The sequence below is a fragment of the Melanotaenia boesemani genome, chromosome 5, assembly GCF_017639745.1.
Source record: "Melanotaenia boesemani isolate fMelBoe1 chromosome 5, fMelBoe1.pri, whole genome shotgun sequence".
In the NCBI taxonomy this organism is placed as follows: domain Eukaryota; kingdom Metazoa; phylum Chordata; class Actinopteri; order Atheriniformes; family Melanotaeniidae; genus Melanotaenia; species Melanotaenia boesemani.
Window position 1 is genome coordinate 8,351,649 of NC_055686.1, and position 288,358 is coordinate 8,640,006.

The 288,358-nt window shown below is 38.2% G+C and overlaps 7 protein-coding genes and 10 long non-coding RNA genes across 23 annotated transcripts; 7 read left to right on the forward strand and 10 right to left on the reverse strand.

Annotated features, from left to right (window-relative positions):
* The first annotated feature begins 8,141 nt into the window (after positions 1 to 8,141).
* Positions 8,142 to 9,021, forward strand: LOC121640332 (ribosomal RNA processing protein 1 homolog A-like). The gene has a single exon (XM_041986044.1). The coding sequence runs from the start codon at positions 8,215 to 8,217 to the stop codon at positions 9,019 to 9,021; it is 807 nt and encodes a 268-aa protein (XP_041841978.1). The 5' UTR covers positions 8,142 to 8,214.
* A 4,201-nt stretch (positions 9,022 to 13,222) lies between these two features.
* On the forward strand, positions 13,223 to 69,911 carry LOC121640220. Its single transcript, XR_006010405.1, has 3 exons — positions 13,223 to 13,269; positions 22,629 to 22,632; positions 69,836 to 69,911. It is a non-coding gene; the product is annotated as an uncharacterized LOC121640220 (long non-coding RNA).
* LOC121640165 (myelin-oligodendrocyte glycoprotein-like) lies at positions 14,875 to 138,082 on the reverse strand. Of its 2 annotated transcripts, XM_041985862.1 has the most exons (8): positions 137,920 to 138,082; positions 118,025 to 118,363; positions 115,480 to 115,815; positions 115,281 to 115,310; positions 114,937 to 114,960; positions 16,675 to 16,696; positions 16,351 to 16,418; positions 14,875 to 14,914 (listed from the first exon to the last, which is right to left on the reverse strand). In XM_041985862.1, exons 1-7 carry the CDS (start codon positions 137,987 to 137,989, stop codon positions 16,361 to 16,363), a joined length of 879 nt encoding a protein of 292 aa, XP_041841796.1. In that variant the 5' UTR covers positions 137,990 to 138,082; the 3' UTR covers positions 14,875 to 14,914; positions 16,351 to 16,360. The 2 variants fall into 2 exon arrangements, with proteins under 2 accessions (XP_041841796.1, XP_041841795.1); XM_041985861.1 differs by lacking the exons at positions 14,875 to 14,914; positions 16,351 to 16,418; positions 16,675 to 16,696; positions 114,937 to 114,960 and adding exons at positions 111,524 to 112,533; positions 114,584 to 114,649 and having other exon boundaries at positions 137,920 to 138,081.
* LOC121640239 lies at positions 32,120 to 32,542 on the reverse strand. The gene is made up of 3 exons (XR_006010423.1): positions 32,494 to 32,542; positions 32,358 to 32,426; positions 32,120 to 32,279 (listed from the first exon to the last, which is right to left on the reverse strand). It is a non-coding gene; the product is annotated as an uncharacterized LOC121640239 (long non-coding RNA).
* LOC121640170 (CD276 antigen homolog) lies at positions 38,971 to 46,869 on the reverse strand. The gene is made up of 4 exons (XM_041985869.1): positions 46,672 to 46,869; positions 40,876 to 41,214; positions 39,429 to 39,770; positions 38,971 to 39,259 (listed from the first exon to the last, which is right to left on the reverse strand). The coding sequence occupies exons 1-4, from the start codon at positions 46,739 to 46,741 to the stop codon at positions 39,219 to 39,221; spliced, it is 792 nt and encodes a 263-aa protein (XP_041841803.1). The 5' UTR covers positions 46,742 to 46,869; the 3' UTR covers positions 38,971 to 39,218.
* LOC121640209 lies at positions 59,389 to 65,696 on the reverse strand. Of its 4 annotated transcripts, XR_006010392.1 has the most exons (8): positions 64,716 to 65,696; positions 63,382 to 64,380; positions 63,059 to 63,295; positions 62,820 to 62,963; positions 62,396 to 62,638; positions 61,934 to 62,049; positions 60,624 to 60,821; positions 59,391 to 60,519 (listed from the first exon to the last, which is right to left on the reverse strand). It is a non-coding gene; the product is annotated as an uncharacterized LOC121640209 (long non-coding RNA). The 4 variants fall into 4 exon arrangements; XR_006010394.1 differs by having other exon boundaries at positions 59,389 to 60,519; positions 62,396 to 62,629; positions 62,865 to 62,963; positions 63,059 to 64,380; XR_006010393.1 differs by having other exon boundaries at positions 62,396 to 62,629; positions 63,059 to 64,380.
* On the reverse strand, positions 73,732 to 74,853 carry LOC121640238. The gene is made up of 2 exons (XR_006010422.1): positions 74,817 to 74,853; positions 73,732 to 74,044 (listed from the first exon to the last, which is right to left on the reverse strand). It is a non-coding gene; the product is annotated as an uncharacterized LOC121640238 (long non-coding RNA).
* Positions 94,862 to 100,708, reverse strand: LOC121640182. The gene is made up of 4 exons (XM_041985888.1): positions 100,659 to 100,708; positions 97,371 to 97,668; positions 97,033 to 97,285; positions 94,862 to 95,564 (listed from the first exon to the last, which is right to left on the reverse strand). Exons 1-4 carry the CDS (start codon positions 100,687 to 100,689, stop codon positions 95,409 to 95,411), a joined length of 738 nt encoding a protein of 245 aa, XP_041841822.1. The 5' UTR covers positions 100,690 to 100,708; the 3' UTR covers positions 94,862 to 95,408.
* On the forward strand, positions 96,309 to 97,524 carry LOC121640221. The gene is made up of 3 exons (XR_006010406.1): positions 96,309 to 96,518; positions 97,238 to 97,314; positions 97,435 to 97,524. It is a non-coding gene; the product is annotated as an uncharacterized LOC121640221 (long non-coding RNA).
* Positions 114,308 to 160,578, forward strand: LOC121640227. The gene is made up of 4 exons (XR_006010412.1): positions 114,308 to 114,364; positions 136,302 to 136,306; positions 140,918 to 140,922; positions 160,409 to 160,578. It is a non-coding gene; the product is annotated as an uncharacterized LOC121640227 (long non-coding RNA).
* On the forward strand, positions 131,324 to 134,092 carry LOC121640218. The gene is made up of 3 exons (XR_006010403.1): positions 131,324 to 131,535; positions 133,486 to 133,556; positions 133,787 to 134,092. It is a non-coding gene; the product is annotated as an uncharacterized LOC121640218 (long non-coding RNA).
* Positions 145,910 to 153,586, forward strand: LOC121640234. The gene is made up of 3 exons (XR_006010418.1): positions 145,910 to 145,921; positions 151,487 to 151,490; positions 153,044 to 153,586. It is a non-coding gene; the product is annotated as an uncharacterized LOC121640234 (long non-coding RNA).
* Positions 152,619 to 169,826, reverse strand: LOC121640231. Its single transcript, XR_006010416.1, has 3 exons — positions 169,816 to 169,826; positions 158,242 to 158,248; positions 152,619 to 152,855 (listed from the first exon to the last, which is right to left on the reverse strand). It is a non-coding gene; the product is annotated as an uncharacterized LOC121640231 (long non-coding RNA).
* A 12,389-nt stretch (positions 169,827 to 182,215) lies between these two features.
* On the forward strand, positions 182,216 to 183,445 carry LOC121640226. The gene is made up of 3 exons (XR_006010411.1): positions 182,216 to 182,418; positions 183,044 to 183,120; positions 183,241 to 183,445. It is a non-coding gene; the product is annotated as an uncharacterized LOC121640226 (long non-coding RNA).
* On the reverse strand, positions 183,047 to 287,052 carry LOC121640207 (butyrophilin-like protein 2). 2 transcript variants are annotated; one of them, XM_041985933.1, is made up of 6 exons: positions 287,024 to 287,052; positions 284,609 to 284,685; positions 281,966 to 282,243; positions 281,617 to 281,880; positions 272,580 to 272,918; positions 270,257 to 270,384 (listed from the first exon to the last, which is right to left on the reverse strand). In XM_041985933.1, the coding sequence occupies exons 4-6, from the start codon at positions 281,714 to 281,716 to the stop codon at positions 270,371 to 270,373; spliced, it is 453 nt and encodes a 150-aa protein (XP_041841867.1). In that variant the 5' UTR covers positions 281,717 to 281,880; positions 281,966 to 282,243; positions 284,609 to 284,685; positions 287,024 to 287,052; the 3' UTR covers positions 270,257 to 270,370. The 2 variants fall into 2 exon arrangements, 1 of the variants encoding a protein (XP_041841867.1); XR_006010390.1 differs by lacking the exons at positions 270,257 to 270,384; positions 272,580 to 272,918; positions 281,617 to 281,880; positions 284,609 to 284,685; positions 287,024 to 287,052 and adding an exon at positions 183,047 to 183,113 and having other exon boundaries at positions 281,966 to 282,237.
* On the reverse strand, positions 197,273 to 222,263 carry LOC121640161 (butyrophilin subfamily 2 member A2-like). The gene is made up of 7 exons (XM_041985854.1): positions 221,923 to 222,263; positions 204,051 to 204,389; positions 201,488 to 201,823; positions 201,289 to 201,318; positions 200,590 to 200,658; positions 199,068 to 199,148; positions 197,273 to 198,314 (listed from the first exon to the last, which is right to left on the reverse strand). The coding sequence occupies exons 1-7, from the start codon at positions 221,990 to 221,992 to the stop codon at positions 198,247 to 198,249; spliced, it is 993 nt and encodes a 330-aa protein (XP_041841788.1). The 5' UTR covers positions 221,993 to 222,263; the 3' UTR covers positions 197,273 to 198,246.
* LOC121640186 (butyrophilin subfamily 2 member A2-like) lies at positions 238,534 to 259,774 on the reverse strand. Of its 2 annotated transcripts, XM_041985901.1 has the most exons (6): positions 259,643 to 259,774; positions 246,255 to 246,593; positions 241,152 to 241,196; positions 240,827 to 240,892; positions 239,490 to 239,529; positions 238,534 to 238,702 (listed from the first exon to the last, which is right to left on the reverse strand). In XM_041985901.1, coding segments are annotated over exons 1-6 (555 nt in total). In that variant the 5' UTR covers positions 259,707 to 259,774; the 3' UTR covers positions 238,534 to 238,701. The 2 variants fall into 2 exon arrangements, with proteins under 2 accessions (XP_041841835.1, XP_041841834.1); XM_041985900.1 differs by lacking the exon at positions 239,490 to 239,529.
* Positions 287,053 to 288,358: the final 1,306 nt, after the last annotated feature.

Consider the following 288,358-nt stretch of genomic DNA (forward strand, 5'->3'; position numbering starts at 1 on the left):
TCAGTCGAAGTTAATCTTTAAATAGTATATTTCCATCTCATTTTGTAATACATCTTATTAACTTGAATAATTACTGTAAACCAAAGCAAATAAAGACCTTTTGTCCAATCTTAACATGTAGTTTTACTATCCTGAACCTTATCAAGCATCAGGTCTAAGTTTAAGTTAAACTAGAAAACATAACAGTAGAAACCAGTAACCATCCTGGAGTGTTTTTAAACTCACACCTCATGATTGTAGGACGTGTGTGAGCTGCTTTATGAAGAAGCTGCTGTATGTTCACATGAGAAAGACATCAGAGACTTTGGTCTTGCCATCTAATACAGCTGCTTCTGGTATGGAGGACACTGTTCTTCAGGCTGGCTGATAACACGCTGGAAACATTAGATCAAGATTATTTTTACGTGGATCTCAGTGATAAACACGAGATGTTTTTAGTCTTTTTTTTTAGTAGAAATCCATCTACACAACTAGCTGAGTATCTCTTAGTTTACTCCAGTCCACTAGTTTGTGGTAATAAACCTGTAAACTGGTTACTAAGCAGAAATGTAGAGCGGCTGGTTTGGTCAGTTGGCAGGTCTTCTGGCTCCCATGCGAGAGACCAGAGTTTGAATCTTCCAGGAGGCAAATATTAACACCTTCCAGTTGGTTCCTTAAGATGCTACTGCCTAACCACAGTAAGATGCTTTGGAGAAAAGCATCTGCCAAATGTAAGAGAGAAATATCAGCTACTGTAGAAATTATTGACTTCAAAGATCAGACTACCGTAGTAATATGTAAGCATGTACTGACCGACTTGATTCTAAATAAGTTACTTTGGTATGTAGAAAATAATGTTAAATGGTCCGTATTTATAAAGCACTTCACTGTACCTGGAACGATACCCGAAGCTCTTTACATCATACTTCACATTCACCCATTCACACACACATGGCGGAAACTGTCATGCAAGGCACTCAACCATGACCCATCAGGAGCAGTTAGGGGTTCGATGTTTTGCCCAAGGACACCTCGACATGAACCCGACTTGGCCGAGGATCGAACCGGCAACCCTCGGTTTACGAGACGCTCTACCTTGCTGAGCCATGCCGCCCCCACAATAATACTGTGATAATGTTTTTGCCATGTTATCCTGCCCTGATATCTTTTTTTTTTCTTTACTCCAAACACAGATCCTCACTGAAAAGTGACAAATAATGAAATAAAACCCAGCTTTCTTTCCAGTGGCTGAGTAACAGATCAACGTTGTCTTAGTTCAGCTCATTTAAAGGCTCCTCTTCCTGGTTGTTGTCCTGCTGCCCACCTTGTCCATCCTGTGTACCTAAAACACAAAACAAAAGAAGTTATTTTCAGTAATTATTGCTATTTTTTTTCATGCACTTTAATAAAAATAAGTTTAGCAGCTTTACTTCTTGAATAAAAGAACCATCAGGCTGAGAAGGAAAAATAATCTAATGTAAAGAGTTACTCAGGTCTGATTCTAATACTAAATGTCAGGAAGCAGCTTACGGTTCTGTAATGTACTGCAGAAAGAACTACAACATCTAAGTTAAGATATTCAGTCTGTGTTGTTCTGAAAGAAAACTCTGGAGAGTTGCTTCATGCTAAAGTCCAGCACGACTCTGAGAAGATATCTGTCTGCATCTCTATCAGTCCCTGGATTCTGGATGTTTTCTCTATGGAGACATGAAGTCCTCCAAAAACCAAACACACACAGTCTCAGAACTGATGTTTAGTAGTTTAATGTTGTTTCACTGACAGTTAGTTTGGGTCAGGAGGATCCACTACAACTGATTTTATAGCAAAGAAGAAGAAGCAGCGTTTTAAACATCAGCTGTTCTGTTGGTTCTGTGTAACAAAGCATCCAGCCAGTAAGTTGCTCCTTATGACTCAATGACTCACTGATCTGATCTGAGATATAGATTAATATTTATTATAGGTGTTCACCGAAGGGGGCTTTACTCTTGGTTTCCTGGGTCCCGGGACCCCTTGGGGTACTCTGATCTTTGTGGTGTCCCAGTCGCATTTGTACAGTCACTGATCACTATTCATTCATGTAATTTACTTTTTTTGGTTTTTTGGGGTTTTTTTTCCTTACAGGTGCAGCAGCTGTTTTGAACAGCTGATGTTGTTACCTTATATCTGGTATATCCCTGTCTTTTCTCTTTTTTCTCTTGTCTCTTTACTCTCTTTTTTGCTCTTCATTTTTTTTCTTAACCCCCCAACTCTGTTGTCAGTTCCAGCATAAATATGTAAAATCAGCAACAGACTAACTGAAAAATAAAGAATAATGTTTAAATTATCAAGAGTGTCCTTATATCCATAAAGCTCCTCTTGGAAAAGCAAAGTTGTTCAGTACAACACAGCAGCCAGACCATCATTCTGCTGCTACCATGCTGGACAGGACAAGGTAGAAAAAAAAAGAAAAATCTTTTATTTTTTATTTTTATTTTTTTTCTGTTGGTAGTTGAGAAATAAAACAAAGAGATATCTTCAGTGATTACTTTAATCTTGTCCAGCCATAACTTGTTGATCATCACTGTTCTGTGAGGCATCTTTATTTATTCGTTCCAAACATGCCTCAACTGTAAATAATGAACTGTAAAACAAATAATGAAATAAAATCCTGTTTTTTTACTTCTTTTTTATTAATATGTACAGTACCAGTCGAAGGTTTAGACACATTTTCCCTTCAAATAATATAGGAAAGTGTGTCCAGACTTTAGATTTTTTATTTTTTATAGTTAAGAAATTAAACAGTTATTACCATCTTGGTTTGGTACCGGGTCAGACCTGCGTCATCTCCCTACAGTAAACAACAAACACAAAGACATTATTTCTCTGTTCATAACGTATTTTGAAAAACTCTAGTCTTTTTCTGCGTTTGCACCTTTCATGGTGAATATTTTCAGATAATCCATCTCTCAGTGAAGGTGTCTCAGTACCAGTCTGCCAGGCTGCTGACAGGTTATATCAGAGGGCTTCTGAAGCCATGTCTACCTGCCAGGTCCCTGAGGTCCTGTGACCAGGGTCTGCTGTTGGTGCTCCATAATAAGCTGGAAACTAAAGGAGACAGAGCTTTCTGTTTCACTCTGGAAGGCTCTTCCTGTGGACTCTGTGGTTGCTTTTAAAGCTAAAAACACATCTTTTTAAATCTGATTTTTATTCATTTCTTTTTGGTTGTTGCATTGTTGGCTCTTGTGAAGCACTTTGTGATTGTATATCTTGAAAGGTGCATTATAAATAAAGTTTTACTTATTTAAGAAGGTTTGTGATGCTGTCCTCACAGGTCTCCCTAGACAGTCCATCAGACAGCGTGCATTTCATCAAGAACGCTGCTGCTCGAGTCGTAACTAAGACCAAGAAAGTGGATCATATAACTACAGTCTTCAGATCTTTACACTGGCTTCCTGTCTGTGAAAGAATTGACTTCAAAAGCTGTTAGTTTGCAAAGCACTGAATAATAATAATAATAATAATAATAATAATAATAATAATAATAATAATAATAATAATAATACGAAGAAGAAGAAGAAGAACTTGTAGATTTCAAGCATTTTTCTTTTTTCTTGTATTTTTATGGATGCATTATATAATACATAAATTGAAAAAGTCTATTTCTGTTAATGTGTTTTGCATGTTGTGCATTGTATTTAAAATAAAAGTCCAAAAAATAAACCCAAGGTCCATTTTTGGTATTTTTGGTACTCACATGCATACTGTTTGTGTGTATGTTGTGGAGCTGCTGTATTAAAATGAGTTGTCTTCCTCCAGAAATATGTTTCTTTTATGATTACATCCATTCCTTATTGATGTGGCTCAGCATTTAAAGAACCTTTATCAGATTTGATGGTTTAGTCACAGACTTTAGGTGCTTTGCTTTTCGTTCACAAATGTGGGAATGAAATTGTGTTAAAAGAAATAAAACAGTGAAATTTCTCTTTCCTGGTCGGGCAGCTGTCTGGGTGCTCAGCACCCCTAAACCTCTGATCCTAGAATCACTCCTGCTTAAACTCATCACGTTATAAAGTAATAATTCTTTTCTTTTTATTTCCTTCGATGGCAGCAACATGCTTTCAGTTGACTAGTAAAAAAATCACATTCCTTCATACAACGAGGAAAGTCAGGACATGTACTGGAAAATCCCAAACCAGTTATCCGGTTATAGAATCGTTCAGAAAACGTTTACAGCATCTGCAGCAGCAGTTTGAGAAAATAAAGCTATAACTTGAAGATTTAATATTTTCTACTTGTTGCTGAGACTTTAGCAGAAAGCAGAAGAGTTGAGTAATTAATCGCAGAATTCCACAAAAAAACTAAATAAGCTCGTTCCTGCCTCTGATGATCCACTTTATTAAAACACAGTTTCACTTTAAATATTTACGTAGCCTATTAATTATTTGGTCCTATTTATCTGACGTGTTTGGGGGCCAAAACAAAAGATGGTTGAGAAGATGAGAAGAGAAAAGACTATTTAGGTCGAACAGGGAGATATTTTCTAACTTACCTGTAACTTGCTCCGTGACTGACAGCAGAATGTAGCATCCAGTCCAAAAAAGCAGCTTAAACATCATCATTTCTAACCGCTAAAAGAGCAGATTTCATCCGCTGTTCAACAAAAAAACGCAGTCCAGTTTTCACACCGTCGGACCAGAACTGCGGTCAAACCAGCCGCCGCTGTTCTTCGTACACATTTACTTTCAATGACTACTTCTGGATTTCAATATATATATATATATACACAAAGTACTTCCTGTACTACTTGCACAAATAATATAAAACACTTACTGTATAGTTTTTCATTAATTTAATACAAAGTCCCTTATAGATGGCAGTAAGTCTAATTTTTATCTAACTTTAAACTTAAATTAAACCCATTTATTCCATAAGTAGGTCAAGAGACTTAGACTACTGCTGGATTTAGTACTCCCAATACTAATTGTACCAATTTTAAAGTTTAGTTTTCAAATAATTTATTGTCCAACTCCCTTCAGGATAGTGATGATAAAGATTTTTATCTAACTTTAAACTGGAATTAAACCTATGTCTTTCATAATCAAAACTTTTATTCTTGGACCTAGTACTTCATTAACACTCTGCAAAAATACAATGAAGTACTTTTACTGTGTACCTTTGGAGTAATTCACTGTCAAAGTCGTTTACAGATAGCTAAGAGAAGTTATTTTGTTTCATTCTGAAGTGGAATAAAATCAATTTCTTCCATATAGGTAGTCCACAAAACGTATACTATCAGACTATGTACTTCCTATACTACTAACACAGACGTTATATTTTATAGTTATTTTATTTTATAGTTTAGTTTGTTTTATTCATGATCGTACATTTTAATTTAATTACACGAGGCTATTTTAGGACCCAGGAAAAAGGACAGTTTGGGGGAAAAAGCTTTTATTTTTTGTATATTTTTACTTTTTCTTTATTACAATACTTTTTGCAGTAAAATAATGGCTGTGGTACTTGTGTTCAAACGATGTCATGGGCATATTTTGTAGCTGAGCTTATCTTTGTTTCTGTTGGGGTGATGCTGTAACAGTGACCTGGCAACCCTGACGCCTTTGTTTTATTTGTGACGATGGTCACACTAGTTTATTGGAACTGCTGCACTTTTGTTGTTTAGTTATGACGCTGAATTAGGGGCATACTTTTGTTTATATAAATTGGGCTTAGTTTAATTTACTCAGCGGACTTTGGTTAAAGGTTTAGTAATCCCCTTTTTGTGTTTCTTTCAGCAGTTTCACCAACCCCAACACTATTTATGTTTTACTTCCTGTTTTATCCCATATTTATACTCATCACAATAAAATACAGTGTTTCATTTGTACATCTGTCCACGACTGTTGTTTATGTTGCGCCCCGCTCATACCCCTTGAAAACGGGACGTAACATATGGGGGCTCGTCCGGGAGCCTTTCTCAGGTAGGGGTAGCCTTCCCTTTTGGACGTTGCCTGGAAAAGTTCCCTGGTTTTCCATACGTTGTTGCGAAACTAGCCGGTGTTGTTTTGAGAGTAGATGTGGGTATGTTTAGTCTCTTATTTTGTAGTGCTTCCTTTCTGCTGTTTCCAGTAGAGACCGCAGAGCGGGTCTCGTGGTTGGGTTTCACTCTGGGTTTCAAAAGTTGGCACTCGGATGCCAAGATGGCTCCATTGACGTGTGTGTGGGGTAAGGTATGGTGTTTGCTGAACCTCCTGTTTTGCGGCTTTCATAAGGGCGCTCTGGCCTAGGGGCTGCCCATTGTGTGAGGACGAAAGTCTTCCAAAGCTGACAGGGGCGAGTGGCAGGTAAGGTGCCTGTTCTCCTTCATGCGAACTGCTTTCTTTTGTTCTGACACCCTGGTGGGGTGAAGAAAGTTGGTGGTTTTGGCTGACAAGCTGCGTGAGTTCAGACCCCCCCTTTTTTTCGGCTGCTATCTAGCAGTGTTTGTTCACTCCGTTGGGAGGATGCCTCTTGGAGCTTGGTGCCTGATTTTGACAATGCAGAGGTGAACTCTTCTTCGGCTGTGTTTTGTGTGCAATTTTGGAATTTAGTGATGGCCGTGTGGTCGGGACCTTTTCGTGTTTCACCATTCGTGGTTTTGACTTGTGATCTGTGAATGTTTGAGTAACCTGTTTGTGTTCTTGTGTTTTTTGTTTCAAACCCTTTAGATAAGGTTTTGAAACTTTCGGGGGAGAATGTTACGGCCGCCAATCATTGCTGACACCTGTGGCTCGTCACCCATGCAAAGGCCTGCCCTCATTCCCTGTTTGGAGTGGCTGGAGCCGTCACACCGTCGTCTCCTCCCCTCTGGTTGGCTCAGCACTCAACCATTCACAACTTCAGCTACAGTCCGCCAGCAAATAAAGGACTGCTGCTTAGCTCATTCGAGAGGGAGAAGCTAGATAGCACAGGCTGCTTCCCCTCTCTCTGGCAGATTTATGGTGGCACTACTGTTCTGTGTGTTCACTGTGCTAACAGGTAGCCTTTTGTTAGACTATTTTGTGTTTTGTATTTACAGCAGGGTTAACCTGGCTGTTCGTGTTCCCTTTAGGGATTTTGATAATAGTCTTGTTGGTGTGGGCTTGCCTTTGTATACACACAGTTTTGGTTTGAGTTGTGCTATGAGTTATTATGTGTTCTGCCAGTTTTATTAACTTTGGTGTTTAGTTTTGTTTAGGTTGTGTTGGGCTAGTTTAGTGTGTTTTATTTGTGACGATGGTCACACTAGTTTATTGGAACTGCTGCACTTTTGTTGTTTAGTTATGACGCTGAATTAGGGGCATACTTTTGTTTATATAAATTGGGCTTAGTTTAATTTACTCAGCGGATTTTGGTTAAGGGTTTAGTAATCCCCTTTTTGTGTTTCTTTCAGTAGTTTCACCAACCCCAACACTATGTTTGACTTCCTGTTTTATTTGTTTTACTTCCTGTTTTATTCCATATTTATACTCATCACAATAAAATACAGTGTTTCATTTGTACATCTGTCCACGACTGTTGTTTATGTTGCGCCCCGCTCATATCCCTTAAACGGGACGTAACAGTAGCATTTGGAATTCATGATGGCTCATCGCCAATGTTATGCATATTTTTCACTACCACTTATCGTAGTTTCAAAGTCACTGACATTTGCAAATACTTCAATTTAGTGTAGCATGTTATTGTTGTAATGTTTTTCAAAATAGATGCAGATGTCGATCTTCTGATTGGTATTAATGTGCCTCAAGCATTGGAACCATGTGAGGTGATTATGTCTGAAAATGGTGGACCTTACGCAGTTAAAACACTCCTTGGTTGGACGGTGAATGGTCCACTGAGAGGAGAATGCCAGATCAGTGGTCAGTGTTTGCAGCCAGACATCACCGTGAATAGGATTTCGGTGTTGAAGCTTGATGAGCTTTGGGAACGGGAACAGCAGTTAAAAGTAGATTTCCCAGAAACTTTACAGGAAGAACAAATTGGTTTAACAAAGGAGAACAAAAGCTTCATGGATTTTGTCTCAGAGAAAGCAAAGGGTAACAATGAGAACCTGGATCAGGGACACACTGATTCTACACAAGATTTAGGAGCGGAGATCCATCCTCAAATCTCCACATCCGTGAACAAAAAAGAACCAGCAGACCCACTCTGACTCTGACTCCAGTCAGAACGATAGAGGACAAGTTCAAGAAAAGGAAGAGGAGGAGGAAGAAGAAAAGGACTCTATGTGAAACTGATGAGATGGTGTCAGTTCAGGGGCCAGAGGTCCAGCTGGCTCAGAGATTAGCTACCAACAAGCAGTCTGTCAGGACCAGAGCAATAAAGAAACTTTGGAAGTACATCTGTGTGAATTCAGAAGCAGAAGCAGGTGAATTCACATTTGATGAACTGCTGAGGTTGTGGAGAGGTCTTTTCTACTGCTCGTGGAAGCAGGACAAACCACAGCTCCAGGAGAAATGGTTAAACCAGATCTCCACTCTGATCCACAGCTTCCATGGAATCGTTAGACAGCTGCTCTACCTGAAAAGCTTCCTGCACACTTTCAAGAGAGAGTGGACTGACATTGACAGGCTGCAAATGGACAAATTCTTCCAGCTGGTTTGCTTCATGTTCAGACACACATTTGTGATGCCGGAGAGGAAAGACTGGGAGAACAGTGCTGTCAGCAGGTTTCTGGGGCTGCTGAGTTTCCATCTCCTGCAGAGCAGCGCTGAGGCACCCATCGGGTTGCAGCTACACATCCTCAACGTTTACATGACCGAACTGGAAGCTGTGGGTTCCGCACAGCTCACTGCAGATCAGAACCTCATGTTCATCAAGCCGTTCTGCAGAACAGGAGCCAAGACAAAGAATCAGACTCTTTTCAGATCCATATGTACCAGCATCGTCAGCACCATCATAGACCAGAATCCCTTTGCCATCAAAGATTTGGTGGAGGAGTTGGATGCAGCCGAAGACATGAACTCAAATTCCGGTTGGGCATCTAAGGAGAATGACAAACTGGACGACAAAAGCAGAGGTTGCAGCCATTGTTGTCACAAGGAGTAATTAAAAAAGATGATGTCTGCACTCGTCGTTGTTGGAAACAAGTCCAGTACATGTCTAATCTGTTTTAGGAGCGATGGGTGATGGAATATCTTCCTGATCTAAGATGAAGAGCGTCAAAAGTGGAACGGCGTTAAAAGGAACTTTGTTGCAGGAGACCTTGTGATTCTAGTGGATAATAAGGCTCCTCGCAATTCTTGGATTACAGGAAAAATCGTGGACACTGTTATGGACAAAAATGGTCTTGTATGTAACGTGCAGATTAAGACCAAAACCAGCTACTTGGATAGACCAATTACTAAAATTTCTCTTTTACAGGAAGCGGATGGACAATGAAGATTCTATGAATGTGTTTCCTATAAAACATGAACCCTGACCTGTATCTTTGTTGTTTGTTTACAGGAACTGATTCGTCTATTATATTGTTTTTGGTAGAGCCTGTTTCAGAGTGCTATTGGTGATGACTCTTTGATTTTTGATTAATGTATGTCTCCTACAAGGTAATGGTGGTGGTGAAATTATTTGGTGAAATAATTTGGGGCCGGAATGTAGGAGCCATATGTCGAGTTATTTCTTTCCCACTTGAAGTATGTGTGCACTTGCGCAGTGACACCGCCGGTGGTTGTGGGTGGCACTGTGGGAGGCACTTTGGGTGTGTTGAGGTTATTAATGAGTGCACTCACCTGTGTTGGTTTGGGACCTGGAGCATGGAGACAGGGTGAGCTTGAGCTGAAACTTTCTATTAACCGTCACCGTTACCATCACTGTTACTGTTACCATCATTATCATAGTCACTGTCATTGTATAACATTAACATCAGTTAAATGCATTATTTTAATACAACCTTATGCATCCTGAAGCACATTAAATAAAGTAGTGTATGCTTCCTGAGATCGAGATACGAATGTAAAACAATAAAGCATTGTGACATGTGTACTTTAGTGTGACGCGTCTTTGATAAAACCTCAAGTATTAAACTGTCGCTGCATTTTAAGGTTAAAGTTGGTATGCCGCAATAGTACATGTACAGTACATTATATGTAAATACAGTACATATTACTCTATGTTACTGAACATGCTAAATCACTTCTGTGCATCAAGGCGTTCTTGTCTGTCTGGTCACATATTTTCATTGCCGCCATATTGGATATCATCCCTTGCACTGCAGTAAGGAAAGTATCTCCTCAAGCGATGAATCTCTGCAGGACTCCGCTGTGATCTCATTGCATCCTGCATCCATGTTGGACAGCCATTTGTATGTGGACGCTGGTCGTATAACTTCCACTGAGAAATTATTCAATATAAGAGACATTTTCAGGAAAAGAAATATTTACAAATAGTTATAAAATTTACTTGACAGATTTTGACAACTAGTTTAACATTTCTGTATGTAATGACTCAAACAATGAAATGAGGACTATTAATTTCATATGAAATGACTATTTAGCATTCACAAGTATAGTTCATTTTGACTGACATCACATTAACAAATGATAATGTAATAAAACAGCAGAGAGTTGTATGAAAGCAAGTGATGCATGTCCAAAAGCATTTGCAGTTTGTTGGAAGGAATGAGAAACTGCTACTATGATGTGCACAAATAACTAAATGTTGTGGAGGTTGAACTAACTGTTGTGCAAATGTAAATAGTGATGAGAGAAATGCACCAAAGCAACTGAGGAAAACTGTAACATCAGTGTTAATGCACCACTGACGGCAGAAAATTTAATCATTTTCATTTCACTAGTTTACTTTATGGTTCCTCAGAGTAAATTACACTTTAAGTTGCTTACATTATCATGTCTGCAGGTCACTAACTGCACTTGTAGGGAGCAAAGATGAAACTCACATCCTCACTCAGAGGGACATGATGTGTTGAGGTGTGACCAGTTACAGCTGCTGGATTATGGTAAAACTGTGGTTTTATGGATGAACAAACCTGCAGTGACGTTTGAAGGAAGGTTTACTGTGTTGATAAAAAGCTGGAAGCTTCAGATGCAGCAGCACAGCGACACCTGCTGGTTTCCAGCACTTACAGCAGCATCTTCATCACTGATGTTAAAAAACTTCAACACCTCACTGAACTTCATCATTTTCATCATTTTCAATGTAAAAGTTTTCATCCTAAAATATAAAATACTTTAGACCAGATGCAGTTAATGTAAATTTATTCATTTAGATATAAAAAGAGTTTAATTGCGTTTTTCTTTCACTCTTGATGTGATTAAATCAAATGATCAATTATTAATATTCTTCATTTAACTGCAGTTGCAAAAACATGAACACATTAAGAATGTGACACTGGGGACACATTTAAAAGAAACTGGAAAGAAAAACAGAAAAGTTTAGATAATATACAATTGTGTTTTTAGATTCTGTACAATAAATCAATCTCAACAGGTGATGGTTTCAGGAATCAGTATAGAAGACATGGCCACCTAAAACAAATGTTTCTAGATAAGACTAAACATTTTCATTTTGTACAAAACTCTGTTAGAGAATCACTTTACACACTGTGTGTGTGTGTATATATATATATATATATATATATATATATATATATACAGTCATGGACAAAATTGTTGGTACCCTTCGGTTAATGAAAGAAAATATCACAATGGTCACAGAAATAACTTGAATCTGACAAAAGTAATAATAAATAAAAATTCTATGAAATTTAACCAATGAAAATCAGGCACTGCTTTTCAACCATGTTTCAACAGAATTATTTAAAAAAATAAACTCATGAAACAGGCCTGGACAAAAATGATGGTACCCTTAACTTAGTATTTTGTTGCACAACCTTTTGAGGCAATCACTGCAATCAAACAATTCCTGTAACTGTCAGTGAGACTTCTGCACCTCTCAGCAGGTATTTTGGTCCACTCCTCATAAGCAAACTGCTCCAGTTGTCTCAGGTTTGAAGGAAGCCTTTTCCAGACGGCATGTTTCAGCTCCTCCCAAAGATGCTCAATACGATTTAGGTCAGGGCTCATAGAAGGCCACTTTAGAATAGTCCAATGTTTCGTTCTTAGCCATTCTTGGGTGATTTTAGCTGTGTTTTGGGTCATTGTCCTGTTGCAAGACCCATAACCTGCGACTGAGACCAAGCTTTCTGACACTGGCCAGCACATTTCTCTCTAGAATCTCTTGATAGTCTTGAGATTTCATTGTACCGGCACAGATTCAAGACACCCTGTGCCAGATGCAGCAAAGCAGCCCCAGAACATAACAGAGCCTCCTCCATGTTTCAAAGTAGGGACGGTGTTCTTTTCTTCATATGCTTCATTTTTCCATCTGTAAACATAGAGCTGATGAGCCTTGGCAAAAAGTTCCATTTTTGTCTCATCTGTCCATAGGACATTCTCCCAGAAGCTTTGTGGCTTGTCAACATGTAGTTTGGCTTTTTTATGATTTGTTTTTCAACAATGGTGTCCTCCTTGGTCGTCTCCCATTAAGTCCACTTTGGCTCAAACGACGACGGATGGTGCGATCTGACACTGATGTTCCTTGAGCTTGAAGTTGACCTTTATTCTCTTTAAAGTTTTTCTGGGCTCTTTTGTTACCGTTCGTATTATCCGTCTGTTTGATTTGTCATCAGTTTTCCTCCTGCGGCCACGTCCAGGGAGGTTGGCTACAGTCCCATTGATCTTACATTTCTGAATAATATGTGCAACTGTAGTCACAGGAACATCAAGCTGCTTGGAGATGGTCTTATAGCCTTTACCTTTAACATGCTTATCTATAATTTTCTTTCTAATCTCCTGAGACAACTCTTTCCTTTGCTTCCTCTGGTCCATATTGAGTGTGGTACACACCATGTCACCAAACAGCACAGTGACTACCTGTAGCTTATATATAGGCCCATTGACTGGTTACAAGATCGTAGACACCTGTAATGCTAATTAGTGGACACACCTTGGATTAACATGTCCCTTTGGTCACATTATTTTCAGTCTTTTGTAGGGGTACCATCATTTTTGTCCAGGCCTGTTTCATGAGTTTATTTTTTTAAATAATTCTGTTGAAACATGGTTGAAAAGCAATGTCTGACTTTCATTGGTTAAATTTCATAGAATTTTTATTTATTATTACTTTTCTGAGATTCAAGTTATTTCTGTGACCATTGTGATATTTTCTTTCATTAACCGAAGGGTACCAACAATTTTGTCCATGACTGTATATATATATATATATGCACACCCCCTACAGGAGGCTCCAATCCTACTCAGTAATAAAGGCTGCAGGGTGGTCTAATAAATTGGTAAAAGCTCTTCAAGAGTCTGAATCAGAATCAGGTGTGTTGCAGCAGGGAAACATCTAAAACTTGCAGGACACCAGCCTTTGAGGACCAGGATTGAGGATCTCCACTGTAGGGGGTCCAGATCTCACACGCCACATAACAGCCAAGACCAAGATCTTCATCACTTTATCTCATGGAGCATGAGGGTAATAGGTGGGTCGTCCTTCAGTGCAGATGGGGACAGTTTACTGGGGACTGGAACAAGACTGGAGGTCTTCCACAGGAGTATAAAAGAGGTTCTGAGGAACTGGAAACAGCTGACTGGCACAGGTCTTTAGAAGTCTGGACTGATGGCATCTGGACCAGCAGCTTTGGATTGATTGAGTCTCTCCAGCTTTTACTATTTTTATCAGAGAATTTAGTTTTGCTACCGATTATTGCTAATCGATGAAAGAAGGCGGGTGATAAAATATCTATCTAGGTTCTAAGTTCTTGTTCTAACCTGAGCTGAAGAGTTGTTGGTGGAAACAAAAAGAACAAGATGTCTGAAATGAGTTTCTCTATCTCTCTTAAAGATGAGGGTGAAGTCACACTGAAATGATAAAGTCTCTGAACTGGCCTGGTTCTTTTTTTTTCTTTCTTTCTCTGTTTTTATCTGAGCTCAAATCTACCCCCTAAAAGAGAGAAAAAAAACGTCTTTGCATTAAGTGGATGAGTACAGAAAAAAAAAATCCAGATGTTTATTCGATGTCATCTGGTTTCACTTTGTTGTCCTCCTGTCTGTCTTGTCCCACTTCTAAATCTGTAACACAACACAAAATAGATGTTTCTTTAAATGAAAATTGCAATGTTTTTATGCAGTTTGATTAAAAAAGTGTTAAACTATCAGTTTTAAATTAATTTATAGTTTTACTTTTTGAGCAAAGAAAAAGGAAAACCAGGCTGAAAAAGGAAAAAATCTAATGTGGAGGATGGGATCTCTGGTCTAATATTAATTCAGGATGTAGCGTAACAGCTCGGTAAAATAACATATGTTACTAAAAACTTTCTTTACTATACTGCAAACAGAACTACAGCATCAAAGGTTGTATTACTCCGTCTCTGTTGTACTCAGTGGAGTACTCTGTGTAGCTGCTTCACAACATCTGGGGAGATCTTTGTCTGCATCACTATCAGTCCCTGGATTCTGGACATTACTCATTGTAGACGTGAAGTCCTCAGAAAAGTGTTTAATACAGTCTCAGAGCTCATGTTAATGTTAGTTTGAGCCAGGAGGGTCCACTACTGATTTCATTACAGAGAGGAGGAAGCTCCATCTGAACATCAGCTTTTCAGCTGGTTCTGTGTAAAAAAAAAACTTATCCAGCCCATTAAGCTGCACCTTATTACTCAATGAATCACTATTCTGAGATTAGAGAAGTTCTTCTATCAGGAGAATATTTTAATCAGATTCCAGATCCATTTTATCAAAAAGAAAACAAATCATACATTAAAATCCTGTTTCTTTCAATTTATTTATGTATTTATTTATTTATTTTTGGTAGTAGAGAAAAAAAACAGAGATATGCCCAAATATTACCACGATCTTGTCTTCTTCCAGGTCAATATGTTCATCTGGATCATCTTCATGTCTGTATCGTTCCAAACGTGTCCCTGCAGTAAACAACAAACACAAAGACATGATGGTTCAGTTCTTCTCTAAGGCCTCGTCCACGTTTGCAGGATTATTTTTCTGCATTTGCATCTTTCGTCCACATGTAAACACAGTTTTGCTAAACTGCAAACAAACTTTTCAGAAAACACCGTCCATGGTGAAGATTTTCACATGATCCATCTGTGTGTTTAAGTGTGACAGAATAACCAACATCTCTGCTTCAGAGTCAGAGCGTCCACCTCCACTGTGTCCTTGTTCACATGGCAACAGCAGACCGTAGCAAAGATGGTGCTGGCTGTAATCATGCTAGCACTGTAATATACTGAAGAACAAAAGCTCACAAAACCAGATTTAACAGAAATATTTCTTTTTATTTCTCATCTGATTGGCCATCATGGCTTCAAGAGATGGAGCCAAATCTCCATCTTCTGGTTGGTGTTCTGGTGGAGTTTCAGTGTTTCTTGTCTCGATGTGGACAGAGACTTTTATGTAAATAAACACCATAAGGATGTGTTTTATAAAATAAGTGTGTGTGTGTCAGCTTTAGTTGTTGAAAACATTAGACTGAACAGCAGAATAAAAGGAGAATAAAATGTGAGTCTGGTCCAGATCAGTCTGACACACACCAGAAGAAGAAAAAACTACTTCCTGTCTAGAAAGATGTAGCCACAGCAGATCAAGTTGTTCATGTTAATCTCAGAAACCTGCGTTCAGCTGAGTGATGTGTAGATTTGATCCTATTTTAACACAGAATGAGTTTTTTCTAAAAGAGCTGAAGTGGTCGTTATCAGTAAATTATAATTAGGGATTTTCAGAAGATTAAACCAGAGCAGGTTTGCTGTTCACTAATTACACTGCATGTAAACAACATGACGCACATTTTATTTCCTTTTTACTCTTTTATATGTTAAAACCAACAATGACAGAGAGATGAAGGTTCCTTCTCTGTGTCAACAAGCCGTCACTCTCACAGTCGTGGGTCAGATTATTGATTGATTAGTGATTAGATCTTTGAATTTGTGTCCGAGTGTGAAAACAAAGTTTTGTGTTCTGTGATTATTTTACATTTTACTAAATGAAAACTATCAGATTTTTCCAGTTAAACATTCGTCATTAATACAAGATTAATTTCATGTTTCTGACTCTTTTCTTTAACAATGACTCTGAATTACTGATTTACAAGACTGATCTATAAACATGTAACTTGGTTCATTTATTGTACGTTGGTGTCATTTAACACTTATTTTGTTTGTTTTTCTGCTACTACAACAAATCTTACTATTATCACTTCTTGTTAAAAGACTCTTGTGTTGAACTGATCTATTAAAACTTAATCTATAGAAACTAATGAACACATTTAATTCTGTTTAACTTCATCTGAAAGTGTAGAAGGAAAGAATCTGCTGGAAATGAAAGAAGAGAAATTATGACTTACGTAAATAATACTAAACCAGCAATGAGAACAATGAGAACAGCAGCGACAAGAAAGACCAATGACAAGTCCTGCAAAACAGAGAAAAAATATTAGAAAACAGAAGAAAAAGACAACATTAATTTTAATTGATATGTTAATAAAAACAACAATAATATACAAATAAAACTTTAACTCAGAGTAATTATAATCTAATCAATAATATAACTGGAAGTTTTTTAACCTGTAACTCACTAAACTTGATTCCTGCTGGTGGAGAGAAAATATATTAAACTGTAAATATTATACTCTTTATTTTTCTGTTAACAGTTGAGAGACGTTGTTTACCGATTGGAGTGAGATGAAGGTTAGTCAGAATCCTGATTCCTGATTGCCGGTTAAAGATAAAAAATGATTTATGGAAAGAAGAAAACAAAACCAAACACTTGACAAGGAAAACTGAATTAAAGACAAAACATTCAATCCCCCAAAAACATAAAACAAAGTCAGAACTTAAACAAGAGACAACCAGAAATAAAACCATGGCAGGTAAAAGTTGCTCAACACATATTTTGTTGACCTGGCCCGAATTAAAAAGCCATGATGGTTTATAAAAGTTTTCATTTTCTAATCTTCTTGCTTCGAGTTGCACTGACAACATTAAACTATGAAGAACTCAAATATGAGATTTACTGAAGATCAAACAAAAATCTACCTTTCTTGTTTAGATCTTCATCCTTCAACTCTGTAAGAGAAAATAACAGGACTAAATATTCAGGTCATACATGTATAAATACATGTTAACATGTTTCTCCACACAAAGAAAATATAAACTGAATTGGGATAAAATGTGTTTCAGTGTAAACATTTTATAAACATGTTTCTTTTTGTTAAATCTGTTCATCAGTACTCACCAACATTCAGATTGATGTTTCTTTTTTCACCGGACAGTTGAGTTTAGGAACAAAACAGGTTGTAAATTCCTGCATCTTCTTCAGTTACTTTACTTAAGTTTGAGGGAAATGTTTCCATGAAAATCATTTCATCATGGAAGAGAGAGTTTCTCGCCTTTAAAAAACCTCTGATTTGATCCTTATTATCATCTCCAGAACTTCGATATACGTGCGACGTAGTTTTGTTCCATCTCCACTACTCACAGTCAGAGATGTTACATCAACGGAGGTTTCAAGTAGCATGGTAGAACCACATCCTGACCCGCCTCTGCTGTAACTGGCTCAGGTGAGACGATCACGTTCAGACACGTCCTGTAAGAAACAAACATTTAGATGAGAACTTTGGTTTCCTAAAACCATCTAAAGTCAAGATTGACTGGAGCAGCTGCTTGCTTCATCAGAAACATGTAAAGTGATGTTTTGTGTAGTTTGGAAAGTTAAGGACTTCAGTTTGTTTCTAGCAGCAATAAGTTAGTTCTGTGTAATAAGATGATTTAATCAAAACCCTGTGAGCCATTAGACAAAGCAGCTGATGTAAATCACTACTTTACAGCTTTACAGTGTTTTAGTTTCTATTTAATGCACATCGGTTTAACCTTATTTATTCTGTCTGAATCTTATTTACCCACATTGTCTTTTTACATGTAACTTTGTCTTTTACCGTGTCTTTTAAATAACCTGACACTGTTTCCATAGTAATGCTCATTTTATTGTATATTGTTATGCAGTGACAATAAAGATATTCTATTATTCTATTCTACTCTATTCAGATCAGTAGCTGCTTCAGGATGGATATAACTTTCTGAAAAGATGATGCAGCCACCCCTGGGTTGGCCTTCATTTTGGCTCTTATACTGTCACATATAAAAGAGTCAATCTGACATGTCTCCTCTCCTCATCTACAACTTTATGTAACTGTAACAATGATAGCATCACTTCTTTACTGGATCCCAGTACATATCAGCCAATCTCCACCATAATATCAAAGTATCTGAGGGGGTCTGAATGTGTCAGAGCAAAATTTTTCCTCTTTTTTTCTTATTGGTCAGTGGTTGTTTGGGGGAATTTCGCCCCCTAGTGAACATTTGTTGTAACTGCATGACGTTGTCCAGTGGTTTGATCCACTTGACTGAAGTGCAGTGTGAAAGCAAACCAAACCAATGGAAGATGCAAAGTTTTTAGGAATTCAAGTTATTGAACAGAGTCCTCCAGACTATCCTGGTGTGGTTTTGTCCTCATCTCCTCTGCAGCAGCAGCTCTTTCTAACAGCCCTCTAACACTGTCATGCTCCAACCTGAGCTTACCTGGACGTCTTTACTCTGCTTACAGCTTATTACCTGTACCAAGTACTTTGCTTGCTGAAAGTAGAAACTGTGATCACATGTTGTACATTTACATTTTAATATTTGGACAATATTTTGGAAACTCACCGACACTGAGACCAGATGTAACAACTCTTCTCCACTGAGCCGACCTGAAAGGAGCAGTTGTATCTTCCAGAGTCGGAGAGTGTTAAAGAGGAAAGTTGGAGTGACAGATTTCCTTTATGGAGACCTTCAGAGAACAGAGACGTGCGTCCTTCAAACCTCTCCTTTTGTTCTCCAGGAATGTCTTTTCCATCTTTACGAATGTGTACAACATCACTCTGCTGAGTCCATTTCACTGTGTTGTCTGTTGCATCCTGCTGGGGCTCGAGGTGACACTGTAGAACGATGCTGGAGCCGCAGAATGATACTACCGGCTCAGAGGAGCAAAATATCTCAGTTCAGCTGGAGAAAGAAAACAAATAGTTCATAGAAATTCAGACAAACTCTTTCTAGCACTCCATAATACACTTATAATCAGTCTTTACTTTTGTTCTTTGATTTAGAGAAAAATAAAACAAAAAAAAAAACCCGAATATGTTTAAACTGTAGTTAACATATTTAGTTTAAACGATTGTGCTAAATTATGATGGAAGAGACTTCAGTCTGCAACAATAATGAAAATATATAAGTTATTACAACAATAAATCTGAAGATAAAAATTAACAAATATCTTAAAGAATTACTTAAATGAGCAAAATTAAAGAAACAACAGGATCAAATATTTTTTCCCTGACATGAATAAAACGTGTTCATCATTACAAACATTTTTGTTCATTCTGGTGATTTTTTTATGTCCTCAGTCTGTCCGTCATTTTGTCTGTGAGTGCATATGACACGATTCTTTGTAAGAACATCTCTTTTCACCAGTTTAAAGTTTTAATTAACTTTTTATCCAGAAAATGAGACTCAAACATCACAGACTGCATCATTACTTTTTGTAACAGCTATTAGATTTAAAATGTGGGTTTAATGTGACTTACTGGGACATTTTTGTCCTAAAACATGAGGACAACAACAACAGTGGCTTTAAGTAATCAAGCTGCCATTTTAAAGGGTTAAAAACTGTATAATTCTATGAATGTTTGTAGTTTTAAGCAGTGCTGAAGGAATTTTAGACATTCATGCCCCCAAAAAAGCAAAGAAGATATTAATCTGTCAGTTCTTCAGAAGTGGACATTTCTGTCCATTTTTAATTAAGAGGATAGTAAATTAAACGGATGCCTGAGGATTAATAGAGAGAATTTACTTTGGAAATAAGAAAACTGTAATATAAAATATGGAAATTTCTTTGTGGGGGCGGCCAAGAGGACAAAGGAGTTTAACTTAAGGAACCAAAATGGCAGCTGCCCTGACGTCACATCTTCGTTACATGTATTATCCCCAAGTATTTCCCAAGTTCCTGGGTGTGCACGTTACAGAGGACCTCTCCTGGAGCATCAACACCACATCACTGACCAAGAAAGCCAACCAGCACCTCTACTGTCACCACAACCTGAGGAAAGCTAGAGCCCCGCCCCCATCATGTGCACCTTGTACAGAGGCACCATGGAGAGCGTCCTGACCAGCAGCATCACCATGTGGTACAGCACCTGCTCCACGTCCTGCAGGAAGACCCTCCAACATATCATGATAGCATCTAAGAAGATTGTCGGTGCCTCTCTTCCCTCACTGCAAAACATCTACACCTCTCGCCTCAACCCTTAAAGCCCTTCTGCATGGTGAGATTAGACTGGATAAACTTATTGTTGCTCCATTGTTTACTTGTGGTGAACCAGCTGGTTTCAGTCCTGGTCAATGAATGAGACAATTTTTCTTCTTTTTTCTTATTGGTCAGTGGTTGTTTTGGGGACACACCCTGGACTCTGACAGCCCCCATCAACACTTGAACTTTTTACACCCTCAGGAACAAGCACACAACAACTTTAATAACTTTCACCAGACTGTAATTTGCATGTCTATTTATTATCACGTTTAATTTACTAAGTGATAGTAGTTGTGTTGTTTGTTTTGTAAAAAATGGTGCACGTCTGGTAACTGGTGGAATATGCTGCTGTGTCCTCTGTCAGAAGGAGACTCACATCCAGAGACTGACTTCTATATAGAGCGGTTTTTAATCACCATACAACGGTGGCATTACAGAGATTATGGTGTAGATTCTAAAAGGATAAAAAGCATTTAAAGAAACATAAATACAAATTAACATATTTACGTCAATATAAAAACAGCCATATTGTAATGAAATTACAGCGCTACACTGTCATGTAAATAAGCTGCATTGATGTTCCAAAGGCGGAATATAAAATGAAGAATGAGCCCACAAGTCGCCACTAGATGGCACTCCAAGACCAGACATGCAACCACATAACAAGGAGTAACGCGTTACTGTCACCGTAGCAATGACATATTTCAGGAGACATTAAATGGAGGAAATGTTACTACATATTAATGCAAGCAGAAATTACGAACATATGGTTTATTATGTTTCTCTGTTGGTCCCTCTACATGCTGCAGAACTGACAATAAAGGTGACTTGACTTTTATAGATAACAAAAAAATATTCTGTGTTTTAAGTTATAACAAACTTATAACAAACGTTATCCGGTAGCAGCATTAGCTTCTGTACATTTAGCATTTAGCTTATAGCTAGTATAACTGATGGGCCCGAGTTACTTCCTGGTTAAAAACCTGTTTTAAAAACGTTGGGAAAGCTACGATGTGTGTTGTGTTTCATGCTCTAACTATAAGACTTTTCAGCCGTATAAAAGTAATAAAATTATTTTCTTTTTTTCTCCGTTAAAATGGAAGCAACATGTTTTATATATTAAGTCAGATGACAAATAAAAAACACTTCCTGGATAAAAAACCTCTTCACACAAGGAGGAGTCAGGGATTTCGACATGATGGAAAAATTCTAACCCAGTTTATCTGGTTACAGAACAACATTTACAGCATCTGCAGCAGTTTGAGAAAATAAAGTTATAACTTGAAATTTAATATTTTCTATTTGTTGCTGAGACTTTAGCAGAAAGCAGAATTACTGAATAATTTAACAGAAGAATCCCACAAAAACTAAATAAGCTCGTCCCTGTCTCTAATGATCCACTTTATTAAAACACAGCTTCACTTTGACTATTTATGTATTATTTGTTTAGTCCTTTGTATCTGACGTGTTTTGGGGCCAAAACGAAAGATGGAGAAGATGCCACATTAAAAAAGAAAAGACTACTTGGGTCTAACAGGGAGATATTTTCTAACTTACCTGTAACTTGTTCCGTGACTGACAGCAGACTGTAGCATCCAGTCCAAAAAAGCAGCTTAAACATCATCATTTCAAACCGCTAAAAGAGCAGATTTCATCCGCTGTTCAACAAAGAAACGCAGTCCAGCAGTTTTCACACCGTCCGACACCGAGAACAGTTCCTGAATGTTATACTTTCACTTTGACTTTGTGTGTGTGTGTGTGTGTGTGTGTATGTGTGTGTGTGTGTGTGTGTGTGTGTGTGTGTGTGTGTGTGTGGTGTGTGTGTGTGTGTGTGTGTGTTTTACTTGTCCGTTTAACATTATTGTCCTTTTTGTTTCATACATTTATTTGTATTTATTCTGTACAAATACAGCTGTATCATCTTTCCTCTGAGGTAAATTTGGAAATTACAGTGTGTGTATGTTAAATTATGTCATGTTTATTTGTCCATGAGTACTGGATGAATCACTAATGTGTAATGAAGTGTCTAATTTGCAAATATATTCTCACCATAAACAGATAGGTATCCACACACTGTGCATGAAAGGGTGGAGGGTGGATGGGGTGTAAAATTATGTTTTAGGAGAAATTAACACCTGATTACACATTTTGCCAAATCTTCAGGAACTTTGCTCATCTGCTTTTTAACATGAGTCACTTCAGTCCATTTTTTTTTGACTAACTGGTCCTAACCAGTTCATTAATGCACACCTTGCTTTAATGTCCCACAAGACATTTCAGTAAGGTTGACGTTTGGACTTTAGATCAACATCTTGGCCGTTTTTCAATATACCTACTTGTTTGTAGCTACTTGTGAAACGTCATCAATTCAGACTCTATAGCAAACCGTTTTAACATTTAATAGCTAAACTTGACAATCAGGAATTAACATTCTGTGTGACTGTGTGTGTTTGTTTTTTGGAGGACTTCATGTCTCCATAGAGGAAACATCCAGAATCCAGGGACTGATAGAGATGCAGACAGATATCTTCTCAGAGTCGTGCTGGACTTTAGCATGAAGCAACTCTCCAGAGTTTTCTTTCAGAACAACACAGATTGAATATCTTAACTTAGATGTTGTAGTTCTTTCTGCAGTACATTACAGAACTGTAAGCTGCTTCCTGACATTTAATATTAGAATCAGACCTGAGTAACTCTTTATATTAGATTATTTTTCCTTCTCAGCCTGATGGTTCTTTTATTCAGAAGTAAAGCTGTTAATTAAGCTTATTTTTATCAAAGCACATGAAAGAAAAAAGCTATAATTTCTGAAAATAACTTCTTTGTTTTGTGTTTTAGGTGCACAGGATGTACAAGGTGGGCAGCAAGACGACAACCAGGAAGAGGAGCCTTTAAATGAGTCGAGCTAAGACAACATTTAAACATTCGTTTGATGTGTTACTCAGCCACTCAGTGGAAAGAAATTAGTTTTTTTTTTCATTATTTGTCACTTCTTTGTCCACATTTTTCTGTGTAGTGACTTTTAGTCATTAAATCAGTTAGTGTTTCCCATTTTAACATTGATCAAACTACAAAGTCTGAACATTATATTAATAATAATATTTACTAAATCTAAAACACTTTCATGTTACTGAGGTAGTTCCATCTTTTTAGTCAACATCTACAGTAGCTGATATTCCTCTCTTACATTTCTGCCCTGTTTACCTCTTCAGTCTGCTAGCTATTAACCAGTTTACAGGTTTATTGCCACTGGACTGGAGTAAACTAAGAGATACTCAGCTGGTTCTGTAGATGGACATTTACTAAAAAAGACTAAAATCGACATCTTGTGTTTATCACTGAGATCCATGTAAAAATAATCTTGATCTAATGTTTCCAGCGTGTTATCAGCCAGCCTGAAGAACAGTGTCCTCCATACCAGAAGCAGCTGTATTAGATGGCAAGACCAAAGTCTCTGATGTCTTTCTCATGTGAACATACAGCAGCTTCTTCATAAAGCAGCTCACACACGTCCTACAATCATGAGGTGTAAGTTTAAAAACACTCCAGGATGACTACTGGTTTCTACTGTTATGTTTTCTAGTTTAACTTAAACTTAGACCTGATGCTTGATAAGGTTCAGGATAGTAAAACTACATGTTAAGATTGGACAAAAGGTCTTTATTTATTTTTTAGTTTACAATAAGTATTCAAGTTAATAAGATGTATTAGAAAATGAGATGGAAATATACTATTTAAAGTTTAACTTTGACAAAAACTGAGATCAAAGCATCAGTTTGTGAATCCAGTGGAGAAAGACTGAGCTGTTTTTATTAAGGGTTCTATGAAAATGTCAGACTGTCTTATTTTTACATGCACAGAAATACGTTACTGTGAAGGAAACACTGCCTTAAAAACAGCTTTTTCTTATGATTTTACATTGAAAGGATAAAAATGGCAGCTTCATAAAACACAGCTTGGTCTCCACTTTTTTATATTAACTCAGTAGTTTTGGACTAATTTTATATGTTAGTGTTATTGACAGTAAGAAGGAAAAAGTAAAATAAATAAATAGATAAACAAGATAACGGGCTTGCTGTGCAGATCATGTGAATTAAATGTAATCCAGATGTATTTTTTTAACATTGTTATGTGGTTGCAGTGGCTCAGCTGGTACAGCAGGTTGTCCAGTGACTGGAAATTTGCTGTTCAAATCCCAGTAATCTGTTTTTGTGTCCATGAGCAAGACATTTCACCCTCCTTGTTTCCAGTGTCGGTGTTACTGGTGTATGAATGTTTTGGTGGTGGTTGGAGAGGCTGGAGTACACATGTAGCTTACCATCACCAGGTGTCAATGAGGAGTGGATGAATAATGGATCCAATGTAAAGAGCTTTGTGAGCTGTCAGTAATAAAGCAAAATATAAATATAATCCATTAATATTATTGTGTATTATTGTGCTTCATCAGCAGTGTGTAAAGTCAGACAGTTTTCTAAGCTGTGAATCATCTCTAAAAAATGTGATTTCTTTTTAAATAAAAATCTTTTTCCTCAGTTTATTTTTTGTTTCTATTTATTTACTGAATTACAGTCAAGCTTTGATACAGATACTTATCTCCTCCTCAGCATTTGTTTAGACCTGTTTGTGTGTAGGTGTAGGAAGGGAGGGAGGCGACCACTCCCCCATCAGGACAGCAGTGGGTCCTGCAAGACCAGGAAGGGATTAGAGAACACGACCCCTCTACAACCATACTGAGACAGTAAAATGTTGTTTCCACTCATTTTATTTATTCTAAAGCTGGTTTATAGTCGAGCATCAGTTTATTTCCTCGTTCATACCTTTAACCAGAGACTGTTGAGCACATGATCTTTAATGCTGTAGAGAAAACTGGTTTTGGATTTGCTTTGCTTCATAAACTCATTTATAATAAAGATTAAACTGTTCCCTGAACAAACATCATAACATTTAACTAAAACGTTTGTCTTGTTGGGAAGATTGTACCACTTGTTTTTACTGGCACTGTTACTGCTCCAGTCATTAAACTGGTCTGTTCAGGAATGAGGACATAAAGTAAACACTGCAGCTGTCTTCAGCCTCACCGCAGGTTCACTAAAACTGACATTGTTTACAGTTTCTACTTATATGACCATCAGAATCTCCTCAGTGGAAAAATGGGAGGCTTGTCTATTTACTATGACCTCATCCTGCACAGGTGTGTGTTGGAGATGCTTCACATGTAAACAGGTTGTAAAAGACTCATAATCTTTGATAACAGTAAAGAACATAAAGCAAAGGTTGTCACAACATCAACTTAACTCTTCTTTGTTACATGTTTGCCCTCCGGTTAAAAGCTTGTGGAATGAAGTGTGACAGGTTTGCAAGCACAATGAAAAAGGTGAGCTGCAGGTGGTGCATGCTGTTTCCACATTCAGGTGCTTTCCTCTCATCATATCTTTAGACTAAAGGCAGCGTAGCTAAATAATTACTGTCAGGGACAAAGAACAATCTGAGTTAGTGAACCTGAAAACACCTTTGTGTTTGCACCAGAGCAGTCAGATTAGGCTAAGTGGCTAATGATAAAGCTAAATCTAAACATGCTTTGTCTGTGTTCTTTACACTGAAGTGTCTTTGTAATAAGTTAATGTAGACTAATCACATTTTAATGACATAAATTTTTACCCTAAAAGCTAGCTTTTTTTTTTTTACTTGTCCTGTCCAGCATCATAGCAGCAAAATGATAATCTGGTTGCTGTATCGTGCTGAACAAATTTGCTCTGCCAAGGGGAGGCCTATGGGTAAGGCTCCTCTTGATAATGTGATTAATTTATTTATTTATTTACTTTGAATCATGGAATCTATGTAATCTTGCTGAACCTGACCGGAGGGGACAGAAAAAGATGGAAAATAGCAAAAAGAGCAAAAGGGAAAGAAGAAAGGAGACAAAAAGATCACAGACAGAAGGAAACGACCCTTCAATCCACACCATCACCAGACAACAAACTGTTACACCTGTACATGAACACACCAGAAAATTTCCTACAACTTTTACAAAAACAGAAATGGCAGAGGAGAGCCCCAGCAAGAGCCCCCCACGGTCCCGGGGCACAGGTCCCAGTGGGCCAAGATCAGCAGCCGCCGGCCCCACCAGGGACCGGCCACCCAGGGCAGCCCAGGCGAAGGGCCCAGGTCCCCAGCAGCCCAGAGGCGGCCGCCCCACCCCCCAAAGGCAGAGGGCCCGCAACATGCCTAGGAGGACCAGGCGCCTCCAGACAGCCACCCGGCGTAGGCCAGCACAACCCGGGAACCAGGGTGCCATCAACCCCCTCCCCCCACCTACTCCAATCTGCACCCCATATAACCTCACACTCACACCCTCCCCTGTGCCATACCCACAAGCACTCACCATCACACAGTCACACATAACCCACCCACCATGCCCCGTGGGGGACACCCCAGGCAGACACCCCAGGCAAACCAGAGGACAGCAAGCCCCAAGTACCCCCCTTTGACCCAACACCCACAGAGCCAACAGCCAACCAGCGCACCAGCCCTGCCACAGGATGCATCCAAGGAGACCACTTTATTTAAATGACTTTTAGTGAAAAACTGAATAAAATAATCACAAACAGTAATATTGTAAACTCAAGCTCTAGTCATGTCTGGAACAATGCATTTCATTGCATTTTTATTTCAAACAGCAGAAAAAGAAATAGAAACAATCACTGGACCGAAATGAACAGTCCTAAAGTTGAAGTGTGATTTTAAGTATTTTAACAAACAGCTCCAACTGTTCTCTGATTAAGAGTCAACATGTCAGAGTGATTTTAACTTTTTTTAAATGTGTTATTTACACTCTTTATTTATAGGCTTTAATGTCTGACAGTAAGCCAGGGTGGTATCTGCCAGTAGCAGCTTTACAGGTTTCATTTTCAGTCCGGTCCTGAAGCAGAGGTGAGCTCTCCTGCTCTGACTGCAGCTGTGAGGTCTAATGGACGGGGAGGGGCAGGTGCGCTGCTCTTTCAGAAGAAGTAAACGTAGTTTCACATCACGGTAAGCAAGTAAACATTTTTCTTTCAGTTTTATTCTGTAAAGGTTCTTTCATGTGTTTTTACCCTTTTTCCACTTGCAGTATCTATAAATACAGAAGATGAGTATGATGTTGTAGAGGATGAAGAGCAGAATGTCACAAATCAGCCTGAACCGAGATATGAGAGTAGTGATGTGAAGATCAAGCTGAGATTTGGCTAGGAAAAAGCAAAAGGATTAATTAGTTTGATGCCATCACAGAATAACTTATTCCAGGTACATATTAGTAAAGTTACATTTATTTTTTCTCCGCTGTTACGACCCAAGTCAGGGGTATGACTGGGCGCAACACAAAATAACGTCGGGACGGCTGTAAAAACGTGAACACAGCACATTTTATTGGCACAAACTTGAAACAGAATAAAACCTGGAACATTGTTATGTTCAGCATGTAGACGTGAGTGGTTCCTCCATCTTTGGTTGCTCAACACAGTCATGGTGGAACCATCTTCCACAGGCATCACATGAGATCTGTTTGTGAAAATATCTCAACACTTGTATTAAAATATAAAGATCATCATATCTTCAACAATATTGACCGGAGGAATGATGTTGTTTAAGCTAATGCTTTCGTGCTGGCACATCTCATGTTCTTGTTTTGTGTCACTGCTTGACCTGAATCAATGCAGATTTAGCTTTTGTGACTTTCCTTTAGGTTTAAGATGTGGCCTAATGGACTGAGTGCATCTAATGCAATGGCTGTTTTTTTCATGACTTTGTAACTTAAGACACTATTTTTCTGGATAATGCAATTCCATTACATTTACGTCTCTTATTAAAAATTTTCTTGTTATCTGTATTCTGCCCCAAGTTTTGATCAGAAGATGAGGAAGATGCAAAGTCAGACAACTTTTCAGAGTGATGCTTTAACTTCAAAATGTGGTTGGGTATTTACACCTGGCTGAAATCCAGTTACAATGCAAGCTTGACCACTTATCTGTTGTGCAATGTATTTTAGCAAGTCCTCATTAATATGTCAATATATTAATGTCATTTACACAATACATAGTCCAATATCCTTAAACTAGTCAAAGGACTTCTGTACTACAACATTTAAAACATAATAACATAAATATCTGTTTTGTTTAAGGATATTTTTTATATAATTCTCCTATTTGTTTTTCACCTTTTTAAAATTGTAGGACAATATAAGTATTCTTATATTATTAATCACTTTTGAATATAATCTTACTGTTCACATTTTGCCTGAGATGGAAGATTAATCACCAAAAAGTGAAATGAAACAGTTATATTTTATCTTGTTTTTCACATCCCAGCTCTGAGGGGATTACAAATACAGTACAGACAAGGTGACAAGTGATGTCCATAAACAGTGGAATGATGAACATGATCAAGTAATTAAGAAATAAACATGGTGTACCCAACAGAAGTTAAGACCCCAAATTTACTTTCTAGAAGATGAAGCACACAGCTGGATATTCTAATGTAAATTTGGCAGGGCGGTGTGGCTCAGTGGGTAGAGCGGTCATCTTCTAATTTGAGGGTTGCAGGTTCGATCCTCCGCCTGTCGAGCTCATGTCGAGCTGTCCCTGAGAAAGACACTGAACCCCAACTTGGGTCGTGGTCGAGCACCTTGCATGGCAGCTTCCACCATCAGTGTTTGAGTGTGTGTGTGAATGGTTGAATGTGAATGTGTACAGTAAAGCGAAATATAAATACAGACCATTTGCTTAATTGTGAACACTACTTTTTCAATAGTATGAGTTTTCTTAATGTTAATGTGTTCTGATTTAGAATAGGAGTTATTTCACCATTCTTTGATTTTATTTGTTGTAAATAAAAAGCCTAATTAGATATCCATATTCATTGTATATTAATATAATATATACATTAATATACAACAGAGGTTTGTGTATTATTTTGAAACGGGGTAATGATGACCACACCAGTTTTATTTGCAGCACAATCTCAGCAAAGACAACCAGTGCACTCATGAATATGTTTTCATTTACTGGGTGTTGCATAACTTGGCCGACTCTCTGAGAAGAGTCGTGGTAATCTGCCGACGCAAAGCTGACACAACCTTTTGGGGAAGTAGAAAACGTGACTGGCTCATTTCCTAAGAATTTATCTACAAACTGACTGAAAAGAAATACAGTCACTTACTAACACTTATAATGATTATCAATTAATTTTATGCACCATACTGTGTGTGTACTTGAATAAAAGGTGTAATCTTTTACGAACCACAATGGTAAAAACACCACAGAACATGCTGTCTGGTTGGTGGAGATAGGACACTGTGTCACATGTACCATTTTCTCCTCATGAGTGCCCTAATATAGTTAAAACATCCAGGGTAATGTGTAAAAAACTAACAGTTCCTTAAAACATTGTAAGTTATTAAAGACAATCAGGAGGACAATGATAAAATTAAGATACTGTTTTTAAAACTATAAAAATGTAATTTGTTTGGCAAATGTAAAAGCTACATGATTTGGAAAATTTCAAAGGATCTCAGATGATCTCTGCATTATACATTAATGTCACATCTGTAGCAATATATGACAATTGTGTTATATTACAACTAAAGCTATAATTACAGTTTACCTTGATGCATCCTGGCACCTTTTTAACTTGGCAGCAGTTTCTCCAAGTGGATCCACATGTCTTGTTCTGTGATGGATATATTACCTGTACTCAACAACAACAACAACAACAAAAGACACTATAATTTAGAAGATATTTTATATAATTTACAAGTTCTTTTTCAGATACAGAACATTACTGTCATGCCTGCTCCCTCCTCTTGGGTGAGCGCCGCATCTCCTGAATACAGATAACCGGTTACAGCACTACACTACCCAGAAACCCTCTGCTACAGCCTTCTTGGAGACACCTGCCTCCGATCATCATCATCAGTCTGCGCCTGGTCATCTGCCTTTATACTCCCTGCACAGACTGCTATGTTGTGTAGTATTCTTTATTCTGCTCTTGATTCACACTAGTCATTGTTGTGCTTAGAGGCTTTGCTTTATTAAATAAAAATTCTTACCTGCTCTTGTTTCCGGCTTCTCTCTGGATTCGCCTGACAAGTACATATATTTTTCAAAGACAAAGGATTTATATCATAATATAAATCCTTTGTCTTTGAAAAATATATGTAACATGTCAGTTAATATGAAAAATGCCCAATAAAACACTTAGAACCAGAACCCAGTGATGGTTAATTTACAACTCCAAAAAACAACTGATATTTTGTGGGGTCCCAATTAATCAAGGTGTATAAATAAGCTTAGAGTTGCAACCATCCACATCAAATTAAAGTTGCAGGAATATATTACAGGAAAATCAGTAAGTAACCCTGAATTGTGGAACGTTTTCCGTTCCATACTGATGCATACGTATCAACATCACGAGCCTTCTTTTTTTTTTACATCCCCTTCCGCCTTCTTCTCTAAGGAGGATTTCCATAACAGAACATTAGTGCCGTGCGCCATCTGGTGGACAAACCAATCAACATATTACTGCAACACAATATGTTACAGTCACAGTGGAACCTGTCGGTGTGTGGGGTGTATTAGGGTGCAAATTAAGTATAAGTCCTCAAAGTTAATGTGGTGGAAGCAGGAAAAATGGGCAAGTGTAAGAGTTGAGTGACTTTGACAAGGGCCAGATTGTGATGTCTAGACGACTGGGTCAGAGCATCTCCCAGACTGCAGGTCTTGTTGGGTGTTCCTGGTCTGCAGGGGTCAGTACCTACCAGGGACATGGACACCCAAGTCTCACTGATGATGAGGCTGATCTACTGTTTATTAAATGTTTAAATTCTATTGGTACTTTGTAAAAGATTAAAGTTAGTTTTAATCTTTGTTAAAATGGTTTAAAATGAGAAATGTTGTCCATTGGTCTCTATGAAGACAAACATTCAGTGGCTATGGTAGTGATATCACACCTAGACTGTAAAGGTTGTTGAATATGTGTAAAAAACTCTCTCCACCTTCTTCTCACAACCACAGTTTTCACTCATTTTACATATTCTTATCACTAAATGATGGACACATTTGTGCTCTTTCAGATGGTATAAATATGGAAGCAAAGAGAAACACAAACTGGTGTGTGAGCTGCAGAGTGACACGAGTGCCAACAAACTGCTGCACTGACTCGTGTCCACAGTGTTAGGCAGGTGGTCATAATGTTATGCCTGATTGGTGTATGTATACACACTCATTGGCCATTTGTAGCCTACACTTGCGTAAATGTAATACATTTACAGTGTTATGACAGTTTATGACATTTTATGTCCCCAGTCTAGGTGTGATATCACTACATTTTATGTCATAAACTGTAAATTCATTGTAAATTAATTGTAATTAGTTGGTGTATGTACATCTTTTTCACACTGCAAAACAGATGTTATTTCAGTTATAGGTTTACAATTTGAAGTCAGTTGCTGTACCTTTGGAACTAAACAGCATTGTATGCACACTTCTTTTATTTGACTGAATATAAGTAGCAGTGACGTGCGGTGAAGTTTGTGGTTGGTGAGGCACTGATTTATAATTGTAATGTTACCAGGGGGCTGTGTAACGTAATGTAAATCCAATAAAAAAACAACCTAAAGTTTAAGTCAATTTATTTATCAAATACAATGAGGGACCATACCCTTATTCTCCTCCTGTCGTCCAACTCGGAACCAGTTTACTCCCACCTGAACTATATCCGTACAACACAAAGGTGGAGGATCCACTTAGGTAATCCAAATGACCCAAACAAACAAAGAAAAAGATTAAACAGTTAGTCTGCTCTTACAGTTATCACAACCTGAAAAGACAACTCCGACCAGGAACGGAGTAACTTGAAAAAACAAGTCTCAAAAGGACAGCAGGTAACGGTACCCGACAACTGCAAAAAAAGAAATACAAAATTACTGCAACCAAAACACTTTAATTCAGTCTCAAACACACAATAATAACAACATACCTGCAGCGTTGAATTCCCTTGCTCAGTCAAATACTTATTTCAAGGACCAACATCACTCAGATCCCAACCCTGCATTACAAACTACATTTAAAAACTCATCCACAATATAAAAATAAACATGTAAAAACATATTTACCTGATTGCTGCTAAAATCAACCTGCACGAAAACTGACGTGACCCAGCCATGTCCTGGCAACTCAACAGGAAACTGGCACTCCCTGGTACGGTACCACTTCTCCTTTAATAGAGGAACAGCCCCAAGGGCAGAGCAACGGTGCCACCTGCTACGAACTGGAAAGAGCATCTTATTTCAATATTTATTCAACAGCATGCAACTGGTAATGCGAAGAAAAGAGGGTCAGCATTGGCAAACACCTGGAGACTCGGGCTCTTAAAATCACCAACCAAGTTCGTAACCTGGGAGTGTTGATAGACTCAGACCTGACTTTCAGCAGCCATATCAAAGCTGTCACTAAGAAGCTTTTTACCAGCTCAGAAACATCAACAGAATTAAAAGTTTAGTCTCCCAGAAAGACCAAGAGAAACTCATCCATGCATTCATCTCCAGTAGGCTGGATTACTGTAATGGTCTTTTAACAGGACTTCCTAAAAAGAGCATTAAACATCTGCAGCTCATCCAAAACGCTGCTGCTAGAGTTTTAACCAGGACTAAGAGATCTGAACACATCACACCAGTTTTGAAATCTTTACACTGGCTTCCAGACAGTCACAGAATAGATTTTAAAACCCTTCTGATCATTTACAAATCCCAGAATGGTTTAGGCCCAGAATACATCTGTGATATGTTCAGAGAATATAAACCTAGCAGAGCTCTTAGGTCCAAAGACTCTGGTCAACTAGTCCAGACCAGAGTCCAGACTAAACATGGAGAAGCAGCATTTAGCTGTTATGCTGCAAACAAGTGGAACAAACTGCCAGTGGAGATTAAACTTTCACTAAATATAGACATTTTTAAATCCAGGTTAAAAACATTTCTTTTCTCATGCACCTATGCATGAAATCTGCATGTTAACTTTTTAACTTATCTTGCTTTTAATCATTTTAATGTAATTTATTATTTTATTGTGATTATGTGTTGATGCCTTTTACTATTTCTAAATATCTGTAATGTCTTTGTTTTATGTAAAGCACTTTGAATTGTCCTGTACATGAAATGTGCTATACAAATAAACTGCCTTGCCTTACTGGCTGTCCTAAAAGTCGCTAGAAATCGCTAAATGACATCATCTAATGTGAATAATAGCCTGGTACATGGAGGCTGCTGTGGAGAGAAATGTCATGGGAAAGGCAAAAATGGACGAAAAGACAGGTTTAAAAAGGCAAAACTAATAAAAAAAAACAAATTCTTTGGTTAATATTTTCTTTTATTGTAGTTTAATTTTATTAAGTGTAGGATGCTTTCTAATTAGGAGGCTGCAACATTTAAAACACTTGTTTTCTCCACACTCTTCATTAATAGACATTAATATCTGACGGTAAGCCAGCGCGAGATCATCCTGCAGCAGGTTTGAACGTTTCATTTTCAGCCTGGTCATGAAACAGGTGATCATCTCCTGCTCTGAATGCAGCTGCTGCTGCTGCCAGAAGCCTCTTCTGGTTGCTTTTGGACAGGAGAGGGGCCTGCGCAGCAGCACCCACTCCTCATTGAGAAGAATAAACTACTTTCATATATGTCAGTCTACAAAAGTCTCCAATACTGAAAAAGTCGCTAGATTTGTCGCTACTCGCTTTAAAAAAACAAACAAAAAGAAGTGCGCCCCCTTGAGGTGAGGCAGAGTACTGTTTGACTCACCTGCTGACTTTTCTCTGCACTTTATTGTACGATAAACGGGAATATTTCTCTCACAAATACATTAAATACATTACACAGACTGTAGAGAGTCATGGTGTATAACAAATATATCTGTAAAGTTCATATTGGCGATATGCTGAGGAACAGAAAACGTGTCATACAACCCAGTTTGTATTGGATGGTACAGTCAGAGCTGAGGCACAGCTCACCCGTATCTCCACCGGGGTTTCTGCACTGGATTTGATCGGGAAACACTCAAATTTGGCCATTTTTACTTAATAAACTGTCAAAAACGCGTTAGTGTCATACTGAAAATGCATTTTTAACACAGATCAGTGGAAATATTAATATTTATTGTATGTTTTTTTCTTTATCATGCCTCACCTGCCTCCCCTGACTGCACCTCACTGGCTTCAGGATGTGTAAGGTTGTATCAAAACAATGCATTTAAATTATGTTAATAATATACAATGACAGTGACGATGATAATAACGATGACGGTTAATAGAAAATTTCTCCCCAAGCTCACCCTGCTTCCATGCTTCAGGCCCCAAAACCCAACACAGGTGAGGTACCCATTAATGAAGATAACACACCCACAGTGCCACCCACAATCACCGGTGACGTCACCACGCATGTGCACACATACATTATATGGGAAAAGAAATAACCCGACATATGGCTCCTACAGGCACCTACAAGGACTTGTCCTCTCTCCCTTCCCGGCTCCATGGTTCCAGGATATTCTGTCTACTCCAAAGTACCGTAAGACTATTCCTCCTGGTTTCCGTGTTTAAATAAAGTCTGTTTAATCCATCTCCTGTCTCCAAGGGGTCCATACGTAACAGTAAATCTTTGAACATGTCCAAATTTAATTATTTATAAATACAGATGTTAGATTAATATTAGGGTATTATTTTAGTATTAATGTCATATAGATTATAATTATAGCAAAAATGTAAATAATAAATTTGTGTTTGAAATAGATAATTATAATTTAAAATGTGTGTATGTGTGATTATTGCAAAACCCAAGTAAACATAGGTAAATAATAAAACACTTGTGCTGGTACATGTGCTAATAATGCCATGATTTAAAAGGAAAAAATAAAAAACATTTTAATGTTACATGTTTGATTTAGACAAAAATGACTCTTATCGCTATCCGTAAGGAACTTTACCATTAAATAACTGGAAAACTACAAAATCAAAGTGTTTCATATTATTTGTGCAAGTAGCTGATAAATGAATAATCCATAAAAACAAGTTTCGTGGACGACTTATGAAAGAAATCTATTTTATTCCACTACAAAGTTAGTCAAAATTAGATGAAAATGCAAAATATTACAATCTGTAAGGGAGTTTGGTAATGGATTACTGGAAAACTACACATTAGAAGTGTTTCATAATAATATATTATTAGTATTAAGTCTAGCAGTACAGGTTTTGTGGACTATTTATTAAAGAAATGTTTTAATGTACTTTAGAATTAGATGAAAATGCTTCTTTTTGCTATCTGTTAGGATTTTGATACCAAATTCCTCCAAAAGTTGACAGTAAAAGTACTTCATAGTATTTGTGCAAGTAGTCAATGAAGTATTGAGTACAGCAGTAGGTTTTATAAACTACTTATGGAGGAAATTAATTTAATTCCACTTTAAAGTTAGACAACAATGCTTCTTTTAGCTAGCTGTAAAGAACTTTGACAGTGAATTACTCCAAAACTGCAAAGTAAAAGTGTTTCATATTAGTTGTATAAGAAATTTGAACGTCTTGTTTGTTTTAAATATTTTAAATAATTTAAACATGGACCCATGAACCAGTCAAAGAAGAATTTCTGTCACCACTTGGGACAGACAATAAACATCTGTCTGTCTGTCTGATATAAAAGATACTAAATCCAGCAGAACAGGTTTTGTAAACTTTTTATTGAAGAAACTGTTTTTATTGTTCTTTACATTCAGACAAAAAATGTTTCTTATTGCTTATTATCTTATTATGTGAAAGGAACTTTGGTATTGAAATACTGAAAAACTACACAGTAAAAGTAGTTGATAATATTTGTGCAAGTTCTGGGAGCCATAAATATTAAGAATGTTAAATGTTGTATTTTCTGTTTATTGGATTGTTATTACAGTGATTATGGTTTAGGTTGGTCACATGGTTATGGGCGGTGGTTCTCTAGTTTAATTAAGAAACCTGTGATGTGTGTGTGTGTGTTTTGGTCTGATAGAGAGAGGGTGTGTGGGTCGCCTTATTCTTTGTTGACCGCCACCTTAGTTAATCGCTGTGATTTATTTATTTGCCTTTGGATTAAGTCAGTACACGTTGTATTAAGTTACATTTATTATTTTGTAATAAAGTTATAAAACGTATAATTTTGGATCTTAGCAGATTTTTTATATGAGCGTCGGACAAAGAGGAAAGGCCCAACGTCAGCCTCTTTTTTGGTGGTTTTTGAAGTCATTACACAAGTAATATATGAAGTACTGAGTCCAGTAGCACATGTTGAGCTACGTATAGAAGTTTTATTTCTTTTTTATCATTATTATTATTGTTTGTTTTACAGTTTTTCTCAGTTTCTTTGGTGCATTTCACACATCAGATTTAACGTTTGCACAGCAGTTAGTTTCAAAACAATTAGTGCAAACTGCAGAACCTTGTGCACAACCTGCAAATGTGTCATTTGCTAAAAGTAGATAGTTCATTCCTTAAAATCAAGTATTTATGTCAATGAAACTGTCAGAGCCATCAAAATGAAAACTCCTATCACCATCGAGTATGAACTAGGTACTCACATGACTTAGTCATGTTTTCATTATGACAGTCTAATCTCTTAAGTGTTTTTAATTACAAAAAAGTCAGATGTCAGAGACACTAAAATGACCAAGACAGCACTACATAGATGTGCAGCCATTTGAAAACTGTAGTAAAGTTACACATTTCTGTTAGTATTGTAACTGAATACATGACAGAGAATACATTATTATTTTCTCACATTTTCACTTCATACAATGTTTGCCATCTTACAGTAATGTGTTCACAGCATCATGCAAAAAAAGCTCTTCAGTCATTATACGACAAACTTACAGTAAGCGAAGTAGTAACTTGGTAGAGTGGTGCACAACTGTAAACAATATACTAACAGTACATACATGTACAGTAAATTATATGTAAATACAGTACATATTACTCTACCGTATGTTACTGAACATGCTAAATCACTCACATATTTTCATCGCCACCATATTTGGTTGTCATCCCTTGCGCTGCAGTAAGGAAAGTATCTCCTTAAGCGATGAATCTCTGCAGGACTCTGCTGTGACCTCATTGCATCCTGCATCCATGGCTACTTGGACAGCCATTCGTATGTGGACGCTGTTCGTATACCTTCCACCTCTGGGCAGAGAAAAGCACCTCCATTGGATTTAGTGAAAGATAAGAGTCAGCTGAAATAAATTATTCAATTTAAGAGACATTTTCAAGAAAAAAAATAAAAATAGTTATAAAATTTGCTTGACAGATTTTGACAACTAGTTTAACATTTTCTGTATGTAATGACTCAAACAATGAAATGAGGACTATTTGTTTTATATGGAATGACTATTCAGCATTCACAAGTATAGTTAATTTTGACTGACATGACATTAACAAATAATAATGTTATAAAACAGCAGAGAGTTGTATGAAAGCAACTGATGCATGTCCAAAAGCATTTGCAGTTTGTTGGAAGGAATGAGAAACTGCTACTATGATGTGCACAAATGACTAAATGTTGTGGAGGTTGAACTAACTGTTGTGCAAATGTAAATAGTGATGAGAGAAATGCACCAAAGCGACTGAGAAAAAAAGTAAATTAAATTATTAAAGTTAATAAGTTGCTTACATTATCATGTCTGCAGGTCACTAACTGCACTCGTAGGGAGCAAAGATGAAACTCACATCCTCACTCAGAGGACATGATGTGTTGAGGTGTGACCAGTTACAGCTGCTGGATTTTGGCAAACTGTGGTTTTATGGATGAAGAGACCTGCAGTGATGTTTGAAGGAAGGTTTACTGTGTTGATAAAATGCTGGAAATTTCAGATGCAGCAGCACAGCGACACCTACTGGTTTCCAGTATTTACAGCAGCTCTTCATCACTGATGCTGAAAAACTTCAACACCTCACTGAACTTCATCATTTTCATCATTTTCATTGTAAAAGTTTTCATCCTAAAATATAAAATACTTTAGTCCAGACACAGTTAATGTAAATTTATTCATTTAGATATAAAAACTGTTTATTTGCCATATTTTTCATTCCTGATGTGATTAAATCAAACTGACATGATGAATTATTAATATTCTTCATTTAACTGCAGTTCTGACGTAACATCTTCAGGTAGGAACTGCAGTAAAATTACTTTTTGATTTGCAATTTTTCAGTTCTAACACAAAAACTACGAGGAAAATCCTAAATTTAAACTTCATTTGTTCAAACCATCATTGAAGAGGCGCATATTCAAAGGAAATTAGTTTCAATGTTTTTATTAACCTGCTATTCAGAAAAACATGAACACATAAAGAAAGTGATGCTACACACACATTTAAAAGAAACTGGAAAGACACACAGAAATGTTTAGAGAATATACAATTAATACTGTTTTTAGATTCTTGTACAGTCAATCAATCTTGACAGGTAAGAGTGTCAGGATTGGGTATATAACACACACACACACACACACACACAAACACACACACACACACATATATATATATATATATATATATATATATATATATATATATATATTTATATATACATATATTTATATATACATATATATAGAAGCCTGCCATACAGAATTCCACAAGCGTTTTACTGGAGAAGAAACACATGTAACAGATAAACTACGGTAAATGTAAAGTACATAAAGTATAACCAGCCAAACAGAAAAACAATATGTACACCCCTACAGGAGGCTCCACTCCCACGCAGTAATAAAGGCTGCAGGATGTTGGATGAAACCAGTGGTCTAATTAAAAATGGGATTCTCATCCTGTCTTGTCAAATCTGACCTTTGTTGTTTGGATCTTCCTCTTTAAACTTTGTAAGAGAAAATAACAGGACTAAATATTCAGGTCATACATGTATAAATACATGTTAACATGTTTCTCCACACAAAGAAAATATAAACTGAATTGGGATAAAATGTGTTTCAGTGTAAACATTTTATAAACATGTTTCTTTTTGTTAAATTTGTTCATCAGTACTCACCAACTTTCAGATCGATGTTTCCTTTTTTCACCCGACAGTTAAGATTAGGAACAAAACAGGTGTAAATTCCTGCATCTTCTTCAGTTACTTTACTCAGTTTGAGGGAAATGTTTCCATGAGTCATTTCATTATGGAAGAGAGAAGTTCTGCCTTTAAACCTCTGATCTTGATTATCTTTATCATCTTTAAGATTTCGATATAAGTGCACCATAGTTTTGTTCCATCTCCACTCCACAGCCAGAGATGTTACATCAAACGGAGGATCCAGGTGGCATGGTAGAACCACATCCTGACCCGACTCTGCTGTAACTGGATCAGGTGAGCCGATCACTTCAGACTCTCCTGGAAAAACAAACATTTAGATGAGAACTTTGTTTCCTAAAACCATTAAAGTCAAAGATGACTGAGCAGCTGCTGCTTCATCAGAAACATGTAAAGTGTGTTTTGTTAGTTTTGTAAAGTTAAGGACTTCAGTTTTGTTTCTAGCAGCAATAAGTATTTCTGTGTAATAAATGATTTAATAAAAACCCCTGATCCATTAGACAAAGCAGCTGATGTAAATCACTACTTTACAGCTTTACAGTGTTTTAGTTTCTATTTATGCACATCGGTTTAACCTTATTTATTCTGTCTGAATCTTATTTACCCACATTGTCTTTTTACATGTAACTTTGTCTTTTAACGTGTCTTTTAAATACCTGACACTGTTTCCATAGTAATGCTCACTTTTATTGTATATTGTTATGCAGTGACAGTAAAGACATTCTATTATTCTATTCTACTCTATTTAGATCAGTAGCTGCTTCAGGATGGATATAACCTTCTGAAAAGATGATGCAGCCACCGCTGGGTGGCCTTCATTTTGGCCCTTATACTGTCACATATAAAAGAGTCATCCGAATGTCTCCTCTCCTCATCTACAACTTTATGTAAATGTAACAATGACAGTATCACCTCTTTACTGGATCCCAGTACATATCAGCCATCTCCACCATAATATCAAGTATCTGAGGGTGTCTGATTGTGTCAGACCAAAATTTTCCTCTTTTTTTCTTATTGGTCAGTGGTTGTTTGGGGGAATTTCGCCCCCTAGTGAACATTTGTTGTAACTGCATGACGTTGTCCAGGTGGTTTGATCCACTTGACTGAAGTGCAGCGTGAAAGCAAACCAAACCAATGGAAGATGCAAAGTTTTTAGGAATTCAAGTTATTGAACAGAGTCCTCCAGACTATCCTGGTGTGGTTTTGTCCTCATCTCCTCTGCAGCAGCAGCTCTTTCTAACAGCCCTCTAACACTGTCATGCTCCAACCTGAGCTTACCTGGACGTCTGTACTCTGACTTACAGCTTATTACCTGTACCAAGTACTTTGCTGCTGAAGGTAGAAGCTGTGATCACATGTTGTACATTTCCATTTTTAATATTTGGACAATATTTTGGAAACTCACCAACAATGAGACCAACGTAACAACTCTTCTCCACTGAGCCGACCTGAAAGGAGCACTTGTATCTTCCAGAGTCGGAGAGTTTTAAAGAAGAAAGTTGGAGTGACAGATTTCCTTTACGGAGACCTTCAGAGAACAGAGACGTGCGTCCTTCAAACCTCTCCATTTGTTCTCCAGGAACGTCTTTTTCACCTTTACGAATGTGTACAACATCACTCTGCTGAGTCCATTTCACTGTGTTGTCTGTTGCGTCCTGCTGGGGCTCGAGGTGACACTGTAGAATGATGCTGGAGCCGCAGAATGATACTACCGGCTCAGAGGAGCAAAATATCTCAGTTTCAGCTGGAGAAAGAAAACAAATAGTTCATAGAAATCAGACAAACCTCTGTCCAGCAATAATATCATCAAAGAAAAAACCTTGACTATGTTTAAATGTAGTTTACAATGGTGCTAAATTATGACGGAAAAGACTTCAGTCTGCAACAATAATGAAAATATAAGTTATTACAACAATGAATCAAAATATAAAAATCAACAAATATTTTAAAGAATCACTTAAATGAGCAAAATAAAGAAACAACAGGATTAAATACTTTTCCCTGACATGAATAAAACTTGTTCATCATTATAAACATTTTCGTTCATTCTGGTGATTTTTTTATGTCTCAGTCTGTCCGTCATTTTGTCTGTGAGTGCATATGACACGATTCTTTGTAAGAACATCTCTTTTCAACAGTTTAAAGTTTTAATGCAACTTTTTATCCAGAAAATGAGACTCAAACATCACAGAATGCATCATTACTTTTTGTAACAGCTATTAGATTTAAAATGTGGGTTTAATGTGACTTACTGGGACATTTTTGTCCTAAAACATAAGGACAACAACAACAGTGCCTTTAAGTAATCAAGTTGCCATTTAAAGGGTTAAAACTGTATAATTCTATGAATGTTTTGGTAGTTTTAAGCAGAGCAGAAGTTATTTTTAGACATTTATGCCCCCAAAAAAGCAGAGAAGATATTAATCTGTAAAGTTTTACATCAGTTCTTCAGAAGTGGACATTTCTGTCCATTATTAATTAAGAGGATAGTAAATTAAGCGGATGCCTGAGAGTTAACAGAGAAAATTTACTTTGGGAAATAAAGAAAACTGTAATGTAAAATATGGAAATCTCTTTGTTGGGCGGCCAAGAGGACAAAGGAGTTTAACTTAAGGAACCAAAATGGCAGCTGCCCTGACGTCACATCTTCATTACATGTATTATCCCCAAGTACTTCCCAAGTTCCTGGGTGTGCACGTTACAGAGGACCTCTCCTGGACCATCAACACCACATCACTGACCAAGAAAGCCAACCAGCACCTCTACTGCCACCACAACCTGAGGAAAGCTAGAGCCCCGCCCCCATCATGTGCACTTTGTACAGAGGCATCATGGAAGGCGTCCTGACCAGCAGCATCACCATGTGGTACAGCACCTGCTCCACGTCCTGCAGGAAGACCCTCTAACATATCATGATAGCAGCTAAGAAGATTGTCGGTGCCTCTCTTCCCTCACTGCAAAACATCTACACCTCTCGCCTCACCCTTAAAGCCCTCTGCATGGTGAGAGATCCCCCACCCGTCACACAGCTTCTTCAGCCTGCTGCTATCAGGAAGGAGACTGTGGAGCCTGCGGACCAGGACCAGCAGCCTGAGGGACAGCTTTGTCCACCAGGCTGTCAGGACACTGAACTCTCTCCCTACTCTCCCTGGTCTCTTTATCCAGACTGATGTTGTGTTGGGAGAGAAGAGACTGTAGCGAAGACAGTCACTAAGACACTGTTAGCAATATCAACTTTAGTCAAATTTATTATTGGTGTTAATAATTTTCACTGTTAGAAGCTTCATTGTTTGGTTTTTATCTTCTTTACTGAGCTGTAGAGAAGAGTTCTCTGGTTTGTCAGGCAGGTATGAAGCTGGACTGCTGCCACAGAGAAGGATGCTAAGTTGCTATGGTAACCTTCATGAATATGAAACCTGAGGGCACATTCACTCTGGCCCTGTTTGGCCTGCTTTAAACTAGTGTGCCTCTAGAGAGAGAGTGGCGCCATCTCCGTTCACTGCAATGGTTCAGTTTTTTTCACAGTAATGGCGGCGTATGGAGCCCCTCAAAAGTTCCCGGAAGTTAGCAAAAGCTAAGCGACGGTCAATGTATTTCAATGGAGCAGATTGTCGGAGCTACACTTCTTCAAGGTAAGATGTTTTAATAGTCATATTTCCATATCAGTTGTGCATCGAAATCAACTTGACAGGAATAATTAAATATGTTGACGGATTGTCACCGTCTAGATTAATATATTTAGAGATTATAAACCGATAAAAGTTTATGCTAGCACACTGATAGCAACAGGTGCCACAGGCTGATGAATGTAAATTCTGTTCGTCAGTATAAATTGATCCAACGCCGTTGATAGCGAGGTTAATGTGTAGGGAGAGCGATTGTAGTTACATTTTTATTTAATTTTAATGTATTTATAAGGCTGTGGAATTATGGACAAAGATATGAAGATGAATACACAGTATTAGATAGCACAATACTCTTAGTATATATGTTTACAATCTTTGCAACTATAAAACCTAACCTGTTAAATGTAACAAACATGTTAACCTTAAGAACTTAACAAAATATACACATACAAAATAAGTGGCTGATTGTACTTGAGTGCATTTGCTGCACTAGACAGCACTCAGCACTCTCCCAGTGTGCAGGATGAGAGCAGAGAAGCAGAGAGATGCTTAAGGGAAGTATATCACTCTTCCCTCGTGCAGCATTGTCCTGAAGAACTTTCAGCTGTTCTGGGGTTGCCTGACGTTAACTGGGATACTGTTCTTCTTCACCTTCCTGGTTTGGCCACTTTTAAGTGTTGTTTCCTGTCTTTTTTTTCTACATTCCGCAACCTCAACCATATAAATCTCCCTGTGATGTGTTCTCTGTGTTTAATTTAAAAATAAACTTCCCAATGATATGGTCTTTGAAAATGTGTAAATGCATTGTTTTAATATGATTACCGCACATATTTTTTTGTTTTCACAGTCCCTGATGGTGGTCAAATGTATCCTGCTGACTTTGGCCATCCATATTTTCCTTCTGTCCCTGTCTTTGGGGAAGCCATACATACGCACGCCTTTCTCTGAGCGATTGGAGCATCCCCATGCAGCACAGCATACCATGGTGAAGACTGTATTCAAGGATAGCAGAGAAAAGAAATGGCTAGACATGCTGATCTAGTCGAGTTTTATGCTATTGTAAAGGAATTCTTTTAGGTATTAAATGCATTTGGAAAACAAAGGGTGTTTGTCTGATTTATTATGTATATATAGGGAGTAAGTCTTGGGATAGTTACAAATAGTGATAGAAAAACATGTATTTTCCATGAATTGAAATCAAAATTTTATTTATTTGCCATGGATTTTCTGTAAGAACACATTATATTGTGAGTCCAGACTTGTGTAGTTATCAGTCTGCCTCAGTCAAAATAAGTCTTAAGACTTAAAAGCAATTCACACAAGTAGATACTAATAAGTAAGAATAGATAACCCATTTATTTGAAATGAATTGGGATCTAAATTTTATTTATTGGATATAGATTTCCTGTAAGAACAGTTATCATTATGCTGTGAGCCTAGATTTATTGTGTAGTCACTTGGTAAATCATTGTTGTCACCTGTTGGTATGCCTCAGTCAAGTCTGAAAGATAAAGTTAAAAAAAACAGAAAATATTACGATTTACATTGCTGTTGATGTCATACAGGTTTAGTAAACCTTTGATGATTCATATCAATGAACACAACTATAAAAATATTGCAAAGCAAAGCCTTCATTGATCATTATTTACCGATTATCGTAGTTTTCTTATTATTTTGTATTGGCCGCCAAGCACTTCCTGGAACTTTTGGAGGCTACATGGACCACATGATCGGCGAGCGTTTTGAGCTTCCGGTGACGCCACTCTCTCTTTAGAGGCACTCTACTTTAAACAAACCCTGGTCCACTTCCATGGATAGTACGGGCCATCCAGGGAACCAAACAGAGGAAGTGATGTGGGGCATGTCATAGAGCAGCATGCTGGTTAACTCGCTGTCTCTCCTGCTGCTCATACTGGACAGATTGTGGAGAAAACTGCTTTAGGTTTGAACACTAAAGAAACAGAAACTCCAAGACTGGAAAAACTTATTGTTGCTCCATTGTTTACTGGTGGTGAACCAGCTGTTTTCAGTCCTGGTCAATGAATGAGACAATTTTTCTTCTTTTTTCTTATTGGTCAGTGGTTGTTTTGGGGACACACACACCCTGGACTCTGACAGACCCCACCAACACTTGAACTTTTTACACCCTCAGGAACAAGCACACAGCAACTTTAATAACTTTCACCAGACCATAAGCTAACTGTAATTTGCATGTCTATTTATTATCACGTTTAATTTACTAAGTGATGGTACTTGTGTTGTTTGTTTTGTAAAGAATGGTGCGCGTCTGGTAACTGGTGGAATATGCTGCTGTGTCCTCTGTCAGAAGGAGACTCACATCCAGAGACTGACTTCTATATAGAGCGGTTTTTAATCACCATACAACGGTGGCATTACAGAGATTATGGTGTGGATTCTAAAGGATAAAAAGCATTTAAAGAAACATAAATACAAATTAACATATTTAACTACGTCAATATAAAACAGCCATATTATAATGAAATTACAGTGCTACACTGTCATGTAAATAAGCTGCATTGATGTTCCAAAGGCGGAATATAAAATGAAGAATGAGCCCACAAGTCGCCACTAGATGGCACTCCAAGACCAGAAATGAAACAACATAACAAGAAGGAACACGTTACTTCACCGTAGCAATAACATATTTCAGGAGACATTAAATGGAGGAAATGTTACTACATATTAATGAAAGCAGAAATTAGCGAACATATGGCTTATTATGTTTCTCTGTTCGTCCTCTACATGCTGCAGAACTGACAATAAAGGTGACTTTTATAGATAACAACAAAGAATATTCTGTGTTTTAAGTTATAACAAACTTATAACAAACGTTATCTGGTGGCAGCATTAGCTTCTGTACATTTAGCATTTAGCATGTTGCTAGTACATAACTGATGGACTGAGTCACTTCCTGGATAAAAAAACAAAAAAAAAAAACAAAAACAAAAACGTTGGGAATGCCAAGATTGATTTGTCTTAATCTTATTACCGGACTTTCACTGAAGCCTTTTAGCATTCGGTATTTTAAGTTATAACTTGTTAAATTGAGCCGAGTAAACTACCGGACCAGATCTGACTAGACCTGGTCAAGTCTATGGCAGTTGAGCACAAAAAAAAGAAAGAAAAAAACGAGATTTGGATAGAAACTCCCTCTGCGTGCGTTGTGTTTTGTTGTAACAATAAATGGAAGAAACATGCTTTTATATATTTATTCAGATGACAAAGAAGGAGGAGTCAGGACATTTCGACAGTTTGAGAAAATAAAGTTGTAACTTGAATATTTAATATTTTCTACTTGTTGCTAAGACTTTAGCAGAAAGCAGAATTATTGAATGATTAACAGAAGAATCCCACAAAAACTAAATAAGCTCGTCCCTGTCTCTAATGATCCACTTTATTAAAACACAGCTTCACTTTGACTATTTATGTATTATTTGTTTAGTCCTTTGTATCTGACGTGTTTTGGGGCCAAACCAAAAGATGATGGAGATTAAAATAGACATTAAAAGAGAAAAGACTACTTGGGTCTAACAGGGAGATATTTTCTAACTTACCTGTAACTTGTTCCGCGACTGACAGCAGACTGTAGCATCCAGTCCAAAAAAGCAGCTTAAACATCATCATTTCTAACCGCTAAAAGAGCAGATTTCATCCGCTGTTCAACAAATAAAGGCCGTCGATCAGTTTTCACACCGTCCGACTCCGTCAGGATCTGTTACCTCTACCCTCGCCCACAGGAAAAAGGGTGGAGTCAGTGGCGCTTTCAGGGAAAAGCACGTCTACGTATCTCCATGCCTCTACCACACACTCACGTTACTAAGGTTCTACGGATAGCAGCAGAGCACAAAATAGACTTTATCGATTTTTTTTAATCTACTGCTTCAGTTGGGGCTGGAGAAAGTTAAAGTCATTGTAACGTGTTTGCTGTGTTTTCTCATTGTTAACACAACCAAAGACTTCTGTCCACAATTATATTATTTGCAACATTGTTGTAGGTGCTTTGTGAGAAGTTTGATTTGGTTATAAACAAAGAATCACACTTAGTGTTTATTTGTGTTATGTATGAAAACTTTAGGTTTATTCAAATAAAATTATTATTTAAACCTATTTGATTTACCATTTCACAGTGTGTTTTCCTGACTGTATTGGGCTACATTCTTTCTGCAGGAATGCAGCTTCATACATTTTGCCAAGAGAGAGCTCTGTTAAGTCATATTGTTGTGGGGAAACAATATCTGATGGGTTTCTACTGACTTGTCTTCAGTCCACTGGTAGCTTCTCTAAGTTTGATCCCTCTAACACAAAGTATCTTCATTGTAGCCAGAGCGAAACATATTCTGACGGCTGAGGCTCACCTGTCAGGTACCCCTGTGTTTAAAGGGTGAAGATGTTTCCACATCTGTCAGTGTATTTCTACTAACTCATTTTCAGTCCAGCAGTAGCTTCTCTGAGTTTCATCCCTCTAACACAAAGTATCTTCATTGTAGCCAGGGGGACATGCACTCTGATGTTTAAGGTCGACCATGTTCAATGAAAGTCAGCTGATGTTAATAAACTTCAAGATCAATACATTTTTTGCCTGGATGACTGAAAATCTACACAGAATTAGCCTACTGTCTCTATATAAATATGTTCATGATGACAATGAACACACAGTACAGATCTCACCATCATAGAACAAGTTTTAGATTAAACATAGCCACAGAAGCCAGTGAGACAGCCTTAATCTACATGGAAGTTCCTCAACTTCCTTTGGCCAACTTGTTAAGTATCTTTGAAAAAACTATATGAATGTTTACTAAGGCCATTTGTTGTACAGTCAAAGTTAGAGAGTGCTCATCATATTATTTTAATTTAGGTTTTATTGTTCATGCTGCCATCTGTATAATTTTAGATGAAAAAAAAAATCATTGCATCACCTTAAAAATCATTCTAATTTTCTTTTAGTGTTTAAGGGTTTTCCACAATAACATGTAGAAAGACACTGTTATATCTACATATGTATGCGTATATAGTGCTTAAAAAAGCAACAACCCTCTCTGGAACTTTGAATATCTATTTCTAGGCCTTTAAAAATGTGCACACAGGGATTGTTAGCAGACAGTTAAGTGCCAGAAGTTGCACATCAAGTAAACCACAAGACTACTTCATTAATGTTTTTTTTTTTTTAAGATTCATTTTCATATTTGCACGTAGTATATGTCACTTATGTGATTGCATAACTATTTTAAAGCAGTTTTCAATTATTTGCACAAAGTTATTTTCAAACTAGTCCACACCGTTTGCTACCTGCAACTGGGCTATGTGCACACAACGTTACATTTTACATCTGAGCAGACAAGAATTACATGTGGAGTTCCCCAAGGTTCCATCCTGGGGCGTCTTCTGTTTAACATCTACATGCTCCCACTGGCACAGATTATAAAGAAAAACGAAATTAGTTACCATAGCTAAGCAGATGACACACAGATATATATTACAATGTCACCAGGAGATCGAGGCCCTGTACAGGCTCTTGGGAAATGGATTGAAGAGATTAATGACTGGATGTGTCTGAACTTTCTCCAGTTAAACAAAAACAAAACTGAGGTGATGGTTTTTGGAGCCAAAGAGAAATGATTAAGTGTCACCTCAGAGCTTCAGTCTATACACCTAAAAACCACCAGCAAGGCCAGAAATCTGGGTGTAGTGATGGACTCAGACCTTAACTTTAAGAAACACATTAAGGGAATTACAAAATCAGCCTACTATCACCTTAAGAATGTATCAAGGGTAAAAGATCTGATGTATCAGCAGGACCTGGAAAAACTAGTCCATGCTTTCATCTTTAGTTGGCTTGATTATTGTAACAGTGGTTTTACAGGTTCTACCTAAAAAATCAATTAGACGCCTGCAGCTTATTCAGAACTCTGCTGCTCGAGTCCTCACTAAGACCAAGAAAGTGGACCACATCAGTCCAGCTCTGAGGTCTTTACACTGGCTGCCTGTTTGTCAGAGAATAGACTTTAAAGTTCTGCTGGTGGTCTATAAAGCTCTGAATGGTTTAGGACCAAAATACATCAGTGATCTCTTGACCCAGTATGAACCTACCAGAACCCTCAGGTAATCTGGATCCAGTTTCTTATAAGTCCCCAGAGTCAGAACCAGACATGGAGAAACTGCATTCAGCTTCTATGCTCCACATGTCTGGAACAAACTCCCAGAAAGCCTCAGATCAGCTCAAACACTCAGTTTATTTAAATCCAGGTTGAAGACCCACCTGTTCTCTGCTGCATTTCTCTAGTTTGTATTTAGAAGTCCATATCTGCATTTGGTTCTTTTATGCTGAAATCTTAACTTTATTTCTTTATTTGAGCTTTTTCCTGCTGTTTTTATGTAATCAATTTTATCTTTTTTAATGCACTTGTATTTTTTTTCTTTTTCTCTTCCCCTGCACCTTGCTGTAATGTATTATGTTTTATGTAAAGCACTTTGAATTGTCTTGTACATGAAATGTGCTAAACAAATAAATTTGCCTTGCCTTGCCTTGCCTTTATTGATCTGGCAAATTAGATAAGAAGTCACAGAACAGTGAAAAACCTGCAGAAGAGGTATGTGAAGGCCCATCTAAATCCTGAACAGCCTTATTGTGCAAAGTGACAATTATAAGCTTAACTCGCCTTAACGTTTTCACAGAGTCAAGCTAATTAACCTATTTGAGTCATCCCTGCTAGGCAAATGCTACAGGTGACTCCAAATTTATATTCTCCCTTTTATGTTACTATTTTGCAATGAAATGTTTTAAAAAGGCTACATTATAAATGCAGTCTGTACATTTGATTTTTCCAATGTGTTTTTTGAAGGTAAACCATCCATTTGAACTAGTGGGGATGGACATCGTTGGTAAACCAGCCAATACAGAGGCTGGAAACATGCACATCTGCATGATGGTGGACTACTTCACTAAGTGGTCTGAGGCATTTGCCCTCCCTGCAAAAACGGCTGCAAATGTTGCCGAGTTCATTATCAAGTTCTTCTATCGTTTTGGGGCCCCAAAACGAATTTTGACTGACCAGGGACAAGAGTTTGTTAACAAGGTTTGTTGGATTTTGGATGTTGTTACAGTACATAACAATGTAGTTCCGGGTGGTGCTGGAATAGGTGGGAGATTTTACACCGGGATTACAAAACAAAGGGTCTTCATAGGATTACTGCAATAATTGCACGTATTCATGTTTATTGTTGATCAACAGGTAAACACAGAAGTGTGCAAAACTCTGGGCATTAAGCGTAGCCTTTGTGCACCTTATCACCCACAGACAAATGGGCTTGTGGAAAAGTTAAACGGGACCATACAAAGGTAATTTTAGTTTTCTTAATTACTATATATTTGTTTGGTTTGAAAATATGTTTAATACTTGGTATATGCCATATCCACCATATCCGCCATGCCACCAAATCTGGTGCTGTTATGCATTTTAAACATAATGTTTAAGTACATTGAACCTAAATCTACTGTTCTCATCAAGAATCACCTTTCCAAAACCTAAAACATATTATAAAATCCATTCAAGCTGGTTTATAATTATAATCCTGTGCTAAAACAACATAAAGCCACAAATTTAATATATTTCTGATATTAAGATAACATGGATTCAAACTATAATTTAAAGAAGCTGGCTCCGTTATTGATGTAATTTAACTTTTTAGGGCACTGTGCAAACTTGCCCGTGAACGGTGGGATGAGTATCTGGACTCAGTGATGTTTGGACTAAGAACCAAAAAACGAATCACAACCAAGTTTTCACCTTTCTTCCTTCTGTTTGGAACTGAGGCTCAATATCCTTCTGAGGTGCCTTGAAGACCACGAGGTTGGTTTAAAGAGTAAACCATGATGAAGACTCTGTTTTGAATTACAGGTTGACTAAACTGTAGCTCATTACTGATAAAGCATTGGTTGTTAGAAGTACATTCTCTGTTAGCTATACACAATAGTTTATGACAGAAATGAAGTATTACACAGTACTACACAACTGTCGGCTAAATATTAACGTTATTTTCCTTTATCTTCTCTTCCTCCTCCCTCCATCTCTGTCTGAGACACCCTCTCCTGAAGCTCACAGGCTGCACACCTGACCTGACTCAGTTCTTCCGCCAGGATAAAAGTCAGCAGAGACCCACTGATATGTATATATATGAACATTCGCCACCGTGTCCTACAAACTGACACAGATACACACCCCTACCTGCTCCACCTGATGCTCTATATGATTCAAGTGAAGAAACAAGGACAGAAGAATCTCCAGCATTTACCACCAGAGTTTCTTTGCTTCGAGTTTCAAAGAGACTGAAACCAGATGTTTGATGGACGTGTAAACATCTGCCTTTGGATGGTAGAACACCATCCTCCACAACGCTCCTGATCATGCGTTTATTCAGAGGACAAACCAGAACAAGGGCTCTTCAACCAGCTGGCGTGGTCGCTGGGCTCTGAGGGGTGAACAGAGAGGTGGGTGCTGGGGGCCCGAGGTTGGAAAACCATCCGTTTCTACTGACCAGAGAGAGAGAAAATCCATGTGGTGAAAAGGGTCATTGGCCATGATATCAATGAGGCAGTTTGCCATCTGACTGATCCGCGGCAGAGCTGACTCGGAGATGGAAACAGTTAACACAATGATGGTGAGATTGTTCTGATTTCATACCACAAATAATTAACGATTTGATTCAAAAGCCTACATTGAAGTTAAACAGATTTACATCTTTATGGAAAGAGAGTGCTAAAGAGTAAGCAGAAGAAAGCTTCATTTCTACACATTTCATACACAAAAGACTCGTTCACAGCTGGAACAAGAGACTCATACATGTACACACATATTTACATGAACAAACACACGCACGCTCACTGCAATGAAGTACCTGCTTGCTATGATCACATGACAACATGACATGAGCTACTAACCCTGTCTTGTTTTGTTTTCATGATTTAGAAAGAACAGAACATGTTTAGCGAGTTGGTGGCAACAATCTTTCTTCAGTTATTTAACACTGGTCAGCTCATTGTTTTTAAAATAACTGTATTAACTGTCATCAAACGCAACTGTATGCAAATTATTTTCAAGTAAAATAAAGAAAATCTTAAACACTAAAACAACAAATGTTGAGATGAAATTACTTTTAGGTCATTGTTAGCTCTGCATTAAAACAAGAAAATGCATTATAAAATGACTACTGAGATACCGCAAGAAAATAAAATCTATTTCTTAGTGGTCTGATATCCATGGATATTCTAAAATGATTCGCTTATTAAAAGAAAAGAAAAAAAGAAAAGAAGGATCTTTAAACAGAATAAAAGAAAAGAGCTGCTCGAGCAAATTTGGCTGATGGACACAATTATTCAAAGAAATTCTAATTGGGTTTGATTCCATATCATCTTGGATTAATAAAAAAATCTTCAAAACAATTTATGTTTTCCAAACAATTTTAAAATGAACTTTAAGGATCCTCATGACTGCAGGAAAATTGACCTGCTCTGATTTGGCCTTTCTACACAGAACGAGTGATGAGACTTTGACAAAGTTTTCTGACTCTGACCTGAAGACAGACGACTGATGGACTGATATTAAATGAACTTTTCTTCCAGCAGGTTCTTATCCAGGATTGCTTCCACAAAAGGCTGATTGCTGTTTTATAATACTGCTAACGCTGATGCCATTAACAGTTACACACATTTATTTTCCTGAAAAGCAGGACTGATAATCTGTTTACAGGAGACATCTACACTAAATCTCTTTTGTAAAAATGTGTATGTGCATTTCAAAATCAGACATGATATTGACCCTTATGACATTTTGGGATAAACTTTTACAGGTGGAGAAAATGATCACTATGTACATGTGTGCTTTTGCTGTTTAATGCATGTTGTCACATTACTGATGATGATTGTTTTCACAGGGGGAACCAACGCAGTCAACCCCAGGGTTCAGTCATACAAGAATTTTATTCATTACTTAAATTTCTTTTTACAATGGTCACAAAAGTCAGTAAAAATAAACCGCAGCTGTGGAAAGAAGAGGTCAAATATTTTAGACCACATTCTAAGTGATGAAGACAAACACATTGGCATTGAAAGGAAACAAGCTATTTTAAAAGCTCCACAGCCTGCTACTAAAAAGCAAATGATGTCATTTTTGCAGAAACTGGATCCCAAATTATGCTGAGCTCACTAAGCCACTGACTGCTCTTATCTATGATGAACCCAAAGCAATGACAGACAAATTAAAATGGACTCCAGAAGCTGAAAAAGCTTTTACACACCTAAAACATGTTTTGACTAGGTACTGGCTTTTCCAGACTACAGAAAAGAGTATATTCAGACTTTTGACTCTAAAGATGGACACATGACCTTAATATTGTTGCTGTCTTATGGAGACAAATTAGGACTAGTAGCTTTAAGTGAAGCCTGTAAATTAGCTAAAGGACAAAAAGTGACTATCTATACTGACAGTCAATACGCTTTTCCACTATCCATGTTTTTGTACAACAATGAAAAATAGAGCAATGATAACTTCTACCGGAAAGCCGGTCAATCATGCAAAACTACTAGAAGAATTATTATTGGTAATAAAACTTCCAAAACAACTTGCTCTTTATAAGTGTGCAGCACATACAAATACCAAAGACTATATTTCTTTAGGAAATGCCAGAGCTGACTTGGCCGGAAAAGCTGCAGCTCAACAATAGAATCTCATATTGCTCTCTGAAACAACAACGATCGATTTACAAATTCTAAGAGATATGCAACAACAAGCATCCCCAAATTCTAAAAAAAAACACAGTGGACAGCGATATGCTGTACACAACAAGAGGACATTTATAAATGACCTGAAGGAAAATATATCCTCCCAATAAATCTTTACAGATGGGCAGCAATATTGAGCCATGGGCCTTGCCATGTCTCAACACGGGGGATGATGGATAAATTCACTGCAAATGGTTTCACAAATTATTCAAAAAATTTTTGTGCAGCATGCCCAACATGTGCTAAACATAAGGCCCAGGGCAACACTAGACCAAAACTAGAATACTGTCCTCCAAGTACAGAACCAGTAGTTCATTTCGCATAGATATGATTGAGGTTAACCAACGTAAAAGGAGTAACACAACCTGATATGATGATGATTTCTAGAACATGGACAGACAGAAATGTGACTGAAGCTGCAGCAGGAAGGACTGACCCAAAGACAGACACAGAAAAATTTACTGAAGAAAATAGAGACTTGATTAATAGTTACAGACTAATGACCTGGAGATTGAGAGAGCTTTTAAGAAAACTCTAGGACCCCACTGGATACATGTAAGTAAAAATGAACAAAGTGCTGTTTTACCCCAGAAAATGATGCACTTAACCTTAGGTTGACAAACCTACTTAAAAGTATAACAATTAAATGGACTCGTACAGTAGACTGGACTATTATAATTAAGACCACACAAAAGGAGGACAGAGAGGATGGGGTGGATGGCAAAATAGCAAGAGAAAGACTGGAGAGGGAGAAAGGTGTTACACTTGTGGAAATTTAGGACACTGTTTATGATATTGTCATGGTTTAGAGCAAACATGACTATAGGAAGTGATGAAGGGCTGAGGAAAGTAGAAGAAGATTTTAAACTTAGATAAGATCCTTTTTACAGCACATAAGGACCCTCAAATAACATTGTTGGTTTATCTTTGTTTTAGTTTGCTATGCTAATGGAGACCTGCAAAAGAAGAAACTGACACAGTCACTCAAAATTAACTGACCCTAATACTGGAAAATACATGTAGACTTTGTAGTATTTTCACCCAACTGTCCCATGATTTTTCTGGGACAAGATTTCATGTTCCACTTAAAAATAGGCATGGGCTGGATCTTGGTGCTGTTCTTTGTCCCTACTAATGTTATTTGTCAAGCTATTGCAAATCTTACAGCTCTTAGGGAAGCAGTGGAGAATGACCACACCATGGGAGAAACCAGTGGAGCTGGCTGACTGCAGGCTCTTGGCAATATATCCTTTCAAAATTTTTAATCCAATTGAAATAATATTTTTGGACTTTATTCTCTTTGTTTTAGTGTCTGTTTTGGTGTGTAAAATGGTGTCTAGATCAGCAACCAAAACACTGCTCCATGAACATGGAGAAATTTCCCTGCATCTCCTAGAAAGAGCGAACAACAATTGTGATGATGCTGAAGATTCTATTTAGGCTTTCAGATTACAAACTTATGACAATCAATCCAACTTAATGATGCATAGATAGAAAATTGAGAAAGAAGTTATACTTTTTGACAAAATGTTATTGGTTGAAAATAATGATAAAGAGGAGGGAAATGTAAGGAAAATCAAAAAGGATTATCATTATTTTTTGTAGTTTGATCATGATAAATATCTTTTCAATATTATACTGAACTAATCATCATTTACTGTAGTATAAATTTAGTATTTACTTATATGTACTTTGTGCTAATTACATTTTAATCACTAAGAAGTAGAAAATGTATTCAGCTGCGTTCTTTCTCAGTGTGTATGCTCGGGAACGGCCGAACCACGATAAGAAGAAAAGAAGATAACCGTGCCACTGACTCCCTATACCTTACCTTCATAGAGAATGCTGAAACCTGTGGGCCTTCTGTTTCTGTAACCCTGTACTTTTCCATGTGCAGGGGAAGGACTTCATGAACCTCCCCTATATATGTCTTGTAAATGCTCTGTACAACTCAGGGTGTGTATCATACCCGTTTGGTGCATACACATCTTTGCAAAGTAAAATTGTATGCATGAAGTAATGCTGTGTTTTTCTTGTGTTGAAAGGGTTAGCTTTGCAGTGCTTGTGTTGGGGAGAATTTCCTTTACACTAGTCATTGTTGTGCTCAGTGGCTTTATTAAATACTCTAAATTCTTACCTGCGCTTGTGTCCGGCTTCTCTCTGGATTCGTCTGACAAGTACCTAATATAAAACCTTTGTCTTTGAAAAATATATGTAACATGTCTGTAGTGGCTATCTGTAGTTTCCTTTAGTTCTTTACCTTTTATATGAGTCTATTAACCACTTCATAAACTTACGGATGACATGAGACTGTCTTACTCGTTGAGTCGGCATAGTTGGCTTTACCAACGGTAAACAACCGTATAGCTCCGCCAACCGCTCCATTAACCAAACTGTATCACATAAAAAACAGAACACGTACTTCCTGTCTGAGTATGGAAGCCGGGAAGGCTGACTACAAATCAAATTCTGTTCACATAACTTATTTCTTTCAACTCAAATTACTTCAAACATCCTTAAGAAAATTCTAACCATCACAAAAGAATGGAGCTTACAATGTCAATTAAAATTAAAAATGTCCAATAAAACACTGATGACCTGATAATACTGACTTACTATTATTAATTGTGCCAAATATTTTATCTAAACATAAATACCACTTCAGTTACTTAGCCATTACTTTTGTAGCGGATTCCAGCATCTTCAAAATAAAGATTGGAACTTTTGTTTAATCCTGACTGAATTTAACATCTTTGAGGATTTTTCTCCTTACAAACAGTCTCTCACTCCCAAAGTGGGGGTCTGACTCAGATTTATGACTTGGTTTTCAACTTCACAGGTCAAGAAGGTCAACTCTCCAAACCTGGACTGGGGAGGACGTCATTAAGTTATTCACCAGATCTGGGAAATTTCTGAACTTTAATCTTCTGCAACATAAATTTTCTTTTTAATTAACAACCAAATGATCCCGGATGCAACTCCTCATCCAAAATGTCCACTTTGAAACTGTTTCTTTCTAAACTTGTGTTTTTCTTCCACAGAAAAAGAACCCCCCTGGACACACCAAGAAATGTTTATCTTCACATACCAAGGGGTAATGAAACATGTAAGGTTTTCTCTGTCCACCCCACAGAAAGGAATTTCTTTGTCTGCATAAAGAGTAAAAGATTATACTTTTACTAATTTAAAATGTTCATTTAAATAGATACATATATACATATGTGTTTTATCTTGATACCATGTACATGCATATAATCATTATCATTTTGTACAAGGTTTAATCAACAAGCTTGATTAATTGGTGACCTAAAACTTTATTACTGTGTTTGTGTGAGATATAACCTTCTTACTATTTTATTGTCTTTTCAATGACTCACTGATGATTTTGATGATGTTTTATTTAAGGCTTTAATAACTTGGACATGCAGATATATTCACAAAATGATCAGACCAGCCCTCTGTATCTGCTATCTGACCCAAAACCAGCCCACAAGACTGTTCATTGGTCAAGATAATGGTCCCACATCCTTTCATGGGGCGGGTCATCAAACTAACACTTTTGAACTCAGAACAAAGAGTTTTAGCTCTGCTCTTTGAGGGCTCTGCTCTTCAAGTTATCTTCTTTAAGTTTGCTTCCAGCTCTGTCTTCAGCCTTCCCCTCGTCAGACATGGCTCTTTTCCAGAGTTAGGACACTTCGTCTGACGTAAGAGAGAAAGAGAGAGATGCTGCAGGAGAATTAAGTTTGCAGTGACGTGAAGTACATCACTACAGATACTAAAGGTTTGTGCCTGCATTCAAGATGCATGATTGATTTTTGTCCTTTTTGACTGATTGACTCTGTAGTTCATTCCTTTTTCCAGTTAATACTTTGCTTTTCTTTAGTTAAGTTTTTATCTTTAGGACTTTTAATGTTGATCCTAGATTTTGATCTTTAATTTGGATAACTGCTTAATGCAGGCTGACCAAAGCTTCAGAACCAGTGCTACAGAGTTCCTTTTTTGACCTAAAGCTGGACGTTTTCATCTTTTGCCATATCACCGCAAACCATTCACTGTCCATCATCGATACCACCAGCTGAGCCGCGGGAGAGTCCATATCTGCAGAGCTGCCTGATCCAAACCTTCGGACCACCACGTGACACATCTTCTGGCCTTCTTGGGAGTCGTTCAGGATCCAAACCACCCGTGCCAACTTCCTCACTTGCCCGGGAGAGTCACCACAACGGCTGTAAGTCGGCTCGATCCAACAGAACTGGACGAGTCCTGCTCGGATCAATTCTCTGCTTATCTGCTCCAAGGAATGGTTGGTTGTCTGACAGTGACCTTAGCAGTTCTACATCTTAGTTAAACTTCCAGCTTTAAACAGATGAGATTCAGTTTTTCCTATTTTTCTTCTAGGATTCAGAGATCCTTTTTCAGTCCTGAACCTTAGTTTATTTAACACTGTAGGCTAATAACTTTTGTTCATTTCTTGCATACATTTAATCTATTTTGACACATTACATTGAAATAAGATTCTGGTTTGAACTCCATATTCTGCATTTTACAATGTTTGATTAATTTTCCCATGCGAAGTCCTTTGTAAATATTTCCTTTTCATTTATGCATGATTACACTAGTAATAAATATTTCATATTTATCCTAAACTGGTCTGGTTATTGTGAATTCCTCCTTTGAACCATGTTATGGGTCCCTTCGACTTAAGAATTCAAGTTATTAGCATCCTGAGACTGATTGATTGATAACTGATTGATTTGACTAGCTTGAATTAATTCATTTATCAAATTAATTAATTTAGTACTCTAATGGTGTCCACACAGCCATTAGATTAGGATAAAGCTATCTGTGTGGTGGTGCTCCCAAAGTATAATAAAATCTTTTGACTGATCATAATTTTATGAAATGATTAAAATGAATCATTTTATTAAACATCTTTTATGTTTAATGACGCTAAAATGCTACACTTTCTAGTTTTTGATACTTATGTTTGAAAGTAAGTAAATGACTATAGCTGACTCTCTAATTCCAGTCCAGGCCTTGTTCGATCAATGTCCCAGTAAAAAATCTTATATGCCCCAATTTTAGAAAGAAGGATGTGGGGATTAGAGATGATGCCGGATATAAATGATTTTGCTGGGGCTGCCAGTCATATGTATGGTTCTTCAACCGCAAAACCAGCAAACTGAAAGCTGGTGGTCTTTCTTCCTAAATCACAGGTGTGGTGCTCACCAACTGAAGTATTTTGTTAGTGTGTTGGAACCTTGCCTTGCCTCCCCTGACACAGACATTAGGATTTACAGTGGTAAATCTGGTGTGATTGCTTGTGCTAAAGCATTTATTTCCTCTCCACTGATTGATCAGAATCTGGTAGATTCTTTTATTCAGGATAAACTTTTTTTGTGGCACTGCAGGTTTACAGTATTCATTCAGCGTAAAATGTTAATATTTGAATCCTATAACATGTAAGTAAATCAGATAAAACATTGGTTCTCAATCCTGGTCCTCAGGGCCCTCTGCCCTGCATGTTTTATATGTTTCACTGCAGGTGTGTTCAAGCAGGGAAACATGCAGGACAGAGTTCTAACTTGAGTCTGTGTGCAGGTCTCAGTTCTGGATGGACCTGATGAACGACCTGAGGGAGAGAAATCTGTTCAGCAGCAGTCATGAGCACAAATGCCTCGTGAGGTTTGTGTTCATGAGTTTCCTTCAGCAGGACCTTGATGAATGGCGAGAAAAATGGAACACACACAGCATCAGACCTGTTAAACAGTCTCGCTGTCCATCTGGAAAACCAAACGCCATGTATGACCTGCCTCACAGGCTGGTTTCTTCTAATTTTATTTTTCCAGACATTTACCAAATTAACCTCTAAAAATTAGATTAATTTTTGACTGTGAAAGATTATTTTATTTCACCTGGACTAATAATCTTTATGAATCTCAAGTGTAAACAAAATGTTTATTTACATACTTGATGCAGAAATCTTGAAAACAGTTTAAAGTAAAACCACAAAACACATTTGCTGCCCAAACACAAAGAATTACAGCATACCAGTTGGCTCAAAACAAAATAATGTAAATTAAATCTAATGTGCACATTTTACTCTCAGGTGTGGAGGAACCAGGTGTGGGTTCTCTGTCTCCCTGGAGGAACTATTTCAGTTTATGGACAGATCACCATACAGTCCATGTGGGGATGACCATCTCAGGCACACTTTGAGGGCCTACAGAGACAGAGTGGTGTGAGACAGCCATTAACCTGGGAGTCCTGTGTGGAAAACTATATCAGACTGAAGAACATGGCAGATTTGTAATGAAATGTGAGTTTGACACAAGTTGAAAATGGAGGTACTAACTGCCTTAAATGGTTGAAAGGAAAGAACCCTCAGGCTCTATTAGTCCAAAGCCTGGTGAATTTTTTATTCCAAAGTCCATGTCATTCTGAAACTGTTCATAAGTTTTGGACATTGGTGTTTTGATTGTGTTTGTACAGGTGCTGCTGATAGGAAAGCGAGACGTCTCCAGAAAAATCTGTCTGGACTGTGGCTGAAATCCTGCAGGAGGCAGAGTGTTTAACCCAGTGGTGAACATCAGGATGTCCCGGAGGGAGAGTCCAGTTTGTTTTTCTGGTGAGGGGGAATATTGAGCTTAGTTTTTAAATGTATTTCAATAAATGCATTTCAATCGAAAAGCCATCAGTAGTAGATAATGTGATAGAAACATGAAAAACCTTCTGTTTCAAGAAGATAATCTCTCCAGAAACTTTTGTTTCTTTCAGTCGTCTTTTCCGCTCAGTTGGACCTCAAAGATTTCTTCAACTTTTGCAGATGTGAGCTGTTCCTTGCTTGCACACATAAAGGCCCTGAAGACAGATGCATGCTGCTCCAAAGAATGAATAACATCCAATGCTGAAAGTCCATCCTTGAATCTAGAAAACATTTAGAGCAACCATTACATCTAGGATCCTAACAATGACAGCATCTTAAGAAGCAGGCCCACCAATCATATATTAATCTTATCTGTTACATCTTGGTGTTACATTGTCCAGTCAATGTAAAACCAGTCAGCATTTACAAGCAGTTTAAAAACAAATCCAGCACTTTTAGTAAAACCATATTAACCCGAATACATGACGACTTTTTCATTCTCAATAGCAGAGGGTGGTCTCAATCACCATTACCATGAACATTACAAACATTTAAATCCACCTTAAAGTTAAAAATAGCTGACTAGAAAATATAAGAATTGTGTTTATTTCAAATGTGTATGAAGCAAATCTTGAGCTGCAATCAGTGATCCAAGGAGCAACAACACCATTAGAAACACATGTGAGTTTAGCACAGGGACTACAACCATATTGCAACAAGGCATCGTTTTTATAGTTCAAATGGGAAAGTAAGTAGATAAAAATTAGAATTTTTAAAAGGATTAAAATTGTTTGGAATCTTGGGGACGTAATTGTTTTTCCCCCCTTTGTAAGGTTGGGATTAATTAATGCATGTACTACTGTATATGTATTAAACAGAATAGAAAAGTACTTGAGAGTTGCAGATAAAGAGATTACAGGGACCTGCAGTCCAGAACTTGTCTCAGGTGCTAAGAAGACATGATATTAAGAGGACTGGTTGAAATTTTCAGTGTTTAGTGGAGGGAGAAGCAGGCTTGATATGAATTAGCACAGTCGAGTTAACCTCTCCTTAATGAAGGCAGGATAAGATGAGAGATGTAAGTATTTTACTGAAAAAAAAAAGACACATACATCATGGTCTATACAGGAGAGATGTCTGACATGGTACAGTGTGAAGGATAGCAGACTATATAAAAAATAATGTTAATGGAATGAAACAGGACCCTGGGATTATGGCAATGTGTAGTGGTGTTAATATCAGGTTTAAAGGAATTTTTAACACAAAATGTCATGATCTACTGACCTTCCAGTTCCTCAAAACATAAGTTAAGATTTTATAAATGACAAGCTAATTTGATCTGATGCTGCTGAGACTGAGGAAGTAAATGAGCTTCGTTATTATGCCAACCTACCTCAAGCAGGGAAGCTCTCATGGTATCATCAGTTATATCTTCCAGCTTGGCTTCAATGTCAGCGTTTGTCAATTTCACTGTCAATGATGATGGATGCACATACATTTGTATATGTGCTGCAGTGAGAGATCAACTGAATAAATCATTTCAAATCCATAATATATGCATATATGGGGGCTGTAACAATTGTGATTATGGCCTATACATTTATCAGCAAGGTGGACACAGAAAACAGCAGTATTAGTAGTAGATTAGTAGTAAAAGTATGGAGCTTTGATTTCAGAAATACAGTAAAACTTGTCATATTAAATTATTGACTAACTTGCCTCATACTGATTTCTCATTGACTCGATCACAAAATAGCCAAAGTTCATACATTACACAAACTTCTATCTTTAAATCAACCATTTCTGAAAAAATATCAAACAAATCTGTAAAGGTGCAGCTAATAACACAGCTTACCTACAGCACTTCTGACCCTCAGAGGATTTGATTTCTTCCTGGACTTGTTCATTTCGTCCTCCAACATAGTTCACCGAAAAAAATATTAGTACAGTTAATCTCATGACAGAACAATTTGCTTAGAAACCAACAGAGTACACATCATGTGTAGGTTGGTTTTACAAGTTTATGAGTTTATTTAATGTCATATCCAGAACGCAACACAACATTCTTACTTGATTGGGTTGTGTGTTTCTGTAAGGTCTGTAAATACCAAAAAACAAAGCAAAACAATAGATTAAACTGCTGTACAGTGGATGCATTCTTTTACTTGTGCAACAAAATATCGAGCTGACAATGTCATATTTTACTTATGCCTATGCAAAAAAAAAAAAAAAAAAAAAAAAAAGACAATGACACCTTTTGGATCTAAAAGGAATCTTACTGTAATTTTTTGTTGCATATTTGTCGCCTTTTTTTGGCTCAGCACCTGCACAAGATGGTTTTTGGATATGTGTTTTGTTGTGTTTTATCCATGCAAAATGTTTTCTATTCTTGGAGTGCTCGCACCATCTGGAAGGTCACACACCTGCATACAACACACATAATGGATGATCGATTAGATTCAATGAAAATATTATCCATTTGAGTTCAGCAGAAATGTTGTGATTGATGCAAACTGACCACAGTGTCAGAAAGTGGACTCTCTGCAGATGGAAAATTAACTTGGACCACGCTGTCATCTTCACTTGACTGTCCATCATAACCTTGGAAAAACAATGATTGTCATTATCAAGTCTTACCTGTAATCAAAAGTTACATTTTCAATTTCTATATATCAAATATGTTTAAATATTAGACTGAAGTGGTTGCTGTACATAAGTGTTGGCTTTAATATCCCCTTCATCTTAGTACTTTTCACTGTAGCACAAAAGACCAATCTCTTTACTTTAACACATAAACTGTTTGAATGCTCTTTCTGATATTTATATTGTGTTACTTGTCACCTATGAAACCTAAGACACCAGTCAAACAAGAAAGTTTCTTTCTTTGTGTTTCCTTGTGGCAGCAGCTGTTCAGACCACTGGGGTTGAATGCCAAGCGGAAGTGACTTTCCTCTAACAGGCTTCAAGGTGTCACCATTCATCCTCATTAATCCTACATAAATCTAAAGAAATGGAAGAAAAAAGAAATAAATAACATTTAACTTATTGATACAGTCTTTTATTTTACAGTATATGAATGTCTGTTGGTCAACGAGTGTGTGAGCAAGCCTTCATTTTTTTCTGTCCCTTCTTAGACTTAAGACGTGTCTTTGAAAATGTCTCTCTCCCTCTCTTTTATTTCCCTAAATTTGAGAAAGGACTCTACACCTGATCTTACTGCTACAAAGAGAAAGTAGAACATGACCAACGTTTAAATGTATGACAAATTAATCCCTGAGCAAAGAAGACATCAGCCTCTGCTGGATTTTTAAGCCTGAGCTGATGTCATTTTGTAAAATATCCTTAATTCCAAATGCTCACAAACCCTTAGTTACTATACATGATTTGTTCATTGCTCCAGAAATAGAAAAAATCCTCAGGAGCTAACTGATCAGGACAGCTCCTGTAGAGCTATAACAGTTTCAGATAAAGACATAAAGACAGCTAAACTGAGGGGCTGCATTTAAGAGCCAATACTAAATAAGTAAAAATTAAAATCCTAACAAAGACTCGTGCAAAACTCTTGTGGTGGATAAACTATGGAGCAGGACAATTTGAATCACAGATCCCCTTTGACCTTACTACAATTTTAATCATTAAACTTCATTGCAGGTATTTTAGAACACCTTATGCTTGCAACTAAACAACATGGTGCCTAAATGTACTTATTAGGGATGTCCACTGCCAGTGGGCATCTCGACAGGAGTGTTGTTTGCAGCATCTTTTAGAAACTAAATATTTCTCCCACATCCACAACAAAAGGCCGGGGAACCTGTTACCATCGATCCACAGAATGGGCATCTGTGGGAAAGAAAGAGGACAGTTTGCAGCGTCTGGAAGGTTATGTCAGAGATGGTGGATCTTTTCTTTTCCTTCATATTGTTCCATTTGTAGCGCCCCCACTTCCCAGAACCTATAACAAAATTAGTTTAACAAGTGCTTTATTGCCATCTTGTTTTCTCTCAGTTATTCATATCCATCTGTGGAAGTGAGGCCGAGGGAAACTAGTGTTAAGTGCTAACAAAACACAAAGTTTCTACTCTGCTTACGTAAATAACTTAAAACAGCTTATCTTTTTACTAATACTGTACAAGATTTAGGTCAAATATAATAAATAAACAGATAAAAATACGTACTTTGATGTAGTTTCTCTCTGCGCTCTGCTCAAACTTCCCACCTCATCGTTGTCTTTTCTCTCCGGTGAAAACGCACCGCGGGGCCCAGAAACCCGGAGCTCTTCTGTTGTGTCAGTGAATTTGCAGCGTTTTATTTCTTGCAGTTGGCTTTATTTATGCAGGGGCGTTTCCACCTGTCGGCCACCGTACCTTCCGCCTTCATCTCTAAGGGGATTTCCATAACAGAACATTAGTGCCGTGCGCCATCTGGTGGACAAACCAATCAACATATTACTGCAACACAATATGTTACAGTCACAGTGGAACCTGTCGGTGTGTGGGGTGTATTAGGGCGCAAGTTAATTATCAGTCCTCAAAGTTAATGTGTTGGAAGCAGGAAAAATGGGCAAATGTAAGAGTTGAGTGACTTTGACAAGGGTCAGATTGTGATGTCTAGACGACTGGGTCAGAGCATCTCCCAGACTGCAGGTCTTGTTGGGTGTTCCTGGTCTGCAGTGGTCAGTACCTACCAGGGACATGGACACCCAAGTCTCACTGATGATGAGGCTGATCTACTGTTTATTAAATGTTTAAATTCTATTGGTACTTTGTAAAAGATTGAAGTTAGTTTGAATCTTTGTTAAAATGGTTGAAAATGAGAAATATTGTCCATTGGTCTCTATGAAGACAAACATTCAGTGGCTATGGTAGTGATATCACACCTAGACTGTGGAGGCTGTTGAATATGTGTAAAAAACTCTCTCCACCTTCTTCTCACAACCACAGTTTTCACTCATTTTACATATTCTTATCACTAAATGATGGACACATTTGTGCCCTTTCAGATGGTATAAATATGGAAGCAAAGAGAAACACAAACTGGTGTGTGAGCTGCAGAGTGACACGAGTGCCAACAAACTGCTGCACTGACTCGTGTCCACAGTGTTAGGCAGGTGGTCATAATGTTATGTCTGACTGGTGTATGTATACACACTCATTGGCCATTTGTAGCCTACACTTGTGTAAATACATTTACAGTGTTATGACAGTTTATGACATTTTATGTCCCCAGTCTAGGTGTGATATCACTACATTTTATGTCATAAACTGTAAATTCATTGTAATTAGTTGGTGTATTTTCACACTGCAAAACAGATGCTATTTTAATTATGTTTAAAATTTGATATTACCTTTGAAACTAAACAGCATTGTACGCACACTTCTTTTATTTGGCTTCAGGATGTGTAAGGTTGTATCAAAACAATGTATTTAAATTATGTTGATGATATACAATGACAGTGACGATGATAATAACGATGACGGTTAATAAAAAAATTTCTCCCCAAGCTCACCCTGCCTCCATCCTTCAGGCCCCAAACCCGACACAGGTGAGGTACCCATTAATGAAGATAACACACCCACAGTGCCGCCCACAATCACTGGTGACGTCACCACGCATGTGCACACATACATTATATGGGAAAAGAAATAACCCGACATATGCATATGGTATTATTTGATTTTTATATTGTTATTTATTATATATTGTTATTTTGAACTAGTTATTCAAATCAAAATAAATGTTTTTTGTATAACTGTATCACCGTTGTTGTAGTATTTTTAATCTAGGCTGAATATTGCACAGTTTGATTAAGGTATTCATTAGGCTGACACCTGGTGCCAGTGTGGAAACTGTTCTGGGCCAGTACAGGGCCACAATTGGGCTGACATCCGATGCCAGTGTGGAAACTGCTCTGGGCCAGTACAGGGCCACCATTAGGCTGACATCCGATGCCAGTGTGGAAACTGTTCTGGGCCAGTACAGGGCCACCATTAGGCTGACATCCGATGCCAGTGTGGAAACTGTTCTGGGCCAGTACTGGGCCACCACTGTGTCTGCATCTGGCCTCAGGCTGGCCCATGTGTGGGCCACCTTTGGCAAACCAGATCTGGGCCAGCAAAGGGCCGTCATTCTTTGCGGTATGTGGGCCAGGTTTAAGTGTATTGTGTGGGCCAGAACCGGGCCAGACCAATTTTGCTACCTGGGTGGCTCCTACAAGCACCTACAAGGACTTGCCCTCTCTCCCTTCCCGGCTCCATGGTTCCAGGATATTCTGTCTACTCCAAAGTACCGTAAGACTATTCCTCCTGGTGTCTGTGTTTAAATAAAGTCTGTTTAATCCATCTCCTGTCTCCAAGAGGGTCCATACGTAACAGTAAATCTTTGAACATGTCCATATTTAATTATTTATAAATACAGATGTTAGATTTATATTAGGGTATTATTTTAGTATTAATGTCATATAGATTATAATTGTAACAAAAGTGTAAATAATAAATTTGTGTTTGAAATAGATAATTATAATTTAAAATGTGTGTATGTGTGATTATTGCAAAACCCAAGTAAACATAGGTAAATAATAAAACACTAGTGCTGGTACATGTGCTAATAATGCCATGATTTAAAAGGAAAAAATAAAAAACATTTCAATGTTACATGTTTGATTTAGACAAAAATGACTCTTATCGCTATCCGTAAGGAACTTTACCATTAAATAACTGGAAAACTACAAAATCAAAGTGTTTCATATTATTTGTGCAAGTAGCTGATAAATGAATAATCCATAAAAACAAGTTTCGTGGACGACTTATGAAAGAAATCTATTTTATTCCACTACAAAGTTAGTCAAAATTAGATGAAAATGCAAAATATTACAATCTGTAAGGGAGTTTGGTAATGGATTACTGGAAAACTACACATTAGAAGTGTTTCATAATAATATATTATTAGTATTAAGTCTAGTAGTACAAGTTTTGTGGACTATTTATTAAAGAAATGTTTTAATGTACTTTAAAATTAGATGAAAATGCTTCTTTTTGCTATCTGTTAGGATTTTCACACCAAATTACTCCAAAAGTTGACAGTAAAAGTACTTCATAGTATTTGTGCAAGTAGTCAATGAAGTATTGAGTACAGCAGTAGGTTTTATAAACTACTTATGGAGGAAATTAATTTAATTCCACTTCAAAGTTGGACAACAATGCTTCTTTTAGCTAGCTGTAAAGAACTTTGACAGTGAATTACTCCAAAACTACAAAGTAAAAGTGTTTCATATTAGTTGTATAAGAAATTTGAACGTTTTGTTTGTTTTAAATATTTTAAATAATTTAAACATGGACCCTTGAACCAGTCAAAGAAGAATTTCTGTCACCACTTGGGACAGACAATAAACATCTGTCTGTCTGTCTGATATAAAAGATACTAAATCCAGCAGAACAGGTTTTGTAAACTTTTTATTGAAGAAACTGTTTTTATTGTTCTTTACATTCAGACAAAAAATGTTTCTTATTGCTTATTATCTTATTATGTAAAAGGAACTTTGGCATTGAAATACTAAAAAAACAACACAGCAAAAATAGTTGATAATATTTGTGCAGGTAATATATGAAGTACTAAGTCCAGTAACACCTGTTGTGCTACGTATAGAAGAAATTGGTTTTATTTCTTTATTATTATTATTATTCATTTGTTTTACTGTATATTTAACGTTTGCACAGCAGTTAGTGTGTTTCTCAAAACAATTAGTGCAAACTGCAGAACCTTGTGCAAAACCTACAAATGTGTCATTTGCTAAAAATAGATAGTTCATTCCTCAAAATCAAGTATTTATGTCAATAAAACTGTCAAAGCCATCAAAATGAAAACTGTCACCATTGAGTATGAACTAGGTACTCAGTCATGTTTTCATCATGACAGTCTGATCGCTTAAGTGTTTTTAATTACAAAAAAGTTAGATCTCAGACACTTGCTGAAAATGTCCAAGACAGCACTACACACTAGATGTACAGCCATTTGAAAACTATAGTAAAGTTACACATTTCTCTTGTTAGTATTGTAACTACATACATGACACAGAATACCTTTTTCTCCACATTTTCACTTCATACAATGTTTGCCATCTTATAGTAATTTGTTCACAGCATTATGCAAAAGAAAAAGCTCTTCAGTCATTTATATACAACAAACTTACAGTAAAGTAAGTATTAACTTGGTAGAGTGGTGCACAACTGTAAACAATATACTAACAGTACAAACATGTACAGTACATTATATGTTAAAGGTCCCATATTATGCAAAATTCACTTTTTAATGGTTTTGGAACAGTCATACTGGTCCCCCCGCATGTGTAGGAGACCCGTAAGTGTGAAACTCTTTCAGGCGCTCTCTCTCCCCCCTGCTCCACCTCTAGGGAAGTAAGCGCTGAAATGAGCTTGTTTGAAAGCGTGTACGTTATGACGTCATAAGGGACAATAACCACTCCCCACAGAGCGATGGACCCGTCTACCGGCTCTCAAAGCCCGCCCTCTAAAAATCACCTAGCGCCCAGTGTTTTTCCCTCTTCGGCAACCCTCGTTAGCGGACATGGCTAAGCGACAGAAGCACTGTTCTGTTTGTAGCTGCATAAATGAACACGAAAACGTTTTTTTACTTCCATCCACTGAACCCACGAGGACTGAGTGGATTAATTTTATTTTTGGAGGAAATGTACCCGGAAAACTTCCAAAGGTTTTGCATGTCTGTGGCCAGCATTTCAAAGAGGACTGTTTCCACAACATGGGGGCATGGAAAGCAGGCTTCGCCAACCGTTTGAAGCTGAAGCCAGGTTCAATACCAACTGTCCGTGACACAGCTGGAGAGGTAAGAGCTGGCAGTTATTTTATCGTTTCGGCCTTATTAGTCTGATAGCTTGAAAATATATTAGCACTGTTGTAAATGTAGCCAAGTCACTGTTTCTACTGTTTGTATCCGGTGCCATTGTGCATCAGATTGATGAGCGTAGCTAGCTGTGTTCTCCGTGCGTCGCGGTTTGGGTCGGGATATTACTATTGATTTCAGTTACCATGTAAACAGGGGTGGGCGGAGCCAACAGCTGAGCTGCTCCACCAGGGTTCCGCCCACCATAAACGGCACATTTCTGAAGCTGCTAAAAAGAGGGAGGTGAAGAGAAGCCGCTGCACTCAAACTGAGGGTCGATTTGTCCATACCATGGCGGAAATATTTCATTTAGATATTAATGAATGGTCTCAGATTGGAAATAAAGTGTATAATATGGGACCTTTAATACAGTACATATTATCAGATAAAATCAGATGTCTAATAAAAAATGAGATTCTCATCACACATTTCCCACCATCCAAGTGTGAATGACATCACTGCAACAGACAGATGACATCATCCACCCCCTGGTGAGGTGGTTGGGTAAACTGTAGAGCAGGGATCCTCAGTCCTGGTCCTGGAGGGCTGCTGACCTGCAGGTTTTAGAAGTTTCCTGCTACAACACACCTGATTCAAATAAATTGGTAAAAGCTCTTCAAGAGTCTGAATCAGAATCAGGTGTGTTGCAGCAGGGAAACATCTAAAACTTGCAGGATACCAGCCTTTGAGGACCAGGATTGAGGATCCCCATTGTAGGGGGTTCAGATCTCACTTCATGTCATGGGGCATGAGGGCAATAGGTGGGTAGCAGTGAGGTGCGGTCAGGGGAGGCAGGTGAGGCATGATAAAGAAAAAAAACATGCAATAAATATTAATATTTTCCACTGATCTGTGTTAAAAATACATTTTCAGTATGACTCTAACACGTTTTTGACAGTTTATTAAGTAAAAATGGCCAAATTTGAGTATTTCCCGATCAAATCCAGTGCAGAAACCCCGGTGGAGACACGGGTGAGCTGTGCCTCAGCTCTGACTGTACCATCCAATACAAACTGGGTTGTATGACACGTTTTCTGTTCCTCAGCATATCACCAATATGAACTTTACAGAAATATTTGTTATACACCATGACTCTCTACAGTCTGTGTAATGTATTTAATGTATTTGTGAGAGAAATATTCCCGTTTATCGTACAATAAAGTGCAGAGAAAAGTCAGCAGGTGAGGCAAACAGTACTCTGCCTCACCTCAAGGGGGCGCACTCACACACCAACACGGTGTGTGAGTGTTGCCAACTTAGCGACCTTTTTTTATTTTAATTTTTAAAGCGACTAGCAACAAATCTAGCGACTTTTTCAGTATTGGAGACTTTTGTAGACTGACGCATATGAAAGTAGTTTATTCTTCTCAATGAGGAGTGGGTGCTGCTGCGCAGGCCCCTCTCCTGTCCAAAAGCAACCAGAAGAGGCTTCTGGCAGCAGCAGCAGCTGCATTCAGAGCAGGAGATGATCACCTGTTTCATGACCAGGCTGAAAATGAAACGTTTAAAGCTGCTGCAGGATGATCTCACGCTGGCTTACCGTCAGATATTAATGTCTATTAAGCAAAGAACGGTGAAATAGAAATATAGATTGCTGAATCTAATTTCAAATTCAATAATTAAATCATACAATAAAAACATTCTTTTGCAAAGTGTTTTATAAATAAAACATTAGTGATTTCTTTTTCCATTTCTGTTTTCTATTCTCCTCTGCATTTTCAAATCCTTCCTTGATGGTTTTCCCTTCATTTATCTTTGGGGCTTTGAGCAGTGAAAACCAAGTTAAATCACAGCTGCTACTCAACTGTAACCAGCTCTCTTAATGGTTAGACGCCACACGTGTGCCTCTGTCTTGCATCTCCGATTTGGTTAAGTAGCAGCTTGCTAACAGCTCACTAACTATGTTGGTGGTACCGATGTCGATATGCAGGAGACTGTTGCAGATAAGTCAAAACTTTAAAGAATCTATCCAGCATACAGAATATGAATTTCTCTAACGTTTGAGAAGGTCACTTTGCAAATTTATATTTTTATTGTATGAATTATTAAATTTGAAATTATATTAAGCAATCTATATTTTTATTTCACAATTTATTACACCTTATGAAAATGCTGTATTGTTTTTCCAAAGACCCCCTTGGTCCTCCACAAGATAAATGCTACTGGGTGTAAAGAAGTTTTTACAGTTTTTTGGGGGGTGGGGTAAGGGGTTTAACAATCCCATAATGCACCTTTCATTCACTTAATAGTTGACTATTTTTTTTTATTCATTTATAGAGTCCATTGAAACAAGTTTGTTTTCTGTAATTTATTTAGTTTGTCATTAGTTTGATTATTGCTGTTATTTGTAACAAGAAATCAAATTATTTGACAACTCGATTAGTTTTTATTCTCTTTTAAAAGGTGGCATTTGTTTTTAACAATACTGAAAAATGTACATCTTCATATGTTCATGTTACCACTTTAGCTTGGAACATTTCATGTAAACTTCTGTTCAATTTCTCTGAATAAATTATTATTTTGAAGGGGTATTTGGATTCTTAATTATAGACTTCACAACTAAAGGATGAGAAGTTCAGCCAACTTAAAAAAGTAAGGCAACCAGCTGCAAAGTGTTTTTGAGTTAACTCAACAAACAGGCTTGTGTTGGATCAACCTACATCAAGAGGGTAAATGTAAGTTGAAAAATAAGTTGGGCAAACTCAAAACTACTCTTCAAACATATTCACACTGTTAAGTTGAGTCAACTTGTGTTCACAAGTTGGCTCAACTTTTTTAAGTGTATTATCAGCTGAACAACTTGAGTTGTTTCAGCTCAAAGATATGAGTAGACTGGACTTGCCATCTTAAGTTTATTGAACTTAATATTATGCATTGATTTACCTTCTTAATTTAGGTTCACACAATGCAAAAGTCCTTAGTTGAGTTTATTCAAAAACGCTTTGCAGCTGGTTGCCTTACTTTTTTAAGTTCAGTCAACTTTTCTTTTCTTACAGTGCACCATCTAATACAAACTGCATCGCATGACACATTTTCTGTTCCTCAGCATAACGCCAATATGAACTTTACAGAAATATTTGTTATACACCATGACTCTCTACAGTCTGTGTAATGTATTTAATGTATTTGTGAGAGAAATATTCCCGTTTATCGTACAATAAAGTGCAGAGAAAAGTCAGCAGGTGAAGCAAACAGTACTCTGCCTCACCTCAAGGGGGCGCACTCATTAGCGTCCTTTTTTTGTTTGTTTTTTTAAAGCGACTAGCGACAAATCTAGCGACTTTTTCAGTATCGGAGACTTTTGTAGACTGACGCATATGAAAGTAGTTTATTCTTCTCAATGAGGAGTGGGTGCTGCTGCGCAGGCCCCTCTCCTGTCCAAAAGCAACCAGAAGAGGCTTCTGGCAGCAGCAGCAGCTGCATTCAGAGCAGGAGATGATCACCTGTTTCATGACCAGGCTGAAAATGAAACGTTCAAAGCTGCTGCAGGATGATCTCACGCTGGCTTACCGTCAGATATTAATGTCTATTAATGAAGAGTGTGGAGGAAAACAAGTGTTGTAAAATGTTGCAGCCTCCTAATTAGAAAACAACCTACACTTAATAAAATTAAAGTAGAATAAAAGAAAATATTAACCAAAGAATTTGTTTTATTTTTATTAGTTTTCCCATTTTAAAATTTTTTAGCTTGTCTTTTCGTCCATTTTTGCCTTTCCCATGACATTCCTCTCCACAGCAGCCTCCATGTACCAGGATATTATGCACATTAGATGATGTCATTTAGTGATTTCTAGCGACTTTTAGGACAACCAGTAACTACTTTTCTCACTGAAGAGTTAATAACAGTGGGTGTGTGAGTGTAAGTGAAAGAGGAATGCTGATAGAATATGAAACATTACCAGTTGCATGCCGTTGAATGAATATTGAAATAAGATGTTCTTTTCAGTTCTTACTATTGTAAATCAGTGCCTCACCAACCATAAACTTCACCGCACGTCACTGGTGGGTCGTCCTTTAGTGCAGATGGGGACAGTTTACTGGGGACTGGAACAAGACTGGAGGTCTTCCACAGGAGTATAAAAGAGGTTCTGAGGAACTGGAAACAGCTGGCTGGCACAGGTCTTTAGAAGTCTGGACTGATGGCATCTGGACCAGCAGCTTTGGATTGATTGAGTCTCTCCAGCTTTTACTATTTTTATCAGAGAATTTAGTTTTGTCACCGATTATTGCTAATTGATGAAAGAAGGCGGGTGATAAAATATCTATCTAGGTTCTAAGTTCTTGTTCTAACCTTTAGTCATGAGCTGTTGGTAGAAACAAAAAGAACAAGATGTCTGAAATGAGTTTCTCTACCTCTCACTTAAAGATGAGGTGAAGTCACCCTGAAATGATAAAGTCTCTAAACTGACCTGGTTCTTTTTTTCTTTCTTTCTCTCTGTTTTTATCTGAGCTCAAATCTACCCCCTAAAAGAAAGAAAAAAATCTTTTGCATTAGGTGGATGAGTAACAGAAAAAAAAATCCAGATGTTTATTCGATGTCGTCTGGTTTCACTTTGATTGTCGTCCTCCTGTCTGTCTTGTCCCACTTCTGCATCTGTAACACAACACAAAATAATGTATCTTTAAATGAAAATTGCAATTTTATTATGCAGTTAGATTAAAAAATTTGCTAGATTATCAGTTTTAATTAATTTATAGTTTTACTTTTTGAGCAAAGAAAAAGGAAAATCAGGCTGAAAAAGGAAAAATCTAATGTGGAGGATGGGATCTCTGGTCTAATATTAATTTCAGGATGTAGTGTACAGCTCGGTAAAATAACATTCGTAACTGAAAACATTCTTTACACTACTGCAAACAGAAATACAGCATCAAAGTTGTATTACTCCGTCTCTGTTGTACTCAGTGAGTACTCTGTAGAGCTGCTTCACAAACATCTGGGGAGATCTTTGTCTGCATCACTATCAGTCCCTGGATTCTGGACATTTACTCATTGTAGACGTGAAGTCCTCAGAAAAGTGTTTAATACAGTCTCAGAGCTCATGTTAATGTTAGTTTGAGCCAGGAGGGTCCACTACTGATTTCATTACAGAGAGGAGGAAGCTCCATCTGAACATCAGCTTTTCAGCTGGTTCTGTGTAAAAAAACTCATCCAGCCCATTAAGCTGCACCTTATTACTCAATGAATCACTATTCTGAGATTAGAGAAGTTCTTCTATCAGGAGAATATTTTAATCAGATTCCAGATCCATTTTATCAAAAAGAAAACAAGTCATACATTAAAATCCTGTTTCTTTCAATTGATTTATGTATTCATTTATTTATCTTTGGTAGTAGAGAAATAAAACATAGATATGCCTAAATATTACCGTGAACTTGTCTTCTTCTGGGTGATCCCTATTTTTCTGTAGAACACAGAAACAAACAACAAACACAAAGACATGATGGTTCAGTTCTTCTCTAAGGCCTCGTCCACGTTTGCAGGATTATTTTTCTGCATTTGCATCTTTCGTCCACATGTAAACACAGTTTTGCTAAACTGCAAACAAACTTTTCAGAAAACACCGTCCATGGTGAAGATTTTCACATGATCCATCTGTGTGTTTAAGTGTGGACAGAATAACCAACATCTCTGGTTCAGAGTCAGAGCGTCCACCTCCACCTGTGTCTTGTTCACATGGCAACAGCAGACGTAGCAAAGATGGTGCTGGCTGTAATCATGCTAGCACTGTAAATATACTGAAGAACAAAAGCTCCACAAAACCAGATTTAACAGAAATATTTCTTTTTTATTTCTCCTCTGATTGGCCATCATGGCTTCAGAGATGGAGCCAAATCTCCATCTTCTGGTTTGGTTTCTGGTGGAGTTTCAGGTGTTTCTGTGTCTCGATGTGGACAGAGACTTTTATGTAAATAACACCAGAAGGATGTGTTTTCTATAAAATAAGTGTGTGTGTGTCAGCTTTAGTTGTTGAAAACATTAGACTGAAGCAGCAGAATAAAAGGAGAATAAAATGTGAGTCTGGTCTCAGATCAGTCTGACACACACCAGAAGAAGAAAAACTACTTCCTGTCTAGAAGATGAAGCCACAGCAGATCAAGTTGTTCATGTTAATCTCAGAAACCTGCGTTCAGCTGAGTGATGTGTAGATTTGATCCTATTTTAACACAGAATGAGTTTTTCTAAAAGAGCTGAAGTGGTCGTTATCAGTAAATTATAATTAGGGATTTTCAGAAGATTAAACCAGAGCAGGTTTGCTGTTCACTAATTACACTGCATGTAAACAACATGACGCACATTTTATTTCTTTTTTACTCTTTTATATGTTAAAACCAACAATGACAGAGAGATGAAGGTTCCTTCTCTGTGTCAACAAGCCGTCACTCTCACAGTCGTGGGTCAGATTATTGATTGATTAGTGATTAGATCTTTGAATTTGTGTCCGAGTGTGAAAACAAAGTTTTGTGTTCTGTGATTATTTTACATTTTACTAAATGAAAACTATCAGATTTTTCCAGTTAAACATTCGTCATTAATACAAGATTCATTTCATGTTTCTGACTCTTTTCTTTAACAATGACTCTGAATCACTGATTTACAAGACTGATCTATAAACATGTAACTTGGTTCATTTATTGTACGTTGGTGTCATTTAACACTTATTTTGTTTGTTTTTCTGCTACTACAACAAATCTTACTATTATCACTTCTTGTTAAAAGACTCTTGTGTTGAACTGATCTATTAAAACTTAATCTATAGAAACTAATGAACACATTTAATTCTGTTTAACTTCATCTGAAAGTGTAGAAGGAAAGAATCTGCTGGAAATGAAAAGAGGAGAAATTTATGACTCACGTTTGTAATAAACTAAACCAGCAATGAGAACAAGAACAGCAGCAACAATAAGACCAGTAAGTCCTGCAAAACAGAGAAAAAATATCAGAAAACAAGTAAAAACATACTTTAATTTCAAATTGATAATGTTAATAAAAACAACAATAATATACAATAAAACTTTAACTCAGAGTAATTATAATCTAATCAATAATATAACTGGAAGTTATTTTAACTTTTAACTAAAAAACTTTATTCCTGCTGATGGAGAGAAAATATATTAAACTGTAAATATTATACTTTTTATTTTTCTGTTAAAAGTTGAGAGACGTTATTTACCGATCAGATAAGTCATGTCCGATGAAGGTGGAGTCCAAGAGCAGATTTCATCCGCTGTTCAACAAAGAAACGCAGTCGTTCAGTGTTCACACCGTCCGACACCGAGAACAGTTCCTGAATGGTATCTAAGAGCCGTTTGTTGGGTTATTTATATCCCACTTGAAGTATGTGTGCACTTGCGCAGTGACACCACCGGTGATTGTGGGTGGCACCGTGGGTGTGTTGAGGTTATTAATGAGTGCGCTCACCTGTGTTGGTTTGGGGCCTGGAGCATGGAGACAGGGAGAGCTTGAGGTGAAACTTTCTATTAACCGTCATTGTTGTTATCATTGTCACTGTCATTGTATATTATTAACATCAGTTAAATGCGTTATTTTGATACAACCTTACACAAAGTAGTGTATGCTTCTTGAGTCTTAAGATTGTGATGTGGATGTAAAACAATAAAGCATTATGACATGTGAACTGGTTTAGCGTGACGCGTTTTGGACAAACCTCCAGTATCAGCCTGTCGCGGCGTTTTAAGGTTAAGGTTAAAGTTGGTGTGCCGCAATAGTATCCTATGCTTTCACTTTTGACTTTGTGTGTGTGTGTTTTTTTTTTTTTTTTTTTTTTTACTTGTCCATTTAACATCATTGTCTATCCTTTTTGTTTCATACATTTATTTGTATATATAACATGTATTCTGTACAAATACAGCTGTATCATCTTTTCTTGTTTATTGAGGTAAATTTGGAAATTACAGTGTGTGTATGTTAAATTATGTCATGTTTATTTGTCCATGAGTATTGGATGAATCACTAATGTGCAATGAAGTGTCTAATTTGCAAATATATTCTCACCATAAACAGATAGGTATCCACATACTGTGTATGAAAGGGTGGAGGGTGGATGGGGCACAAAATTATGTTTTAGGAGAAATTAACACCTGATTACACATTTTGCCTAATCTTCAGGAACTTTGCTCATCTGCTTTTTAACATGTATCTCTTCAGTCCATTTTTGTTGACTAACCAGTCCTAACCAGTTCATTAATGCACACCTTGCTTTAATGTCCCACAAGACATTTCCGTAAGGTTGACGTTTGGACTTTAGATCAACATCTTGGCCGTTTCTAAATATACCTACTTGTTTGTAGCTACTTGTGAAATGTCATCAGTTCAGACTCTATAGCAAGCCGTTTTAACATTTAATAGCTAAACTTGACTATCAGGAATTAACATTATAGAAATCAATAATTTAATTTTTACTAGTCGTAATTATAACTAGTAACCTGAACAACATGAAGAGACTGAGATGTTACCAACAGAAGGTCATGGTAATAACTCAGCTGTCTCTGTTTCATTTATCAGATACAGAAGTGGGAAAGCAAGGAAAAGAGGGATTTAATTTCAGTTTTTGTATTACTTATAATAAGGTGGATCTGATCAAAAATCCCCCTGATGGAAGAAATGCTCTTTGGAAACCAGAATCTCAGATCAGATCAGTGAGTCATTGAGTCATAAGGAGCAACTTACTGGCTGGATGCTTTGTTACACAGAACCAACAGAACAGCTGATGTTTAAAACGCTGCTTCTTCTTCTTTGCTATGAAATCAGTTATAGTAGATCTGCCTGACCCAAACTAGCGGTCAGTGAAACAGCATTAAACTACTAAAGATCAACTCTGAGACTGTGTGTGTTTTTTTGGAGGACTTCATGTCTCCATAGAGGAAACATCCAGAATCCAGGGACTGATAGAGACTGTATGGGTGCTGCTCATTGCAGACAGCTGTGATGTCTTTTCGGAGTGGTTGGACCTGACGCACCCCCGGTATCTTCCATGCTGATTGGCTCATCATCCAGCCAATCATACTGCAGCTCGAGGGAGTCCAGGAAATAAAGGACTGCTGCAGAGCTTCATTCGGGAGCGAGAAGCTGGACAGCACATGCTGCTTCACCTCACCTTGGCAGAGTTATGGCTGCGTTGCTTTACTGTCTGTTCGTTGTGCTAAATGGTAGAATTTTGTGTAGTAGACCATTAAGTATTTACAACAGGGTTAAACTTGTCTCTAAAGATACAAGTTCATACTGTTATAAAAAAAAGTCAAACACATGGAACATTTTATTAAAGTTTCTGGCTGAAAAACACTTTTGTTTAACATTTGATTTCCTTTGAATAGAATGACTAAGGGAATAACAACAACAGGAATAACAATAACATGCTAACTCTGCCGACCACGCTATGAAACTAGAAGTTAGGAGGACCCAAGCAGTATACCCAATAAAGTAAAGAGTCATAGCAAAAAGAAACATAAATTCACATAACATGTAATAATGACCCACTGGAAAAAAACATTAGCTTATGTTTGGAGGTAACGATGTTGCATAAATGAAAAAGTTCCTTTCTCTAAGTACCACAGTAGACAAAACTGAACTTGTCTTTGTTTTTGTAAAAGATGCCACATGTGACCATCCACATTTTAGAAAAGCTATAGACATTTCCTCTGAGACCGAAAATAGATTGTGGACTAAATTAAATCAAATCTATTAACTTCTTATATTGTTTGATATCCAAAAATAAGTTGTTATACAAATCATTTTAATCACACTACTTCATGTAAATTGGAGGATAACTGGATGAAGCTTTGTAAAATGTTAAAAAAAAAGTCTGAATTTCAGACCCCAGTCCTGTAGGTTTTAGAAGTTTCACTGCTCCAGCACACCTAGTTTAAATTATATGGATATCCTAGGTTCTCCCAAAGCATGTCAACCCATTAATCTAAATAAGGTGTGCTGCAGCAGGAAACATCCAAAACCTGCAGGACAACAAGAACCAACTTTGAAAACCACAACTTAATGTAAACTTTATTTGTTTGTAGCAATGCTTTGCCTAAACATTCTTTCAAATAATTAGTAGTCATTGTTTATGTATAGAAACATCAATTTAACATTATTATACAGTAAAAATACATGCAGACAATGAGACTTAATGAACCCTGAAACTGTTCCTAAAACAAAAAGCATAAAAACATAAAACTGAGGTATTTCAGTGTTTGCTGGCAAATCTATTTAAAATTGATCATTCAAGTTATATCTTGAGCAGGCAGATGGTTCACGCTCCAGAATACATGAGAAAGAAATAGGAATAGAGGTGAATAGTAAACTCTTTAGATAGCTTTAAAATAATACTAGCTTATCAGTAAAAACCTACTTTGAATGTGAACTGTACTTACGATCTTGTAACTTCAGTTTCTACAAATATGCAACAGGTTTGTATTCTTGTTTGATTGAAAACACAGCAGAAACTAGAAATAAATAATTAATTGCTTTGTTGTAAATTGTTCATGAAATTAAGCATTAACAAGAATGGAAACCCTTCACTGCCATCATAAGTGCTAGTTGCCGCTCATAATTGAAATGCAATGTTTTGTGGAATTTTGTGTAATTATTTTATGCTGTTACAGTATATACTCATAAAAAAATAACTTCCCATTGCAAAAAAAAATATTTTTGTTTTCATAATGAGAGAAGATAAAACTTTACAACAAACATTAAGCAGTAAACTAAAAAACAGCTACATTTTTTTTAACCAACCTTTCAGTATGAAGGCTGGCTAAAATAGCCTGGTTCAATTCTTCATCATCAGAAGATACATCCGACAGTGCAGCCATCACTGATAGGTAGCTGTCATAGTTAGCAGACTGCTGATGTGTTGAGGTGGAAGCTGAATGACTTGACTTGAATGCAGCATGAACTAAAAGTATTTTGGCAAGTAAGAACCAGAGACGGCTCTGATGGATCAAGTAAAGACGTCCCTTGAAAAGATGGAAGTAGAAGGCTGACTGGTGGAAAGACATCTTGGTCTTTTCCCATGTTTGTCTGACATCGGTGTGGGCTGAGTGTCAGGACATTGGTCTTTTTGTTTTTCCTTACTTGCTGTCACTTGTTCTATTTGTGGTTGAACTGTTGCAGCTGGTCTTGCCTCCCACTATGAAATAGTCGCTGACTTGGTCTGTCTCAGTCTGTGTGAGACTCTCTGTTGTTTCCTTCGTGATGACATCTGTGTTTCGGAACCTTTTTTGTTTCTGTGGGAAAATATGATCTCTGCTGGAAAGTACCGGTCATTTCCTTTTTCCCTTTCGAATCCAACTTCTTTTTTTCTGCTCATACACAATGTATTCTGAACCAATTTTTTTCATTTTTGATGGATCTGGCCTCTTATCAGTGAATATGTAATACGGGGTCTCCCCCGTTCTCTTGCAGTAACATCTGTTTCTTATTACTGCTGCCATCCTGGCTGCGTAAGGCCACAACTCTTTTGGTAAACCAGACTCGATTAGCACGTATCTGACCATTTCGAACAGTGTTCGCCAATTTCTTTCTGCAGTCCCATTTTAAAGGGGTGAGTACGGGGATTCAGACAGATATCTTCTCAGAGTCGTGCTGGACTTTAGCATGAAGCAACTCTCCAGAGTTTTCTTTCAGAACAACACAGACTGAACATCTTAACTTAGATGTTGTAGTTCTTTCTGCAGTACATTACAGAACTGTAAGCTGCTTCCTGACATTTAATATTAGAATCAGACCCGAGTAACTCTTTACATTAGATTATTTTTCCTTCTCAGCCTGATGGTTCTTTTATTCAATAAGTAAAGCTATTAATTAATTAAACTTATTTTTATCAAACCGCATTAAAGAAAAAAAGCAATGATTACTGAAAATAACTTCTTTTGTTTTGTGTTTTAGGTACACAGGATGTACAAGGCTGGAAGCAGGACAAGAACCAGGAAGAGGATTCTTTAAATGAGCCGAACTAAGACAACGATTAAACATCCTTTTGATCTGTTACTCAGCCACTCAGTGGAGAGAAAGTTGGGTTTTATTTAATTATTTGTCACTTTTAGTCCACATTTTCCTGCTTTTTGCATAGTGACTTTCAGTGATCAAACCAATTAGTGTTTCCTGTTTTAACACTGACAAAATACATTATGTTTGTCTGGAACGTGGTGCTGGTAGCCGACTGATGGACTAATGGAAAAAGAGAGGAAAGGGAAGCAGAAAGAGAACTTATATATATAAAAAAGGAGGTGCTTGAAGAGGAGGCGGGAAATGCCGGAATATTTTTCAAATCCTCCACCAGCAGTGGTGTCCAGTCACCTGCGACATCAGGTGACTTAACGTTTAATAAATGACAGATGCGGGAGGGGAACAACGTGTTGTTGGGGGCAAACTTTTATCTGAACATGATCACTGGTTGAAATTCTCCATGAACCCTTTTATGTAGCTGTAATAATGAGCTGGTAGGCCTCCTATCTAAACTTAATTCTACTGTAAATGTTGCACTGGTTTGTTGTTTTATTATTAAACCACATCAGCCCAAACACACAACTACAAATGGATATGCTACCGTTTATATACACTAGCTCATATTTAGGGTTTCCTGGTATAACCTGAATAAAATAAAATAGTCAATTATTTGTGTTGTAGGCCTATTAAACTGACAGGTGGAGATTTTAATACTTGGCTGCTTAGCTACAGTCTAACAGTCTGTCCACATCCACTACTTATATATACAAGTTTGGTAAAGCTGCATTTATTTATTTGAAAATACAAATTTCAGCACTTTATTTTCTGTTTGTGCAAGTAATATATGAAGTACTAAGTCCAGTAACACATGTTAGTGCAAACCTCGTGCATAACCTGCAAAAGTGTCACTGGCTAAAAGTAGATAGTTCATTCCTCGAAAGCAAGAATTTATGTCAGTGAAACTGTCGGAGCCATCAAAATGAAAAGTCCTGTCACCACTGAGTACGAACTAGATACTCAAATGACTTAGTCATGTTTTCATTATGACAGTCTGATCTCTTAAGTGTCTTTATTTACAAAAAAGTCAGATCTCAGACACTTGCTGAAAATGCCCAAGACAGCACTACACACTAGATGTACAGCCATTTGAAAACTATAGTAAAGTTACACATTTCTGTTAGTATTGTAGCTGAATACATGACACAGAATACATTTTTTTCACATTTTCACTTCACACAATGTTTGCCATCTTACTGTAATTTGTTCACAGCATCATGCAACAAAAGCTCTTCAGTCAGTTATATACAACAAACTTACAGTAAAGTAAGTATTAACTTGGTAGAGTGGTGCACAACTGTAAACAATATATTAACAGTACAAACATGTACAGTACATTATATGTTAATACAGGACATATTACCCTATGTTACTGAACATGCTAGACGTTCTTGTCTGTCTGGTCACATATTTTCATTGGATATCAAAACCACCTCTTTTGTATTTAGTGAACACTAAAGGTCAGCTGAGAGAAATGATTCAATTTAAGACATTTTCAGAAAAAAAAATTGCTCACTCAGAGGGACATGATGTCTTGAGGTGTTACACGTTACTCACAGCTGCTGGATTTTGGCAAACTGTGGTTTAACCTGCAGTGACATTTGAAGGAAGGTTGTTGTAGAAAAATTACCAAGAGTCTAGAATGAGTAAAAGTATATAAGGTTTATTTACAGGAGAAGTATTGAATAAAGAATTACTTGCAAGTAAGAGAGTGATCGTCCCGACTCGCATGAAGTCGGGAGAGACTGATGATTCATCAGAGAGAAACTTATTTTATTCAGCTGGTCCCCAGCTGAAGGTCAAACAGCAAAATAATAAATGAGGAATAAAAGACTGAGCGGCGCCACTTTCTTCCAGCTTTCAGACAAAGCCCACATACCACAACAAGCTAATATCCCAAACAACTATTGCTATCTAGCAGGTCGAAAACCAGTCTCAACTCTGCCAGAGCTCTGGGATGAAAGTGGTCAGTCTGACCTCACACACGCCTACACAAAGAAAACTGTAACTTCAGTATTCTGTAGAATGAGAACACACAATATGAAAATGTAAAAGTGAATGGATTAACAATATTAAATTAATAAAGAAACTGAATATACATGTGATTATTATGAGTATATATGAGTGATTACCATGTGTTACCATGTACCATTCGGAATTTCTTTCACCTCGTTTTACTATTAATCACACAAAACACAAAGAAATTTACCATGACATCTTCAAACAACAGAATGCCACTGTTATAATCACATCAAGAGCCAAATGCACCCAAATAAAAACAAAACAAAACAAAACTCATAATCAACACAAGGGGGAAATGAAGGAAGGATAAGAGCTGCTGGTTTAGAAAATATACACTGACACACCATAACATTACACTGAGGTTCAGAAAACATTATCATCACTGTTAAAACCAGTAAACTAATATCATCATAAGTACAAGACATCACCTGTATGAGGTCCCGAAAATAATATAAAACAGCTGAAATGTATTTAGAAGTATCAGGAATCCAAATACAACACTCAGCACCTGTTACCTGACAGGCTCCGCCCAGGTCAGCGAGGAGGAATCCAGAGCCATCCCATTCTCCAGGGACGACACACAGAGCCTTAAGCTCAGGGGTCAGGGACTCAAAACCAGATGAAACTGGTACAAAGAGATTCTCAAGTTCAATAGCCAACTGATCTATGTGAAAAGCATTACGACCATAACAGTGATCATACCACCTAGAAACTTAGACCATGGAGCCGACCTCTCCCTCTTATGGAGGACAGAGTGATGCCTGCAGGAATAGAGCAATAGTTAAATTAGAGGCCACATGTGCATAAGGAATGAGGAAGGCTAAGTAAGAAATACCACACCAGTTACCTGAAAGGAAGAGACAGGCAAGAACGGTGACCACAAACCTACACAACAGCTGTGGGACGGCCAGAACCCCGAGAAGGTGTGTGTGAAACAGCATATACATACCATGAAGACCCAAAGAAGTAAAATGCACATCATACAAGCACAGCAGCAGGACTATATCAGACATGTGACATGGAAATCTGTTTTCACAATTTTCAGGAAATAATATTACAGCGTGAGGAAGTCCTAAGATAAAACAATGATGTGGAGTAATTATTACTCCACCAGAAACAGTCTTGTCGGTGTGTGAAGTTGGAAGGAACACGAGTTGGAGTGAATGAGAGATCCAGGAGTGTTGGAAAATGTCTCCTTATAACGCTCAGATCCAGGAAATGTTCACTGTTGTGAATCACAACATTGAACAGTGACCAGGGGGACCCAGCGACGGTGTCTGACTGACCTGAACCTGATTTTCAGGCGTTGTTTTTGAAAGGGGGACCCTCGTTTGGTTCTCTGGAAGTCATCGCCAAAATCAACAAACTCAAAATATAGTCTGAAAGATAAGTCTGGTGAGTTAAAAGTACTTTGTTTAATTAAGTTGTGAAGCTGGTTTGGAGACAGAGGGTTTGTTTGGGCTTGTGAGAGTCTGGACAGCGTGGGGGTACGCGGTGTTAGCTGCGGGTTACAGGCCTGCAGCTGGTAACGCCTCTGTGTCCGCAGAGGTCCCCCGTTGGAAAAGGCCACCGGGTAAAAAAGAGTGGCCGAGTAAACTTATTACTCGGAGTCCCCCCCCCAAAATTTTGTGCAACAGCTCCCCTCTGTTACAGGAGAATTATTTGATTTTATAAGTAATTCTGTATTCAATAATTCACCTGTAATAAACCTTTTTATACTTTTACTCATTCCAGACTTTTGGTAATTTTTTCTACAACAAACTGCATGACGTTGTCCAGGTGGTTCGATCTGCTTGACTGAAGTGCAGTGTGAAAGCAAACCAAACCAATGGAAGATGCAAAGTTTTGAGGAATTCAAGTTATTGAACAGAGTCCTCCAGACTATCCTGGTGTGGTTTTGTCCTCATCTCCTCTGCAGCAGCAGCTCTTTCTAACAGCCCTCTAACACTGTCATGCTCCAACCTGAGCTTACCTAGACATCTTTACTCTGACCTACAGCTTATTACCTGTACCAAGTACTTTGCTGCTAAAAGTAGAAGCTGTGATCACATGTTCTACATTTCCATTTTTAATATTTGGACAATACTTTGGAAACTTACTGACACTGAGACCAACGTAACAACTCTTCTCCACTGAGCCGACCTGAAAGGAGCACTTGTATCTTCCAGAATCGGAGAGTTTTAAAGAGGAAAGTTGGAGTGACAGATTTCCTTTACGGAGACCTTCAGAGAACAGAGACGTGTGTCCTTCAAACCTCTCCATTTGTTCTCCAGGAACGTCTTTTCCATCTTTACGAACGTGTACAACATCACTCTGCTGAGTCCATTTCACTGTGTTGTCTGTTGCATCCTGCTGGGGCTCGAGGTGACACTGTAGAACGATGCTGGAGCCGCAGAATGATACTACCGGCTCAGAGGAGCAAAATATCTCAGTTTCAGCTGGAGAAAGAAAACAAATAGTTCATAGAAATCAGACAAACCTCCGTCCAGCACTCCACAAACACACTTAAAAGTCTTTAGTTTTGTTCTTTGATTTAGAGGAAAATAAAATCAAAGAAAAAAACCCGGAATATGTTAAATTTGGCTTACAATAGTGATGGAAGAGACTTCAGTCAGAACTCTCCTGGACCATCAACACCACATCACTGGCCATGAAAGCCAACAAGTGCCTCTACTCCCCCTGAGCTATCCAGCTGTTTAGTAATAGTACTTATGTTTGTTGTTGTAAAGAATGGTGCACATCTAGTAACTAGTGGAATATGCTGCTGTGTCCTCTGCCAGAAGGAGACTCATGTCCAGAGACTGAGTTATATATAGAGCAGTTTTTATTCACCATACAACAGTAGCATTAAAGAGAAATTATAATGAAATTACAGTGCTCATGTAAATAAGCTGCACTAATGCTCCAAAGGCGGAATATAAAATGAAGAATGTTTCCACAAATCACCACTAGATGGCACTCCAAGACCAGAAATACATCCTGTGTGCTTTTACAGCTAACCAGTTGGGCTGCCTATGATTAATCGACTTAAATAACACTGGCTCACACTTTACTTCACCATAATAAGATGTTTGAGGAGACATTAAACAGAGGGAATGTTACTACATATCTAATGCAAGCAGAAATTAGCGAACATGTGGCTTATTATGTTTCTGTTTGTCCTGTACATGCTGCAGAACTGGCAATAAAGATGATTTTGACTTGACTTTGACTTTTATAGGTAGCAAACAAAGAATATTCTGTGTTTCGCGTTCTAATAAACTTATAACACACATTACAACGTGCACCTTTTTTTTAAAACCCTTTTCATTCGGGTGGCAGCATTAGCTTCTGTATATTTAGCACACTCTTGGTACATAACTGATGGGCTGAGTCACTTCCTGGATCAAAAAGCTTTTTGTAAAACGACATTGGGAAAGTCAAGATGTACCAATGATTTGGTGGCTGTAGCTCCAGAGGAAGAGCAGTCGTCTTTCGAACGGAAGATAGGCAGATCGATTCCAGGCTTCCATTGACTACTAGTTATTGTACACATGCACCAATAATGATAGTCTCTCATCCCACTCATGGATTTTCTGGGAAAAAAAAAAGACCAGCTGTTCAGTTTTATTAATACATGATCCACACTAAAACATCTTCCTGCAGTACAGCCTTATCACCACTTGGTGTCACTGTAGTCACACTTATGATAAACTATTAATCTTTACATGATCCTGACAATCTTACTCTAAACAGAGTTTCTCACTTCACCTGCAAGCATGCAGAAGGACACAAAGCATCCAATTACAGAGACAAACACAAAGACAAAGTTTAAATGTTGAAACAGATTAGGTCTGGCATTGACTTCAAAATTCAGCTAAATGTTTAAAAAGTGTGTAAAAAATATGAATTGATAAGAAACAAACAAATAAATTAAAAAATGAATAAGACAAAGTAATGTTTATTTGCAGTGGTGTCGGTATGAAAGGTATGAATAACAATTCATGTAAAAAATAGCATATTTCTTTATTTTCAAGACCATATTGCAGGTATTTGAAATTGTGCAGTTATTTATTTAGCAAATTTCATTCATTCAGTCATTCACTTTCTACTGCTTTGTCCATTAGAGGTCACATTTAAGCTGGAGCCTATCCCAGCATTTTAGCAGGTGAGAGGCAGGGAACACCCTGGACAGGTCACCAGTCCATCGCAGGGCCAACAAAAATAGGGGACAAACAACCATTCACCCACACACTCACTCCTAGGGAGAATTTAGTCACTAATTAAACTAACATGCATGTCTTTGGACGGTCAGAGGAAGATACTGACTGTGATATTTCCATGTAACCATACTTCATTAGAGACAAGCAGTGTGAGCCGAAGATGCAGCGAGGATGGTATCAAATGTTTGTGGCGGCTGTAGCTCAGGAGGAAGAGCAGTCGTTTTTCGACCGGAAGGTAGGCGGATTGATTCCAGGCTTCCACTGACATGCCAAAGTGTCCTTGGGCAAGACACTTAACCCCACGTTGCCTATTGGGGTGTGAATAGGTGAATGTGATAAGTAGTGTAAAGTGCTTTGAAAGGTTAAACTGACTGGAAAAGTGCAATATAAGTACAAGTCCATTTTGTCTTTAATGGACCTTTACCTTTTAGCATTCTGCATTTTTAAGTTGTAACTTCTTAAATTCATTAGCTATGATGTTGGGAGACTTATGGAGGTGTAATTCATTTCTCCTCCGCAAAAACTCAGGAAGCTCGTCCCTGCCTCTGTCTGACAAGCCGAGTAACTATAACACACAGTTTAGACGTAAAGATGTTTTCTTATTTATCTGCTTATCTTACATGTTCTGGAGGCAAATCTAAGGTCCCACTTCGAGAGCAAGACGGTAAAAGACAAACTACCTGAGCAGGTCTGACCGGTGACATGATCCGTTTCTGACCAGACCAGACATTTAGCCAAATACACACCATAAATCCCATCATCTTTTGTTGCGAAATCAACAGCATCGACGACAACAGTTTCAATTTTTCAATTTCAATTTCATTTATTTCAAAGGGACAATGCATATTCATGAACATATAAATGTAAATATGCCACAATTGGCCCGAAGGCTACTTTACATCTCTAGTCCCTGGCCGGTCCCTCGTTATTAGCTTTATTTATTATTCATTTACAAAACATGAATGATCGAATTGCAATGTTTAAAGAAATAACAGGGTAAATAGTCCACCCCAGATTTGAAAATTGCCTGAAACTGTAATAAAATCTTTATGTGATTTCTTTGACTAATTGCAAATACATATAGTTTGTGATGTTAGAAGAAATGCAAAGGAAATATAGACTTGGATTAGATATTAATCAAATGATCAAGCACATCTCCGAGAAGTATAGCTCACCCTCCTCTTCACCTTCATCTCCTCTCTCTGAACTATTTGCAGCTTTGATTCTGTCAGCTGACAAAATAATGCATTGATTTATGAAAAGGAAACACATTTTTTGGCTTAGTGGCTATTATCACCGTTACTCATGACACAATGGGAGTTGGAAAATAATCTATCTGTAACTGTTAAGATGACTATCTGTTGCGCAGCTTACTTTATCTTATTGCGTGATGGATAATAAGCAAAGCATCAGGAGAGTTCCACTTTAGCCTTAGTTAGGCATATTTGTTGAACCTTGCGGAACTATAAGCAAAACATATGTCGGCTCTGTTCATCCGGCCTAGTTCTTGCTGCTGCTTTCAATATGGACAGCCGTTTTAGCCAAAAACATGCGTCCAATGCGCCTTCTGACGTGTTCTGAGCGTGTTCTGAGCGTGTTCTGAGCGTGCCAAGAATGCGTCGAGAACACGCTCAGAAGGCGCATTTGGACGCATGTTTTTGGCTAAAACGGCTTTCCATAAGCGAGATTCATAAAGCACCTACACCACGCAGTCTTTGAAGTAGAAAACTTTTCCCCTCCAGAATCTCCTCAGTTTTACAAGAACAAGGTGGTCCCGAACCGTGGCAGTCTGAGCCGTTAGCATTGGCTTGCTCAACAGCTCCAGCAGGATCTTGAAAGCTGTGCTGCTCTAAGTTGCAGCGGCCACGATTTCAGCTGCTGTCCCTTGTCAGATGAGGATCAGCAGGTAAAGAATAAAGTCCGGTGTTACTTTCACATCCCTCAAAATCACATATCATTGCAGGAAATCCCATTGCAGGAATATTTCATCAGTGACTTCCTCTTTTAGCCCCCTCTCTATTGTTGTTCAGGAGTTTTAGATCTCAGTGTCCAGTATCCAGTAAAGCTAGGAAATACAGGAATGTAAATTCACAAACTACAGGAAAAAATGATCCCAAGTTTATCTTTGTGATTCATGGGAAGTGGACTGAATGTCACAGTATTTCTAGCCCCCCCAAAAAGGTTGTGTGGGTGTGTATGTATGTGTGTGTGTGTGTGTGTGTGTCGGAAAGCCTATTACGTTTCTGTACTGAGACCACAAGTAAAGAGATGGTCACCCGCCGTGTGCGCACATGAACAGAAGTAAGGTTTAACATGTGTCACTACGCTAACATTGCTTCCAAACCTGCTTTTAAACATTGTATGGTCGAACTGCCTATCTGTCGTTTATGAGAATGTTTTAATATGTTGCAACAGGCTTTAGCAATTAATCAGGTACATGTCCGTGTAACAAGCCCCTGTTGAAATGGGACAGATTAACAAGCTCAAAGCTACTCTTTCCTGTCAGTGATGTCCATACGTCCTTCAGGCGTTGAAGGCAGGCGGTGCAGTTGTGAGCTGCGCCCACTAGATGGAGCCAGAGATCACTCCATTAGTTTAACATTGCCAACTGCATTATTAACCCTTTACCTGACTGGATTTGGTTGATTTTTTGTTCATTAGGCATATTTAAATATTACCAGTCCATTGTTTATTATTTGTTATGTAAGTTCATACAATTGTGCAGTAATATTAAGATTATTTGTAATTTGTTTTGTTTTACAGACCACACCCACACACACACGAACGCAGACCATCTTGTTAACCCAACTACAACAATAAAATGTTCAAGGAATTGTCTTCTCTGTGTCGTTTTCTTTGACCAGAGCTCTGTCAAAGGAATTTATCAACCCAGCAACACCCCCACCAGACGTCTATGATGTCACAAACGTGATGAAGGCTGTGTGGAAAATTTGTATAAGAATGGCTCACAAATGAATGGCTCACAGCTGTGACTCGGTTCTCATGATTCATTTAAAAGAATTGTTCAAAAGAATCGATTTGTTCATGAACGCCACATCTCTACTTCAAGTGTTTAAAAATTCCTTCCTTCTGAATTGTTTCTGAACTGTCAGTGCTGTTTTACTCCATAATGGACAGAGCTTTGAACGGGCATCTCCCTCTCTGCCCTGTTCCCCAACCCCCTCAGAGAGAGCCAGGTGACCTCCTGTGCCCAGCCTTTGTAACACCAACCGCATGTCTAATCGCCATTCATGAGTTTTTATATGCCTGAAATCTGCTCGTTTTTACTGTATTGTATCAACAGAATGAGCCAAGGCTACAAATATTTACTGTTAACTGACCGTCCCTTGGGTAAACAAAGATGAACATGCAGAACTGATGCTTTAGTCTTTTCATGCGTTTCATCAACTCCAACTGCAGCCAAGTACAGTTCAAAATGTTTTCTAAACCTCCATTTTTCAGCCACATTGACACCCATCTGCTGAAGATTGGTGTAATCCCTCCATCTCTGGTGTTACACAGCAGTTTTTTCCTCAACGGTTGATACACAAAATGCTGCTGTTAGCTTAGCTGCATTAGCTTGGCGCGCAGGTAACTTGCTGCAGTTGCTGATCTACTTTCCTTCACTCATTCATTCTCTCCAAGACCATTTTCTGACACCATGTTGTGTTTGTTGTGTGGGTTCTTCAATAACAACACAGCGGTTTAACTTGAAAAGACTGAGCTTTATATAGAACTCTAGTATCAAAACATGTGTGTGAAGCTAACAAACTTCATTAAATATCAGAGAATCTACCATAACACAGAAGCAGGGATTATGGAGGAGGAGGACAGGTGCTGCGCTCGGGTTGATAAAACTGTTTCGATTGAACTTGTAGCAGAGATAGTATGTCTCCAGAGTGGCTTTGCTTGTTTTCAGTTTAGTGTTTAATGTGAGATAATTGACAACTGCTTACTTTACTTCAAAATGTAGACGTGCACTGAAATAATTAGTTTTCTCTAACAAGCAGCCTGCAAAGATCTTGTTGGGCTGTTGTATTTTGTCTCAGCTGATAGGAAGTTTAAACTATGTGTAAGTGCTGCTCTGCTTTACATTTTTGACAGAGCTGTTTCTGTTTTGATGGGTGTACCTAATTAAGTGAATTGTCAGTGTGTAAATAATATAGAGTAGACTCACAATTTCACTTTATTTGACAGGGAAAGAACATCTATGTCACGTGTCAAACTCAAGGCCCACAGTCCACATCCGGCTTGTGAATGAAATATTTTTGGCCCGCATGATCATATCTAATCGCTATCAGAGCTGGCCTGCTGATAAGAGTGCAAGCATCACTATAATACAAGTCCCACAATGCCAGCGTCAATCATGGCCAGTGAGTGCAAACCTCGCTCGTTCTCTCGCAGCCTGACTGAGCTGTTCACCTTTGTCAACAGCGTCTCTTGCAAAAAAACTGGCTAAGTGAAAAGTGGACTTTGAAAACAGATAACATGTTTCAGATGTAAAGGACAAAGCTGAGTGTCTGTGTGGAGACAGTGAGGCTGTCATGAAAGAATAAAATGTAAGAAGTCACTTTGAAAAAGCACCATGACAGATAAAAACATCTGGGGCCTCATTTATAAAGCTGGCGTATAGGTACAAAAACCGGCGTAGGCCTACGCCAAATACAGTCAACTTTTGGGATTTTTATAAAAACCAAACTTGATGGGAAAATGTTCCTACTTCAACGACAACGACCCAGGCGTACACACAAAATCTGGGAAAACGGGAAACTGCGACACCAATGGTACAGAATCAAGCCATTGAAACACTGAGGTGGAGAGTCTGCTGCCAACATTTACCAACTTGTGAAACACAAGAGGTGGATATCTTTTGTTTATTCATGTATTCTTACACAATCCTTTTTTAAAGGTCCCAATTTCTGTCAAGACAGTCTCCATTTCCCGCAACTCCTTGGCCACATTGTTAATGGCGGTGTCCCTCTGCACCTGCAGACTTCCTCTGAAGACATGGTTGCTGTGGTGCTGTGTGGAGTCTAGCCTCACTCCTCCTCACGCCTCCTCGGCATGTCTTGCCTTCTGGCACTACCATGGCAGCATCTGCCACCTGCTGCCACTATTCTGCCTTTCTGACACAAGTAATGCCCGCCACGCTGTGCCTACCATTAAACATTTTTATATTTGTCTCACACCCCGAAAAATTCCACTTCTTCTGTCTTTTCCGCTCCCGAGCCATCATGAAAATGATGTGATGAATATGTATTACAGGCACCCGACCATTTATAGCCACCATGCAGGCGTGGGAAGACGTTCCCTCACGTGCGCCCGCTTTAGAGTAGATTCTGATTTACGAACAGAAACGGGTGTGGAACGCGTGTGCGCACGCTTTTATCTGAAAGTTGAAGTGCGCTGCATTTCCTTTTGCGCCGCAGATGCCACCTGTAGTTTGCTTTGCTACGCGCGGTTTGATAAATGAGGCCCCAGATCTTTGCATTTTAAAAGATGATCAAATCTGTTTAGTTCTGTGAAACAAAGTTACAGTTTGTATTATTTAAACTGTCATTTGATAATGGCTAAATTAAATTATTAAATGGACCATGAACACCACTTATAGAAACATGTTAATTCACAAATACTGTATACATATAATAATCATCTATAAGTAGTTTAGAAATTGAAATGATATTGCCTTACTTCTGTTATTATATGAACAAGCTTATTTAATATTAGCACCAACTGTTGCTCCTCTTCATCATTTTCATCCTCCCATCAGTGACAATATTGTAAACCCCATGAATATATATATAAATATGTCGAGCCTCGGTTTTCTTTCTCATCAGAGCAAACAGGAACTACAGTGATCAGTAAAACTGAAAAAACATCTAAGTTTGTGCATTCAGGGCTACTGTAAAACACTTTACCAGCAACTTTAATGTCATTATATTTCAACCATCAATCCATAACAAGATAAACTTTACCAAATAAAGTGAGAAAATTCAGCAGTGTTGCTGCTCTTAAGTAAAAAACAAAAAAAAAAGAGAGAAAAAACAATCAAGACATCAAAATGTCCTGGAAGAAGCTGAAAGAGCTGAAAGCTAACGTAGAAACATCTGCACAGACTGCTTTTACAAAGAAAATCTATCTGATATTAATAAAAATGGTGGTAATTAGGGGTGGGACATAATTTAAAAAAGTAATTAAGTAGAGGCTTTTTAATTAATTAATCAATCCCAGTCAATCACATTTTAATCACATAACAATATTTACCCCAAAAGGCAACCTTTTCTAAAATTTAGATGGCTTTTAGTGGACGACTGATTAAAATAATACACAGCAATATAGTAAACTCAATCTCTAGTAATGTCTGGAAAAATGCATTTAATTGCATTTCAATTCTAAACAGTAGAAAAAGAAATAGAAACAATCATTGGCCCAAAATTAACAGATCTATAGTTAGAGTGTCATTTTAAGTACTTTACTAGCAGCTGCAGCTGTTCTCTGATTAAGAGTCTACAACATACTTTCATTTTTTTATTTTTTTTCATCCACATTCTTTAATAAGTATTAATATCTGACAGTAAGGCAGGCCGGGATCCACCAGCAGCAGCTTTACATGTTTCATTTTCAGTCTGGTCCTGGAACAGAGTTGAACCTGCTCTGACTGCAGCTGGGTTAATGGATGGAGGAGGAAGTGCTTCTCATTGAGAAGATGTAAACATGCTTTCATGTCAGTTTCTAAAAATCTCCAATAACACCAGAAAAAGTCTCTAGATTTGTCGCTAGTTGCATCTTTCACAGAGTCACTACATGGGTCCAAAATCTCGGTAAATAAAGCGCCAAAGAAGTTAATTTAGCAACTCTGATTTAGCCAGCTCATGTATGTCTCATTTTAATTAGTGTACCAGAACTTGTGCACTGACAAAAAGTTGTTTGGAGTTCAAACTGAGATTAAATGCATTAATTTCTTAAAGCATTATTTGTTTATTTCTTTTTTTTATTATAATTAATTACTTATATTTAACACATTAAAGTCCCACCCATAGTGTTAACAGAAGGATAAAAAGGAGGTAACTGCTTTGAAATGCAACCCTGGGGCATGTTTTAAATTAGCACAAGACCTCCTGGATGTTGAACAACACATCTTAGCTAAAAGCTGGACTTTATGGTATAAATGGACAAGCCTATAAAAGTTCACACGAATGTCAAACTGTGATGCGGCGGGAGTATCATGATGTGGGGCTACTTTGCTACATTGGAAGCTTTGAAGTCAGTAAGAAGGGAAATGCTTAAAATATTGTTTTGTTTAATTTCCAGATTCTTTATTTCATGTGCTATAAAACAACATACATGATTATTAGTAATTACGTTTTTTGTGTTTGTATGAACTTCACTTTTCACAGTTATGCATGTAGGAGCAAGTAAGTTGGAAAGTTAAAATATTTAAAGATGAAAAGGTAAAATATGTACAGTAAAATATTACAATAGTAATAAAAAAACAAAACAAAAAAAAAAACAAGGCAAGAATAGAAAGAGTCGAATAAAGACTAAATAAGGTAGAAAGAATAGTAAAAGCTGCACTTGAAGTTATGGATGGGTTAATGACTGATGATTTTGTTGCTGCATCAGGACGTTTCCAAAGTCTTGACATTCAAAAGAGAATTTTCTCACCAGCACAGTAAGTTAAATTATTTTTCTTGCAACTTTGTTCTGTAAAGGTTCTCTTACTTGTTCTTACCTCTTGCCCACTTGCAGTATCTATAAATACAGAAGATGAGTATGATGTTGTAGAAGATGAAGAGCGGAATGCTACAAATCAGCCTGGTCCAAGATATGAGAGGAGGAGGAGGAGGAGGAGGAGGAGGAGGAGGAGGAGTGGTGTAAAGATCAAGCTGGGGTTTGGCTAGAATTAAATAAATAAAACTAATTAGTGTGATGTTCTCATTATAAGACAATATACTAAGATAATAACTTATTCCAGGTACATAATAGTAAATTTACATTTACATTTATTTTTTAATCTGCAGGATTTTACCTTTTTTTAAGAAATGTTTTGTTAATGGGTTAAAAGGATCATAATCAGGACTATTAATTAAAACCCACCAAATAAGAATTTGAAAATAATAATAAAATAAGAAAACCTTTATTAGTCACTCCGTAGGAAAATTGCTTTGTTGCAGCAGTACAGGTGCAGTAAGCAGAAGCATGCAGGTGAAATAAAAAAAGTTAACACCCACACAATAAATAATAATATGTAAAGTATCTGGTTTGACAGCGTGACTTTTTACAGTATATAAATAGATACATAAATATGTATATAAATGTAGTAGTACCAGCTTTTCAGGTTGGTCTCTTAGCTCTGCCTGGCACTTGCAATTAAATGACTACCTTCACCTGGCCTGGTAGTCGGCTATAAAAAAGGTAGAGCCATGACCAGAGAATACCAAGTCTGCAGCACATACAGGTTGACTTTCTGGCCCTTCATTTATTTGTGATTACTTTCTTTTATCACTTTGGGGTTTGTGTATGCGTGTTTGAGTGTGGAGGAGCATGTGGTGGTGTTCTTTTGGGTTTTAAGTTAAAATAGGGCAAGTTCCCCATCAGTAGGCCTCTCTTTTTCTTTCTTTTTTTTTTTTTTTAAATCTTTTTAACCTTTTTGTCTTTTTCTTTCAGATTATCCAGAGATGGCACCAGGACTAGTGAATGTTTTCTTAGGATTAAAAACTTATTCCCATCTAAATAAACCACTTATATTGGATGCTATACCTCTGCTCGTATTTGTTGGACTACCTCATGTCACATAACACATTGCTCTCTCGCCAGATCTGTGGAAAGTGAGTAAGCGGCACAAACATAAATACTCTTATTTCACTGAAATCTTGATGGATTTACAAACAGTTTGGTTTCTTACAAAAGTTATTAATTTTATTATTAAATTAAATATTATAAATATATTATGTTATAATAACATAAATATTACTAATATAATAAAATAATTTGAATTATATGTTTAAACTAAAGATGTAATAAATTGCATTATTGTTATATATATCTGGAGGTAGGCGCCGTGGAATTTTTAAAATTTTCTCGTCATGTAGATAACCTCTCTATGTCATGAAAAACAAAACCTGGTTTAACCCTGTAGAGAGCATTATGGGCTATTTTTTTTACCCACAAAATCCTGTTTTTAATTAAATACCAATTTCATCAACAGTATATGTAGTTTTGATTACATATAATATAGTAATTCTGTGTTGTTTACAGCTCAAAAAACATTTTTGGGTGCACTACCCCTTTAATGCTGCCAATTTTATTTTAATGGCAACCAAAACCTCTAAGATTAAGAATCAGAGCCTTACCCCTTACTGTCAGCCAGGATTGTGGTGAATATCTTCCAGAAGGATGCTGACATTTGTAGAAACCTTCATGTTTAGACTTGGACATTGCTCTCAGAGTCATCTTCCCTGCTTCTTCTCTCCCAATGAAAGCACCATCTTTGTAAAAGCTGGCAGCAAAGTTTGATGTTGCATATTCATCATCCTCTTCCTTGTAGGAACAATGAAGTGGAACATCATCTCCCTCCATCACAGGAAGTACAGGGCTCTTAAGGATCACACCATGAGCTAAAATGTAAATTTGAATTAAGAATTTACATCATTTTATTTTGTACCACCAATAAAATTGACAGAAACATGCATGTAGTATTACCGGTTACTATGATGTTGATGGTGTTGCTTGCTCTTCCTGTAGATTCACACCAGTACACTCCAGTGTCTTGTGGGTAAGCATCGTCGATGATGCAGGAGGACCCGCGTTCCCAGCCATACTGGCATGTCTGAGCAGTCTGGGATGTTGTGTTCCTCTTCACTATCCATCCACTGGAGTTCCCCACACATCTCAGAGTGACACTGTCATATCGAAAGAACTGAGACCGGTCGGGAGCAACGTTCATCTGCACAGAAGCAGTGGCTGCAGAGAAGCAGCCTGAGAGAGAATGTTTCAGTCAGGATTTCTTTCTCTGTGAGCTATTGATTGTTAGGGTTAGAGTTTGCCCTGAGGTGTTAAATGCAGGTTTTTCTGTAATTAAATGATTGATTGTTTAAACAAACAATGCAGGAATTAATGACGTTGTTTCCAGAACAGAGAAACAGGCAGATGAATGGCTGAGGAAGATTGAGAAGTCAGAATTACCAGGCAAGTTCAAGGCTTGGCTCTTCCAGCATGGTCTGCTACCAAGATTGATATGGCTATTGACAATCTACAAAGTGCCCATGACAGCAGTTGAAAGAGTGGAGAAATGAGAGAAAAAGCATCTTCGTAGGTGGCTATGAATTCCACCAAGCTTCACATCAGTGGGGCTATACACTAGGTCTGGTCAGTTACAACTACCCCTGTCATCAGTGGTTGAAGAGTTCAAGGTGGCTAAGTGCGGGTTGCGATGATGTATCTAGATTCCAGCGATGGTAAGGTCAGAAATGCAGATGTCACAACGAGATCAGGATGCAAATGGGTAGGGGTTGCATCAGTGTCTCAAGTAGCAAGTGCGCTGAAGCTGAAGGACATCATCTGGAACCCATGCATAGGGAGGCATTGTCTTGGATCCACTCATTTCCAGCAGTAGGGTAAAGCAGACCCAAGGCGGAGGAGAGATATGATCCAAACCGAGGTCCGGCACCTAGAGGAGGAGAGGAGGAGGTCTAGGACAATGGAGCTTGGTTCTCAAGGAGCCTGGACAAAGTGGGATCCGCCAAAGCGGAAGATATCCTGGCCTGAACTCTGGAGAATGGCACCCTTTCGCATCTTGTTCCTGCTCAGTGCAGTGTATGACACCCTTCCATCACCAACAAACCTCCACAGATGGGGCGAGAGGGAGGATCCACTGTGCAGGCTGTGTGAAGGGAGAGGAACCATGGCGCACATACTGGCAGGATGCAGGATTGCTCTTAGCCAGGGAAGATACAGATGGCGGCACAACAAAGTTCTCCGTGCCTTGGCCGACACCTTAGAGCGGGAAAGACTGAAATAGCGGCGAATCACCGAGAGACCTACACCATCCATACAGTTTATTAGGGAAGGGCGGAAACCACCAGCCCCCAGGAAGATCAAGAAGGGCTTTCTCTAATCAGCACAATGGTGGGAAATGAGGGTTGACCAGGGAAGAAGACTAGTCTTCCCCCAGCACGTGCAAACATCACTGAGGCCTGACCTGGTCTTGTGGTCAGAGGAAGCAAAAAAAAAAAATCATTTTGATTGAACTGACAGTCCCATGGGAAGATGGTTGAGAGGAGGCATATGAAAGAAAGGCTTCCAAGTACGAGGATTTACTTGGAAGCCTTCCTTGGCGTTGTGGTTTAGGGTCAAAATACTCAGTGAAAGTTGGACACCACCTGAAGACATCTCCTCCTGGCCGATAGCAACAGTCATGTAGGCATGACTGGAGTATTTCACATCAAAGATGTATTCAGTAGTGACATTCTGTAATGTGGGTCTATGTACTCATTAGCAATATTATACAATATGCTAACGCTGGTTAGAATCACACAGTTGCTGCAGATTTGTTGGCTGCATCCATGATGAGAATCTCCAGTTCTACCACATCCCAAAGCTGCTCTGTTGGATTGAGATCTGGTGACTGTGGAAGCCATTGGAGTCCAGTGAACTCGTTCTCATGTTCAAGAAAACAGGTGGAGATGATCTGAGCTTTGTGACATGGTGCATTATCTTGCTGGAAGTAGCATCAAAAGATGCTACACTGTGGTCATAAAGGGATGGACATGGTCAGCAACAATACTCAGGTAGGCAGTGGTGGTTAAACCAGGCCATGTTGGTACTAAGAGGCCCAAATAGGGCCAAGAAAATCTCCCCCACACCATTACACCAGCAGCTGCCTGAAGCGTTGATTTAGTGCAGGATGGATCCATGTTTTCATGATGTTTCCACCAAATTCTGAGCCTAGCATCTGAATGTGGAGCTGAAACGGAGACTCATCAGACCAGCAACGTTTCTCCATCTTCTATTGTCCAGTGTTGGTGAGTGTGTGTGAACTGTAGCCTCAGTTTCCTGTTCTCAGCTGACAGGAGGCACCTGGTGTGGTCTTCTGCTGCTGTAGCCCATCTGCTTCAAGGTTGGATTTGTTGTGTGTTCAGAGATGCCGTTCTGCAGACCTTGGTTGGAACCAGTGCCTTTTGGACTTCCTGTTGTCTTTCTATCATCTCCAACCAGTCTGCCTATTCTCCTCTGACCTCTGACATCAACAAGACATTCTGGTCCCGACTTCTGCTCACTGAATATCTTGTCTTCTTCAGACCATTCTCTGTAAACCCTAGAGATGGTTGTGTGGGAAAGTCCTAGTAAATAAGAAGTGCTGAGAACATTAATAGCCTATCCTGAACACAGGAAAACCTGGAAAATATATTTATACACTAGAGGGGAAAATTACAAGCAAGGAGCAGGTGTGTTACAAGAACAGGAAGTAAGGACAACGGAATAAACAAGGGTGCTACCTCTACAAAATAAAACAGGAAGATAGACTAGAATATGAGCTGAACTAAAACAGAAAAAGAAGGAATAAATTAACTAAATAAAAACAAATTACAAACTTGCTTTAATGTAACAAAATGTAACTGTGAACCAAACAGCCAAAATAAATGTGTTTTAAAGTTTAAACTGACAATTATTACAACATTTTAAACAAGTAAAGAAATCAGAAAGTTTGGCTTTGTCTGACAAAAACAACATTTTAGGTTTAATGTGCCAGAAACAATAAAAAAATAAATATCCACATGAGAAACTTAGAAATCTGTCAATAATTATTAGAAAAGATGCCAACATACAGAACAAGCTTTGATCTTTGTTGCCATCTGATTGTTCAGAGTAAACTTTCAAAACATGATCAAACATCAATAAGGATGTAGATGAACATGCTGATAAGCAGAAGGTAAAACATTGTAAAACAATGAGAAATAATTACTTACAGATCAAGAGGCTGAGGGACGTGAACGCCATACTGCTGTAATGCTGTCTTCCTGTAAGTTAAAGCTGACAAACTATCACACCATCTAACACAGGAAATCGTCACATGAAGTGTCAAAATGTGTCAAAAAAAAGTTTGTTGGACTTTCAATAAACTCCTATCACTCATGCTGCTTCTTATGTCAACTACTTTATAGGTTTGATTAACAACAAGTTCAGTCTTTTATTATGCAGATCTTTCTCAGTTTCTGCTGAAAAACGTAGAATTAAACTCAGCGTGAAGAGGCCGTTTTTGTGATTCTGATTTTAGAGAAACAGGAAATGAAGCGATCACATACAGATACAGATAATATATGATCATGTGGGCCAAAAATAATTAATTCACTGTGGCCCGCAGGGCTTGAGTTTGACACAGAAGTTATATTTTATAGTTATTTTATTTTTAGTTTAGTTTGTTTTATTCATGATGGTATATTTTATTCTAATTACACGAGGCTATTTTAGGATCCAGGCGAAAGGACAGTTTGGGCGGGAAATGTTTTTATATTTTGTATATTTTTACTTCTTTATTATAATACATTTGGCAGTAAAATAATGGCTGTTGTACTTGTGTTTCAAATGATATGCCACGGCCATATTTTGTAGCTGGGCTTATCTTTGTTTCTGTTGCTCTGAATTAACCCTGTTGCCTTTTTATCACTCTGCCACACATTGACAGGTTAGAACGGGCAGAGTTCGGCGAATACGACCATGAATGGCAATTGTATCCACTGTCTTTCAACATTTAATATTTTTCATTTAGCATGTGGAGATTATGATAGCTCATCGCCAAAGATATGTATATTTATCACTACCATTTATCGTAGTTTCAAAGTTACTGACATAGCAAAACAAAGACGTTGGGTTAAACATTTGCAAATACCTCAATTTAGTATAGCATGTTATTGTTGTAATGTTTTCCACAGAATTAAATCTATGTTTTTTTTCTATCTTTATCTCATTCCTCTGCTTTAGGTTATTGAGGGCCTCTTTCACCTTTCTGCAGCTTTACATCCTTAATCATTACACAGCAGGTGTAATACTGAGTAAAACGTACTGAGCTATGTAGACAGGGCCTCTCCAAGGTAAAGTGTGTTTTCATGCATTTTACCTCTACACACATTGTATAAGAGAAAATATTTAGACAGTGAAATTTCTGACTACATGTATAGTTTGTGTTGAGTACTTTTTATTTTCTATGTTATGATGAAAATGATCCGCCATGATTTTAACTCTAAATTTCTTTTTAATTTTGATTTGTGTGTTGGTGTAGGTGAGGGCGATGATGGAAGCCTCCCCTGCTTTACTGGTTATGACCTTTGAGACATCTGGAAAGAAGATGGCTGATGAGAGGAGAACGCTAGGACTTTCCATACTCAATCAGGTTTTACAGTCAGTGTTAATATTCTTTACATCTGGTAAACCAGATCACCAGAGTTGGTACAGATTCTAAAAAGCTAAAAAAGAACAGCAGTTTCTCATCATGTTGTACAGACACCATCTATTGCAAGAAAGCAGTGTGGAGGAGATGAAAGGAGATTAAACACGCAGCGGTTTGAATATGTTTTATTGAAGAAAGAAGCCTAGCAGTCATACTCATTGCACGGCTCGGGAGCCACATTCGGCTCGTCATGCTTTGATTGGCAGCTCCTCCAAAAATTCAACAAAACCTGTGGAGCTGAAGTGCTGCTGCAGAGATGGGTCACTAGTGGTTGTTGCTCTGAGTTTTGGGAAGTGGATGAGTTCTCTGTCAGGTATCCACAGAGCAGTTATTTTGTTTTGGAATGCCCTGATTACCTTCACCATGTCACTGGGAAGCTTGTCTCTCCCTTGGAGCTGCAAGTTGAGAGTGTTTAGGTGACAGGTGATGTCTGTAAGGAGGGCCAGCTACACGATCCAATCTGGGTCTTTCAACTCTGGCAGGTGTTTCCCTTTGCTGTCCAAGAAAGTGCAAATTTCAGGAAGGAGGCTTAGAAATCGCTCCAGCACCTTTCCAAGTGACAACCATCTTACTTCACTGTGCATCACTAAATCTCTGTACTATGTGTCATAGTCTTCAATTAACTGCCTGGAGAGAAGTTATTTTATGGATATTATGGATGAAATTAGTGGTCCAGTTATTTGGGTGTGGGATCTGAACGCTCATGGTGAGTTGTGGGGAAGTAGGCTGACTGATGGGAATGGTCGAATGGTGGAGGATTAATGGATTTATATAACTTAGTTGTTTTAAATGATGGGTGGCCTACAAGGTTTGGGGTTGGTCAGATGTGTTCATCTTCCATTGATATTAGCTTCGTCGGAGCTTGCCTTGGTTGGGAGTTGGGATGTGCTGGAGCGTAGCACAATGGGAAGTGATCATGATTATCAGTGATTTAATTAACAGAGGGGGAACTTTTTGGAGTACAGAGGAGCTGTTTACAGGGAGCTGTGTACTATAGACAGTAATTTGGGTGTGGATCAATGGAATGAGTCCCTCGCTGCTGCCATATAGTTGGCTGCAGTTAGGGTTATTCCCAAGAAGAAGGTCTGTAGAAGAAGTGTAATAGTTCCCTGGTGGAATGAGGATTGTAATGAGGCGGTCCAGGCTAGGAAAAGAGCTTTTAGGAAATTGAGGAAGTATCCTATGGACCACTGTATTACTGAATACAGGATATTGAGTGCTAAAGCTAGACATATCATTAAAGAAGCTAGGGTGGAGGTCTTATTGTGAAAATTTAGGCTCGAGAACACCTGCTAGAGTTCTCTGGAATTTGGTACATAAAATGACTGGAAAACAAAAACAGATGTTAGTTCTTGTCCTTCAGTGTGAGACTGGACAAGCGGTGAGTAAACGAGATAAGGCCAGTGTGTTGGTGAGACAGTTTCAGAAGGTGCCTTGCTCTAGTAATTCAACTGTGGAAAGTAGGAGGAGAAAAGAGGAAATTGTGGCACAGAACCTGGCTAAGCTGGAGTTCAGTGTGGATACCTCAGGTTTGATTGTTTTCCTCTCACTGGATGAACTAAAAAGAGCAATAAGGCAAGGGAAAAATACCTCCCCAGGAAAGGATGGGTTACGATGTCAGCTGTTCAAACAAGCGGGGCAAATCTTGTTGGTAGAACTTTTGCTATGTGTAACACGGCGTGGACAGATGGCTGTCTACCAGGCAGACAGTCCTATGCCATCTAGTCAATCACCATTATGTTGTCCTCCGTTCCGTTTTGTTTTGTTTTCTACTTATTGTTTTTAACCGTTTTAATGTTTGTTTTGTACTTATTGTTTTTTAACAATTTTAATGTTCTTTGTACAGTGTCCTTGGGTGTTTTGAAAGGTGCTTTTAAATAAAATGTATTATTATTATTATTACCAAAAAAATGGAAGCATGCCACTATTATCCTGATTGTTAAACTGGGGAAAAAGGCTAGCGATCCGGGTTCTTATAGGCCAATAGCCCTGACCTAAGTTATGTGTAAAATAATGGAGCACATGGTTACGCACAGGTTAGTTCAGCACTTGGAGAAGAGTGAGTATTTTGTGCCTTACCAAAGTGGATTTAGGGATTTAGGCAAGGTCGATCGACTATGGATGCTGTCTTGATGACATGCTATGGAGGGATGGGCTGTTGATTGTACTGTGTGATGCTGGGATTTGTGGGAGAATGTTTAATTGGATCAAGGACTTTTTGAATAATAGGACAATATAAGTGAGGGTGGCAAAGGTACTCTCTGAGGAGGTAGAGGTTGAAAATGGTATCCCCCAAGGGAGTGTCATTAGCCCTGTGTTGTTTAATGTTCTGGTAAATGGTATGTTCAGTGGTTTAGGGACAGGGTTTAGGTTATCTTTATTTGCTGATGATGGTGCCATTTGGAAAAGGGGTAGGAATTTGAAATATGTTATGGAGCAAGTTCAGGGAGCTTTGGAGAAAATATGTGCTTGGGCTGACGATTGGAGTTTTAAAATCTCTACTAACAAGTCTAAGTTCATGGTGTTTGGGCATAAGTTTGTTTGGGATGTAGGTTTGAAGATTTATGGTGTGGATCTTGAGAGAGTTAAGCAGATCAAATTTTTGGGGATGTGGCTAGATAAGAGATTAACTTGGAAGGCTCACATTGAGAAACTTTGTGTGAAGTGTGGAAGGATTATTAATGTCCTTCGATGTCTAACAGGGTCTGACTGGGGAGCTAGTACTGAGGTACTGCTGATGATATACAGGGCCAGTATAAGATCTGTCTTAGATTATGGCTGTGCAGCTTATGGGTCGGCTGCTCCGTCTGTGTTAAAAAAACTGGATGTAATTCAGTCAAAGGCTTTGAGAGTGTGCAGCGAAGCTTTTATTACCACACCAAACGTTTGAGAGCAGCTGAAGAGTGTTGCTAAGGAAGCAGGTGTTGGTGATCTGGATGCCCGTCCTCCGGTTTTCTGGTCCACTGTTCCATCATGGCTGGGACCAGTTCACGTTGTTGATTTGCATCTACTTCACAGCGACAGGAGATATTGCGGCGCACCAACTTTAATCTTAACCTTACAACGCTGCAACAGGCTGATACTTGAGGTTTTATCCAAAACGCGTCATGCTAAAAGTGCACATGTCATAATGCTTTATTGTTTTACATCCATATCTCAATCTCAAGAAGCATACACTATGTTTAATGAGCTTTAGGATGTATACGGTTGTATGAAAATAATGCATTTAACTGATGTTAATATTATACAATGACAGTGACAATGACGGTTAATAGAAAGTTTCAGCTCAAGCTCACCCTGTCTCCATGCTCCAGGCCCCAAACCAACACAGGTGAGCGCACTAATTAATAACCTCAACACACCCAAAGTGCCACCCACAATCACCGGTGGTGTCACTGCGCAAGTGCACACATACTTCAAGTGGGAAATAAATAACCCAACATATGGCTCCTACAGGAGAGTTACTTCAAGGGATGTGGTAGAACTGACTCAATCACGGCTGGAGCGATGCTGGAAGGGGCACTTACAGATTTTTACAGATGGATCGAAGGATCCAGTAAGTAATAGAACGGCTTTTAGATTTTTTTATACCTGGAAAAGGGGTTGGAAAGGGAGTTAGACTCCCTGATTGTATGTCTTGGATAGTTTTTTTTTTTGTTTTTTTTATGGCAACTCTGACCAGTGGATGGCAGCAATATGCCATAGTCACATCTAATCTGCCTAATCCAATGGTTCCAGGATATTCTGTCTACTCCAAAGTACCGTAAGACTATTCCTCCTGGTTTCTGTGTTTAAATAAAGTCTATTTAATCCATCTCCTGTCTCCGAGGGGTCCGTAAGTAACAGTAAATCTTTGAACATGTCCATATTTAATTATTTATAAATACAGATGTTAGTTTTATATTAGGGTATTATTTTAGTATTAATGTCATATAGATTATAATTGTAACAAAAATGTAAATAATAAATTTGTGTTTGAAATAGATAATTATAATTTAAAATGTGTGTATGTGTGATTATTGCAAAACCCAAGCAAACATAGGTAAATAATAAAACACTTGTGCTGGTACATGTGTTAATAATGCTTCGATTTAAAAGAATTTCAGTGTTACATGTTTGATTTAGACAAAAATGACTCCTATCGCTTTACCATTAAATAACTGGAAAACTACAAAATCAAAGTGTTTCATATTATTTGTGGAAGTTGATAAATGAATAAGTCCATAAAAACAAGTTTCGTGGACAACTTATGGAAGAAATCTAATTTATTCCACTACAAAGTTAGTCAAAATTAGATGAAAATGCAAAATATTACTATCTGTAAGGGAGTTTGATAATGGATTACTGGAAAACTACACATTAGAAGTGTTTCATAATAATATATTATTAGTATTAAGTCTAGCAGTACAGGTTTTGTGGACTATTTATTAAAGAAATTTTTAATGTACTTTAGAATTAGATGAAAATGCTTCTTTTGCTATCTGTAAGGATTTTGACACTGAATTACTCCAAAAGTTGACAGTAAAAGTACTTCATAGTATTTGTGTAAGTAGTCAATGAAGTATCGAGTACAGCAGTAGCTTTTATAAACTACTTATGGAGGAAATTAATTCCTCTTCAAAGTTGGATAACAATGCTTCTTTTAGCTAGCTGTAAAGAACTTTGACAATGAATTACTCCAAAACTGCAAAGTAAACATGTTTCATATTAGTTGTGTAAGAAATTCGAACACCTTGTTTGTTTTAAATATTTTAAATAATTTAAACATGGACCCTTGAAAGAAGAAGTCAAAGAAGAATTTCTGTCACCACTTGGGACAGACAATAAACATTTGTCTGTCTGTCTGATATAAAAGATACTAAATCCAGCAGAACAGGTTTTGTAAACTTTTTATTGAAGAAACTTTGCTTATTATCTAAATAAAAGGAACATTTGGCATTGAAATACTGAAAAACTACACAGTAAAAGTAGTTGATGATATTTGTGCAAGTAATATATGAAGTATCCAGTAACACATGTTAGTGCAAACTGCAGAACCTGTAGACAACCTGCAAAAGTGTCACTGACTAAAAATAGATAGTTCATTCCTCAAAAGCAAAAATTTATGTCAATGAAACTGTTGGAGCCATCAAAATGAAAACTCCTGTCACCATTGAGTACGAACTAGGTACTCAAATGACTTAGTCATGTTTTCATCATGACAGTTTAATCTCTTAAGAGTCTTAATTACAAAAAAAGTTAGATCTCAGACACTTGCTGAAAATGACCAAGACAGTACTACACACTAGATGTACAGCCATTTGAAAACTATAGTAAAGTTACACATTTCTATTGTTAGTATTGTAACTGAATACATGACACAGAATACCTTTTTTCACATTTTCACTTCATACAATGTTTGCCATCTTACAGTAATTTGTTCACAGCATTGTGCAAAAAAAAGCTCTTCAGTTACTTACATACAACAAACTTACAGTAAAGTAAGTAGTAACTTGGTAGAGTGGTGCACAACTGTAAACAATATACTAACAGTACAAACATGTACAATACATTATATGTAAATACAGTATAATGTATAATGTACAGTACAGGAGGTTCCCAGAGCAGCAGCAGAATTCACAACAAAGATAACATGCCATGATGCGTTCAGGGTCCTTGCTGTAGTTTTGCTACTACTGACAGCTGTTCTGAGTACAAGCCTGGACCCAGTAGGATTCCTGTGTTAGTTAGTAAAATAAGGAATCAAACACGGTCAGTTTGTGGGGTGAATCGATCTAATCTGTTAACTGTACCTTGTATAACTCAGAATACAACAGAGACCAGTGTAAACTTCATAAAGCTAGCTGTACTTAATGTTAGATCTCTGTCCAACAAGTCACTGTTAGTTAATGACTTCATCATTTCTCACAGTTTAGATTTTCTATTTCTGACAGAAACATGGTTAACAGAAGACACAAGTGCTACAGTTCTTAACGAAACAGCACCCCCTCATTTTAGTTTTATGAATAAATGTCGAAACGGGAGGAAAGGGGGAGGAGAAGCTGCCTTATTTAAAGATTCATTCCAGTGTAAAGAGATTTCATTTGCTGATTTTACTTCTTTTGAATATCTTAGTTTTATTTTAAGGGGAGTTTCTAAAATTCTATTTCTGATCTACAGACGTTCAGGACACTGTGTAAATTTTATTGATGAATTTTCTGAATTATTGTCGGTTATCTCTACTGATTTTAACCATTTCATCTTAACTGGGGATTTTAACATTCACATAGATAACATGATGGATGGTAATGTCAAGGAATTTTCTTCCATATTGGACATGTTTGGTTTGTGGCAACATGTAAAAGAACCAACCCACATTCAAGGTCACATTCTGGACCTGGTTATTTCAAAGGGTGTTGATATTTCTTCTGTTGTGATCACTGACTTGGCCTTGTCTGACCATTTTTGTATTTTGTTTGATTTACTGATCACTCAGAAAGTCCAACCAACCTGCTCCTCGGTTAGGAAGAGGTACATTAATGAAAGAACAAGTGCTAAGTTTGTGGAGGCCATAGCTATGTTACCAACAACCAGTGCAGAGTCAGTTGATGGACTCCTGGATCATTTCAATCTGAAAATCTTGAATGTAATGGATGCTGTTGCACCGATAAGAATCAAGAGCACTTTGAGCAAACAGAAAACACCATGGAGAAACACCACTGTAGTTACCAGCCTATAAAGAGAATGCAGAAAAACTGAGCGGAAATGGCGGAAAAATAAACTTCAAATTTTCTATGAGCTGTACAAATAAAGCCTCCGTAACTATAACAATGAGCTGTGCAAGGCCAGAGAGCTGCATTTATCTGAAATGATTAACAGGAATGTCAACAATTCTCGCACTCTGTTTGCTATGATTGAAAAACTTACAAATCCTCCTAAACAGATAAGCCCAGAGCTCCTTTCCACTGAGAAATGCAACCAATTTACAAACTTTTTTAGCCAAAAAATTAAAACAATCAGGCAAAATATTAATTCCACACAGTCACACAAGAAAATGAGTCTGTGTTTAAAACCCGGAAATAATTCTGATATCATGTCGCAATTTAAAATGGTGAATTTAAAGTCCTACAAGAAACAGTTTGGCATCTGAAATCAACAACATGCACTCTGGACATGATACCATCCGACTATTTAAAAACAGTTTTTACCTCAGTAGAAAGTGATCTCCTACTGATAGTTAACAGCTCACTGGCATCAGGCATTTTTCCCAAGTCACTAAAGATAGCTGCTATTAAGCCACTCCTAAAGAAAAGGACTCTAGACGCCTCTATAATGAACAACTATAGGCCTGTCTCTAACCTCTCTTTTATTTCCAAGATTATTGAGAAAGTTTTTAAATGAAAGTGGAAATCTTGATAAATTTCAGTCCGGCTTCCGACCTCATCACAGCCCTGAAACAGCTCTGGTCAAAGTGCTAAATGACATTAGGTTGAATACTGATTCTGGTCAAGTATCAGTCCTGGTTCTGTTGGATCTCAGTGCTTTGGCCCTTTTGAGGTCAAAAGAGGATGTGTCAAGATCAAACGTTATGGAGTACTTTTTACGTGCTTAAATGTCAGAGCAGTGCATATTGAGGTAGCCCATTCCCTTGACACAGATTCATGTATTAATGCCATACGGCGTTTTCAAGCCAGAAGAGGTCAAGTGTCAATCCTTCGATCCGACAATGGCACAAACTTTGTTGGCGCTGAACAAGAGCTGCAAGAGGCATTAGCAAAACTGGACCAGTCACGCATCAATGAAACAAGGATGATGAAAAGAGTACAGTGGGTTTTGAAGTTTTAAAATACTCTTTGTTGGCTTTAAAAGATTTGTTCACCACCTGTAAATCAGAAGGAAGAGTGTTCAAAAATCCACATTTTTAAAAGAAGGCAAAAATACCAGAGTTTGAGTAGAATTGACAATTCTTTGTTAAGCCAGTAATAAGAAAACAATACATATCTTCTCGAGAAGGAGGCCTGTTAGCTTAGCTTCTGATCACTAATACACAAAGTGTCGGGAACCTTCGGTTCAGCCAAAAGACCCGCCTACCTAAATTATCCTCCTCATTTATACTGATACAAAGCATTGTGGCTATGTGCGTGCATGTGGTGAGCATTCATGTGAATGTGTATTTTGCAAGGTGGTCCTTCCTTCTTCCGGGAATTTGATTCCTCCAGGTCCTCCTTTTGGGGTACGTCAGAGCTGAAAAGAAAAAGATACTTCGCTCTGCCCTGTTATCTGTCTGCCTCTCTGTGCTGACTTTCTTCTACCTGTTCCCACAGTTTTACACAAAGGCCATTCTTTTTAATGATTTCTGAGTTACTGGGAAATTCCGTTCTGCTAGGAGTGAATAGATAAGCAAAGAGATACAAAAATATTTACGATTTACTCCCTAGTGGCCATCCAGAACATTGTCAAGGCCTCTAATTCTCAGCTGTTTTCTCAGTATTGAACTCAGTAACCTTATATGAGTTTATGTGAATGGACTATCTGTAACCTGCAAAGCAATGATAACAATTAAGCTGTAGTTCTATTAATTAAAAGCAAAAACCTAATGCATGTTACTAAAATCTAAGGATAAAATGTAAATGAATAAATGAATAAGAATGCTTAAATGAGTAAATGAATAATAAATGAGTAAATGAATCAAAATGCTTATAAAATATTTGCAACAGTTTTTAACCCCCCTGCTGCTTCTCATCATGGCGGCATTTGGGAGCGTCAAATCCGTACAGTGAGAAAAGTGCTGAACTCTGTATTGAGACAACAGCAACTGGATGATGAAGGGCTTCAAACTCTCTTTTGTGAAGTCGGGAGCATCATCAATGGAAGACCCTTAACTATGAACTCTGATCATCCCAGTGACCTAGAGCCGCTGACACCAAACCATTTGCTCTTACTGAAAGCTCAGTCCAGCATCCCGCCAGGCGTGTTTGACAAAGATGATGCCTATGCCCGTTGTCGCTGGCGACAAATCCAATCCAGACTTGTTCTGGCGGAGGTGGATTTAAGAATACCTACCCCTCTTACAGGAGCGTCAGAAATGGCTCGGTCTAAAAAGAAGTTTTAAAGTTGGAGATGTTGTCGTCATTGCTGACCCATCCCTTCCAAGAAACACCTGGAACTTGGGAAGAATCATCAGAGTTATGCCAGACTCTAAAGGAGCTGTCAGAAGCGCTGAAGTCCAGACGAAGACCAGCATCGTTCATAGACCTATAACAAAACTGTGTTTACTTCTAGGAGAAGAATGAAGACAGAAGAAAGAGCAGAGTTATGTTACCTTAGTTAAAGTTTTAAAACAGAGGTTTGAGAAATGTCAGTATATTGGAATGAATGGCTCCAATTTAAGTATCATTTGGTAATTGCTATGCTACAGCCTAGTCAATTAGGGGTCGGTATGTGTTGAAGCCATTTTTTTTTTTTATTAGGACTTAATCCTAATTATTCTATAGTTCTGTGTTGCAGTTGAAATGATCTTCTTTTATTAGTGGATTTTGATTGGCTGCTAGACTGAAATTAAAAAAAGGGGAATCAGCCAAGAAAAAGTAGATTGGAAGTCACTGGACCTTGAAGCAACACAGTCTTTTGACCTACACCGCATTTCAGTTAGTTTAACAGAAAGTCTAAATTTTCAGTCCTTTTTATGTATATGTTCAAGTTTAATTTGATATTAAATGGTAAAATGAAGAACTTGACTTCAAGACTTTGCTTTCCGACGTGCGTGTGTTGTGTGCAAAGAAGCCTGAGGTCCAAAGCTAGTGAGTCAGCCACGCTGCACCCACAGGTGGGTCGTCCTTCAGTGCAGATGGGGACAGTTTACTGGGGACTGGAACAAGACTGGAGGTCTTCCACAGGAGTATAAAAGAGGTTCTGAGGAACTGGAAACAGCTGGCTGGCACAGGTCTTTAGAAGTCTGGACTGATGGCATCTGGACCAGCAGCTTTGGATTGGTTGAGTCTCTCCAGCTTTTACTATTTTTATCAGAGAATTTAGTTTTGTCACCGAATTTTGCTAATCGATGAAAGAAGGCGGGTGATAAAATATCTATCTAGGTTCTAATTTTTTTTCTCACCTATGAGCTGTTGGTAGACAAAAAAAGAACAAGATGTCTGAAATGAGTTTCTCTACCTCTCTCTTAAAGATGAGGTGAAGTTACCCTGAAATAATAAAGTCTCTAAACTGGCCTGGTTCTTTTTTTCTTACTTTCTCTCTGTTTTTATCTGAGCTCAAATCTACCCACTAAATGAGAGAAAAAAACTTCTTTTGCCTTAGGTGGAAGAGTAACAGAAAAAAATTAAAAATCCATATTTTTATTCAACGTCGTCTGATTTCACTTTGATTGTTGTCCTCCTGTCTGTCTTGTCCCACTTCTAAATCTGTAACACAACACAAAATAAATTATCTTTAAATGAGAATTGCAATGTTTTTATGCTGTTTGTTAAACTATCAGTTTTAATTAATTTATAGTTTTACTTTTTGAGCAAAAAAAAGAGAAAAAGGAAAATCACGCTGAAAAAGGAAAAATCTAATGTGGAGGGTGGGATCTCTGGTCTAATATTAATTTCAGGATGTAGTGTACAGCTCGGTAAAATAACATTCGTAACTGAAAACATTCTTTACTATACTGCAAACAGAACTACAGCATCAAAGTTGTATTACTCCGTCTCTGTTGTACTCAGTGAGTACTCTGTAGAGCTGCTTCACAAACATCTGGGGAGATCTTTGTCTGCATCACTATCAGTCCCTGGATTCTGGACATTTACTCATTGTAGACGTGAAGTCCTCAGAAAAGTGTTTAATACAGTCTCAGAGCTCATGTTAATGTTAGTTTGAGCCAGGAGGGTCCACTACTGATTTCATTACAGAGAGGAGGAAGCTCCATCTGAACATCAGCTTTTCAGCTGGTTCTGTGTAAAAAAACTCATCCAGCCCATTAAGCTGCACCTTATTACTCAATGAATCACTATTCTGAGATTAGAGAAGTTCTTCTATCAGGAGAATATTTTAATCAGATTCCAGATCCATTTTATCAAAAAGAAAACAAATCATACATTAAAATCCTGCTTCTTTCAGTTCTTTCGTCCACATGTAAACACAGTTTTGCTAAACTGCAAACAAACTTTTCAGAAAACACCGTCCATGGTGAAGATTTTCACATGATCCATCTGTGTGTTTAAGTGTGGACAGAATAACCAACATCTCTGGTTCAGAGTCAGAGCGTCCACCTCCACCTGTGTCTTGTTCACATGGCAACAGCAGACGTAGCAAAGATGGTGCTGGCTGTAATCATGCTAGCACTGTAAATATACTGAAGAACAAAAGCTCCACAAAACCAGATTTAACAGAAATATTTCTTTTTTATTTGTCCTCTGATTGGCCATCATGGCTTCAGAGATGGAGCCAAATCTCCATCTTCTGGTTTGGTTTCTGGTGGAGTTTCAGGTGTTTCTGTGTCTCGATGTGGACAGAGACTTTTATGTAAATAATAGCAGAAGGATGTGTTTTCTATAAAATAAGTGTGTGTGTGTCAGCTTTAGTTGTTGAAAACATTAGACTGAAGCAGCAGAATAAAAGGAGAATAAAATGTGAGTCTGGTCTCAGATCAGTCTGACACACACCAGAAGAAGAAAAACTACTTCCTGTCTAGAAGATGAAGCCACAGCAGATCAAGTTGTTCATGTTAATCTCAGAAACCTGCGTTCAGCTGAGTGATGTGTAGATTTGATCCTATTTTAACACAGAATGAGTTTTTCTAAAAGAGATGAAGTGGTCGTTATCAGTAAATTATAATTAGGGATTTTCAGAAGATTAAACCAGAGCAGGTTTGCTGTTCACTAATTACACTGCATGTAAACAACATGACGCACATTTTATTTCTTTTTTACTCTTTTATATGTTAAAACCAACAATGACAGAGAGATGAAGGTTCCTTCTCTGTGTCAACAAGCCGTCACTCTCACAGTCGTGGGTCAGATTATTGATTGATTAGTGATTAGATCTTTGAATTTGTGTCCGAGTGTGAAAACAAAGTTTTGTGTTCTGTGATTATTTTACATTTTACTAAATGAAAACTATCAGATTTTTCCAGTTAAACATTCGTCATTAATACAAGATTAATTTCATGTTTCTGACTCTTTTCTTTAACAATGACTCTGAATTACTGATTTACAAGACTGATCTATAAACATGTAACTTGGTTCATTTATTGTACGTTGGTGTCATTTAACACTTATTTTGTTTGTTTTTCTGCTACTACAACAAATCTTATTATTATCACTTCTTGTTAAAAGACTCTTGTGTTGAACTGATCTATTAAAACTTAATCTATAGAAACTAATGAACACATTTAATTCTGTTTAGCTTCATTTGAAAGTGTAGAAGGAAAGAATCTGCTGGAAATGAAAAGAGGAGAAATTTATGACTCACGTTTATAACAAACTAAACCAGCAATGAGAACAACAACAGCAGTGACAATAAGACCAATGACAAGTCCTGCAAAACAGAGAAAAAATATTAGAAAACAAGAAAGAAAAGACACATTAATTTTAAATTGATAATGTTAATAAAAACAACAATAATATACAAATAAAACTTTAACTCAGAGTAATTATAATCTAATCAATAATATAACTGGAAGTTATTTTTAACTTTTAACTCACTAAACTTGATTCCTGCTGGTGGAGAGAAAATATATTAAACTGTAAATATTATACTTTTTATTTTTCTGTTAACAGTTGAGAGACGTTGTTTACTGTTCTGATCAGGTGAATGTTTAGTCTGAATCGAATCTGGATCATTGATTCCTGGTTAAAGATAAAGAATCAATTTATGGAAAGAAGAAACAAAACCAAACACTTTACAAGGAAAACTGAATTAAAGACAAAACATTCAATCCCACAAAACATAAAACAAAGTCAGAACTTAAACAAAGAGACAACCAGAAATAAAACCATGGCAGGTAAAAGTTGCTCAACACAATATTTTGTTGACCTGGACCGAATTAAAAAGCCATGATGGTTTATAAAAGTTTTCATTTCTAATCTTCTTGCTTGAGTTGCACTGATAACATTAAACTATGAAGAACTCAAATATGAGATTTACAGAAGATCAAACATAAATCTACCTTTCTTGTTTGGATCTTCATCCTTCAACACTGTAAGAGAAAATAACAGGACTAAATATTCAGGTCATACATGTATAAATACATGTTAACATGTTTCTCCACACAAAGAAAATATAAACTGAATTGGGATAAAATGTGTTTCAGTGTAAACATTTTATAAACATGTTTCTTTTTGTTAAATTTTTTCATCAGTACTCACCAACTTTCAGAGCAATGTTTCCTTTTTTCTCCCGACACTTAGGAACAAAACAGATGTAATTTCCTGCATCTTCTTCAGAAACATTTCTCAGTTTGAGGGAAATGTTTCCATGATGCATTTCATCATGGAAGAGAGAAGTTCTGCCTTTAAACCTCTGATCTTGATCCTCATTATCATCTTTCTGACTTCGATATAAATGCACCGTAGCGTTGTTCCGTCTCCACTCCACAGTCAGAGTTGTTGCATCAAACCCTGGTTCTAGGCGACATGGTAGAACCACATCCTGACCCGACTCTGCTGTAACTGGCTCAGGTGAGCCGATCACTTCATACCCGTCTGGAAAAACAAACATTTAGATGAGAACTTTGTTTCCTAAAACCATTAAAGTCAAAGATAACTGAGCAGCTGCTGCTTCATCAGAAACATGTAAAGTGTGTTTTGTTAGTTATGTAAAAAAATCAAGAAAGAAAACAAAGTTAAGGACTTAAATTTAGTTTCTTTTCTAGCAGCAATAAGTATTTCTGTGTAATAAATTATTTAATCAAAACCCCTGAGCCATTAGGCAAAGCAGCTGATGTAAATCCCTATTTATCAGCTGTACAGAGAGCTCAGCAGCAGCTGTACTTTCTGAGGAAGCCGAGGAAGTTCAGCATGTCACCAAATATCCTCAGAAACTTCTACAGCTACGTGGTTGAGTCCATCCTGACCAGCTGCATCACCGTGTGGTACGGCAGCTCTACTGTCACAGACCGTAAACGCCTGCAGAGAGTGGTGAAGACTGTGTCCGAGATCACCAGGACTCTGCTGCCCTCTCTGCAGAGCATATACCAGCAGAGTCCACAGGAGAACTGCCTCCATCATCAAAGACCACACCCACCCCCAACATGGACTGTTCACTCTCCTCCCCTCAGGCAGGAGATACAGGAGTCTGAAATGCAGGACAACCAGACTCAGAAACTCGTTCTTCCTCTCGGCCATCAGACTCCTTAACAGCTGATAGGAGTCTGTAACAACGGCCTGTACCCTGCACACAGACTTTATATTGTCAACCACAGTCACTGCAATATTGTTTGCTGTTTATGTGTCTTATTACTTATGATAGATTTTGCATCTTACCGTCTACCTCATGACAGTTTTTTGCACAGCTAATCATTCATTGTTGAATGTGGCCCAACAGCTTATACAGCACACTGCACATTTATGTTTACAGATTATTTACTCAGAGGTTTTTTTGTCCTACCTTTATCTTTATCTTCTGTCTAGTTTTTTAAAGTTGTTTTTCTTCTATTTTATAATCTTTTATGACATTCAGTGTGAACGGCAAAGTAAGAATTTCATTGTTCAGGGAAACTTGTTTCCGTACTGTGTAAATGACAATAAACACTTTGAATCTTGAATCTTGTACAGTGTTTTAGTTTCTATTCATGCACATCGGTTTAACCTTATTTGTTCTATGTGAATCTTATTTGTCCACATTGTCCTTTTGCATGTAACTTTGTCTTTTAACCTTCATTCATTCATTCATTCATTCATTCATTCATTCATTCATTCATTCATTCATTCATTCATCCATCTGTACCACTTTATCCATTACGTGTCGCAGTTAAGTTGGAGCCTATCCCAGCATTTTAACAGGTGAGAGGCAGGTACACCCTGAAGAGGTCACCAGTCCATCGCAGGGTCAGCACAGATAGGGACAAACAACCATTCACACACACACACACACACACTCCTAGGGAGAATTTAGCCCACATTGTCTTTTTACATGTAACTTTGTCTTTTAACGTGTCTTTTAAATACCTGACACTGTTTCCATAGTAATGCTCATATTATAGTATATTGTTATGCAGTGACAATAAAGATATTCTATTATTCTATTCTACTCTATTCAGATCAGTAGCTGCTTCAGGATGGATATAACCTTCTGAAAAGATGATGCAGCCACCGCTGGGTGGCCTTCATTTTGGCCCTTCTGCTGTCACATATAAAAGAGTCATCCTAATGTCTCCTCTCCTCATCTACAACTTTATGTAAATGTAACAATGACAGTATCACCTCTTTACTGGATCCCAGTACATATCAGCCATCTCCACCATAATATCAAGTATCTGAGGGGGTCTGAATGTGTCAGAGCAAAATTTTCCTCTTTTTTACTTATTGGTCAGCGGTTATTTGGGGGAATTTCGCCCCCTAGCGAACATTTGTTGTAACTGCATGACGTTGTCCAGGTGGTTTGATCCCCTTGACTGAAGTGCAGTGTGAAAGCAAACCAAACCAATGGAAGATGCAAAGTTTTTAGGAATTCAAGTTATTGAACAGAGTCCTCCAGACTATTCTGGTGTGGTTTTGTCCTCATCTCCTCTGCAGCAGCAGCTCTTTCTAACAGCCCTCTAACACTGTCATGCTCCAACCTGAGCTTACCTGGACGTCTTTACTCTGACGTACAGCTTATTACCTGTACCAAGTACTTTGCTGCTGAAAGTAGGTGTGATCACATGTTGTCCATTTTCATTTTTAATATTTGGACAATATTTTGGAAACTTACTAACACTGAGGTTGACGTAACAACTCTTCTCCACTGAGCCGACCTGAAAGGAGCACTTGTATCTTCCAGAGTCGGAGAGTTTTAAAGAGGAAAGTTGGAGTGACAGATTTCCATTACGGAGACCTTCAGAGAACAGAGACGTGCGTCCTTCAAACCTCTCCATTTGTTCTCCAGGAACGTCTTTTCCATCTTTACGAACGTGTACAACATCACTCTGCTGAGTCCATTTCACTGTGTTGTCTGTTGCATCCTGCTGGGGCTCGAGGTGACACTGTAGAACGATGCTGGAGCCGCAGAATGACACTACCGGCTCAGAGGAGCAAAATATCTCAGTTTCACCTGGAGAAACAAAACAAATAGTTCATAGAAATCAGACAAAACTCTGTCCAGCATTCCACAACACACTTAATAATCAGTCTTTAGTTTTGTTCTTTGATTTAGAGAAAAATAAAACGATCAAAGAAAAAAAAAACCTGAATATGTTTAAATGTATTTTACAATAGTGCTAAATTAAGATGGAAGAGACTTCAGTCTGCAACAGTAATGAAAATATATATAAGTTATTACAATAATAAATCATAATATATCTCTTTTTATCCAGACTGATGTTGTGTTGGGACAGAAGAGACTGTAGCGAGGACAGTCACTGAGACACTGTAGGTAATATAAACTTTAGGGACATTTATTATTAGTGTTAATAAATGTCAAGATGTTAGAAATTTCATTGTTTGGTTTTTATCTTCTTTACTGAGCTGTAGAGAAGAGTCCTCTGGTTTGTCAGGCAGGTATGAAGCTGGACTGTTGTCACAGAGAAGGATGATAAGTTGCTATGGTAACCTTTATTAATATGAAACCTGAGGGCACATTCACTCTGGCCCTGTTTGGCCTGCTTTAAACAAACCCTGGTCCACTTCAATGGATAGTACGGGCCATCCAGGGAACCAAACAGAGGAAGTGATGTGGGGCATGTCGTAGGGCAGCATGCTGGTTAACTCGCTGCTTCTCCTGCTGCTCATACTGGACCGATTCTGTAGAAAACTGCTTTACTTTACTGAATACTAAGATTAAAAACAGAACCTCCAAGACTGGATAAACTTATTGTTGCTCCATTGTTTACTGGTGGTGAACCAGCTGTTTTCAGTCCTGGTCAATGAATGAGACAATTTTTTTTCTTTTTTCTTATTGGTCAGTGGTTGTTTTGGGGAATTTTGGGAACATTTGCTGTAATTGCATGATGTTGTCCAGGTGGTTTGATCCATAGATATATATATGTAGACGCTACACGTTGGAGCGTGACGCAGAGTCACCACCATATTGGATGGGTGTCCGCATTCCAGGCTAGCTTCTGAAATAACTGGAGTCAAGACAGTTCCAGCAACTATGCCAGTATTTTGTGCAGCCTGCGGTTGCACTAACCAGCGCAATATTAAAAGCCGATCGCGAGGCATTACCTTTCACAAGTAAGCTAGGATTATTTATTTATTTTTTACCATCAGTTCTTTCTGCCTGTCTAGGAATTATTAATTTATTGTGTATTACATATAATATAATATAATATAATATAATATAATATAATATAATATAATATAATACAATATAATATAATAAAATATAAGTTTCCTTACTTACCCTTCAAAAATATATATTTTACAACTCTCACTGTGCCCACTAAACAGCTCTCTAAGTGTATTAATGTTTTTTTATTTTAATTAATTAATGAATTAATTAATTAATTCATTCATTAATTAGGAGGCTGGGATAACAATCCCACTGCAGGGCATTACCATGGCATTTTTTGCCGTCTGACAGTCCATTGTGGTGTCATTAAGTGGGTCAGGTAATGTGGCAACACAAGATGAGACTGTCCGGATCAGCTGTGGACATTCGCTCTACTTTTATGACAGAGGAAGAGCTTCCCTCCCCTTTGCAAGCATTTCTGCCGTCATATGTGACCACAGTTACCTGCCCGTCCGCTTTGGTGGTCTTGTGGACAATGTCTGGTCTACATTTCAGGGTTTGTTGTCAAAAATGTACTAAAAATAAAAAATCTGTACTGTGAAGTTTGCCATGCAAGCCTCGTCACAGCTGCTGCACTTGTTTATTAAACTTGTTTATTAAAGTATCAATTATTTATAAAGTTTGATTGATTGATTTAATTTTATTATTTTACCATGTCTTTGTTAAAGAGCATAATAAAACTGATTTCAGCATGAAAGCAGGTATTTTTAATGTGTAACAGAGACCTGTATCACAACCACATCTCTGCTGTTTGTAACAAAGCCAACCATGAGAAAATCTGGTAAAAATTTGTGGATTTGTGATTATTGTAGTTGGGCATACACGTTAGAAATAAATGCTTTGGAGGCGGATGGGACACCCATCCAAGATGGCGGCCGCGTTGATTGTCAGTCTATGAGGCGTCTATGTATGTTTATGATTTGATCCTATGGCAGGAGGTGTTTCCCTCCAGGCCACTGTGGGGCGTTGGGCTATTGAGATCAAGGTACACTGACGAGGCAGTGTGCTGAGTATTTAAGCTCAGGTGTAGCACATTATGCTCTGACTCTTCTTTCCCTGCCTTCCTGGTGGCGTGACCGTGTGCGTTGGTTGGCGTGGCAGCTTTGGTCACGTGTTTGGAAGCAGGTAAGCTACCTTCTCCTTTTTCTGCTCAGAAACACAAATATTCATGTGGCGTATCTGTGTCCTTATTGCAGCAAGGTGATCGCCTGTGTGGGACATTTATTGGAAATTAGTCTTGTTTTATTGTGGGTTTTTAAAATTTATTTTGTATGCAGGTGTTATTTATTTATTAGACTTAACAACAGCTTTTGACACCATGGACCACAACACTTTGGTGGCTCTGTTATGCCACCTAGTGGGCATTGTTGGTACTGCATTGGAGTGGTTCAAGTCTTATCTCTCCGACAGAAGCATGAGCGTGAGCTCTAGAAATTTTGAATCCAGCTCTGCTCCACTTCCTTATGGGAATCGCCATAACAATTAAACGAGCAAAATAAAGAAACAACAGGATCAAATACTTTTCCCTGACATGAATAAAACATGTCCATTACAGACATTTTTGCTAATTTTTTTTGTCTCAATCTGTCTGTCATTTTGGCTAAATGCATATGGCATGTAAGAACATCTCTTTTCACCAGTTTGAGTTTTAATTTAGCTAACACTATTTTTAAACAGGACTGTAAGGGAGCTGATTCCAGTAGTGAACAGTAAAAATAACTAATTTCACTATTCAGAAAATGAAGCTCAAACATCACAGAATGCATCATTATATTTTGTAACAGCTATTAGATTTCAAATGTGGGTTTAATGTGACTTACTGGGACAATTTTGTCCTAAAACATGAGGACAACAGCAATAGTGACTTTGAGTAATCAAGCGGCCATTTAAAAGGTTAAAAACCGTATTAAGTTTTCAAGAAACTTTGAGAAGATATTAATCTGTAAAGTTTTACAGCCGTTCTTCAGAAGTGGACATTTCAATCCATTATTAAAGAGGATAGTAAATTAAAGGGATGCCCGAGTGTTAATAGAGAGAATTTACATTGGGAAATAAAGACAACTGCTATGTAAAATATGGAAATCTCTGGGGCGGCCAAGAGGACAAAGGAGTTTCACTTAAGGCACCGAAATGGCAGCTTCCCTGACGTCACATCTTCATTATGTGTATTATTCCTAAGTTTTTCCCAAGTTCCTGGGTGTGCACATCACCTCTCCTGGACCATCAACACCACATCACTGGCCAAGAAAGCCAACCAACACCCGTGAAGCCCACTGCATGGTGAGACCTCCCCCCCCCCATCAGAAAGGAGACTGTGAAGCGTGCAAACCAGGACCCAGGACCAGTAGACTGAGGGACAGCTTCGTCCACCTGGCTGTCAGGATGCTGAACTCTCTCCCTGCTCTGCCCCCCCTTACACACACACCTCTCCCATCAACACTTGAAATTTTTACGAGAGCACACAGCCACTTTAATCACTTTAACCAGAGCACCTATTTGTTATTGTGTTTAATTTACTTAGTGGTAGTACTGGTGTTGTTTGTTTTTGTAAAGAATGGTGCGCGTCTGGTAACTGGTGGAATATGCTGCTGTGTCCTCTGTCAGAAGGAGCCTCCCATCCAGAGACTGAGCTATATGAGTATATAGAGCGGATTATTCATCATACAACGGTGGCATTACAGAGATTATGTTGTAGATTCTAATGGATAAAAAGCATAAAAAGAAACATAAATACAAATTAACATACTGAACTACATCAGAATAAAACAGCCATGTTATAATGAAATCACAGTGCATCACTGTAAATAAGCTGCGTTGATGAATGAAATGAAAATGCTCCCACAAATTGCCACTAGATGGTAATACAAGCCCAGAAATGCATTCACTGTGTGCTTTTACAGTTTACAGTTGGGCTGCCTAAGATTATTAAACTTAAGAGCCATTCCGCCGAATGGGTGCCATTTCCGTTCCCAGGAAATTACATGTATAAATGTGCATTAAAATAATAATAGTAAAATGCATTTTCTTTTTCAGCTAACTGTCCTGCACAATGATGTACTCCCAAATTTAAGGTATGTGCTGGGAAGATTAATAAAACCTACCTTGAAAACTGTAAAAGTAGCATTTTTCACTTGTCCTCATTGTATAACATTACACTTTGGAATAAAATATAATTAATAAAATCCTAAATTTATGTTACTTTTTTAGCATTTTTATCTATTTCTATATTTCATCTGTTTTTCAAAAATGTTTTTTTCTAAATTAATCAGTATTTTTTTTGGGTAAAAATGCACATTTTAGTCGTGTCCCTAGGTTTTCACTCAGTCCTGTTACCCTAACACATTACCCAATATGATTCATTTGGAACATTCCACAAGTCACATGCCCAACAGGAAGTTGCATCAGTTGGATCTTCTGAAGGCCATGGGAAGACCAAAAGTAAGTTCTCTCATTCATTTTTTCTGTGTATTTGATAATATTTTAACTATGACCAAAGAGGTCAATCTTACAATACTGTCCTGTTACTTAAATTATACATAAGTTATCAGTTGCATATTTTAAAAGTAGACATTTTGGGTGAATCAATAGATTGTGCTCAGTATCCTCGTGCTATTAGCAAGGATGTCATGTGGCTATATTTCATGTTTTTGCTAACTCTTTGCTAAAAACTCAGTCCTGTTGCATTCAGTCCTGTTACTGATGCTCAGTCCTGTTACTCATCAGTAACAGGACTGAGTGTCCATTGTTTCAATTATCTATTTGATTGAATATTTGTTGATATTACAGTATTCTCTTGATTTTAAAGTTTTACAACTGAAATTACCTGAGTTGCTGAGCCCTAAGATCAGTTTTAAAACGTGAATAAATGTTTACAGGGCGCAAAATCACCACTTAGTGCTGCAGAAAAGCAGAGGCGCTATCGCACTCGACGTGATGCCGACCCTGAAAGGAGGGAAAGGTATCTTGAGATAGAAAGAGGAAAATACAGGGAGGACTTAGAATCAGGAAGGAAGAAAAGGATAGACCAACTAAGTGAGAGAGAAAAGCACAAATGACGCAAAAAGTGGAGAGAGACATACCATAGGATCAAAGACAGAAAAGAAGCTCAACAGCACCTCATCACCCCTCCTGACAGCCCCCAGCTATCACCAGTGCAAGATGTAGATCCACGACCAAGCACTTCCAGGTTGAATTTATAAAACTGATCATGTATCAAAGAGATTGTGCAAAGAAGGCAATAGTGTATACGTCTGTTTCTGACAATGTAATAACAAGGTTTTGTACAACCGTCAAGTTTGTGATGAAGTAGCTAATAAAAAAGAGAAGTGATTGCATTAAAATATAACTTAGCTAAAATCTACAATCAGGTTGTAGAATTTAATCTAACAGTACATTTTGACATCTGCAAAGTGTTATTAGATATTATTAATAAATAATTTATATTATTATAATATTATTATAATATTATATTAAATTATTATAAAATTTTATTTTATTTTATATTAATATTTGTTTTGTTTTTTTCTAGGCAATGTGATCAAGGGTGGAGAAGAAGCCGAAAATCACTAAAGAACCTTAAGAAACAAGTTCATCAGCTACAGCACCAACTGAAGAAACAAACCCAGAAAACAGAAAAGTACAAGAAACAAGTCCAGCGCATGAAAAACAAAACTGCATCTCCACGCACAAAGGTAAAAAGACAGCTAAGACAGCTTCCAAAAGGAGGTCTGGGAGACACTACAATCTTACAATAGGCCACACAAGTTTCTTTTCACACAAAACTCACACATACACACTTGCATCTGCACATTCATGCGTTTGTACATGATCCTCTTGTCATTGTTTATTCCTGTTACGCCTTGTTAATTCCTGTTACTTTATTGTTTTTTTCCAAAAAAATAAAAACAACAGAGAATTTTTTCAATTATGTTTGGTCCATCATTTATCCAACTATTGAATAGACTACATCATAATAAATTTAATTAACTTGAGCTTTGGGTCTTCTTGATATGATGAATATAGCGTTGGATCTTTTAGAAAAATACAACTTCTGCATATTATGATTGATTTTTAAGGAAAAATATAAATTATTTGAACAAATAACAAATCATTCCATTAAAATAAACACTTTCTTAATGGGAAAATTAAGGAATTACTTGAAATGCTTTGAAACGTGCTTTTTAAATGTAACATGAATTTTGGTAACAGGACTGAAAAAAATGCAACCACCTTTGTATAAAAATCCATCTAAAAATTTAAATAAAGTAACTTAAGATTTACCAATACACAATTTAAAAAGTTAAATATGCGTGTTACTAGATTTAGTTAAAAAAAATAAAAAAATTAAGTATTTAATTTAGTGGACTTGCAACATGGAAATGGCACCCATTCGGTGGAATGACCCTTAAATAACATGAAGTCACACTTTACTTCGCCGTAGCAAATAGGTTGTTTGAGGATACATTAAACAGAGGGATGTTACCGCATATCTAACGCAAGCAGAAATTAGCGAACATGTGGCTTAGGTTTCTCTGTTTGTCCTGTACATGATGCAGAACTGACAATAAAGGTTCATCTGACTTACCTTTGACTTTTACAGATAGCAACAAAGAATATTCTGTGTTTTACGTCCTAACAATCTTATAATAAACGTTGCAACGTACACTTTTTTTTTTTTTTTTTAAACCCTTTTCATTCGGCAAATCGAATAACCCACGTCGAGAGTAGTCTGACCGGTGGGTTGTCTCTTACCTGCAACATACATGATCCATGTCTGACAGCAGAACCCAGACATTCAGCTGAATAAACAACATAAACTTTATCATTAGCAGCAGCTTTGTGTATTATAAAAGCATGGAGTTGTCACCCAAATAAATTGTGACCTTATTATGTTAGAATGTGATAGTTTATTGTAAAAACGTGAAACGTAACACGTCATAACATGATACTTTTTTTGTAAAAAATGAATGAAAGTAGCCTGAACTGTGTGCAGATGTTGTTGCAACCTATATTGGAGCAAAATACGTTTTATGGAAAATATTTTCGTCTAGCAGAAACATTTCGGTTCTTTTTGTCTGTGATTAATTGTTCTACTCTGGTTTACTGTTGAACACACAGGAATGTGGGGCAGTTATGAAGAAAGCAGTGCCTCACCTGCCAGCGAGCAGTGAGACGGTGCGTGTGTCTGAGTTGTCACAGAATGTGTGCGCTGCTTTCAGTTAATAACTTGTAGGCCCCAGGCATGTCAGCCTGGACCTGCTCCTCCTCCCTGGCTTCACCCTTCACTTTTGGATAGGAATCCTCCCTTCTCTGTAATTGCATGCCAACTGGTGCGGACAGAAGCTGGATTGGATAACTACGGTGTCGGTTCCTTTCCTCCTCCTGTTGTGATTGAGTGCCATCTCCTGTTAATCAACGTGGATGGCCAGGATGTTGGCCTACCTTGATAAGCTGCCAAGTGACTGAACTCAAGGCAGCTGTGTGTGATTCCAGCACAGCTTGCCACTTTGAGTCTGAACTCAAAGGTTCTTGGTTTGTACAGCTTTCTGTGTGCTTCTGTGGACTACTTTTTAGCTCTGTGTTAATTGCTAAAGCCTAGGTTTGTTTTTATTATTTATTTTGGCATAGTGCCTTTTGATTCCTGGTTTGTTACTTTTGGGTTTACTAATAGAAACCTGCCGTGGCAGGTTACGCCCGGTTCAGGACACTTTCAGTTAATATTGTTCATTTGTTTGAATGTGTTGATGGTTCGTTTTTGAGCCTTGTAGCCTCTAGCCTGTGTTTTAAACAGGACTCTTTTAGTTTGCCTTGTGTCGGAGCTGATTTATTTTGTTTGTGTACATATCGTGCCCAATTGTGAATAAAATTGGTGTTTTATGTTACATTTTGACTCCGACTTATGTTATATCCCTTCCTCTCCTAACACTAAGGAGGGGACGTAAAACAGGGTAAAAATTACTACACCTCTACTCTTTGTGTAACTCACTGCCAAATTTAAAAAAAAAAACTGAAACTCCAAGGGTTGGGGAGGGAGACATGTATGGCAAGCCCTTTTGACATTTTTGACATTTTTTATCTTAACAGGATATGTATTTCAGATATGTATAATTCAATTATTCCTAGTCATAATGAACATTTCAGATATCTAAAATGACATTCTTACTAGGACAAATGACATCACATTCCCCATTCATGTGTTATTCCGTTTTTACTTCCAGATATCCTAAATGACATTCCTCCTATCTAAAATAAATATTCTGGATATCTGAAACAGAATTCTTACTAGGAAAAACGGAAGTTTCTTATAACCAAGAATCCAATTGTTTCTAGTCATAATTTTCAGGTATCAAAAATTATATCTATTTTCAGATATATAAAACAAACTAACGTAATTACCCGCGCGTGACCCATAATACTTAGCGGCTCACATTACCCTATTTAACACTTTCAGTTTCGTTAACTCAGTTTTTTTTTCCGTGGCCATGCTTACTGCAAGTTGTAATGGTGTTAGCAGTCACTGACATGATCACAAGAAAAGGTCATGAAGTAGAACGATCCCTCAGCCAGGGACTTTGTGGTGACAGAGAGCATCGTGAATTGAACATTTGTCATCTACAGAAACTTAGAACGAAATGAAAAACAGTTTGAATGAACTTAGAACTAGGCTGTAAATAATCGCATAACGTGTGTAGACGGAGCATCTTGTCATTTCTTAAGGACTTACGCAGCAACTGCTGCTCTTAGAAGAAGAGTAAAGTATACGTGCTTTCACGTTAGTCACTAAAAGTCTCCAATATCATCAGTAAAAGCTGTTAAATTTGTTGTCAGTCCTTTTCTCTTTAAATGGAGTCAATACATGGGTCTGAAAATCACTAAAAAGTTGCTAAGTTATTAGCAGAAGCCGACCGTGTGCATCAGTGTAATCGGTGTGCCAGGAAATTATGCATTGACAAACGTTCCGCGATTGGTCCAAGTTTAATCCGCTTATGGTCCCACGAAGTAAGCATTTTATAACAAAATTATTTATTTTTAGAAAACTTGCTAAATATGCTTTACTAAGGGAATTTTTTATTGTTTGCCTCAAAGTACTTTTTTATGCTAAACAACCATTGTCAAGAGAAAAGGAATTCATCATTATTCTGTCAAAAAACAAACCAGTTTAAACCAGTTGATGAAACCGTTGCCCCATACACATGAATAGGAAAAGTGATGTCATTTGTCCTAGTAAAAATTAAACTGGATATCTGAAATTATACCATGGTCTGGGTGAATACTCGAATCTGATTGGCTGGAGGGTGTCCATTAAAAAATGATAATGGACACTTATGAAAGAAGTTCTGGTCAAAAAGATTTATTGTTGTAAATTATTGCGCTGACTAAACAGTAGTTGGAAACCGTGGCAACAGAAACTCAGATTCTGGGCTGCAGACACACCAGATCATGTTTGTGACGTGCATTGCTGTGAAATCAGGTGCAGGCTTATTGGGCTCCGTCAGTCCAAGAGAGACGAGAATGGAGCAACATTTTGTCGTCCCGCAATGTCCCAACCAGCAGTGGTCAGGGTCCACAAACGTTAAGTCTCCATCCTTCAAACGCCACTATGGACATGCCAGCATCTTTATGAAATGTCACAATCAATGGCAATGTTGTGTTTAATTTTAAATAGGCTGTCGCCTGTCTTTCTGTCTTGATTACCTTACTTACATACTTGATACAGAGTGAATGGTGGATAACATTATAAAAACGATGAAATTATACTTTATGTAACACAACATAACGTTAAGCAATCATCTCCCTTCCCTCCACTGATCAGGTCTAATACAAAAGCTGTGGTCGACCGAGCTGCAGGTTCTGTGTTAGTGCCGGTTAAGAGTCGCCGCTGGAGACATGCCAGATCACGCCTGTGACAGGGCGTCGCTGTGAAAGCAGCCTGCAGGCTTATTGAACGATGTAGGAAACTATCTGTGGATTTTAACTGTTTGAAACAAATTGTTGCATCATCCTCTGGACACACACAAGCTGTAAGAGCTGAACCCGCTCGCTGAAATATTTGTGTCACGTAACGTAACTGCGTCCGACCGAGTTGCCGAAACGAAATAGTCCACTCAGCTGCTTCTTGTGAAAAACTTACGATTTTAACGGTAAAAAACAACATTTACGCATTAATAATCTATTTAATATTTTTTTCTTTTGTAAGTGACCATGGTATAAGCGGGATAATGCCCTTCGAAGTGTCCATTATCATAAATTAATGGACTTTGCAGAGACAACCGTCATCCACTTCGAGTCTGACTGTTTACGCCTCTGCGCCGTCCATTAATTTATGATAATGGACACCTCGCCGGGCATTATCCCTTACTTATAATTCAGTACAGGAAGAATGACATTGTAAATATCTGAAATGTTATTTTTGAATAGGAGGAATTAAATTACAGATATCTGCAAAACATATCCAGCCTAGCTGAATAGAATGGAATAGAATAGAATAGAATAGAATAGAATAGAATAGAATATCTATTAAATGTTAAAAAGGCTTGCCATAATAGGTAGGAAGACCTAGGAAGACCTCGGCAATTATAGAAATATACGACTTAAATGTTTGTATTAGAAATCCCATTGTGAACATCTATAATGACATTTTTACTAGTCAAAATATATTTTTGATATTAGCAATTATTTTGTAGCTATCTTAAAGATTCATTCATTCTCTGCACCACTTAGTCCATTATGGGTTGCAGGTAAGCTGAAGCCTATTCCAGCTATAACTGGTGAGAGGTATGGTACACCATGGACAGTTCACCAGTCCATTGCAGGGCATCTTGAATATATATATATATATATATATATATATATTAATGATATCTAAAATGAAAATTATGATGCGAAACAATTGAATTATTGATATCAGAAACTGTTTCAGATCCAGAATGCTTATTTTAGATAGGAGGAATGTAATTTTGGATATCTGGAAGTAAAAATGCAATTCACATGAACGGGAAATGTGATGTCATTTGTCCAGTGCCATTTTAGATATATGAAATCTACATTTTGACTAGGAAGAACTGAATTACATGTATCTGAAATACAAGCTAATATATTTTAAAAATGGCCAACTTTCCTTCTCTTCTCATAAGAAAACGAAGGAAACTTTGAGAATCTCAGAGTTAGAACTCAGAATTAAATCCTTAGAGGACGCTTACCATGTCTCCCCAGAAGAACACATACTAAATGCTATAAGGACAGCTAAACTTGAACTTAATGAAATAATAGATAAAAAAGACGCAATTCTTGGTGCAAAGACTTCGCTTGGAGAACTTTGAGCATGGCAACAAATCTGGAAGGTTCCTGGCTAATCAGTTAAAAACAAACAAGGAGAAAACAACCATCTCCTCTGTCAGAGATCCAGAAGGAAACATCAGCCACGACCCTGACAATATAAATAACACTTTCAAAGATAAAACATTATATACATCACAACTAACTACAACAGATGACAAAATTGATAAATTTCTTAGTAACATCAATCTTCCAAAATTATAACATGAAAATAAAATGGTCTTGGATTCCCCCCTTTCAGTCGGCGAACTCCAAGAAGCTCTCCAGCATATGCCCAACAATAAAGCTCCAGGTCCAGATGGTTACCCAGCAGAATTCTACAAAGAATTCTGGACAATGCTGGCACCCACTTTCTACAATATGATATTAGAAATAAGGGAAAAACAAAAAATACCTTCAAGTATGAACCTAGCCAATATTACTCTACTATTAAAACCAGGTAAAGACCCGACACTTCCATCCAGTTACCGTCCAATTTCATAAATAAATATAGATCTCAAAATAATTAGCAAAGCTTTGGCCGGAAGGATAGAAAGAATAACTCCTCTAATAATACATCCTGACCAAACAGGCTTTATTAAAGGTAAACATTCCTCTACTAACATGCGTAGATTATTTAACATCGGATTATTCTACTCTACATAATCTGGAATCCACAGTCATTTCTTTAGATGCAGAAAAAGCATTTGACCGAGTAAACTGGAAATTTTTATTTGCAACGTTAAACAAATTTGGGTTTGAGTCATCTTTCATAGTTTGGATAAAAATATTATATAACAACCCAAATGCATGTGTGAAGACCAATGATCAAACATCTCCAAGCTTCTGTTTGCAGGGGAACCAGATAGGGCTGCACGCTTTCTCCATCACTCTTTGCTATTTTTATTGAACCCCTAGCTGCTGCCATAAGACAAAATAAAGAGATTAAAGGAATCCATGTCAAAAATATAGAACATAAGATAAGTCTTTATGCTGATGATGTATTACTTTTCCTCCAGAATCCACCGACCCCCAGACAATCACACTTATTAACACATTCTCATCAATATCTGACTACTCTATTAACTGGTCTAAGACTATTGGTATGCCAATTAACTGTGACCTACAAAACACACCCAATACTACAATACAGTCTGGAAACATTAGATATCTAGGTGTATGAGGCAAACTCATTTTTTATATTATTTCCCCATTGGTGGTGTTTTCACTTTTTTCTAAGAGGATGTCGTTTAGTTAAGGTTGTTATGGTCAACAGTAAATCAAAAATGTTTAGATTGGACATCAAGTTTAATTTGAGGTGGTTAAATATGTAATGTGAATAAGAAGCAACTAATTTTTCCCTGGTATTTTTGGTACTGTGGCTTTAAGAACGCATCCAGGCTGTGTAATGGTAGAACAGCGAACTATGTTTTTTTTTTACTATATTAGCTGTGGAAGCACACGGTTTTTGTTCTGCCCTGAGTGTATTTTGTGTGTTAATATCACAGTTTTCCACTGAAAATTACTGTCTAATAATTTGCTTCAACAAATAGTGAAGCCTTTATTTTGTGACATGGGAAACAGGAAGTAGGAAGTTAGAGCAGTGGAACTTTTATTTGACACCTTTTATTAAACAGGAAACAGGAAATAGAAAAGGTCCAAGCTGTGAATAGAGCATGGTTGCACTAGAGTGCCTCTAGAGAGAGAGTGGCGCCGTCTCCGTTCACTGCAATGGTTCAGTTTTTTCACAGCAATGGCGGCGTATGGAGCCCCTCAAAAGTTCCCGGAAGTTAGCAAAAGCTAAGCGACGGTCAATGTATTTCAATGGAGCAGATTGTCGGAGCTACACTTCTTCAAGGTAAGATGTTTTAATAGTCATATTTCCATATCAGTTGTGCATCGAAATCAACTTGACAGGAGTAATTAAATATGTTGACGGATTGTCCCTGTCTAGATTAATATATTTAGAGATTATAAACCGATAAAAGTTTATGCTAGCACACTGATAGCAACAGATGCCACAGGCTGATGAATGTAAATTCTGTTTGTCAATATAAATTGATCCAACGCCGTTGATAGCGAGGTTAATGTGTAGGGAGAGCGATTGTAGTTACATTTTATTTAATTTTAATGTATTTATAAGGCTGTGGAATTATGGACAAAGATATGAAAATGAATACACAGTATTAGATAGCACAATACTCGTAGTATATATGTTTACAATCTTTGCAACTATAAAACCTAACCTGTTAAATGTAACAAACATGTTAACCTTAAGAACTTAACAAAATATACATATACAAAATAAGTGGCTGATTGTACTTGAGTGCATTTGCTGCACTAGACAGCACTCAGCACTCTCCCAGTGTGCAGGATGAGAGCAGAGAAGCAGAGAGATGCTTAAGGGAAGTATATCACTCTTCCCTCGTGCAGCATTGTCCTGAAGAACTTTCAGCAGTTCTGGGGTTGCCTGACGTTAACTGGGATACTGTTCTTCTTCACCTTCCTGGTTTGGCCACTTTTAAGTGTTGTTTCGTGTCTTTTTTTCTAAATTCTGCAACCTCAACCATATAAATCTCCCTGTGATGTGTTCTCTGTGTTTAATTTAAAAATATTAACTTCCCAATGATATGGTCTTTGAAAATGTGTAAATGCATTGTTTTAATATGATTACCTCACATATTTTTTTGTTTTCACAGTCCCTGATGGTGGTCAAATGTATCCTGCTGACTTTGGCCATCCATATTTTCCTTCTGTCCCTGTCTTTGGGGAAGCCATACATACGCACGCCTTTCTCTGAGCGATTGGAGCATCCCCATGCAGCACAGCATACCATGGTTAAGACTGTATTCAAGCATAGCAGAGAAAAGAAATGGCTAGATATGCTAATCTAGTCGAGTTTTATGCTATTGTAAAGGAATTCTTTTAGGTATTAAATGCATTTGGAAAACAAAGGGTGTTTGTCTGATTTATTATGTATATGTAGGGAGTAAGTCTTGGGATAGTTAATAAATAGTGATAGAAAGCCATGTATTTTCCATGAATTGAAATCAAAATTTTATTTATTTGCCATGGATTTTCTGTAATAACACATTATATTGTGAGTCCAGACTTGTGTAGTTATCAGTCTGCCTCAGTCAAAATAAGTCTTAAGACTTAAAAGCAATTCACACAAGTAGATACTAATAAGTAAGAATAGATAACCCATTTATTTGAAATGAATTGGGATCTAAATTTTATTTATTGGATATAGATTTCCTGTAAGAACAGTTATCATTATGCTGTGAGCCTAGATTTATTGTGTAGTCACTTGGTAAATCATTGTCGTCACCTATTGTTATGCCTCAGTCAAGTCTGAAAGATAAGGTTAAAAAAACAGAAAATATTACGATTTATATTGCTGTTGATGTCATAGTAAACTTAAGATGATTCATATCAATGAACACAACTATAAAAATATTGCAAAGCAAAGCCTCCATTGATCATTATTTACCGATTATCGTAGTTTCCTTATTATTTTGTATTGGACGCCAAGCACTTCCTGGAACTTTTGGAGGCTACATGGACCACGTGATCGGCAAGTGTTTTGAGCTTCCGGTGGCGCCACTCTCTCTCTAGAGGCACTCTAGGTTGCACCTGTGTGTTTTCCCTTGTGAATCCAAGGCCATCCTTCTGGTTAATCCTTCAGAAAGCAATGGCTGTAAGTACTAGAAGCTGTTTACATGCCTCACAGTTGGTAGAGATGTTTATGTTCGTATTTTGTTAACTTTGTACAGCTGTATAAATAAATTTGTGTAACTTTGAATAATTTCACCACATGCTTCTCTGCTACTCTGTTTATCTAGTTAAAACAGACATTTGTACTTACCTGTTACATGTTGGTTCAAGATGAATATCCATTAAGAATATTCTGTATTTCTTTTCTTTTAGTTTCACTCCGATTCATTGCTGCCACTGTGACCCAATTTGTGAGTGTGTAAAGTGAATAAAGGAGCAAGTGCGCTCGCTATCCTGGCTCATGAAAAGGAGTTTGGCTGGCTGTTTATCTATGTCAACACTTTGGAAGTTTAACACATAGTGCGAACAGTACAGTTTTCTTACAGTGTCTTGGTGTTTAGTTTGCTATCCAGACAGTCTTGAACTGGCATATGTTTGTGACGCCTAAGGAATAAACCATTTTGTTGTTTCTTCAAACCAAGACAGAGTGGGACTGGATAATTAAACCGCATGAGAGACCCGTGTAAACCACATTTAACAGCTAATATACTTATGAGGCAGTAACACTAGGCATAAACATTTTCCCCAGGTTATCAGAACTAACAAAGCTAAATTATGTCCAGCTACTTAAAGCAATAGAGGATGATCTCTCACGGTGGAGGCGCTTACCCATATCACTCATGGGGAGAATTGCCACAGTTAAAATGATGGTTCTATCTAAAGTAAACTACCTGTTTTCAATGATACCCACTAAACCATTCTCCAGCTGGTTTAAGTCACTGGACTCACATATATCTAAATTTTTATGGAAAAACAAGCCATCACCTATCAGTCTAAAAACTTTACAACAGACTAAAGATAGAGGAGGACTGGAGCTACCCGACTTTAATCATGTTTTCTTAGCTAACAAGCTGCAGTATATCTCCAAATGGCTTAAACCTAGCAGTCTGGATGAATCATGGTTAGATGTAGAGCAAGCGTTATGTGAGGATCTGGTCATCTCTGACCTGCCATTCATCAGCTCAACCATCAAAACACATAAGTGTTTTAAAAGCAATATCTGTTCCTCTTTAGTGGCTTGGTGAGAATTTCTAAAAATAACCAAATCCTCACTTTTTCCATGTAAGTTTACACCCCTCTGAAACAACCCTGACATCCTGCAAAACAAAAAGCTTATCAGTTTTACTCAATGGAAAAATTAAGGAATAAAACAGAACATATAATAGAAAATGGAAACTTCTTCTCATTTAATATTCTCACTTCACAATATGGAATCAGTAGCAAAAATTTTTTAGAATATCACCAGCTTAAATCTATTATATGTAGAAAAATATATCATTAATCAATTAAACTTACAGCTACCTATTAGGGTGGCAAAATTCATTAACCTCAATGCCCCAAAGCTATTATCAAAAACATATAGACTATTATCCAAACTAGAAGACTCAATCTTTCTTCCAACTTCAAAATGGGAGGGTGACTTATCCAGTAACTTTAATAAAGATAAATGGTCACAAATATGTTTAAACACCTTTAAAATGACTAACAATTCAAATATGCAACTGATACAATTCAAAATTCTGTATAGAACTCATTATACAGGACAAAGGATGTTCAGAATGGGTCTGTCACAATCAAACATCTGCCCTCACTCCAATGAAAACACACCTGACAACTATCTCCATGCCTTGTGGTCCTGCACACCTGTCCGCAGGTTCTGGTTTCAGGTATGTGTGGACATGTCAACATGGTTTAAATGTAATGTTCCTGCAAACCCCGCACTGTGTCTATTAGGTGACTTAGGTGACATTAATATGGCAATTAACTCTGCACACATGATACACACAGCATTATGCATCCCAAAGAAAACTATCCTTGTGAACTAGAAAACCAAAAACATTCTGTGTATTCAGCAGTTTAGGAATCTCTTAGTTGACCACATCAGTAGTGAGACAATGTCTGCCTCCTTAAAGAACCATTTAGCTGAATCTCATTCCCTCTGGTCCCCTGTGCTTAGCTCCATCACCTAGTGTAGGTGGAGGACTGTGACCTTGTTGCTATGGGGGTTGGAAAATGGTCGGGAGTGACTGGTGGTTGCAGGTTCTTTGTGGTTTCCCGTGGTGCGGGGCCGGGCTGCTTTGCGTTGGGGGTGGCTCTGGGTCTGGCCCTGTCAGGGGCTGTGGGGGCCAGCGGTTGAAGTCGCCTCGTGGTGGGGGTGAGGCCACTGGTGACGCCTGGGTCGGTGGGCGTCGGCCCTGGGCCGGGTGGCCGGGCTATACCAGGGCGGACTGGGCAGGGGTTCTGGGTTCTGGTGCCTAGGGGTGGTCCTCCTCCCTTCTTGGTGGTGGGGTCCGTATGTGCCGGGGGTCTGGGCCTGCCTGGATGTGCTGCCATGGTGTGGGTTGGTGCATGCCCTGGGCCAGGGTATGGCCCGGGCATTCGGGGGATTATAGGGCGAGGTGCTGGGGTGTGAGACAGGGATGCTTGTATGTTGTGTGTGTGTCTATGCTTTGGATGATGTTTGTGTGGGTGTGGGGGTATGTTTGTGTGCGTGCGTATGCATGTGCTAGGATGAGTGGAAGTGTGTCTGGGGAGTGTGAGTGGGAGGGTTGTATGCTGTGTGAGTGTTTATATTGTGTGGGTGGGGCTGAGGAGGCATGTATGTGTTAGGATGAGCGGGAGTGCGCAAGGAAATTGTGGGGTTGGAGTCATCTTCGTGGTGGGCTAGCTTGGGTTAGTGCTCCAGGGGCTGCTACTGAGGGCCCTGGTCTCTGGGCTGCCCTGATCTGCCTCTGACCTCCGTAGAGGCGTGTTCGCATTTGCACGATCTCACTCACCACTCTTCATCACTGATCAATCCTTATTCCTCGTGCTCTGCATGCTGACACAATCACTGAATTGTCCAGTGGGTTTTTATACTAAGAGAAAATTATTTTTTTTATTTTTCCTGTGAGTTAGTATCTGGTCGTTGTTATGCTACTTTAATGATTTGTCTTTTTGATTTGGTTATTATTTAAAAACTCCTAATGACTAGCAGCTCTGGGGTTTTTTTGTGTGTGTATGTGTGTTTCTGTTTTTGTAAAAGTTGTAGGAAATTTTCTGGTGTGTTCATGTACAGGTGTAACAGTTTGTTGTCTGGTGATGGTGTGGATTGAAGGGTCATTTCCTTCCGTCTGTGAACTTTTTGTCTCCTTTCTTCTTTCCCTTTTGCTCTTTTTGCTATTTTCCATCTTTTTCTGTCCCCTCCGGTCAGGTCCAGCAAGATTACATAGATTCCGTGATTCAAAGTAAATAAATAAATGAATCAGATTATCAAGAGGAGCCTTACCCATAGGCCTCCCCTTGGCAGAGCAAATTTGATCAGCATGATACAGCAACCAGATTATCATTTTGCTTGCTATGATGCTGGACAGGACGAGTTTAAAGAAAAAAGAAAATGGCCAACTAAAATTTGTGGAGACCTGAAATTTGGCATTTAATTTACATTTAAATGTAATGTTCCTGCAAACCCCGCACTGTGTCTATTAGGTGACTTAGGTGACATTAATATGGCAATTAACTCTGCACACATGATACGCACAGCATTATGCATCCCAAAGAAAACTATCCTTGTGAACTAGAAAACCAAAAACATTCTGTGTATTCAGCAGTTTAGGAATCTCTTAGTTGACCACATCAGTAGTGAGACAATGTCTGCCTCCTTAAAGAACCATTTAGCTGAATCTCATTCCCTCTGGTCCCCTGTGCTTAGCTCCATCACCTAGTGTAGGTGGAGGACTGTGACCTTGTTGCTATGGGGGTTGGAAAATGGTCGGGAGTGACTGGTGATGACATCACATCACCTACCGCTCGGAATTACGAGTAAACTCAAACTTTTAGAAAACTTTTGATAACTTTTAAAGACAAATGCCTTCTGAACATCCTGAATAATTTTGGTGACGCTACAATAATATCTCTAGGAGGAGATTTTAAACGAATTGAGTAAAATGCCAAAATGACGACTTTGACCCAAAATGGCAGACTTCCTGTTTTTGGCCACTGCTCCAAGAGTATTTGCAGCAGCAGTTTGAGAAAATAAAGTTATATCTTGAAGATTATATATTTTCTACTTATTGCTGAGACTTTAGCAGAAAGCAGAATGTTTGAATGACTAACAGGACAATCCAACAAAACTATATAAGATTGTTCCTGCCTCTTATGAGTTTCACTTTAAATATTTACGTATTATTTATTTAGTCCTATTTATCTGACGTGTTTTGGGGCCAAAACGAAAGATGATGGAGAATATGACAGATTAAAAAAGAAAAGACTACTTAGGTCTGACAGGGAGATATTTTCTAACTTACCTGTATCTTGTTCTGTGACTGACAGCAGAATGAAGCATCCAGTCCAAAAAAGCAGCTTAAACATCCTCATTTCTAACCGCTAAAAGAGCAGATTTCATCCGCTGTTCAACTAAGAAATGCAGTCCATCAGTTTTCACACCGTCTGGCACCTACCACAGTGTAGGTACATGATATGTTTCACTTCCTCTTCCTCTTTCTCTCTCATTCTCTCTCTCTCTCTTTTTTAACCTATCTTTTTAATATCATTGTCACTAGTTTAGAAAAGTAAAAATTTTTACCACCATTGAAATTTTGCAATGGGAAATCTGATGGAACACATGACACATGTACACACACATAATTATACACAAGGCAAGAATAGAAAGAGTCGAATAAAAACAAAATAAGGTAGAAAGAATAGTAAAAGCTGCACTTGAAGTTATGGATGGGTTACTGATGAATGATGGATGTTGTTGCTGCGGCAGGATGTTCCCAAAGTCTCCACATTCAAAAGAGTTTTTTCTCACCAGCACAGTAAGTAAAAATAAATTTTCTTTCAGGTTTAACCTGTAAAGGTTCTTTCAGGTGTTCTTACTTCTTGCCCACTTGCAGTATCTGTAAATACAGAAGATGAGTATGATGTCCAAGATATGAAAGGAGGAGGAGGAGGAGTGGTGTAAGTAATGTTTTGTTAATAGGTTAAAAGGGTAATAATCAGGACTATTAATTAAAACCTACCAAATAAAAATAGAAAAATTAGAATACAATAAGAAAACCTTTATTAGTGGGAAAATTGCTTTGTTGTAACAGTACAGGTGCAGTAAGCAGAAGTATGCAGGTGAATTTAAAAAACGTAAACACCCACACAATAAATAATATGTACAGTATCTGGTCTGACTGGGTGACTATGTACAGTATATAAATAAGTACATAAATATGTAAGGCAAGGCAAGGCAGTTTATTTGTATAGCACATTTCATGTACAGTACAGTGGATTGGAATCCAAGCAGAACTGGTAACATTACATTTCTTCCAACTGTAATACTCCTAGTTAACTTGATGTTTAATTATAACTTTCTTTTGTAATGTCTTGCAGGTCAGCCTGCTATTGTTTTTGTTTATTAGATATTTCTCATTACTTTTAGATTTTTGGGCTTCTCTCCCCCCCTCCTGTATTCTAGAACTAACTGTGTTGCTGCCTCTGGAGGTTTAGTTAAAAGATTTTAATTAATTGTGAATCACTGCTGGGGATCTGGTTGGATGGATGGATCAGTCTGTCTCTGAAGCTGCTCTCCAGAGCAGACGGGGTGTCCTGCACGGGATGGGACTTGTGGTCCAACATGGATGGCAGTTTTGCCAGGCCCCCTTTGTCACCTACCTCCTACACTGAGTCCCGTGAACAGCCCAGGACAAAGCTGGATTTCCGGATGACTTCGTCCACCTTCTTTCTCACCTTGTGTGCTGCTGCTGCAGCAGACTACACCATACAGGGTGGCTGAAGCCACCACAGAGTCATAGAAGGTCCTCAGGAGTGTCCCCTTCACTCCTAAAGTCTGCATTTTCCTCAGAAGATAGACCTGCTCTAACCATTCCTCATCAGTGCGTCCATGTTGTGAGTCCAGGCCAGGTATTTATGAGAGTCCACCCTCTCAATGTCCATTCCCTGGACTATTAACAGTGAGAGGACAGCAGACCGGCATCTGCGAAAATCCACCACCATCTCCTTGGTTTTCCCTGCATTGATTAGGAGGTGGTTTCGCTGACAACAGTCTACAAAGTTCTCCGGTCCACTTTTAAATGTGGGTTAAAATAAATTTAGATGGGTATAAAATGAGATAACTGGTAGGTTTTGCCAGTGATGAGTGATGCTTATAATTTTGTATATTTCTCTTGGCAGTGTTACTACATTTCCATTGAACACTCTTCCATGATATATCATCCATCTACGAACTGTGTGCTTATGATGCGTTCTAGTTGTCCTCAGAATTACGAGGAACACAGACTATATTTACTTCCTTGCTCCCCAGCCAGCTCGCTCTGTGATTGGCTACATGCCATACCACGTCACCATGCATGAGTCGTCGGCGTTCCTCAGAAATCGGCACTGAAATATTAAACATGTTAAATGTTCCCAATTGTTGGCTACGACCCGTTTAAGAGCGGGTTATCGGGACAAATCGGCACATAACACACCACAGACCAAATGATGATTGGACAGGGAAATCTCACGATAATCGGGTGTTTGCCATCCGAGGTCTGGAAGAGGCAAAATCGGGATTAAAAACAGCCCAAAAATCGTTGTGTGACAGGAGGCACCCGATGTGGTCTTCTGCTGCTGTAGCCCATCATTTTCCTCTGGCCTCTGACATCAACCAGACATTCTGTTCCAGACAACTGCGGCTCACTGGATATTGCTCTTCTTCACACCATTCTCTGGAAACCCTAGAGATGGTTGTGTGTGAAAAACCTAGTAAATAAGTGCTGACAACAGCAAAAGCCTATCCTGAACAGGAAAACCTGGAAAATATATTTATACGCTAAAGGAGAAAATTACAAGCAAGGGGCAAGTGTTACAAGAACAGGAAGTAAAGAAATAATAATTACTTACAGATCAAGAGGCAGAGGGATGTGGTCACCATGCTGCTGTTTTGCTGTCTTCCCTTAAGTTAAAGCAGACAAACCACACCATCTAACACAGGAAATCACCACAAGCAGCCGAGTGTAACAAAAAAAAAGAAAAAAAAAGTTTTAATACTTTTAATGAAATTAAAACTTTTAATAAACTCATGCTGCTTCTTATGTCAAACAACTACTTTATAGGTTTGATTAAAAACAAGTTCAGTCTTTTATTATCCAGATCTTTTTTTCAGTTTGTGCTGAAAACCACAGAATCAAACTCAGCATGAAGATGCCATTGTCTGACTTTAGAGACACAGGAAATGAAGCAACCACATACAGACACAATGACCTTGTTTTCACATGAAGGATGTGCATGGCTTGTCTCTGTATTCTCACCAAGTTCAGGTTGTTTAAAAGATTTCTGCATCCGCCAATAACATAGAGCTGAATGAATCATTGCTACGTCCACTCAATATGTTTTTTATAAACCTATTTTTCCTACAAAGTTAAAAAAAACCCTCAGACACTGTCACACTGACATATCAGCTGGTGTGGAACAGTTCTCGTACTAAGAGGCCGTACAGTAAAGGGGTATTTGTGAAGACATGGCTTGAGCATGTACACAGACTTTTATTTATACCAAAATGTTTCCTTTCAATGTGACATCATTAGTTTTTGGTACTTTTTCACCAATACCAACACCAATATTGATATCGATAACTACTTCTTGCCCTTTAAAGTAAAATATAGATTGTACAGTGTGCATTGAGCTCTGTATTGTAAGGGCAGTATGAAACATATATAAAACTCAAGAATATAAATACTTTAAAGAAAAGCTTTTAAAAACAATAAGAAAATATACTAATGAGTAAATGAAACCAAAATGAGATAAACATAAATCTTTTTTTTTATTTTAAAATAGTTTTAATTAATTTAGGATTACTCACATTTAAAAAAAAAATACAATATGTAAAAGTAATATAAATATACTAAAACATAACACAAAATAACCTGAATTAAACCAGTTAAATATCAGAATAAAACATCACTAACATAAAGACATCTGATAGGCTGCCATGATCATGTGACACAGGAGGAATACACTGTAGCTTCACAGCTATTTTATTGTCTAAAACCCTCAAAAGTGAAAATAAATGTCATATTTTGTATCAGCAGAGTGAAATCTCTATATTTAAAATAAGTATTGTTTCCTATATTTTGAGCAGCTGATATTACAGCATCAACTCTAGAGCATTGATCCGCCCACCTTTTTAGTTTAGTGAAAAGTTAGTTTCACTTCCTGTTTTATTTTGTTAAGATATAATTTAATACAATAAGTGAAATGATCGTGGATCATTGGATCACTTTCAGGAAATAACTTTTGTATTTTATATTTATATATTTTGGTGTCGGCCTACTTAAAAGTATGAATGTGGCTTGAATGAACAGACTGACCTGTGTTCCACTGCTTCCTGGTGTACTACTACAGGATGTCCCATCTCCTGCAGCTGTATTCAAATACAAAGTTGATCCATGTTGTCAATTAGGCTACTGCATTTGGTCATTTCTGTCATCCTACCACATAATTGCATTCTTCCAATAAATGGAATCTGACATTCTACCACTACCACCACTGCTATTATCACTAATAGGCAGCTCCAAGGCTGAATACTAATAGAGGTAATTATTATTATATTATTATAATGAATGTAAAACCACAGCTAAACCTACACATGCTGGCAAAAACAGAGTTTGTGTACCTGAAACATTCTAACAGCACCACTAAATTTATCGTTACAATACCTTTTTGACAGCTCAGGAAATTTTATTAAAGGATGCTTTAATAAATATAGTCAAGCCATTTATCATAGATAAACTTTGTTTATAAACATTCTTCATTGCCTGACCCCTGCTACTGTATGGTAAAAAATCATTACAAAAGCATACTTTTTCCAGATACTGGTGATTATACACTTACATCCATATACGTTATATGAAGTTACATTAGCTAGCCAAATGATTAGCAAGCTAACAAAGTAACAGTCGATAGTAGCTAGCAGCAATGAAATTTTATTCTGTAATAGAAAATACTATTTAACATTTGACAGCTTAATGAATAAGATGGTTTACCAATATAGTGGGCTTTCTTTTATTTTTTCTTTTCTCTGTTTCCCTCCTTGTGCACCAGAGGACACTAGGGGGCGCCCCCAGCACATTTGTCACCAAAGTGAACAAACTGCAACAAGTTGAGGGCCAGACTGGTTCAATGTTTGTTAAAACGTTTTTTAAGGAAAGGCAGTTTATTTGTATAGCACATTTCATGTACTGGACAATAAAAGTGCTTTACATAAAACAAAGGCATTACAGATATTTAGAAATAGTAAAAGGCATCAACATATAATCACAATAAAATAATAAATTACATTAAAATGATTAAAAGCAAGATAAGTGAAGTGTGCAGCTCTGTCAGGCTGCTAGAAAACGAGCGAGGTATGCACTCACGGCCATGACTGACACGCTAACGTGCTGGCAGTGCATTGTGGGACTTATTATAATGGTGCGTGCGTTCTAGCAGCAGGCCAGCTCTGATCATATATATATATATATATAATCATGTGGGCCAAAAATAATTCAGTCATGAGCCGGATGTGGCCCGCAGGGCTTGAGTTTGACACATATGCCCTAGGCCATCGATTATAGTGATTGCTATAGGTCACCTATACTATACTTTTGGAGAAATTTACTGTCAAATCCTTATAGATTACAAAAAGAAGCATTTTCGTTTTATTTTGAGGTACAATAAAATCATTTTCTTCCATATGCAGTCCACTAAACCTGTACTGATAGATATACTATACTATATATTCCTATACTATATACAGAAGTTATATTTTATCGTTATTTTATTTTTAGTTTAGTTTGTTTTATTCATGATGGTATATTTTATTCTAATTACACGAGGCTATTTTAGGACCCAGGAGAAACAACAGTTTGGGTGAGAAATGCTTTTATATTTTGTATATTTTTAATTCTTTATTATAATACATTTGGCAGTAAAATAATGGCTGTTGTACATGTGTTTCAAATGATATGTCACGGGCATATTTTGTAGCTGGGCTTATCTTTGTTTCTGTTGCCTTGAATTAACCCTGATGCCTTTTTATCCCTCAGCCACACATTGACAGGTTAGTACGGGCAGAGTTCGGCGGAGGCAACCATGAATGACAATTGTATCCATTGTCTTTCAACATTTAATATTTTTCATTTAGCATGTGGAGATTATGGTAGCTCATCGCCAAAGATATGTATATTTATCACTACCATTTATCGTAGTTTCAAAGTTACTGACATAGCAAAACAAAGACGTTGGGTTAAACATTTGCAAATACCTCAATTTAGTATAGCATGTTATTGTTGTAATGTTTTCCACAGAATTAAATCTATGTTTTTTTTCTATCTTTATCTCATTCCTCTGCTTTAGGTTATTGAGGGCCTCTTTCACCTTTCTGCAGTTTTACATCCTTAATCATTACACAGCAGGTGTAATACTGAGTAAAACGTACTGAGCTCAGTCTACACGGCCTCTCCAAGGTAAAGTGTGTTTTCATGCATTTTACCTCTACACACCTTGTATAAGAGAAAATATTTAGACAGTGAAATTTCTGACTACATGTATAGTTTGTGTTGAGTGCTTTTTATTTTCTATGTTATGATGAAAATGATCCGCCATGATTTTAACTCTAAATTTTTTTTTAATTTTGATTCGTGTGTTGGTGTAGGTGAGGGCGATGATGGAAGCCTCCCCTGCTTTACTGGTTATGACCTTTGAGACATCTGGAAAGAAGATGGCTGATGAGAGGAGAAGGCTTGGACTTTCCATACTCAATCAGGTTTCACAGTCACTGTTAATATTCTTTACATCTGGTAAACCAGATCACCAGAGTTGGTACAGATTCTAAAAAGCTAAAAAAGAACAGCAGTTTCTCGTCATGCTGTACAGACACCATCTATTGCAAGAAAGCAGTGTGGAGGAGATGAATGGAGATTAAACAGGCAGCGGTTTGAATATGTTTTATTGAAGAAAGAAGCCTATAGAGCAGTCATACTCATTGCACGGCTCGGGAGCCACATGCGGCTCGTCATGCTTTGATTGGCAGCTCCTCCAAAAATTCAACAAAACCTGTGTAGCTGAAGTGCTGCTGCAGAGATGGGTCACTAGTGGTTGTTGCTCTGAGTTTTGGGAAGTGGATGAGTTCTCTGTCAGGTATCCACAGAGCAGTTATTTTGTTTTGGAATGCTCTGATTACCTTCACCATGTCACTGGGAAGCTTGTCTCTCCCTTGGAGCTGCAAGTTGAGAGTGTTCAGGTGACAGGTGATGTCACCTGAACACCAGCTGCACGATCCAATCTGGGTCTTTCAACTCTGGCTGGTGTTTCCCTTTGCTGTCCAAGAAAGTGCAAATTTCAGGAAGGAGGCTTAGAAATTGCTCCAGCACCTTTCCACGGGACAACCATCTTACTTCACTGTGCATCACTAAATCTCTGTACTATGTGTCATAGTCTTCAATTAACTGCCTGGAGAGAAGTTATTTTATGGATATTAGGGATGAAATTAGTGGTGCAGTTATTTGGGTGTGGGATCTGAATGCTCATGGTGAGTTGTGGGGGAGTAGGCTGACTGACGGGAATGGTCGAATGGTGCAGGATTAATGGATTTATATAACTTAGTTGTTTTAAATGATGGGTGGCCTACAAAGTTTGGGGTTGGTCAGATGTGCTCATCCTCCATTGATATTAGCCTCGTCGGAGCTTGCCTTGGTTGGGAGTTGGGATGTGCTGGAGCGTAGCACAATGGGAAGTGATCATGATTATCAGTGATTTAATTAACAGAGGGGGAACTTTTTGGAGTACAGGGGAGCTGTTTACAGGGAGCTGTGTACTATAGACAGTAATTTGGGTGTGGGTCAATGGAATGAGTCCCTTGCTGCGGCCATATGGTTGGCTGCAGTTAGGGTTATTCCCAAGAAGAATGTCTGTAGAAGAAGTGTAATAGTTCCCTGGTGGAACGAGGATTGTAATGAGGCTGTCCGGGCTAGGAAAAGAGCTTTTAGGAAATTCAGGAAGTATCCTACGGACCACTGTATTACTGAATACAGGAGATTGGGAGCTAAAGCTAGACGTATCATTAAAGAAGCAAAGAAGCTAGGGTGGAGGTCTTATTGTGAAAAACACCTGCTAGAGTTCTCTGGAATTTGGTACATAAAATGACTGGAAAACAAAAACAGATGTTAGTTCTTGTCCTTCAGTGTGAAACTGGACAAACGGTGAGTAAACGAGATAAGGCCAGTGTGTTGGTGAGACAGTTTCAGAAGGTGCCTTGTTCTAGTAATTCAACTGTGGAAAGTAGGAGAAAAGAGGAAATTGTGGCACAGAACCTGGTTAAGCAGGAATTCAGTGTGGATATCTCGGGTTTGATTGTTTTCATCTTTCTGGATGAACTAAAAAGAACAATAAGGCAGGGGAAAAATACCTCCCCAGGAACGGATGGGTTACGATGTCAGCTGTTCAAACAAGCAGGGCAAATCTTGTTGGTACAACTTTTGCAATGTGTAACACGGAGTGGACAGATGGCTGTCTACCAGTCAGACAGTCCTATGCCATCCAGTCAATCACCATTATGTTGTCCTCCGTTCCGTTTTGTTTTGTTTTCTACTTATTGTTTTTAACCGTTTTAATGTTTGTTTTGTACTTATTGTTTTTAACAATTTTAATGTTCTTTGTACAGTGTCCTTGGGTGTTTTGAAAGGTGCTTTTAAATAAAATGTATAATTTTTATTACCAAAAAAATGGAAGCATACCACTATTATCCCGATTGTTAAACTGGGGAAAAAGGCTAGCGATCCGGGTTCTTATAGGCCAATAGCCCTGACTTCAGTTATGTGTAAAATAATGGAGCACATGGTTACTCACAGGTTAGTTCAGCACTTGGAGAAGAGTGGGTATTTTGTGCCTTACCAAAAAGGATTTAGGGATTTAGGCAAGGTAGATCGACTATGGATGCTGTCTTGATGACATGCTATGGAGGGATGGGCTGTTGATTGTACTGTGTGATGCTGGGATTTGTGGGAGAATGTTTAATTGGATCACGGACTTTTTGAGTAATAGGACAATACAAGTGAGGGTGGCAAAGGTACTCTCTGAGGAGGTTGAGGTTGAAAATGGTACCCCCCAAGGGAGTGTCATTAGCCCTGTTTTGTTTAATGTTCTGATAAATGGTATGTTCAGTGGTGTAGGGACAGGGTAACAAGTCTAAGTTCATGGTGTTTGGGCATAAGTTTGTTTGGGATGTAGGTTTGAAGATTTATGGTGTGGATCTTGAGAGAGTTAAGCAGATCAAATTTCTGGGGATGTGGCTAGATGAGAGATTAACTTTTGGAGGCTCACATTGAGAAACTTTGTGTGAAGTGTGGAAGGATTATTAATGTCCTTTGATGTCTAACAGGGTCTGACTGGGGAGCTAGTGCTGAGGTACTGCTGATGATATACAGGGCCAGTATAAGATCTGTCTTAGATTATGGCTGTGCAGCTTATGGGTGGGCTGCTCCGTCTGTGTTAAAAAAAACTAGATGTAATTCAGTCAAAGGCTTTGAGAGTGTGCAGCGGAGCTTTTATTACCACACCAATTTCAGCGCTGGGAAGAACTGGAAGAACTCCCATTGAGCCTTAGAAGGTATCAGTTAGGTTTGCAGTATCTCATGAAAAGCAGAGGACGGGATGAGACCAATCCGGTTAAATCTCTGTGGAGTCAGCACTGGGAGTTCCTGGGTACTGCTAAGAAAGCCTATACAAACTTTTGAGAGCAGCTGAAGGGTGTTGCTAAGGAAGCAGGTGTTGGTGATCTGGTTGTGTGTCCTCCGGTTTGCTGGTCCACTGTTCCATCATGGCTGGGACCAGTTCCCGTTGTTGATTTGCATCTACTCCACAGCGACAGGAGAGTTACTTCAAGGGATGTGGTAGAACTGACTCAATCACAGCTGGAGCGATGCTGGAAGGGGCACTTACAGATTTTTACAGATGGATCGAAGGATCCAGTAAGTAATAGAATGGCTTTTAGATTTTTTATACCTGGAAAAGGGGATGGAAAGGGGGTTAGACTCCCTGATTGTATGTCTGAGTTTACAGTAGAGTTGATCACGCTTTTAAGGGCAGTCTGGTGGGTTGAGGAACTTCGACAGTGTCAATCTGTAGTGACAGTGTCAATCTGTAGTGACAGTGTCAATCTGTAGTGACAGTGTCAATCTGTGCAATTCAGGAATGAAACTTTAAGACCAGATCTGACATACTTTTGGAAATTTGTCAATCACTGTACAGAGTGAACTGAGCAGGGTGTGAGGTGGGGTTTCTGTGGGTACTGGCGCATGTGGGGATAACTAGGAATGAACGCGCTGATCGTTTGGTGAAAGAAGTACTGGGAGATGTAAGTGTAGGATTTTCTTTAAAATATGGGTCCTCAGAGTGTAAGTCACTTCTCACTAGGTTTCTGCGTGAGAAGTGGCAAAGGTTGTGAGAGAAGGAAGGAAAAGGCAGAGCTTTTTTTGCAGTGCAGATGAAACCGAGGACCACTAAAAGCTGGGTTATTGACAAGCAGAGAGATTCAGTAGTCCTGACTAGGTTGAGACTTGGTCACTGTGGACTTAGGAGTGGGCTGGCCTTAATAGGTAAGCATCCAGATGGTAACTGTGTCTTTGGCTGTGCAGAAACAGTTAAACATGTTCTTATGGATTGCAAAAAGTATACCTGGCAAAGGTGGAGAATGTTTAGAGAGCTGTGAGCACTTGGCATGACAGTTTTTAGTGTACAGTCATTGCTGCAACTGGATGGTTGGGATAAACTCAAAAAAGTGGTGGATTTTTTGCCTTGGACTACTATTTATAAGCGGATCTAGGCTGTGGATGTGTCTGTATGTACTTGGATAGTTTTTTTTTTTTTTTTTTTTTTTTTTTGTGGCAGCTCTGACCAGTGGATGGCAGCAATATGCCATAGTCGCGTCTAGTCTGCCTAATCCAATGAAAAAGAAGAAGAATAATATTCTCTGTCAGACCTTGATGTTAGCACCTACAAGGACTTGCCCTCTCTCCCTTCCCGGCTCCATGGTTCCAGGATATTCTGTCTACTCCAAAGTACCGTAAGACTATTCCTCCTGGTTTCCGTGTTTAAATAAAGTCTGTTTAATCCATCTCCTGTCTCCAAGGGGTCCATACATAATAGTAAATCTTTGAACATGTCCATATTTAATTATTTATAAATACAGATGTTAGATTTATATTAGGGTATTATTTTAGTATTAATGTCGTTTGAAATTGATAATTATAATTTAAAATGTGTGTATGTGTGATTATTGCAAAACCCAAGTAAATATAAGTAAATTATAAAACACTAATGCTGGTACATGTGCTAATAATGCCATGATTTAAAAGGAAAAAAAAACATTTCAATGTTACATGTTTGATTTAGACAAAAATTACTCTTATCGCTTTACCATTAAAAATCTGGAAAACTACAAACTCAAAGTGTTTCATATTATTTGTGCAAGTAGCTGATAAATTAATAAGTCCAGAAAAACAAGTTTCATGGATGACTTATGGAAGAAAAATATTTTTTTTCCACTACAAAGTTAGTCAAAATTAGATGAAAATGCAAAGTATTACTATCTGTAAGGGAGTTTGGTAATGGATTACTGGAAAGCTACACATTAGAAGTGTTTCATAATAATATATTATTAGTATTAAGTCTAGCAGTACATGTTTTGTGGACTATTTATTAAAGAAATGTTTTAATGTACATTAGAATTAGATGAAAATGCTTCTTTTGCTATCTGTAAGGATTTTAACACTGAATTACTCAAAAAGTTGACAGTAAAAGTACTTCACAGTGTTTATGCAAGTAGTCAATGAAGTATTGAGTACAGTAGTATAGGTTTTATAAACTACTTTCTGCTGTTTGGAGCGGGCGGTTTCCTGGCATATCGCAAAATTCGGACACTGCCGGCAGTCACTGGCAAGCTGCCGGATTTCTGTGCGGGTGTGTGCCGAGCTACGAACAATCAGGCTGTGGCGGTACAGGAGCTGAATCGTAAACTGGAGGCTATTCCAGTTCTGGATGGCAAACTGGTTGCGATTTCTGGGCTTGTACGTGAGGTGGTCACCAACTTGGAGAAGTTGTCAGCTCGGCTGGATGGAAATTGACCCAAAATTCGGATGATTGGAGTCGCCAGTGGGACCACTGTAGAGACTCAAGGCAGACGAAACAGCTCTGGCCTGAACCAAAACAAATGCTGTTATCAAATTTGGCTCCCTGTGCTGGCCTTGAATGGCTGGTTGAAAGCTCCCTGGAATGTTTTGTTGATGGACGCTCAGTCCCCCACCCTCCCCTCACCCTCTTCACGGGCGATGGACTTCAACCTGGATCAGCCCTCAAGGATGCCCCACTATCATCAGGTGGCAGAGACTGTGAGGGAGAACTGGGACAAAGTTCATATGCCCACTTCTACGCACACACATACATGCACCACACTCAAGTACACAACTACAGATACATTTCCCCGTGATTCACTGCCTTGGCTCCTTCCCCACCTCCCTCCACTCCCGGGCGGCAGGTTGATTGGACTGCGCTCGTGTCAGCTGCGTCCGCACTTGCTGTGATGGGAGACCCTCCCCCCCCCCCCCACCACGCGTTTTTGATGTTGTGATTGTCTGAGTTATGTTCTTTATGTACTGAGGAGTGTTTTTTTGTATCTCTATAATGGGCCCTTAGGCCCAGGGTGGAGATGCATTTTTTTTATCCTCTCCAGCTGCATCTTATCCCCCGAATGTTATCTTTTCCTTCTTATCTAATACACAGGCGCGCCGTCAGTGGCTGCGGCCTCAGTATGCCTGATCCTGTTTGTGCCTACATGTTGTTGCTGTCTAGTCTTGGACGGGTTGTACTGGAACAAATTTCGTTGTACCTGTGTTCTGCACTGTGTATAATGACAAATAAATCTCTTGAATCTTGAATCTTGAATCTACTTATGGAACTTATGGAAGCATTGTTGTCTAACTTCAAAGTTGGACAACAATGCTTCTTTTAGCTAGCTGTAAAGAACTTTGACAGTGAATTACTCCAAAACTGCAAAGTAAAAGTGTTTCATATTAGTTGTGTAAGAAATTTGAACGCCTTGTTTGTTTTAAATATTTTAAATAATTTAAACATGGACCCTTGAACCAGTCAAAGAAGAATTTCTGTCACCACTTGGGACAGACAATAAACATCTGTCTGTCTGTCTGATATAAAAGATACTAAATCCAGCAGAACAGGTTTTGTAAACTATTTATTGAAGAAACTTTGCTCATTATCTAAATAGAAGGAATTTTGGCATTGAAATACTCAAAAACTACACAGTAAAAGTAGTTAATGGTATTTGTGCCAGTAATATATGAAGTACTAAGTCCAGTAACACATGTTAGTGCAAACTGCAGAACCTTGTGTACAACCTGCAAATGTGTCACTGGCTAAAAATAAATAGTTCATTCCTCAAAAGCAAAAATTTATGTCAATGAAACTGTCAAAGCCATCAAAATGAAAACTCTTATCACCACAAACTAGGTACTCAAATGACTTAGTTATATTTTAATTATGACAGTCTAATCTCTTAAGTGTTTTTAATTACAAAAAACTTGCTGAAAATGCCCAAGACAGCACTAGGCAAGGCAAGGCAGTTTATTTGTATAGCACATTTCATGTACAGGACAATTCAAAGTGCTTTACATAAAACAAAGACATTACAGATATTTAGAATAGTAAAAGGCATCAACTCATAATCAACACATAATCACAATAAAATAATAAATTACATTAAAATGATTAAAAGCAAGATAAGTTAAAAAAAAAGGTACCGTGCAGATTTCATGCATAGGCGCATGAGAAAAGAAAAGTTTTTAACCTGGATTTAAAAATGTCTACATTTGGGGAAAGTTTAATCTCCACTGGCAGTTTGTTCCATTTGTTTGCAGCATAACAGCTAAATGCTGCTTCTCCATGTTTAGTCTGGACTCTGGCCTGGACTAGTTGACCAGAGTCTTTGGATCTAAGAGCTCTGCTAGGTTTATATTCTTTGAACATATCACAGATGTATTCTGGGCCTAAACCATTCTGGGATTTGTAAATGATCAGAAGGGTTTTAAAATCTATTCTGTGACTGACTGGAAGCCAGTGTAAAGATTTTAAAACTGGTGTGATGTGTTCAGATCTCTTAGTCCTGGTTAAAACTCTAGCAGCAGCGTTCTGGATGAGCTGCAGATGTTTAATGCTCTTTTTAGGAAGTCCTGTTAAAAGACCATTACAGTAATCCAGTCTACTGGAGATGAACGCATGGATGAGTTTCTCTTGGTCTTTCTGGGAGACTAAACTTTTAATTCTGTTGATGTTTCTGAGCTGGTAAAAAGCTGTCTTAGTGACAGCTTTGATGTGGCAGCTGAAAGTCAGATCTGAGTCTATCAACACTCCCAGGTTACGAACTTGGTTGGTAATTTTAAGAGCCCGAGTCTCCAGGTGTTTGCCAATGCTGACCCTCTTCTCTTTGCTACCAAACAGACTAGACACTAGATGTACAGCCATTTCAAAACTATAGTAAAGTTACGCATTTCTGTTGTTAGTATAACTAAATACATGACACAGAATACCTTTTTTCACATTTTCACTTCATACAATGTTTGCCATCTTACTGTAATTTGTTCACAGCATCATGCAAATAAGCTCTTCAGTTACTTATATACAACAAACTTACAGTAAAGTAAGTAGTAACTTGGTAGAGTGGTGCACGACTGTAAACAATATACTAACAATACAAACATGTACAGTACATTATATGTAAATACAGTACATATTAACCTATGTTACTGAACATGCTAAATCACTCCTGTGCATCAAGACTTTCTTGTCTGTCTGGTCCAATATTTTCATCGCCGTCCCCATTAGATACCAAAACCAACTCTATTGAATTTAGTAAAAGCTAAAGGTCAGCTAAGAGAAATTATTCAATTTAGGAGACATTTTCAGAAAAAAAAAATAGTTATAAAATTTGCTTGACAGATTTTGACAACCAGTTCAACAATTCTGTATGTAATGACTCAAACAATGAAATGAGGACTATTAATTTTATATGGAATGACTATTCAGCGTTCACAAGTATAGTTAATTTTGACTGACATGACATTAACAAATGATAATGTTATAAAACAGCAGAAAGTTGTATGAAAGCAATTGATGCATGTCCAAAAGCATTTGCAGTTTGTTGGAACTGCTACTATGATGTGCACAAATGACTAAATGTTGTGGAGGTTGAACTAACTGTTGTGCAAATGTAAATAGTGATGAGAGAAATGCACCAAAGTGACTGAGAAAAACTGTAACATCAGTGTTAATGTGCCACTCACAGCAGAAAATTTAAACATTTTCATTTCACTAGTTTACTTTATGGTTCCTCAGAGTAAATTACACTTTAAGTTGCTTACATTATCATGTCTGCAGGTCACTAACTGCACTTGAAGGGAGCAAAGATGAAACTCACATCCTCACTCAGAGGGACATGATGTGTTGAGGTGTGACCAGTTACAGCTGCTGGATTTTGGCAAACTGTGGTTTTATGGATGAAGAGACCTGCAGTGACGTTTGAAGGAAGGTTTACTGTGTTGATAAAACGCTGGAAGCTTCAGATGCAGCAGCACAGCGACACCTGCTGGTTTCCATCACTTACAGCAGCTCTTCATCACTGATGCTGAAGCATTTCAACACCTTACCAAATTTCATCATTTTCAATGTAAAAGTTTTCATCCTAAAGTATAAAATACTTTAGTCCAGACACAGTTAATGTAAATGTATTCATTTAGATATAAAAACTGTTTAATTGCCATATTTTTCATTCCTGACTTGATTAAATCAAACTGACATGATGAATTATTAATATTCTTCATTTAACTGCAGTTCTGACGTAACATCTTCAGGTAGGAACTGCAGTAAAATTACTTTTTGATTTGCAATTTTATTAACCCTGTGAGGAAAATCCTAAATCCTCAAAACTTCATTTGTTCAAACCATCAATGAAGAGGCACATGTCCAAATGAAATTAGTTTCAGTGTCTTTATTAACCTGCTATTCAGAAAGAACATGAGCACATTAAGAAAGTGGTGCTACACACACATTTAAAAGAAACTGGAAAAGCAAACAGAAAAATTTAGGGAATATACAATTAATACTGTTTTTAGATCCTTGTACAATCAATCAATCTTGACAAGTGGGGGTGTCAGGATGGGGTATATCACACACACACACACACACACACACACACACACACACACACACACACACATATATATATATATATATATATATATATATATATATATATATATATATATATATATATATATACATATATGGTGAGGTGGTTGGGTAAACTAGAGCAGGGATCCTCAGTCCTGGTCCTGGAGGGCTGCCGACCTGCAGGTTTTAGAAGTTTCCTGCTACAACACACCTGATTCAAATAAATGGATAAAACCTCTGCACAAGTCTGAATCTGAATCAACTGTGTTGCAGAGGGAAACCATCTAAATCTTGCAGGACGCCGGCCCTCCAGGACCAGGATTGAGGATCCCCACTGTAGGGGGTCCAGATCTCACACGCTACATAACAGCCAAGACCAAGATCTTCATCACTTCATCTCATGGGGCATGAGGGTAATATAGATGGGTAGTCCTTCAGTGCAGATGGGGACAGTTTACTGGGGACTGGAACAAGACTGGAGTTCTTCCACAGGAGTATAAAAGAGGTTCTGAGGAACTGGAAACAGCTGGCTGGCACAGGTCTTTAGAAGTCTGGGACTGATGGCATCTGGGCCAGCAGCTTTGGATTGGTTGAGTCTCTCCAGCTTTTACTATTTTTATCAGAGAATTTAGTCTTGTCACCGATTATTGCTAATAGAGGAAAGAAGGCGGGTGATAAAATATCTATCTAGGTTCTAAGTTCTTGTTCTAACCTATGAGCTGTTGGTAGAAACCAAAAGAACAAGATTTCTGAAATGAGTTTACCTGTCTCTTGCTTAGAGATGAGGTGAATAATAATAATAATAATAATAATAATAATAATAATAATAACTTTATTTGTATAGCACTTTTCGAAAAAAAAGTTACAAAGTGCTTCACAGCATTTAAGAACACATAAACAAAGATAAAACAATAAAACATGAATTCAAAAGAGACAATAAAATTAATTAATAAAAACAAATTCACAATAGGAAAGCCATTCTATAAAAGTAAGTTTTTAATTTAGTTTTAAACGTGCTTACAGTGTTGGCTGCCCTGAGCTCCTCAGGCAGAGAGTTCCAAAGTTTAGGAGCGCTGACTGAGAAGGCCCGGTCTCCTCTAGTGAGGAGACGGGAGGGGGGCACAGTCAGGAGGCTCTGACCTGAGGAGCGCAGGCACCGACCCGGGACATAGGGGGAGAGCATGTCACAAATATAGGTGGGGGCTACACCATGGAGGGCTTTAACACTAGAAGTCCCAGGAATTTTGATATCTCCCTAAAGTCCCAGAGAAGGGTCGAAAGACCTTTAGTCCAAACTGACGACTCTGCTGGCAAAAATTAGCATCTCTTCATTTGTAAATGCAGCCATTACCTGAGGAATGCACCCATTGCATCCAGCCCCTCCTTGTTACCTTGAAACGTCTGGTAAATTCTGTGGCAGTGGGGGATGGTGGGCTGAGGGGGATAAATAGTAGCTAGCTTCACCTCCAACAAATAGAAGGAAGCAAAATGCAGAGGCGGCTTACAACTCAGCAGGCATTGGACCTGATCCTCAACGATACAAACCCTTGTGACTCAGATGGAGAAGAGATACAAATTCAGCTGGATTCGGACTCTGACTCTGAGCAGTCTTCAGGTAAGATTTGAAACTATTATTGAACTTTTTGGTATGACAAATTTCTTTCTTTCTGCTTTGTCCTGTACTGTGAGTTGCAACACTGGAATTTCTCCATTTTTGTACAAATAAAGGATTTTTTTAATCTTATTTCCAAAACATCCTATTTTCGTCCTCTGAAATTGTGAAATTGTTTACCTTGCAGATGATGAGACTGCTCCACTGCCAGAAAAGAGGGCTCGGTTGGGAAGTGAGAGGACAGAGATGGCTAAAGATGGCACAGTGTGGCATGAAGAACAGCTGGGGACATGTCTCAATTTCACCCCAATAGAACCATACGGCACAGATGGAGAGCCAACTGCTAAGGCCAGAAGAAGTATCCGGACTCGTCTTCAAAGCTTCTTCTGTTTTATAACACTTGAAATGCTTCGTAGCATTCAAGAATGGACCATTCAGCATGCACGGCAAAAGGAGCAGGCAGAATGGTTCATGAACCTCCCAGAACTAATGGCATTTATTGCAATTATTATCTTGCGGGGGGTGAAGAAAGTTCCATCACTACGTGACAATTGGTCAGCAGAGCTGGGAAACCCACGAATCATTGCTACTATGGCCCGAAACCGCTTCCAAAACATCATGCAACACCTACGCTTTGATAACATGTTCACACGCAGTGAGCGAGTGGAGACAAATAAGTTTGCTGCAATTTCTAATCTGTGGGAATCTTTTGTCAATAACTGCATCAGATCTTATAACCCTGGTCGACACATCACTATTGATGAACAGCTTTTCCCGACAAAGACTCGCTGCAGTTTTCTGCAGTACATTGCAACAAAACCGGACAAATTTGGCATAAAACCGGACAAATTTGGCATTAAGTTTTGGCTGGCTTGTGACTTGAAATCAAAGTACATTTGCAATATCCTGCCATATCTTGGCAAGGACCCCAGTCGTCCCAGTGGAGAGAGACTCTCTGAGAGTGTAGTGATGAGGCTGATGGAGCCGTTCATGGATAAGGGCAGAACTGTAACAACAGACAATTTTTTTACATCGCTGTCCCTTGCGCAACGACTGCTTAGCCGGAAAACCACCATCCTTGGCACAGTCAACAAGATTCGCCGGGAAATTCCTCAGTCAACTAGACAGAAGGACCACACTAAATTCACCACTCGAGTGTTTTCCACCACTGGTGCAACACTCACAGTATATGCGCCGAAACGGAAAAAGACTGTCTATCTTCTCAGCAGCATGCACAATGTGGTTGAGACTGAGAATACCACCAAAAGGAAGCCAAACACTGTCACACAATACAACACCACAAAGTGTGGTGTGGATGTGATGGACCAGATGGTGCGGGAGTACAGCATGCGTGCAGGAACACGGAGATGGCCAGTCGCCGTGTTCTACAACATGATCGACATGGCGGCACTGAACGCTCATGTTCTTCATAAGGAATGCACCGGAGTGCAGGAGAGAAGAGTGGACTTCCTGGTTGAGCTCGCGAAAGAGTTGGCCAACTCTCATGTGAGTCAGAAGAAGGCACATAAGGAGCAACTGCTTCAGCAGCAACCTCCCACACCTAGCCCTGGGAAAAGGGCAAAATGTCAGGTCAACCATCGATGCAAGAACAATTGCGCAACTGTAAGATGTGTTGACTGCTACAAATACACATGTGGCAAATGCAGGATGGAGATACCATGGAAGTGCCAAGCATGTTTGGACTTAGCACAGACGGACTGCTGAAAGAGCAGAAAAGCCATTCACACAAGGGCATGCCACTGTAGCCTTGTGTAAATATTTGTGAAATTGTTTCATTACTTGCATTATTTTAACTGTTTTGTTGTTTTTTTTATGACAAAAATAAAAAGCATTGGAAAAAATTCACAGTTGTTCTTTTATATCTTTGTCATGTTGACATTTATGCCCTCTTGACTTAGACACTAATGCTTCTGGACATTTTACTCACAGACCCTGCCTGTACCACCACAATCAAAAAATGTTCATTTTAAATATTCAAAATTGTTCATTGCTTGGGCTTTTTGGACATAAGGTACATGAACATTGGGTTAGAAAGTTTGAAAAATTGGTCAAAAATTCTGAAAAATTTGTATTTTTTCATTTGTATGAAAAGAGGAGAGCTGGACCTTTTAAAGTGATTTTTTAAAAAAATATGAATTCATCATTTTGTCATATCATTCTAAATTGTTTGCTTTTTTATTGAAGGCCCACAATGATTATCTTTTTTTTTTCTTCTAAAAGCACACAAACGTGTCGAGGAGGTATATATCATATATCATATCAAATATATTTTTAATTATTTGAAATATACTAGAATGCAGGAAAACCTTTCTGAATCTGTTTGAGGTCTACTCCAATCTCATACTCAGGGGACCAAGCAGTGTCTCAAGCCAAGCTTTGGGCAAAAGTTGACAGTCCGGTTTCAAGAGTCTACAGTGTCTCCCCTAAGTATGCGCCCTCCTGGGGTGTGCCAGTAATTGACTCGTCTACAAACAAAAGAAGCTGTTCGCAGCTTAAGACAGGATTTTAGCTAAAATCCTACTGGTCAATCGACCCATCTCTGGGTTGTAAAGGTAGAAAGGTCCATTGACCCCTCTCTGGGACTTCTAGTGTTAAAAGTAATTAATTTTAAAATCAATTCTAAAATTGACTGGTAACCAGTGTAGGGAAGCTAAGATAGGGGTGATGTGTTCATGTTTTTTAGTGCCTGTTAAAAGTCTTGCTGCAGAGTTTTGGACCAGCTGGAGACGACTGAGCAACTTCAGACCTAAACCTGCGTATAGTGCATTGCAATAGTCCAACCGGGAGGAAACTAGTGCGTGTATCACCTTTTCCAGGTCAGACTGGGAAATAAAATGTTTGATCTTGGCTATATTACAAATCTGATAAAAACAAGATTGGACAACCTTTGTAATCTGAAGGCTAAAATCAAATTGTGAATCTAAAATAACCCCCAGGTTACGGGCAGATGGTTTTTACCAGATTGGATAAACTACCAAGAGAAGTGAGATTTTGAGTGACTTGAGATGGACCGAATAGAATTATTTCTGTTTTTGATTCATTGAGTTCTAAAAAATTTTGGGACATCCAGACCTTTATGTCGGAAAGACAGTTAAAATTGCGAGTGAATGATTCAGGGTCGTTCATAGCCAGCGGGATGTATAGTTGTGTGTTGTCTGCATATAGGTGGAAATTTATATTGTGGTTTTGAATGATTTGACCTATGGGAAGCATGTAAATGGAAAATAAAATAGGTCCAAGGATGGAACCTTGTGGAGCACTGTATGATAGGAGGGCCGAGGAAGATGAAAACTCTCCAAGTACTACAGAGAATGACCGGGATGAAAGGTAAGAGGAAAACCAAGATAATGCAGAGTCAGTAATGCCAATAAAATTTCTAAGACGCTTTAACAGAGTGGCGTGGTCAACTGTATCAAATGCTGAACTTAAATCAAGTAAAATTAAAATTGAACATAGACCAGTATCAGCGGCTAAGAGCAGGTCATTGGTGACTTTTATAGGGGCAGTTTCGGTACTGTGGTGTGAGCGAAAGCCGGATTGAAACTTTTCGAACATATTGTTATTGTTCATGTGCTCGGTCAGCTGGGTGGCAACAGTCTTTTCTAAAAGTTTGGCTAAAAAAGGCTAATTTGATATAGGTCTGAAATTGTTCAGGTCCAGGGGATTAGGTGAGGGTTTTTTTAGAATCGGTCTAACTACAGCACTCTTTAGACCAGGGGGGACACAACCAGACGACAATGAACTGTTAATAATAGAGAGGATGAGGGGACCCACGGTGTCGAAGATGCCCCTCAAAGATCTAGTGGGCAGAATGTTTAACTTGCAGGATTTGCATGCTGAATAAGCTCCTTTAAGTTGGATAAAGAAATTTGTTTAAAATGTGTCAGTGAGGATCCAGGTTGGTTCAGGACATCAAAGCTGCCAGGGGCAGGTGGAATGTTATTCCTAATGTTGGCAATTTTATTAACAAAATGAATGAAAAACTGCTCACATTTTGCAGCAGAAACATCGATAGGAGGGGTAGGAGAGCAAGTAACTAGGTTTATTGTTTTAAACAATATTCTAAAGTTGTTGCTGTTTGAGATTAACTCTGAGAGATACAATTTGCGTGCTTCATCCACTTCCAATTGGTAGGCAAGCACATGGTGAAGGTGAAGTCACCATGAAGTGATAAAGTCTCTAAGCTGGCCTGGTAACTCCTTAGGATTCCCCTGGTTCTTTTTTCTTTCTTTCTCTCTGTTTTTATCTGAGCTCAAATCTACCCCCTAAAAGACAAAAAACTTCTTTTGCATTAGGTGGATGAGTAACAGAAAAAAAAATCCAGATGTTTATTCAGTGTCGTCTGGTTTCACTTTGATCGTCGTCCTCCTGTCTGTCTTGTCCCACTTCTACATCTGTAACACAACACAAAATAATGTATCTTTAAATGAAAATTGCAATTTTTTTATGCAGTATGATTAAAAAAAAGTGTTACACTATCAGTTTTAATTAATTTATAGTTTTACTTTTTGAGCAAAGAAAAACAAAAGGAAAATCAGGCTGAAAAGGGAAAAACAATCTAATGTGGAGGGTGAGATCTCTGGTCTAATATTAATTTCAGGATGTAGCGTACAGCTCGGTAAAATAACATTCGTAACTGAAAACATTCTTTACTATACTGCAAACAGAACTACAGCATCAAAGTTGTATTACTCCGTCTCTGTTGTACTCAGTGAGTACTCTGTAGAGCTGCTCCACAAACATCTGGGGAGATCTTTGTCTGCATCACTATTAGTCCCTGGATTCTGGACATTTACTCATTGTAGACGTGAAGTCCTCAGAAAAGTGTTTAATACAGTCTCAGAGCTCATGTTAATGTTAGTTTGAGCCAGGAGGGTCCACTACTGATTTCATTACAGAGAGGAGGAAGCTCCATCTGAACATCAGCTTTTCAGCTGGTTCTGTGTAAAAAAACTCATCCAGCCCATTAAGCTGCACCTTATTACTCAATGAATCACTATTCTGAGATTAGAGAAGTTCTTCTATCAGGAGAATATTTTAATCAGATTCCAGATCCATTTTATCAAAAAGAAAACAAGTCATGCATTAAAATCCTGTTTCTTTCAATTAATTTATGTATTCATTTATTTATTTTTGGTAGTAAAGAAATAAAACAGATATGCCTAAATATTACCTTGATGCCGAAACAATTTTCCAGAAGATCTCTACATGTCTGTAGAACAGCTTCATGCCTCCGTTGTTCCAAACGTCTCACTGCAGTAAACAACAAACACAAAGACATGATGGTTCAGTTCTTCTCTAAGGCCTCGTCCACGTTTGCAGGATTATTTTTCTGCATTTGCATCTTTCGTCCACATGTAAACACAGTTTTGCTAAACTGCAAACAAACTTTTCAGAAAACACCGTCCATGGTGAAGATTTTCACATGATCCATCTGTGTGTTTAAGTGTGGACAGAATAACCAACATCTCTGGTTCAGAGTCAGAGCGTCCACCTCCACCTGTGTCTTGTTCACATGGCAACAGCAGACGTAGCAAAGATGGTGCTGGCTGTAATCATGCTAGCACTGTAAATATACTGAAGAACAAAAGCTTCACAAAACCAGATTTAACAGAAATATTTCTTTTTTATTTGTCCTCTGATTGGCCATCATGGCTTCAGAGATGGAGCCAAATCTCCATCTTCTGGTTTGGTTTCTGGTGGAGTTTCAGGTGTTTCTGTGTCTCGATGTGGACAGAGACTTTTATGTAAATAACACCAGAAGGATGTGTTTTATAAAATAAGTGTGTGTGTGTCAGCTTTAGTTGTTGAAAACATTAGACTGAAGCAGCAGAATAAAAGGAGAATAAAATGTGAGTCTGGTCTCAGATCAGTCTGACACACACCAGAGGAAGAAAAACTACTTCCTGTCTAGAAGATGAAGCCACAGCAGATCAAGTTGTTCATGTTAATCTCAGAAACCTGCGTTCAGCTGAGTGATGTGTAGATTTGATCATATTTTAACACAGAATGAGTTTTTTCTAAAAGAGCTGAAGTGGTCGTTATCAGTAAATTATAATTAGGGATTTTCAGAAGATTAAACCAGAGCAGGTTTGCTGTTCACTAATTACACTGCATGTAAACAACATGACGCACATTTTATTTCTTTTTTACTCTTTTATATGTTAAAACCAACAATGACAGAGAGATGAAGGTTCCTTCTCTGTGTCAACAAGCCGTCACTCTCACAGTCGTGGGTCAGATTATTGATTGATTAGTGATTAGATCTTTGAATTTGTGTCCGAGTGTGAAAACAAAGTTTTGTGTTCTGTGATTATTTTACATTTTACTAAATGAAAACTATCAGATTTTTCCAGTTAAACATTCGTCATTAATACAAGATTAATTTTATGTTTCTGACTCTTTTCTTTAACAATGACTCTGAATTACTGATTTACAAGACTGATCTATAAACATGTAACTTGGTTCATTTATTGTACGTTGGTGTCATTTAACACTTATTTTGTTTGTTTTTCTGCTACTACAACAAATCTTACTATTATCACTTCTTGTTAAAAGACTCTTGTGTTGAACTGATCTATTAATACTTAATCTATAGAAACTAATGAACACATTTAATTCTGTTTAACTTCATCTGAAAGTGTAGAAGGAAAGAATCTGCTGGAAATGAAAAGAGGAGAAATTTATGACTCACGTTTGTAATAAACTAAACCAGCAATGAGAACAAGAACAACAGCAACAATAAGACCAGTAAGTCCTGCAAAACAGAGAAAAAATATCAGAAAACAAGTAAAAACATACTTTAATTTCAAATTGATAATGTTAATAAAAACAACAATAATATACAATAAAACTTTAACTCAGAGTAATTATAATCTAATCAATAATATAACTGGAAGTTATTTTAACTTTTAACTAAAAAACTTTATTCCTGCTGATGGAGAGAAAATATATTAAACTGTGAATATTATACTTTTTATTTTTCTGTTAGAAGTTGAGAGACTTTATTTACCGATCAGATAAGTCATGTCCGATGAAGGTGGAGTCCAAGAGCAGATTTCATCCGCTGTTCAACAAAGAAACGCAGTCGTTCAGTGTTCACACCGTCCGACACCGAGAACAGTTCCTGAATGGTATCTAGGAGCCGTTTGTTGGGTTATTTATATCCCACTTGAAGTATGTGTGCACTTGCGCAGTGACACCACCGGTGATTGTGGGTGGCACCGTGGGTGTGTTGAGGTTATTAATGAGTGCGCTCACCTGTGTTGGTTTGGGGCCTGGGGCATGGAGACAGGGAGAGCTTGAGGTGAAACTTTCTATTAACCGTCATTGTTGTTATCATTGTCACTGTCATTGTATATTATTAACATCAGTTAAATGCGTTATTTTGATACAACCTTACACAAAGTAGTGTATGCTTCTTGAGTCTTAAGATTGTGATGTGGATGTAAAACAATAAAGCATTATGACATGTGAACTGGTTTAGCGTGACGCGTTTTGGACAAACCTCCAGTATCAGCCTGTCGCGGCGTTTTAAGGTTAAGGTTAAAGTTGGTGCGCCGCAATAGTATCCTATGCTTTCACTTTTGACTTTGTGTGTGTGTTTTTTTTTTTTTTTTTTTTTTACTTGTCCATTTAACATCATTGTCTATCCTTTTTGTTTCATACATTTATTTGTATATATAACATGTATTCTGTACAAATACAGCTGTATCATCTTTTCTTGTTTATTGAGGTAAATTTGGAAATTACAGTGTGTGTATATGTTAAATTATGTCATGTTTATTTGTCCATGAGTATTGGATGAATCACTAATGTGCAATGAAGTGTCTAATTTGCAAATATATTCTCACCATAAACAGATAGGTATCCACACACTGTGTATGAAAGGGTGGAGGGTGGATGGGGCACAAAATTATGTTTTAGGAGAAATTAACACCTGATTACACATTTAGCCTAATCTTCAGGAACTTTGCTCATCTGCTTTTTAACATGTATCTCTTCAGTCCATTTTTGTTGACTAACCAGTCCTAACCAGTTCATTAATGCACACCTTGCTTTAATGTCCCACAAGACATTTCCGTAAGGTTGACGTTTGGACTTTAGATCAACATCTTGGCCGTTTCTAAATATACCTACTTGTTTGTAGCTACTTGTGAAATGTCATCAGTTCAGACTCTATAGCAAGCCGTTTTAACATTTAATAGCTAAACTTGACTATCAGGAATTAACATTATAGAAATCAATAATTTAATTTTTACTAGTCGTAATTATAACTAGTAACCTGAACAACATGAAGAGGCTGAGATGTTACCAACAGAAGGTCGTGGTAATAACTCAGCTGTCTCTGTTTCATTTATCAGATACAGAAGTGGGAAAGCAAGGAAAAGAGGGATTTAATTTCAGTTTTTGTATTACTTATAATAAGGTGGATCTGATCAAAAATCCCCCTGATGGAAGAAATGCTCTTTGGAAACCAGAATCTCAGATCAGATCAGTGAGTCATTGAGTCATAAGGAGCAACTTACTGGCTGGATGCTTTGTTACACAGAACCAACAGAACAGCTGATGTTTAAAACGCTGCTTCTTCTTCTTTGCTATGAAATCAGTTATAGTAGATCTGCCTGACCCAAACTAGCGGTCAGTGAAACAGCATTAAACTACTAAAGATCAACTCTGAGACTGTGTGTGTTTTTTTGGAGGACTTCATGTCTCCATAGAGGAAACATCCAGAATCCAGGGACTGATAGAGACTGTTATGGGTGCTGCTCATTGCAGACAGCTGTGATGTCTTTTCGGAGTGGTTGGACCTGACGCACCCCCGGTATCTTCCATGCTGATTGGCTCATCATCCAGCCAATCATACTGCAGCTCGAGGGAGTCCAGGAAATAAAGGACTGCTGCAGAGCTTCATTCGGGAGCGAGAAGCTGGACAGCACATGCTGCTTCACCTCACCTTGGCAGAGTTATGGCTGCGTTGCTTTACTGTCTGTTCGTTGTGCTAAATGGTAGAATTTTGTGTAGTAGACCATTAAGTATTTACAACAGGGTTAAACTTGTCTCTAAAGATACAAGTTCATACTGTTATAAAAAAAAGTCAAACACATGGAACATTTTATTAAAGTTTCTGGCTGAAAAACACTTTTGTTTAACATTTGATTTCCTTTGAATAGAATGACTATGGGAATAACAACAACAGGAATAACAATAACATGCTAACTCTGCCGACCACGCTATGAAACTAGAAGTTAGGAGGACCCAAGCAGTATACCCAATAAAGTAAAGAGTCATAGCAAAAAGAAACATAAATTCACATAACATGTAATAATGACCCACTGGAAAAAAACATTAGCTTATGTTTGGAGGTAACGATGTTGCATAAATGAAAAAGTTCCTTTCTCTAAGTACCACAGTAGACAAAACTGAACTTACCTTTGTTTTTGTAAAAGATGCCACATGTGACCATCCACATTTTAGAAAAGCTATAGACATTTCCTCTGAGACCGAAAATAGATTGTGGACTAAATTAAATCAAATCTATTAACTTCTTATATTGTTTGATATCCAAAAATAAGTTGTTATACAAATCATTTTAATCACACTACTTCATGTAAATTGGAGGATAACTGGATGAAGCTTTGTAAAATGTTAAAAAAAAAGTCTGAATTTCAGACCCCAGTCCTGTAGGTTTTAGAAGTTTCACTGCTCCAGCACACCTAGTTTAAATTATATGGATATCCTAGGTTCTCCCAAAGCATGTCAACCCATTAATCTAAATAAGGTGTGCTGCAGCAGGAAACATCCAAAACCTGCAGGACAACAAGAACCAACTTTGAAAACCACAACTTAATGTAAACTTTATTTGTTTGTAGCAATGCTTTGCCTAAACATTCTTTCAAATAATTAGTAGTCATTGTTTATGTCTGGAAACATCAATTTAACATTATTATACAGTAAAAATACATGCAGACAATGAGACTTAATGAACCCTGAAACTGTTCCTAAAACAAAAAGCATAAAAACATAAAACTGAGGTATTTCAGTGTTTGCTGGCAAATCTATTTAAAATTGATCATTCAAGTTATATCTTGAGCAGGCAGATGGTTCACGCTCCAGAATACATGAGAAAGAAATAGGAATAGAGGTGAATAGTAAACTCTTTAGATAGCTTTAAAATAATACTAGCTTATCAGTAAAAACCTACTTTGAATGTGAACTGTACTTACGATCTTGTAACTTCAGTTTCTACAAATATGCAACAGGTTTGTATTCTTGTTTGATTGAAAACACAGCAGAAACTAGAAATAAATAATTAATTGCTTTGTTGTAAATTGTTCATGAACTTAAGCATTAACAAGAATGGAAACCCTTCACTGCCATCATACGTGCTAGTTGCCGCTCATAATTGGAATGCAATGTTTTGTGGAATTTTGTGTAATTATTTTATGCTGTTACAGTATATACTCATAAAAAAATAACTTCCCATTGCAAAAAAAATATTTTTGTTTTCATAATGAGAGAAGATAAAACTTTACAACAAACATTAAGCAGTAAACTAAAAAACAGCTACATTTTTTTTAACCAACCTTTCAGTATGAAGGCTGGCTAAAATAGCCTGGTTCAATTCTTCATCATCAGAAGATACATCCGACAGTGCAGCCATCACTGATAGGTAGCTGTCATAGTTAGCAGACTGCTGATGTGTTGAGGTGGAAGCTGAATGACTTGACTTGAATGCAGCATGAACTAAAAGTATTTTGGCAAGTAAGAACCAGAGACGGCTCTGATGGATCAAGTAAAGACGTCCCTTGAAAAGATGGAAGTAGAAGGCTGACTGGTGGAAAGACATCTTGGTCTTTTCCCATGTTTGTCTGACATCGGTGTGGGCTGAGTGTCAGGACATTGGTCTTTTTGTTTTTCCTTACTTGCTGTCACTTGTTCTATTTGTGGTTGAACTGTTGCAGCTGGTCTTGCCTCCCACTATGAAATAGTCGCTGACTTGGTCTGTCTCAGTCTGTGTGAGACTCTCTGTTGTTTCCTTCGTGATGACATCTGTGTTTCGGAACCTTTTTTGTTTCTGTGGGAAAATATGATCTCTGCTGGAAAGTACCGGTCATTTCCTTTTTCCCTTTCGAATCCAACTTCTTTTTTTCTGCTCATACACAATGTATTCTGAACCAATTTTTTTCATTTTTGATGGATCTGGCCTCTTATCAGTGAATATGTAATACGGGGTCTCCCCCGTTCTCTTGCAGTAACATCTGTTTCTTATTACTGCTGCCATCCTGGCTGCGTAAGGCCACAACTCTTTTGGTAAACCAGACTCGATTAGCACGTATCTGACCATTTCGAACAGTGTTCGCCAATTTCTTTCTGCAGTCCCATTTTAAAGGGGTGAGTACGGGGATTCAGACAGATATCTTCTCAGAGTCGTGCTGGACTTTAGCATGAAGCAACTCTCCAGAGTTTTCTTTCAGAACAACACAGACTGAACATCTTAACTTAGATGTTGTAGTTCTTTCTGCAGTACATTACAGAACTGTAAGCTGCTTCCTGACATTTAATATTAGAATCAGACCCGAGTAACTCTTTACATTAGATTATTTTTCCTTCTCAGCCTGATGGTTCTTTTATTCAATAAGTAAAGCTATTAATTAATTAAACTTATTTTTATCAAACCGCATTAAAGAAAAAAAGCAATGATTACTGAAAATAACTTCTTTTGTTTTGTGTTTTAGGTACACAGGATGTACAAGGCTGGAAGCAGGACAAGAACCAGGAAGAGGATTCTTTAAATGAGCCGAACTAAGACAACGATTAAACATCCTTTTGATCTGTTACTCAGCCACTCAGTGGAGAGAAAGTTGGGTTTTATTTAATTATTTGTCACTTTTAGTCCACATTTTCCTGCTTTTTGCATAGTGACTTTCAGTGATCAAACCAATTAGTGTTTCCTGTTTTAACACTGACAAAATACATTATGTTTGTCTGGAACGTGGTGCTGGTAGCCGACTGATGGACTAATGGAAAAAGAGAGGAAAGGGAAGCAGAAAGAGAACTTATATATATAAAAAAGGAGGTGCTTGAAGAGGAGGCGGGAAATGCCGGAATATTTTTCAAATCCTCCACCAGCAGTGGTGTCCAGTCACCTGCGACATCAGGTGACTTAACGTTTAATAAATGACAGATGCGGGAGGGGAACAACGTGTTGTTGGGGGCAAACTTTTATCTGAACATGATCACTGGTTGAAATTCTCCATGAACCCTTTTATGTAGCTGTAATAATGAGCTGGTAGGCCTCCTATCTAAACTTAATTCTACTGTAAATGTTGCACTGGTTTGTTGTTTTATTATTAAACCACATCAGCCCAAACACACAACTACAAATGGATATGCTACCGTTTATATACACTAGCTCATATTTAGGGTTTCCTGGTATAACCTGAATAAAATAAAATAGTCAATTATTTGTGTTGTAGGCCTATTAAACTGACAGGTGGAGATTTTAATACTTGGCTGCTTAGCTACAGTCTAACAGTCTGTCCACATCCACTACTTATATATACAAGTTTGGTAAAGCTGCATTTATTTATTTGAAAATACAAATTTCAGCACTTTATTTTCTGTTTGTGCAAGTAATATATGAAGTACTAAGTCCAGTAACACATGTTAGTGCAAACCTCGTGCATAACCTGCAAAAGTGTCACTGGCTAAAAGTAGATAGTTCATTCCTCGAAAGCAAGAATTTATGTCAGTGAAACTGTCGGAGCCATCAAAATGAAAAGTCCTGTCACCACTGAGTACGAACTAGATACTCAAATGACTTAGTCATGTTTTCATTATGACAGTCTGATCTCTTAAGTGTCTTTATTTACAAAAAAGTCAGATCTCAGACACTTGCTGAAAATGCCCAAGACAGCACTACACACTAGATGTACAGCCATTTGAAAACTATAGTAAAGTTACACATTTCTGTTAGTATTGTAGCTGAATACATGACACAGAATACATTTTTTTCACATTTTCACTTCACACAATGTTTGCCATCTTACTGTAATTTGTTCACAGCATCATGCAACAAAAGCTCTTCAGTCAGTTATATACAACAAACTTACAGTAAAGTAAGTATTAACTTGGTAGAGTGGTGCACAACTGTAAACAATATATTAACAGTACAAACATGTACAGTACATTATATGTTAATACAGGACATATTACCCTATGTTACTGAACATGCTAGACGTTCTTGTCTGTCTGGTCACATATTTTCATTGGATATCAAAACCACCTCTTTTGTATTTAGTGAACACTAAAGGTCAGCTGAGAGAAATGATTCAATTTAAGACATTTTCAGAAAAAAAAATTGCTCACTCAGAGGGACATGATGTCTTGAGGTGTTACACGTTACTCACAGCTGCTGGATTTTGGCAAACTGTGGTTTAACCTGCAGTGACATTTGAAGGAAGGTTGTTGTAGAAAAATTACCAAGAGTCTAGAATGAGTAAAAGTATATAAGGTTTATTTACAGGAGAAGTATTGAATAAAGAATTACTTGCAAGTAAGAGAGTGATCGTCCCGACTCGCATGAAGTCGGGAGAGACTGATGATTCATCAGAGAGAAACTTATTTTATTCAGCTGGTCCCCAGCTGAAGGTCAAACAGCAAAATAATAAATGAGGAATAAAAGACTGAGCGGCGCCACTTTCTTCCAGCTTTCAGACAAAGCCCACATACCACAACAAGCTAATATCCCAAACAACTATTGCTATCTAGCAGGTCGAAAACCAGTCTCAACTCTGCCAGAGCTCTGGGATGAAAGTGGTCAGTCTGACCTCACACACGCCTACACAAAGAAAACTGTAACTTCAGTATTCTGTAGAATGAGAACACACAATATGAAAATGTAAAAGTGAATGGATTAACAATATTAAATTAATAAAGAAACTGAATATACATGTGATTATTATGAGTATATATGAGTGATTACCATGTGTTACCATGTACCATTCGGAATTTCTTTCACCTCGTTTTACTATTAATCACACAAAACACAAAGAAATTTACCATGACATCTTCAAACAACAGAATGCCACTGTTATAATCACATCAAGAGCCAAATGCACCCAAATAAAAACAAAACAAAACAAAACTCATAATCAACACAAGGGGGAAATGAAGGAAGGATAAGAGCTGCTGGTTTAGAAAATATACACTGACACACCATAACATTACACTGAGGTTCAGAAAACATTATCATCACTGTTAAAACCAGTAAACTAATATCATCATAAGTACAAGACATCACCTGTATGAGGTCCCGAAAATAATATAAAACAGCTGAAATGTATTTAGAAGTATCAGGAATCCAAATACAACACTCAGCACCTGTTACCTGACAGGCTCCGCCCAGGTCAGCGAGGAGGAATCCAGAGCCATCCCATTCTCCAGGGACGACACACAGAGCCTTAAGCTCAGGGGTCAGGGACTCAAAACCAGATGAAACTGGTACAAAGAGATTCTCAAGTTCAATAGCCAACTGATCTATGTGAAAAGCATTACGACCATAACAGTGATCATACCACCTAGAAACTTAGACCATGGAGCCGACCTCTCCCTCTTATGGAGGACAGAGTGATGCCTGCAGGAATAGAGCAATAGTTAAATTAGAGGCCACATGTGCATAAGGAATGAGGAAGGCTAAGTAAGAAATACCACACCAGTTACCTGAAAGGAAGAGACAGGCAAGAACGGTGACCACAAACCTACACAACAGCTGTGGGACGGCCAGAACCCCGAGAAGGTGTGTGTGAAACAGCATATACATACCATGAAGACCCAAAGAAGTAAAATGCACATCATACAAGCACAGCAGCAGGACTATATCAGACATGTGACATGGAAATCTGTTTTCACAATTTTCAGGAAATAATATTACAGCGTGAGGAAGTCCTAAGATAAAACAATGATGTGGAGTAATTATTACTCCACCAGAAACAGTCTTGTCGGTGTGTGAAGTTGGAAGGAACACGAGTTGGAGTGAATGAGAGATCCAGGAGTGTTGGAAAATGTCTCCTTATAACGCTCAGATCCAGGAAATGTTCACTGTTGTGAATCACAACATTGAACAGTGACCAGGGGGACCCAGCGACGGTGTCTGACTGACCTGAACCTGATTTTCAGGCGTTGTTTTTGAAAGGGGGACCCTCGTTTGGTTCTCTGGAAGTCATCGCCAAAATCAACAAACTCAAAATATAGTCTGAAAGTTAAGTCTGGTGAGTTAAAAGTACTTTGTTTAATTAAGTTGTGAAGCTGGTTTGGAGACAGAGGGTTTGTTTGGGCTTGTGAGAGTCTGGACCGCGTGGGGGTACGCGGTGTTAGCTGCGGGTTACAGGCCTGCAGCTGGTAACGCCTCTGTGTCCGCAGAGGTCCCCCGTTGGAAAAGGCCACCGGGTAAAAAAGAGTGGCCGAGTAAACTTATTACTCGGAGTCCCCCCCCCCAAAATTTTGTGCAACAGCTCCCCTCTGTTACAGGAGAATTATTTGATTTTATAAGTAATTCTGTATTCAATAATTCACCTGTAATAAACCTTTTTATACTTTTACTCATTCCAGACTTTTGGTAATTTTTTCTACAACAAACTGCATGACGTTGTCCAGGTGGTTCGATCTGCTTGACTGAAGTGCTGTGTGAAAGCAAACCAAACCAATGGAAGATGCAAAGTTTTGAGGAATTCAAGTTATTGAACAGAGTCCTCCAGACTATCCTGGTGTGGTTTTGTCCTCATCTCCTCTGCAGCAGCAGCTCTTTCTAACAGCCCTCTAACACTGTCATGCTCCAACCTGAGCTTACCTGGATGTCTTTACTCTGACTTACAGCTTATTACCTGTACCAAGTACTTTGCTGCTGAAAGTAGAAGCTGTGATCACATGTTCTACATTTCCATTTTTAATATTTGGACAATACTTTGGAAACTTACTGACACTGAGACCAACGTAACAACTCTTCTCCACTGAGCCGACCTGAAAGGAGCACTTGTATCTTCCAGAGTCGGAGAGTTTTAAAGAGGAAAGTTGGAGTGACAGATTTCCTTTACGGAGACCTTCAGAGAACAGAGACGTGTGTCCTTCAAACCTCTCCATTTGTTCTCCAGGAACGTTTTTCCACCTTTACGAATGTGTACAACATCACCCTGCTGAGTCCATTTCACTGTGTTGTCTGTTGCATCCTGCTGGGGCTCGAGGTGACACTGTAGAACGATGCTGGAGCCGCAGAATGATACTACCGGCTCAGAGGAGCAAAATATTTCAGTTTCAGCTGGAGAAAGAAAACAAATAGTTCATAGAAATCAGACAAACCTCCGTCCAGCACTCCACAAACACACTTAAAAGTCTTTAGTTTTGTTCTTTGATTTAGAGGAAAATAAAATCAAAGAAAAAAACCCGGAATATGTTAAATTTGGCTTACAATAGTGATGGAAGAGACTTCAGTCAGAACTCTCCTGGACCATCAACACCAAATCACTGGCCATGAAAGCCAACCAGTGCCTCTACTCCCCCTGAGCTATCCAGCTGTTTAGTAATAGTACTTATGTTTGTTGTTGTAAAGAATGGTGCACATCTAGTAACTAGTGGAATATGCTGCTGTGTCCTCTGCCAGAAGGAGACTCATGTCCAGAGACTGAGTTATATATAGAGCAGTTTTTATTCACCATACAACAGTAGCATTAAAGAGAAATTATAATGAAATTACAGTGCTCATGTAAATAAGCTGCACTAATGCTCCAAAGGCGGAATATAAAATGAAGAATGTTTCCACAAATCACCACTAGATGGCACTCCAAGACCAGAAATACATCCTGTGTGCTTTTACAGCTAACCAGTTGGGCTGCCTATGATTAATCGACTTAAATAACACTGGCTCACACTTTACTTCACCATAATAAGATGTTTGAGGAGACATTAAACAGAGGGAATGTTACTACATATCTAATGCAAGCAGAAATTAGCGAACATGTGGCTTATTATGTTTCTGTTTGTCCTGTACATGCTGCAGAACTGGCAATAAAGATGATTTTGACTTGACTTTGACTTTTATAGGTAGCAAACAAAGAATATTCTGTGTTTCGCGTTCTAATAAACTTATAACACACATTACAACGTGCACCTTTTTTTTAAAACCCTTTTCATTCGGGTGGCAGCATTAGCTTCTGTATATTTAGCACACTCTTGGTACATAACTGATGGGCTGAGTCACTTCCTGGATCAAAAAGCTTTTTGTAAAACGACATTGGGAAAGTCAAGATGTACCAATGATTTGGTGGCTGTAGCTCCAGAGGAAGAGCAGTCGTCTTTCGAACGGAAGATAGGCAGATCGATTCCAGGCTTCCATTGACTACTAGTTATTGTACACATGCACCAATAATGATAGTCTCTCATCCCACTCATGGATTTTCTGGGAAAAAAAAAAGACCAGCTGTTCAGTTTTATTAATACATGATCCACACTAAAACATCTTCCTGCAGTACAGCCTTATCACCACTTGGTGTCACTGTAGTCACACTTATGATAAACTATTAATCTTTACATGATCCTGACAATCTTACTCTAAACAGAGTTTCTCACTTCACCTGCAAGCATGCAGAAGGACACAAAGCATCCAATTACAGAGACAAACACAAAGACAAAGTTTAAATGTTGAAACAGATTAGGTCTGGCATTGACTTCAAAATTCAGCTAAATGTTTAAAAAGTGTGTAAAAAATATGAATTGATAAGAAACAAACAAATAAATTAAAAAATGAATAAGACAAAGTAATGTTTATTTGCAGTGGTGTCGGTATGAAAGGTATGAATAACAATTCATGTAAAAAATAGCATATTTCTTTATTTTCAAGACCATATTGCAGGTATTTGAAATTGTGCAGTTATTTATTTAGCAAATTTCATTCATTCAGTCATTCACTTTCTACTGCTTTGTCCATTAGAGGTCACATTTAAGCTGGAGCCTATCCCAGCATTTTAGCAGGTGAGAGGCAGGGAACACCCTGGACAGGTCACCAGTCCATCGCAGGGCCAACAAAAATAGGGGACAAACAACCATTCACCCACACACTCACTCCTAGGGAGAATTTAGTCACTAATTAAACTAACATGCATGTCTTTGGACGGTCAGAGGAAGATACTGACTGTGATATTTCCATGTAACCATACTTCATTAGAGACAAGCAGTGTGAGCCGAAGATGCAGCGAGGATGGTATCAAATGTTTGTGGCGGCTGTAGCTCAGGAGGAAGAGCAGTCGTTTTTCGACCGGAAGGTAGGCGGATTGATTCCAGGCTTCCACTGACATGCCAAAGTGTCCTTGGGCAAGACACTTAACCCCACGTTGCCTATTGGGGTGTGAATAGGTGAATGTGATAAGTAGTGTAAAGTGCTTTGAAAGGTTAAACTGACTGGAAAAGTGCAATATAAGTACAAGTCCATTTTGTCTTTAATGGACCTTTACCTTTTAGCATTCTGCATTTTTAAGTTGTAACTTCTTAAATTCATTAGCTATGATGTTGGGAGACTTATGGAGGTGTAATTCATTTCTCCTCCGCAAAAACTCAGGAAGCTCGTCCCTGCCTCTGTCTGACAAGCCGAGTAACTATAACACACAGTTTAGACGTAAAGATGTTTTCTTATTTATCTGCTTATCTTACATGTTCTGGAGGCAAATCTAAGGTCCCACTTCGAGAGCAAGACGGTAAAAGACAAACTACCTGAGCAGGTCTGACCGGTGACATGATCCGTTTCTGACCAGACCAGACATTTAGCCAAATACACACCATAAATCCCATCATCTTTTGTTGCGAAATCAACAGCATCGACGACAACAGTTTCAATTTTTCAATTTCAATTTCATTTATTTCAAAGGGACAATGCATATTCATGAACATATAAATGTAAATATGCCACAATTGGCCCGAAGGCTACTTTACATCTCTAGTCCCTGGCCGGTCCCTCGTTATTAGCTTTATTTATTATTCATTTACAAAACATGAATGATCGAATTGCAATGTTTAAAGAAATAACAGGGTAAATAGTCCACCCCAGATTTGAAAATTGCCTGAAACTGTAATAAAATCTTTATGTGATTTCTTTGACTAATTGCAAATACATATAGTTTGTGATGTTAGAAGAAATGCAAAGGAAATATAGACTTGGATTAGATATTAATCAAATGATCAAGCACATCTCCGAGAAGTATAGCTCACCCTCCTCTTCACCTTCATCTCCTCTCTCTGAACTATTTGCAGCTTTGATTCTGTCAGCTGACAAAATAATGCATTGATTTATGAAAAGGAAACACATTTTTTGGCTTAGTGGCTATTATCACCGTTACTCATGACACAATGGGAGTTGGAAAATAATCTATCTGTAACTGTTAAGATGACTATCTGTTGCGCAGCTTACTTTATCTTATTGCGTGATGGATAATAAGCAAAGCATCAGGAGAGTTCCACTTTAGTCTTAGTTAGGCATATTTGTTGAACCTTGCGGAACTATAAGCAAAACATATGTCGGCTCTGTTCATCCGGCCTAGTTCTTGCTGCTGCTTTCAATATGGACAGCCGTTTTAGCCAAAAACATGCGTCCAATGCGCCTTCTGACGTGTTCTGAGCGTGTTCTGAGCGTGTTCTGAGCGTGCCAAGAATGCGTCGAGAACACGCTCAGAAGGCGCATTTGGACGCATGTTTTTGGCTAAAACGGCTTTCCATAAGCGAGATTCATAAAGCACCTACACCACGCAGTCTTTGAAGTAGAAAACTTTTCCCCTCCAGAATCTCCTCAGTTTTACAAGAACAAGGTGGTCCCGAACCGTGGCAGTCTGAGCCGTTAGCATTGGCTTGCTCAACAGCTCCAGCAGGATCTTGAAAGCTGTGCTGCTCTAAGTTGCAGCGGCCACGATTTCAGCTGCTGTCCCTTGTCAGATGAGGATCAGCAGGTAAAGAATAAAGTCCGGTGTTACTTTCACATCCCTCAAAATCACATATCATTGCAGGAAATCCCATTGCAGGAATATTTCATCAGTGACTTCCTCTTTTAGCCCCCTCTCTATTGTTGTTCAGGAGTTTTAGATCTCAGTGTCCAGTATCCAGTAAAGCTAGGAAATACAGGAATGTAAATTCACAAACTACAGGAAAAAATGATCCCAAGTTTATCTTTGTGATTCATGGGAAGTGGACTGAATGTCACAGTATTTCTAGCCCCCCCAAAAAGGTTGTGTGGGTGTGTATGTATGTGTGTGTGTGTGTGTGTGTGTCGGAAAGCCTATTACGTTTCTGTACTGAGACCACAAGTAAAGAGATGGTCACCCGCCGTGTGCGCACATGAACAGAAGTAAGGTTTAACATGTGTCACTACGCTAACATTGCTTCCAAACCTGCTTTTAAACATTGTATGGTCGAACTGCCTATCTGTCGTTTATGAGAATGTTTTAATATGTTGCAACAGGCTTTAGCAATTAATCAGGTACATGTCCGTGTAACAAGCCCCTGTTGAAATGGGACAGATTAACAAGCTCAAAGCTACTCTTTCCTGTCAGTGATGTCCATACGTCCTTCAGGCGTTGAAGGCAGGCGGTGCAGTTGTGAGCTGCGCCCACTAGATGGAGCCAGAGATCACTCCATTAGTTTAACATTGCCAACTGCATTATTAACCCTTTACCTGACTGGATTTGGTTGATTTTTTGTTCATTAGGCATATTTAAATATTACCAGTCCATTGTTTATTATTTGTTATGTAAGTTCATACAATTGTGCAGTAATATTAAGATTATTTGTAATTTGTTTTGTTTTACAGACCACACCCACACACACACGAACGCAGACCATCTTGTTAACCCAACTACAACAATAAAATGTTCAAGGAATTGTCTTCTCTGTGTCGTTTTCTTTGACCAGAGCTCTGTCAAAGGAATTTATCAACCCAGCAACACCCCCACCAGACGTCTATGATGTCACAAACGTGATGAAGGCTGTGTGGAAAATTTGTATAAGAATGGCTCACAAATGAATGGCTCACAGCTGTGACTCGGTTCTCATGATTCATTTAAAAGAATTGTTCAAAAGAATCGATTTGTTCATGAACGCCACATCTCTACTTCAAGTGTTTAAAAATTCCTTCCTTCTGAATTGTTTCTGAACTGTCAGTGCTGTTTTACTCCATAATGGACAGAGCTTTGAACGGGCATCTCCCTCTCTGCCCTGTTCCCCAACCCCCTCAGAGAGAGCCAGGTGACCTCCTGTGCCCAGCCTTTGTAACACCAACCGCATGTCTAATCGCCATTCATGAGTTTTTATATGCCTGAAATCTGCTCGTTTTTACTGTATTGTATCAACAGAATGAGCCAAGGCTACAAATATTTACTGTTAACTGACCGTCCCTTGGGTAAACAAAGATGAACATGCAGAACTGATGCTTTAGTCTTTTCATGCGTTTCATCAACTCCAACTGCAGCCAAGTACAGTTCAAAATGTTTTCTAAACCTCCATTTTTCAGCCACATTGACACCCATCTGCTGAAGATTGGTGTAATCCCTCCATCTCTGGTGTTACACAGCAGTTTTTTCCTCAACGGTTGATACACAAAATGCTGCTGTTAGCTTAGCTGCATTAGCTTGGCGCGCAGGTAACTTGCTGCAGTTGCTGATCTACTTTCCTTCACTCATTCATTCTCTCCAAGACCATTTTCTGACACCATGTTGTGTTTGTTGTGTGGGTTCTTCAATAACAACACAGCGGTTTAACTTGAAAAGACTGAGCTTTATATAGAACTCTAGTATCAAAACATGTGTGTGAAGCTAACAAACTTCATTAAATATCAGAGAATCTACCATAACACAGAAGCAGGGATTATGGAGGAGGAGGACAGGTGCTGCGCTCGGGTTGATAAAACTGTTTCGATTGAACTTGTAGCAGAGATAGTATGTCTCCAGAGTGGCTTTGCTTGTTTTCAGTTTAGTGTTTAATGTGAGATAATTGACAACTGCTTACTTTACTTCAAAATGTAGACGTGCACTGAAATAATTAGTTTTCTCTAACAAGCAGCCTGCAAAGATCTTGTTGGGCTGTTGTATTTTGTCTCAGCTGATAGGAAGTTTAAACTATGTGTAAGTGCTGCTCTGCTTTACATTTTTGACAGAGCTGTTTCTGTTTTGATGGGTGTACCTAATTAAGTGAATTGTCAGTGTGTAAATAATATAGAGTAGACTCACAATTTCACTTTATTTGACAGGGAAAGAACATCTATGTCACGTGTCAAACTCAAGGCCCACAGTCCACATCCGGCTTGTGAATGAAATATTTTTGGCCCGCATGATCATATCTAATCGCTATCAGAGCTGGCCTGCTGATAAGAGTGCAAGCATCACTATAATACAAGTCCCACAATGCCAGCGTCAATCATGGCCAGTGAGTGCAAACCTCGCTCGTTCTCTCGCAGCCTGACTGAGCTGTTCACCTTTGTCAACAGCGTCTCTTGCAAAAAAACTGGCTAAGTGAAAAGTGGACTTTGAAAACAGATAACATGTTTCAGATGTAAAGGACAAAGCTGAGTGTCTGTGTGGAGACAGTGAGGCTGTCATGAAAGAATAAAATGTAAGAAGTCACTTTGAAAAAGCACCATGACAGATAAAAACATCTGGGGCCTCATTTATAAAGCTGGCGTATAGGTACAAAAACCGGCGTAGGCCTACGCCAAATACAGTCAACTTTTGGGATTTTTATAAAAACCAAACTTGATGGGAAAATGTTCCTACTTCAACGACAACGACCCAGGCGTACACACAAAATCTGGGAAAACGGGAAACTGCGACACCAATGGTACAGAATCAAGCCATTGAAACACTGAGGTGGAGAGTCTGCTGCCAACATTTACCAACTTGTGAAACACAAGAGGTGGATATCTTTTGTTTATTCATGTATTCTTACACAATCCTTTTTTAAAGGTCCCAATTTCTGTCAAGACAGTCTCCATTTCCCGCAACTCCTTGGCCACATTGTTAATGGCGGTGTCCCTCTGCACCTGCAGACTTCCTCTGAAGACATGGTTGCTGTGGTGCTGTGTGGAGTCTAGCCTCACTCCTCCTCACGCCTCCTCAGCATGTCTTGCCTTCTGGCACTACCATGGCAGCATCTGCCACCTGCTGCCACTATTCTGCCTTTCTGACACAAGTAATGCCCGCCACGCTGTGCCTACCATTAAACATTTTTATATTTGTCTCACACCCCGAAAAATTCCACTTCTTCTGTCTTTTCCGCTCCCGAGCCATCATGAAAATGATGTGATGAATATGTATTACAGGCACCCGACCATTTATAGCCACCATGCAGGCGTGGGAAGACGTTCCCTCACGTGCGCCCGCTTTAGAGTAGATTCTGATTTACGAACAGAAACGGGTGTGGAACGCGTGTGCGCACGCTTTTATCTGAAAGTTGAAGTGCGCTGCATTTCCTTTTGCGCCGCAGATGCCACCTGTAGTTTGCTTTGCTACGCGCGGTTTGATAAATGAGGCCCCAGATCTTTGCATTTTAAAAGATGATCAAATCTGTTTAGTTCTGTGAAACAAAGTTACAGTTTGTATTATTTAAACTGTCATTTGATAATGGCTAAATTAAATTATTAAATGGACCATGAACACCACTTATAGAAACATGTTAATTCACAAATACTGTATACATATAATAATCATCTATAAGTAGTTTAGAAATTGAAATGATATTGCCTTACTTCTGTTATTATATGAACAAGCTTATTTAATATTAGCACCAACTGTTGCTCCTCTTCATCATTTTCATCCTCCCATCAGTGACAATATTGTAAACCCCATGAATATATATATAAATATGTCGAGCCTCGGTTTTCTTTCTCATCAGAGCAAACAGGAACTACAGTGATCAGTAAAACTGAAAAAACATCTAAGTTTGTGCATTCAGGGCTACTGTAAAACACTTTACCAGCAACTTTAATGTCATTATATTTCAACCATCAATCCATAACAAGATAAACTTTACCAAATAAAGTGAGAAAATTCAGCAGTGTTGCTGCTCTTAAGTAAAAAACAAAAAAAAAAGAGAGAAAAAACAATCAAGACATCAAAATGTCCTGGAAGAAGCTGAAAGAGCTGAAAGCTAACGTAGAAACATCTGCACAGACTGCTTTTACAAAGAAAATCTATCTGATATTAATAAAAATGGTGGTAATTAGGGGTGGGACATAATTTAAAAAAGTAATTAAGTAGAGGCTTTTTAATTAATTAATCAATCCCAGTCAATCACATTTTAATCACATAACAATATTTACCCCAAAAGGCAACCTTTTCTAAAATTTAGATGGCTTTTAGTGGACGACTGATTAAAATAATACACAGCAATATAGTAAACTCAATCTCTAGTAATGTCTGGAAAAATGCATTTAATTGCATTTCAATTCTAAACAGTAGAAAAAGAAATAGAAACAATCATTGGCCCAAAATTAACAGATCTATAGTTAGAGTGTCATTTTAAGTACTTTACTAGCAGCTGCAGCTGTTCTCTGATTAAGAGTCTACAACATACTTTCATTTTTTTATTTTTTTTCATCCACATTCTTTAATAAGTATTAATATCTGACAGTAAGGCAGGCCGGGATCCACCAGCAGCAGCTTTACATGTTTCATTTTCAGTCTGGTCCTGGAACAGAGTTGAACCTGCTCTGACTGCAGCTGGGTTAATGGATGGAGGAGGAAGTGCTTCTCATTGAGAAGATGTAAACATGCTTTCATGTCAGTTTCTAAAAATCTCCAATAACACCAGAAAAAGTCTCTAGATTTGTCGCTAGTTGCATCTTTCACAGAGTCACTACATGGGTCCAAAATCTCGGTAAATAAAGCGCCAAAGAAGTTAATTTAGCAACTCTGATTTAGCCAGCTCATGTATGTCTCATTTTAATTAGTGTACCAGAACTTGTGCACTGACAAAAAGTTGTTTGGAGTTCAAACTGAGATTAAATGCATTAATTTCTTAAAGCATTATTTGTTTATTTCTTTTTTTTATTATAATTAATTACTTATATTTAACACATTAAAGTCCCACCCATAGTGTTAACAGAAGGATAAAAAGGAGGTAACTGCTTTGAAATGCAACCCTGGGGCATGTTTTAAATTAGCACAAGACCTCCTGGATGTTGAACAACACATCTTAGCTAAAAGCTGGACTTTATGGTATAAATGGACAAGCCTATAAAAGTTCACACGAATGTCAAACTGTGATGCGGCGGGAGTATCATGATGTGGGGCTACTTTGCTACATTGGAAGCTTTGAAGTCAGTAAGAAGGGAAATGCTTAAAATATTGTTTTGTTTAATTTCCAGATTCTTTATTTCATGTGCTATAAAACAACATACATGATTATTAGTAATTACGTTTTTTGTGTTTGTATGAACTTCACTTTTCACAGTTATGCATGTAGGAGCAAGTAAGTTGGAAAGTTAAAATATTTAAAGATGAAAAGGTAAAATATGTACAGTAAAATATTACAATAGTAATAAAAAAACAAAACAAAAAAAACAAAAACAAGGCAAGAATAGAAAGAGTCGAATAAAGACTAAATAAGGTAGAAAGAATAGTAAAAGCTGCACTTGAAGTTATGGATGGGTTAATGACTGATGATTTTGTTGCTGCATCAGGACGTTTCCAAAGTCTTGACATTCAAAAGAGAATTTTCTCACCAGCACAGTAAGTTAAATTATTTTTCTTGCAACTTTGTTCTGTAAAGGTTCTCTTACTTGTTCTTACCTCTTGCCCACTTGCAGTATCTATAAATACAGAAGATGAATATGATGTTGTAGAAGATGAAGAGCGGAATGCTACAAATCAGCCTGGTCCAAGATATGAGAGGAGGAGGAGGAGGAGGAGGAGGAGGAGGAGGAGTGGTGTAAAGATCAAGCTGGGGTTTGGCTAGAATTAAATAAATAAAACTAATTAGTGTGATGTTCTCATTATAAGACAATATACTAAAATAATAACTTATTCCAGGTACATAATAGTAAATTTACATTTACATTTATTTTTTAATCTGCAGGATTTTACCTTTTTTTAAGAAATGTTTTGTTAATGGGTTAAAAGGATCATAATCAGGACTATTAATTAAAACCCACCAAATAAGAATTTGAAAATAATAATAAAATAAGAAAACCTTTATTAGTCACTCCGTGGGAAAATTGCTTTGTTGCAGCAGTACAGGTGCAGTAAGCAGAAGCATGCAGGTGAAATAAAAAAAGTTAACACCCACACAATAAATAATAATATGTAAAGTATCTGGTTTGACAGCGTGACTTTTTACAGTATATAAATAGATACATAAATATGTATATAAATGTAGTAGTACCAGCTTTTCAGGTTGGTCTCTTAGCTCTGCCTGGCACTTGCAATTAAATGACTACCTTCACCTGGCCTGGTAGTCGGCTATAAAAAAGGTAGAGCCATGACCAGGGAATACCAAGCCTGCAGCGCATACATGTTGACTTTCTGGCCCTTCATTTATTTGTGATTACTTTCTTTTATCACTTTGGGGTTTGTGTATGCGTGTTTGAGTGTGGAGGAGCATGTGGTGGTGTTCTTTTGGGTTTTAAGTTAAAATAGGGCAAGCTCCCCATCAGTAGGCCTGTCTTTTTCTTTCTTTTTTTTTTTTTTTTTAATCTTTTTAACCTTTTTGTCTTTTTCTTTCAGATTATCCAGAGATGGCACCAGGACTAGTGAATGTTTTCTTAGGATTAAAAACTTATTCCCATCTAAATAAACCACTTATATTGGATGCTATACCTCTGCTCGTATTTGTTGGACTACCTCATGTCACATAACACATTACTCTCTCGCCGGATCTGTGGAAAGTGAGTAAGCGGCAAATTAAATATTATAAATATATTATGTTATAATAACATAAATATTACTAATATAATAAAATAATTTGAATTATATGTTTAAACTAAAGATATAATAAATTGCATTATTGTTATATATATCTGCATCTGGAGGTAGGCGCCGTGGAATTTTTAAAATTTTCTCGTCATGTAGATAACCTCTCTATGTCATGAAAAACTCTACCCTGTAGAGAGCATTATGAGCTATTTTTTTTACCCACAAAATCCTATTTTTAATTAAATACCAATTTTATCAACAGTATATGTAGTTTTGATTACAAATAAGTAATTCTGTGTTGTTTACGGCTCAAAAAACATTTTTGGGTGCACTACCCCTTTGATGCTGCCAATTTTATTTTAATGGCAACCAAAACCTCTAAGATTAAGAATCAGAGCCTTACCCCTCACTGTCAGCCAGGTTTGTGGTGAATATCTTCCAGAAGGATGCTGACATTTGTAGAAACCTTCATGTTTAGACTTGGACACTGCTCTCAGAGTCATCTTCCCTGCTTCTTCTCTCCCAATGAAAGTACCATCTTTGTAGAAGCTGGCAGCAAAGTTTGATGTTGCATATTCATCATCCTCTTTCTTGTAGGAACAATGAAGTTGAACATCATCTCCCTCCATCACAGGAAGTACAGGGCTCTTAAGGATCACACCATGAGCTAAAATGTAAATTTGAATTAAGAATTTACATAATTTTATTTTGTACCACCAATAAAATTGACAGAAACATGCATGTAGTATTACCGGTTACTATGATGTTGATGGTGTTGCTCGCTCTTCCTGCAGATTCACACCAGTACACTCCAGTGTCTTGTGGGTAAGCATCGTCGATGATGCAGGAGGACCCGCGTTCCCAGCCATACTGGCATGTCTGAGCAGTCTGGGATGTTGTGTTCCTCTTCACTATCCATCCACTGGAGTTCCCCACACATCTCAGAGTGACACTGTCATATCGAAAGAACTGAGACCGGTCGGGAGCAACGTTCATCTGCACAGAAGCTGTGGCTGCAGAGAAGCAGCCTGAGAGAGAATGTTTCAGTCAGGATTTCTTTCTCTGTGAGCTATTGATTGTTAGGGTTAGAGTTTGCCCTGAGGTGTTAAATGCAGGTCTTTCTGTAATTAAATGATTGATTGTTTAAACAAACAATGCAGGAATTAATGATGTTGTTTCCAGAACAGAGAAACAGGCAGATGAATGGCTGAGGAAGATTGAGAAGTCAGAATTACCAGGCAAGTTCAAGGCTTGGCTCTTCCAGCATGGTCTGCTACCAAGATTGATATGGCTATTGACAATCTACAAAGTGCCCATGACAGCAGTTGAAAGAGTGGAGAAATGAGAGAAAAAGCATCTTCGTAGGTGGCTATGAATTCCACCAAGCTTCACATCAGTGGGGCTATACACTAGGTCTGGTCAGTTACAACTACCCCTGTCATCAGTGGTTGAAGAGTTCAAGGTGGCTAAGTGCGGGTTGCGATGATGTATCTAGATTCCAGCGATGGTAAGGTCAGAAATGCACATGTCACAACGAGATCAGGATGCAAATGGGTAGGGGTTGCATCAGTGTCTCAAGTAGCAAGTGCGCTGAAGCTGAAGGACATCATCTGGAACCCATGCATAGGGAGGCATTGTCTTGGATCCACTCATTTCCAGCAGTAGGGTAAAGCAGACCCAAGGCGGAGGAGAGATATGATCCAAACCGAGGTCCGGCACCTAGAGGAGGAGAGGAGGAGGTCTAGGACAGTGGAGCTTGGTTCTCAAGGAGCCTGGACAAAGTGGGATCCGCCAAAGCGGAAGATATCCTGGCCTGAACTCTGGAGAATGGCACCCTTTCGCATCTTGTTCCTGCTCAGTGCAGTGTATGACACCCTTCCATCACCAACAAACCTCCACAGATGGGGCGAGAGGGAGGATCCACTGTGCAGGCTGTGTGAAGGGAGAGGAACCATGGCGCACATACTGGCAGGATGCAGGATTGCTCTTAGCCAGGGAAGATACAGATGGCGGCACAACAAAGTTCTCCGTGCCTTGGCCGACACCTTAGAGCGGGAAAGACTGAAATAGCGGCGAATCACCGAGAGACCCACACCATCCATACAGTTTATTAGGGAAGGGCAGAAACCACCAGCCCCCAGGAAGATCAAGAAGGGCTTTCTCTAATCAGCACAATGGTGGGAAATGAGGGTTGACCAGGGAAGAAGACTAGTCTTCCCCCAGCACGTGCAAACATCACTGAGGCCTGACCTGGTCTTGTGGTCAGAGGAAGCAAAAAAAAAAATCATTTTGATTGAACTGACAGTCCCATGGGAAGATGGTTGAGAGGAGGCATATGAAAGAAAGGCTTCCAAGTACGAGGATTTACTTGGAAGCCTTCCTTGGCGTTGTGGTTTAGGGTCAAAATACTCAGTGAAAGTTGGACACCACCTGAAGACATCTCCTCCTGGCCGATAGCAACAGTCATGTAGGCATGACTGGAGTATTTCGCATCAAAGATGTATTCAGTAGTGACATTCTGTAATGTGGGTCTATGTACTCATTAGCAATATTATACAATATGCTAACGCTGGTTAGAATCACACAGTTGCTGCAGATTTGTTGGCTGCATCCATGATGAGAATCTCCAGTTCTACCACATCCCAAAGCTGCTCTGTTGGATTGAGATCTGGTGACTGTGGAGGCCATTGGAGTCCAGTGAACTCGTTCTCATGTTCAAGAAAACAGGTGGAGATGATCTGAGCTTTGTGACATGGTGCATTATCTTGCTGGAAGTAGCATCAAAAGATGCTACACTGTGGTCATAAAGGGATGGACATGGTCAGCAACAATACTCAGGTAGGCAGTGGTGGTTAAACCAGGCCATGTTGGTACTAAGAGGCCCAAATAGGGCCAAGAAAATCTCCCCCACACCATTACACCAGCAGCAGCCTGAAGCGTTGATTTAGTGCAGGATGGATCCATGTTTTCATGATGTTTCCACCAAATTCTGAGCCTAGCATCTGAATGTGGAGCTGAAATGGAGACTCATCAGACCAGCAACGTTTCTCCATCTTCTATTGTCCAGTGTTGGTGAGTGTGTGTGAATTGTAGCCTCAGTTTCCTGTTCTCAGCTGACAGGAGGCACCTGGTGTGGTCTTCTGCTGCTGTAGCCCATCTGCTTCAAGGTTGGATTTGTTGTGTGTTCAGAGATGCCGTTCTGCAGACCTTGGTTGGAACCAGTGCCTTTTGGACTTCCTGTTGTCTTTCTATCATCTCCAACCAGTCTGCCCATTCTCCTCTGACCTCTGACATCAACAAGACATTCTGGTCCAGACAACTGCTGCTCACTGGATATTTTCTCTTCTTCAGACCGTTCTCTGTAAACCCTGAGATGGTTGTGTGGGAAAGTCCTAGTAAATAAGAAGTGCTGAGAACATTAATAGCCTATCCTGAACACAGGAAAACCTGGAAAATATATTTATACACTAGAGGGGAAAATTACAAGCAAGGAGCAGGTGTGTTACAAGAACAGGAAGTAAGGACAACGGAATAAACAAGGGTGCTACCTCTACAAAATAAAACAGGAAGATAGACTAGAATATGAGCTGAACTAAAACAGAAAAAGAAGGAATAAATTAACTAAATAAAAACAAATTACAAACTTGCTTTAATGTAACAAAATGTAACTGTGAACCAAACAGCCAAAATAAATGTGTTTTAAAGTTTAAACTGACAATTATTACAACATTTTAAACAAGTAAAGAAATCAGAAAGTTTGGCTTTGTCTGACAAAAACAACATTTTAGGTTTAATGTGCCAGAAACAATAAAAAAATAAATATCCACATGAGAAACTTAGAAATCTGTCAATAATTATTGGAACAGAACAAGCTTTGATCTTTGTTGCCATCTGATTGTTCAGAGTAAACTTTCAAAACATGATCAAACATCAATAAGGATGTAGATGAACATGCTGATAAGCAGAAGGTAAAACATTGTAAAACAATGAGAAATAATTACTTACAGATCAAGAGGCTGAGGGACGTGAAAGCCATACTGCTGTAGTGCTGTCTTCCTGTAAGTTAAAGCTGACAAACTATCACATCTAACACAGGAAATCGTCACATGAAGTGTCAAAATGTGTCAAAAAAAAGTTTGTTGGACTTTCAATAAACTCCTATCACTCATGCTGCTTCTTATGTCAAACAACTACTTTATAGGTTTGATTAACAGCAAGTTCAGTCTTTTATTATGCAGATCTTTCTCAGTTTCTGCTGAAAAACGTAGAATTAAACTCAGCATGAAGAGGCCGTTTTTGTGATTCTGATTTTAGAGAAACAGGAAATGAAGCGATCACATACAGATACAGATAATATATGATCATGTGGGCCAAAAATAATTAATTCACGGGCCGGATGTGGCCCGCAGGGCTTGAGTTTGACACAGAAGTTATATTTTATAGTTATTTTATTTTTAGTTTAGTTTGTTTTATTCATGATGGTATATTTTATTCTAATTACACGAGGCTATTTTAGGACCCAGGAGAAAGGACAGTTTGGGCGGGAAATGCTTTTATATTTTGTATATTTTTACTTCTTTATTATAATACATTTGGCAGTAAAATAATGGCTGTTGTACTTGTATTTCAAATGATATGCCACGGCCATATTTTGTAGCTGGGCTTATCTTTGTTTCTGTTGCTCTGAATTAACCCTGTTGCCTTTTTATCCCTCAGCCACACATTGACAGGTTAGAACGGGCAGAGTTCGGCGAACATGAATGGCAATTGTATCCATTGTCTTTCAACATTTAATATTTTTCATTTAGCATGTGGAGATTATGATAGCTCATCGCCAAAGATATGTATATTTATCACTACCATTTATCGTAGTTTCAAAGTTACTGACATAGCAAAACAAAGACGTTGGGTTAAACATTTGCAAATACCTCAATTTAGTATAGCATGTTATTGTTGTAATGTTTTCCACAGAATTAAATCTATGTTTTTTTTCTATCTTTATCTCATTCCTCTGCTTTAGGTTATTGAGGGCCTCTTTCACCTTTCTGCAGCTTTACATCCTTAATCATTACACAGCAGGTGTAATACTGAGTAAAACGTACTGAGCTATGTAGACAGGGCCTCTCCAAGGTAAAGTGTGTTTTCATGCATTTTACCTCTACACACATTGTATAAGAGAAAATATTTAGACAGTGAAATTTCTGACTACATGTATAGTTTGTGTTGAGTACTTTTTATTTTCTATGTTATGATGAAAATGATCCGCCATGATTTTAACTCTAAATTTCTTTTTAATTTTGATTTGTGTGTTGGTGTAGGTGAGGGCGATGATGGAAGCCTCCCCTGCTTTACTGGTTATGACCTTTGAGACATCTGGAAAGAAGATGGCTGATGAGAGGAGAACGCTAGGACTTTCCATACTCAATCAGGTTTTACAGTCAGTGTTAATATTCTTTACATCTGGTAAACCAGATCACCAGAGTTGGTACAGATTCTAAAAAGCTAAAAAAGAACAGCAGTTTCTCATCATGTTGTACAGACACCATCTATTGCAAGAAAGCAGTGTGGAGGAGATGAAAGGAGATTAAACACGCAGCGGTTTGAATATGTTTTATTGAAGAAAGAAGCCTATAGAGCGGGAGCCACATTCGGCTCGTCATGCTTTGATTGGCAGCTCCTCCAAAAATTCAACAAAACCTGTGGAGCTGAAGTGCTGCTGCAGAGATGGGTCACTAGTGGTTGTTGCTCTGAGTTTTGGGAAGTGGATGAGTTCTCTGTCAGGTATCCACAGAGCAGTTATTTTGTTTTGGAATGCCCTGATTACCTTCACCATGTCACTGGGAAGCTTGTCTCTCCCTTGGAGCTGCAAGTTGAGAGTGTTTAGGTGACAGGTGATGTCTGTAAGGAGGGCCAGCTACACGATCCAATCTGGGTCTTTCAACTCTGGCAGGTGTTTCCCTTTGCTGTCCAAGAAAGTGCAAATTTCAGGAAGGAGGCTTAGAAATCGCTCCAGCACCTTTCCAAGTGACAACCATCTTACTTCACTGTGCATCACTAAATCTCTGTACTATGTGTCATAGTCTTCAATTAACTGCCTGGAGAGAAGTTATTTTATGGATATTATGGATGAAATTAGTGGTCCAGTTATTTGGGTGTGGGATCTGAACGCTCATGGTGAGTTGTGGGGAAGTAGGCTGACTGATGGGAATGGTCGAATGGTGGAGGATTAATGGATTTATATAACTTAGTTGTTTTAAATGATGGGTGGCCTACAAGGTTTGGGGTTGGTCAGATGTGTTCATCTTCCATTGATATTAGCTTCGTCGGAGCTTGCCTTGGTTGGGAGTTGGGATGTGCTGGAGCGTAGCACAATGGGAAGTGATCATGATTATCAGTGATTTAATTAACAGAGGGGGAACTTTTTGGAGTACAGAGGAGCTGTTTACAGGGAGCTGTGTACTATAGACAGTAATTTGGGTGTGGATCAATGGAATGAGTCCCTCGCTGCTGCCATATAGTTGGCTGCAGTTAGGGTTATTCCCAAGAAGAAGGTCTGTAGAAGAAGTGTAATAGTTCCCTGGTGGAATGAGGATTGTAATGAGGCGGTCCAGGCTAGGAAAAGAGCTTTTAGGAAATTGAGGAAGTATCCTATGGACCACTGTATTACTGAATACAGGATATTGAGTGCTAAAGCTAGACATATCATTAAAGAAGCTAGGGTGGAGGTCTTATTGTGAAAATTTAGGCTCGAGAACACCTGCTAGAGTTCTCTGGAATTTGGTACATAAAATGACTGGAAAACAAAAACAGATGTTAGTTCTTGTCCTTCAGTGTGAGACTGGACAAGCGGTGAGTAAACGAGATAAGGCCAGTGTGTTGGTGAGACAGTTTCAGAAGGTGCCTTGCTCTAGTAATTCAACTGTGGAAAGTAGGAGGAGAAAAGAGGAAATTGTGGCACAGAACCTGGCTAAGCTGGAGTTCAGTGTGGATACCTCAGGTTTGATTGTTTTCCTCTCACTGGATGAACTAAAAAGAGCAATAAGGCAAGGGAAAAATACCTCCCCAGGAAAGGATGGGTTACGATGTCAGCTGTTCAAACAAGCGGGGCAAATCTTGTTGGTAGAACTTTTGCTATGTGTAACACGGCGTGGACAGATGGCTGTCTACCAGGCAGACAGTCCTATGCCATCTAGTCAATCACCATTATGTTGTCCTCCGTTCCGTTTTGTTTTGTTTTCTACTTATTGTTTTTAACCGTTTTAATGTTTGTTTTGTACTTATTGTTTTTTAACAATTTTAATGTTCTTTGTACAGTGTCCTTGGGTGTTTTGAAAGGTGCTTTTAAATAAAATGTATTATTATTATTATTACCAAAAAAATGGAAGCATGCCACTATTATCCTGATTGTTAAACTGGGGAAAAAGGCTAGCGATCCGGGTTCTTATAGGCCAATAGCCCTGACCTAAGTTATGTGTAAAATAATGGAGCACATGGTTACGCACAGGTTAGTTCAGCACTTGGAGAAGAGTGAGTATTTTGTGCCTTACCAAAGTGGATTTAGGGATTTAGGCAAGGTCGATCGACTATGGATGCTGTCTTGATGACATGCTATGGAGGGATGGGCTGTTGATTGTACTGTGTGATGCTGGGATTTGTGGGAGAATGTTTAATTGGATCAAGGACTTTTTGAATAATAGGACAATATAAGTGAGGGTGGCAAAGGTACTCTCTGAGGAGGTAGAGGTTGAAAATGGTATCCCCCAAGGGAGTGTCATTAGCCCTGTGTTGTTTAATGTTCTGGTAAATGGTATGTTCAGTGGTTTAGGGACAGGGTTTAGGTTATCTTTATTTGCTGATGATGGTGCCATTTGGAAAAGGGGTAGGAATTTGAAATATGTTATGGAGCAAGTTCAGGGAGCTTTGGAGAAAATATGTGCTTGGGCTGACGATTGGAGTTTTAAAATCTCTACTAACAAGTCTAAGTTCATGGTGTTTGGGCATAAGTTTGTTTGGGATGTAGGTTTGAAGATTTATGGTGTGGATCTTGAGAGAGTTAAGCAGATCAAATTTTTGGGGATGTGGCTAGATAAGAGATTAACTTGGAAGGCTCACATTGAGAAACTTTGTGTGAAGTGTGGAAGGATTATTAATGTCCTTCGATGTCTAACAGGGTCTGACTGGGGAGCTAGTACTGAGGTACTGCTGATGATATACAGGGCCAGTATAAGATCTGTCTTAGATTATGGCTGTGCAGCTTATGGGTCGGCTGCTCCGTCTGTGTTAAAAAAACTGGATGTAATTCAGTCAAAGGCTTTGAGAGTGTGCAGCGAAGCTTTTATTACCACACCAAACGTTTGAGAGCAGCTGAAGAGTGTTGCTAAGGAAGCAGGTGTTGGTGATCTGGATGCCCGTCCTCCGGTTTTCTGGTCCACTGTTCCATCATGGCTGGGACCAGTTCACGTTGTTGATTTGCATCTACTTCACAGCGACAGGAGATATTGCGGCGCACCAACTTTAATCTTAACCTTACAACGCTGCAACAGGCTGATACTTGAGGTTTTATCCAAAACGCGTCATGCTAAAAGTGCACATGTCATAATGCTTTATTGTTTTACATCCATATCTCAATCTCAAGAAGCATACACTATGTTTAATGAGCTTTAGGATGTATACGGTTGTATGAAAATAATGCATTTAACTGATGTTAATATTATACAATGACAGTGACAATGACGGTTAATAGAAAGTTTCAGCTCAAGCTCACCCTGTCTCCATGCTCCAGGCCCCAAACCAACACAGGTGAGCGCACTAATTAATAACCTCAACACACCCAAAGTGCCACCCACAATCACCGGTGGTGTCACTGCGCAAGTGCACACATACTTCAAGTGGGAAATAAATAACCCAACATATGGCTCCTACAGGAGAGTTACTTCAAGGGATGTGGTAGAACTGACTCAATCACGGCTGGAGCGATGCTGGAAGGGGCACTTACAGATTTTTACAGATGGATCGAAGGATCCAGTAAGTAATAGAACGGCTTTTAGATTTTTTTATACCTGGAAAAGGGGTTGGAAAGGGAGTTAGACTCCCTGATTGTATGTCTTGGATAGTTTTTTTTTTTGTTTTTTTTATGGCAACTCTGACCAGTGGATGGCAGCAATATGCCATAGTCACATCTAATCTGCCTAATCCAATGGTTCCAGGATATTCTGTCTACTCCAAAGTACCGTAAGACTATTCCTCCTGGTTTCTGTGTTTAAATAAAGTCTATTTAATCCATCTCCTGTCTCCGAGGGGTCCGTAAGTAACAGTAAATCTTTGAACATGTCCATATTTAATTATTTATAAATACAGATGTTAGTTTTATATTAGGGTATTATTTTAGTATTAATGTCATATAGATTATAATTGTAACAAAAATGTAAATAATAAATTTGTGTTTGAAATAGATAATTATAATTTAAAATGTGTGTATGTGTGATTATTGCAAAACCCAAGCAAAGATAGGTAAATAATAAAACACTTGTGCTGGTACATGTGTTAATAATGCTTCGATTTAAAAGAATTTCAGTGTTACATGTTTGATTTAGACAAAAATGACTCCTATCGCTTTACCATTAAATAACTGGAAAACTACAAAATCAAAGTGTTTCATATTATTTGTGGAAGTTGATAAATGAATAAGTCCATAAAAACAAGTTTCGTGGACAACTCATGGAAGAAATCTATTTTATTCCACTACAAAGTTAGTCAAAATTAGATGAAAATGCAAAATATTACTATCTGTAAGGGAGTTTGATAATGGATTACTGGAAAACTACACATTAGAAGTGTTTCATAATAATATATTATTAGTATTAAGTCTAGCAGTACAGGTTTTGTGGACTATTTATTAAAGAAATTTTTAATGTACTTTAGAATTAGATGAAAATGCTTCTTTTGCTATCTGTAAGGATTTTGACACTGAATTACTCCAAAAGTTGACAGTAAAAGTACTTCATAGTATTTGTGTAAGTAGTCAATGAAGTATCGAGTACAGCAGTAGCTTTTATAAACTACTTATGGAGGAAATTAATTCCTCTTCAAAGTTGGATAACAATGCTTCTTTTAGCTAGCTGTAAAGAACTTTGACAATGAATTACTCCAAAACTGCAAAGTAAACATGTTTCATATTAGTTGTGTAAGAAATTCGAACACCTTGTTTGTTTTAAATATTTTAAATAATTTAAACATGGACCCTTGAAAGAAGAAGTCAAAGAAGAATTTCTGTCACCACTTGGGACAGACAATAAACATTTGTCTGTCTGTCTGATATAAAAGATACTAAATCCAGCAGAACAGGTTTTGTAAACTTTTTATTGAAGAAACTTTGCTTATTATCTAAATAAAAGGAACATTTGGCATTGAAATACTGAAAAACTACACAGTAAAAGTAGTTGATGATATTTGTGCAAGTAATATATGAAGTATCCAGTAACACATGTTAGTGCAAACTGCAGAACCTGTAGACAACCTGCAAAAGTGTCACTGACTAAAAATAGATAGTTCATTCCTCAAAAGCAAAAATTTATGTCAATGAAACTGTTGGAGCCATCAAAATGAAAACTCCTGTCACCATTGAGTACGAACTAGGTACTCAAATGACTTAGTCATGTTTTCATCATGACAGTTTAATCTCTTAAGAGTCTTAATTACAAAAAAAGTTAGATCTCAGACACTTGCTGAAAATGACCAAGACAGTACTACACACTAGATGTACAGCCATTTGAAAACTATAGTAAAGTTACACATTTCTATTGTTAGTATTGTAACTGAATACATGACACAGAATACCTTTTTTCACATTTTCACTTCATACAATGTTTGCCATCTTACAGTAATTTGTTCACAGCATTGTGCAAAAAAAAGCTCTTCAGTTACTTACATACAACAAACTTACAGTAAAGTAAGTAGTAACTTGGTAGAGTGGTGCACGACTGTAAACAATATACTAACAGTACAAACATGTACAATACATTATATGTAAATACAGTATAATGTATAATGTACAGTACAGGAGGTTCTCAGAGCAGCAGCAGAATTCACAACAAAGATAACATGCCATGATGCGTTCAGGGTCCTTGCTGTAGTTTTGCTACTACTGACAGCTGTTCTGAGATCAAGCCTGGACCCAGTAGGATTCCTGTGTTAGTAAAATAAGGAATCAAACACGGTCAGTTTGTGGGGTGAATCGATCTATTTGTTAACTGTACCTTGTATAACTCAGAATACAACAGAGACCAGTGTAAACTTCATAAAGCTGCTGTACTTAATGTTAGATCTCTGTCCAACAAGTCACTGTTAGTTAATGACTTCATCATTTCTCACAGTTTAGATTTTCTTTTTCTGACAGAAACATGGTTAACAGAAGACACAAGTGCTACAGTTCTTAACGAAACAGCACCCCCTCATTTTAGTTTTATGAATAAATGTCGAAACGGGAGGAAAGGGGGAGGAGAAGCTGCCTTATTTAAAGATTCATTCCAGTGTAAAGAGATTTCATTTGCTGATTTTACTTCTTTTGAATATCTTAGTTTTATTTTAAGGGGAGTTTCTAAAATTCTATTTCTGATCTACAGACGTTCAGGACACTGTGTAAATTTTATTGATGAATTTTCTGAATTATTGTCGGTTATCTCTACTGATTTTAACCATTTCATCTTAACTGGGGATTTTAACATTCACATAGATAACATGACGGATGGTAATGTCAAGGAATTTTCTTCCATATTGGACATGTTTGGTTTGTGGCAACATGTAAAAGAACCAACCCACATTCAAGGTCACATTCTGGACCTGGTTATTTCAAAGGGTGTTGATATTTCTTCTGTTGTGATCACTGACTTGGCCTTGTCTGACCATTTTTGTATTTTGTTTGATTTACTGATCACTCAGAATGTCCAACCAACCTGCTCCTCGGTTAGGAAGAGGTACATTAATGAAAGAACAAGTGCTAAGTTTGTGGAGGCCATAGCCATGTTACCAACAACCAGTGCAGAGTCAGTTGATGGACTCCTGGATCATTTCAATCTGAAAATCTTGAATGTAATGGATGCTGTTGCACCGATAAGAATCAAGAGCACTTTGAGCAAACAGAAAACACCATGGAGAAACACCACTGTAGTTACCAGCCTAAAAAGAGAATGCAGAAAAACTGAGCGGAAATGGCGGAAAAATAAACTTCAAATTTACTATGAGCTGTACAAATAAAGCCTCCGTAACTATAACAATGAGCTGTGCAAGGCCAGAGAGCTGCATTTATCTGAAATGATTAACAGGAATGTCAACAATTCTCGCACTCTGTTTGCTATGATTGAAAAACTTACAAATCCTCCTATACAGATAAGCCCTGAGCTCCTTTCCACTGAGAAATGCAACCAATTTACAAACTTTTTTAGCCAAAAAATTAAAACAATCAGGCAAAATATTAATTCCACACAGTCACACAAAAAAATGAGTCTGTGTTTAAAACCCGGAAATAATTCTGATATCATGTCGCAATTTAAAATGGTGAATTTAAAGTCCTACAAGAAACAGTTTGGCATCTGAAATCAACAACATGCACTCTGGACATGATACCATCCGACTTTTTAAAAACAGTTTTTACCTCAGTAGAAAGTGATCTCCTACTGATAGTTAACAGCTCACTGGCATCAGGCATTTTTCCCAAGTCACTAAAGATAGCTGCTATTAAGCCACTCCTAAAGAAAAGGACTCTAGACGCCTCTATAATGAACAACTATAGACCTGTCTCTAACCTCTCTTTTATTTCCAAGATTATTGAGAAAGTTTTTAAATGAAAGTGGAAATCTTGATAAATTTCAGTCCGGCTTCCGACCTCATCACAGCCCTGAAACAGCTCTGGTCAAAGTGCTAAATGACATTAGGTTGAATACTGATTCTGGTCAAGTATCAGTCCTGGTTCTGTTGGATCTCAGTGCTTTGGCCCTTTTGAGGTCAAAAGAGGATGTGTCAAGATCAAACGTTATGGAGTACTTTTTACGTGCTTAACTGTCAGAGCAGTGTATATTGAGGTAGCCCATTCCCTTGACACAGATTCATGTATTAATGCCATACGGCGTTTTCAAGCCAGAAGAGGTCAAGTGTCAATCCTTCGATCCGACAATGGCACAAACTTTGTTGGCGCTGAACAAGAGCTGCAAGAGGCATTAGCAAAACTGGACCAGTCACGCATCAATGAAACAAGGATGATGAAAAGAGTACAGTGGGTTTTGAAGTTTTAAAATACTCTTTGTTGGCTTTAAAAGATTTGTTCACCACCTGTAAATCAGAAGGAAGAGTGTTCAAAAATCCACATTTTTAAAAGAAGGCAAAAATACCAGCGTTTGAGTAGAATTGACAATTCTTTGTTAAGCCAGTAATAAGAAAACAATACATATCTTCTCGAGAAGGAGGCCTGTTAGCTTAGCTTCTGATCACTAATACACAAAGTGTCGGGACCCTTCGGTTCAGCCAAAAGACCCGCCTACCTAAATTATCCTCCTCATTTATACTGATACAAAGCATTGTGGCTATGTGCGTGCATGTGGTGAGCATTCATGTGAATGTGTATTTTGCAAGGTGGTCCTTCCTTCTTCCGGGAATTTGATTCCTCCAGGTCCTCCTTTTGGGGTACGTCAGAGCTGAAAAGAAAAAGATACTTCGCTCTGCCCTGTTATCTGTCTGCCTCTCTGTGCTGACTTTCTTCTACCTGTTCCCACAGTTTTAGACAAAGGCTGTACTTTTAATGATTTCTGAGTTACTGGGAAATTCCGTTCTGCTAGGAGTGAATAGATAAGCAAAGAGATACAAAAATATTTACGATTTACTCCCTAGTGGCCATCCAGAACATTGTCAAGGCCGCTAATTCTCAGCTGTTTTCTCAGTATTGAACTCAGTAACCTTATATGAGTTTATGTGAATGGACTATCTGTAACCTGCAAAGCAATGCTAACAATTAAGCTGTAGTTCTATTAATTAAAAGCAAAAACCTAATGCATGTTACTAAAATCTAAGGATAAAATGTAAATGAATAAATGAATAAGAATGCTTAAATGAGTAAATGAATAATAAATGAGTAAATGAATCAAAATGCTTATAAAATATTTGCAACAGTTTTTAACCCCCCTGCTGCTTCTCATCATGGCGGCATTTGGGAGCGTCAAATCCGTACAGTGAGAAAAGTGCTGAACTCTGTATTGAGACAACAGCAACTGGATGATGAAGGGCTTCAAACTCTCTTTTGTGAAGCATAAGCAGAGCATCATCAATGGAAGACCCTTAACTATGAACTCTGATCATCCCAGTGACCTAGAGCCGCTGACACCAAACCATTTGCTCTTACTGAAAGCTCAGTCCAGCATCCCGCCAGGCGTGTTTGACAAAGATGATGCCTATGCCCGTTGTCGCTGGCGACAAATCCAATCCAGACTTGTTCTGGCGGAGGTGGATTTAAGAATACCTACCCCTCTTACAGGAGCGTCAGAAATGGCTCGGTCTAAAAAGAAGTTTTAAAGTTGGAGATGTTGTCGTCATTGCTGACCCATCCCTTCCAAGAAACACCTGGAACTTGGGAAGAATCATCAGAGTTATGCCAGACTCTAAAGGAGCTGTCAGAAGCGCTGAAGTCCAGACGAAGACCAGCATCGTTCATAGACCTATAACAAAACTGTGTTTACTTCTAGGAGAAGAATGAAGACAGAAGAAAGAGCAGAGTTATGTTACCTTAGTTAAAGTTTAAAAACAGAGGTTTGAGAAATGTCAGTATATTGGAATGAATGGCTCCAATTTAAGTATCATTTGGTAATTGCTATGCTACAGCCTAGTCAATTAGGGGTCGGTATGTGTTGAAGCCATTTTTTTTTTTATTAGGACTTAATCCTAATTATTCTATAGTTCTGTGTTGCAGTTGAAATGATCTTCTTTTATTAGTGGATTTTGATTGGCTGCTAGACTGAAGTTAAAAAAAAGGGGAATCAGCCAAGAAAAAGTAGATTGGAAGTCACTGGACCTTGAAGCAACACAGTCTTTTGACCTACACCGCATTTCAGTTAGTTTAACAGAAAGTCTAAATTTTCAGTCCTTTTTATGTATATGTTCAAGTTTAATTTGATATTAAATGGTAAAATGAAGAACTTGACTTCAAGACTTTGCTTTCCGACGTGCGTGTGTTGTGTGCAAAGAAGCCTGAGGTCCAAAGCTAGTGAGTCAGCCACGCTGCACCCACAGGTGGGTCGTCCTTCAGTGCAGATGGGGACAGTTTACTGGGGACTGGAACAAGACTGGAGGTCTTCCACAGGAGTATAAAAGAGGTTCTGAGGAACTGGAAACAGCTGGCTGGCACAGGTCTTTAGAAGTCTGGACTGATGGCATCTGGACCAGCAGCTTTGGATTGGTTGAGTCTCTCCAGCTTTTACTATTTTTATCAGAGAATTTAGTTTTGTCACCGAATTTTGCTAATCGATGAAAGAAGGCGGGTGATAAAATATCTATCTAGGTTCTAATTTTTTTTCTCACCTATGAGCTGTTGGTAGACAAAAAAAGAACAAGATGTCTGAAATGAGTTTCTCTACCTCTCTCTTAAAGATGAGGTGAAGTTACCCTGAAATGATAAAGTTTCTAAACTGGCCTGGTTCTTTTTTTCTTACTTTCTCTCTGTTTTTATCTGAGCTCAAATCTACCCACTAAATGAGAGAAAAAAACTTCTTTTGCCTTAGGTGGAAGAGTAACAGAAAAAAATTAAAAATCCATATTTTTATTCAACGTCGTCTGATTTCACTTTGATTGTTGTGCTCCTGTCTTTGTCTGTCTTGCCCCACTTCTAAATCTGTAACACAACACAAAATAAATTATCTTTAAATGAGAATTGCAATGTTTTTATGCTGTTTGTTAAACTATCAGTTTTAATTAATTTATAGTTTTACTTTTTGAGCAAAAAAAAGAGAAAAAGGAAAACCAGGCTGAAAAAGGAAAAATCTAATGTGGAGGGTGGGATCTCTGGTCTAATATTAATTTCAGGATGTAGCGTACAGCTCGGTAAAATAACATTCGTAATATCTATACTGCAAACAGAACTACAGCATCAAAGTTGTATTACTCTGTCTCTGTTGTACTCAGTGAGTACTCTGTAGAGCTGCTTCACAAACATCTGGGGAGATCTTTGTCTGCATCACTATCAGTCCCTGGATTCTGGACATTTACTCATTGTAGACGTGAAGTCCTCAGAAAAGTGTTTAATACAGTCTCAGAGCTCATGTTAATGTTAGTTTGAGCCAGGAGGGTCCACTACTGATTTCATTACAGAGAGGAGGAAGCTCCATCTGAACATCAGCTTTTCAGCTGGTTCTGTGTAAAAAAACTCATCCAGCCCATTAAGCTGCACCTTATTACTCAATGAATCACTATTCTGAGATTAGAGAAGTTCTTCTATCAGGAGAATATTTTAATCAGATTCCAGATCCATTTTATCAAAAAGAAAACAAATCATACATTAAAATCCTGTTTCTTTCAATTAATTTATGTATTCATTTATTTATTTTTGGTAGTAGAGAAATAAAACAGAGATATGCCCAAATATTACCGTGATCTTCTCTTCTTTGCAGGAGATCTCTACATCTCTGTAGAACAATTTCATGTCTGTTTTGTTCCAAACGTCTCCCTGCTGTAAACAACAAACACAAAGACATGATGGTTCAGTTCTTCTCTAAGGCCTCGTCCACGTTTGCAGGATTATTTTTCTGCATTTGCATCTTTCGTCCACATGTAAACACAGTTTTGCTAAACTGCAAACAAACTTTTCAGAAAACACCGTCCATGGTGAAGATTTTCACATGATCCATCTGTGTGTTTAAGTGTGGACAGAATAACCAACATCTCTGGTTCAGAGTCAGAGCGTCCACCTCCACCTGTGTCTTGTTCACATGGCAACAGCAGACGTAGCAAAGATGGTGCTGGCTGTAATCATGCTAGCACTGTAAATATACTGAAGAACAAAAGCTTCACAAAACCAGATTTAACAGAAATATTTCTTTTTTATTTGTCCTCTGATTGGCCATCATGGCTTCAGAGATGGAGTCAAATCTCCATCTTCTGGTTTGGTTTCTGGTGGAGTTTCAGGTGTTTCTGTGTCTCGATGTGGACAGAGACTTTTATGTAAATAATACCAGAAGGATGTGTTTTCTATAAAATAAGTGTGTGTGTGTCAGCTTTAGTTGTTGAAAACATTAGACTGAAGCAGCAGAATAAAAGGAGAATAAAATGTGAGTCTGGTCTCAGATCAGTCTGACACACACCAGAAGAAGAAAAACTACTTCCTGTCTAGAAGATGAAGCCACAGCAGATCAAGTTGTTCATGTTAATCTCAGAAACCTGCGTTCAGCTGAGTGATGTGTAGATTTGATCCTATTTTAACACAGAATGAGTTTTTTCTAAAAGAGCTGAAGTGGTCGTTATCAGTAAATTATAATTAGGGATTTTCAGAAGATTAAACCAGAGCAGGTTTGCTGTTCACTAATTACACTGCATGTAAACAACATGACGCACATTTTATTTCTTTTTTTACTCTTTTATATGTTAAAACCAACAATGACAGAGAGATGAAGGTTCCTTCTCTGTGTCAACAAGCCGTCACTCTCACAGTCGTGGGTCAGATTATTGATTGATTAGTGATTAGATCTTTGAATTTGTGTCCGAGTGTGAAAACAAAGTTTTGTGTTCTGTGATTATTTTACATTTTACTAAATGAAAACTATCAGATTTTTCCAGTTAAACATTCGTCATTAATACAAGATTCATTTTATGTTTCTGACTCTTTTCTTTAACAATGACTCAAAATTACTGATTTACAAGACTGATCTATAAACATGTAACTTGGTTCATTTATTGTACGTTGGTGTCATTTAACACTTATTTTGTTTGTTTTTCTGCTACTACAACAAATCTTACTATTATCACTTCTTGTTAAAAGACTCTTGTGTTGAACTGATCTATTAAAACTTAATCTATAGAAACTAATGAACACATTTAATTCTGTTTAGCTTCATCTGAAAGTGTAGAAGGAAAAAATCTGCTGGAAATGAAAAGAGGAGAAATTTATGACTTACATAAATAAACTAAACCAGCAATGAGAACAAGAACAAGAACAGCAGCGACAATAAGACCAATGACAAGTCCTGCAAAACAGAGAAAAAATATTAGAAAACAAGAAAGAAAAGACCCATTAATTTTAAATTGATAATGTTAATGAAAACAACAATAATATACAAATAAAACTTTAGCTCAGAGTAATTATAATCTAATCAATAATATAACTGGAAGTTATTTTAACTTTTAACTCACTAAACTTGATTCCTGCTGGTGGAGAGAAAATATATTAAACTGTAAATATTATACTTTTTATTTTTCTGTTAACAGTTGAGAGACGTTGTTTACTGTTCTGATCAGGTGAATGTTTAGTCTGAATCGAATCTGGATCATTGATTCCTGGTTAAAGATAAAGAATCAATTTATGGAAAGAAGAAACAAAACCAAACACTTTACAAGGAAAACTGAATTAAAGACAAAACATTCAATCCCCCAAAACATAAAACAAAGTCAGAACTTAAACAAAGAGACAACCAGAAATAAAACCATGGCAGGTAAAAGTTGCTCCACACAATATTTTGTTGACCTGGACCGAATTAAAAAGCCATGATGGTTTATAAAAGTTATCATTTATAATCATCTTGCTTGAGTTGCACTGATAACATTAAACTATGAAAAACTCAAATATGAGATTTACAGAAGATCAAACATAAATCTACCTTTCTTGTTTGGATCTTCATCCTTCAACACTGTAAGAGAAAATAACAGGACTAAATATTCAGGTCATACATGTATAAATACATGTTAACATGTTTCTCCACACAAAGAAAATATAAACTGAATTGGGATAAAATGTGTTTCAGTGTAAACATTTTATAAACATGTTTCTTTTTGTTAAATTTGTTCATCAGTACTCACCAACATTCAGAGCAATGTTTCCTTTTTTCTCCCGACACTTAGGAACAAAACAGGTGTAATTTCCTGCATCTTCTTCAGAAACATTTCTCAGTTTGAGGGAAATGTTTCCATGATGCATTTTATCATGGAAGAGAGAAGTTCTGCCTTTAAACCTCTGATCTTGATCCTCATTATCATCTTTCTGACTTCGATATAAATGCACCGTAGCGTTGTTCCGTCTCCACTCCACAGTCAGAGTTGTTGCATCAAACCGTGGTTTCAGGTAGCATGGTAGAACCACATCCTGACCCGACTCTGCTGTAACTGGCTCAGGTGAGCCGATCACTTCATACCCGTCTGGAAAAACAAACATTTAGATGAGAACTTTGTTTCCTAAAACCATTAAAGTCAAAGATGACTGAGCAGCTGCTGCTTCATCAGAAACATGTAAAGTGTGTTTTGTTAGTTATGTAAAAAAATCAAGAAAGAAAACAAAGTTAAGGACTTAAATTTAGTTTCTTTTCTAGCAGCAATAAGTATTTCTGTGTAATAAATTATTTAATCAAAACCCCTGAGCCATCAGGCAAAGCAGCTGATGTAAATCCCTATTTTTCAGCTGTACAGAGAGCTCAGCAGCAGCTGTACTTTCTGAGGAAGCCGAGGAAGTTCAGCATGTCACCAAATATCCTCAGAAACTTCTACAGCTACGTGGTTGAGTCCATCCTGACCAGCTGCATCACCGTGTGATACGGCAGCTCTACTGTCACAGACCGTAAACGCCTGCAGAGAGTGGTGAAGACTGTGTCCGAGATCACCAGGACTCCGCTGCCCTCTCTGCAGAGCATCTACCAGCAGTCCACAGGAGAACTGCCTCCATCATCAAAGACCCCACCCACCCCCAACATGGACTGTTCACTCTCCTCCCCTCAGGCAGGACATACAGGAGTCTGAAATGCAGGACAACCAGACTCAGAAACTCTTTCTTCCTCTCGGCCATCAGACTCCTTAACAGCTGATAGGAGTCTGTAACAACGGCCTGTACCCTGCACACAGACTTTATATTGTTAACCACAGTAACTGCAATATTGTTTGCTCTTTATGTGTCTTATTACTTATGATAGATTTTGCATCTTACCGTCTACCTCATGACAGTTTTTTGCACAGCTAATCATTCATTGTTGAATGTGGCACAACAGCTTATACAGCACACTGCACATTTATGTTTACAGATTATTTACTCAGAGGTTTTTTTGTCCTACCTTTATCTTTATCTTCTGTCTAGTTTTTTAAAGTTGTTTTTCTTCTATTTTATAATCTTTTATGACATTCAGTGTGAATGGCAAAGTAAGAATTTCATTGTTCAGGGAAACTTGTTTCCTTATAAGGCAAATGACAATAAACACTTTGAATCTTGAATCTTGTACAGTGTTTTAGTTTCTATTCATGCACATCGGTTTAACCTTATTTGTTCTATGTGAATCTTATTTGTCCACATTGTCCTTTTGCATGTAACTTTGTCTTTTAACCTTCATTCATTCATTCATTCATTCATTCATTCATTCATTCATTCATTCATTCATTCATTCATTCATTCATTCATTCATCCATCTGTACCACTTTATCCATTACGTGTCGCAGGTAAGTTGGAGCCTATCCCAGCATTTTAACAGGTGAGAGGCAGGTACAACCTGAAGAGGTCACCAGTCCATCGCAGGGCCCACACAGATAGGGACAAACAACCATTCACACACACACACACACACACACACTCCTAGGGAGAATTTAGCCCACATTGTCTTTTTACATGTAACTTTGTCTTTTAACGTGTCTTTTAAATACCTGACACTGTTTCCATAGTAATGCTCATATTATAGTATATTGTTATGCAGTGACAATAAAGATATTCTATTATTCTATTCTACTCTATTCAGATCAGTAGCTGCTTCAGGATGGATATAACCTTCTGAAAAGATGATGCAGCCACCGCTGGGTGGCCTTCATTTTGGCCCTTATACTGTCACATATAAAAGAGTCATCCGAATGTCTCCTCTCCTCATCTACAACTTTATGTAAATGTAACAATGACAGCATCACCTCTTTACTGGATCCCAGTACATATCAGCCATCTCCACCATAATATCAAGTATCTGAGGGGGTCTGAATGTGTCAGAGCAAAATTTTCCTCTTTTTTACTTATTGGTCAGTGGTTATTTGGGGGAATTTCGCCACCTAGTGAACTTTTGCTGTAACTGCATGACGTTGTCCAGGTGGTTTGATCCACTTGACTGAAGTGCAGTGTGAAAGCAAACCAAACCAATGGAAGATGCAAAGTTTTTAGGAATTCAAGTTATTGAACAGAGTCCTCCAGACTATCCTGGTGTGGTTTTGTCCTCATCTCCTCTGCAGCAGCAGCTCTTTCTAACAGCCCTCTAACACTGTCATGCTCCAACCTGAGCTTACCTGGACGTCTTTACTCTGACGTACAGCTTATTACCTGTACCATGTACTTTGCTGCTGAAAGTAGGTGTGATCACATGTTGTCCATTTTCATTTTTAATATTTGGACAATATTTTGGAAACTTACCGACAGTGAGGTTGACGTAACAACTCTTCTCCACTGAGCCGACCTGAAAGGAGCACTTGTATCTTCCAGAGTCGGAGAGTTTTAAAGAGGAAAGTTGGAGCGACAGATTTCCTTTATGGAGACCTTCAGAGATCAGAGACGTGCGTCCTTCAAACCTCTCCATTTGTTCTCCAGGAACGTCTTTTCCATCTTTACGAACGTGTACAACATCACTCTGCTGAGTCCATTTCACTGTGTTGTCTGTTGCATCCTGCTGGGACTCGAGGTGACACTGTAGAACGATGCTGGAGCCGCAGAATGATACTACCGGCTCAGAGGAGCAAAATATCTCAGTTTCAGCTGGAGAAAGAAAACAAATAGTTCATAGAAATCAGACAAAACTCTGTCCAGCATTCCACAACACACTTAATAATCAGTCTTCAGTCTTTTTGTTCTTTGATTTAGGGAAAAATAAAATGATCAAAGAAAAAAAAAACCTGAATATGTTTAAATGTAGTTTACAATAGTGCTAAATTATGATGGAAAAGACTTCAGTCTGCAACAGTAATGAAAATATATATAAGTTATTACAATAATAAATCATAATATATCTCTTTTTATCCAGACTGATGTTGTGTTGGGACAGAAGAGACTGTAGCAAGGACAGTCACTGAGACACTGTAGGTAATATAAACTTTAGGGACATTTATTATTAGTGTTAATAAATGTCAAGATGTTAGAAATTTCATTGTTTGGTTTTTATCTTCTTTACTGAGCTGTAGAGAAGAGTCCTCTGGTTTGTCAGGCAGGTATGAAACTGGACTGTTGTCACAGAGAAGGATGCTAAGTTGCTATGGTGACCTTTGTAAATATAAAAACTGAGGGCACATTCACTCTGGCCCTGTTTGGCCTGTTTTAAACAAACCCTGGTCCACTTCAATGGATAGTACGGGCCATCCAGGGAACCAAACAGAGGAAGTGATGTGGGGCATTTCGTAGGGCAGCACGCTGGTTAACTCGCTGTCTCTCCTGCTGCTCATACTGGACCGATTCTGTAGAAAACTGCTTTACTTTACTGAATACTAAGATTAAAAACAGAAACTCCAAGACTGGATAAACTTATTGTTGCTCCATTGTTTACTTGTGGTGAACCAGCTGTTTTCAGTCCTGGTCAATGAATGAGACAATTTTTTTTCTTTTTTCTTATTGGTCAGTGGTTGTTTTGGGGAATTTTGGGAACATTTGCTGTAATTGCATGATGTTGTCCAGGTGGTTTGATCCATAGATATATATATGTAGACGCCTCATTACACGTTGGAGCGTGACGCAGAGTCGCCACCATATTGGATGGGTGTCCGCATTCCAGGCTAGCTTCTGAAACAACTGGAGTCAAGACAGTTCCAGCAACTATGCCCGTATTTTGTACAGCCTGCGGTTGCAATAACCAGCACAATATTAAAAGCCGATCGCGAGGCATTACCTTTCACAAGTAAGCTAGGATTATTTATTTATTTTTTACCATCAGTTCTTTCTGCCTGTCTAGGAATTATTAATTTATTGTGTATTACATATAATATAATATAATATAATATAATATAATATAATATAATATAATATAATACAATATAATATAATAAAATATAAGTTTCCTTACTTACCCTTCAAAAATATATATTTTACAACTCTCACTGTGCCCACTAAACAGCTCTCTAAGTGTATTAATGTTTTTTTATTTTAATTAATTAATGAATGAATTAATTCATTCATTAATTAGGAGGCTGGGATAACAATCCCACTGCAGGGCATTACCAGGGCATTTTTTGCCGTCTGACAGTCCATTGTGGTGTCACTAAGTGGGTCAGGTAATGTGGCAACACAAGATGAGATCAGCTGTGGACATTCGCTCTACTTTTATGACAGAGGAAGAGCTTCCCTCCCCTTTGCAAGCATTTCTGCCGTCATATGTGACCACAGTTACCTGCCCGTCCGCTTTGGTGGTCTTGTGGACAATGTCTGGTCTACATTTCAGGGTTTGTTGTCAAAAATGTACTAAAAATAAAAAATCTGTACTGTGAAGTTTGCCATGCAAGCCTCGTCACAGCTGCTGCACTTGTTTATTAAACTTGTTTATTAAAGTGTCAATTATTTATAAAGTTTGATTGATTGATTTAATTTTATTATTTTACCATGTCTTTGTTAAAGAGCATAATAAAACTGATTTCAGCATGAAAGCAGGTATTTTTAATGTGTAACAGAGACCTGTATCACAACCACATCTCTGCTGTTTGTAACAAAGCCAACCGTGAGAAAATCTGGTAAAAATTTGTGGATTTGTGATTATTGTAGTTGGGCATACACGTTAGAAATAAATGCTTTGGAGGCGGATGGGACACCCATCCAAGATGGCGGCCGCGTTGATTGTCAGTCTATGAGGCGTCTATGTATGTTTATGATTTGATCCTATGGCAGGAGGTGTTTCCCTCCAGGCCACTGTGGGGCGTTGGGCTATTGAGATCAAGGTACACTGACGAGGCAGTGTGCTGAGTATTTAAGCTCAGGTGTAGCACATTATGCTCTGACTCTTCTTTCCCTGCCTTCCTGGTGGCGTGACCGTGTGCGTTGGTTGGCGTGGCAGCTTTGGTCACGTGTTTGGAAGCAGGTAAGCTACCTTCTCCTTTTTCTGCTCAGAAACACAAATATTCATGTGGCGTATCTGTGTCCTTATTGCAGCAAGGTGATCGCCTGTGTGGGAAATTTATTGGAAATTAGTCTTGTTTTATCGTGGGTTTTTAAAATTTATTTTGTATGCAGGTGTTATTTATTTATTAGACTTAACAACAGCTTTTGACACCATGGACCACAACACTTTGGTGGCTCTGTTATGCCACCTAGTGGGCATTGTTGGTACTGCATTGGAGTGGTTCAAGTCTTATTTCTCCGACAGAAGCATGAGTGTGAGCTCTAGAAATTTTGAATCCAGCTCTGCTCTACTTCCTTATGGGAATCGCCATAACAATTAAACGAGCAAAATAAAGAAACAACAGGATCAAATACTTTTCCCTGACATGAATAAAACATGTCCATTACAGACATTTTTGCTAATTTTTTTTGTCTCAATCTGTCCGTCATTTTGGCTAAATGCATATGGCATGTAAGAACATCTCTTTTCACCAGTTTGAGTTTTAATTTAGCTAACAGTATTTTTAAACAGGACTGTAAGGGAGCTGATTCCAGTAGTGAACAGTAAAAATAACTAATTTCACTATTCAGAAAATGAAGCTCAAACATCACAGAATACATCATTATATTTTGTAACAGCTATTAGATTTCAAATGTGGGTTTAATGTGACTTACTGGGACAATTTTGTCCTAAAACATGAGGACAACAGCAATAGTGACTTTGAGTAATCAAGCGGCCATTTAAAAGGTTTAAAACCGTATTAAGTTTTCAAGAAACTTTGAGAAGATATTAATCTGTAAAGTTTTACAGCCGTTCTTCAGAAGTGGACATTTCTGTCCATTATTAAAGAGGATAGTAAATTAAACGGATGCCCGAGTGTAAATAGAGAGAATTTACATTGGGAAATAAAGACAACTGCTATGCAAAATATGGAAATCTCTGGGGCGGCCAAGAGGACAAAGGAGTTTCACTTAAGGCACCGAAATGGCAGCTTCCCTGACGTCACATTTTCATTATGTGTATTATTCCTAAGTTTTTCCCAAGTTCCTGGGTGTGCACATCACCTCTCCTGGACCATCAACACCACATCACTGGCCAAGAAAGCCAACCAACACCCGTGAAGCCCACTGCATGGTGAGACCCCCCCCCATCAGAAAGGAGACTGTGAAGCGTGCAAACCAGGACCCAGGACCAGTAGACTGAGGGACAGCTTCGTCCACCTGGCTGTCAGGATGCTGAACTCTCTCCCTGCTCTGCCCCCCCTTACACACACACCTCTCCCATCAACACTTGAAATTTTTACGCGAGCACACAGCCACTTTAATCACTTTAACCAGAACACCTATTTGTTATTGTGTTTAATTTACTTAGTGGTAGTACTGGTGTTGTTTGTTTTTGTAAAGAATGGTGCGCGTCTGGTAACTGGTGGAATATGCTGCTGTGTCCTCTGTCAGAAGGAGCCTCCCATCCAGAGACTGAGCTATATGAGTATATAGAGCGGATTATTCATCATACAACGGTGGCATTACAGAGATTATGTTGTAGATTCTAATGGATAAAAAGCATAAAAAGAAACATAAATACAAATTAACATATTGAACTACATCAGAATAAAACAGCCATGTTATAATGAAATCACAGTGCATCACTGTAAATAAGCTGCGTTGATGAATGAAATGAAAATGCTCCCACAAATTGCCACTAGATGGTAATACAAGCCCAGAAATGCATTCACTGTGTGCTTTTACAGTTTACAGTTGGGCTGCCTAAGATTATTAAACTTAAGAGCCATTCCGCCGAATGGGTGCCATTTCCGTTCCCAGGAAATTACATGTATAAATGTGCATTAAAATAATAATAGTAAAATGCATTTTCTTTTTCAGCTAACTGTCCTGCACAATGATGTACTCCCAAATTTAAGGTATGTGCTGGGAAGATTAATAAAACCTACCTTGAAAACTGTAAAAGTAGCATTTTTCACTTGTCCTCATTGTATAACATTACACTTTGGAATAAAATATAATTAATAAAATCCTAAATTTATGTTACTTTTTTAGCATTTTTATCTATTTCTATATTTCATCTGTTTTTCAAAAATGTTTTTTTCTAAATTAATCAGTATTTTTTTTTTGGTAAAAATGCACATTTTAGTCGTGTCCCTAGGTTTTCACTCAGTCCTGTTACCCTAACACATTACCCAATATGATTCATTTGGAACATTCCACAAGTCACATGCCCAACAGGAAGTTGCATCAGTTGGATCTTCTGAAGGCCATGGGAAGACCAAAAGTAAGTTCTCTCATTCATTTTTTCTGTGTATTTGATAATATTTTAACTATGACCAAAGAGGTCAATCTTACAATACTGTCCTGTTACTTAAATTATACATAAGTTATCAGTTGCATATTTTAAAAGTAGACATTTTGGGTGAATCAATAGATTGTGCTCAGTATCCTCGTGCTATTAGCAAGGATGTCATGTGGCTATATTTCATGTTTTTGCTAACTCTTTGCTAAAAACTCAGTCCTGTTGCATTCAGTCCTGTTACTGATGCTCAGTCCTGTTACTCATCAGTAACAGGACTGAGTGTCCATTGTTTCAATTATCTATTTGATTGAATATTTGTTGATATTACAGTATTCTCTTGATTTTAAAGTTTTACAACTGAAATTACCTGAGTTGCTGAGCCCTAAGATCAGTTTTAAAACGTGAATAAATGTTTACAGGGCGCAAAACCACCACTTAGTGCTGCAGAAAAGCAGAGGCGCTATCGCACTCGACGTGATGCCGACCCTGAGAGGAGGGAAAGGTATCTTGAGATAGAAAGAGGAAAATACAGGGAGGACTTAGAATCAGGAAGGAAGAAAAGGATAGACCAACTAAGTGAGAGAGAAAAGCACAAACGACGCAAAAAGTGGAGAGAGACATACCATAGGATCAAAGACAGAAAAGAAGCTCAACAGCACCTCATCACCCCTCCTGACAGCCCCCAGCTATCACCAGTGCAAGATGTAGATCCACGACCAAGCACCTCCAGGTTGAATTTATAAAACCGATCATGTATCAAAGAGATTGTGCAAAGAAGGCAATAGCGTATACGTCTGTTTCTGACAATGTAATAACAAGGTTTTGTACAACCGTCAAGTTTGTGATAAAGTAGCTAATAAAAAAGAGAAGTGATTGCATTAAAATATAACTTAACTAAAATCTACAATCAGGTTGTAGAATTTAATCTAACAGTACATTTTGACATCTGCAAAGTGTTATTAGATATTATTAATAAATAATTTATATTATAATATTATTATTATATTATATTAAATTATTATAAAATGTAATTCTATTTTATATTAATATTTGTTTTGTTTTTTTTCTAGGCAATGTGATTAAGGGCGGAGAAGAAGCCGAAAATCACTAAAGAACCTTAAGAAACAAGTTCATCAGCTACAGCACCAACTGAAGAAACAAACCCAGAAAACAGAAAAGTACAAGAAACAAGTCCAGCGCATGAAAAACAAAACTGCATCTCCACGCACAAAAGTAAAAAGACAGCTAAGACAGCTTCCAAAAGGAGGTCTGGCAGACACTACAATCTTACAATAGGCCACACAAGTTTCTTTTCACACAAAACTCACACATACACACTTGCATCTGCACATTCATGCGTTTGTACATGATCCTCTTGTCATTGTTCATTCCTGTTACGCCTTGTTAATTCCTGTTACTTTATTGTTTTTTTCTAAAAAAATAAAAACAACAGAGAATTTTTTCAATTATGTTTGGTCCATCATTTATCCAACTATTGAATAGACTACATCATAATAAATTTAATTAACTTGAGCTTTGGATCTTCTTGATATGATGAATATAGCGTTGGATCTTTTAGAAAAATACAACTTCTGCATATTATGATTGATTTTTAAGGAAAAATATAAATTATTTGAACAAATAACAAATCATTCCATTAAAATAAACACTTTCTTAATGGGAAAATTAAGGAATTACTTGAAATGCTTTGAAATGTGCTTTTTAAATGTAACATGAATTTTGGTAACAGGACTGAAAAAAATGCAACCACCTTTGTATCAAAATCCATCTAAAAATTTAAATAAAGTAACTTAAGATTGACCAATACACAATTTAAAAAGTTAAATATGCGTGTTACTAGATTTAGTTAAAAAAAATAAAAAAATTAAGTATTTAATTTAGTGGACTTGCAACATGGAAATGGCACCCATTCGGTGGAATGACCCTTAAATAACATGAAGTCACACTTTACTTCGCCGTAGCAAATGGGTTGTTTGAGGATACATTAAACAGAGGGATGTTACCACATATCTAATGCAAGCAGAAATTAGCGAACATGTGGCTTAGGTTTCTCTGTTTGTCCTGTACATGATGCAGAACTGACAATAAAGGTTCATCTGACTTACCTTTGACTTTTATAGATAGCAACAAAGAATATTCTGTGTTTTACGTCCTAACAATCTTATAATAAACGTTGCAATGTACACTTTTTTTTTTTTTTTTTTAAACCCTTTTCATTCGGCAAATCGAATAACCCACGTCGAGAGCAGTCTGACCGGTGGGTTATCTATTACCTCTAACATACATGATCCATGTCTGACAGCAGAACCCAGACATTCAGCAGAATAAACAACATAAACTTTATCATTAGCAGCAGCTTTGTGTATTATAAAAGCATGGAGTTGTCACCCAAATAAATTGTGACCTTATTATGTTAGAATGTGATAGTTTATTGTAAAAACGTGAAACGTAACACGTCATAACATGATACTTTTTTTGTAAAAAATGAATGAAAGTAGCCTGAACTGTGTGCAGATGTTGTTGCGACCTATATTGGAGCAAAATACATTTTATGGAAAATATTTTCGTCTAGCAGAAACATTTCGGTTCTTTTTGTCTATGATTAATTGTTCTACTCTGGTTTACTGTTGAACACACAGGAATGTGGGGCAGTTATGAAGAAAGCAGTGCCTCACCTGCCAGCGAGCAGTGAGACGGTGCGTGTGTCTGAGTTGTCACAGAATGTGTGCGCTGCTTTCAGTTAATAACTTGTAGGCCTGCATGTCAGCCTGGACCTGCTCCTCCTCCCTGGCTTCACCCTTCACTTTTGGATAGGAATCCTCCCTTCTCTGTGATTGCATGCCAACTGGTGCGGACAGAAGCTGGATTGGATAACTACGGTGTCGGTTCCTTTCCTCCTCCTGTTGTGATTGAGTGCCATCTCCTGTTAATCAACGTGGATGGCCAGGATGTTGGCCTACCTTGATAAGCTGCCAAGTGACTGAACTCAAGGCAGCTGTGTGTGATTCCAGCACAGCTTGCCACTTTGAGTCTGAACTCAAAGGTTCTTGGTTTGTACAGCTTTCTGTGTGCTTCTGTGGCCTACTTTGTAGCTCTGAGTTAATTGCTAAAGCCTAGGTTTGTTTTTATTATTTATTTTGGCATAGTGCCTTTTGATTCCTGGTTTGTTACTTTTGGGTTTACTAATAGAAACCTGCCGTGGCAGGTTACGCCCGGTTCAGGACACTTTCAGTTAATATTGTTCATTTGTTTGAATGTGTTGATGGTTAGTTTTTGAGCCTTGTAGCCTCTAGCCTGTGTTTTAAACAGGACTCTTTTAGTTTGCCTTGTGTCGGAGCTGATTTATTTTGTTTGTGTACATATCGTGCCCAATTGTGAATAAAATTGGTGTTTTATGTTACATTTTGACTCCGACTTGTGTTATATCCCTTCCTCTCCTAACACTAAGGAGGGGACGTAAAACAGGGTAAATATTACTACACCTCTACTCTTTGTGTAACTCACTGCCAAATTTAAAAAAAAAAACTGAAACTCCAAGGGTTGGAGAGGGAGACATGTATGGCAAGCCGTTTTGACATTTTTTACATTTTTTATCTTAACAGGATATGTATTTCAGATATGTATAATTCAATTATTCCTAGTCATAATGAACATTTCAGATATCTAAAATGACATTCTTACTAGGACAAATGACATCACATTCCCCATTCATGTGTTATTCCGTTTTTACTTCCAGATATCCTAAATGACATTCCTCCTATCTTAAATAAATATTCTGGATATCTGAAACAGAATTCTTACTAGGAAAAACGGAAGTTTCTTATAACCAAGAATCCAATTGTTTCTAGTCATAATTTTCAGGTATCAAAAATTATATCTATTTTCAGATATATAAAACAAACTAACGTAATTACCCGCGCGTGACCCATAATACTTAGCGGCTCACATTACCCCATTTAACACTTTCAGTTTCGTTAACTCAGTTTTCTCTCCGTGGCCATGCTTACTGCAAGTTGTAATGGTGTTAGCAGTCACTGACATGATCACAAGAAAAGGTCATGAAGTAGAACGATCCCTCAGCCAGGGACTTTGTGGTGACAGAGAGCATCGTGAATTGAACATTTCTCATCTACAGAAACTTAGAACGAAATGAAAAACAGTTTGAATGAACTTAGAACTAGGCTGTAAATAATCGCATAACTTGTGTAGACGGAGCATCTTGTCATTTCTTAAGGACTTACGCAGCAACTGCTGCTCTTAGAAGAAGAGTAAAGTATACGTGCTTTCACGTTAGTCACTAAAAGTCTCCAATATCATCAGTAAAAGCTGTTAAATTTGTTGTCATTCCTTTTCTCTTTAAATGGAGTCAATACATGGGTCTGAAAATCACTAAAAAGTTGCTAAGTTATTAGCAGAAGCCGACCGTGTGCATCAGTGTAATCGGTGTGCCAGGAAATTATGCATTGACAAACGTTCCGCGATTGGTCCAAGTTTAATCCGCTTATGGTCCCACGAAGTAAGCATTTTATAGCAAATTTATTTATCTTTAGAAAACTTGCTAAATATGCTTTACTAAAGGAATTTTTTATTGTTTGCCTCAAAGTACTTTTTTATGCTAAACAACCATTGTCAAGAGAAAAGGAATTCATCATTATTCTGTCAAAAAACAAACCAGTTTAAACCAGTTGATGAAACCGTTGCCCCATACACATGAATAGGAAAAGTGATGTCATTTGTCCTAGTAAAAATTCAACTGGATATCTGAAATTATACCATGGTCTGGGTGAATACTCGAATCTGATTGGCTGGAGGGTGTCCATTAAAAAATGATAATGGACACTTATGAAAGAAGTTCTGGTCAAAAAGACTTATTGTTGTAAATTATTGCACTGACTAAACAGTAGTTGGAAACCGTGGCAACAGAAACTCAGATTCTGGGCTGCAGACACACCAAATCATGTTTGTGACGTGCATTGCTGTGAAAGCAGGTGCAGGCTTATTGGGCTCCGTCAGTCCAAGAGAGACGAGAATGGAGCAACATTTTGTCGTCCCGCAATGTCCCAACCAGCAGTGGTCAGGGTCCACAAACGTTAAATCTCCATCCTTCAAACGCCACTAATGCCAGCATCTTTATGAAATGTCACAATCAATGGCAATGTTGCGTTTAATTTTAAATAGGTTGTCGCCTGTCTTTCTGTCTTGATTACCTTACTTACATACTTGATACAGAGTGAATGGTGGATAACATTATAAAAACGATGAAATTATACTTTATGTAACACAACATAACGTTAAGCAATCATCTCCCTTCCCTCCACTGATCAGGTCTAATACAAAAGCTGTGGTCGACCGAGCTGCAGGTTCTGTGTTAGTGCCGGTTAAGAGTCGCCGCTGGAGACATGCCAGATCACGTCTGTGACAGGGCGTCGCTGTGAAAGCAGCCTGCAGGCTTATTGAACGATGTAGGAAACTATCTGTGGACTTTCACTGTTTGAAACAAATTGTTGCATCATCCTCTGGACACACACAAGCTGTAAGAGCTGAACCCGCTCGCTGAAATATTTGTGTCACGTAACATAACTGCGTCCGACCGAGTTGCGGAAACGAAATAGTCCACTCAGCCGCTTCTTGTGAAAAACTTACGATTTTAACGGTAAAAAACAACATTTACGCATTAATAATCTATTTAATATTTTTTTCTTTTGTAAGTGACCATGGTATAAGCGGGATAATGCCCTTCGAAGTGTCCATTATCATAAATTAATGGACTTTGCAGAGACAACCGTCATCCACTTCGAGTCTGACTGTTTACGCCTCTGCGTCGTCCATTAATTTATGATAATGGACACCTCGTCGGGCATTATCCCTTACTTATAATTCAGTACAGGAAGAATGACATTGTAAATATCTGAAATGTTATTTTTGAATAGGAGGAATTAAATTACAGATATCTGCAAAACATATCCAGCCTAGCTGAATAGAATGGAATAGAATAGAATAGAATAGAATAGAATATCTATTAAATGTTAAAAAGGCTTGCCATAATAGGTAGGAAGACCTAGGAAGACCTAGGCAATTATAGAAATATACAACTTAAATGTTTGTATTAGAAATCCCATTGTGAACATCTATAATGACATTTTTACTAGTCAAAATATATTTTTGATATTAGCAATTATTTTGTAGCTATCTTAAAGATTCATTCATTCTGTGTATTACTTAGTCCAATATGGGTTGCAGGTAAGCTGAAGCCTATTCCAGCTATAACTGGTGAGAGGTATGGTACACCATGGACAGTTCACCAGTCCATTGCAGGGCATCTTGAATATATATATATATATATATATATATATATATATATATATATATATATATATATATATATATGTATATATATATATATATATATTAAATGATATCTAAAATGAAAATTATGATGAGAAACAATTGAATTATTGATATCAGAAACTGTTTCAGATCCAGAATGCTTATTTTAGATAGGAGGAATGTAATTTTGGATATCTGGAAGTAAAAATGCAATTCACATGAACGGGAAATGTGATGTCATTTGTCCAGTGCCATTTTAGATATATGAAATCTACATTTTGACTAGGAAGAACTGAATTACATGTATCTGAAATACAAGCTAATATATGTTAAAAATGGCCAACTTTCCTTCTCTTCTCATAAGAAAACGAAGGAAACTTTGAGAATCTCAGAGTTAGAACTCAGAATTAAATCCTTAGAGGACGCTTACCATGTCTCCCCAGAAGAACACATACTAAATGCTATAAGGACAGCTAAACTTGAACTTAATGAAATAATAGATAAAAAAGACGCAATTCTTGGTGCAAAGACTTCGCTTGGAGAACTTTGAGCATGGCAACAAATCTGGAAGGTTCCTGGCTAATCAGTTAAAAACAAACAAGGAGAAAACAACCATCTCCTCTGTCAGAGATCCAGAAGGAAACATGAGCCACGACCCTGACAATATAAATAACACTTTCAAAGATAAAACATTATATACATCACAACTAACTACAACAGATGACAAAATTGATAAATTTCTTAGTAACATCAATCTTCCAAAATTATAACATGAAAATAAAATGGTCTTGGATTCCCCCCTTTCAGTCGGCGAACTCCAAGAAGCTCTCCAGCATATGCCCAACAATAAAGCTCCAGGTCCAGATGGTTACCCAGCAGAATTCTACAAAGAATTCTGGACAATGCTGGCACCCACTTTCTACAATATGATATTAGAAATAAAGGAAAAACAAAAAATACCTTCAAATATGAACCTAGCCAATATTACTCTACTATTAAAACCAGGTAAAGACCCGACACTTCCATCCAGTTACCGTCCAATTTCATAAATAAATGTAGATCTCAAAATAATTAGCAAAGCTTTGGCCGGAAGGGTAGAAAGAATAACTCCTCTAATAATACATCCTGACCTAACAGGCTTTATTAAAGGTAAACATTCCTCTACTAACATGCGTAGATTATTTAACATCGGATTATTCTACTCTACATAATCTGGAATCCACAGTCATTTCTTTAGATGCAGAAAAAGCATTTGACCGAGTAAACTGGAAATTTTTATTTGCAACGTTAAACAAATTCGGGTTTGGGTCATCTTTCATAGTTTGGATAAAAATATTATATAACAACCCAAATGCATGTGTGAAGACCAATGATCAAACATCTCCAAGCTTCTGTTTGCAGGGGAACCAGATAGGGCTGCACGCTTTCTCCATCACTCTTCGCTATTTTTATTGAACCCCTACCTGCTGCCATAAGACAAAATAAAGAGATTAAAGGAATCCATGTCAAAAATATAGAACATAAGATAAGTCTTTATGCTGAATATGTATTACTTTTCCTCCAGAATCCACCGACCCCCAGACAATCACACTTATTAACACATTCTCATCAATATCTGACTACTCTATTAACTGATCTAAGACTATTGTTATGCCAATTAACTGTGACCTACAAAACACACCCAATACTACAATACAGTCTGGAAACATTAGATATCTAGGTGTATGAGGCAAACTCATTTTTTATATTATTTCCCCATTGGTGGTGTTTTCACTTTTTTCTAAGAGGATGTCGTTTAGTTAAGGTTGTTATGGTCAACAGTAAATCAAAAATGTTTAGATTGGACATTAAGTTTAATTTGAGGTGGTTAAATATGTAATGTGAATAAGAAGCAACTAATTTTTCCCTGGTATTTTTGGTACTGTGGCTTTAAGAACGCATCCAGGCTGTGTAATGGTAGAACAGCAAACCATGTTTTTTTTTACTATATTAGCTGTGGAAGCACACGGTTTTTGTTCTGCCCTGAGTGTAGTTTGTGTGTTAATATCACAGTTTTCCACTGAAAATTACTGTCTAATAATTTGCTTCAACAAATAGTGAAGCCTTTATTTTGTGACATGGGAAACAGGAAGTAGGAAGTTAGAGCAGTGGAACTTTTATTTGACACCTTTTATTAAACAGGAAACAGGAAATAGAAAAGGTCCAAGCTGTGAATAGAGCATGGTTGCACCTGTGTGTTTTCCCTTGTGAATCCAAGGCCATCCTTCTGGTTAATCCTTCAGAAAGCAATGGCTGTAAGTACTAGAAGCTGTTTACATGCCTCACAGTTGGTAGAGATGTTTATGTTCGTATTTTGTTAACTTTGTACAGCAGTATAAATAAATTTGTGTAACTTTGAATAATTTCACCACATGCTTCTCTGCTACTCTGTTTATCTAGTTAAAACAGACATTTGTACTTACCTGTTACATGTTGGTTCAAGATGAATATCCATTAAGAATATTCTGTATTTCTTTTCTTTTAGTTTCACTCCGATTCATTGCTGCCACTGTGACCCAATTTGTGAGTGTGTAAAGTGAATAAAGGAGCAAGTGCGCTCGCTATCCTGGCTCATGAAAAGGAGTTTGGCTGGCTGTTTATCTATGTCAACACTTTGGAAGTTTAACACATAGTGCTAACAGTACAATTTTCTTACAGTGTCTTGGTGTTTAGTTTGCTATCCAGACAGTCTTGAACTGGCATATGTTTGTGACGCCTAAGGAATAAACCATTTTGTTGTTTCTTCAAACCAAGACAGAGTGGGACTGGATAATTAAACCGCATGAGAGACACGTGTAAACCACATTTAACAGCTAATATGCTTATGAGGCAGTAACACTAGGCATAAACATTTTCCCCAGGTTATCAGAACTAACAAAGCTAAATTATGTCCAGCTACTTAAAGCAATAGAGGATGATCTCTCACGGTGGAGGCGCTTACCCATATCACTCATGGGGAGGGTTGCCACAGTTAAAATGATGGTTCTATCTAAAGTAAACTACCTGTTTTCAATGATACCCACTAAACCATTCTCCAGCTGGTTTAAGTCACTGGACTCACATATATCTAAATTTTTATGGAAAAACAAGCCATCACGTATCAGTCTAAAAACTTTACAACAGACTAAAGATAGAGGAGGACTGGAGCTACCCAAATTTAGTCATGTTTTCTTAGCTAACTAGCTGCAGTATGTCTCCAAATGGCTTAAACCTAGCAGTCTGGGTAAACCATGGTTAGATGTAGAGCAAGCATTATGTGAGGATCTGGTTATCGCTGTCCTGCCATTCATCAGCTCAACCATCAAAACACATAAGTGTTTTAAAAGCAATATCAGTTCCTCTTTAGTGGCTTGGTGAGAATTTCTAAAAATAACCAAATCCTCACTTTTTCCATGTAAGTTTACACCCCTCTGAAACAACCCTGACATCCTGCAAAACAAAAAGCTTATCAGTTTTACTCAATGGAAAAATTAAGGAATAAAACAGAACATATAATAGAAAATGGAAACTTCTTCTCATTTAATATTCTCACTTCACAATATGGAATCAGTAGCAAAAAATTTTTAGAATATCACCAGCTTAAATCTATTATATGTAGAAAAATATACCATTAATCAATTAAACTTACAGCTACCTATTAGGGTGGCAAAATTCATTAACCTCAATGCCCCAAAGCTATTATCAAAAACATATAGACTATTATCTAAACTAGAAGACTCAATCTGTCTTCCAACTTCAAAATGGGAGGGTGACTTATCCAGTAACTTTAATAAAGATAAATGGTCACAAATATGTTTAAACACCTTTAAAATGACTAAGAATTCAAATATGCAACTAATACAATTCAAAATTCTGCATAGAACTCATTATACAGGACAAAGGATGTTCAGGATGGGTCTGTCACAATCAAACATCTGCACACACTGCAATGAAAACACACCAGATAACTACCTCCATGCCTTGTGGTCCTGCACACCTGTCCGCAGGTTCTGGTTTCAGGTATGTGTGGACATGTCAACATGGTTCAAATGTAATGTTCCTGCAAACCCCGCACTGTGTCTATTAGGTGACTTGGGTGACATTAATATGGCAATTAACTCTGCACACATGATACGCACAGCATTATGCATCCCAAAGAAAACTATCCTTGTGAACTAGAAAACCAAAAACATTCTGTGTATTCAGCAGTTTAGGAATCTCTTAGTTGACCACATCAGTAGTGAGACAATGTCTGCCTCCTTAAAGAACCATTTAGCTGAATCTCATTCCCTCTGGTCCCCTGTGCTTAGCTCCATCACCTAGTGTAGGTGGAGGACTGTGACCTTGTTGCTATGGGGGTTGGAAAATGGTCGGGAGTGACTGGTGGTTGCAGGTTCTTTGTGGTTTCCCGTGGTGCGGGGCCGGGCTGCTTTGCGTTGGGGGTGGCTCTGGGTCTGGCCCTGTCAGGGGCTGTGGGGGCCAGCGGTTGAAGTCGCCTCGTGGTGGGGGTGAGGCCACTGGTGACGCCTGGGTCGGTGGGCGTTGGCCCTGGGCCGGGTGGCCGGGCTATACCAGGGCGGACTGGGCAGGGGTTCTGGGTTCTGGTGCCTGGGGGTGGTCCTCCTCCCTTCTGGGTGGTGGGGTCCGTATGTGCCGGGGGTCTGGGCCTGCTTGGATGTGCTGCCATGGTGTGGGTTGGTGCATGCCCTGGGCCAGGGTATGGCCCGGGCATTCGGGGGATTATAGGGCGAGGTGCTGGGGTGTGAGACAGGGATGCTTGTATGTTGTGTGTGTGTCTATGCTTTGGATGATGTTTGTGTGGGTGTGGGGTTATGTTTGTGTGCGTGCGTATGCATGTGCTAGGATGAGTGGAAGTGTGTCTGGGGAGTGTGAGTGGGAGGGTTGTATGCTGTGTGAGTGTTTATATTGTGTGGGTGGGGCTGAGGAGGCATGTATGTGTTAGGATGAGCGGGAGTGTGCAAGGAAATTGTGGGGTTGGAGTCATCTTCGTGGTGGGCTAGCTTGGGTTAGTGCTCCAGGGGCTGCTACTGAGGGCCCGGGTCTCTGGGCTGCCCTGATCTGCCTCTGACCTCCGTAGAGGCGTGTTCGCATTTGCACGATCTCACTCACCACTCTTCATCACTGATCAATCCTTATTCCTCGTGCTCTGCATGCTGACACAATCACTGAGTTGTCCAGTGGGTTTTTATACTAAGAGAAAATTATTTTTTTTATTTTTCCTGTGAGTTAGTATCTGGTCGTTGTTATGCTACTTTAATGATTTGTCTTTTTGATTTGGTTATTATTTAAAAACTCCTAATGACTAGCAGCTCTGGGGTTTTTTTGTGTGTGTATGTGTGTTTCTGTTTTTGTAAAAGTTGTAGGAAATTTTCTGGTGTGTTCACGTACAGGTGTAACAGTTTGTTGTCTGGTGATGGTGTGGATTGAAGGGTCGTTTTCTTCTGTCTGTGATGTCTTTGTCTCCTTTCTTCTTTCCCTTTTGCTCTTTTTGCTATTTTCCATCTTTTTCTGTCCCCTCCGGTCAGGTCCCGCAAGATTACATAGATTCCGTGATTCAAAGTAAATAAATAAATGAATCAGATTATCAAGAGGAGCCTTACCCATAGGCCTCCCCTTGGCAGAGCAAATTTGATCAGCATGATGCAGCAACCAGATTATCATTTTGCTTGCTATGATGCTGGACAGGACGAGTTTAAAGAAAAAAGAAAATGGCCAACTAAAATTTGTGGAGACCTGAAATTTGGCTCTTACTAGTACTTTTGTAATTATAGATATCTTGAAATTCAGTTTCTGTAAGCAAAAATGTGACTGAGGATATTTTTAATTAGAATTCTGACTAATAAGAATGTACTTTTGACAATGAAGAATCTAATGTGGAAATCTATCAAATGGAACAACAAGAAGAGTGCACTTTGAATAAATGTCAAAACAGCTTGCCATAGTTGCCACTGCTACACTGCTCCTCTCAGTGCTGTGGCTCTGAGAGGAGTTGCCTGGTAATGACATCACATCACCTACCGCTCGGAATTACGAGTAAACTCAAACTTTTAGAAAACTTTTGATAACTTTTAAAGACAAATGCCTTCTGAACATCCTGAATAATTTTGGTGACGCTACAATAATATCTCTAGGAGGAGATTTTAAACGAATTGAGTAAAATGCCAAAATGACGACTTTGACCCAAAATGGCAGACTTACTGTTTTTGGCCACTGCTCCAAGAGTATTTGCAGCAGCAGTTTGAGAAAATAAAGTTATATCTTGAAGATTATATATTTTCTACTTATTGCTGAAACTTTAGCAGAAAGCAGAATGTTTGAATGACTAACAGGAGAATCCCACGAAAACAATATAAGATTGTTCCTGCCTCTTATGAGTTTCACTTTAAATATTTACGTATTATTTATTTAGTCCTATTTATCTGACGTGTTTTGGGGCCAAAACGAAAGATGATGGAGAAGATGACACATTAAAAAAGAAAAGACTACTTAGGTCTAACAGGGAGATATTTTCTAACTTACCTGTATCTTGTTCTGTGACTGACAGCAGACTGTAGCATCCAGTCCAAAAAAGCAGCTTAAACATCCTCATTTCTAACCACTAAAAGAGCAGATTTCATCCGCTGTTCAACTAAGAAATGCAGTCCATCAGTTTTCACACCGTCTGGCACCTACCACAGTGTAGGTACATGGTATGTTTCACTTCCTCTTCCTCTTTCTCTCTCATTCTCTCTCTCTTTTTTTTAACCTATCTTTTTAATATCATTGTCACTAGTTTAGAAAAGTAAAAATTTTTACCACCATTGAAATTTTGCAATGGGAAATCTGATGGAACACATGACACATATACACACACATAATTATACACAAGGCAAGAATAGAATGAGTCGAATAAAAACAAAATAAGGTAGAAAGAATAGTAAAAGCTGCACTTGAAGTTATGGATGGGTTACTGATGAATGATGGATGTTGTTGCTGCAGCAGGATGTTCCCAAAGTCTCCACATTCAAAAGAGTTTTTTTCTCACCAGCACAGTAAGTAAAAATAAATTTTATTTCAGGTTTAATCTGTAAAGGTTCTTTCAGGTGTTCTTACTTCTTGCCCACTTGCAGTATCTGTAAATACAGAAGATGAGTATGATGTCCAAGATATGAAAGGAGGAGGAGGAGGAGTGGTGTAAGTAATGTTTTGTTAATAGGTTAAAAGGGTAATAATCAGGACTATTAATTAAAACCTACCAAATAAAAATAGAAAAATTAGAATACAATAAGAAAACCTTTATTAGTGGGAAAATTGCTTTGTTGTAACAGTACAGGTGCAGTAAGCAGAAGCATGCAGGTGAATTTAAAAAACGTAAACACCCACACAATAAATAATATGTACAGTATCTGGTCTGACTGGGTGACTATGTACAGTATATAAATAAGTACATAAATATGTAAGGCAAGGCAAGGCAGTTTATTTGTATAGCACATTTCATGTACAGTACAGTGGATTGGAATCCAAGCAGAACTGGTAACATTACACTTCTTCCAACTGTAATACTCCTAGTTAACTTGATGTTTAATTATAACTTTCTTTTGTAATGTCTTGCAGGTCAGCCTGCTATTGTTTTTGTTTATTAGATATTTCTCATTACTTTTAGATTTTTGGGCTTCTCTCCCCCCCTCCTGTATTCTAGAACTAACTGTGGTGCTGCCTCTGGAGGTTTAGTTAAAAAAATTTAATTAATTGTGAACCACTGCTGGGGATCTGGTTGGATGGATGGATCAGTCTGTCTTTGAAGCTGCTCTCCAGAGCAGACGGGGTGTCCTGCACGGGATGGGACTTGTGGTCCAACATGGATGGCAGTTTTGCCAGGCCCCCTTTGTCACCTACCTCCTACACTGAGTCCCGTGAACAGCCCAGGACAAAGCTGGATTTCCGGATGACTTCGTCCACCTTCTTTCTCACCTTGTGTGCTGCTGCTGCAGCAGACTACACCATACAGGGTGGCTGAAGCCACCACAGAGTCATAGAAGGTCCTCAGGAGTGTCCCCTTCACTCCTAAAGTCTGCATTTTCCTCAGAAGATAGACCTGCTCTAACCATTCCTCATCAGTGCGTCCATGTTGTGAGTCCAGGCCAGGTATTTATGAGAGTCCACCCTCTCAATGTCCATTCCCTGGACTATTAACAGTGAGAGGACAGCAGACCGGCATCTGCGAAAATCCACCACCATCTCCTTGGTTTTCCCTGCATTGATTAGGAGGTGGTTTCGCTGACAACAGTCTACAAAGTTCTCCGGTCCACTTTTAAATGTGGGTTAAAATAAATTTAGATGGGTATAAAATGAGATAACTGGTAGGTTTTGCCAGTGATGAGTGATGCTTATTATTTTGTATATTTCTCTTGGCAGTGTTACTACATTTCCATTGAACACTCTTCCATGATATATCATCCATCTACGAACTGTGTGCTTATGATGCGTTCTAGTTGTCCTCAGAATTACGAGGAACACAGACTATATTTACTTCCTTGCTCCCCAGCCAGCTCGCTCTGTGATTGGCTACATGCCATACCACGTCACCATGCACGAGTCTTCGGCGTTCTTTAGAAATCGGCACTGAAATATTAAACATGTTAAATGTTCCCAATTGTTGGCTACGACCCGTTTAAGAGCGGGTTATCGGGACAAATCGGCACATAACACACCACAGACCAAATGATGATTGGACAGGGAAATCTCACGATAATCGGGTGTTTGCCATCCGAGGTCTGGAAGAGGCAAAATCGGGATTAAAAACAGCCCAAAAATCGTTGTGTGACAGGAGGCACCCGGTGTGGTCTTCTGCTGCTGTAGCCCATCATTTTCCTCTGACCTCTGACATCAACCACACATTCTGGTCCAGACAACTGCGGCTCACTGGATATTTCTCTTCTTCACACCATTCTCTGGAAACCCTAGAGATGGTTGTGTGTGAAAAACCTAGTAAATAAGAAGTGCTAACAACAGCAACAGCCTATCCTGAACACAGGAAAACCTGGAAAATATATTTATACGCTAAAGGAGAAAATTACAAGCAAGGGGCAAGTGTTACAAGAACAGGAAGTAAAGAAATAATAATTACTTACAGATCAAGAGGCAGAGGGATGTGGTCACCATGCTGCTGTTTTGCTGTCTTCCCTTAAGTTAAAGCAGACAAACCACACCATCTAACACAGGAAATCACCACAAGCAGCCGAGTGTAACAAAAAAAAAGAAAAAAAAAAGTTTTAATACTTTTAATGAAATTAAAACTTTTAATAAACTCATGCTGCTTCTTATGTCAAACAACTACTTTATAGGTTTGATTAAAAACAAGTTCAGTCTTTTATTATCCAGATCTTTTTTTCAGTTTGTGCTGAAAACCACAGAATCAAACTCAGCATGAAGATGCCATTGTCTGACTTTAGAGACACAGGAAATGAAGCAACCACATACAGACACAATGACCTTGTTTTCACATGAAGGATGTGCATGGCTTGTCTCTGTATTCTCACCAAGTTCAGGTTGTTTAAAAGATTTCTGCATCCGCCAATAACATAGAGCTGAATGAATCATTGCTACGTCCACTCAATATGTTTTTTATAAACCTATTTTTCCTACAAAGTTAAAAAAAACCCTCAGACACTGTCACACTGACATCATATCAGCTGGTGTGGAACAGTTCTCGTACTAAGAGGCCGTACAGTAAAGGGGTATTTGTGAAGACATGACTTGAGCATGTACACAGACTTTTATTTATACCAAAATGTTTCCTTTCAATGTGACATCATTAGTTTTTGGTACTTTTTCACCAATACCAACACCAATATTGATATCGATAAATACTTCTTGCCCTTTAAAGTAAAATATAGATTGTACAGTGTGCATTGAGCTCTGTATTGTAAGGGCAGTATGAAACATATATAAAACTCAAGAATATAAATACTTTAAAGAAAAGCTTTTAAAAACAATAAGAAAATATACTAATGAGTAAATGAAACCAAAATGAGATAAACATAAATCTTTTTTTTTATTTTAAAATAGTTTTAATTAATTTAGGATTACTCACATTTATAAAAAAAATACAATATGTAAAAGTAATATAAATATAATATAACATAACACAAAATAACCTGAATTAAACCAGTTAAATATCAGAATAAAACATCACTAACAGCAGCATCATGCCATAAAGACATTTGATAGGCTGCCATGATAATGTGACACAGGAGGAATACACTGTAGCTTCACAGCTATTTTATTGTCTAAAACCCTCAAAAGTGAAAATAAATGTCATATTTTGTATCAGCAGAGTGAAATCTCTATATTTAAAATAAGTATTGTTTCCTATATTTTGAGCAGCTGATATTACAGCATCAACTCTAGAGCACTGATCCGCCCACCTTTTTAGTTTAGTGAAAAGTTAGTTTCACTTCCTGTTTTATTTTGTTAAGATATAATTTAATACAATAAGTGAAATGATCGTGGATCATTGGATCACTTTCAGGAAATAACTTTTGTATTTTATATTTATATATTTTGGTGTCGGCCTACTTAAAAGTATGAATGTGGCTTGAATGAACAGACTGGCCTGTGTTCCACTGCTTCCTGGTGTACTACTACAGGATGTCCCATCTCCTGCAGCTGTATTCAAATACAAAGTTGATCCATGCTGTCAATTAGGCTACTGCATTTGGTCATTTCTGTCATCCTACCACATAATTGCATTCTTCCAATAAATGGTATCTGACATTCTACCACTACCACCACTGCTATTATCACTAATAGGCAGCTCCAAGGCTGAATACTAATAGAGGTAATTATTATTATATTATTATAATGAATGTAAAACCACAGCTAAACCTACACATGCTGGCGAAAACAGAGTTTGTGTACCTGAAACATTCTAACAGCACCACTAAATTTATCGTTACAATACCTTTTTGACAGCTCAGGAAATTTTATTAAAGGATGCTTTAATAAATATAGTCAAGCCATTTATCATAGATAAACTTTGTTTATAAACATTCTTCATTGCCTGACCCCTGCTACTGTATGGTAAAAAATCATTACAAAAGCATACTTTTTCCAGATACTGGTGATTATACACTTACATCCATATACGTTATATGAAGTTACATTAGCTAGCCAAATGATTAGCAAGCTAACAAAGTAACAGTCGATAGTAGCTAGCAGCAATGAAATTTTATTCTGTAATAGAAAATACTATTTAACATTTGACAGCTTAATGAATAAGATGGTTTACCAATATAGTGGGCTTTCTTTTATTTTTTCTTTTCTCTGTTTGCCTCCTTGTGCACCAGAGGACACTAGGGGGCGCCCCCAGCACATTTGTCACCAAAGTGAACAAACTGCAACAAGTTGAGGGCCAGACTGGTTCAATGTTTGTCAAAACATTTTTTAAGGCAAGGCAGTTTATTTGTATAGCACATTTCATGTACTGGACAATTCAAAGTGCTTTACATAAAACAAAGGCATTACAGATATTTAGAAATAGTAAAAGGCATCAACATATAATCACAATAAAATAATAAATTACATTAAAATGATTAAAAGCAAGATAAGTGAAGTGTGCAGCTCTGTCAGGCTGCTAGAAAACGAGCGAGGTATGCACTCACGGCCATGACTGACACGCTAACGTGCTGGCAGTGCATTGTGGGACTTATTATAATGGTGCGTGCGTTCTAGCAGCAGGCCAGCTCTGATCATATATATATATATATATATATATATATATATATATATATAATCATGTGGGCCAAAAATAATTCAGTCATGAGCCGGATGTGGCCCGCAGGGCTTGAGTTTGACACATATGCCCTAGGCCATCGATTATAGTGATTGCTATAGGTCACCTATACTATACTTTTGGAGAAATTTACTGTCAAATCCTTATAGATTACAAAAAGAAGCATTTTCGTTTTATTTTGAAGTACAGTAAAATCATTTTCTTCCATATGCAGTCCACTAAACCTGTACTAATAGATATACTATACTATATATTCCTATACTATATACAGAAGTTATATTTTATCGTTATTTTATTTTTAGTTTAGTTTGTTTTATTCATGATTGTATATTTTATTCTAATTACACGAGGCTATTTTAGGACCCAGGAGAAACAACAGTTTGGGTGGGAAATGCTTTTATATTTTGTATATTTTTAATTCTTTATTATAATACATTTGGCAGTAAAATAATGGCTGTTGTACATGTGTTTCAAATGATATGTCACGGGCATATTTTGTAGCTGGGCTTATCTTTGTTTCTGTTGCCCTGAATTAACCCTGATGCCTTTTTATCCCTCAGCCACACATTGACAGGTTAGTACGGGCAGAGTTCGGCGGAGGCAACCATGAATGACAATTGTATCCATTGTCTTTCAACATTTAATATTTTTCATTTAGCATGTGGAGATTATGGTAGCTCATCGCCAAGGATATGTATATTTATCACTACCATTTATCGTAGTTTCAAAGTTACTGACATAGCAAAACAAAGACGTTGGGTTAAACATTTGCAAATACCTCAATTTAGTATAGCATGTTATTGTTGTAATGTTTTTCAAACAGAATTAAATCTGTGTTTTTTTTCTATCTTTATCTCATTCCTCTGATTTAGGTTATTGAGGGCCTCTTTCACCTTTCTGCAGTTTTACATCCTTAATCATTACACAGCAGGTGTAATACTGAGTAAAACGTACTGAGCTCAGTCTACACGGCCTCTCCAAGGTAAAGTGTGTTTTCATGCATTTTACCTCTACACACCTTGTATAAGAGAAAATATTTAGACAGTGAAATTTCTGACTACATGTATAGTTTGTGTTGAGTACTTTTTATTTTCTATGTTATGATGAAAATGATCCGCCATGATTTTAACTCTAAATTTTTTTTTTAATTTTGATTCGTGTGTTGGTGTAGGTGAGGGCGATGATGGAAGCCTTCCCTGCTTTACTGGTTATGACCTTTGAGACATCTGGAAAGAAGATGGCTGATGAGAGGAGAAGGCTTGGACTTTCCATACTCAATCAGGTTTCACAGTCACTGTTAATATTCTTTACATCTGGTAAACCAGATCACCAGAGTTGGTACAGATTCTAAAAAGCTAAAAAAGAACAGCAGTTTCTCGTCATGCTGTACAGATACCATCTATTGCAAGAAAGCAGTGTGGAGGAGATGAATGGAGATTAAACAGGCAGCGGTTTGAATATGTTTTATTGAAGAAAGAAGCCTATAGAGCAGTCATACTCATTGCACGGCTCGGGAGCCACATTCGGCTCGTCATGCTTTGATTGGCAGCTCCTCCAAAAATTCAACAAAACCTGTGTAGCTGAAGTGCTGCTGCAGAGATGGGTCACTAGTGGTTGTTGCTCTGAGTTTTGGGAAGTGGATGAGTTCTCTGTCAGGGATCCACAGAGCAGTTATTTTGTTTTGGAATGCTCTGATTACCTTCACCATGTCACTGGGAAGCTTGTCTCTCCCTTGGAGCTGCAAGTTGAGAGTGTTCAGGTGACAGGTGATGTCTGTAAGGAGGGCCAGCTGCACGATCCAATCTGGGTCTTTCTACTCTGGCTGGTGTTTCCCCTTGCTGTCCAAGAAAGTGCAAATTTCAGGAAGGAGGCTTAGAAATTGCTCCAGCACCTTTCCACGGGACAACCATCTTACTTCACTGTGCATCATTAAATCTCTGTACTATGTGTCATAGTCTTCAATTAACTGCCTGGAGAGGAGTTATTTCATGGATATTAGGGATGAAATTAGTGGTCCAGTTATTTGGGTGTGGGATCTGAATGCTCATGGTGAGTTGTGGGGGAGTAGGCTGACTGACGGGAATGGTCGAATGGTGCAGGATTAATGGATTTATATAACTTAGTTGTTTTAAATGATGGGTGGCCTACAAAGTTTGGGGTAGGTCAGATGTGCTCATCCTCCATTGATATTAGCCTCGTCGGAGCTTGCCTTGGTTGGGAGTTGGGATGTGCTGGAGCGTAGCACAATGGGAAGTGATCATGATTATCAGTGATTTAATTAACAGAGGGGGAACTTTTTGGAGTACAGGGGAGCTGTTTACAGGGAGCTGTGTACTATAGACAGTAATTTGGGTGTGGATCAATGGAATGAGTCCCTTGCTGCTGCCATATGGTTGGCTGCAGTTAGGGTTATTCCCAAGAAGAATGTCTGTAGAAGAAGTGTAATAGTTCCCTGGTGGAACGAGGATTGTAATGAGGCTGTCCGGGCTAGGAAAAGAGCTTTTAGGAAATTCAGGAAGTATCCTACGGACCACTGTATTACTGAATACAGGATATTGGGAGCTAAAGCTAGACGTATCATTAAAGAAGCAAAGAAGCTAGGGTGGAGGTCTTATTGTGAAAAACACCTGCTAGAGTTCTCTGGAATTTGGTACATAAAATGACTGGAAAACAAAAACAGATGTTAGTTCTTGTCCTTCAGTGTGAAACTGGACAAGCGGTGAGTAAACGAGATAAGGCCAGTGTGTTGGTGAGACAGTTTCAGAAGGTGCCTTGCTCTAGTAATTCAACTGTGGAAAGTAGGAGGAGAAAAGAGGAAATTGTGGCACAGAACCTGGTTAAGCAGGAATTCAGTGTGGATACCTCAGGTTTGATTGTTTTCATCTTTCTGGATGAACTAAAAAGAACAATAAGGCAGGGGAAAAATACCTCCCCAGGAACGGATAGGTTACGATGTCAGCTGTTCAAACAAGCAGGGCAAATCTTGTTGGTACAACTTTTGCAATGTGTAACACGGCGTGGACAGATGGCTGTCTACCAGTCAGACAGTCCTATGCCATCCAGTCAATCACCATTATGTTGTCCTCCATTCCGTTTTGTTTTCAACTAATTGTTTTTAACAATTTTAATGTTCTTAGTACAGTGTCCTTGGGTGTTTTGAAAGGTGCTTTTAAATAAAATGTATAATTTTTATTACCAAAAAAATGGAAGCATACCACTATTATCCCGATTGTTAAACTGGGGAAAAAGGCTAGCGATCCGGGTTCTTATAGGCCAATAGCCCTGACTTCAGTTATGTGTAAAATAATGGAGCACATGGTTACTCACAGGTTAGTTCAGCACTTGGAGAAGAGTGGGTATTTTGTGCCTTACCAAAGTGGATTTAGGGATTTAGGCAAGGTCGATCGACTATGGATGCTGTCTTGATGACATGCTATGGAGGGATGGGCTGTTGATTGTACTGTGTGATGCTGGGATTTGTGGGAGAATGTTTAATTGGATCAAGGACTTTTTGAGTAATAGGACAATACAAGTGAGGGTGGCAAAGGTACTCTCTGAGGAGGTAGAGGTTGAAAATGGTACCCCCCAAGGGAGTGTCATTTGCCCTGTTTTGTTTAATGTTCTGATAAATGGTATGTTCAGTGGTGTAGGGACAGGGTAACAAGTCTAAGTTCATGGTGTTTGGGCATAAGTTTGTTTGGGATGTAGGTTTGAAGATTTATGGTGTGGATCTTGAGAGAGTTAAGCAGATCAAATTTCTGGGGATGTGACTAGATGAGAGATTAACTTTTGGAGGCTCACATTGAGAAACTTTGTGTGAAGTGTGGAAGGATTATTAATGTCCTTCGATGTCTAACAGGGTCTGACTGGGGAGCTAGTGCTGAGGTACTGCTGATGATATACAGGGCCAGTATAAGATCTGTCTTAGATTATGGCTGTGCAGCTTATGGGTGGGCTGCTCCGTCTGTGTTAAAAAAAACTAGATGTAATTCAGTCAAAGGCTTTGAGAGTGTGCAGCGGAGCTTTTATTACCACACCAATTTCAGCGCTGGGAAGAACTGGAAGAACTCCCATTGAGCCTTAGAAGGTATCAGTTAGGTTTGCAGTATCTCATGAAAAGCAGAGGACGGGATGAGACCAATCCGGTTAAATCTCTGTGGAGTCAGCACTGGGAGTTCCTGGGTACTGCTAAGAAAGCCCATACAAACTTTTGAGAGCAGCTGAAGGGTGTTGCTAAGGAAGCAGGTGTTGGTGATCTGGATGTGTGTCCTCCGGTTTGCTGGTCCACTGTTCCATCATGGCTGGGACCAGTTCACGTTGTTGATTTGCATCTACTCCACAGCGACAGGAGAGTTACTTCAAGGGATGTGGTAGAACTGATTCAATCACAGCTGGAGCGATGCTGGAAGGGGCACTTACAGATTTTTACAGATGGATCGAAGGATCCAGTAAGTAATAGAATGGCTTTTAGATTTTTTATACCTGGAAAAGGGGATGGAAAGGGGGTTAGACTCCCTGATTGTATGTCTGAGTTTACAGTAGAGTTGATCACGCTTTTAAGGGCAGTGTGGTGGGTTGAGGAACTTCGACAGTGTCAATCTGTAGTGACAGTGTCAATCTGTGCAATTCAGGAACAAAACTTTAAGACCAGATCTGACATACTTTTGGAAATTTGCCAATCACTGTACAGAGTGAACTGAGCAGGGTGTGAGGTGGGGTTTCTGTGGGTACTGGCGCATGTGGGGATAACTAGGAATGAACGCGCTGATCGTTTGGTGAAAGAAGCACTGGGAGATGTAAGTGTAGGATTTTCTTTAAAATATGGGTCCTCAGAGTGTAAGTCACTTCTCACTAGGTTTCTGTGTGAGAAATGGCAAAGGTTGTGAGAGAAGGAAGGAAAAGGCAGAGCTTTTTTTGCAGTGCAGATGAAACCGAGGACCACTAAAAGCTGGGTTATTGACAAGCAGAGAGATTCAGTAGTCCTGACTAGGTTGAGACTTGGTCACTGTGGACTTAGGAGTGGGCTGGCCTTAATAGGTAAGCATCCAGATGGTAACTGTGTCTTTGGCTGTGCAGAAACAGTTAAACATGTTCTTATGGATTGCAAAAAGTATACCTGGCAAAAGGTGGAGAATGTTTAGAGAGCTGTGAGCACTTGGCATGACAGTTTTTAGTGTACAGTCATTGCTGCAACTGGATGGTTGGGATAAACTCAAAAAAGTGGTGGATTTTTTGCCTTGGACTACTATTTATAAGCGGATCTATGCTGTGGATGTGTCTGTATGTACTTGGATAGTTTTTTTTTTTTTTTTTTTTTTTTTGTGGCAGCTCTGACCAGTGGATGGCAGCAATATGCCATAGTCGCGTCTAGTCTGCCTAATCCAATGAAAAAGAAGAAGAATAATATTCTCTGTCAGACCTTGATGTTAGCACCTACAAGGACTTGCCCTCTCTCCCTTCCCGGCTCCATGGTTCCAGGATATTCTGTCTACTCCAAAGTACCGTAAGACTATTCCTCCTGGTTTCCGTGTTTAAATAAAGTCTGTTTAATCCATCTCCTGCCTCCAAGGGGTCCATACGTAACAGTAAATCTTTGAACATGTCCATATTTAATTATTTATAAATACAGATGTTAGATTTATATTAGGGTATTATTTTAGTATTAATATCATATAGATTATAATTGTAACAAAAATGTAAATAATAAATTTGTGTTTGAAATAGATAATTATAATTTAAAATGTGTGTATGTGTGATTATTGCAAAACCCAAGTAAATGTAAGTAAATTATAAAACACTAATGCTGGTACATGTGCTAATAATGCCATGATTTAAAAGGAAAAAAAAACATTTCAATGTTACATGTTTGATTTAGACAAAAATTACTCTTATCGCTTTACCATTAAAAATCTGGAAAACTACAAACTCAAAGTGTTTCATATTATTTGTGCAAGTAGCTGATAAATTAATAAGTCCAGAAAAACAAGTTTCATGGATGACTTATGGAAGAAAAATATTTTTTTTCCACTACAAAGTTAGTCAAAATTAGATGAAAATGCAAAGTATTACTATCTGTAAGGGAGTTTGGTAATGGATTACCGGAAAGCTACACATTAGAAGTGTTTCATAATAATATATTATCAGTATTAAGTCTAGCAGTACAGGTTTTGTGGACTATTTATTAAAGAAATGTTTTAATGTACATTAGAATTAGATGAAAATGCTTCTTTTGCTATCTGTAAGGATTTTAACACTGAATTACTCCAAAAGTTGACAGTAAAAGTACTTCACAGTGTTTATGCAAGTAGTCAATGAAGTATTGAGTACAGTAGTATAGGTTTTATAAACTACTTATGGAACTTATGGAAGCATTGTTGTCTAACTTCAAAGTTGGACAACAATGCTTCTTTTAGCTAGCTGTAAAGAACTTTGACAGTGAATTACTCCAAAACTGCAAAGTAAAAGTGTTTCATATTAGTTGTGTAAGATATTTGAACGCCTTGTTAGTTTTAAATATTTTAAATAATTTAAACATGGACCCTTGAACCAGTCAAAGAAGAATTTCTGTCACCACTTGGGACAGACAATAAACATCTGTCTGTCTGTCTGATATAAAAGATACTAAATCCAGCAGAACAGGTTTTGTAAACTATTTATTGAAGAAACTTTGCTCATTATCTAAATAGAAGGAATTTTGGCATTGAAATACTCAAAAACTACACAGTAAAAGTAGTTAATGGTATTTGTGCCAGTAATATATGAAGTACTAAGTCCAGTAACACATATTAGTGCAAACTGCAGAACCTTGTGCACAACCTGCAAATGTGTCACTGGCTAAAAATAAATAGTTCATTCCTCAAAAGCAAAAATTTATGTCAATGAAACTGTCAAAGCCATCACAATGAAAACTCTTATCACCACAAACTAGGTACTCAAATGACTTAGTTATATTTTCATTATGACAGTCTAATCTCTTAAGTGTTTTTAATTACAAAAAACGTGCTGAAAATGTCCAAGACAGCACTACACACTAGATGTACAGCCATTTGAAAACTATAGTAAAGTTACGCATTTCTGTTGTTAGTATAACTAAATACATGACACAGAATACCTTTTTCACATTTTCACTTCACACAGTGTTTGCCATCTTACTGTAATTTGTTCACAGCATCATGCAAAAAAGCTCTTCAGTCATTTATATACAACAAACTTACAGTAAAGTAAGTATTAACTTGGTAGAGTGGTGCACGACTGTAAACAATATACTAACAATACAAACATGTACAGTACATTATATGTAAATACAGTACATATTAACCTATGTTACTGAACATGCTAAATCACTCCTGTGCATCAAGACTTTCTTGTCTGTCTGGTCCAATATTTTCATCGCCGTCCCCATTAGATACCAAAACCAACTCTATTGAATTTAGTAAAAGCTAAAGGTCAGCTGAGAGAAATTATTCAATTTAGGAGACATTTTCAGAAAAAAAAATAGTTATAAAATTTGCTTGACAGATTTTGACAACCAGTTTAACAATTCTGTATGTAATGACTCAAGCAATGAAATGAGGACTATTAATTTCATATGGAATGACTATTCAGCGTTCACAAGTATAGTTAATTTTGACTGACATGACATTAACAAATGATAATGTTATAAAACAGCAGAAAGTTGTATGAAAGCAATTGATGCATGTCCAAAAGCATTTGCAGTTTGTTGGAACTGCTACTATGATGTGCACAAATGACTAAATGTTGTGGAGGTTGAACTAACTGTTGTGCAAATGTAAATAGTGATGAGAGAAATGCACCAAAGTGACTGAGAAAAACTGTAACATCAGTGTTAATGCGCCACTCACAGCAGAAAATTTAAACATTTTCATTTCACTAGTTTACTTTATGGTTCCTCAGAGTAAATTACACTTTAAGTTGCTTACATTATCATGTCTGCAGGTCACTAACTGCACTTGAAGGGAGCAAAGTTGAAACTCACATCCTCACTCAGAGGGACATGATGTGTTGAGGTGTGACCAGTTACAGCTGCTGGATTTTGGCAAACTGTGGTTTTATGGATGAAGAGACCTGCAGTGACGTTTGAAGGAAGGTTTAATGTGTTGATAAAACGCTGGAAGCTTCAGATGCAGCAGCACAGCGACACCTGCTAGTTTCCAGCACTTACAGCAGCTCTTCATCACTGATGCTGAAGCATTTCAACACCTTACCAAATTTCATCATTTTCAATGTAAAAGTTTTCATCCTAAAGTATAAAATACTTTAGTCCAGACACAGTTAATGTAAATGTATTCATTTAGATATAAAAACTGTTTAATTGCCATATTTTTCATTCCTGACGTGATTAAATCAAACTGACATGATGAATTATTAATATTCTTCATTTAACTGCAGTTCTGACGTAACATCTTCAGGTAGGAACTGCAGTAAAATTACTTTTTGATTTGCAATTTTATTAACCCTGTGAGGAAAATCCTAAATCCTCAAAACTTCATTTGTTCAAACCATCAATGAAGAGGCACATGTCCAAATGAAATTAGTTTCAGTGTCTTTATTAACCTGCTATTCAGAAAGAACATGAGCACATTAAGAAAGTGGTGCTACACACACATTTAAAAGAAACTGGAAAAGCAAACAGAAAAATTTAGGGAATATACAATTAATACTGTTTTTAGATCCTTGTACAATCAATCAATCTTGACAAGTGGGGGTGTCAGGATTGGGTATATCACACACACACACACACACACACACACACACATACACACACATATATATATATATATATATATATATATATATATATAGATATATATATATATATGGTGAGGTGATTGGGTAAACTAGAGCAGGGATCCTCAGTCCTGGTCCTGGAGGGCTGCTGACCTGCAGGTTTTAGAAGTTTCCTGCTACAACACACCTGATTCAAATAAATGGATAAAACCTCTGCACAAGTCTGAATCTGAATCAATTGTGTTGCAGAGGGAAACCATCTAAGTCTTGTAGGACGCCGGCCCTCCAGGACCAGGATTGAGGATCCCCACTGTAGGGGGTCCAGCTCTCACACGCTACATAACAGCCAAGACCAAGATCTTCATCACTTCATCTCATGGGGCATGAGGGTAATATAGGCGGGTAGTCCTTCAGTGCAGATGGGGACAGTTTACTGGGGACTGGAACAAGACTGGAGGTCTTCCACAGGAGTATAAAAGAGGTTCTGAGGAACTGGAAACAGCTGACTGGCACAGGTCTTTAGAAGTCTGGGACTGATGGTATCTGGACCAGCAGCTTTGGATTGGTTGAGTCTCTCCAGCTTTTACTATTTTTATCAGAGAATTTAGTTTTGTCACCGATTATTGCTAATCGAGGAAAGAAGGCGGGTGATAAAATATCTATCTAGGTTCTAAGTTCTTGTTCTCACCTATGAGCTGTTGGTAGAAACAAAAAGAACAAGATTTCTGAAATGAGTTTACCTGTCTCTTGCTTAGAGATGAGGTGAATAATAATAATAATAATAATAATAATAACTTTATTTGTATAGCACTTTTCGAAAAAAAAGTTACAAAGTGCTTCACAGCATTTAAGAACACATACACAAAGATAAAACAATAAAACATGAATTCAAAAGAGACAATAAAATTAATTAATAAAAACAAATTCACAATAGGAAAGCCATTCTATAAAAGTAAGTTTTTAATTTAGTTTTAAACGTGCTTACAGTGTTGGCTGCCCTGAGCTCCTCAGGCAGAGAGTTCCAAAGTTTAGGAGCGCTGACTGAGAAGGCCCGGTCTCCTCTAGTGAGGAGACGGGAGGGGGGCACAGTCAGGAGGCTCTGACCTGAGGAGCGCAGGCACCGACCCGGGACATAGGGGGAGAGTATGTCACAAATATAGGTGGGGGCTACACCATGGAGGGCTTTAAAAGTAATTAATTTTTTTTTTTTTTTTTTTTTTTTTTTTTTTCACCTGTCTTGTCCAGCATCGTTGCAAACAGAATGATTGTCTGGCTGCCGTCTGGTGCTGGGCAATTTTACTCTATCAAGCAGGGATTTATACTACATGTATAAAGTCCCTCTTGATGACATGAAAAACTTTATTAAATCAGACTCTTAATGCTGGACTCGACCGGAGGGGACAGAGAGAGAGAGAGAGAAAAGAAAGTAGAGAGAAGAGGGAGGGGAGAGAGAGGGACAGAAAGGGTGTGGGGAGTGCGGGTGGGGACTTGAAACATCATACAGAAGACCATGTAATCCATACTACTTACAACATACAGTCATGGACAAAATTGTTGGTACCCTTCGGTTAATGAAAGAAAATATCACAATGGTCACAGAAATAACTTGAATCTCACAAAAGTAATAATCAATAAAAATTCTATGAAATTTAACCAATGAAAGTCAGGCATTGCTTTTCAACCATGTTTCAACAGAATTATTTAAAAAAATAAACTCATGAAACAGGCCTGGACAAAAATGATGGTACCCTTAACTTAATATTTTGTTGCACAACCTTTTGAGGCAATCACTGCAATCAAACAATTCCTGTAACTGTCAGTGAGACTTCTGCACCTCTCAGCAGGTATTTTGGTCAGAGCAGGTCATTGGTGACTTTTATAGGGGCAGTTTCGGTACTGTGGTGTGAGCGAAAGCCGGATTGAAACTTTTCGAACATATTGTTATTGTTCATGTGCTCGGTCAGCTGGGTGGCAACAGTTTTTTCTAAAAGTTTGGCTAAAAAAGGCTAATTTGATATAGGTCTGAAATTGTTCAGGTCCAGGGGATTAGGTGAGGGTTTTTTTTTAGAATCGGTCTAACTACAGCACTCTTTAGACCAGGGGGGACACAACCAGACGACAATGAACTGTTAATAATAGAGAGGATGAGGGGACCCACGGTGTCGAAGATGCCCCTCAAAGATCTAGTGGGCAGAATGTTTAACTTGCAGGATTTGCATGCTGAATAAGCTCCTTTAAGTTGGATAAAGAAATTTGTTTAAAATGTGTCAGTGAGGATCCAGGTTGGTTCAGGACATCAAAGTTGCCAGGGGCAGGTGGAATGTTATTCCTAATGTTGGCAATTTTATTAACAAAATGAGTGAAAAACTGTTCACATTTTGCAGCAGAAGCATCGATAGGAGGGGTAGGAGAGCAAGTAACTAGGTTTATTGTTTTAAACAATATTCTAAAGTTGTTGCTGTTTGAGATTAACTCTGAGAAATACAATTTGCGTGCTTCATCCACTTCCAATTGGTAGGCAAGCACATGGTGAAGGTGAAGTCACCATGAAGTGATAAAGTCTCTAAGCTGGCCTGGTAACTCCTTAGGATTCCCCTGGTTCTTTTTTCTTTCTTTCTCTCTGTTTTTATCTGAGCTCAAATCTACCCCCTAAAAGAGAAAAAACTTCTTTTGCATTAGGTGGATGAGTAACAGAAAAAAAAATCCAGATGTTTATTCAGTGTCGTCTGGTTTCACTTTGATCGTCGTCCTCCTGTCTGTCTTGTCCCACTTCTAAATCTGTAACACAACACAAAATAATGTATCTTTAAATGAAAATTGCAATTTTTTTATGCAGTATGATTAAAAAAAAGTGTTACACTATCAGTTTTAATTAATTTATAGTTTTACTTTTTGAGCAAAGAAAAACAAAATGAAAATCAGGCTGAAAAGGGAAAAACAATCTAATGTGGAGGGTGAGATCTCTTGTCTAATATTAATTTCAGGATGTAGCGTACAGCTCGGTAAAATAACATTCGTAACTGAAAACATTCTTTACTATACTGCAAACAGAACTACAGCATCAAAGTTGTATTACTCCGTCTCTGTTGTACTCAGTGAGTACTCTGTAGAGCTGCTTCACAAACATCTGGGGAGATCTTTGTCTGCATCACTATCAGTCCCTGGATTCTGGACATTTACAGTACTCATTGTAGACGTGAAGTCCTCAGAAAAGTGTTTAATACAGTCTCAGAGCTCATGTTAATGTTAGTTTGAGCCAGGAGGGTCCACTACTGATTTCATTACAGAGAGGAGGAAGCTCCATCTGAACATCAGCTTCTCAGCTGGTTCTGTGTAAAAAAAACTCATCCAGCCCATTAAGCTGCACCTTATTACTCAATGAATCACTATTCTGAGATTAGAGAAGTTCTTCTATCAGGAGAATATTTTAATCAGATTCCAGATCCATTTTATCAAAAAGAAAACAAGTCATACATTAAAATCCTGTTTCTTTCAATTAATTTATGTATTCATTTATTTATCTTTGGTAGTAGAGAAATAAAACAGAGATATGCCTAAATATTACCATAATCTCTGTAGAACAGCTTCATGCCTGTTTCGTCTCCCTGCAGTAAACAACAAACACAAAGACATGATGGTTCAGTTCTTCTCTAAGGCCTCGTCCACGTTTGCAGGATTATTTTTCTGCATTTGCATCTTTCGTCCACATGTAAACACAGTTTTGCTAAACTGCAAACAAACTTTTCAGAAAACACCGTCCATGGTGAAGATTTTCACATGATCCATCTGTGTGTTTAAGTGTGGACAGAATAACCAACATCTCTGGTTCAGAGTCAGAGCGTCCACCTCCACCTGTGTCTAGTTCACATGGCAACAGCAGACGTAGCAAAGATGGTGCTGGCTGTAATCATGCTAGCACTGTAAATATACTGAAGAACAAAAGCTCCACAAAACCAGATTTAACAGAAATATTTCTTTTTTATTTCTCCTCTGATTGGCCATCATGGCTTCAGAGATGGAGCCAAATCTCCATCTTCTGGTTTGGTTTCTGGTGGAGTTTCAGGTGTTTCTGTGTCTCGATGTGGACAGAGACTTTTATGAAAATAATAGCAGAAGGATGTGTTTTCTATAAAATAAGTGTGTGTGTGTCAGCTTTAGTTGTTGAAAACATTAGACTGAAGCAGCAGAATAAAAGGAGAATAAAATGTGAGTCTGGTCTCAGATCAGTCTGACACACACCAGAAGAAGAAAAACTACTTCCTGTCTAGAAGATGAAGCCACAGCAGATCAAGTTGTTCATGTTAATCTCAGAAACCTGCGTTCAGCTGAGTGATGTGTAGATTTGATCCTATTTTAACACAGAATGAGTTTTTCTAAAAGAGCTGAAGTGGTCGTTATCAGTAAATTATAATTAGGGATTTTCAGAAGATTAAACCAGAGCAGGTTTGCTGTTCACTAATTACACTGCATGTAAACAACATGACGCACATTTTATTTCTTTTTTACTCTTTTATATGTTAAAACCAACAATGACAGAGAGATGAAGGTTCCTTCTCTGTGTCAACAAGCCGTCACTCTCACAGTCGTGGGTCAGATTATTGATTGATTAGTGATTAGATCTTTGAATTTGTGTCCGAGTGTGAAAACAAAGTTTTGTGTTCTGTGATTATTTTACATTTTACTAAATGAAAACTATCAGATTTTTCTAGTTTGTTTTTTCTTTTACTACTATAATACATCTCAATAGTATAACTTCTTGTTAAAAGACTCTTGTGTTGAACTGATCTATTAAAACTTAATCTATAGAAACTAATGAACACATTTAATTCTGTTTAGCTTCATCTGAAAGTGTAGAAGGAAAGAATCTGCTGGAAATGAAAAGGGGAGAAATTTATGACTTACGTTTACAATAAACTAAACCAGCAATGAGAACAAAAACAGCACCGATGATAACACCAATGACCCGTCCTGCAAAACAGAGAAAAAATATTAGAAAACAAGAAATATAAAATACCTTAATTTCAAATTGATAATGTTAATAAAAACAACAATAATATACAAATAAAACTTTAACTCAGAGTAATTATAATCTAATCAATAATATAACTGGAAGTTATTTTAACATTTAACTCACTAAACTTGATTCCTGCTGGTGGAGAGAAAATATATTAAACTGTAAATATTATACTTTTTATTTGTCTGTTAACAGTTTAGAGACGTTAATTACCGATCAGATGAGGTAAAGGTTTAGTCAAATCCAGATCATTGGTTCCTGGTTAAAGATAAAGAATCGATTTATGGAAAGAAGAAACAAAACCAAACACTTTACAAGGAAAACTGAATTAAAGACAAAACATTCAATCACCAAAAACATAAAACAAAGTCAGAACTTAAACAAAGAGACAACCAGAAATAAAACCATAGCAGGTAAAAGTTGCTCAACACAACATTTTTTTTGACCTGGACCGAATTAAAAAGCCATGATGGTTTATAAAAGTTATCATTTCTAATCATCTTACTTGAGTTACACTGATAACATTAAACTATAAAGAACACTGAAAGAACATGAAATTTACAAAAGATGACATTTTTAGTTCATTCTTTCCTTTTCAAACAAAAATCTGAAATTTTTGGTTGGATCTTCATCCTTCGACACTGCAAGAGATAATCAGACTAAATTCTCAGGTCATACATGTACATGTTTACATGTTGCTCCACACAAAGAGGATAAAATGAGAATCATGTTAAATTATTTTTCACTGCAAACATTTTACAAACAAAATGTTTCTAGTTTCCATTTAACGTGTTCATCAGTACTCACCAACTTTCGGAACGATGATTCCCATTTTCACCTGACAGTTGAGATTATGAACATGACAGGTGTAAATTCCTGCATCGTCAACAGTTACGTTACTTAGTTTGAGGGAAATGTTTCCATTTTGGGGTTAGGGTTAAAACCGCTAAAGTCAAAGATGACTGAGCAGCTGCTGCTTCATCAGAAACATGTAAAGTGTGTTTTGTTAGTTATGTAAAAAAATCAAGAAAGAAAACAAAGTTAAGGACTTAAATTTAGTTTCTTTACTAGCAGCAATAAGTATTTCTGTGTAATAAATTATTTAATCAAAACCCCTGAGCCATTAAGCAAAGCAGCTGATGTAAATCCCTATTTTTCAGCTGTACAGAGAGCTCAGCAGCAGCTGTACTTTCTGAGGAAGCCGAGGAAGTTCAGCATGTCACCAAATATCCTCAGAAACTTCTACAGCTGCGTGGTTGAGTCCATCCTGACCAGCTGCATCACCGTGTGGTACGGCAGCTCTACTGTCACAGACCGCAACCGCCTGCAGAGAGTGGTGAAGACTGTGTCCGAGATCACCAGGACTCCGCTGCCCTCTCTGCAGAGCATCTACCAGCAGAGTCCACAGGAGAACTGCCTCCATCATCAAAGACCCCACCCACCCCCAACATGGACTGTTCACTCTCCTCCCCTCAGGCAGGAGATACAGGAGTCTGAAATGCAGGACAACCAGACTCAGAAACTCGTTCTTCCTCTCGGCCATCAGACTCCTTAACAGCTGATAGGAGTCTGTAACAACGGCCTGTACCCTGCACACAGACTTTATATTGTTAACCACAGTAACTGCAATATTGTTTGCTGTTTATGTGTCTTATTACTTATGATAGATTTTGCATCTTACCGTCAACCTCATGACAGTTTTTTTGCACAGCTAATCATTCATTGTTGAATGTGGCACAACAGCTTATACAGCACACTGCACATTTATGTTTTACAGATTATTTACTCAGAGGTTTTTTTGTCCTACCTTTATCTTTATCTTCTGTCTAGTTTTTAAAGCTGTTTTTCTTCTATTTTATAATCTTTTATGACATTCAGTGTGAACGGCAAAGTAAGAATTTCATTGTTCAGGGAAACTTGTTTCCTTATAGGGCAAATGACAATAAACACTTTGAATCTTGAATCTTGTACAGTGTTTTAGTTTCTATTTATGCACGTCGGTTTAACCTTATTTGTTCTATGTGAATCTTATTTGCTCACATTGTCTTTTTGCATGTAACTTTGTCTTTTAACATTCATTCATTCATTCATTCATTCATTCATTCATTCATTCATTCATTCATTCATTCATTCATTCATCATCTGTACCACTTTATCCATTACGTGTTGCAGGTAAGCTGGAGCCTATCACAGCATTTTAACAGGTGAGAGGCAGGTACAACCTGAAGAGGTCACCAGTCCATCGCAGGGCCAGCACAGATAGGGACAAACAACCATTCACACACACACGCACTCCTAGGGAGAATTTAGCCCACATTGTCTTTTTACATGTAACTTTGTCTTTTAACGTGTCTTTTAAATACCTGACACTGTTTCCATAGTAATGCTCATTTTATTGTATATTGTTATGCAGTGACAATTGTAGCATTAGGCCCCAAGACTTTGGTATCACCCAGAGTCTGCTCTTCCTATCTACATGTTTTACGACCCAGAGGAAATTCCTGTCCACCACCAGATGGACAATTGTTGACCTAACACTGAGTTCCCAGTCTACAGGAACCTTGCATTCAGAGGAGACTTGATTGGCCATCCGACCTGAAAACTCTAACTCATTAACTTCAAAAAGAAGAAACACTCTTAAGCTGAGTTAATTCAGGGCCGAGTGTCAACCGTACCAGGGAACATCTCAAACCTTTTGGTGATTAACAACATTTAAGGCCCTCTTCCCCAGACATTCGCACATGTAAATCAACCTGAGATGGACCTTAAGACGCCAGACCACATTCTTTCCACAGATGGACTTTGTCAAGAAGTGTCAGAAATAACAACCCTTTTCTTACAGGACTGTTTAACCTATAGTCTTCAAAACTGCCTTTAATGGTTGAATTTTTGTAATAATGAATGTTTAAATTGATCCCACATCTTAGGAAAGTACAAATGGTAACTTTGAATGGATTCTCTGCTAGGTACGGTCACAAAGTTACAATTCAAGGGATTCTTGCCACGGATCAACATCCCCTCCTGCTGGCCATTTGAAGGTTTGCTATCGGGATCCCAAACCAAACTTTAAAACAGTTTACAGAAACTTTCATCCATAAATATCCATAACAGAACTGATAGTGTGTAATTGTAAATGTGAACTTCATTTACAGGTAACGGATTGTCAAAGTATATCTGCGTTTTATTAATGAAATGGTATAAATCTGTTTATATCTCATGGATAATTAACCGCCTGTAATAACTGGAAGTTGTGTGTGTTTATCTTTCAAACAGGATATTCATCTGTTTTATGAAATGTGTTTTATAAGTGTACTTTCTGTTTGAACTGGCATATGGGAAAATAAGTTTATTCTTACATCCACAGTTATTAAGCGTCTAGGCCTTTGTATGTAAATTAAGCTCAACCGCGCCAACATTCTACACTGCGATTGGCCTAACCACGCCAAACCCCGCCTTAGCCAGAGAATATTACAAGAAACTAACAGATTTTAGTTTAGTTTTACAGGAGAATGAGTTAAGAAGAAAGAAAGAGAAGAAGAAGAAAAGAATAGGTACCTATTAAAACAGATCTGGACGAGAAACAAATCCATGGAATAAGTCTTAGAACGTTCAACTTCGTTTTGTCTTTTGTTAGTGTTATTCGTTAATGTTTTTGATCATTTTTGCTCAAAGCAACCAAACCCGTTGCTACGCAACCAAGATATACAACTTTTGTATCCAGCGCGAGAGATATTCTAACTTGTTGCATTTTTGATTGTTTTCCTTTTGAGAAGAACTTTGGAGAAGTCAGTCCAAAGTTCAGTTTATCAGAGCCAATCTCCGCCAGAAGCGTTCTGATCCATAACGCTCAATTGTGGACAATTCCAACAACAAGGTTCTGATTACGGTTCCAAGCCTCTGGAACCACACCAGCTAATTGCCACCGCTGTGCCAGTGGAGCATGGGAATCAACCCAGTTCGTCTTGGAAGCTGATCCAAACCATTGCGGACGGGCAATTTCTGCCGGGTACCAGACGACATCAGGGATACTTCCACCTTGACGCCGTACCCGAACCCCGCTTCTAGGCCCTACCGCCTGCTCCAAGTAAGACCGAACCGAGCCTCCAACTGGGTCTAGCTGGTGTCTTTGAAATGTTGAGATTTATTCACTCTCCACTCCAAAATTCATTTAGTCATTCCTTTAATTCAATTGACTATTCTAAATTGTCTTCCTAAATTCCCGTCTCCTTCGCTAGGTTCCGACTAGAATTAAAGGTTACTCATTAGTTAATTTATTTTCCCATATTCGAAACGGAGTAAGATACAGATATCAAGTTCTTTATAATCCCTGATTTAATTTGATTGTCTTTTTACCTTTGTTTATTTCATTGTGCTGCTTTCTTTCTACTGTCTTTTAAGGTTTACCCTCCCAGCACAACAGAAGGCCGGCAGTGTCTCTAAAGCGATGTTGATAATTTCATAATTTCTGACATTGATTTATCCTTGCTGTTAATTGATTATTGATGGTATTAAATTGTTACATTTTGAAAGTTAGAATCGTTTCCGTGGTTAATTTTGGATGCAATCAAGGTCCCTTCAGACGTTGAATTCGTCACTTCAGATATGAGAGTTAGACTGAATTAAAATCAATTTTATTGCAATCCTGCTCACGGTTTTCTCTTCTGGACCATGGATTATTCAATTACTATACAGAAGAGTGGTGCCCCAATTCGAGGAAAATCACGGTCATAATTTTCATTGGTTTGATATTAATTTCTACCGCCGAGGTTTATATTAATATCGAGGCATTACGCTACACAATAAAGACATTCTATTATTCTATTTTACTCTATTCAGATCAGTAGCTGCTTCAGGATGGATATAACCTTCTGAAAAGTATCTGAGGGGGTCTGAATGTGTCAGAGCAAAATTTTCTTCTTTTCTTATTGGTTAGTGGTTGTTTGGGGGAATTTCGCCCCCTAGTGAACATTTGCTGTAACTGCATGACGTTGTCCAGGTGGTTTGATCCACTTGACTGAAGTGCAGTGTGAAAGCAAACCAAACCAATGGAAGATGCAAAGTTTTTAGGAATTCAAGTTATTGAACAGAGTCCTCCAGACTATCCTGGTGTGGTTTTGTTCTCATCTCCTCTGCAGCAGCAGCTCTTTCTAACAGCCCTCTAACACTGTCATGCTCCAACCTGAGCTTACCTGGACGTCTTTACTCTGACGTACAGCTTATTACCTGTACCAAGTACTTTGCTGCTGAAAGTAGAAGCTGTGATCACATGTTGTACATTTCCATTTTTAATATTTGGACAATATTTTGGAAACTTACTGACACTGAGAGCAACGTAACAACTCTTCTCCACTGAGCCGACCTGAAAGGAGCACTTGTATCTTCCAGAGTCGGAGAGTTTTAAAGAGGAAAGTTGGAGTGACAGATTTCCTTTATGGAGACCTTCAGAGATCAGAGACGTGCGTCCTTCAAACCTCTCCATTTGTTCTCCAGGAATGTCTTTTCCACCTTTACGAACGTGTACAACATCACTCTGCTGAGTCCATTTCACTGTGTTGTCTGTTGCATCCTGCTGGGGCTCGAGGTGACACTGTAGAACGATGCTGGAGCCGCAGAATGATACTACCGGCTCAGAGGAGCAAAATATCTCAGTTTCACCTGGAGAAAGAAAACAAATAGTTCATAGAAATCAGACAAACCTCCGTCCAGCACTCCACAACACACTTAATAATCAGTCTTCAGTCTTTTTGTTCTTTGATTTAAAGAAAAATAAAATGATCAAAGAAAAAAAAACTGAATATGTTTAAATGTAGTTTACAATAGTGCTAAATTATGATGGAAAAGACTTTAGTCTGCAACAATAATGAAAATATATATATAAGTTATTACAATAATAAATCTGTTTCCATAGTAATGCGCATTTTATGTATATTATTATGCAGTGACAATAAAGATATTCTATTATTCTATTCTACTCTATTCAGATCAGTAGCTGCTTCAGGATGGATATAACCTTCTGAAAAGATGATGCAGCCACCGCTGGGTGGCCTTCATTTTGGCCCTTATACTGTCACATATAAAAGAGTCATCCAAATGTCTCCTCTCTTCATCTACAAATTTATGTAAATATAACAATGACAGCATCACCTCTTTACTGGATCCCAGTACATATCAGCCATCTCCACCATAATATCAAGTATCTGAGGGTGTCTGAATGTGTCGGGTCTTTTTTTATCCAGACTGATGTTGTGTTGGGACAGAAGAGACTGTAGCGAGGACAGTCACTGAGACACTGTAGGTAATATAAACTTTAGGGACATTTATTATTAGTGTTAATAAATGTCAAGATGTTAGAAGCTTCATTGTTTGGTTTTTATCTTCTTTACTGAGCTGTAGAGAAGAGTTCCCTGGTTTGTCAGGCAGGTATGAAGCTGGACTGCTGCCACAGAGAAGGATGCTAAGTTGCTATGGTGACCTTTATGAATATGAAACCTGAGGGCATATTCAATCTGGCCCTGTTTGGCCTGCTTTAAACAAACCCTTGTCCTCTTCCATGGATAGTACGAGCCATCCAGGGAACCAAACAGAGGAAGTGATGTGGGGCATGTCATAGAGCAGCATGCTGGTTAACTCGCTGTCTCTCCTGCTGCTCATACTGGGCAGATTCTGTAGAAAACTGTTTTACTTTACTGAATACTAAGATAAAAACAGAAACTCCAAGACTGGATAAACTTATTGTTGCTCCATTGTTTACTTGTGGTGAACCAGCTGTTTTCAGTCCTGGCCAATTTTTCTTCTTTTTTCTTATTGGTCAGTGGTTGTTTTGGGGAATTGTGCCCCTAGTGAACATTTGTTGTAACTGCATGATGTTGTCCAGGTGGTTTGATCCATAGATATATATATGTAGATGCCTCATTACACGTTGGAGCGTGACGCAGCATCACCGCCATATTGGATGGGTGTCTGCATTCCAGGCTAGCTTCCGAAATAAGCAGAGTCAAGACAGTTCCAGCAACTATGCCCGTATTTTGTGCAGCCTGCGGTTGCAATAACCAGCACAATATTAAAAGCCGATTGCGAGGCATTACCTTTGACAAGTAAGCTAGGATTTTTTATTTATTTTTTACCATCAGTTCTTTCTGCCTGTCTAGGAATTGATTTATTGTGCATTTATTGTGAACATTTTCTGTTCTAGAATGCGCCGCTAGGTGGCAGCAATTGTAGTAGCTCTGTTTTTAACTTGTGATTTTTTGCAATATAGCCGTCTTTTTTAAGACATCAGCTGTCAATCTGTGTCTGTTCGGGTAGATTTTTCGCGCTGGTCAGAGGCTGTGCTATACGGGAGATTTTTCTGAATATTTTTTCTTTTTTGCAAGACTTGTTATTGTGAGTCTCCATGGCAACGAGACTTGTTTACCATCGGGATCAACTGATAAAACTCTCCAAACTCGAGATTATCAGTGAAACAACACTTCAAATCCCAACGGAGTTGAAAAGAAAGAGAAGAGGATGCAGGGCAGGAGCGAGGCAGAGAGAAAAAACGGTGGCGATTCAAACCGTTTCTTCCAACGGTTGTTATGGGAAACGTGAGATCGCTAGCTAACAAAATTGATGAACTTCAGGTGCTAACCAGGTCTCTTAAAGAATACAGAGAGTGCAGTATTATGTGCTTCACCGAGACATGGCTGCATGAACACATCCCAGACTGTAATGCGTCTGTACACGGCTTCAGGACGGTCCGTGCAGACCGCAATAAACAACTCAGCGGGAAGCTGAAGGGAGGTGGAATTGCGGTGCTGGTAAACCAGCGCTGGTGTCATCCTGAACATGTCACTGTTAAAGAGAAGATCTGCAATAGAGACATTGAACTGCTAGCTGTGAGTCTCCGCCCGTATTATTTACCCAGAGAGTTCACATGCGTTATTCTGGTAGCGGTATATATATTACCTGGTACCGCTCCAGACGCAGCCTGTGATGTCATTAACTCTGTAGTGGCCAGGCTTCAAACACAACATCCAAACGCATTTGTGGCGATCTCTGGAGATTTTAACAACATCTCCCTCTCTGCAACTCTACCAACTTTCCAACAGTTTGTCAGCTGCTCCACCAGAGAAAACAAAACGTTGGACTTATTTTATGCAAATATTAAAAATGCATACAGCTCCTTTGCCCTGCCACCTTTAGGAAGATCAGACCATAACCTAGTTCTTCTCTCCTCCTCCTACAAGCCCATCGTTCAGCAACAACCAGTCATTAGAAAGGCTATTAGAACCTGGTCTAATGAAGCTGAAGATGCTCTGAGAGGATGCTTCGAGGCTACAGACTGGAACGTCCTATGTGAACCTCATGGAGATGACATCAACGCCTTGACTGAGTGTGTGACAGATTATATTAACTTCTGTGTGGACAGCACCGTTCCAACAAGAACAGTGAGGTGCTTCCCCAATAACAAACCCTGGATCACCAGTGACCTGAAAAAGCTGCTGAACATCAAAAAGAAAGCTTTTAGGGATGGAGACAGGGAGTTATTGAAGTCCACACAAAAACAACTTAAAACACAAATGAAGAAGTGCAAGGAGGACTACAGGAAGAAGTTGGAAAGTAAGCTTCAAAAAAACAATGTGAGGGATGTGTGGTCAGGAATGAAGAAGATCACTGGCTTCGGGATAAAGGAGGATCAGACTGATGGAGGTCTGAACAGAGCGAATGAACTGAACATGTTCTTCAATAGGTTTAGCTCACCTCCTGCTTCAACCCCAACTAGCCACACACCCTCCATGAGCCCACAGCTTTCCTGTCACACCTCCACTCTGTCACCCTGCAGCTCAGTCAAGGACCTGGACACAACCTCATCTCCCTCCACATCAGGACTTCCTGAAACCTCCTCTGCCTCCACCTCCACTCTGTCTGTCTCCTGTAACCAAGTCATGCAACAACTGGTGAAACTGAACCAGAACAAGGCTGCAGGTCCAGATGGTGTCAGTCCCAGAGTTCTCAAGACCTGCTCAAAACAGCTATGTCCGATTGTCCAGCACCTGTTCAACACCAGCCTGAGCCAGAGAAGAATCCCGGTGCTGTGGAAAACATCCTGCCTTGTTCCAGTGCCTAAAAAACCACAACCAGCTGAACCAAAAGACTACAGACCAGTCGCCCTGACATCTCACGTCATGAAAGTCCTGGAGAGACTCTTACTGGCTCACCTCAGCAAGCAGGTGAACACCTTTCAGGACCCATTACAGTTTGCATACCGTAATGGGCTTGGGGTTGAAGATGCCATCATATACCTGCTTCAGAGAGCCCACTCTCATCTGGACCAGTCAGGCAGCACTTTGAGGGTCATGTTCTTTGATTTCTCAAGTGCTTTTAATACGATTCAGCCTGCTCTGCTGTGTGAGAAGCTGCAGAAATTCCAGGTGGATCCCTCCACAACCACCTGGATTTACGACTACCTCACAAACAGACCACAGTTTGTGAGACTGAAAGGTTGTGTGTCTGAGATGGTGGTCAGCTGCACTGGAACACCACAAGGGACTGTACTTTCACCATTTCTATTCACGCTGTACACCTCAGACTTCCAGTACAACTCTGAGTTCTGTCATCTGCAGAAATACTCTGATGACTCAGCAGTTGTTGGGCGTATCAGTGATGGACAAGAAGCAGAGTACAGAGAACTGGTCGGTCAGTTTGTGAAATGGTGCGGTGACAATCATCTCATCTTGAATACCAAGAAAACAAAGGAGATGATTGTTGACTTCAGGAGGAACAAGAACACACATAGAAGTGTTTCCATCATGGGAGAGGAGGTGGAGGTGGTGGAGGAATACAAGTACCTTGGAGTTCAGCTGGACAACAGACTTGAGTGGAAAAGCAACACTGAGTACATTTACAAGAAAGGTCAGAGCAGACTCTACTTCTTAAGGAAGCTGAGATCTTTTAACGTCTGCACCAAAATGTTGCAAATGTTCTACAGGTCTGTTGTTGAAAGTGCAATCAGCTTTGCAGCAATCTGCTGGGGCAGCGGCATCAGAACCAGAGACTTGAAAAGAATTAACAAACTGATCAAGAAAGCCGGTTCTGTGCTTGGAGTAACTCTGGAGCCGCTGGAGTTGATCATCAAAAAAAGAATTCTGTACAAGCTGACGAAGATAATGGAAGATCCTTCACACCCTCTACACAACGCCGTGACGAAACAACAGAGTGTGTTCAGTGGGAGGCTTGTTCAAGTCCGATGCAAGACAGAGAGATACAGAAGATCCTTCCTTCTAGCAGCTATCAGGCTGAAGAACAAAGCCCTTAATTAATTAATGTGATTGTTTTTTATAAAAAAAAAAAAAAAAAAAAAAAAAAATTACTACTACTACAATATTGAATTTCCCTTTGGGATTAATAAAGTATTTTTCATTTCATTCATTCATTTCATATAATATAATATAATGTAATATAAGTTTCCTTACTTACCCTCAAAGATATATATTTTACAATTCTCACTGTGCCCACTAAGCAGCTCTCTAAGTGTATTAATGTTTTTTTTATTTTAATGAATGAATGAATGAATTAATTAGGAGGCTGGGATAACAATCCCACTGCAGGGCATTTCCAGGGCATTTTTTGCCGTCTGACGGTCCATTGTGGTGTCACTAAGTGGGTCAGGCAATGTGGCAATACAAGATGAGACTGTCCCAATCAGCTGCGGACATTCACTCTACTTTTATGACAGAGGAAGAGCTTCCTTTCTATTTGTTATTGTGTTTAATTTACTTAGTGATAGTACTGGTGGTGTTTGTTTTTGTAAAGAATGGTGCACGTCTGATAAGTGGTGGAATGTGCTGCTGTGTCCTCTGTCAGAAGGAGCCTCCCATCCAGAGACTGAGCTATATGAGTATATAAAGCGGTTTATTCACCATACAACGGTGGCATTACAGAGATTATGTTGTAGATTCTAATGGATAAAAGCATAAAAAGAAACATAAATACAAATTAACATATTAACTACATCTATTAACTATTAACTACATCAGAATAAAACAGCCATATTATAATGAAATCACAGTGCATCAATGTCATGTAAATAAGCTGCGTTGATGAATGAAATGAAAATGCTCCCACAAATTGCCACTAGATGGCAATACAAGCCCAGAAATGCATTCACTGTGTGCTTTTACAGTTTACAGTTGGGCTGCCTAAGATTATTAAACTTAAATAACAAGTCACACTTTACTTCGCCGTAGCAAATAGGTTGTTTGAGGATACATTAAACAGAGGGATGTTACCGCATATCTAATGCAAGCAGAAATTAGCGAACATGTGGCTTAGGTTTCTCTGTTTGTCCTGTACATGATGCAGAACTGACAATAAAGGTTCATTTGACTTACCTTTGACTTTTATAGATAGCAACAAAGAATATTCTGTGTTTCACGTTCTAACAATCTTATAACAAACGTTACAACGTACACCTTTTTTTAAAAAACCCTTTTCATTCTGCAAATAAAATAACCCACGTCGAGAGCAGTCTGACCGGTGGGTTGTCTCTTACCTCTAACATACATGATCCATGTCTGACAGCAGAACCCACACATTCAGCTGAATAAACAGCATAAACTTTATTATTAGCAGCAGCTTTGTGTAAATATAGAAGTGTGGAGTTGTCACCCAAATAAATTGTGACCTTATACGTTAGAATGTGATAATTTATTGTAAAAATGTGAAACGTATCACATCATAATGTGATAAGTTTTTTTGTAAAAATATGAATGAAAGTAGCCTGAACTGTATGCAGATGTTGTTGCGACCTATATTGGAGAAAAATACATTTTATAGAAAATATTCTCGTCTAGTAGAAACATTTCGGTTCTTTTTGTCTATGATTAATTTATTCTACTCTGGTTTATTGTTGAACACACAGGAATGTGGGGCAGTTATGAGGAAAACAGTACCTCACCTGCCAGCGAGCAGTGAGACGGTGCGTGTGTCTGAGTTGTCACGGAATGTGTGCGCTGCTTTCAGTTAATAACTTGTAGGCTACCAGTGATTATGCCTATGGCTGTCTTCTGAAACACATAAGGCTATATGCAACGCTGGGACTGGAAGAAATATGTTGCAGACACAAACATAGTCCTGTCTACTTTGGGTGCAATGTCAACAATATCAGTGTCTGCCAAGCTTCACCAAATCTCTCTGGTGAAGTACAACTTAATCCTGTTTGGTAAGTTAGGCAGATCTCCATAGAAAGACAAATATGCAATAATTAAAGAATCAGTGTGTTACGGCCCCAGGCATGTCAGCCTGGACCTGCTCCTCCTCCCCGGCTTCACCCTTCACTTCTGGATAGGAGTCCTCCCTTCTCTGTGATAGCACGCCACCTGGTGCGGACAGAAGCTGGATTGGATAACTACGGTGTCGGTTCCTTTCCTCCTCGTGTTGTGATTGAGTGCCATCCCCTGTCAATCAACGTGGATGGCCAGGATGCTGGCCTACCTTGATAAGCTGCCAAGTCACTGAACTCAAGGCAGCTGTGTGTGGTTCCAGCACACATAAAACTGCCATAAAAGATAATTTAGTTAACAGTAAATCCACTGCCCCTTCTCCACTACACTGCTCTCAGCACAGATTTTTAAATGACTTTTTTCATTTGGCACTGTCGCTCTTTTCACTCTTTACACTTCTTCTCTCCGACCCTTTAACGGTTAACGGTAACACTTGTCATTATATTATATACACATCAGCACTGTACATGATTCACAGGAACACACACAGAACAGCACAAGCGCACATACATTCCTGTCACAACCAGCTGGCAGATACATATGCACGCAGAGAAGCAGTGGGATGCACGCACACAGGCTTCAGTAATATGCATATAGCCCTCATTTCTGTGGTTGGTTCATGAACGAACTCACATTTGTCACTTGGAATGTGCGTGGAGCTGGCACAAGGGAAAAGAGGTTAAAATTTTTTAATTGTTTGCAAGAAATGAAAGCAGATATAATATTACTCCAAGAGACTCATTTATCAAACTCAACAATAGATCTTCTCTCAACAACCCTGTTTCCACACGTGTATTCAGCTTGTTATAATTCTAGGCAGAGAGGAGTAGCAACTCTTGTTAATAGAAGGTTACATTTTGACATAGATTCAGAAGGCAGATTTATAATAGTTACATTATCTATTAAAAATGTTAAGTTATATATTGCAAATATATATGGTCCAAATGTTGATGATCCCTCCTTCTTTCACTCCCTCTTCGCCTCATTATATGGTCATTTAGATAACACATTAATTATAGGAGGTGATTTTAACATTATACTGGACAAACAAAGTACCACAGGAGCTCATCGAGTCTGGAAATCCTTAGAAACTGTAAAACAGTACATGAAGGATTTTGGTCTCTGTGATGTTTGGCGCTCTCACCCTCCCACACTAAGAGAATACACCTTCTTCTCTTCAGTTCACCATTCCTATTCTAGATTAGACTATTTCTTAACTAGCAGTTCGCTGATGAAAGACATGTCAGAAATCAGAATCCATCCTATTAGCATTAGTGATCACGCACCAGTATCATTCACTCGGAGAAGTAAGAGCAATAAACCAGCAACTAGAAACTGGAGATTTAATACGTCATTACTTAAAGATCCTGAGTTTATCAGCTACTTCAAAGAGAATGGTCCTTATATCTAGAAAATAACGACTTGCCAGAAACTTCAGCGTGTGTTCTTTGGGAAGCAGGAAAAGCAGTAATGAGAGGGAAAATAATTTCCTTTTCTTCTCATAAGAAAAAGAAGGAAACTTTGAGAATTTCAGAGTTAGAACGCAGAATTAAATCCTTAGAGGATGCTTACCATGTCTCCCCAGAAGAACACACACTAAATGCTATAAGGAAAACTAAACTTGAATTTAATGAAATAATAGATAAAAAGACGCAGTTCTTGGTGCAAAGACTTCGCTTGGAGAATTTTGAGCATGGCAACAAATGTGGAAGGTTCCTGGCTAATCAGTTAAAAACAAATAAGGAGAAAACAACCATCTCCTCTGTCAGAGATCCAGAAGGAAACATCAGCCACGACCCTGACAAGATAAATAACACTTTCAAAGAATTCTATAAAACATTATATACATCACAACTAACTACAACAGATGACAATATTGATACATTTCTTAGTAACATCAATCTTCCAAAATTAAAACATGAAGATAAAATGGTCTTGGATTCCCCTCTTTCAGTCGGCGAACTCCAAGAAGCTCTCCAGCATATGCCCAACAATAAAGCTCCAGGTCCAGATGGTTACCCAGCAGAATTCTACAAAGAATTCTGGACAATGCTGGCACCCACTTTCTACAATATGATATTAGAAATAAGGGAAAACAAAAAATACCTTCAAATATGAACCTAGCCAATATTACTCTACTATTAAAACCAGGTAAAGACCCGACACTTCCATCCAGTTACCGTCCAATTTCATTAATAAATGTAGATCTCAAAATAATTAGCAAAGCTTTGGCCAGAAGAATAGAAAAAAATAACCCCTCTAATAATACATCCTGACCAAACAGGCTTTATTAAAGGTAGCATTCCTCTACTAACATGCGTAGATTAATTAACATTATAGATTATTCTACTCTACATAATCTGGAATCCACAGTCATTTCTTTAGACGCAGAAAAAGCATTTGACCGAGTAAACTGGAAATTTTTATTTACAACGTTAAACAAATTTGGGTTTGGGTCATCTTTCATAGATTGGATAAAAATATTATATAACAACCCAAATGCATGTGTGAAGACCAATGATCAAACCACTCCAAGCTTCTGTTTGCGGAGAGGCACCAGACAGGGCTGCCCGCTTTCTCCATCACTCTTTGCTATTTTTATTGAACCCCTAGCTGCTGCCATAAGACAAAATAAAGAGATTAAAGGAATCCATGCCAAAAATATAGAACACAAGATAAGTCTTTATGCTAATGACATATTACTTTCCCTCCAGAACTCACCGACATCTCTACCCCAGACAATCACACTTATTAACACATTCTCATCAATATCTGACTACTCTATTAACTGGTCTAAGACTAGTGTTATGCCCATTAGCTGTGACCTACAAAACACACCCAATACTACAATACAGTCTGGAAACATTAGATATTTAGGCATAAACATTTCCACCAGGTTATCAGAACTAACAAAGCTAAATTATGTCCAGCTACTTAAAGCAATGGTGGATGATCTCTCACGGTGGAGGCGCTTACCCATATCACTCATGGGGAGGGTTGCCACAGTTAAAATGATGGTTCTATCTAAAGTAAACTACCTGTTTTCAATGATACCCACTAAACCATCCTCCAGCTGGTTTAAGTCACTGGATTCACATATATCTAAATGTTTATGGAAAAACAAGCGATCACGTATCAGTTTAAAAACTTTACAACACACTAAAGAAAGGTGGATTGGAGCTACCCAACTTTAATCCTGTTTTCTTAGCTAACAAGCTGCAGTATGTCTCCAAATGGCTTAAACCTAGCAGTCTGGATGAACCATGGTTAGATGTAGAGCAAGCATTATGTGAGGATCTGGTTATCTCTGACCTGCCATTCATCAGCTCAACCACTAAAACACATAAGTTTTTTAAAAGCATTAATATCAGTTCCTCTTTAGTGGCTTGGTGGGAATTTCTAAAAATAACCAAATCCTCACAAGGGATGCTTGTATGCTGTGTGTGTGTCTATGCTTTGGATGATGTTTGTGTGGGTGTGGGGGTATGTTTGTGTGCATGCGTATGCATGTGCTAGGATGAGTGGAAGTGTGTCTGGGGAGTGAGAGTGGGAGGGTTGTATGCTGTGTGAGTGTTTATATTGTGTGGGTGGGGCTGAGGAGGCATGTATGTGTTAGGATGAGCGGGAGTGTGCAAGGAAATAGGTGTGTGCATGTGTTTCTGTGTGTGGTAGGGACGGGGTTAAGTGCACTTGTGGGGGGGAGGGTGGTGTGTGTTTCTGTGCTTGTGGGTACAGCACAGGCGAGGGTGAGTATGGGATTATATGGGGTGCAGAGTAGGTGGGGGTGGGGGGAGGGGGTCAATGGCGCCCTGGTTCCTGGGGTGTGCAGCTGGAACATCGGGGTGTGTGCTGGCCTATGCCGGGTGGCTGTCTGGGGGGGCCTGGTCCTCCTAGGCATGTTGCGGACCCTCTGCCTTTGGGGGGGTGGGGCGGCCGCCTCTGGGCTCCTGGGGCCCTGGGCCCTTCGCTTGGGCTGTCCTGGGTGGCCAGTCCCTGGCGAGGCCGGCGGCTGCCGATCTTGGCCCATTTGGACCTGTGCCCCAAGACCGTGGGGGGCTCTTGCTGGGGCTCTCCTCTGCCGCCCTTTGGGTGGGGCTGGAGTCGACTTTGGGGTAGGGTAGCTTGGGTTAGTGCTCCGGGGCTGCTGCTGAGGGCTCGGGTCTCTGGGCTGCCCTGGTCTGCCTCTGACCTCAGTAGAGGCGTGATCTCACTTACCACTCTTCATCACTGATCACTCCTTATTTGTCATGCTCTGCATGCTGACACAGTCACTAAGTTGTACAGTGGGTTTTTATACTAAGAGATAATTTTTTTATGTCATTTAATGTGTATTTGTTTATTTAATTATTTATCTACTTATTTACTGCTCTAAAGACACACTATTTACTACTAATTCACTACTATTATTAATATAATCATAATTTGTTACATTATTATTATTATGTATTATATGTATGTAAGATATGTATTATCTTCTGTCTGTTGTTTATTATTTTACTTCTATTATTTTACTTTATTCTATTTTTTTTTCTAAGGAATAGAAAAGAAAAACAGTGATGGTGATAATAATAATATCAAGAAGAAATAAGAAAATTGGAAGAAAGGAACCCTGAATCCAGCTCATTCTTACTAACCATTTCAACCAAACATCTGCCTCACCTCATAGTATCAACTCTTCCATTTTCTGACCTTCTCTGCTCCTTTGCCCCCCCTCCTAACCAACATGACAAAATTGATGCCCTTCTTACAAAGACAAACTGCACACACATATATACACATATAGGTACACACACACACACACATTATATCTATTTAATTATTATTTCTTCTTTTTTTATTTTTTTTTTTTTGTTTCTTCTTCCTCCCGTTTGTTTCTGTTTCTTTTTTTTTTGTTTTGTTTTGTTTTGTTCTTGTTTTGTTTGGTTTTGTTCTTGTTTTGTTTGGTTTTGTTTTGTTTTGTTCTGTTTTGTTTATCTGTATCATGTTGCTGTCTGGTCTTGGTCTGAATTGCTTGTCTTGCAATAAAAAAAAATAAAAAAAAATTATGTCATTTTGATTTGGTTATTATTTAAAAACTCTTAATGACTAGCAGCTCTGTTTTGTGTGTGTGTTTCTGTTTTTGTTTTTGTAAAAGTTGTAGGAAATTTTCTGGTGTGTTCATGTACAGGTGTAACAGTTTGTTGTCTGGTGATGGTGTGGATTGAAGGGTCGTTTCCTTCTGTCTGTGATCTTTTTGTCTCCTTTCTTCTTTCCCGTTTGCTCTTTTTGTTATTTTCCATCTTTTTCTGTCCCCTCCGGTCAGGTCCAGCAAGATTACATAGATTCCGTGATTCAAAGTAAATAAATAAATAAATGAATCCGATTATCAAGGAGCCTTACCCATAGGCCTCCCCTTGGCAGAGCAAATTTGTTCAGCATGATACAGCAACCAGATTATCATTTTGCTTGCTATGATGCTGGACAGGACAAGTTAGAAAAAAATGGCCAACTAAAATTTGTGTAGACCTGAAATTTGCCTCTTACTAGTACGTTTGTAATTGTAGATATCTTGAAATTCAGTTTCTGCAAGCAAAAATGTGACTGAGGATATTTTTAATTAGAATCCTGACTAATAAGAATGTACTTTTGACGATGAAGAATCTAATGTGGAAATCTACCAAAAGGAACAACAAGAAGAGTGCAACGAATAAATGTCGAAATGGCTTGCCATAGTTGCCACTGCTACTATCAATAGAGAGTGAGAGGTTTCAGCTCCTTCACTTTGTCTGCAGTTTAACACATGATGAATTGAAGACCAGGTTCATGGTTTGGACTGATGGCCTTGGTGGCCTGGGGAAGAAGTTCAGGAGTTTTAGTTCTGAATGTATCCAGTAAAGCTAGAAAATGCAGAAATGTAGGCTAAATGTAAATTCACAGACAAATTAAAGTTGCAAGCAGCGATGAAGGCCCTAACTCCCTCTATAGCCTTTATCCTATTAGAAAACTTTTGATAACTTTTAAAGACAAATGCCTACTGAAAATCCTGAATAATTTTGGTGGCGCTACAATAATATCTCTAGGAGGAGATTTTAAACGAATTTAATAAAAACGCCAAAATGACGACTTTCACCCAAAATGGCAGACTTCCTGTTTTTGGCCACTGCTCCAAGAGTATTTGCAGCAGCAGTTTGAGAAAATAAAGTTATATCTTGAAGATTTAATATTTTCTACTTATTGCTGAGACTTATCAGAAAGCAGAATTATTACATGACTAACAGGAGAATCCAACAAAACTATATAAAATAGTTCCTGCCTCTTATGAGTTTCACTTTAAATATTTACGTATTATTTATTTAGTCCTATTTATCTGACGTGTTTTGGGGCCAAAACAAAAGATGATGGAGAAGATGACATTAAAAGAGAAAAGACTATTTAGGTCTAACAGAAAGATATTTTTTAACTTACCTGTAACTTGTCTCGTGACTGACAGCAGACTGTAGCATCCAGTCCAAAAAATCAGCATAAACATAATTTCTAACTGCTAAAAGAGCAGATTTCATAGATTTGCTGTTGAACAAAGAAATGAGTTGATCACTTTTCACGCCGTCTGACACCTACCGCAGTGTAGATGGTATGTTTTACTTCCTCTTCCTCTTTCTCTCTCTCTCTTTTTTTAAACCTCTTTTTAACATCATTGTCACTAGTTTGGCAAAGTAAAAATTTTACCACCATTGAAACTTTGCGATAGGAAATCTGACGGAACACATGACACATATACACACTGACACGGAGACTGCAGCACAAGGAACCGGACCCAAATGCAGAACACTCAGTGAGACAAGGAGGAAGATGCAGACAATGTTTATTTATAATAAATGTGAGTGGCTTGGTCCAGGTCTAGGAAGCTCTTCCTGTGAGAGGACAGAGGATTAATGTGGGTCTGAGAAGGTGCTTGGTTATGTCTGCTATGGCAGCGGCTTACTGTATTCCAGAGGAAGACTAATGGTGGAGGAGTAAGCCAGGAGAGGTTTCTGGTGGTGGTGAAACGAGTTTGGTTGCAGGCAGGGCGAGCAGGCAGGCAGTCGGCTTGGCATGAGGAACAGTCCTTATCCAGGGTGCTGTGGTTACCCAAGGGATCAAGGTCATAGGCTGAGGAATAAAGATGACAAGATGACAAGTTTTCCTGAGAACAAGGCACAAGGTAAATCATAGGATGAGGCCTGATTACCACACGGCAAAGTGTGACAATCTGGCGAAGACTGGAGCTCCTGCTTGCCCCTAAATAGCAGGGAGTAGAGCTGGATAACGAGCCTGCTGATGAGCTGCAGGTGGTGTCAATTGTGGCTCAAGACTCCGCCCTCAGTCCCCATGGTAACCTGCTCAACCCTACCTGCAAACTCAGACACACACACAGAAGCATGACACACACATAATTATACATATAAATCAGTGGCGGGCCCTGCATTTCACACCTAGGCCTTCAGTGCCGTGTCACTTAGTCCAACCTACATTTATGCACCTCATAATAACATCAATATGACACCATGGCTCATGAATACATACGGAAGCACACTTTTTAAGCCTATTCATAACAGCGGTGGCAGTAGTACTACACTTAACTGCTCAGTCAATCAGCGGGATGCTAATTTCAAGCTCAACTGCACCGGAGACGTCTGATAGTGGTCAAGAAACACTGCCTCCTACTGAAAATGTCTGTAGCAGTACTATGAAGGGCAGCAGCCGGGTGGCCGAGGCCGAGCCACGCCAGTCTGAGCTAGGTCCTATCACATCGGCAGCAAAGGATGCGATGGTGGCAGCCAGGAACTAACCCGAGAGTGTCAGATTGCTGATATGTAGATGGTTCAGGGTCCGAGTAGCACCATGGACAGCGCCTTGTGTGTGATGCGCGCACTATTTACAGTGTGTGTGATACGCGCAGTGTTTACAAGGCACACAGCACTGTCCATGGTGCTACTCGGACCCTGAACCATCTACATGCACGTATGGAAATAGGCAGAGGCCCATGGCAAATTTGTGTCCAGGGCCCTTGGTGATGATAGTCTATGTTTTCAACCAACAAGCACACATTCACAATTAGGGGCGGGAAACTAAGATCATGGATATTGTCAAACTCCAAAATAAAACGCAATTTTAAGAGATAAAATAAAATAAAACGCTTGCCCTCACCAATGCAGATCTCCTCCCCAGTGCCCGCTTATTTGAAAATAAAATCCATCCTCCTTTCCTTTCTCAAGAAGACTTCAATGGCTCTGTTGTATAGTTTATCTGTGAGTTTCAGTTCCATTAATATGTCCTTTTCTATGGACATGGAGGCTAACGCTGAAAGCCGTGTCTGCCCTGTCGTATTTCTGGCATAAGTTTTAATGCGCTTTAATGCCGAGAATGACCGCTCAACAGAAGCAGTGGACACAGGGATAGTCACAGCCAAACAGGCCAGTGCGTAAAGTTGCCCCATACTCTCAGTCAGATTCTTGCTCCGAAGAAAATCATGGAGATCAGCAGGACTTTTCCCTTCAAAATCAGCCATGGCATACATTACAGTCAGTTCTGTTTTAAGTCGGGGAAGATCAAACAGTATACCTTGGCTCTGTGTTAAGCTGGAGAAGGCCGTTTGGGGGAATTTTTTTCTGTATGTCTGAAAGTGCTGGGGGGAGAGAAGGGAGAGTTGTCCAGAATGCTGTCGTGGAGTTGTTGGTAGTGCGCACTCAGATCGCCTTGTGCCGCGCCCTGGCCTCTGCGCACGCTTGGAGCACTTGAGATGCGCACTGTTTCTTTGTATATTTCACAGAATCTGCCCCTCGCTCGCTCAACTGTGTCACAAAATTCCTTCACCCTTGCCATGCAGAACTGTACATCCAACGATTTTTTCTGCAGTACTCCAAAAAGCACATCAGCATACTCAAATATTCTGTTGAATGTGTTGAGCAAAAAACAAAACTCAAAATCATCCAGGCGTGCAATAAATCCATCTGCACAAAGCACAGTGTCCTGATCATACTCATCATGGTGTTCCAATATGTGATCAAACAACTCCTTTAGCACAGCTCTCTTCTCATAGACCGTATTCACCAAACGTGATGTGTATTGCCACCGTGTTGGCATGACGTGAGGAAGACGCCGCTTACACAAGTCATCCAGTAGTTGAGTGCATTTTGGAGATCTGGAGAAGAATGCAGCGAGGCCGTTCAGGTTGGCAAAAAAGACCTTGCACTCTTTCAGCTTTAAGGCCCCTTGAGTCAGTACTAGATTAAGACGATGTACATAACAGTGAATGAATAAGGCCATAGGTACCTTCTCCTTTACTTTAGCCTGCCCCCCACTGAGTCCAGAGGCCATTACCGCTGCGCCATCACAACACTGTGCCACTACTTTTTCCAGAGAACATTCATATTCCTCAAAGAAATGAAAAATAAGAGCGGCAAGGTCATCAGCTCGCCTGCCACTGGTCACATCCACAAACTTGACAAAACGCTCCTTGACACCTGTGGCCGTCACATAGTCTTTTTAATATCTCCCTATTTTTCTTTACCCTTTCATTGTGGAGCTCCGTTTCCCTCCGTGCCTGTTCGCTAAGCTGTAGGTCCACTTGGGTGTCCCCAAATGTTTTTACAAGCACCGTAGCCTGTAGGTGCCCAGCAGTGCTTTGGTGTCTCGTTGCTGCCTTGGTGAAACAACTTAGGTTGGCAAATCCAGAGTAGCTCCAAACACCAAATCGGTCAGTTGCAAGCAACAGGCATTCCCAGCAGTACAGTTTACGGCGTTTTTCAGACGCTGTGAGCCACGGGTACCGTTCATAGTTGCTTGTCTGGAAATGGCGCACAAACCCTTTTCCCTGCTGGGACAGACTAGCTAGCTCGGGGGTTGGGCGACCTCTTCTCACAAGATCCAGCTTTTCCTGAAAGGTCCATCTTGAAAATGGCGTTGCAAGTATATCTGCAACCAGATCTATCTCTTCTCCTCCTTCAGCCATCGTGGATTAAAAGATATAGCTATAGCTGTTAGCTGTTAGCAATCGGATCTCTGGGTTTAGTTCTGAAATTTTGTAAACTGCCGCCTTTTAGGTTCTCGCAAGTGCTTATCCAATCACAGGACACGTTCATGTCCAATTCAACATGAGACCTTCTAGCTGGCCTTGGTGTCGCTGACTCGGGATCTGATTGGCTATTGCAACTTACTGTGTCCTTTCAATTACAGCGCACGGGAGCCTGCTCTGTTGATTCTGAAGGCCTTAGGCAGATTTAATAGAGCCTGACAACACAAGCTAGCTTAAATATGATTGGATAAAAACCTCTACTGTAATATACACGACACTTGAAGCAGCTCAACCAAGTATATGGATATAATATGAAAACAGACAAGAGATAAAATTTGTATATATGTATACTAATTATATAAATAATTAATTAACGTATTTATTTATTAATTAATTATTAATTTCCCGAGTGTGCTTAGGCCAGCAGAGAAGGTCTTGCTGGCCCTGACGGCAAACCACTGATATATATATATATATATATATATATATATATATATATATATATATATCCCAGGTTGGGATCCATGGGTGGTTAATGGATGGAGGACGTGTGGAAGTGTTGCTCACTGAGAAGAAGTAAACATGCTTGCTCTAAAAGTCTCCAATAATGCCAGAAAAAGTCTGCTTCTTTGACAGAGTCACTAGATCTGAAAACGTGGTAAATAAAGTGCCAAAGAGGTTAAATTAGTAACTCTGATTTAGCGAGCTCATGTGTATCTCATTTTAATTGGTGCACCGGAACTTGTGCACTAATAAATGTTCCTCGTGCTTGGAATTCAAACTGTGATTAAATACGTTAATTTCTTAAAGCATTATTTTTTTAAATTTCTTTTTTTCTTTAATTAATTAATTGTAATTAACACATTAAAGTCCCACCCATCGTGTTAATAGAAGGATAAAAAGAAGATAACTACGTTGAAATGCAACCCTGGGGCATGTTTTAAATTAGCAAAAGACCTCCTGGATGTTGAAAAACCATCTTAGCTAAAAGCTGGACTTTATGGTATAAATGGACAAGCCTATAAAAGTTCACATGAATGTCAAACTGTGATGCGGCGGGAGTATCATGATGTGGGGCTGCTTTGCTACATTGCAACCTGTAAAGGGGGGAAAGGCTTAAAATATTGTTTTGTTTAATTTCTAGATTATTTATTTCATGTGCTATATAACAACTTATTAGTAATTACATTTTTTGTGTTTGTATGAACTTCACTTCATGTAGGAGCAAGTAAATTGGAAAGTTAAAATATTACAATAATAAAAAACAAACAAAAAAACAAGGCAAGAATAGAAAGAGTTGAATAAAGACAAAATGAGGTAGAAAGAATAGTAAAAGCTACACTTGAAGTTATGGATTGGTTACTGATGAATGATAGATGTTGTTGCTGCAGCAGGATGTTCCCAAAGTCTCCACATTCAAAAGTGTTTTTTCTCACCAGCACAGTAAGTAAAAATAAATTTTCTTTCAGGTTTAATCTGTAAAGGTTCTTTCAGGTGTTCTTACTTCTTGCCCACTTGCAGTATCTGTAAATACAGAAGATGAGTATGATGTCCAAGATATGAGAGGAGGAGGAGGAGGGGTGGTGTAAAGATCAAGCTGGGGTTTGGCTAGAATTAAATAAATAAATAAATAAAACTAATTAGTGTGATGTTCTCATTATAAGACAATATACTAAGACAATAACTTATTCCAGGTACATAATAGTAAATTTACATTTAAATTTATTTTTTAATCTGCAGGATTTTACCTTTTTTAAGTAATGTTTTGTTAATAGGTTAAAACGGTAATAATCAGGACTTTTAATTAAAACCTACCAAATAAAAATAGAAAAATTAGAATACAATAAGAAAACCTTTATTAGTGGGAAAATTGCTTTGTTGTAACAGTACAGGTGCAGTAAGCAGAAGCATGCAGGTGAATTTAAAAAACGTAAACACCCACACAATAAATAATATGTACAGTATCTGGTCTAACAGGGTGACTATGTACAGTATATAAATATGTACATAAATATGAAAGGCAAGGCAAGGCAGTTTATTTGTATAGCACATTTCTTGTACAGTACAGCGGATTGGAATCCAAGTAGAACTGGTAACATTACATTTCTTCCAACTGTAATACTCCTAGTTAACTTGATGTTTAATTATAACTTTCTTTTGAAATGTCTTGCAGGTCAGCCTGCTATTGTTTTTGTGTATTAGATATTTCTCATTACTTTTAGATTTTTGGGCTTCTCTCCCCCCCTCCTGTATTCTAGAACTAACTGTGGTGCTGCCTCTGGAGGTTTAGTTAAAAGATTTTAATTAATTGTGAACCACTGCTGGGGATCTGGTTGGATGGATGGATCAGTCTGTCTCTGAAGCTGCTCTCCACAGCAGACGGGGTGTCCTGCACGGGATGGGATTTATGGTCCAACATGGATGGCAGTTTTGCCAGGCCCCCTTTGTCACCTACCTCCTACACTGAGTCCCAAGAACAGCCCAGGACAAAGCTGGATTTCCGGATGACTTCGTCCACCTTCTTTCTCACCTTGTGTGCTGCTGCTGCAGCAGACTACACCATACAGGGTGGCTGAAGCCACCACAGAGTCATAGAAGGTCCTCAGGAGTGTCCCCCTCACTCCTAAAGTCTGCATTTTCCTCAGAAGATAGACCTGCTCTAACCATTCCTCATCAGTGCGTCCATGTTGTGAGTCCAGGCCAGTTTGTTTAGGTGAACACCCAGGTATTTATGAGAGTCCACCCTCTCAATGTCCATTCCCTGGACTATTAACAGTGAGAGGACAGCAGACCGGCATCTGCGAAAATCCGCCACCATCTCCTTGGTTTTCCCTGCATTGATTAGGAGGTGGTTTCGCAGACAACAGTCTACAAAGTTCTCCGGTTCACTTTTAAATGTGGGTTAAAATAAATTTAGATGGGTATAAAATGAGATAACTGGTAGGTTTTGCCAGTGATGAGTGATGCTTATTATTTTGTATATTTCTCTTGGCAGTGTTACTACATTTCCATTGAACACTCTTCCATGATGTATCATCCATCTACGAACTGTGTGCTTATGATGCGTTCTAGTTGTCCTCAGAATTACGAGGAACACAGACTATATTTTCTTCCTTGCTCCCCAGCCAGCTCGCTCTGTGATTGGCTACATGCCATACCACGTCACCATGCACGAGTCGTCGGCGTTCCTCAGAAATCGGCACTGAAATATTAAACATGTTAAATGTTCCCAATTGTCGGCTACGACCCGTTTCAGAGCGGGTTATCGGGACAAATCGGCACATAACACACCACAGACCAAATGATGATTGGACAGGGAAATCTCGAGATGATCGGGTGTTTGCCATCTGAGGTCGGGAAGAGGCAAAATCGGGATTAAAAACAGCCCAAAAATCGTTGTGTGACAGGAGGCACCCGATGTGGTCTTCTGCTGCTGTAGCCCATCATTTTCCTCTGACCTCTGATATCAACCACACATTCTGGTCCAGACAACCTAGGCTCACTGGATATTTCTCTTCTTCACACCATTCTCTGGAAACCCTAGAGATGGTTGTGTGTGAAAAACCTAGTAAATAAGAAGTGCTAACAACAGCAACAGCCTATCTGAACACAGGAAAACCTGGAAAATATATTTATACGCTAAAGGAGAAAATTACAAGCAAGGGGCAAGTGTTACAAGAATGGGAAGTAAAGAAATAATAATTACTTACAGATCAAGAGGCAGAGGGATGTGGTCACCATGCTGCTGTTATGCTGTCTTCCCTTAAATTACAGCAGACAAACCACACCATCTAATACAGGAAATCACCACAAGCAGCCGAGTGTAACAAAAAAAAGAAAAAAAAAGTTTGCTTTTCATAAACTCATGCTGCTTCTTATGTTAAACAACTACTTTATAGGTTTGATTAAAACACGTTCAGTCTTTTATTATCCAGATCTTTGTTTCAGTTTGTGCCGAAAACCACAGAATCAAACTCAGCATGAAGAGGCCGTTGTTGTGTCTGACTTTAGAGAAACAGGAAATGAAGTGACCACAATGACCTTGTTTTCACATGAAGGATGTGCATGGCTTGTCTCTGTATTCTCACCAAGTTCAGGTTGTTTAAAAGATTTCTGCATCCACCAATAACATAGAGCTGAATGAATCATTGCTGCTTTTAATAACAATAAGAAAATATACTGATCACTAAATTTAAACCAAAATGAAATAAACATAAATCGTTTTTTTAACTGTAAAATTGTTTTAATTAATTTAGAATTACTCACATTTATAAAAAATATACAATATCTAAAAGTAATATAAATATAATATAACATAACACAAAATAACCTGAATTAAACCAGTTAAATATCAGAATAAAACATCACTAACAGCAGCATCATGCCATAAAGACATCTGATAGGCTGCCATGATCGTGTGACACAGGAGGAATACACTGTAGCTTCACAGCTATTTTATTGCCTAAAACTCTCAAAAGTGAAAATAAATGTCATATTTTGTATCAGCAGAGTGAAATCTCTATATTTAAAATAAGTATTGTTTCCTATATTTTGAGCAGCTGATATTACAGCATCAACTCTAGAGCACTGATCCGCCCACCTTTTTAGTTTAGTGAAAAGTTAGTTTCACTTCCTGTTTTATTTTGTTAAGATATAATTTAATACAATAAGTGAAATGATCGTGGATCATTGGATCACTTTCAGGAAATAACTTTTGTATTTTATATTTATATTTTTTGGTGTCGGCCTACTTAAAAGCATGAATGTGGCTTGAATGAACAGACTGGCCTGTGTTCCACTGCTTCCTGGTGTACTACTACAGGATGTCCCATCTCCTGCAGCTGTATTCAAACACAAATACACTGCATTTGGTCATTTCTGTCATCCTACCACATAATTGCATTCTTCCAATAAATGGTATCTGACATTCTACCACTACCACCACTGCTATTATCACTAATAGGCAGCTCCAAGGCTGAATACTAATAGAGGTAATAATAGTAATAACTGCTAATAATAACACAAAAACAGCAACAGTAATATTAGTTTTAAATACAAAGTTCAAAGGAGGGTGAACCTGAAGGATCAGGTGTCCTTACTCCAGCACATGCCGGCCTCTGTAAATATTGCATCTGGGGAATTAAAGAAAAAAATGGTTTTTAATATAAGTCAGGAAGGGAACTGTAGCAAAGGATGAACACCAAAACTATCTCCAAAACAGTTACCATACTGAATGTGTGTGAGACAGCTATTATTATATTATTATAATGAAAGTAAAACCACAGCTAAACCTGCACATGCTGGCAAAAACAGAGTTTGTGTACCTGAAACATTCTAACAGCACCACTAAATTTATCATTACAATACCTTTTTGATAGTTCAGGACATTTTATTACAGGATGTTTTATTAAATATAGTCAAGCCATTTAGTTTATAAAGCCAAGCCAAGTTTATAAACTTTGTTTATAAACATTGTTCATTGCCTGACCCCTGCTACTGTATGGTAAAATAGCATTACAAAAGCATACTTTTTCCAGATACTGGTGATTTGACACTTACATCCATATACGTTATATGAAGTTACATTAGCTAGCCAAATGATTAGCAAGCTAACAAAGTAACAGTCGATAGTAGCTAGCAGCAATGAAATTTTATTCTGTAATAGAAAATACTATTTAACATTTGACAGCTTAGTGAATAAGATGGTTTACCAATATAGTGGGCTTTCTTTTATTTTTCTTTTCTCTGTTTTCCCCCTTTTGCACCAGAGGGCACTAGGGGACGCCCCCAGCACATTTGTCACCAAAGTGAACAAACTGCAACAAGTTGAGGGCCAGACTGGTTCAATGTTTGTTAAAACATTTTTTAAGGCAAGGCAAGGCAGTTTATTTGTATAGCACATTTCATGTACTGGACAATTCAAAGTGCTTTACATAAAACAAAGACATTACAGATATTTAGAAATAGTAAAAGGCATCAAAATATAATCACAATAAAATAAAAAATTACATTAAAATGATTAAAAGCAAGATAAGTTAAAAAAAAAAAAGTTACCGTGCAGATTTCATGCATAGGCGCATGAGAAAAGAAATGTTTTTAACCTGGATTTAAAAATGTCTACATTTGGTGAAAGTTTAATCTCCACTGGCAGTTTGTTCCACTTGTTTGCAGCATAACAGCTAAATGCTGCTTCTCCATGTTTAGTCTGGACTCTGGTCTGGACTAGTTGACCAGAGTCTTTGGATCTAAGAGCTCTGCTAGGTTTATATTCTCTGAACATATCACAGATGTATTCTGATCCTAAACCATTTTGGGATTTGTAAACAATCAGAAGGGTTTTAAAATCTATTCTGTGACTGACTGGAAGCCAGTGTAAAGATTTTAAAACTGGTGTGATGTGTTCAGATCTCTTAGTCCTGGTTAAAACTCTAGCAGCAGCGTTCTGGATGAGCTGCAGATGTTTAATGCTCTTTTTAGGAAGTCCTGTTAAAAGACCATTACAGTAATCCAGCCTACTGGAGATGAATGCATGGATGAGTTTCTCTTGGTCTTTCTGGGAGACTAAACTTTTAATTCTGTTGATGTTTCTGAGCTGGTAAAAAGCTTCTTAGTGACAGCTTTGATGTGGCTGCTGAGAGTCAGGTCTGAGTCTATCAACACTCCAAGGTGTTAAGGACTGTAGCACGTGTGTCTTCTGTTAACCATGTTTCTGTCAGAAAAAGAAAATCTAAACTGTGAGAAATGATGAAGTCATTAACTAACAGTGACTTGTTGGACAGAGATCTAACATTAAGTACAGCTAGTTTTATGAAGTTTACATTGGTCGGGTGCATTGTGAGCTGGGCGGCTGCCAGAGGTGGGAACCCTGGCGGTCTGATCCTCGGCTGCAAAAGCTAGCTCTGGGGACGTGGAATGTCACCTCTCTGGCGGGGGTGGAGCCTGAGCTGGTGCGCGAGGTTGAGCGGTTCCGGCTAGATATAGTTGGACTCACCTCGACGCACGGCTTGGGCTCTGGAACCACTGCCCTTGAGAGGGGCTGGACCCTCTTCCATTCTGGAGTTGCTCCTGGTGAGAGGCGCCGAGCAGGTGTGGGCATGTTTATTGCCCCCCAACTTGGCGCCTGTACATTGGGGTCTAAGTCACTTCAGACTCCCTTGGAAAAACAAACATTTAGATGAGAACTTTGTTTCCTAAAACCATTAAAGTCAAAGATAACTGAGCAGCTGCTGCTTCATCAGAAACATGTAAAGTGTGTTTTGTTAGTTATGTAAAAAAATCAAGAAAGAAAACAAAGTTAAGGACTTAAATTTAGTTTCTTTTCTAGCAGCAATAAGTATTTCTGTGTAATAAATTATTTAATCAAAACCCCTGAGCCATTAGGCAAAGCAGCTGATGTAAATCCCTATTTATCAGCTGTATAGAGAGCTCAGCAGCCGCTGTACTTTCTGAGGAAGCCGAGGAAGTTCGGCATGTCACCAAATATCCTCAGAAACTTCTACAGCTACGTGGTTGAGTCCATCCTGACCAGCTGCATCACCGTGTGGTACGGCAGCTCTACTGTCACAGACCACAACCGCCTGCAGAGAGTGGTGAAGACTGTGTCCGAGATCACTAGGACTCCGCTGCCCTCTCTGCAGAGCATCTACCAGCAGTCCACAGGAGAACTGCCTCCATCATCAAAGACCCCACCCACCCCCAACATGGACTGTTCACTCTCCTCCCCTCAGGCAGGAGATACAGGAGTCTGAAATGCAGGACAACCAGACTCAGAAACTCGTTCTTCCTCTCGGTCATCAGACTCCTTAACAGCTGATAGGAGTCTGTAACAACGGCCTGTACCCTGCACACAGACTTTATATTGTCAACCACAGTAACTGCAATATTGTTTGCTGTTTATGTGTCTTATTACTTATGATAGATTTTGCATCTTATCGTCTACCTCATGACAGTTTTTTGCACAGCTAATCATTCATTGTTGAATGTGGCCCAACAGCTTATACAGCACACTGCACATTTATGTTTACAGATTATTTACTCAGAGGTTTTTTTGTCCTACCTTTACCTTTATCTTCTTTCTAGTTTTTAAAGCTGTTTTTCTTCTATTTTATAATCTTTTATGACATTCAGTGTGAACGGCAAAGTAAGAATTTCATTGTTCAGGGAAACTTGTTTCCTTACTGTGTAAATGACAATAAACACTTTGAATCTTGAATCTTGTACAGTGTTTTAGTTTCTATTCATGCACATCGGTTTAACCTTATTTATTCTGTCTGAATCTTATTTGCCCACATTGTCCTTTTGCATGTAACTTTGTCTTTTAACCTTCATTCTTTCATTCATTCATTCATTCATTCATTCATTCATTCATTCATTCATTCATTCATTCATCCATCTGTACCACTTTATCCATTACGTGTTGCAGGTAAGTTGGAGCCTATCCCAGCATTTTAACAGGTGAGAGGCAGGTACACCCTGAAGAGGTCACCAGTCCATCACAGGGCCCACACAGATAGGGACAAACAACCATTCACACACACACACACACACTCCTAGGGAGAATTTAGCCCACATTGTCTTTTTACATGTAACTTTGTCTTTTAACGTGTCTTTTAAATACCTGACACTGTTTCCATAGTAATGCTCATTTTATTGTATATTGTTATGCAGTGACAATAAAGATATTCTATTATTCTATTCTACTCTATTCAGATCAGTAGCTGCTTCAGGATGGATATAACCTTATGAAAAGAGGATGCCTTCATTTTGGCCCTTATACTGTCACATATAAAAGAGTCATCTGAATGTCTCCTCTCCTCATCTACAACATTATGTAAATGTAACAATGACAGTATCACCTCTTTACTGGATCCCAGTACATATCAGCCATCTCCACCATAATATCAAGTATCTGAGGGAGTCTGAATGTGTCAGAGCAAAATTTTCCTCTTTTTTTCTTATTGGTCAGTGGTTGTTTGGGGGAATTTCGCCCCCTAGTGAACATTTGCTGTAACTGCATGAAGTTGTCCAGGTGGTTTGATTCGCTTGACTGAAGTGCAGTGTGAAAGCAAACCAAACCAATGGAAGATGCAAAGTTTTTAGGAATTCAAGTTATTGAACAGAGTCCTCCAGACTGTCCGGATGTGGTTTTGTCCTCATCTCCTCTGCAGCAGCAGCTCTTTCTAACAGCCCTTTAACACTGTCATGCTCCAACCTGAGCTTACCTGGATGTCTTTACTCTGACTTACAGCTTATTACCTGTACCATGTACTTTGCTGCTGAAAGTAGAAGCTGTGATCACATGTTGTCCATTTTCATTTTTAATATTTGGACAATATTTTGGAAACTTACCGACAGTGAGGTTGACGTAACAACTCTTCTCCACTGAGCCGACCTGAAAGGAGCACTTGTATCTTCCAGAGTCGGAGGGTTTTAAAGAGGAAAGTTGGAGCGACAGATTTCCTTTATGGAGACCTTCAGAGAACAGAGACGTGCGTCCTTCAAACCTCTCCATTTGTTCTCCAGGAACGTCTTTTTCACCTTTACGAATGTGTACAACATCACTCTGCTGAGTCCATTTCACTGTGTTGTCTGTTGCGTCCTGCTGGGGCTCGAGGTGACACTGTAGAACGATGCTGGAGCCGCAGAATGATACTACCGGCTCAGAGGAGCAAAATATCTCAGTTTCACCTGGAGAAAGAAAACAGACAGTTCATAGAAATCAGACAAACCTCCGTCCAGCATTCCACAACACACTTAATAATCAGTCTTCAGTCTTTTTGTTCTTTGATTTAGAGAAAAATAAAGTGATCAAAGAAAAAAAAAACCTGAATATGTTTAAATGTAGTTTACAATAGTGCTAAATTAAGATGGAAAAGACTTCAGTCTGCAACAATAATGAAAATATATCTAAGTTATTACAATAATAAATCAGAATATAAAAAATAACAAATAGTTTAAAGAATCATTTAAATGAGGAAAATATAGAAACAACATGATCAAATACTTTTCCTGACATGAATAAAACTTGTTCATTACAGACATTTTTGTTCATTCTGGTAATTTTTTTATGTCTTAATCTGTCTGTCATTTTAGCTGTGATTGCATATGACACAATTCTTTGTAAGAATATCTCTTTTCACCAGTTTTAGAGTTTTAATTTAGCTAACATTTTTAAACAGGACTGTAAATGAGCTTATTTCAGTGGTGAAAAGTAAAAATAACTAATATCACAATTTACCTAGAAAATTAAAGTCAAACATCACAGAATGCTTCATTATATTTTGTAATAGCTATTAAATTTAAAAAGGGGGTTTAATGTGACTTACTGGGACAATTTGTTCTAAAACACGAGGACAACAACAATGGATAAAAAGCTTTTATCCATTGTTTTTTATCCAAGCATTTGGCATTTTAAGTTATTGCTTCTTAAATTTATTAGTTATTATGTCGGGAGAATCATGGAGATGTAAATAATTTCTCCATCCTTTTAAGCTTGTCCCTGCCTCTGTCTGACGAGCCCAGCTATAACACACAGTTTAGACGTAAAGATGTTTTCTTATTTATCTGCTTATCTTACATGTTCTGGAGGCAAATCTAAGGTCCCACGTCGAGAGCGAGACGGTAAAACAGAAACTACCTGAGCAGTGAGAAACTCGGTTCACTCTTACCACACGATCCGTTTCTGACAGCACAACCCAGACATTTAACCAAATAAACACCATAAATATTTTCATTTTTTTTTCGTAAAATCAACAGCGTACACGACAACAGTTTTACTTTCAGGTCACTCTCACAGTTCAGTTTTTCCCCCTTCAGTTTTATTTTATTTTATTTATTTATTAGATCAGCTTTATTTGTCACTCATTTACAAAGCATATATATATATATATATATATATATATATATATAAAATGGAAGTGCAGTAATTAAAGAAATAAAGTGGTAAACTTAACTACACCCCCCACTTTTTGCATAACTCCACTCATAACTCAAGGGTTGGGAGATGTGGGGTTTAGTGGGCGGGTCCGGAGGCACAGGCTTTTTTTTTTTTTTTTTTTTTTTTTTTTTTTTTTAAACTTGTCCTGTCCAGCATCATAGCAAGCAAAATGATAATCTGGTTGCTATATCGTGCTGAACAAATTTGCTCTGCCAAGGGGAGGCCTATGAGTAAGGCTCCTCTTGATAATGTGATTAATTTATTTATTTATTTACTTTGAATCATGGAATCTATGTAATCTTGCTGGACCTGACCGGAGGGGACAGAAAAAGATGGAAAATCGCAAAAAGAGCAAAAGGGAAAGAAGAAAGGAGACAAAAAGATCACAGGCAGAAGGAAACAACCCTTCAATCCACACCATCACCAGACAACAAACAACAAACTGTTACACCTGTACATGAACACACCAGAAAATTTCCTACAACTTTTACAAAAGCAGAAACATAAAGAAAACACAAAAAAACTAGTCATTAAGAGTTTTTAAATAATAACCAAATCAAAAAGACATAACAGCGACCAGATACTAACTCACAGGAAAAATAATTTTAAAAAAAATTATCACTTAGTATTAAACCCACTGGACAACTCAGTGACTGTGTCAGCATGCAGAGCATGAGAAACAAGGAGTGATCAGTGATGAAGAGTGGTGAGTGAGATCATGCAAATGCGACCACGCCTCCACGGAGGCCAGAGGCAGACCAGGGCCAGAGGCCTGGGCCCCCAGCAGCAGACCCAGAGCACCAACCCAAGCCACCCCACCACGAAGACGACTCCAGCCCCACCCGAAGGGCGGCAGAGGAGAGCCCCAGCAAGAGCCCCCCACGGTCCCGGGGCACAGGTCCCAGTGGGCCAAGATCAGCAGCCGCCGGCCCGGCCAGGGACCGGCCACCCAGGGCAGCCCAAGCGAAAGGACCCAGGGCCCCAGGAGCCCAGAAGCGGCCGCCCCACCCCCCAAAGGCAGAGGGCCCGCAACATGCCTAGGAGGACCAGGCCCCCCCAGACAGCCACCTGGCGCAGGCCAGCACACACCCCGATGTTCTCTGTAATGTACTTCTCAGCTGCTTCGCCTTCTCTAAAGTCTTTAGTGGATTAAAATGGGAAAAATCAACTGTATCCAACAAAAACATTTAAAACAAATGAGTAAAAGTAAATAAGTTTATTTCTTAATTGAATATAACTCTGAAAGTGGAATAAAAATGTATGTGTATACAAAGCCTAATAATGTGGCAGATTTTTTGGTGTAATCATAAATCATGTAAATAGAAGACGGTACTTTCAGTTTAGTGCATAAGATTGATAAAAAAAAAAAAAAAAAAAAAACATCAGGCAAAACTGAGATTCTTTCATGTTTCATGTGGACTCTTTCAGTTATCCCTCAGTCCTGCATACAAACTGAGCAACAAACTAACACCCACCAACCTGCCAAGTGTGGGTTTGAATTCGTTTTGAAGGGTAAAAATAAAAACTTACTGCCCAGTTTGGCAGGTGATGAATGAAACATAATTTAGGTTATTTGTCCAGGTGAAGCTGTTTCCTGTGAACACTATTACATGATGTATCATCAATAAATTGTATTAAAAAAAGACTTGAAAATATCTGTATGTTGTATACTTAAAATTCAGAAATGACAGTCCAGACAAACCTAATACTGAATGCTCCAAGACCATCTGAAAGTGTTTTCTTCCCATCAGCTCGAGCTGCAGGAAGACGATTAACTGAATTCTGATTTCTGATAAAAATAATTTACCCCCCAACATTTAGATGCGAACTTTGTTTCTTAAAGTGATTCAATTCAACTATGACTGACCAGATGCTGTTACATTAGAATAAATAAAGGGTGTTTTATTAGTGCACAATATTTTAACTTAAAAAAAATAACTGTGGTCAAGGTTTTTTTTTGCTTCCTCTAACAGCAATAAATTTCTTTTTAATAACTGATTTCCTTCTGGGGAAACACCAAGCCTGTTTTTTTCTGACTTCACGGATCTCAAATTCACTTCATGTCATGTTTGCTTCTTTAATAAAGTCTATTTACATAATGTTGCCGCTTCTTGTCATTTGCAAAAGGAAGGAACAAAATTCCAGTAAAGTTAAAGTAAATAAACAATAATAAAATAATAGTAATGTATATATTACCTAAATCCAAAAAAGTTGACTCTGTAAAATGAAAAAAAAAACAAAAAAACATAAAAACAATGCGCTCCTGTGGTCTCTGTGTCTCTGGGTCTCCGTGTCTCTGTGTCTCCATGTCTCAGTGTCACCATGCCTCGGTGTCTCAGTGTCTCCGTGTCTCCATGTCTCAGTGTCTCCGTATCTCTGTGTCTCCATGTCTCGGTGTCTCAGTGCCTCCGTGCCTCCATGTCACTGTGTATCTGTGTCTCTGTGTCTCAATGTTGCTGTGTCTCAGTGTCTCCATGTCTCGGTGTCTCAGTGCCTCCGTGCCTCCATGTCACTGTGTATCTGTGTCTCTGTGTCTCAGTGTTGCTGTGTCTCAGTGTCTCCATGTCTCAGTGTCTCAGTGTCACTGTGTCACTGTGTCTCTGTGTCTCTGTGTCTCCGTGTCTCCATGTGTCACTGTCTCAGTGTCTCCGTGTCTCTTTGTCTCCATGTCTCGGTTCGGTTCTATGTGGTTTCCTGTGGCTTGGGGCCTTCTCAGTCTGCCTCTGATCCTTGGAGGTAGCAAGGTTGCATTTGCATGATCACTCAGCACAACTCACCCCTAATGCTTAATAAACACATCTACATACACAAATGCACCCCTACACACAGACACATACACACATGCAGACACACACACACACACACACACACATACTAGTTGCTGTTTTCTTTGTTGCTGTTCATGGTTTTTATAGTTTTTCTTCTCACAGGAACGCCTATAGATGTTTGTTCTCTTAGAAGCCTTTACAATGTTTCCTAGTTCTCCAGATGTAGCAGCTGTTTAGTTTCTCTGTTTCTGATTGAAGTTGTTTTTGGTTTGTTTTCTATCTTTTGTTTTGTTCTTCCATTTTCTATCTTCTCACTTCCTATTTCTCTTTTATTCAGCTTTTTTCCTTCTGTTTCTCCGGTCCAGCAGTTAAACAAAAACATTTTAAAATAGTAATAAAGAATAATATTTAAGATTTAAGGGGAGCCCCATATTCAAAAGGCTCCTCTTGGCAGAGTAAATTTGTTCAGCACAACGTGGCAGCTAGGCCATCATTCTGCTGTTATGATGCTGGACAGGACAGGTTAAAAAAAAGAAATTACAATGCAATGATTTCCAAATCTCATCAAATTATATTTTATTCCTAATAGAATTTATACAACATATCAAATGTTAAAACTGAGACATTTCACTATTTCATGGGAAACTGGAAAGTCAGATGGATTAAAATTTGTAAAACTTGTTAATCATGAATAATAATACTGAAATATTAACAATTAATAGAATACACAAATGTCACTAACATGACACAAACATGAAGTGTTGGTGTCTGTGCATACATGTGTCCATGCATTTCTATGTGCATATACAATGCATCCAGCACCAAAGCTAGCACATACAAGCATGCATAATTAGAAGGGAAATGAGAACATGTGTGTAATTTGGGTTATGACATATTCATATTTTTTTTAAATCAGAGGAACAAATAAAAACTCGCCTCTGAAGGTGGCTCATTTTAGCTGAAATGCATGGCTCAATTTATGAATTTTGGAATATTGAGCACCCAATAAAAAAGGCTTTTACATCAGAAAGAAAGTTAACATGATAAAATTTTAATTCATTCTGGTTAAATAAATCACAACTTGTATCATAACGATTTTTAGATGTATGTCAATTAATAACTCAGGGCCGGTTGTTCAAACGTAACCCTAGCGGATTTCGGTTATCGAATAGGTTCAAATCTTGAAAGTGTGTTGTTCAATCCGGATTCTGAAATCCACTTGGATCACGTAATCCAATCATGGTTGTTATCTGGACAAAACCCTCAGTTTGGGTTGTTCATAACTACATGTTAAAATTTAAAAGTTGCCACATTATTAGAAAATTGCCATATTTTATGGCATAGTTGTAATACTGTATTTTTGTTTGTTGATTGTATATTTTTGAAGAGTAGTTTGATGTTTTTGGATTATTCTAGAAGGTATTTCCTTTATTGTTTTGAAACTTATCATGAGCTTCAGTTTTATGTAAAGCTGATGGACTATAGTGAAAATTAGAGCAGGGGGAAAGACATTCTGTTAGATGTGGCCATAAAAGTGTATCATTAATATTTATTATTTTAATTTCCAAGTCAAGTTGCAAATGAGCAGAAGAGAGAGGGACATCAATCTCTTCATGTCCCCACCCAGGAATTACTCTCTGAAATTTTACTGTTTATTGTCTCCCCTAAAAAAGAAAATGGGATTTTCGCCCCTTGAACCCATATCTGTCCTATTTCAGGCCTGCCTCTGTCCCTTCTGCATCACATCAGCTTCATCATATGAGCCATTGCACTGAAACTCCTGTAGAGGGCGCCAGAGATTACTGAACATTGAGCTTAACTCTTCTTCCTACCTTCTACAACTGTTTCTTTGATGAGTTGGAAATTCAGAGGTTGTGTTTAGAGTTAAAGATTAAAATTGTAGGTGTATATAACATGACCCTAGTTACTCACTGATTTGACATTTTACTGACAGCTTAGTTCATTTTTGTGTTCTACAGTTACACTAATTATGAGCAGAGGGTGTATATAAAAGAAACCATACTTCCTGTGTTAACACACACATGTGCCTAACTCTTTAATGTACCTCTAATGTTTCTATTTTGTGGGCAGAATAAGTTGATGCACATTAACAAACAGCTGATTATCCAACAGTTTTGTCCTTTTGTTGCAGCTGACAGAAAAGATTTTCAGTTTTAAACATTTTAACATCTCCAAAAATATAAAGTTTGATCTTTTATAATTCAGTTAAAGAGAAAACTCTTCATTGACTTAGACCCTCTAATGTGAAAAAAAGTATAGAAGTATAACAGTTATCAGTCACAGTTCAGGACTGAAATGCAGAACAACCATTTAATAACATCAGTGTAATGGTTTTCGTATTGTTGACATGTTGAGGAAATCTAAAGATAAATACTTCTGTCTTCATCTTCCTCAACTAAGCATATAGAAGAAACTGCAGTGAACACTAACCAAAAAACATTAATGTTTGTCCATTCACGGCCACTATAGAACAATCTAATATTTAAACCTGGACTGAAGAAGATCCTTGAATAGAAATGACTCATTTTAAATGAGCAAAATACATTTAATCATAATTTCATGACTATTGATTAGTTTTGAATAGAATTGTGTTAAAAGTTAAACACTAAAATATATTTGAATCATCAGTCCACAACAATATTAAATGGGTAAAAACAAAAGAAAATTCTATATTTTTGTTGCTCCCCCATTACACAAAACCAACCAAGCAATAATATTATGTCCTGAAAGAGGCTGAATTGAGCTGAAAGCTAACATAGAAACACTTGTACAAACTGCTGTAACAAAAAAAAAATGCTATCTGCTAAATGGTTTAAAAGAAAAAGGAAACTGCTCACAAATGCAGTATGTGAAAATGTGAAAGACCTCCTGGTGGTTGAACAACACATCTCAGATAACAACTCAGCCTTTTGGTAAAAATGACAATGCTATAATTTGGAGGAATAAAAAGTTCACACCGAACTGTGATGCACGGTGGAGGGAGTATTATGATGTAGGGCTGCTTTTCTACATTGGATGGTTTGAAGTCAATGAGGGAGAAAATGCATTAAAAATATTGTATTATTTAATTTTCCTGATTCTTTATTTCATGTACTATATAAAAATATGCATGATTACCAGCAATTACATTTTTTGTGCTTGTTGGTGGCTCAACTTTTTAGTTAAACGTGTAAAAGCAAGTTGAAAAGTTAAAATATTTACACACGAAAGCGGTAAAATATGTACAGTAAATTATTATATTAGTTATAATAATAAAAAACTAAACAAAAACAGCATAGAAAATAGAGTTGAAAAAAAAAAGATAAAATAAAGTAGAATAGCAAGAGCAGCACTTGAAGTTATAGATGGGTTCAAACAAAGACTGATGAATTTTGTTACTTTTACAGGAAGTTCCCAAAGCCTTGCTATTCAAAAGAGACTTTTTCTCACCAGCACAGTAAGTGAAAATGATTTTTCATGCAACTTTATTCTGTTAAGGTTCTTTCAGGTGTTCTTACCTCTTGCCCACTTGCAGTATCTGTAAATACAGAAGATGAGGATGATGGTGTAGAGGATGAAGAGCAGAATGCCACAAATTGGCCAAGCGGCAACCTCCAGCAATAAAAAGTGAAGCCTATGCAGTTCACCCCTCATCTGCTAGAGGCTGGCTCCAAACAGAGTCAATCCCCATAGACTCCCATGTTAAAAGACCAACTTCACAGCAGAAATAAACACGTTTAAAGCCTGGTTAAATGACTACACATGTGACACTGCCAAGATGGCGACAGTGGGAACCGCCCAACGAGCTTCAATTCAGCTCTTCAGAAACCTACGGGTGGCATCACAGAGACTCCGTCCATCTTTTATATACAAGCAGTGAGTTTTCTCCACACGGTGGTCGGGCTCTCTCTTAGAGATATGGTGAGAACATGGGTAATCCCGGAAGGGCTCAGAGTAGAACTGATGTTCCTTCCCAGCGAGAGAAGCCAATGAGGTGGCTCAGGCATCAGGTCAGGATGCCCTTTTGGATGCCTCTATGGTGAGGGGATGTTCTGGACATGCTGCACTGGGAGGAGACCCAGTGGAAGACACAGGACATGCTGGAGGAACTATGTCTCTTGGCTGGCCAAGGAATGCCTTGGGATCCCCTCAGATGAGTTATTGTATGTTGCCGGGAAGTCTGGATGGATGGATGGACGGACGGACGGACGGGAAAAATATATTTTGCAAATGGGGAATATGTGGACATCTTTTCATTTTCTTTACTCCTGTTTTCCAATGCAGGGTTGAATGAAGCTAGAGCCTGTTTAGTAACAACATAGTATTAAAATGTAACTTATATGTTTGTATGGTCACGTTGTACAAGTTAAAACAACTGGAACCCTGACCATACAAAGCTACATAGGTTCCACATTTAATTCAGTAGGTGTCTGTACTGGTTTTATGGTTTTCACATGAAATTACCATGAAACTGTTGCAAAACCATGTGTTCCCCATGAGCAAAACACTGGTGTGACATATGCAAAACTATATGGAGTCACATATGAAACATCTTTTTTCTTTTAGGGAGGGGCTGTGCACAGCACAGAGAGAGGGGGGAAAGACTTAAGGAAAGGTGACCCTCTATTTTCTATTTTAATGGCAGCCAGAGCCTCAGTAAGACTAAGAATCAGAGCCTTACCCCTCACTGTCAGCCAGGTTTGTGGTGAATATCTTCCAGAAGGATGCTGACATTTGTAGAAACCTTCATGTTTAGATTTGGACACTGCTCTCAGAGTCATCTTCCCTGCTTTTTTCTTCTCAATAAAAGCACCATCTTTGTAGAAGCTGGCAGAGAAGTTTGATGTCGGAACATAATCATACTCTTTCTTGTAGGAACATTGAAGTGGAACAGCATCTTCCTCGATGACCAGATGTACAGGGCTCTTAATGATCACACCGTGAGCTAAAATGTAAATTTGAGTTAAGAATTTATATAATATTATTTAATTTCAACAATAAAATAGATAGAAACATCCATGTAGCATTACCAGTCACTGTGATGTTGATGGTGTTGGTCTTTCCTTCTGGAGATTCACACCAGTACACTCCAGTATCTTGTGGGTAAGCATAGTCAATGATACAGGAGGACCCGTTTGGGGTTGCCCAGCCATACTGGCATGCCTGAGCAGTTCGGTGCGTTGTGTTCCTCTTCACTATCCATCCACTGGAGTTCCCCACACATGAGTGACGCGGTCATATTTGATGAACTGAGATTGGTTGGGAGCAACGTTCATCTGTACAGAAGCAGTGGCTGCAAAGAAGCAGCCTGAGAGAGAATATTTCAGTCAGGATTTCCTCCTCTGCGGATAATTTATTGTATGTGTTAAATATAGGCTTTTTTAAATTAATTCTACATTTAAACAAACAATGCAGAAATGTTATTATTTAGCAAATCAAAATAATAACAATCTGTATTGTGTACACAAACTAGCCATTTTATACCTGCTAGTGCAGGTTTGGACCTTTTACCTTTAGAACTCCATTATTACTTGGTGTCATAGATCCAACAAGGTAATGGAAACCTTCCTCAGAGATTTTGCTCTATATTGACATGACAGCATCACACAGTTGCTGCACATCCATGATGAGAATTTCCCATTCTCCCACATCCCAAAGCTGCTCTATGGGATTGAGATCTGGTGACTGTGGAGGCCATTGGCGTCCAGTGAACTCACTGTCATGTTCTAGAAAGCAGGTGGAGATGATCTGAGCTTTGTGACGTGGTGCATTATCCTACTGGAAGTAGCATCAGCAGATGCTACACTGTGGTCATAAAGGGATGGACATGGTCAGCAACAATACTCAGGTAGGCTGTGGTGATTAAACCAGGCCATGTTGGTGCTAAAGGACCCAAAGTGGGCCAAGAAATGGTCCCCCACACCATTACACCAGGCAGGATGGATCCATGTTTTCATGATGTTTCCACCAAATTCTGAGCCTAGCATCTGAATGTGGAGCTAAAATGGAGACTCATCAGACCAGCAACATTTCTCCATCTTCTATTGTCCAGTGTTGGTGAGTGTGTGTGAATTGTAGCCTCAGTTTCCTGTTCTTAGCTGACAGGAGGCACCCGGTGTGGTCTTCTGCTGCTGTAGCCCATCTGCTTCAAGGTTGGACTTGTTGTGTGTTCAGAGATGCTGTTCTGCAGACCTTGGTGGGAACCAGTGCTTATTTGATTTCCTGTTGCCTTTTTATCATCTCCAACCAGTCTGCCCATTCTCCTCTGACCTCTGACATCAACAAGACATTCTGGTCCAGACAACTGCTGCTCACTGGATATTTTCTCTTCTTCAGACCATCTCTGGAAACCCTAGAGATGGTTCTGTGTGGAAATCCCAGAAAATACTCAGACCAACAACCACGTCATGTTTGAAGTCACTTAAATCCCCTTTCTTTTTCATTCTGATGCTCAGATTGAACTTCATCAGGTCATCTTCACCATGTCTACATGACTAGATGTGTTGAGTTGCTGTCATGTGATTGTGTGTGACCATGAAAGGGAACCCAAGATTCAGATGATGTTTGTCTTTGTTTTTTCTAATGTATGGACATCTTTATTCATTTATTTATTCATTTATTTATTCATTCATTTATTTAGCTTTTTCTCTTAAGAAAGGCTGCTGAGCAGAAACCAAACCAATTAGAATGTGGCTCAAAGAGCAAAAGAAAATTGTCAGACATGCAGAATTATTATCATTCTTATTATTTTTTTTAAAGAAGAAAAAAGTTAATATCTTCAAGCAAACCTTTTCACACTGTCAAAATCTGTATTAATTTTTTAAAATTTTAAAATCTACAGATGAAAGCAGAGAAGAAACAATCTTTTCCTCTTATTTGTAGCCGTCTCTGTTGCTACCATGGTTACCAGAGGGATGAAAGATGTACGAACCTAAGATTTGACAAACAGGAAGTGAAGACCTAATTTTGAATAAGAAGTGCTGAAAACAGCAACAACCTCTCCTGAACACATAAAACCCTGAAAATATATTTATATGCTGAAGGAGAAAATTACAAGCAAGGAGCAGATGTGTTACAAGAACAGGAAGTAAATACAACAGAATAAACAAGGGTGCTACCTCTACAAAATAAAACAGGAAGTTAGACTAACTAGAATATGAACTAAACTAAAACAGAAAAATAAGGAATACAGACAAAGGAACTAAATAAAATACAAATTACAAACTTAATCTAATGTAACAAAATGTAACTGTTCACTAAAGAGCAAAATATGTCTTTTTTTTTATTTCCTCTACAAGTCTTTTAACACCTTTACATTGTTTAGGCTATGAATGGTTAGAAAATAGAAACTGACAATTATTACAACCTTATCAAAAAGTCTGGTTTTGTCTTAGAAAAGCAACGTTTTCTTTTCAATATGCTAGAAACAACAAAAAATAGGATTCAAACGAGAAATAGAGAAATCTGTCATTAATTATTAGAAAAGATGACTAAGATAAAACATCAAATTTGTTTCCCAACATACAGAACAAGCTTTGATCTTTGTTCCCATCTGATCACTCAGAGAAAACAGTTAAAAAATTATCAAACAGCAAGAAAGACGGCGATGAACATGCTGATAAGCAGAAGGTAAAACATTGTACAACAGTGAGGATTGACTATTATTTACTTACAGATCAGGAGGCAGAAGGACGTGAACGCCATGCTGCTGTAATGCTGTCGTCCACTAAGAGCTGACAAACTGTCCCACCTTCATTTAACACAGGAAATCATCACAACCGAAAGAATGTGACAAAAAAATAGTAAAAAAAAAAAAAAAAGATTGTTGGTCTTTAAATGAACTTATATCAATCATGCTACTTCTTATGTCAAATAACTATTTCATAAGTTTAATTAAAGTCAAGTTCAATCTTTAAATATTCAGATTTATCTAGTATGTGCTGCAAACCACAGAATCAAACTTGAAGAGGCCGTTGTTATGATTCCGATTTTAGACAAAAAGGAAGTTAAGCGGCCACATACAGACACAGTAACTTTAACACTTGTTGCACTGCCACCGAAGATTTCTGCATCCACCAGTTTGAATGAATGAACCATTGCTGCTTCCCCTCAATTTGTTCTTTTTTTGTTTTGTTTTCCTCATATTTGTATTTTATTTGTGACTAAAAATAAAATATAATTATTCTTGTCTAACTTGTGCTGTTTTATTAGACCTCTACGTTTATTATTATATATTGGTGGACCAGACTCTCCTCAGAACCGTCTGGAAGTTATTCTCCATGGCCTCTTCAAACTCTTTTCATGCCCAAGTTTTTGCCTCAGCGACCACCAAATCCACGTTTCTCTAAGCCTGTCGATACCAGTCAGCTGCCTGCAGGTAAAAATAAAAACATCTTCAGCTTGACAGCATCTCTGAGCACGAGCTCAGAAGTTAGCAATAGCAAAACACCACTCGGATTCATATCAGGGGGCCATTACTCCAGCATTATAAGGGATTCCCCAGAAGGAATGCTCTCCAAGTTTTGGGCCAAGCCCGACCAGGCCCCACGGACAAAGGCCCGGCCACCAGGCGCTTGACTCTGTGCCCCACCCCATGCCTTGCTCCAGAGGGGCCCGGGTGACCCATGTCCAGGCAAGGGAAACTTGGTTCTAATGGTTTTGTTTATCATAAATAAATACGGATATCATTTTTTGCCCCTTAAAAGGAAAATCACCATCTGCAATGCAAGGGCAGTATGAAATATAAATAAAACTCAAGAAAACAAATACTAGAAAGAAATATTTTTAAAAACAATAATAAATTATACTTCTGAAAACATTAAACAAAAATTAGATAAAATATATAATTGTTCACATTTATTAAAAGGAATATAATAAAACATAAAGCACAATAACCTGAATTAAACCAGTAAAATATCAAAACAAAACCTCAACATCACTAACAGCTGTGTCATGACATAAGGACATCTGATAGGCTAACATGATCATTGACACAGGAGGACTACATTGTAGCTTCACATGCTATTTTATTGCCTAAAACTCTCAGAAGGGAAAACAAATGGCACGTTTTGTATCAGCTGATTGAAATCTCGTTATTCAAGAAAATAACAAGGCCCATATTTTGACTTGCTCATATTGAAGCATCAACTCTATTAATTTAAACCCTCTATAGGGTTCCAATTCATCTGGTAATGGACGGATCAATACTCTATAGAGTATTGATCCGTCCATTAACAGGTGAATTGAAACCATTTCCAGATGAAACTGTGGTTACGTTTTTCTTTATTGTTGAAATGAGGTGTGTTCAGAAGTAGTTTATACTCAGCAGCGATGCTTCTTTCAGATCCATTTTACTGGTGGATTAAGAAACCTCTGAAGAAAAAGATTTGTTCCCGTTGGTGGATCAAGTACATCCTGCATGTGAGAACAAGGTCTCTGTGTCTGTATGTGCTCGCTTCATTTCCTGTTAAAGTCAGAATCAGAGCAACGCTGAGATTGATGTTTTGGTTTTGTTAAGTGAGAAAAATATAAATAACTTTTTTTTCCTAAATCAGACTTAATTGGCCACATATAGATCATGAATACACTAAGGATTTTTTGGTTTGAAGAATCTCTCCACAGTGTTGGTCCTGTACCTGCTCCAGTAGAAGCAAAAGGAAAATAAATACATGCACAAAAAAAAAAAAAAAAAAAAAAGAAAGTGATAAAGCCTTACAGTCAAATCTCAAATAAAGTCTAATGGTTAAAATAAAACAAATGGAAACCACTCTGAAAACATGAGATGAATTTGGGACATTCTGTGATGGTCTTGGTGATTTTAGTTCATCTTTTCTATGAGATTTCGGGATTTCTGTGTCAGTTTGGTTGCTGTTGGATTTCTGTTTCAAGGCCTGTGTACCTTAGTTTAGGGAAACTAGTTAGTTTTACTTTCTGTTTTATTTTCTAGCCTTAAGGGTCTTGCCTAAGGATCCATCCATCCATCCATCCATCTACAGGCTGTTAATATTCACCCCAAATGGGATTCGAACTCTGATCTCCCACATGGGAGAAGGATTCCCATCTTCTTGAATGCACTACAATGTACTGACCTCTTATGTCTCTCTCTCTGCATACCGCTTGGTCCATTACGGGTTGCGTGTTTTAAACTGAAAGTCTTTCTGTCACAAAAAGGAAAGAAGTTCATTATTTAGCTGTTTTGCTATTGTGCATCGACTTATACTGCTCTGAAAATAGAGACATTATTTCCTGTGTAAGCTTTTCTTTTTACCTTTTTCCTTTTTAGCAGTTAGTTTTAGTTTTAATATAAACCCAGGTTCCAATACAAACACAAAACAACAAAAAGTGTCCAGGGTACGGGATATCTAGTCCGGTTAAAGTAAAATGAAAACCAATTAACTAAAGGTGTCCTCAATTGAGGTAACAACAATTCTCTTTACTCTCTTTACTTACATAACTTTAACAAACTATACAATTTTAAACCACTAGACAAACCAAAATCTTATTATACTTACTCTAAGCTTCTTTTGTAAACCAAACCAAAATCAATACTAAATATAGCTATAAAACTTAACTCAAAAGCTACTCACAAACTATGAGAGGGAACAATCTCAATTTACCATAAGCCAAACACAATCGTGTATCTAACTATCGGGAAACCATATAACTATCCTCCCTTTTAACGGCCAGTTGTTCCGCTGGTTGTTTTTGCGGGAAGGCAGTCGTCCAATCAAATGTCCAAGTCAATTTCCCACTAGATGGTAAGTTTAACTGGAGTCAACCAATCAGTGAGTCGGAAGAGCAGGGCGGTCTCTCAGATCCACAGCCAATCACGGAGTTGCAATCACACAGCCGTATTTGTATTAACACAGAACCTGGCCACAGGCCACAAAGCCCAAGATGAACACAGGTGGTAGACCGTGTTCTAGCTAAAACATGTTCCCAGATGTCATCACTCAATTCAAATGAAACTTTATTTATAAAGCACTTTTCATGCTGAAGGCAACACAAAGTGCTTTACATGATAATAAAAAAGCAGTTTATGCATAATAAAACTAAAACAAGCCGTTACAAAGATCAAATATATGACATTTCAATAAATTAAAAAAAAACACTCACACAGTTTTTCACACAGTTGCACATACACGTATACACACACAAGCAAAGTAGCTGAATTGAGTTTTCTTTTTTGTTTTCTGAATTATTGCAGATTTTGAGTTGTTCCCTTAAAATTTCATGATGGACTGTTAATTATGAGTTTCTCCGTTTCCTCTTTGCTCTCCTGCAGCTTCTTTTTAGTGTCCTGGCCTCTACACAGTGTCCTGGATTCAGTTCTTGATGTTTTTGCTTTAAGTGGAGCTGCTGAGTCAACGGCTGATTTTAAAATGGTCAGTGGTAAAATCACATGATGGAGGTGAAGTCTGAGC

Bases quoted from the DNA above. Each gene is read 5' to 3' on its own strand.
- LOC121640165 (XM_041985861.1), bottom strand. From the start codon at position 137,989: ATGAGGATGTTTAAGCTGCTTTTTTGGACTGGATGCTTCATTCTGCTG. The intron at 118,364-137,919 runs GTAAGTTAGAAA...TTGTTTCTCCAG, and splicing joins AGTCACAGAACAAGATACAG to GTGAAACTGAGATATTTTGC. The intron at 114,650-115,280 runs GTAGATTTATGT...TCTGTTTTGCAG, and splicing joins TGAAGATCCAAACAAGAAAG to GACTTGTCATTGGTCTTATT.
- LOC121640182 (XM_041985888.1), bottom strand. From the start codon at position 100,689: ATGGCGTTCACGTCCCTCAGCCTCTTGATCT. The intron at 97,669-100,658 runs GTAAGTAATTAT...ATTCTCTCTCAG, and splicing joins GTCCCTCAGCCTCTTGATCT to GCTGCTTCTCTGCAGCCACT. The intron at 95,565-97,032 runs ATTCTTAATCTT...CTTGATCTTTAC, and splicing joins CAGTAAGGGGTAAGGCTCTG to ACCACTCCTCCTCCTCCTCC.
- LOC121640170 (XM_041985869.1), bottom strand. From the start codon at position 46,741: ATGATGATGTTTAAGCTGCTTTTTTGGACTGGATGCTACAGTCTGCTG. The intron at 41,215-46,671 runs GTAAGTTAGAAA...TTCTTTCTCCAG, and splicing joins AGTCGCGGAACAAGTTACAG to CTGAAACTGAGATATTTTGC. The intron at 39,260-39,428 runs GTGAGTACTGAT...TTTCTCTTACAA, and splicing joins AAACATCGATCTGAAAGTTG to AGTTTAAAGAGGAAGATCCA.
- LOC121640207 (XM_041985933.1), bottom strand. From the start codon at position 281,716: ATGACTCTGAGAGCAGTGTCCAAATCTAAACATGAAGGTTTCTACAAA. The intron at 272,919-281,616 runs GTAAGGCTCTGA...TTCTTTCTCCAG, and splicing joins AACCTGGCTGACAGTGAGGG to GTGAAACTGAGATATTTTGC.
- LOC121640161 (XM_041985854.1), bottom strand. From the start codon at position 221,992: ATGAGGATGTTTAAGCTGCTTTTTTGGACTGGATGCTACAGTCTGCTG. The intron at 201,319-201,487 runs GTGAGTACTGAT...TTTCTCTTACAG, and splicing joins AAACATTGCTCTGAATGTTG to TGTTGAAGGATGAAGATCCA. The intron at 199,149-200,589 runs GTAAGTCATAAA...TGTTGTTTACAG, and splicing joins TGCTGGTTTAGTTTATTTAT to CAGGGAGACGTTTGGAACAA.
- LOC121640332 (XM_041986044.1), top strand. From the start codon at position 8,215: ATGGTGTCAGTTCAGGGGCCAGAGGTCCAGCTGGCTCAGAGATTAGCT.
- LOC121640186 (XM_041985900.1), bottom strand. From the start codon at position 259,706: ATGTTTATGCTGATTTTTTGGACTGGATGCTACAGTCTGCTGTCAGTC. The intron at 246,594-259,642 runs GTAAGTTAAAAA...TTCTTTCTCCAG, and splicing joins AGTCACGAGACAAGTTACAG to GTGAAACTGAGATATTTTGC. The intron at 240,893-241,151 runs GTAATTAACGTC...TCTGTTTTGCAG, and splicing joins ACCTTTACCTCATCTGATCG to GACGGGTCATTGGTGTTATC.